The sequence below is a fragment of the Schistocerca americana genome, chromosome 8, assembly GCF_021461395.2.
Source record: "Schistocerca americana isolate TAMUIC-IGC-003095 chromosome 8, iqSchAmer2.1, whole genome shotgun sequence".
Classification (NCBI taxonomy): domain Eukaryota; kingdom Metazoa; phylum Arthropoda; class Insecta; order Orthoptera; family Acrididae; genus Schistocerca; species Schistocerca americana.
In genome coordinates this window covers 345222148-345510505 of record NC_060126.1, presented here as the reverse complement: position 1 = coordinate 345510505, position 288358 = coordinate 345222148, and positions in this window count along the sequence as shown.

Sequence of the window (288358 nt, the reverse complement as noted above, 5' to 3'; positions counted from 1 at the left end):
GGTGAGGTGAGGCGTAGATAACTGAGTTCAAGAAAGAAGTATCGTATATAATGGAACTGGTCCGGAACATCCGAGATCATCACTGGGGCTGACAGTGAGACCGGCGTATATGCCGACAGGAGGAGACCAATGAGGCTCGTTGGGCAACGTGTCCATACCGTCACCTGGGAGCTGACAAATAGGGCGCGAGCTCTATCCGGCACGTGAAACAATCCCACCTCGTTCAGGGGGAAGAGTAAGGGTTGCATAGTTGACTTTGAACAACAGCTCAGAGCTGACGAAAGATGCCATCGCTGCCAACATGCGACGTGCCACAGTAAGCGGGAAAGGTAGAACTTGTGCTACATGGGGAACTCAGGATGCGATATATATATTGACATATCGAGATGGTTGGCGAATATCTAGGGATCGAAGGCGATGGTCCATAAGACCTGCTCTGATCCTTAAAAGGAGGCGTCGGCAGTTGACGGTGGCTAAACGCCGGAGATCAGATGAAAATTCTATTCCCAAACTACGAATGATATCAACGGTGGTGAGAGGTGTAACGCACTCCACGGGAAGTCCCGTGTCAATGAACATAACTTGTGACTTACGTACGTTTAAAGAGCTACCCGACGCCTCACCATAAGTCGCTACCCACGTCAAAACAGCTCGAACATTGTCGGCATTACGTAAATAGATTACTACATCATCAGCATAGGCCGTGCAACAGAATCGGTAGCGATCTATGGACAACCTTACCAGACGTTGTCTTAGTCCACATAGCAAGGATTCTAAGGAAAAGGCGTACAAAATCGCTGATAGAGGGCAACCTCGGTGTACGGATCGACCTATTGTTATCGGAGGAGTGAGTCTGCCATTGTACATAATCCTGGATGAGGCACCCCGCAGAAGGCGCATCACTACCGTGATAACGGCGACTGGGAAACCCATACGGTGGAGAACAGCCGAAAGGAACGAATGGTCAACCCTATCAAAAGCTTGACTAAAGTCCAAAGACGCAAGTGCCCCAGAGAGGCGTTGTGCCTGGGTAACGGCGATCATATCTCTGTAGCGGCATAAAGCCGTGCGGATATTATTATCCCGTTACTAGTCCGATGTGTTAAACACTGCGCCATTAAGACACCGTGTTTATCGCAAAGGCACAGACAATCTCAGCGCGCCCTTCGGACGACCCACAATCCCACCTGGAGCCACTTATTCGCAGTCACCGTCCATGTGAAACACTTGTTTTAAACTTCTACACACTCACATTCCATGAAGATTATTGTAGGAACATTCTACAAAATTTGGCTTGTTTGGGGCCACATTGAACGAACATCTGCGAATAGAAGGATGGAGGTATCATACATACTACGTCCATTCCGACACAATACATAATGTGGGTTGAGGAGTAAATATGCAACAAAAAATGGTTCAAATGTCTCTGAGCACTATGGGACTTAAGATATGAGGTCATCAGTCCCCTAGAAGTTAGAAGTACTTAAACCTAACTAACCTAAGGACATCACACACATCCATGCCCGAGGCAGGATTCGAACCTGCGACCGTAGCGGTAGCGCGGTTTCAGACTGAAGCGCCTAGAACCGCTCGACCACACCGGCCGCCAAATATGCAACAATTCATATGGAAAGGTAAGTTGGACGCTTCTCGGAAGAGTTTCTACATTAGACACATTTGTTCCCGGCCTTGAATATTTCCGCTGTAAACTGAGTGAACATTTTTCGCTGAAGCTGTTAAGATGATTGCAAAATCTGTCACCTGTAGAGCAGCTCTTCTCTTATTGGATTTTAAGTACAGTGGCTCCTTTCACCGATCATCAAATGCGAGCCTAAACTTACGTAGGTATTGTCATCTTTGCCCGCTGTGCAACTGTGTTGTCATTTTGTTATATACATTTATGTTTGGGTCATTGTTCCATGTGTCTTTGAACACGGTGATGTGTTTAAAGGCCAATGTAGCAACGCCACGAGAGAGAGAGAGAGAGAGAGAGAGAGAGAGAGAGAGAGAGAGAGCGGGCGGCCTCTATGACCGAGCCTGTTCTAGGCGTTTCAGTATGGAACCGCGCGACAGCTACGGTCGCATGTTCGAACCCTGCCTCGGGCATGGATGTGTGTGATGTCCTTAGGTCAGTTAGGTTTAAGTAATTCTAAGTTCTCGGGAACTGATGACCTCAGATATTAAGTCGCATAGTGCTAAGAGCCATTTGAACCATCTGAGAGTGAGAACTTCAGAGACGATAGTAAGAAAGAAGGAAATTGAGAGGTTAACGTCTGTCGAAGGTAAGATTATCAGAGCACAGTTCTGCAAGGAACTGCTAGGAGAATCCCAGCATTAGCCTGAGGTGATTTGGCGCACGTGTTGTAAAAGTTACTCAGTATGGCCGGGTGGCGACTTGAATAGCACTCTTGTCGATTTAATCACTGAACCTAACCAGTACGCCACCTCAGTCCGTGAAAATGAAAGACAGAGCTCCCAGCAATACCGTTCAACCATCCTCTATCCAGAGAAGCTGCGGCGTACGTTTCAGGTTGAACCAATCTATGTATCAACTCAAGAGTTTAGTAAAGTGTTCGGATACTGATCTAAATACGTTGCGCAGTTATACGAATGCAGGACCCGCTTCTATTTCTTGTGTTTAAAGGTCAATGTAGCAACGTCACGAGAGAGAGAGAGAGAGAGAGAGAGAGAGAGAGCGCGGCCGGCCTCTATGACCGAGCCTGCGCAGTTATACGAATGCAGGACCCGCTTCTATTTCTTGTGAATGATGTATTCTCCGTGGGTTGACTCGATAATTGTGGATCCATCTGTAGATGCATTAGTGTTCTTGCACTACCTTGTCAGCAAAAAACACTCTCCCCGTTCTGCCAACTTAGTTTAGGAACTCAGTGTAGTACACGAGCTTAAAGTCTAAATACTATAAATCGTTTAGGCTGGAAATTTGTGCTTCCTGATATAAATGGATTGACTTTTATCTCCTCCCACTCTTTCCATATCCATTATTTAGTTCTATATCAAGCGCGCGCGCACACACACACACACACACACACACACACACACACACACACACACACACACACACCTGATAACCAGCCAGTGATGTGTGCACCCTCAGCTCCTGTCACGACGTATAGGGTGTGGGAGGCCTCTCGTACAATTTACGGCACAGCTTATCGGTCACAGGGGAAGGGGTGGTTTCCGGTGTGGGGGCGTGTATATATATATATATATATATACATTTTTTGGGGGGCTTAGCTAGGCTTCAGCGAAAAAAAAGTTGTACTGCACAGTCTGGGGAATCTGCAGTTAGAACATACAGTCCGCAGTTTCCGGGACATACATCACGTATTATCAAGGTTGTGCGCTATCGTCTGCGATAACTCTCTTCGCTTTTATTCGTGTCGGAAACGTGTTCTGTCTTCTGTTAGTGTGTGCTAATACCTGAACGATGATAAATATTTTCCACAGTAGTCGATCTGTGATCGGTGTACCGGGGAAATGTTCCAGTGGCGAAAACGGAGGTTAGACTACACAACACAAATTTCTAAAAATATAAATCAGAGCAAGAAGTTTTGAAACTGGCACAAAGCAAAAGAAAGGGAAGAAGCCGTCAGAACATTGACAAAACACACACACACACACACACACACACACACACACACACACACACACACAAACACACACACACACACATACTCGTTTGACAGGTGATATTCGATGAGCGTTTTAGCACGCTGTTGTTCCTTGAAATGGAAATGGTGCGACCCATCACGAAGTGCAAACTGCAGGTGCAAAACGTTTTATAACATTTCAGTAGTGACTCTTTTAATGTTTGTGGCTGATGAGTGGCAACTTGTAACACTGTCAGCGATCTCTCGACCGCGAACGGTAGAGGTAATAAAAAAATAAAAGTTTAACAAGAAAACATGAGAAGTTAACTTTCCGACTCAGACACACTGTTAAGTTCAGATCGAAAATTCTTATTTACGTAGTTCATCAAACGCAGTGGAGTCTATTCTTACTCTTCTGTTTATTTACGTTGCCATCCAAGTAGTAAATATGAGAGCTGTCTCATAACAGGTATTCCTCTTCTCAGTTTAGCGATCTGAGCTGCAAGATCGCCGAGAATAATTATGGTGATGTTGGCTCTCCTGCTTCACAGAAGTCACTTAAGCCAGACAGGTAAGGGAGAACATAATTCTAAGGTCAAACAAGGAACTTTAGAATAGGACGAGGAGACTAGAGTCAAGAGCTATAGGGGCAGTCAAATGAAAACCCAACACTCACCGCAGCGGAATCATGGGATGATTCCATTCAAAACTAATTAACACGTACGTTAAGACATTTAACCCACTGGGAGAGGAGACGATCAATTCCTATTCCGTAGATCCCGGTTGGCCGCTGACGGATCCACAACTGCACCCACTGTTACACTTCCTCTTCCGACTGAAATCGATGTCCCCACCGAATCGCAGATGCATAACGTCGGTCCTGTTGGCATTGTCGGGGCGGGCGTTTTCGTGCGGCAGGATGAGTCCATCCGACAGCATTCCTGGGATCTCTGATTTTCGGGCGTGTCGCAGTTAAGTGTCTTGATAACGCTGCGGAATGACTGCAGTTCAACTCTCGATGAACTCGACAAGCAGGAGGCCCTTGCAGTCGAAGGAGGAGGTCATCATGAACTCACCAGAACTTGTGCGAACAGCTTCCGATATCTTTGGTGTGGGAAATACTTCCACTGTTGGCTTTGCCGTTTGCCCTCGGGTCGTCGGAATAAATGGTTCAAATGGCTCTGAGCACTATGGGACTTAACATCTGTGGTCATCAGTCCCCTAGAACTTAGAACTACTTAAACCTAACTAACCTAAGGACCTCACACACATCCATGCCCGAGGCAGGATTCGAACCTGCGACCGTAGCAGTCGCGCGGTTCCGGACTGAGCGCCTAGAACCGCATGACCACCGCGGCCGGCGGTCGTCGGAATACTGTCGGACGAAATCATCCTGCTGAACGATAGCAGCCGCCCCCACACTGCCAGTCATACGAAGGCTACAGTACACCTATTTGGTTGGGAAACACTGCAACATCCTCCGTACAGCACAGATCTTTCACCGTGTGATTTTCCACGGCTTTGGAGACCTGAAGAAAGATATGCGGACATCGGTTTCAGTTGGACGAGGAAGTGCAGGAAAGGATATGGTTGTGGGGCCGTCAGAAGCCGACCGCGTTCTACAGAACAGGAACAGATCGTCTCATCATCCAGTGGGATAAATGTCTTAACGCATGTAGTGATTAATTTTGAACGAAACCATTCGATGTTCCGTTGTGGCGGGTGTTCAATTTTCATGTAACTGCCCCTCATACAACAGGTCTTAGTTACATTTTATCTCTGGCCTACGTATACTGGAGAACCACTTCGGTGGCTGTCAAGACGGATCGTAGCGGTGAGCTGTTCAGAGAGTAATTTTATTCCGGGATGTCCCAGCGCCCTGTACACAGGACACGGTCACAAATTCTGATTCTTTGGGCTATCAAATTTTGTACCCCTCCCTCAACATATTCTTCCGACATCATGACATTGCACATAGTTTCTTCCTATGTCCTTTGATGAAGAAACGATTGCATGACAGACATTTCCATAACGACTAGGTTACTTCCGAAGTGCAGTGTTTCCTGAGCAGGGACACGGATATTTTTGCTACCAAGGTCTCCGTCATTCATCCGTCGTTGGGCAAATATGCCACGTTTCATGGTCGCAGCGTGAGTTTTTCAAGGATATTAGGAAAATTTTAATCTTCCTAGGTGTATAATAGATGATCAAAAGTATCCGTACGCCTATTAGTGGTTATTAATGAGGGGTGCGTTCACCCTTTGCCTTTATGACCATTTGAACTCTGTTGGGGACACTTTCAATAAGGAGTTTGAACGTCTATGCAGGAATGGCAGCCCATTCTTCCTCAAAAGATGAAACCAGAGAAGGTAGTGATGTATGGTGTTGGGGTTGGAGCGAGTTCGACATACTGACTCATCCCAAAGGTGTTCCATTGGGTTCAGGCCGGAATTCTGGTCAGACCAGTGCATTTCAGGAACGTTACTGTTCACAACCCATTGCCTCACAGATGCTGCTTTGCGACATGGCGCATTGTCTTCGTAATACGAACAAAAATCGTCTCCAGTTGATCCTCTTCTGTACGAAGAACACAATGTTGTAAAATTTGTTCATAACCTACGGCATTTAGTGTTTTCTGAAGCGCAGTAAGAGGACCACATCCTAACAGCGAAAACCACCTCAATATCGTAACAGCGCATCCTCCGTTCTTCACTCCTGGCATAACACATAAAGGCAGCTAAGATTCTCCAGGCATTCGCCAAACCAAACCATTCCATCGGACAGCCGTGGGATACAGAGCGATTAATCACTGCAAATCATTCGTTTCTCGTGATTCTCTGTCCAGTGACGTTGCTATTTACAGCGCCTCAGTCGTCGTTTAGCTTCGACTGCAGACATGCGCAGCTTATGTGTAGCTACTTGACAATTGTACCCTATCCTTTTTAACTCCCTATGCAGTGGAATGCTGCTAGAGCTTTGGAATTCATGACCGATTCATTCCGCCCATTTCAAGCGGTTTTCTACAAATTTACAAATCATTAACATAGTGCAGCTGTTCAGCAACTGTGAATTATTCAGAAATTAAGAAAATCAGCCTTCAGTTGCAAGGTAAAATTTCATTAGTTTACCTAGGTTTCGATGTCAATAATGGTATCTTCTACAGAACAATAATTCAATTTTTGTTGTGAAGAAGGTACCATTATTGGCATCGAAACCTAGGTAAACTAATAAAATTTTACCTTGCAACTGAAGGCTGATTTTCTTAATTTCTGGGTTCTCTACATCCATTACAACGGTCTCTGTCTGCCAGTACATGAGATGTGCATGGTCTTGGTTGAGCTGTGGGCCGGCCGGAGTGCCCGAGCGGTTCTAGGCGCTTCAATCTGGAACCGCACGACCGCTACGGTCGCAGGTTCGAATCCTGCCTCGTGCATGGATGTGTGTGATGTTCTTAGGTTACTTAGGTGATTTAAGTAGTTCTAAGTTCTAGGGAACTGATGATCTCAGAAATTAAGTCCCATAGTGCTCAGAGCCATTTGAACCATCCTTTTTTTTTGGCTGTGGATGCTCCTTCGCGTTCCCACAATAACATAACCAGTGGTCGAGTTGGGGAGGTTTAGAAGGCTTGAAATGTCCTTGTTGGAATTGTTATCCATGTGATACAACCACACCACGTTCATGTGATACGACCACACCACGTTCGAAGCCACTGAACTCTCTTGACCAGCCCATTCTGCTGTTGTTGCTTCTCTTGAAATGAGCTCGGGACCAACCGACCGCCGTATCATCCTCAACGACAGACTTCACTGGTTGGGGATATGGAGTGGCCGTTGTCAGATTTCGTGACAGGAGCCGTAACTGCTCAGTCAAGCAGCCCCTCGGTTCGGTTGTTTGGGAGAGGAGACCAGACACCGAGGTCATCGGTCTCATCGGATTACGGAAGGTTGGGGAAGGAAGTCGGCCGTGCCCTTTCAAAGGAACCATCCAGGCATTTACCTGGAGCGATTTAGGGAAATCACGAAAAACCTAAATCAGGATGGCCAGACGCGGGATTGAACCGTCGCCCTCCCGAATGCGAGTCCAGTGTGCTCAAGCAGCCCCTCAACTGGCCTAAGGGCCGAGTGCAACACGCTTGCCAGCAGCGCTCGGCAGACCCGAACGGTCACCCAGGCCCGACAGCGTTTAACTTCGGTGATCTGAAGGCAAGCGGTGTGTGTCCACTGCGGCAAGGTCGTTGGCTGTTGCAGCTCTTACTATCAAGAAAATAATCCCCGCCTCCATTCATACTGTCGTATCCGCCTCTCGTGGCATTTAGTGCTCTACTTCGCATTACATCGGGGTGTGCGGATACTTTTGTCCTGATAGTGTCGATGTTGTTGTTGTGGTCTTCAGTCCTGAGACTGGTTTGATGCAGCTCTCCATGCTACTCTATCCTGTGCAAGCTTCTTCATCTCCCAGTACGTACTGCAGCCTACATCCTTCTGAATCTGCTTAGTGTATTCATCTCTTGGTCTCCCTCTACGATTTTTACTCTCCACGCTGCCCTCCAATACTAAATTGGTGATCCCTTGATGCCTCAGAACATGTCTTACCAACCGATCTCTTCTTCTAGTCAAGTTGTGCCACAAACTCCTGTTCTCCCCAATTCTATACACCACTTCCACATTAGTTATGTGATCTACCCACCTAATCTTCAGCATTCTTCTGTAGCACCACATTTCGAAAGCTTCTATTCTCTTCTTGTCCAAACTATTTATCTTCTATGTTTCACTACCATACATGGCTACACCCCATACAAATACTTTCAGAAACGCTTTCCTGACACTTAAATCTATACTCGATGTTAACAAATTTCTCTTCTTCAGAAACGCTTTCCTTGCCATTGCCAGTCTACGTTTTATATCCTCTCTACTTCGACCATCATCAGTTATTTTGCTCCCCAAATAGCAAAACTCCTTTATTACTTTAAGTGTCTCATTTCCTAATCTAATTCCCTCAGCATCACCCGAGTTAACTCGACTACATTCCATTACCCTCGTTTTGCTTTTGTTGATGTTCATCTTATATCCTCCTTTCAAGACACTGTCCATTCCGGTCAACTGCTGTTCCAAGTCCTTTGCTGTCTCTGACAGAAGTACAATGTCACTGGCGAGCCTTACAGTTATTATTTCTTCTCCATGGATTTTAATACCTACTCCAAATTTTTCTTTTGTTTCCTTTAGTGCTTGCTCAATATACAGATCGAATAACATCGGGGAGAGGCTAAAACCCTATCTCACTCCCTTCCCAACCACTGCTTCTCTTTCGTGTCCCTCGACTCTTATAACTGCCATCTGGTTTCTCTAGAAATTGTAAATAGCCTTTTGCTCCCTGTATTTTACCCCTGCCACCTTTAGAATTTGAAAGAGAGTATTCCAGTCAACATTGTCAAAAGCTTTCTCTAAGTCAACAAATGCTAGAAACGTAGGTTTACCTTTTCTTAGTCTAGCTCCTAAGATATAGTGTGGATATGTTACGTATTTACACGCAGTGGGCGGTTCATTTCAAATTGCTACGTCTTCCTAAGTCTCTCCATTGGAGTGGGTATTGGACTCTTCTTAAGGACTGCTCTGGGTGGTGGTGTACTGATTACGCACTTTATGAAGGCCGTATCTCGCCACTCTGAGGCGGCCGCCGTCCCGTTACAGCCGGAGCAGTTCGGGTGCCGCAGCCGGCTGGCGCACAAGGAGCCTGGAGATGGCCCGGTAATCCCGGGCGGTGCCGCCGATATGGGCCGCTGGTGGGTGGGCGGCAGAGGATTTGCCGGCTGATTTATTGCCGAGACGCCGCGTCCGTATCTAATCCGGCGCCGGGCCGACGCCCGGCCGCACAGAGAGGTCTCACTGGCCCGGCCTGGCGCAGCGCGGCGCGGCGGTATCGGCAAGTTAACGCATGCGAGCCCGGCCGGAACGATGATAAATGGCGAGGGCGCAGACGCAAAGGCCGAGAGCGCACGGTCGCTGAGGGAAGCGGCGGAAGCTGCGGGCCAGCCCCGTTTGCGTTCTGTCCGAGGGAACCGCGGGTGCGAGCCACTAACTGCTCCAGAAGTTAATCGGTGGTACGGGGCAGCTGACTACATTGTCCCTTCCAAAGCGAGGTGGCTATCAAATCTAAGGTGCTTTGCTAAATAGATTCATGCGCTAGGACCTGTGCCATGTAGTTGACATTCTGAATCATGCAGCCTGTTGTTGTGCGAAAGGGGTGATGGGGCGGGAATTGTTAGGTGGGGGGGGGGGGGGGGGGGGGGGAGGGCAGGGGGAGCGAGAGTTGGGGGATGAGAGAGGTAGGAATTACTAGTTAAGTTCTAAAGTATTCCCCCAGTTGTTATATGACCTGTCCTTACAACTTGCCACGCACGGAGATATCTGACAGCATTAAAGTGCCTGTGAAAGCAGGCCCTACAAGGTAAGGAGATCCCGGATGAAGTCAGGATTAGACATCAGAATAACAGTCGTCAGCCGGCCGCTGTGGCCGAGTGGTTCTAAGTGCTTCAGTCCGGAACCGCGCGACTGCTAGGGTCGCAGGTTCGAATCCTGCCTCGGGCATGGTGTCATTCTACAGTCACTCATCTTCGAACCTTTCCGTAAACAACAACTTCATCAACAAACAACCGTAGATCGCTGTATGATCATTTACGTACACAGCAAATAATACAGGTCGTATCTTTGTCTCCCGTCGTTAGACTTTCTCCTTTCTATTAATATACTTCATCACAAAAATATGACAAGAAGTTTTTACTGTCAGAGTTGTTCATCGACAGTTTCATTAGCATAGGATGTACCGCAGGTTTGTGGCTGTTTAGAACATGACACGAAGTGAAATGAAGTTGTATACTCGACTAATTCTTTACATGACAGGCAGACCGCAGTACGCTATTCTCAGTGGGCACACAATTTCTGTGGGTTGACCAGCTGGACAAGCAACGCGTGGGTGGGCCGAATTCCTGGGTGTGTGTGCTGCCGTCCGCAGTAAAGGCTGACGTAGTGCGGCGAACATTTGTAGGAGGCAGCCAGCCGGCCGGCCGGAGACTTCAGGCGCTCCTTTATACGGCGGCCGGATACTCTGCCGGCGGACATTTACATATCAAGGGCGAGCGCTGCAGCTGCACAGGCACAGAGCGTGGCCTTAAGTTACCGCCGAGCAAACGCCGGCCATTCACCGGCCCAGTGGGCACAGTCGCCACAACTGATTCTCACACGGCACGGCAGGCGCGCGGTAGCGAGTAAACGCCAGCGGTGGAGGCGCGAAACGAATTACGTACTGCCCTAAGACAAGAACTCCTGTGCCAAAGACGCCGTCTGAAGCCTACCGATAAACGGACGTGGAAACATAGCGGCTGTAAAATTGTAATGCACGAAATAAACTGCAACCTCTTGTTTATCTTTTTTCAAAATGGTTCAAATGGCTCTGAGCACTATTGGACTTAACTGCTGGGGTCATCAGTCCCCTAACTAAGGACATGACACACATCTATGCCCGAGGTAGGATTCGAACCTGCGACCGTTGCGGTTGCGCGGTTCCAGACTGTAGCACCTAGAACCGCACGGCCACACTGGCCGGCTATCTTTTTTCTTTGTGCAATTAACTAAGGTAGTCAGTAACGCTACGGCAGTTTAAATCTACTCCGATTCATATTCAGACGTGGCTCACAACATTAAGGTGATATTGTTCACATACTCTCCAAAGGATTTTCCTGGAATATTGCTTTTAGGACATTCATTTTATTTAACAGCGTGTGCTTGACACTCACACCCGGATTTGCAGTGACAGTAAATTTCACAGCCAACCTTTCCGTATTACTCATCTTAAGTTGGTTCTATTAGTTCCAATCACAGTAAATAGTGATCCTATGTGAGCATCATGGCCAGCCGAAGTGGCCGAGCGGTTCTAGGCGCTACAGTCCGGAACCGCGCTGCTGCTACGGTCGCAGGTTCGAATCCTGCCTCGGGCATGGATGTGTGTGATATCCTTACGTTAGTTAGGTTTAAGTAGTTCTAAGTTCTAGGGGACTGATGACCTCAGAGGTTAAGTCCCATAGTGCTCAGAGGCATTTGAACCATTTTTGAGCATCTTGAACAGGTAAATTTTTTAATGGGCGCCACCCATCGCATGCAGTTACAGGCGGGGCAGACACTTATCAAACAAAGATTCACGAGTGGCTTAGTTGGCACATTACACATTTTAAACAACGATAGGTACGTTTTCTGTTAAAAGCAACTGTGAGAGAGAAAATGCCGTGCTGAAAAATGAGTGCGGTTTCATTTTCTTTCTCGCAACGGTAGCAAGTCATTTAAACATTAGATAAATCGTTTCTCCCACATATATTCTCTCTCCTTATGTAATTCTAAACAAAAGTTGTATACACAACTGTATACTTTTCTTTTCTTCCTTCCTCGTAATCTGTTTTAACAGAAACTGGGAAGTTGTATTTACGGCTTACAGGCTTATGATAAGACTACTACAAGAGAATCTCAATCGTCCAAAACATTGTAATTCAACTAGTTTGCGGATGAAAGCTATGCGAAATAGCGTCATTTAAGCTATTATTCTCACAGATCCAGCTGCAGTATAGCTCTCTCATATCTCAGATACCATTACGTGGACTGATGAGATAAATGCGGAGGTTCTCTGCAGAATCGGCGAGATAGGAATGTGTCGAAAACAATGACGAATAGAAGGACAAGATGGTATGACGTATTAATACATCAGGTAATAATTCCCATGTTATCATAGGGAGTTGTAGACGGTAAAAACTGTAAAGGAAGACTGAGATTGGAATACATCCTACAAATAATTGAGATCGTTAGGTGTACTCTGAGATGAAGCGATTGGCGCAGGAGAGGAATTCGTGGGGGACCGCATCAAACCAGTCAGAAGACTTGGTGACAAAAAAAAAAAAAATGACAATGCCAAAACAAAAAAGCGTCGACCTGGTTAATACCGGGATAGAGCACCTTCGGGATACAATACAGCAGCGTTTCCGCGATGGTGTGGATTCGATAAGTCCCTGGGACGATTACACATAGGTCACGCAATTCTCCAAAATTATGAGCCCGTGGTTTATTTGTGCGAATCTGATTTTGCAGCCACTGCAATTCCCCTAAACGCTTTCAGTTTTGATATACAAAAAAACCGTATCGCAGATCCGGTGGATAGCATATACGCTGCAGGAATGCCCTCAAATAGAATTTTTTTTATCGCTGTTATACGTCACCGTAGTCGTCATCAGAAACAAACTACGCACTGCCGACTTGTGAATGTGGATTGTCCAATAACAAGGGCGGAGCTATCTTGCTAGTACTTACTGAACTATGTCAGCCTCGCTCCCCTGATGCGGCTGTCGTTCTCATATCAGACTCACCTGCGAACAGATAACAAGAGATCAATAAGCTTGAAAATATACGTGATAAGAATGTTGATGCAATAAATTCTTATTTTAACACAAAAACGATATTTAATAAATAAAAAACAAATTATAATGAAAGCGGACGAAATCAACAATTCCATTTTAGGCCTAACATTCTGATAAACGAACAGATCATGATATTAAAAAATGCTGATTAATTGCAGTCGATAAACTGGAGAAATCGTCAAACAGCGAATTAAAAATAGGTATATAATGCTAAGGTACATATTTTTTGTGTTAACATAATTTTTCTGTTAATTTTATAAATTCATGTACCATTATCTTAAACAGTATTTTTGTTGTTATGTATTATTATTATAAATCTCTTTACATGTTATTTGAAGGAAAACAAAGAAACTAAGGGGCAAATACGTAGCTTCACAGAAACGTGCTTGGGTGCTCAAGGCAGAACAGCGGTTCCAAAATTTAAAAAACAAATTAATACCTGTGGGTAATGGTAAAAGACTTGCGGACGCGAATAGCATATTTCTTCACCGTGCAGCTCTATCGATGAATCATTTCAGAGGCATATACGATGATACGTCAGCTCTACGCCGCTGAGATTGTGAGAAGTTGTCAACAAACGAATACGGCCGCGCGGGATTAGCCAAGCGGTCTCAGGCGCTGCAGTCATGGACTGTGCGGCTGGTCCCGACGGAGCTTCCAGTGCTCCCTCGGGCATGGGTGTGTGTGTTCGTGCTTAGGATAATTTAGGTTAAGTATTCTGTAAGCTTAGGGGCTGATGACCTTGGCAGTTAAGTCCCATAAGATTTCACAAAGATTTGATTTGAAACGAATACGATCTGCAGACACTGCGTACCGCGCTACCGATCGCCACGTCCTGCGCTGACGGGATGGGCCACGCATGATAAAGCGAATGTCTTCGCAGGCGGCGTCCTCCGCCAGCCGCGAGACGCATGTCACACGCACTGACTCACGCATCCTCGTCCCGGCCGCGGCAGAGACGGTCGCTTGTTGCCTCCGAGGTTTCCGGGAAGCGATCGATCATCGTCACAACAGGCGGCGACGGCGCTCCACTGTACGTCCGTGACGGATGGCCGGCCATTCAGCACCGCTCCGGAGGCGGAGGACCCAGCGTCCGCAAGCAGTAGCGTGGGAAGTCCGTCCCGGCGCTTCAGGCCTGTAGTACGCGGAGCGTGCAGTGTAGCGTCTACGCCGCTGAGGGCTTTCGAATACGCATTTCTATGATGTTGATCATTAAAACAAGATGAAGGTTAACAGACAGAATTTTAATCACTGTCGCTTCAGTGCAGAACCACGCTGCTGCTACGGTTGCAGGTTCGAATCCTGCCTCGGGCTTGGATGTTTGTGATGTCCTTATGTTAGTTAGGTTTAAGTAGTTCTAAGTATAGGGGACTGATGATCTCAGATGTTAAATCCCATAGTGCTTAGAGCAATCTGAACCACTTAATCACTGTGTTTATGTACAAGGGGTGTTCAATAAGTAATGCAACACTTTTTTTTTCTCGGCCAGTTTCTGTTGAATAAATGCGGAATTTGCTGTGGGAGACTGTTAAATTTCGCTGCTTCAGCCCCTACAGTTTCATGAAGTTCCGATCGGTGGGGGCGCTAAAAGGAGACTTGAAAAGGGCGTTCGTAAAGGTGCATTCCAAGCCGAGAGCAGTCACTGAGTTTACTTTGGGGGTAAACCAAACCATCGTAGATATTCATAGCCACTCAAAGAATGCTTACGGAGGCTTGGCAGTGAATACAAGTACGGTGAGTCGCTGGACGAAGGATCTGTAATCAAAGCAACTAGGTCATGCAATCCTGTTCGATTTCCAGCATGCCGGCTTGTGGCAGATAGGACTCCTGCAATGCTGTAACGTGCAGGCAGTCTCGTTCGATGTGATCGACTGGTCAAAGGTATGTGCCCGTTGGGTTCCTCGCCACCTAACAGAAGATGTAAGTAGGGGGACAAGGCCGTTTATGATGCATTTTGTTAGTGCGGGTTGTCTTACATCAGGGGCAGGTATGCACTAACAACATGCACCACAAACGGCCTTGTCTCCCTACTGAATTATCTCGAGGCTTCCGACTGCCATGTATTTGGCCCAATGTAGGATGCACTCAGCGGCAAGTAGTACATGTATGATGGAGAGGTTATTGATGCAGCAATACTTTGGCTGCATCATCATCCAGTAGAATCGTAAAAAGTGGCTGTACAGGCCTTACCAGTAAGCTGATGTAAGGCCATCGCATCGAACAGGGATCATGTTGGAAAACAGGGTTTTGTAGAATGTGGTGTAGTGGAGTCCTGAATAAAACCAACCTGCTTTCAGAGGAAAAATGTGTTGCTTTGCATACTGAAGGTCCCTCATAGTGGGAAGTGTTCACTAAATTTGTGTTATCCATAGGTATACACGGTGCGAAATTTAACAGACAGACTCACCACATCTGGCACCACAAGCAACTCTAATGAGACTAGCTGTCCAGTCGAACTGAGGTGCGTCATTCCATTCTGCTCCTACTCTATGTCAGATTTTATCACTGGTAGTGATAGGTGAGTGATGGTAAGGCAGTGTCTTAGCAACTGATGAAAAGAAACACTCTAAAAAACAAAGGGACGCACAACAAAGAAATTATCCGAATGAGACAGGAATTGGTAGATGTGATGTTCATCTACAGACAAACAATGATTGCAATTCCAGAAAAATTGGATGATTTATTCTAGAAAAAGAGCTCTTCAAACTGAGCAAGTCAATGACGCATTGGTCCACCTGTAGCCCTTATGTAAGAAGATATTCGGTTTGACGTTGATTGACAGAGCTTTCAGATGTCCTCCTGGCGGATATCGTGCCAAATTCTGTTCAATTGTCGCGTTAGATCATCAAAATGCCAACAATGCTCCGAAAGTTCGGAAGGCAGGATTTGGCTAGCACAAAGACAAGCTGTAGGAACTTTCGCCAGTGCACGTGGGCCATATCTTGCTGAAATGTAAGCCCAATGGCTTGCCATGAAGGACAACAAAATTGAGCGTAGAATATCGTAAGCATACAGCTGTGCTGTAAAATGACAACCAAAGGGGTCCTGCTATGAAAGGGCACCCCAGATCATCACTCCCGATTGTCGGGTCACAGGCAGGTGACAATCAAATTGGTATCCCACAACTGTCCGGGGCGTTTCCAGCCCCACCTCCGCCCTACAATTTCAATGACAAGAGTAGAACTGTCGACATTGATAAGTCCCATTTCGAACTGAGCCCCGACGACCAGCGAAACTGTCGAAACTGGTCATCGCGAAATAAATACGGTCTAGCGATAGTGACTTAAGGAGAAATTTCTTTCAATTAGAGTGACAAAATCGACAGATCGGCTCCTGTCACATAAAGTGTATAATCTGTATCTTAAAACTTTTCTCTTCATCTACCGATACCTTCTTATAGCTTGTGCACGTAGTTTTTATATTTAAGAAGAAGTGATTCGAATTAAATGCAAACGCAGTGACAGATCGTAACTTAGCAGCGCACTCGACCGCGTGTGAGCGGACACGGTTTCCGTCGAACCGCGTAGCTGCGACAGGGAGGCGCGACTGGAGTGGCCCCGGGCTCGTCAATTTGTCGTGCGGGCACGTATACCGTGACAGGCGCGGGCGCGCTCCTAAAAGCAGGCCCTGCCTGTCGGAAGATGGATATGCCTGCCGGCGCGTGCTGCGGAGAAAGCGAGCGGCAGATTTCCTGCCGGCAGCCGCGCTGACAGTGGCCAGCAGCTGGGGTTAAACGCCGCAGGCAGCCGTCGACGTGATACGAGCCGTCAAAAACACCTACACAATAATTCAGCTCGTACACTTCTTGTGAACAGGAAATAAACGATTACACAGGGTTTAGTGAGTGTAAGTGCAGACATGTTTATTGGTGACTCAGGACGGTTTACTGAACAACATTATATCAGTTTTTACGTAATTTACCGACGAATAATTTTAGCCATTACGAGTTGTATGTTTTCAGGTTTGTTAGTACTCCAAGAAAATTTTCAAGAGCTAGTCATTAATGCTTGTTTTTCATTGGGTAGCAAGTCTGGTAATTGAAGTGTGGACTCTTGGACGCACAGCAGTTAGTCTATACGGACAGGTGAAGTCCACTTAGTGGCGCGGCTAAGGCCGTGAAGAAAACATCAGGACGTAATATTTGTGACGTGTTTGTGGGAAGTGTTCGAGACACACAGAAAACAACCAACCCACTTGGATTCTTTCTATTGAAGCTGCAGGCCTTCGAACTAGCAGGTCTACCAACCAGGTGTCCTGCAACTGCATTATACCTAGCCAGCAAATCGATATAGTGACTTTTAACAAGAAAATATAAAGATTGAGATCTCAAAGTGGAAAAAGATATTTTAGAAGAAAATCATTTGCTCAGGCTGCCCCCTTCCACACGAAACAGATGGCTGGATTATAGGCAACACACATCGCTTACGCAAGCCACAGAGGCATGCGCTCTGCCCCCTCTCAGGGGCATAATTCATAATAAAACGACGCCTGGCATTGCCTAGAAGTGTTAACGAACATTTAGTATCTAATAAAAAGTGTCGGCCATGACATAATCTATCATTCCTAAATGTTTGATGCAAGACTGTACATATACACAATAGGTGCTAGTGCCTGTGTTACGTATTCACAAGAAAATTTTCTTTCGATGTAAATTACTATACTCAACAGGAAAGCCATGTGTACGCGGCGTAAACGTTAAATTCGAACTACCTTAGCGGCTATTTTTAATTATATTATGCTCTGCTGACAGTAGTCTTACCTGCCAAATCTACATCTACACTCTGCAAAGCACAATGAAGTGCTTGGCAGAAAGGAAGTGTCCCTAGCCACATTGCAGGGTAAATATTAAGCGAGCCTCCTCATATGTGGGTTTTAATAATTTTTGTACAGCGAAACTGGTAAAGTAAACATTATTTTGTGAGTTTTTTTACTGTAATGAGCTTCATTTTCATAATGTTGTTACGTCGCAAATATCAATTCAATAAGATTGCATGTGCTGTAGAGGAATTCTGAATGCTCTATGGGTAGATCGGATTGCGAATGAGGGGGAAATGAAAAGAACTGGGAGAAAAGAAATTTGTGGTAGAACTTGACTAAATGAAGGGATTGGTCGATCGGGCGCATCCTGAGGTATCGAGAGAAAGGGGAAAAAAGAAAACCCCACGATCAGTCACTGAAGACCACGCAATTGTCGACCGAACACCGTGTCGTCCTCAGCTATTCATCATCGGATGCAGTATGGAGAATCATGAAGTCAGCACACCGCACTCCCGGCCGTTTTCAACGTTGCGATCGTGGAGCCACTATCTCTCAATCAGATAGCTCCTCAATTAGTATCGCGAGGCGGGTTGCACCCCAGTGCAGTCCTCACACCAAGGAAAAATCCCTGGCTGTACCAGGAATCTAACCCACATCCCCTGCATGATGATCAGTCATGTTGATCGCACTGCTATGGAAACAGACCTCAGGCCTCAAGGGCTAGGTAATACGGTAATGGACAATAGGGTGGGAGGTTAAAATAGTTTAGAAAGACCAAGGCGTGACTACAGTATGTAGGTTGTAATGCATGCAGATTGCAGTTAGCCACACGGAGTGGCCGCGCAGTTGGAGGCGCCATGTCACGGAGGAACCGATGACCTCAGCAGTTTGGTCCCTTAAGAATTCGTACACATCTGAACACTTTTAGATTGCACTTGTTACGTAGAAATCAAGAGGCTTGCAGGGGACTGACCATCGTGGAAAGCTGCATCGAATCAGCTGAAGACCACAACGAACAGTACATTAAAAGTAACGATTACCAAAACTTTCTGAAACAGGGGAAACTAATAGTACAGATATATGCAGACTGAAGCGACGAATGAAAATTTGTACCAAGGCCAGGATTCGAACATGGGTCTCCTGTTCAGTAGTCAGCTCCACAAATAACTATGTCACCATGACACACTGTGTTTGCAAAATTGCACGGACTATTTCCAGTCTCAATTCCCTGTCAAGCACAGCCACTGTGGCAGGCTGGAGTAGTGGTTAGCATATCTGCCTGGTCAGTAACAGAGCCGGGTTCGAATCTTGGCATTGGTACAAATCTTCATTGGTTGTTTCAGTCTGAATATACACATCACATATGTTTCAGACTTGAAAAGATTTCTGGAACCAAATAGCTTCATGTGATAGCATGTAACGAATTTTTTTTTAGATATGCCATTTTTTCCATTTTTCCTTTCCCTGCAGTATGGGCATGACGTCCTGTTGTTGAACAGTATTCTTTTCAGCTGGGAGTGGGTCAGAGGGTTTCCCCAGTTGGGAATATTCGGGTGAGGGTTTCCAGTTACGGCATTCTTCTCGTAACTAAGGGAAATTCCAGAGAAACCGTATTCGGAACCGGATGATTGGAACTATTTTTATTTTATTTCTCGAACAAAGTTGTGTGGGTGTTTTGGGGAAGGAGATGCACTCGCCAGAAACGTAGGCCGGGGGAGGGAGTGCCGGAGAGAAAGAAATTTTAGCGTTTGCAGAGAGAGAGAGAGAGAGAGAGAGAGAGAGAGAGAGAGAGAGAGAGAGAGAGAGTCGTGGGGGTGGGGGGAGTGAGACTGTAAGAAAAGGAACTCTACATTGTCTAATAAACGAATTGACTCGCTGTTCTCGAACCCCCAACAGAGCTAAAATATCAATAATTTTTACACCACCTATAACGAAAGACGACGAGAAACACATTTTTGGTAAGGCCACGCATAGTACTTGTGTTAATGCACTATTTACACATACGTTACGGAAAACCTAGCCACAAAAAGAAGATTGGAAGTATCCGTTCTTTAAAAGAAACTTTTAAATAAGGAAGTTAACTGTGTCTAGCGGCTCCTGAAGCAGCATTTCAGCAAGAGAGCTGCAGCTAATCGCTGTAACTTTCTGGAGCGTACGGCGAGACTGGAAGCGGCGTAACAGGGCAGCAATTTGAGAGCGACGGTCCATCCACGTGGTTCCGTAGTGGACGTGGTCCCCGCCTGTGGATGACAGAGCGTCCGCTCAGGGCCATTCTCTGGCGCCGTTTTTCCCGCTGCAGGAGAGAGGAGAGGAGAGGCGAAATTTGCCGGCAGTTGGAGAGGTTGTGTCCCGGCCAGATAATGGCGCTAAATGTGTGCGGAATGAGCCGGCCATTGTCCGTCCCACCGCCACCGGGACATCCCCCTCTCCAGGACCGCCAACTTCCCCCGTCCTGACCGATGTCTTCCCCAGACGGACGGCTACACTGTGGCAAATGGAAGCCCGTTCACTTCTGCACGAAAGATAGACTTATCACGAATCCACTTTTTATACAAGTGATTCTTCCCGTCGCCTCACAATTACGTGGAAGCAGAAGCAAGGCAGCACTAAATGATCCTGCACGTTTTGCCGGTACCAGGACACATTACTAAAAATTGTCACAACGTACGTGAGAAAAAACTGAACGTAGTAGTGCGGAAAAACTTCACTCACACACACACACACACACACACACACACACACACACACACACTTACACAATTGTACTCACAAAGTTAGCAATACGAATACAATTTGCACAGGAAACAAATGAATAAAATCTGTATTGAGTACGGAGCACGTGAAATGTACACTGTCTCCTGTGAAGTTTAAAAACTGGAATGGAAACATCGCAAATGCAGCATATGAAAAAACGGGATCATAAAAATTACGAAAAATGAATGTGCAACCACGGGCTTTCTTCGATTTCAGCCTACGCAAACAACGAAGGAAAAGGCAAAGGACTTCAGAACATGCATCGAAATTCAAAAATAACCGTAAGTAAATTGTGTGCTAATTTTATAAAATAATGCTGTTTCTGATCTACAAATATCAAAATGTAGACAAGTATTACGAATTCGGTATCTTATTTCCAAAATGACCACAGAAGATGCTTTACGAATAAAAGCGAAACGCGTATGGTGAAAAATATTCTTTAACTGCAGTAAGCTTTAAAACGGAAAAACCAATTATAATTAACTGATGTTAACCGTTGCTGCTGAAGGCTGCCTTGCGAACAAACATACTACAATGATCTTTCGTCGAGAGGAACGATTCAAAACATAGGTAAAATTATACTCCGCTTCTTGTCCTCAAATAACTATTTTAAAAACGTTGCATCAAATTCATTGTTTTGAAGTGAACTGCAATTACTGTTGAAACCTCAATAAATTTAACAGTCGAGAATAGTAGAGCAGAAGAGTTTCAACTGAACTAAGTATAAACCGACACATAATAACCGGAATGAATTAACAGCTTACCCGGAGCAGCGGACACGAAGTGATAGGAAAGAAAACTGCGATATATAGCGGCACTATTCCATTCGGAAATGACGGCCTACCGCACAAGCTCGTGAAATTTATTGCAGTTGCAGCCTGGGTTCCTCTCTCCCAGGATGATATACGGCGCCACAGTCAGGAAACAGTTAATTGCCTTTCAGGAACAACTTCTGTCTGCCGCGGGGCTGCTCCAAGTTGCTGCACGGCGTAATTCGATAAGGGGGCATCGTTCTTATTTATACGCGGCTCCATCATATTATTATCAGAATCAGTTGCTTAGTGTCTCTAATGAACTCCATACCGACGGAAAGCTACAAGTTAATCACGCCCTCCCCCAAAAATCTCTTTATCTCGAATGTGTTTACCGCAGTGTGTAGGGGGGATGAGTGGCAGCTTCTTGACGCATACATGTTCCATGGCTGATTGTGTTGGCTGCTGTTGTTTTAATTGTGAATGCAAGAAAACAGGACAAAGGAGCGCAGTGCGTGTACAGCAGATAGCGACATAGGACATACTCAGGTCCACAACCTTATTCGAGGCGGCTTTCAAATTTGCAGGACGTCTTCCGGTCATAACTTTAGAAATTTTTATTCTGCTATTCAGATTTCGGCGTTAAGCCATTGTCAACCACAATAAAAACTTCTACAGCCATGAATGTGGTACGGCGTCATTTATACAGTTCATACCCACTTCGGACGCATGTTATAATAAATTAGTGGTTTTGAGACGTTATCACTTCTCTACGAGATATATTATTTTAATGAATACAGTAACCAGCCACTATTTTATGTGTTTTTCTTAAGATCAATACACGCTCCGGGATTTCTCCCGTTTGCAATTTGCGCTATGCATATTTCAGTTTTCAGTTATCGTATTTTTAAAAACGTGAACTGCAATTTGGGTGCTCGAGTTGCTCTGTGCAAAACAACATGTTTAGCTACTACCGTTATGAAAAACTAAAAACCAACGTCTTTTCGTTTATCTGGTAGTAGGAAAGTCCAAATCCCTACTTAGTGACACAGACTATAAATTTTCTGTGTTCTCACTGAATCATTTTAGGCACATCGTGGACTTACTCCTTGAAAATGGCCGTGGCCTATTTATCTTGCTTTCTCATTTAGTTGGCTATGGGCCTTGGTCCTCCCTGGAGCAGGTGCCAAATGTCCACGTTTCGATCTCAATATGCTCCGATGGTTTCTATCAATTATCGCTTTTTTCAACTCAACCAATGATTTATTAAGCTGAAAAGTTCCAAGTTGCAGCGTGGTTCGGAAGTTATATAATTGTATTTAATTCGGTGCCTTTTTCAAACTGATGTCAATTGTGACCAGTCCATCAATTCCAAATCGATTGCTTCAGATGAGAACTGCTTTTTTCGTTATAACCTAAATGCTCCGTAATAAAAGTTGATTCAACAGACACTGTCGGCCATTGTGCGTAACTGCTTGATATTTTCTGTCACTTTCATATTCATCCTTTTACATGTATATACTGTATGACGTTTCTTCATATGGTTAGTTTTCGTGTTTGGCTTCTCTTTTAGAAATCAGCCCTAGCTTTACTAACCTGTATTGGATCCGATAACCACCTCTCACTCTCGCTGATGTGATATATTCTGCGGTGAGGGGGGGGGGGGGGGGGGGGAGGGGGTTGTTTTCCATCAATTTACCGAGTAAAGCCTGATATGAGAACACAGCTTGTCTTTTTTTTACACTTTTTTTTAGGAAAGCCTTCTTTTGAGGCAACTGATGAATTTCAGTCGAAGCAGAAAGTCAAAATGCCTAGCTTCTAACGATTAGTTTCATTAAAAGACGATGTTTTGACTACAATTTACTACTTAAAACATCAACAAAGACATGTTAATAACTTTCTAAATACTTTGACTATACGAAATCCAATTACAGTTTTGTAATCTTCTGATCAAACGGAATCATTTGATGTACATCATGATAATATTGTGTTTAATTTCGGCATTTTCAAGTGATTTTTGTTTTAATATGTTTTTGGCCTTTTCCACCCCCCTCAATACTATTCAATCAACACAAAAGCACAACATACTTGCGGAAATTTGTGAGGGATGCCCAATGCCAATAGGATGCAATGAACGACCTGTATTATTAGCCATCAAGATATTCTGAATTTTGTACAACAATTAATTTGAGTCGTAATGCACGGCGTAATTCTGGCGCAGGGCTTGTCTGATGCCATGGAAATAATGTCATTAGCCACCACAGTAAAGCAGCAGCATCGGCAAAGAGGAGAATTTTTTGGCAGTGGCACTTGCGTGGGCAGTTGTGATGAGAGTCGTGGAATATGCTTTAGCGTATGACAGATGAGCGTTATGTTTACAAGATGGCGTCTAGAGTGAAGGTGGCAACACTTATTTCAAAGGGGCAGCAACATACTTCAATCGTTCAGTGCATCAACGTCACATTGTCAGCGAAGAGAACATTGATGAACCTAGAGTTCTCGAGCTATGTGTGTATCTGTTCTGGTTTACATATAAATCAGAGTGTATGTCTGCATGTCTGGGATCTCCTGCCAAACCCCTGGATGGATTTCAACTTTTTTTTCAGTCCTGGTGTATATGCTGCCCTGCAGTTGTATGGGAACAGTATCGCCCTGCTAAATCAACTTCTTTTGCAGGGGGCAAGAAACGGTTTTCTGGGCACCGACACGTAGCCTGCCCTGCGTGATGGGTGTATGTAGTATCGATCTGTTTTATTGAACTGCATTCTACAAGCTATACATGCCGGTGAGCATGGCTGGGGGCACATTGAGATGGATAGAGGTGCTGATGGACAGAGTGAGGGGAAAGAGAAAATGGACAAAGAGGAAGAACGTGAGATGAGTAAGGCAAGTGGAAGATGTAGAGGGGTGTTGGGCAGGTGGAAAAGTAAGAGTGGGAGATGGAGATGGAGATGGGAAGAGAGGGCGAGGTGGATGTGGACAGAGAGAAGGGGAGGCGGATATGGGGTGGAGAAAATGGAGAAAGAGAGGGGAGGAGAAGATGATGAGACGGAGAGAATGCAGAGGAGGAGATAGAGGAGGGAGGATGAGGTGGACAGCCAGAGAGAGGAGGGGAAGCCACAGGGAAAATGCTAGTAAATTATGAAGCTAAAAGACCACATCAAACATACATATGAAGCCAATGATTTGCAGCCTGGAAAGCAAACGAAAACAAGCTTAATACATCCACAAAATTATTAGTAGCGGCTCATGTTAATGCCAATTAAAATGAACAGAAAAGTAGACTTCACAACGTTAAACTTTGGTTCTCCCATAAGTGATTCAGAAAATCAGTTCAAGAGTTCGAAGGAAGGCTAGGGCAAGCCACCTGCAATTGGCCCGTGGCTGGAAATGCACGGCGGTGTTCAAAATGACCTTCGCGTAAATGTAGGTTTACGTTTCACCATACAATTACGCTTATTCCAGAGCGAGTATATCACTTACGACATCTGAAATACAAAACAGCGACTATCTTTACGAAACGCACGCGACAGTACTCAGGCTGAAGTGGACGAATTAGGAACTGACCAATCCAGTACCGAGAAAATTGAGCCTGGCAGGGAAAGTGGCGATAAGAATAAATGTAATAGCTCTGTATGTGTTGATGATCCGGCGAACGAGGGCGAGCCGGCTTCAATGATAGCTTCGGCTGCGGACCATTCAGTCCACGGGGTTGGCGCGCATGAGGGGACGGCACCCATTAATAACACGACGGCGTGATGGTGCGTGCCACGCAGGCCATGCTAATGTATCGGCAGCAGTAAATCAGGGCGGAGCTTTGTGGTGGAGGGGGGGAGGAGGGCCAGCGCTGACTCGGCTGTGGCCGGCTTCCTCTTCCGGCCGCCCAGAGACGGCGCACTGTGTAATTACCGGCCTCATAAAACACCCACATCTGCCCACCTCACGCCCCAGGCACGCGCCCCACGATTCGTTTCTACCTCCACACGCCAGCACCGCTCCGTCCACACTCTTTCACAGCCGAAGTCACTATGCCGAGCCACTGTGCTGCTCGCCGAGTCCCAACCAAGCGGTTCGAACCGCAGCGCAAATACTCTGACATAAGTAGGAAGCTTTGCACTGTCAATATACTCATCGAATGCAAAAATTCGTACTCCAGTGTTTCCACGTTCATCAACTCTTAAGCCGTCGGCACACGGACCGTGCATCCGAACGTTGAGCGTGCCGAGTTTCTGACGTCATAGCGTGGAATAGCACCTTCGAGAGTCTTTTCGAACGTGCAGAGCAATATCTAGCATCTCAGATATCATGAGCGTGCGTCTAAACGTTGACCAATCAGATGCCACAACGCCACCTGCGTAACATGCACGCCATCTCCCTTCAGCATTGAGCTGTGAGGCGCCATATTGGCATTCAAATGGTTCAAATGGCTCTGAGCACTATGCGATTAACTTCTGAGGTCAGCAGTCGCCTATAACTTAGAACTAATTAAACCTAACTAACCTAAGGACATCACAAACATCCATGCCCGAGGCAGGATTCGAACCTGCGACCGTAGCGGTCGCTCGGCTCCAGACTGTAGCGCCTAGAACCGCACGGCCACTCCGGCCGGCTATTGGCATTCAGTTCAAGCCTATACGTATGTACGTCGTTTCTGAGCACCAGCAAATTGAGAATCATACGAAAACCCGTTGTTAACTGCGTGATTAGTTGCAATAAAACAATGAGAGACATCGTATTCGTGGCAAAAGAATTATTGTAACTTGTGTATTATGGGAGTATGTCATTTGAAGGTAGCGGCACACTGAGGATCCACCAAAAACACATTGTTCTTGATACAATTTTACAATTTGTTATACTTAAATTTCAGTTACTAACATAGCTACGATTAAAGCAGTTAGCAAGTGGAAAAAAATGGTTCAAATGGCTCTGAGCACTATGGGACTTAACTTCTGTGGTCATCAGTCGCCTAGAACTTAGAACTACTTAAACCTAACTAACCTAAGGACATCACACACATCCATGCCCGAGGCAGGATCGAACCTGCGACCGTAGCAGTAGCGCGGTTCCGGACTGAGCGCCTTACCCGCGAGACCACCGCGGCCGGCAGCAAGTGGAAACAACTTAGAATTGGCAATAAAGGAATTGCTGTCACTTTAGCGTATTGAGTAGCGATGATGATTCATGACCATATACGTAACCTGATGATGTTTCCCGTCCCTCCAAGTCAAAAATATCTTTCCTAACATTCGTGTATATAATGGGTTTCGGAGCTTTATTATTAGTTTAATGTAAGTGTATACTATAATATTTCATGATATGTAAATATAAGTTCACATTTTTTTTTTAGGAATGAGTTTGTTCGATTGGTTTAATCTACAGACAGCTTGCGCTACTTGTATGAAGATGTTTGGTTCCTTTTTTCATTTGAATTTTGTAATTTACATGTTGCAAAGATTCTGCTATTGGGTGGGAACAGTGATCAATTAAGAGTGACCTTAGGGTTTTACTAAAATGTGGGAAGGATAAAATAGCATTTATCTTATGTGGAGAACTATTGCAAATTTGTGTCGCACTGTTTGTAATGGAACTTTTATAAGTCTGTATCCTTATTGATTGGTCACGGTACTTTCAAAAATGTTCAAATGTGTGAAATCTTATGGGACTTAACTGCTAAGGTCATCAGTCCCTAAGCTTACACACTACTTAACCTAAATTATCCTAAGGACAAACACACACACCCATGCCCGAGGGAGAACTCGAACCTCCGCCGGGACCAGCCGCACAGTCCATGAGTGCAGCGCCATAGACCGCCCGGCGAATCCCGCGCGGCCATGGTACTTTACTTTTTGTCTTAAAATATGTACATCGATATTGAAGTTTTTATTTGTGTATATTACATATGGAACAACGTGACTAGGATATGAACAGTGGAAGAAATGTGCGTTTTAATAGAGCTAACGTGGGAATTTTACGCGCGCCTGTTGAGTAAACGGTGTGATTTACGAACTGGAAACATCCCACAACTGCCGCTGGAGTGCGTTGCGATCGCGTACACCACGTTGGGACTCACGTACGTATGCACAAGTCGCATCGTTCCTGAGCGTTCAGCAGCACGTTGAGCTTGACACGCTCAATGTTAACGTTCTAAAACACGGTCCGTGTGCCAACGGCCTTACGGTACTTGTCTTGTACGTAGGTGCTATTATATGGGGAATGGCTAAAACATTTGGTATATATAGTCGGACTTTCAAAAACTTTTTGTGTTTATTAGACTGTCTGCTATAAATATTCGTATTTTGGAGTAACTACTATTAACTCAAAGTCCACAGATGGAACTTCAATTTAATACTAATCAACAGAAAAAATTAGAAAGGAGTTCTGGTATTCAAATACATACCCCAGCATATCTTTCAGTTTATATTTCTTACACAGCCCATTTAAATCTGAAGAAACGCACATAACAATAGAAAAAACAACATTTAGCGCTCGTAGTGGAGCACAATGTGACACAAATTGAAACCTACACACTCCAACTTTGCATTCACTGAAATCATATCCTCGGATTGATTTCCTGATTGATCTGCAGGAAAATCCTTCGTAACAACACAATCTGCGAAAATAATATGATATACATGTGATCTGAATCGCCATCAAATATTTCGTTCTGATCAGCTGCTGACTCGTCAAAAACTTTGTGAATCGTTTGGGAACCGCGCGACTGCTACGATCGCGGGTTCGAACCCTGCTTCGGGCATGGATGTGTGTGATGTCCTTAGGTTAGTTAGGTTTAAGTTGTTCTAAGTTCTAGGCGACTGATGACCTCAGATGTTAAGTCCGATGGTGCTCAGAGCCATTTGAACCATTTTTTAAATAGGTTGTTCAAGCCGTCACTACTGTTCAGTGGACATTCTGAACACAAAATCAACACAGAAGCACACAAAACGTGGGGAACAGAGACAACGTGAACGTCATGTAACACCTACGAAACAAGAGGCGATAACATAGGTTTCAAAAACGACGGATTTTTCCAGTGATACCGCTACTACCCTCTAGCAGAAACTACGAAACTACTATCTAGCAAAACTACAAAACCTACAGACCTGATAGACGTTTGCGGGGGCCGTGAATATACGTTTGACACCGCGGAAAATCGTCATAGCTTGCGTGACGTAATATTACGTCTGTCGCCCATTTCTATTACTCGCAAGCGCCGTAATAATATTACGATAGCCACACGCTGAGTGTTAAAATTTCATCCTCACGCCAATTTTTATTCGAGACAGAAGAAAAGCATACTTCCACAACAAAATGGTTCCAGCAGAAGACGGGTTAACAAAAAGGTGAAGTAATGAAAAGCAGCAGAGAAAATAAAAGTGATTAAGGAGATAAGGTGTAAGGGACAAATTAAGAAGCGGATGCTTTCAAATGTCTAGGAAGTAAGCTAACCCGAAAGTCAACATCAAGGGATAGATTTGTCAGAGGATACAAAATTGTTCAGAATTTTATTATTGTGTGTATGATGCAAAATTATGAATTGAAAAATGCATGCTAAGATCATGATATACAGTTCATATTAGCTACCAATTTTTAGCTATTGATGAAAATGACCCACATGGACAACGAAAGGTCTGAGTAGAATAGGGGTGACTGTTATACATAGAGAATACTGTAGCTTGGTTGGTACTTGAGTCTAGTGACTGATGTTACAATCACATGAAGAAATGCGCGCTAACGACCGCCTTAGCAGGTTTCGCCATTTCCTGAAGTTTTTGTTGTTCTTAGACGTGAGTTTGTGCTTTGAGCAGCATTTGTAAATATTTCGAGCTCTACACATTTAAAGTGCTGTATCACATACCTTGAAGCTATTTGGAATGTACTGATAAGTCACCAGTTACGGATTTTCATGGCAAGTAAAATGCTACATATTTTCTAAAACTAGTTACATAACGTGTGGGTAGTTAAGTCGGTCGTGCACAATCTTGGACCTTGAAACGGAAGAAGGCTTCTACCATGGGACGCTTGAGACTTCCAAATGAAAGTTTCTTTAATGTTTTAATTATTTTCTATGTCTTGAAAATTGAATTTTTTTTAGTAGCCAATGTTTGTAACCTGTAACTGGTCTTTGATATTTCTTTTCTTAATTTGATTTCTCTTGATAATTACTGAAATGTAGCAGAGTACTAACGTAAAACGAATGACTATTATATACAATACTGACTTCTCGAATGCTTCGCTTTTACATGTGATTATTGAATCTGTCCCTGGGTACTTCACCGTTTTATACCTTGGAAGAGTTTTTCACATTTGAAAAAACCTGATTTTTCCGGGACGATTTTTGTAATTTCAGGAAAAGACTGCTGCACACAAAGGGAACGCTCCACTTTCAGAATGGAAAAAGAAAATATATTAAACTTCTATTACAGGACAGTTTGAAAACTCTTGTAGGGTGCAACACTCTCACCCACAAGCGACAGAGATGCTCTTTCTACCAAAGATCGTAGGTAAAACAAGTGGGACAAGGTAAGAAATGAAACGATACGAAACACGCTTCAGATCAGTCCGCTAAAAGGAACTCGGAGAGAATTATGCTGAAATTGTTTGGCCACGTGAGAAGTATGCGATAAGAGATCTGGAATGGACAGAATATGGAAGAAGATCAACTGCAAGTCCACGAACAAGCGGCAGAAAAGGATGAGGTGAATTGGACTACAGTGGGATTAACTGTTGAACGATACGCTACGAAAGAATGAAACTGGCTTTGTTGACGCCTTGCATAAGGAAAACCGCTTCAAGAAGAGGACATGATGGCCACTGGGTACGTTCAAAATTACTGGAACATTTTTTCAAAAAATGATCAACTGTATGTGAAATCTTATGGGACTTACCTGCTAAGACCATCAGCCCCTAAGCTTACACACTACTTAGCCTAAATTACCCTAAGGACAAACACACACACCCATGCCCGAAGGAGGACTCGAACCTCCACCGGGACCAGCCGCACAGTCCATGACTGCTGCGCCTGAGACCGCTCGGTTAATCCCGCGCAGCCGAACATTTTTTTAAATTTAATTTTATTCCGTTTTAGGCAGAACCCATTTCACAAAAACAATTCACATAATTGTACGAACAAGTGAGTGGTCTGACTTCATTACAGAAAGTAAAACATAATTCAATGAAATAAGTAGTGGTCAAGTTACATTAGTATAAGGCAACGGACTAAGTGCAGCGTGGCGGGGAGCGGGCACAACGCTCGATGACGTCATAAGGTGAGCCGACGCTGTAGTGTCCTGAGTAGCATTTCTTTGTTCAGCGGTGTGTAGAAGCGTTCAGCAGTGATTACGCAAACAATAGAATTAGACGCATGGCTATCCGTTTTGGTACTGGAAGGAAATACTCTTCTGAAAGTCAGTTTATTCAGTATAAACAAAGGTGCAAGTATTCTAGGGAAACAGAAGGAATTGTTTGGAAAGTTTAATACGGTGAATGAGAGTTTAAGATCAGACCTTGACAAATTCCATGAATGTACGAGAATGTCTGTGTCTACACTTGATTATGGTTTCGCCGGCCGCAGTGACCGAGCGGTTCTAGGCGCTTCAGTCCGAAACCGCGCTGCTGCTACGGTCGCCGGATCGAATCCTGCCTCGGGAATAGATGTGTTTGATGTCCTTAGGTTAGTTAGGTTTAAGTAGCTTCTAGGGGACTGATGACCTCAGATGTTAAGTTCCATAGTGCTTGGAGCCATTTTTGATTACGTTTTGAAAAAGGTCGTGTACTCTCGACAGTATCCTGCAGCAACTTCCATTCAACTGTGTCGCTAGACGTAAAATTGATAGTTACTCGACACAAGTGAGAGTGAATTCAGAATTTTATTTTAAACGAAAACAGCACTACACAATGTAAACAATTGCATCTAACGTCACTAGTGCAAAGAACTGGGAGAAACATGATTGTAAATTACTTTCTTCGGAACAGAAAGGCATAATAAATATTTACTTACCGTGAACACTAATCTTCATTGCCGATTTCACTCCGGGCCATCTGTCCAATCGACCTACTCGCATTTTCATACTTAGAATGACTGCGTTGTCAAATTTCTGTGATAATCTCTTCGAAGGAAAAGGTTTGCCGCCTACTGCGCGCTAGAGAAACATAAACTGCTTTTCGATGCTTGCGCACGCCATGTTGGGGGCTGTTACCGCCAACTTGACGCGTCTCTGGAAGGCTTGCCGCCAGGACACTTTCGTATCATAAGGTACGTTTGTGTTTTGTGTTGCAGTCTCGGGGGAAACAGTGTTCAAGGTTGCGCGCCCCACTCGCGCCATGGCCTAGCTGCACCATTACCATAAAAGCAACGAAATTTTAACATAAAATCCAGATATACACACGGCAGTCACAGACAGCTGGAAGAACTTGTAAGTATGTTGCAGGGCAGGGCGTGCTGAGAAGTATTTTGCAGGAAAAAATTTGATACAATGATTCGTTCAGTTAGGCCGTTGCGCGCACCGCCAGATGTTCTTATAGCGTAGATGATAGAGCACGAGACTGCTCAGCCTTTGGCTCGGGTTCGATCCTTACTATCGTCCCGTGTCCAATTTCAGTATCGGTCTCTCGTTCGGCATTAGGTATCCAAATGGCGATACCGCTGTGGCGGGCTGCTTGAAATTGTGGGTGCAATGGGCTGACTGGCTAATTTCAAACGAACAGTGGTGGGTTACCAATCTGACCGTCGCCCGAGTCACGGTCCGACAACCAGAAGTGAAGGTCTGGCGTGCCATTTGTTCTCGTAGCTGGATACCTTTGGTTACCAATCGCGCCATCCTTACAGCACAGCAGTACGTCGACGATATCCCACGCCCCGTTTTGCTGCGCTTCAGGGCAAGCCATCCTGGGTTTACATTTCAGCAAGATAAAGACAGCCTGCACACGGAGAGTATTTCTACTGTTTGTCTTTAAGTTTGTAAAACCCTACCTTGCCCAGCAAGGTCTCCGGAGCTCTCCTCAGTTGAGAATGTTTGGAGCAACGTATCGAACTTCTTTCTTAACTATTGTTTCTCACCACAACAACCTACCTTACGACACCATTACAAAGTTCTTGGACTGTTTCTGATCGCCATAGATATACATAACGAAATATAGAACAGATCGTCAAATTCTAAAGTTCCCTTTTACAAAGACGGATGAAATTGGATATATGAGGTTCATTGAAATGAAACCTGGTTAGGGTGACCAGACTTCCGGATTAATCCGGACATGTCCTCCTTTTTAGCTCTTTGTCCAGAGTCCGGGTGGATTTTTACCGTGTCCGCCTTTTCCGCAAAGTTGAGCGTAATACACTTAAATTTACTATTCGCCCCGTTCTATTGCTGTTTTCTTAAATACTTTAACTATTGGCACGGCCTTCGTGACAAACACGCTCGAAGGCGGTGTAAGTAGGTGGCACCAGGATCGTCGACGTTATCGTTGATCTACCTATAAGCGAATGCAAATATCGAGTATTTAAAATTTTCGTTTTGAAGCGGAATGTAAGATATGTGGAGCTGGATGGTACGTCTCAGCAGCCAATAAAGGTAACAAATAACTCGACAGATTAACTGTCATCGTTTTATTTCATTGTTTCATAGTCATTCAATTTATTTGTATTCGGAAGGTTAAAGTGCAGTTTACATGTCGTCAGCTGCTGCTTGAATTGTAGATGTTGGTAGCGGTGCGTCGAATGAAGGGAGGTGAATGGTCTTCCGATTTTCGCTTTGTGCCCACATCTCGTGGTCGTGCGGTAGCGTTCTCGCTTCCCACGCCCGGGTTCCCGGGTTCGATTCCCGGCGGGGTCAGGGATTTTCTGTGCCTCGTGATGGCTGGGTGTTGTGTGCTGTCCTTAGGTTAGTTAGGTTTAAGTAGTTCTAAGTTCTAGGGGACTTATGACCACAACAGTTGAGTCCCATAGTGCTCAGAGCCATTTGAACCATTTTTTTTCGCTTTGTAAACAATTCCGTGTTGTTGACTTAACAAAACAAATGACGCCACACTGTCACCACAATCAATGTTTTTAAATTTTTTTATAGTGCTCAGTTAACCACCACCTGACAATCAGCAACAATTAACTACCAGTTTTACCGGTAATTCCCGGCAGTCACGTGACTTGTCCAAAGCTGACGGGTGGTGTCCTCATCTGCAGTTGACCCGTTTGTTGTGTCCTCTTCCTTTGTCCTCGTTTTTTATGCTGTTTGTCCTTCTTTTTAAACAATTGCATCTGGTCACCCTAAACCTGGTCAGTGTGTCTACGTTTGCCTTATAAGTAAGGTGGCACCACGTAACTCCGGGTATCATGGTTTGATCTAGTGGTAGAGAGACTGACGCATGCGCACCGTTTGATGTTGCATAGACGCACTGTGATTTCACGCCGAAGAGAAAGTGATCACACAAGTTATCGTCCACTTCCGAACGCACAGGCGAATGAGCAAGAACAACGAGGAGTGATTTCGATTTTTCGCGGCGGAGGGAGCTGGAGGCCGTCAGATGTATCGACGGATGAAGGCTGTGTGCGGTGAGTATAGTCTGGTCGTTCAAGTGTTGTGGAATGGCGCAAACAACTCCCTGAGGGGCGCGAGTCACTGGAAGACGATAGTCGTCCTGGACAGGCTCATCGCGCAGCAGTTTCGGTGGGAACGCTGGAACATCCACCGTACAGTCCCGATCTGTCACCGTGTGGCTTTGATGTGTTTGGACCTCCAAAACAAGCTATTTGCAGACATCGATGCGCATCGAACGACGAAGTATGTGACTGGGTCCAGGCCTGGATCCGACAGCAGCCTACTAGCTTCTTCAAGGATGCAATCGACCGATTAGTGCCGCAATGGGATAAATGTGCCAACAGTTTTGGCGACTTTTTTTTTTTTAGTATGTGTACTGCGTATAACTACATTTTTGAATTAATAAAATCGTTGCCGTTACTTTACACTAGTGACCGGGTTTCATTTGAATGCCCCTTATACAGGGCGTTTCAAAAAGAAAGAGCAGATTTCAAACATTTATTTCTCAAAAACTACAAATGATAGAAACACAATTCCAACGGTCCTTCACTCAATATGAGTACCAAATGTTACACAACAAATATCAAAACTGTACCTCAATATGAGCACCATTTGTTACACGACAAATATCAAACCGGTATCTCATTTCTTGCCACACACGACGCAACTGGTCTTTAGTTACCGAATTCACGGCCGCAACAATTCGATGTCGTACCTCTTGAAGAGTAGCGGGCATAGGTGGGACATAAACACAGTCCTTTATGTACCCCCACAAATAAAAATCGCAGGGAGTAAGGTCTGGTGACCTGGGAGGCCACAGACGATGACATTGATCTTTTGCTCCTGCTCTTCCAATCCACCGTCCTGGAATGGTGTTATTTAGGTACCGTCGTACAGGTTCAGAGAAGTGTGGTGGGGCGCCATCTTGCATGAAGATGAAGTGATTTGAATCTTCCTGAAGTTGAGGAAATAGCCAGTTTTCTAACATGTCCAGGTAAATGGTTCCTGTGATAGTTTTCTCCATGAAAAAGAAAGGTCCATAAACTTTGTTTACCGAAATTGCACAAAAGACGTTAACCTTTGGTGAGTCTCTTTCATGTTGAATAACGTCCCTCGGAGTTTCACTCGCCCAAATTCGTACGTTATGCCGATTAACTTTACCAGAAATGTGAAACGTTGATTCATCTGAAAAAATTAATCGTTCGGCAAAATTGTCCTCTTCCATGTCCTGTAGAATTGCAGTTGAAAATTCGAACCTTTTGTTGTGGTCGTCAGGACGCAATGCTTGCAATAACTGCAGTTTGTACGGCTTCATGTGCAGACGCTTACTCAGAACGCGCCATACCGTTGTTTTAGACATGTTTAGTTCGTGACTTGCCCGTGTCGTGGATTTTCTAGGGCTCCTTTCGTAAGCTGCACGGACACGCTCGACATTTTCATCCGATGTGCGTGGACGACCCGTGCTTTTTCGCTTGCAGATGCAACCATCTTCTACGAATCTGTGATGCCACTCATAAATTTGCTTATGACGAGGCGGCTGTTTGTTGAATTGACGGCGGAATGCACGTTGCACACCAACAATGGACTCTAACTTTGCAAATTGCAGCACACAAAATGATCGTTCCTGTGGTGTCGTCGCCATTTTCCTACAAACAAACGCCAGCGCCACTGCGGATTTGCATGGAACTTCTGCGCGGACCATTGAAAAACTTTGAACCTTTCTCTGACAAGAAACGTTTGAATTGTGTTTCTATCATTTGTAGTTTTTGAGAAATAAATGTTTGAAATCTGCTCTTTCTTTTTGAAACGCCCTGTACATCTGGCAACTATGAGCGACTATAAGAGGAAAATAATCTTTAAGCGGATGACTATACACTTTAAGACAAAAAGGAAAAAAAAGAAAAAAAACGCAACACGAAGGTATTATCAGAATGGTACACGTACTAACAAACAAATGATTACAATTCTAGAAAACTCGACGATTTGTTCAGGAGAAAGGGCACAAACTGAGCAAGTCAATAAAGGGTTGGTCCACCTCTGGCCATTAAGCAAGCAGTTATTTGGCTTGTGATTGATAGATACATTTGTTAGATGACCTCCTGAGCGATATCGTGACAAATGCTGTCCAATTAGCACATTAGATTGTCAAAACCCCGAGCTTATTAGAGAGCTCTGGCCATATTGCTTCAAATATTGTCAACTGATGAGACATCTGTGGACCTTGCTGGACAAGGTAGGGTTTTACGAACATGAAGACAAACTGTAGAACCTCTAGCCGTGTTTAGGCTGGCTTTATCTTGTTGAAACGTAAGCCCAGGACGGCTTCTCATGAGCGGCAATAAGACGGAGCGTGGAATTTCGTCGACGTGCTACCGTGCTGTAAGGGTGGCGCGGATGACAACTGAAGGGATCCTGCTACGAAAAGAAATGGCACGCCAAACCGTCACTCCTGATTGTCAGGCTGTGTGGCGGGTGACAGTTAGGTTGGTAAACCACCAGAAACATCTTCCCTGGTCATCAGGGCTCTGTTCGGAGTGGGACTCATCAATGAAGACTGTTACACTCCAATCAATGAGATTCCAGGCCGAAGGTATGTCCAGAGGTGCCCCGGAGATCAGTGAGATAACAACCTGACTGCCACCCGCCATAAAGCGCGACAAACAGGAGTGATGGTCGAGGGTGCTACTTTTTTTCGTAGCGGGACGCCTTTGTGGCACTCTTACAGCATAGCAGTGCGTCGACGGTTTCTACACTCCATTTTGTTGCCCTTGTTGGCAAGCCATCCTAGGCTTATATTTCAGCAAGATAACGAACGCTCACACACGGCTTTAGTTTTTATTGTTCGTGCTTTCCGAGCTCTACCTTGGCCAGCAACGATCTCTCCCGAATTGAGAGCATTTGGAGCACCATGGGGAGGGCCCTCCAATAAGCTCGGGATTTTGACGATCTAACGCGCCAATTGGACAGAATTCAGCACGACGTCGCTTAGGAGGACAGCCAACAAATCTATCAATCAATGCCAAACCGAATAACTGCTTGCATAAGGGCCAGAGGTGGACCACCGCCTTATTGACTTGTCAATTTGTGAATGTCCACTGAAGACGCCTGTAACATATAAAAGGTCAATAGTTTATTGCAGAAAGCCAGACTGTGTCCGCACCTCGTGAAACATAGGTGCCAACCCCTATTTCTCACCATCTACTTTGCTGGCTGATATGTCACCTATGCCAGGCGCTTCCTCAAAACTGTGGCCAGGAGCCGTGTTGCTCGTGAAGTGCGGTAGTTTTGAGGGAACAGACTGTGCGGTGTGGAACGCTGCGCTACACCTATACCTGCGTGCTTCCCGTGTATTCCCCTGGGCCCCCAGGCCCGCGCACACGATTGCATCTGCGCGCCGCGGGGGAAGCAGGCTGCCCGCTGACGTCACTTCCGCGCCGTTGCATGACCGCCGGTCACGTGACCGCGCCGCCCTCCGGCCGCAGCCCCGTCCTGGCTGGCTGGCTGGCTAGCTGCGGTATTACACCACTCCAAGTAAACACTTACCGGCAAATTCTGTGTCTCTGGTCTACAACGTGTTACCACGAGCTAGCGCCCATTCCGAAGTATCTGGGAATATTCAGTCATGTCTAGTGTTTCGCTATCTCACTGACAGCTGCATTTCGCATCGTCTGACTATATGAGAAGTCTGCCAAATTACACAAACAAATAAAATAGTCATGGTCTGATTTTGAAGCTCTAATGGCAGCCATCATTGCAAACTAAATTGTCGGGCTTCAGGCTGTAAGGTTCTTCTTATTTCGAACACTATTTATTTTGCTTTTTTTAAAGTTTTATTGGAACGCCGCCATTAATAAGAATAACTCGCTCTCTGAAGCGTTTGTACAGATCGCTACCGTGGCACGTAGAACAGAAGTTCCACGATCTGAACCTAGGCAGAGAGGCAGACACCGCTATAAGGCGCTCAAACAACGCTAGTGGGTTAGGAGATATGGTTAAACCGTGAGAGTAGATTCAACTCGGCGATCTTAAAACGCGGGGTTCCACAAACATTTAGGCATGAAACTAATAACTTTTTTATGTCAAATATTGATTATTAAAGGCAACTTTAGGCATATTAAATGCTAGGGAGAGCCTGAGTGTCGTTAAGGCTTTGTTACCATAATTCTGCTATCATCAAACTACGAGGGCAGTTCAATAAGTAATGCAACACATTTTTTTTCTCGGCCAATTTTGGTTGAGAAAACCGGAAATTTCTTGTGGAATATTTTCAAACATTCCCGCTTCGTCTCGTATAGTTTAATTGACTTCCGACAGGTGGCAGCGCTGTACGGAGCTGTTAAAATGGCGTCTGTAACGGATGTGCGTTGCAAACAACGGGCAGTGATCGAGTTTCTTTTGGCGGAAAACCAGGGCATCTCAGATATTCATAGGCGCTTGCGGAATGTCTATGGTGATCTGGCAGTGGACAAAAGCACGGTGAGTCGTTGGGCAAAGCGTGTGTCATCATCGCCGCAAGGTCAAGCAAGACTGTCTGATCTCCCGCGTGCGGGCCGGCCGTGCACAGCTGTGACTCCTGCAATGGCGGAGCGTGCGAACACACTCGTTCGAGATGATCGACGGATCACCATCAAACAACTCAGTGCTCAACTTGACGTCTCTGTTGGTAGTGCTGTCACAATTGTTCACCAGTTGGGATATTCAAAGGTTTGTTCCCGCTGGGTCCCTCGTTGTCCAACCAAACACCATAAAGAGCAAAGGAGAACCATCTGTGCGGAATTGCTTGCTCGTCATGTGGCTGAGGGTGACAATTTCTTGTCAAAGATTGTTACAGGCGATGAAACATGGGTTCATCACTTCGAACCTGAAACAAAACGGCAATCAATGGAGTGGCGCCACACCCACTCCTCTACCAAGAAAAAGTTTAAAGCCATACCCTCAGCCGGTAAAGTCATGGTTACAGTCTTCTGGGACGCTGAAGGGGTTATTCTGTTCGATGTTCTTCCCCATGGTCAAACGATCAACTCAGAAGTGTATTGTGCTACTCTTCAGAAATTGAAGAAACGACTTCAGCGTGTTCGTAGGCACAAAAATCTGAACGAACTTCTCCTTCTTCATGACAACGCAAGACCTCACACAAGTCTTCGCACCCGAGAGGAGCTCACAAAACTTCAGTGGACTGTTATTCCTCAGGCACCCTACAGCCTGATCTCGCACCGTCGGATTTCCATACGTTTGGCCCAATGAAGGACGCAATCCGTGGGAGGCACTACGCGGATGATGAAGGAGTTATTGATGCAGTACGACGTTGGCTCCGACATCGACCAGTGGAATGGTGCCGTGCAGGCATACAGGCCCTCATTTCAAGGTGGCGTAAGGCCGTAGCATTGAATGGAGATTACGTTGAAAAATAGTATTGTGTAGCTAAAAGATTGGGGAATAACCTGGTGTATTTCAATGCTGAATAAAACAACCCCTGTTTCAGAAAAAAAAGTGTTGCATTACTTATTGAACTGCCCTCGTATTTATTTTAAGAAATAAATGCTAGTTAATATTCTGTCGAGAATGTTCAAATCATTACGAAGTTATACGAAGTGTACAAGAGATCTCTGTTACGTGCCAAGACTCCAGTCAGATTTTAGGATATTACAAATCTGATTCCTAAGCAAACCACGCTCTCAGTTTTCAGTAACTTTTGATACAAACTGTATCAAACTATTTAACAGTGGTTGTTAATAAAGTACTCATAACGGCACACCAGAATTTATTTAAAATGTATTGGCTACACGCACTTCCACTCACAGCGACACAGATAGATTGTTTGCATCTCCGAACGAATCCAGTTCGCTACAATAATTGCTTCAAAGGACTGCATTAGCGAGAAAACTACACAGAACAGGTAGAAGGACGTCCTACACGCCGATTCACTAAGTTGATCTACGAAAGGGTTAACTTAACTTTTGCAGTCTCGCGTGAGAAAATGATCAGTTGCACGGTACGTCGCCTGAATCACTTTCTACGGATTCTTGGCTAATAGACATAAATATTTATAGACGTTTAGTACTACGGGGGGATCCTGCAAGGTCCGTCTATTACGCAAACAACTGTTCTTTGCTAATGCCCAAAAGTGTTTCAGGACCTTTGTGACACCATTGACAGGTATCTTTGCATCCTAAAGAATGGAATGAGTTAGTTTTAAATAATAATTATTCGATTACAAAATAAGGCTAAAATATTTTGTTTGTTGTGATAATCAGAATTAAGTACTGTAGAGACCTCTTTATTTGTGCTCTTCGTTCGAGCGATAGTTTTATCACGTAGGACTGATAGAACAAAGAAAAGCAACGCGTTTTGTCACAGGTTCGCTTCATAAGTGAGAAACCGTCTCAGAGAGGCTCGCCATATTCGTCTAACACCACTGGCAGACGCTACAAGAGAGGCGTTGTGCATAGCGTTGCGGTTTTCTGCTGAATTTCCGAGAGCACTGTAGTAGTGGCAGCAGAAGAAGATCTCTGACAGATGGCAGCGCTGCTGCCAGCTTCCATAAAATTTTCAAAATGTTCGCACTTTAACAACATTTGACAGCTGGTGAAAAGCCGAGCTACCGTCGTTAAGCATTACAAGAAGTGGGCCCGACAGTTATAGCTTTTCTCATCTGTAGTTGAAAGTAAGAATTTATTTTGACAACTGAACGACTTGTTGTAGTAGTATAAAACGTGTAGTAGTACAGATAACCTTATTTGCCGGTCGCTGTGGCCGAGCAGTTCTAGGCACATCAGTCTGGAACCGCACGACCGCTACGGTCGCAGGTTCGAATCCTGCCTCTGGCATGGATGTGTGTGATGTCCTTGGGTTAGTTAGGTTTCAGTAGTTCTAAGTTCTAGGGGACTAATGACCTCAGATGTTAAGTCCCATAGTGCTCGGAGCCATAACCTTATTTCTTCGAAATCCCTAATATTAATGCGACGCCTTTAGTTTTTACATTTGGTCAGGCGAATTTTAAGAAAAATTAGGATACATGTATTGATAGCTCTTTCTTTTCATAAACGACAGAATTACGGTTCTCCAGTGAACTCCTGTTTGTGCTGCACTATGAGTAATTTAGTTCACCCCATCCACGAGAGTGGAAGACGAAATATCGGTTTGGAAGAACACATTTAGTTTTCTGACGATTCCTCAAAAGTACTTCTCAAACGTTTTATTATGCTTGTACAAGAAATGACATCCATTTCTGTAGATGATGTCCAATTTTCACTCACAATAAGCGCTTGCGTTTTGTGATTTTTACTTAATCTAGTACAGATATCGAAACAGTAACAAGATAAAAGGATAATTTACTAGGGAACTTTGGTTATTGGGAAAACTCGTGTAGTGGGTTGGATATTAACATTCTGGCATCTAAAAATCTTCGTCAATCATAGAGTAGACATGAGGAGCAGCATACATCCTAACTTTCAACTTACGGAAGTATCAAAATGGTTCAAATGGCTCTGAGCACTATGGGACTTAACTGCTGAGGTCATCAGTCCCCTAGAACTTAGAACTACTTAAACCTAACTAACCTAAGGACTTCACACACATCCATGCCCGAGGTAGGATTCGAACCTGCGACCGTAGCGGTCACGCGGTTCCAGACTGAAGCGCCTAGAAACGCTCGGCCACAACGGCTGAAATATGTTTGCTGCATAGCTCTGTATAGTAGTTTGGCTTAAAATTCTCCCTTTTCAAAATAAGCGGCCAAAAATTAATTCTTGCTTCATCAGTGGGAAATTATGAACAGTTCTGAGACTGTGTAAAAACGAATTATGAAGCTGAACAGAAGACAGAGAGAAAGAAAGAACGACCTTGCCACTAACATTTGATGAATTTTCGCACGGATTCCTATGAGACAGGTTTCAAATGCCCTTTATCACTCAAATCGTAATAATTAGACACAAATAATTATTCTCGAACAAAGGCCATTCGCATCCGCTTTGCAACGAGATCTTTCGCCTGTAAATTCACTAACCTGATTTCCAGAATAGGTTCGCACTTCATTTTTTTAAACTAACTTCGCCTATGGGACAGAATATTATATCCTTTCATATACACTTACACCAAAAAAAGTTTTGCATCACCTCGGTTCCGAGAGTTCAGCACCTGTACAGAAAATTGAAATAGAGGGCAACATAAACATCATTTCCGCCCTTTTTATTGCTCATGAAAACCACACATTGCATGTTGTACCACTATACAACGAGACCTTCAGAGGTGGTGGTCCAGATTGCTGTACCGCCGGTATCTCTAATACCTATTATCACGTCCTCTTGCACTGATGCATGCGTCTATTCGTCGTCGCATACTACCCATAAGTTCATCAAGGGACTGTTGGTCCACACTGCCCCACTCATAAACGGGCATTCGGCGTAGATCCCTCAGAGTGGTTGGTGGGTCACGTCGTCCATAAACAGCCCTTTCGAATCCATCCCAGGCATGTTCGAAAGGCTTCATGTCTGGAGAACATGCTGGCCACTCTAGTCGAGCGATGTTGCTATCCTGAAGGAATTCATTCCCAAGTTGTGCACGATGGGGGTGCGAATTGTCGTCCATGAAGATGATTGCCTCGCCAATATGCTGTCGATATGGCTGCACTATCGATCGGAGGATGGCATTCACGTGTCATACAGCCATTATGGCACCTTTCATGACCACCAGCGGCGTACGACGGTCCCCGCATAATGCCACCCCAAAACAGCAGGTAACCTCCACCTTTCAGCACTAGCTGGACATTGTTTCTAGGCGTTCAGCCTCACCGGGTTGCCTCCAAACACAACGATTGTCTGATTGAAGGCATATGCGACATTCACCGGTGAAGAGAACGTGATGCCAATCCTGAGCGGTCCTTTCAGCATGTTGTTGGGCCCTTCTGTACCGCGCTGCATGGTGTCGTGGTTGCAAAGATGGACCTCGCCATGGACGTTGAGAGTGAAGCTGCGTATCATAGAGCCTATTGCGCACAGTTTGAGTCGTAGCACGACGTCCTGTGGCTACACGAAAAGCATTATTCAACATGTTGGCGTTGCTGTCAGGGTTCCTCCGAGCCATAATCTGTAGGTAGGGGTCACCACTGCAGTAGTAGCATTTTTGCGGCCTGGGCGAGGCTTGTCATGGAGAGTTCTTGTCTCTCTGTATCTTCTCCATGTTCGAACAACATCGCTTTGGTTCACTCCGAGACGCCTAGGCACTTCCCCTGTTGAGGGGCTTCCAGGCAAACAGTAACAACGAGGATGCGATCGGACCGTGGTATTGACCGTCTAGCGATGGTTGAACTACAGACAACACGAGCCGTGCACCCCCTGACTGGAACTGATCGGCTGTCGGATCCCCTTCTGTCTAACAGGAGCTGCTCATGCATGGTTGTTTACATCTTTGGGCGGTTTTAGTGACATCTCTGAACAGTCAAAGAGACTGTGTCTGTGATAAAATATCTACAGTCCACGTCTATCTTCAGGAGTTCTGAGAACCGGTGTGGTGCAAAACTTTGTTTGATGTGTGTATTTCAGAGCAACCAAACGCTGCACAAGATTAAACAACTGATATAAAGAAACCTTTACTGAAACTAGTAAAATTAACATACACCGAATATTGCTTCAGCGGCTGACTGCAAATGAATGCTGTCATCAACCAAGTGAACAAGATGTTGATATCAATATAATGACGTCAAGACGCACTCATGGTCGAAGTTGCGAAGTATAACTGCAAAAATGGTTCAAATGGCTCTGAGCACTATGGGACTTAACTTCGGAGGTTGTCAGTCCCCTAGAACTTAGAACTACTTAAACCTAACTAACCTAAGGACATCACACACATCCGTGCCCGAGGCAGGATTCGAACCTGCGACCGTAGCAGCAGCGCGGTTCCAGATTGAAGCGCCTAGAACCGCACGGCCATACCAGCCGGCGAACGTAACGTTGTTGAAATTACAGTTGTATATGCACTTTTAACTGTTGAGGGTACATTACTATAAACACAGCACTGTTGCACAAGGAGTCATCGCAGTAATGCATTTCATCGTAAGATCGAAAGAAGGAAATATCATGTCCAAAGAACACAATGCAAATAAAATTCAGTGGAGCGTCGTGTTCGCCAATAAACTCAGTGATGAGTCCGTGACTGGTTTTGGCGGTATTGCAGCCACTCTGCTGTTCCGAACAGTGACCACAGATACGAAAGTTTTTCAAAGTTTTGCTCACTTGCTAAGCAGTTTCCGCGTAATGTCTAAACGGACGCGATTACACGGCCGAGATGCGTCTAGCGTCAGACACGTCCGTCACCGACGCGGAAAACGGAACACCGTCGTAAATATGTGCGACAAACGTTTCATTATTTTTAATGTAGCGGAAAATTAAACGGCTGCACCTCCCAGCACTTAGGCATAATTTCGACTCTCAGCAAGTCGTTATTTACACCTTGGACGATCGGCCCGGGCGGATATTACGCGCGCATTGTTCTAGCCGAGAACAGAGTCTCGTGACACCGTCATTACGAGGCGCTGCTATCTGCCCTCCGGCTGCGGGCCTGCAGGGTAGCGGATATGATCGGCTAGTTGCTTGGTTTCCGGTTCACGTGACGGCACACACGTGTCCTTGTGGCCAGCAAACTGTGAAGGGGCGTGGCACGCAGCTGTTTGGGGGGCGCGCGCCGTGGCTATACTTTAATACCGTTTGTTAATAGGATAAAGGCAATTTGGACGAACATCGATCCATCATTTACTGTATATCCGGCTACAGGGGGTCCAGTTCGTTAGGGGAGATTCAGGTGGAAGAGCAGTATTGTTGGAGGAGGGGTGGGAGGAGAGGTGAAGGCTGGATAACGGTGTGGAGGTGGAGGCTGGTAGGAAAGGGCGGGGAAGGGGGTGAACGGCGGTTGGGAGGAGTTTCAGGCTGTAATAGGACAGTGTGGGGGAGGCTTTCGTGTGAAAGGGGTTGAAATATTCCTCACAAATGATTCGTAATGCGGGAGGAATATGTTACACCGCCGAAAATAGTTTACGAGCACTTTCTTTATTATGGTCATTTCAGTATTATTAAATAACGAATGCACTGCACTTATCATAGCCGGCCGAAGTGGCCAAGCGGTTCTAGGCGCTACAATCTGGAACCGCGCGACCGCTACGGTCTTAGGTTCGAATCCTGCCTTGGGCATGGATGTTTGTGATGTCCTTAGGTTAGTTAGGTTTAAGTAGTTCTAAGTTCTAGGGGATTGATGACCAAAGAAGTTAATTCCCATAGTGCTAAGAGCCATTTGAACCGTTTTTTGCACTTATCATAACTCTGAACACGGTTTACGTAATCACACTAAAATGTTTACGGTGTACTGTATCCGTGGATAATAACAGAGGAAGGTGTGCTAATTTCTTTACTGCATTCTGTAAGTCACTCGTAATTGCAAAGTGCTTGCAGTATAAAAGACGTTTAATGAAGATGAAGAAGTGCTCTTAGCTCGTAAGACATCCACCTTAGAGCCCATGTTTACTGGACATTTTTTCTTGTTTTAGCCTCAAAATAATTATAGGGACAAAGTTGAAGGGATTGTAAAAGGTGTCTTAGAGAACAAAATAAGGATACGAGCCCGTGTCCAGAAACGTCACACAACGATGCTACAGAGCGTCGAAGTTACAGGCGCAGCCTCCTTACATGTACATATATGTGGAGTGTTCCATGATAAAGTTACAAACTTTCAGGGATGACGGGTAAGGATAAGTGTATTAATTAAAGTTAATGGAACGTGGTCCGGAAACGAACGAGTTGAAAATCCTTCAGATACCTCTGACACCGGAATACATGTACCGGTACTGTTGTTGCTAAGATTGTAGGGCAGGCAGCTTTCAGAGGTGGTAGTATGGATCAACACAAGGAAAAAAAATGGTTCAAATGGCTCTGAGCACTATGGGACCTAACATGTGAGGTCATCAGTCCCCTAGAACTTAGAACTAATTAAACCTAACCAACCTAAGGACATCACACATATCCATGCCCGAGGCAGGATTCGAACCTGCGACCGTAGCGTCGCGCGGTTCCACACTGAAGCGCCTAGAAACGCTCGGCCACCCCGGCCGGCTAACACAAGAAAAAATGTCCGGTAAGCATGGGCGCTAAAATGCTGCTGTGAAACACATCCCACCTACTGAGCACTTGCTCATAGCTCTTAACATATAAATTTTAGTGTCTAGGTCTCACTGACATTTCTCTTTTTTGTTTTGGTCCGTACTGACACCTCTGAAAATTGTCTATCATAGCCTACAATCTTAGCAACAACTGTACAATACATCTATTCCACAGTCAGAGTTATCAAAACGATTGTCGTTTATAACTTTCGACTGGTTTGTTTCCGGACCACGCTCCCTTAACTCAAATTGATACATTTGTCCATTTGTATCATTGTCTTGGAATCACCCTGTACTACATACATTTACATGCACCGGAGCCCATAACTTCGACGCTGTGTAGAGTCGTTGGATAACGTTTCCGGACACGGGTTCTTACCCTCATTTTGTTCCTGAAGACACCTTCTACACCCCTTCGAAATTTGTCGGTATAATTCTGAAACACCCTTTATTGCTAGAAACCGATAATTTGTGAAGAGAGATGTTTGCTGACCAATAAATGGTAGTTTCTTTCCAGATCACGCACACTAGCTCCCCTAGCTCCAACCCAGTATAGATCTAAGAAATGTAAAAATGTTGCGTTTTATCGCCAAGGTAAAACAGTGATGTAGTTTTACAGTTGTATGTAAAAGCCACTGCCAAATATGTTTTTTTTTTAATTGTAATACATCAGGCCATCTTCAGACGTGAAATAGGGAAAAGATGGTAACTTCTTTTTACGATGCGCTCCAGCTGATGCCGGTGGTACCTGCCATGCACTCCGCATTTGAAGTATGAAGATGGCCTCATTGCGTCGAAGACGATCATTAAAATACAAAAAAGCACTTGTTCTAGTCTGCACCTTGTTCGTAAATTATAATATTTGTGAAGGCCACAGTTAGCGATATTCTTTGAAACCAAGTTGATTTAGACGACTGCCTGACTGTTGACAATAAACAAAAAGGAAAATATCTCCAGCTGATGTCGCTTGTCTACACTATAATGGCTCGTGAACGAAAGATTAGATCAACACATCATCACACAATTAGGAGAGCGTTAGAGGATTCAAACAGATATTAATCTCAAGATGAGGAGCGCAGTGCGCATTGCTAGAATCCTGGGTCAGTGCTCTTTCGTTAGGAGTGACTTAGTAAGAGATAATACTTTGGCAGTTTCCAGCATATCATAATTCCTGCACCAGTCCTTTTGACTCTTGTTAACTTCCGTACTAATGAAGTCACGTGACTAATGGATTACGATAGTAGTATTTGGGCGATGTTGTTGTTGTGGCCTTCAGTCCTGAGACTGGTTTGATGCAGCTCTCCATGCTACTCTATCCTGTGCAAGCTTCTTCATCTCCCAGTACTTACTGTAACCTACATGCTTCCGAATCTGTTTAGTGTATTCATCTCTTGGTCTCCCTCTACGATTTTTACCCTCCATGCTGCCCTCCAATGCTAAATTTGTGATCCCTTGATGCCTCAGAACATGTCCTACCAACCGATCCCTTCTTCTTGTCAAGTTGTGCCACAAACTCCTCTTCTCCCCTATTCTATTCAATACCTCCTCATTAGTTATGTGATCGACTCATCTAATCTTCAGCATTTGGCCGATAGCGGTTCGAATCTCTCACTGTCCTCCTCTTAAAGATTTAGGTTTTTCCATTGGTTCGGCTAAATCATTGATTGTGTATATTATACAATTCTGTAAATAGCGCTTCTCATGTATTTTCTCCACTCTTTCTCAACTGAGGAGGTGTTGCGTCTCTAATGAGCAGAAGTCTAACCTTCATTCCGTATTTAAAAAAAGGAAGAGGTTTGGACTTCGGAAGCTCGATTACTTCGAAGGACACATTTAGAATTACACAAAATCCCGGGACCAGACCTGTATTTGTGGTCAGAGGCCAAACAGTACATATATACACCGTTTGCTAAAACGTTCCGAGACTGGGTTTATTCCTGCCGGATAAGCGACGTCAGCAGACTAACTACGGTGGCAGCTCTAAATACCAGATGCGCGTTCGACCCGTCAGTTGTGAGCAGGCAGTGTTAGGCATTGGACGCGCTGCCATAGTGTCAACGTTGCTGTGGAAAAAAAAAAAGAAGAGGTGCACAGTTTGGCCCAAACACTTTGACTCCTGGTGAAAACAACGACGCGTTGATGCCTGCTGCGACTTGACTGAAATGAAATGCAAAATGCGGACAGTTGTTTTCTGGCAAAAAATCGTCACTGTCGACGAGACTTGGTGTTCTCAATACGAATCTGCTACAAAAACCACACAGTGCAGAGCTTCACATGAAGGGCTAATGCTCTGTCGACATAACCGAGATTCAACCCAGTATGAAGCGCGAGTTGAACAACATCCCAAAGAAAGACTTTTTTCACAGTTTCTCATGGTTGTACAACGTTCTGTGTGTTGTAATCTGGTAGGGGATACTATGTAGAACATCTGAAGCATTAAACCCACCATCGTAACTATTCACTGTTTTTTATTAATCCAATCTCGAAACTTCTGTGAGTAGCATACAATTTCTTTCGTTTCGGTCACGCTTTATCATTTTTGATTTTCATACGTCTTCCAGCTAACTGCCATCATCGCATATGTCACGAGACAAAAAAGTGTAAAAAAGGGGTATACAATTATTTGCACGTATTACAAAACATTTTTTATTAGGAAACAATATAACCACTAGGTGTGTCATATCGTTCAGCGGTCACGGAGTCACACCAAAGTCGACAACACATATCGATACCACAAACGTCAGCGAGGTCTCGCTGCAACCCGTAACAACTAACGGGAGAGGCTGAGGAAGCACAGCAGCGCTCTCACACAGAGGTCAATACAGAGCCCAGCATGGAAGTCCTCAGCCGCAGTTCGTGACCTCAGATGAAGCAGTCAACATCATTGTGTCAGACCACAGACTCATTCAAGTCTCGTAACGAAATGGACTTTTGTAAATGTTGAACACTGTGCGCTGACGTGAAAAAATAGTGGAATACCTCCTAATACCGTACTGTTAGGAAAGGCACTCGCGTCGTGCAGCCGTATCACGTCGGAAACCTTTTCATATGAATCACTGTAGTAAAAATTACAGTTCCGCCAATGCACTGTGCTTTTACACCTTGCGTACGCGATTCTACTGCCATCTTTATATATGCATATCCCTATCTCATGACTGTTGACACCTCACTGTACTTCAAGAGAGGCGTTTGTGACTATATGCATCATGAGATGCTTTAATAGGCAATCGCAGTTGTAAATATTCAAGTACTCTTGTGCCAAAGGATTTTATAAAGCTAAGGCGACCTTTTTATTCATTCATGTAATAAAGTAACTAAACCACTAAGTGATCAAATGTGTCCAGACACTTGGCTGAAAATGGGTTCGTGACGCCCTCCATCGGTAATATTATTATTCAACACGGTGCTGGTCCACCCTTAGCCTTGATGACAGCTTCCTCTCTCGCTGGAAGGTTTCTAGGGGAATGGGAGCCCATTCTTCACGAAGTGCTGCACTGAGGAGAGGTACCGATGTCGGTCGGTGAGGCCTGCCACGAAGTCGGCCTATCGTCAAAAATAGGACGAATCCGTGGCAACCACAGAGTGAAGGTGATTTCCCGCTCTCCACCAAAGACAGCAGCACTCCCGGGTTCCGTTAAAGATGACTTGATGCATCGGAAGCCTGGGGTTTACAAAATCCTCTGTGAGTTTGGCCTTCATACATCCGACAGACGATACGTCCTGTGCGTGAGCGATGCACAGAGCACCGTAGGTATGCCCGATTGTTACAGCCTATCAAATCGACGGTGGTAGAGCATTGTATTGACAGTGGGCACTATCGTATACGATAACGTCGAAATTTTAGCCTCAACTTCATATTTCTGGGAAAGAAGCGATTGAAATTAGGTTGGCGACGAATTTAATTAATACAGATAGTGGATTCAGTTTGGGCAAACCATGTAATCTGGCACTTTCTGTAATAAACTCACTAAGACGTCGCGACGGTATAGCTCTCAGTGAGACATCGATATAACCTTGCGGATCGACAGCGTAGCCATAGACCTAATTTCATGCAAAACTGATACCTCTTTGCCGCCGATCAACGTCTCTGGCTCCTTGTGTACCTGTGGCCGCATGCGAAGAGGCGCGGTCCGCGGGCTTAAGAGGTCGGAGCAAGTGCTGGAGCGTCAGTCAACACGGCTCACTCTGGATATGGCAGAGTGGTATACCGGCGAAATATTAGAAGAAGTGAAATTTATGCGGCTGCACACCCGAAATTTTATGGAAAAATCATTGCACCACGAAATTATGAAGAAGCACTTTAAAATATGTGACATAAATGGCCTTATCTTTTGATTTAATTGAATTAGAAGGTTAAAGCTTTTACACCGGCAAGGAACCATAGATCTTGGTATGTGAAATAAATTTGAACTTGGTGCGTCTATTCGTTCCTGAGAAAAAGGGTTGTAAACAGTCAGACAGTCAGCCAGAGAGACAACAAAGCAATCATTTATGGGTTCCGTTTCTACAGAGTGAGACACGGAACCGTAATAAAAAATATATAAAATAAATCTGGACCACTGTGGGTAGTTTCCGTGAGTCTAGACCCAGCAGCTTATTTCACTGGCTAACTGTTAACTGAAAGTGTTCGCTGCAGGTACTGGGATGAGGCGGCGAGGCGCGGTACTTGATTTGGAGACTCGCCGTGCTGCGCTTTATGACCTCTTAGGAGCGCGGCGGATCTCCAAAGCGGCGGCACCTGCCGGGGCGCGGGGGCGGGACGCGGGGGCGGCTGGCACTGCCGCCGGCCTGCCCGTCATCTATATGCTAAGCAGGCGGGGTAAGCGATCGAGTTAAGGGCTGCACAAGTGGCTGGCTGCTCCAGCCTCCAGCGCTCCACACCCTTTACTGGTTCCAGCCTGTCGGCGAACACCGCCGCTCCGGCTAAATTCCCTCCAGCTGCGACTGCGGAGACTTAAGCCACTGTTGCCGCCCTCGGGAAGGATTCACTGCATTTAGGAAGGCTCCTTCAGGACACACACTTCCCGCACTGTTTCAGTTTTTGACTCAGGATATGCCATAGAATCGTTGAGACCAATCCTGTGTTAACCTGCGTAGAATGTGCGATAAGATTCCGAATTACTTCCGAGAAAACAGTCTTCAAGAGCTGCGACCTGGTAACATTTATACACTCGGTGATCACGGTGATATAGGAGTTTACTGTGTAGCTTCAAATCTATGATCACGAAATACTGTCCTAAAACTATCGATTTAATTCAGCAGTACCATCCTCAGACAAATGTTTAAATGAAAACTAGATAATACGATTTATAGCGGTAATCAGAGGACAATATTTTGTGATAATTAACTGGAAATAAAGAAAGGAATTCCAATTTAATTTATTTAAATATTTATGGTGCCCTAAAATGTGTCCACCAAACTTCGCAATGTTCCTGCAATGCGATTTTCACGAAAGTACGGGGACAAATTCTATACTCATTTAATCACGTCAGTTGTGCTTTGGAGGTAACGAGTTTTGTATATATGACGGTAATGGTTCTACATCTAGCCAAGCTTTACAGAAAACAGCTCCCAAAACTACTATTTAGACTAACTAACTGTTTGTGATGGAGAACAGACTTTATAACAGAGTTATTTGTCATTTTCCTGTTCCACTCGCAGTTGGTAGGCTGGAAGAAGATATGAAAATACCGCCCTGGTCAAGTCCCCAATGCAATAATACGATACATATTTTCATAATCAGTCTTATAGTTTGGGTGCTTGGAGTTTCAAATGCGATACTCAAAGGCTTCCTTGTCTTTGCGATTGATGCCAGAGTAAATTAGTATGTGCAATGTAGATGTATTACCGATTAGCAATATCGTTGGCGCTTGTACCTGGTGTCCATGTTTTAAGCAAACCATCATCATAGAGGATGAGCTCTAGTGCTTACTAGCTCTACTTAAGGGGGTGAGGTATCTATCACACTGTTTAACTGCAACACATTTCATCGGTTCTGTGGCACCAGTGCTTCCAAAGAATCTGTAGAAGGTCTGTTCTCACAGTTCACAGTTGCTTTTACAATCGTTGCATAAAGAGTACGTCGCCAAATGAGGAGCTATTTTGTTTGTTTTCTGTTTTCATTTAGCAAAGATCTTCGATGCACTTTGTGTTTAGGTTTACTCTCATAAATGTAAGACCGAACGAGGTGACGCAGTGGTTAGCACACTGGGCTCGCATTCGAGAGGACGACTGTTCAAACCCGTCCGGCCATCCTGATTTACGTTTCAGGCAAATGCCGGGATGGTTCCTTTGAAAGGGCACGGCCGACGGACTTCCCCATTCTTCCCTAATCCGATGGGACCGATCACCTCGCTGTTTGGTCCCCTCCCCCGAAATCAACTATCCAACCATAAATATAAAATCTGTCCAGTTAATGGAATGAAGAATTAGTATGTAACGTTGCACCAAAAGTCTGACAGACTAATTTAGTAGACTACGACTGCTTAACTATTCTCGCAATTGGGAGTGTCAATACAGAGAGAATTGGTAAAAAGTCATGATAACGTTAAAACGACCTGAAAAAGCTCCCGATAAAATCTAGCCGCTTAAATTCAAACATACTATGATATAATCAGAGACAGCTGTGAACATAAAGTTTCATGTATACTTTAGGAAACTGGTGTTCACTTAATAGCTCAGATAAAATTTAAAAGCGGAGAATTGTTTTCATGTAACGCTCACAAACGGATAGCAGGGAATCGTAGCAGTTCTCTGAATTCTGATGGTTCGACGCTGTCTACATATCATTTCAACTTCCGTGATTGTGTTCATACGTGCATATCTATTAGCTCCAAAGTCACCAATAGTGTGGGTCAGAGAGATCAGTATTCCACATACATATTTTCTGTCTCTGTAAATCTCTTATATATGAAGGTTTATAGTTTTACGAGAGAGTCGAAGTGCAGTCTCCCTACATATGTCAATACTCTCTACATATGCACCTACCCAGCGTTTCGTCTTAGAGTTATGGTGTGTTATATAGCCCCATCTTGTACTTCATCTGTCCCTTTAACTGAAGCACCTTTCTGTAGCATTATTTTCCAAACACTTCCAATTACCTTTCCTTCCTGCAGTTGTTACTGTCAGCGATGTTTTATTGCAATTCCAGACCAGGATGTAGCACTATTTCTGCTGTGCGGTTTATTTTACCTAGAAACTAAACCTGCCAGAGCCACAGTGATTGGAAAATTTCTTTGGAAATTTGTGGTAAGGTCTTATGGGACCAAACTGCTGAGGTCATCGGTCGCTAAGCCTACACACTACTTAAACTAACTTACACTAAGGACAACACACACACCCATGCCCGAGGGAGGATTCGGACCTCCGACGGGAAGAGCCGTACGGACCGTGACAAGGCGCCTGGACCGCGTGGCACAGTGATTCGACTGTGAACAACTAATTACCAATTATTCGTTTTAAGTTTGGGTTCGCTTAAGGCAGATGATTTTTTGATTTGCACGTGATTCTTGATTTTTACTTATTATGAGGATGTGTTTACACTCATATGTTCGCTTGACAATGATATACGAACGAAACCGGTCACTAGCGACGAATTAAGTATTTATTTAAACCGAACAAAGTGTGTTGACAAGTTACTTCATTGAATTTACAAAACTAATATTATTAACGTCGCGTGATAATTCTGCATCCAGTAGACAATCACTAAGGCTTTTATAACAGCGTGATGAGAACGCTGAGTAACAAAGAATTAGCCGAGTTGCAACAGGAAGACAAGCTAGGAGCTCTTGCTAATGGAAAGGAGTGCGTCCATGGCAACGTGCGAGTGTTGTGTTCTAAATCTATGTTGTCTCTCTATGACTGTGATGAGTACATGCACAGTACAGCGATTTGCATTATTGATTAGTGCGAGACAGAAAGCATGAACTCAGGTGCCGCTACATTGGCTATTTCTGTTAAATAGAAAAGAGGGGCACCGAGCTTGGCTATACTCCTAAGGGACACTTTACGGGAACTCACTAGAGCAGACACTTCAGTATTAGCGAACAGTCTGCTGATCAAGATCTGTTCAAAGTCTCCATTCCTTTTACCACCGTCCGCAGCTCGTGGTCGTGCGGTAGCGTTCTCGCTTCCCACGTCCGGGTTCCCGGGTTCGATTCCCGGCGGGGTCAGGGATTTTCTCTGCCTCGTGATGACTGTGTGTCGTGTGATGTCCTTAGGTTAGTTAGGTTTAAGTACTTCTAAGTTCTAGGGGACTGATGACCATAGATGTTAAGTCTCATAGTGCTCAGAACCATTTGAGCCTTTTACCACCCAAATTTGGGTGACAAACATGAGGTTGGAATACGCTGCTTCCACTCACTGGCCGACACACTAGATAGCGTTAAAGATTTCGCGTACGGCACAGAGATTTAACTCCCACGCACTGATGCATCAGGCGACAGCTAAGAATTTCGGTAATACAATTTGTTTCTTCTAGGTATTCCAAATGGTTTACTTTGGGGCCTGGCAAAATTGCGTCATATTGCTGTAGCAGTCTGGTTTTGGATGCTGATTGCTTATATCAACTAAAAAAAAATGTACGTTATTTTCATCACATTTAGAAGAATATTCGCAGCTTTTTTTGTTTTGAATCCACAATCATCAGATGCTAAATAAAGTTATATACCACTTGTGAGTAAGCCAGATACCAATAAGATACTACCTTAGTTACTGCGCAAACACATAAAGCTTACTTGTTTTATATTACACGAACAGTATACTTGAGAACACAACTGCTTTCCTTAACGTAATTGCTAAAAATGCAGACACACACACACACACACACACACACACACACACACACGCACACTCGCACAAAGAGAGAGAGAGAGAGAGAGAGAGAGAGAGAGAGAGAGAGAGAGACCCGTGTGGACAGGTACGCATTTCGTCGTTTTGCCACCTTTCTGGGTAAACACGGAACCGGCACTGAGGTTTGGGTCGTCGGCCGACGCGCCTTTGTTTGCGGCTTGAAGGCGGCGGGCTGGCTTATCTCCGAAATGGCTATTCAGGTACAAATGCACGCTTTTGTCATGGGTCCCATTGAGCCGGTAATGGGATGTCGTACGCTAAGCGCGTACCTCCACGTGCCTTTGAGCTTCCCCACGAGACCGAGCAAAACATGTTCGCTTCCGCAGAACTTGATACGGACTCCACGTGTCTGTACGCGACAGTTTTTTTTACACATCGCGCATGTACTAGCAAGAAACTAAATGGGTCTTCTCCAAAACCTACTAGCTATCACTGTCACTTGTTACTGTAAACAAACCAGTTTGCTCTTTCGAGGGGGTCCCTTCTCCCACATGAAAGACTATTTTCTCTATTTTTGTAGAGCAGGGAGGTTCTGGGTGTTGTACTGTGCAGTTATTATCCTCTGGAAAGTTCTAGGAGTATATAAGTCATCAGTAAAGGAAACACGTGCAGGAGCCCTTCTTGAGTACAGCTAGGCAGGCCGCTGTGGCCGAGCGGTTCCAGGCGCTTAAATCCGTAACCGCGTGCCTCCTATGGTCGCAGCTTCGAATCCTGCCTCGGGCATGGATGTGTGTGATATCCTTAGGTAAAGCGCTGTAAGGGGACCAAACCATGTACCATAGCACCATCTTTGCCGCACTTCACTGTTAACACTGTACATCTGCTGTACTCGAGCGTTTCTAGGCTCTTCAGTCCGGAACCATGCGGCTGCTACGGTCACGGATGTGTGTGATATCCTTAGGTTAGTTAGGTTTAAGTAGTTCTAAGTCTAGGGGACTGATGACATCAGATGTTAAGTCCCTTAGTGCTTAGAGCCATTTGAATTTGGGAGAATCTGGGATCCCCACCAGGACAGATTAAAGGAAGACATCGAAGCAATTCAGAGGTGTGATGCTGGATTTGTCACCAGTAGGATCGAACACCACGCGAGTGTTACGGCAATGCTCCCTGGAGGGAAGAAGACGTTCTTTTCGTTAAACACTATTGAGAAAGTTTAGAGAGGTGGCGTTTGCGACAGAGTGTAAGACGGCCCTACACCCGTCACACATTACGTGCAATGACTGCGAAGACAAGATAACAGAAATACGGGCTCGTTTCTCTCTCGCCCCATTTGCGAATGGGCATGAAACGTATGATGGTGTGCGGAATACTTACGTATATGTAAATGTGCGTTGTGTTAATCTTAAATTTTTATTGCATTTTATACATTTCGTCCTTCATGCACTACGTTGCGGGGTCTGACAGTTGATCTAACTGAAAAATAAAAAAAAAATGTATTTCCTCGTTAGTCACAAAGTTTTTATTTCATCCATTATGTGTTTCAACGGATAAGCCAACACTGTGAAATAGAAGGTATCTTTTACATAGGTGTTTTTAGTGATATACGTAAGTCATTTCTTGCAGCAGCACCTCACATGCTGTAAACTGTGTGAAATAAAACTATTATGTTGTGAAGGGTACAAATGCATTCAAACAGTCTTACGCACCAAGGTAATAGACTTAATAAATGTAATAAAAGTAATTTCAAAATTGTCACTGTCGTAATGGCGATTTCGTGTTTCACTACCTGCAACAGTTCTACTATCATTCCAGTGCCACTTTCACCATATACATGAAATCATTTCAATCACTGTTATTATTATTATTATTATTATTATTATTATTATTATTATTATTATAACTGGTATCTTTAAACAGCATGTAAAACCATTAGTTAGTTTTACTATTCCTGTTCTTATTATCTTTCCAAAACTTCTTCAGCCCGTCTCTGTTGGTCTGTTGTCTTTCTGGTGTCCATGATTTCTGGAGTTTCTGTCTTCCTTTTGTTAGATGTTTGGACATGAGCTTGTGAGAGATGGTCTCTTGTGAGTCAACAGAGTCAACAGAAAATTCTTTGAGACTCTTCTGCAATTTGGCTAGCCATCGAACTGTCAGTTTTCTTGGTTAACTGAGAGGTGTCAGTTCGAGTTATACGGGGGTTGTCCAGAAAGTAAGTTCCGATCGGTCGCGAAATGGAAACCACTGGGAAAATCCAGTAAAGCTGTGCACAGATGTGTTGGGCAGTGTGTCTAGTATGTCCGTCGATCGTGTCGCTCTTTTCAGTTTTGAGTGAACAGTGAGCACGTAAAGATGCGTAGGGAATAGCGTCTCCCGCCAAGTATGAGGGCCTGGTTAGAGATTTCGCCTGTGTCATGCAGCCCGCATAACACGACTGTCGAGCAGTTCCTTATTCATGCCAATTCTCGGCCGCACATTGCAGGGGCAATGAAGACGCTCTTGCAGCGTTTCCGATGAGTAGTGTTTGATCACCCACAGTACAGCCCGTAATTGGCTCCCCCTGAGTCTCATCTCTGCTCACAAGATCCGCTGGTTATGAAGAAAAATTTTTCCACAGACTACAAGCTGCAGACCAGTGCAGATAACTGGCCGAAAGCGCAGGCGGCTGCTTTCTATGACAAGGATATTGGGAAGTTGATACAACACTACGACAAATCTCGACGTTGGAGCGGCGACTATGTAGAGAAGTTGGTGGAAGGTGTACCTAACTGTTGCAAATAAATCGTTTCTGGTTTTCACTGTGGTTGTCATTTCGCGACCGATCGGAACTTACTTTCTGGACAATCCTCGTATATGCGTAAAATTTCAGGCGTCTTTTCCGCCAATGGAACTCAGTCATACAGTCAGGCAACATAGTTCATCTCAAGTTCGGTGCTTCCATTTATCATCTTGTGCACCAATACTTTCTGCAATATTTGTCTAGCCATTTACGATGACATCGAAGTTGATAAAAATGTCGTCTCAGACGCATACAGTGCCTACGGAAGAGCAAGTGTTTGGTGTAGTGACAAAGTTCGGCCTTGTGTAGAAAGCGATTCTTCTTCTGTCTTTTTTTTTCCAAAACAATCTCAGCGTTCTCCAAAACAGGAGCTTGTACCGGGCTTTAACATGTATCGACACGTTTGTGATCTTCAGTGGACCTCTCTTTATCTATTTTCTCTGTTCGGTGAATACGTATTTTTGTAAACTTCTACCAAAAGTAATAAAATGGATGATCATATTAATGTTTTCCGTCGTATTGTACATCCTTCATGTGGGATACAGTGTATGTAATTACAGCCGAGGCCGCGCGAGGTAGCCGAGCGGTCTGACTAAGGCGTCTTGACACGGTCCACGCGGCTTCTCCCGCTGCAGGTTTGAGTCCTCTCTCGGGCATGTGTGTGTGTGTGTGTGTGTGTGTGTGTGTGTGTGTGTGTGTGTGTGTGTGTGTGTGTCGTCCTTAGCGTAAGTTGCTTTAAGTTAGATGTAGTAGTGTGTAAGCTTAGGGACCGATGACCTCAGCAGTTTGCTCCCATAAGACCTTACCACAAATTTCCAATGACAGCCTACAAAGAAACACATTACCTTCACCTCATGCTTAGCTTATATCGCAAGTTTCCACACACAAAATTAAATTTCGGAAAACTTGTGCCGCCACACTCATCGAGATGATACTGTCGCTGATGACTTGTTGATCGTGTAACTTTAGTCCAGTGACGTAAATTTTGAATGTTTGGTAAGACTGTGTATGTTGCAGGGACAGAGGGAGTTGGAGCAATATGTTTTCTTCAAGGAAGTGTCTTTGTATATTTCATTAAGTGTGGGAAGTAGTTTTTGTTGCATAATGTTATGTGGTCGATCAAAAATTAACTTCTTTATAATATTGCACTTTGTATGTTGAAGTTATCCTCTATTGTGAATTTTTGGGTGAGTGTATTGCTTTCTCTGAGACTCTTCAGATTACTTGCAATATTATTTGCATGGCGGTGTTGTTCTACGAGATGTACAACAAGACGCAAACGTAAGAACAGAACACCCACTACCGCTACTCTGGGCGAAACAATACAAAACCCACTACTCTTTCTATAATTAAACAAGGTTTTGCCAGCTGCTTTGCAGATGACTTGCTGTCATGCCATAAAACACGTATAAGAAAGCCTATATGTACAATTACGTCTTTAAAATCAGTGGAGTTTCAGTACATAACAAAACAAAAATGTTATAGTTTTTACATCTAAAGTGGAGTGTCACCAAAAGTTTATGTAATATTTTACACATATAAAACGAAGCCCACTGAAGACGACACAGACATAGAAAAACGTTGTGTTTTGCAGAAAGTGATATCTCAAAACAAAACTTAACTCTCAAATAAGGAAAAACGGCAACGGGAGTTTCCATCCTCAGCAAGATAGACTGTTTGCTTTAATTATTTCTGATTTAAGGTACAGGGAACAGGCAAAATTGGGGATATCAACGGACCGACGCCATTTTTGTTTGGTACTATTCGGTACAGTCTCAGTTCAGCACCTTGCGCTTCATTTTACTGATAAATCGCTCAAATTTGGAACACTGCTGTTGCAGCACAATACTTTTGATTCGAGAGCAATCTCTAGTTTCGATTTTTTTGACATACGTAAACACAGTATTTCTACGCTCAAGTCCGTCATCCAATTTCGTCACTTTTTGAATAAAATGAACGACAACAGGAACAAATAGGTCGCAACTGTGCTAATTACCTTTGGATTTCGTTTTATACTAAGACATACTTCATATCCTTCATTAATTTCGTGTGTGTAAAACGAGGTTTGCGACACCCAGTGTGCGAGTAAGTATCTTCGTGTTACATACCTGCAAGGAAGAAACATTTTGGACGCGACAACAATGTCGTCAGCAGACACTCGAGTGTATTCGTGGAACGTGACGGCCGCTGTGTGCATTCCGCGGAGTGCGGGGTGGCAGCGGGCAGCAGATTCAGCATCGTGCGGGGGTGGTGGCGGGGATGGAGGCAGCGAAGCGCGGGGAGGCCGTGCCCCCGGGGTTAATTGCCGGGGGTGGCCCCCTAATGGCCGACCCGCCACCCGCGGCCGCCATCCATCAATTAATTACAAACAGACGCCGCAGACATTACTTGCATGACCGGTGGGTGGGGGGCGACGGTCCGCGACGGCGCCAATCCGCCGTGTAATAGATCTGTTGTAATAGCCCCGGGCCACCCCCGTCTAATACCGAGGTATTGCCTGCCCGCCGACGTGTGCGGACTCACCTCGCGCCTCCATCACTGGAGGTTCTGTACGACACACACACTGAGGTGACAAAAGTCATGTGATAATGAGTGATATGCACATATACAGATGGTGATGGTATCACGTACACAAAGTATAAAACGGCAGCGTATTGGCGGAGCTGTCATTTGTATTCAGTTGATTCACGTCAAAAGGTTTCCGAAGTGACCATAGCAGCACGCCGAGAATTAACAGGCTTTGAACGCAGAATGGTAGCTGGGACTAGACTCGCGGGACATTTCATTTCGGCAATGGTTAGCGAATATTCGGAGATCCACAGTGTCACGTGGGTGCTGAGCTTACCAAATTAGCACGGAACACGCAGTGGCCGAAGACCTTCACTTAACGAGCGAGAGAAGAGGCGTTTGCGTAGAGTTGTCAGTGGTAAGAGACAAGCAACACTGTGTGAAATAAATTTAGAAATCAGTGTCGATCGTACGGCGAAAGTATCCATTAAGACAGTGCGGCGAAATTTAGCGTTGATGAGCTATGGCAGCAGACGACCGACACGAGTGCCTTCGATAACAGCACGAGTGCCTTCGATAACAGCACGACGTCGCCTGCAGCGCCTCTCCTGGGCTCGTGACCATGTCGCTTGGACCCTAGACGACTGCAAAACCGTGGCCTCGTCAGACGAGTCCCGAATCAGTTGGTAAGAGCTGATTGTAGGCTTCGAGTGTGGGGCACACCCTACGAAGCTAAGGACCCAAGTTGTCAACAAGGCACTGAGCCAGCTGGTGGTGGCTCCGTAATCTTGTGGGCTGTGTTTACGTGGAATGGATTCAAAACTCTCGTCCAAATGAACAGATCATCGTCTGGAAATGGTTATGTCGGCATCCTTGGGGATCATTTGCAGCCAAACAACGATGGAATTTCTATGGATGACAGTGCGCCGTTTCACCAGGCATCAATTAAATGCGATTAGTTTGAAGAGTATTTTGTACAGTTCCAGCGAATGATTTGGTAATCCAGATAGCCCGCCCGCCCCCCCCCCCCCCCCACATGAGACATAATCGACAGGTCAGTTCGTGCCCAAATTCCTGCACCGGCAACACTTTCGCAATTATGGACAGCTTCAGAGGCAGCATGACTCAGTATTTCCGCAGGGGACTTCCAACAACTTGTTGAGTTCATGCCACAACAAGCTGCTCCTTTACGCCGGATAAAAGGAGGCCCGAGACGATACCGAAAGGTATCCCATGGCTTTTGCCACCACACTGTACAGGTGTTGGAATGCAGAGTCGCCATTAACTATTCCGCTTTGTCCTTTCTATCCACAAAGATATCCGCACAAGTGTTGTTCTTCTTTGCTTCTCTCTATATTTACATTTACATCCAGACTGTCTGATCGAACTTATCCGGACACCTACTGGCACACTTTAATATGGGGTGTGTCCACACTTGTCCTTTATGGCTGCTCGAACGCTGATGGGCACACGTTTAGTGTCGTTTCTGAACGTCTGTAGATGAATGGCTGCCCATTCTTCCTCAAGAGCTGCCAGAGAAGGCAGTGATGTTGGACGCTCGGTTCTGGAGCGAAGTCGACGTCCTAGCTCACCCGAAAGCAGCTCTGTTGGGTTCAGCGTCGGCACTCTGGGTATGCCAATTGGTATCAGAAACGTTATTATCCATAAACCATTGCCTCTCAGATGCTGATTTAGGACAGGGTGCATTGTCATGCTGACACAATCATCGTCTCCAAATTGTTCCTTTGTTGCATGCAGTACACGATGTTAAAAATGGGTGCCGCGCGGGGTAGCCGTGCGGGCTAGGGCGCATTGCCACGGTTCGCGCGGCTGCCCCCATCGGAGGTTCGAGTCCTCCCTTGTGTGTGTGTGTGTGTGTGTGTGTGTGTGTGTGTGTGTGTGTGTTGTCGTTAGAATGTGTGTGTGTGTGTTGTCATTAGAATAAGTTAGTTTAAGTTAAATTAAGTAGTGTGTAAGCCTAGAGACTGCTGATGAACTCAACTGTTTGATCCCATAGAACTTACCACAAATTGCCATTTTTTTAAAAAATATGTTCGTATCCTTCCACGCTTAGCATTCTGTAAAGCGCTGTAAGGGGACCAAACCCTGCACCATACCACCATCTATCTTTGCCGCACTTCACTGTTAACACTGTACGTCCGATGTGGTCGAGCGGTTCTAGGCTCTTCAGTCCGGAACCACGCGGCTGCTATGGTCGCAGGTTCCAATCCTGCTTCGGGCATGGATGTGTGTGATGTTCTTAGGTTAGGTTTAAGTTGTTCTAAGTCTAGGGGACTGATGACCTCAGATGTTAAGTCCCATAGTGGTTAGAGCCATTTGAACCATTTGAACCACTGTACATGAAGGCAGATAACGTTCTCAAGGTATTCGCGAATGCAAAACCTATGCATCAGACTGCCACAGGGTACTGTGTGATTCACCACTTCAAATTACTTGTTTTCAGCTGGAGTGCTTGTAGCACTTTGGGAACTCTGGACTGATTCCTTCCGCTGATCTACAGATTCTTTATAAGAACTCTCTTCAATGCTCGAGCTCAGCACATGAGGTGTGAGTGGTCTCGGTTTAGGTGTGGTTGTTTCTTCGTGTTTCTGCTTCACAACTTCGTCACTGACAAACCTCTTTGGCAGCTTTAGAACTGTTGAAATGTCACTCAAGTGACACCCAATGTTCGAAATCAATGAGCTCTCGTGACTGATCCATTCTGCTGTTACTGTTTTCTTTATTGTCAACACAATACCCCCCTCCTCCTTTTATTCAGGCCGGCTCGCCTCTTGTGACATCTAATGTTAAGTTCAGCCTTACTTTTAGGTGTCCGGAAACTTTTTACCAAATAGTGTACACTCCGCGAGCCACCTTGTAGGCCTCTAAATAGTGGCGGGTTCTTCGTGTACCACTGTCAATACAGCCCCCCCCCCCCCCACACACACACACACACCCCTGGTTCTTCTGTTCCAGTCGCGAATGCGCTGGTAGGACCATTACAGTAAGTGCCCCTGACACCTTGAGTATCTCTGACCTTGCCTTCACAGCATGTTCGCCGAATATACATTGCAGGAAGTCACAGGTATTGCCTACTGGTTGAGCCTCCTAAGATAGAAGACTATCGGAGTTGCAACATTAAAGAACATTAAGAAGCGCGATACCTCTCTTGTAACATCTGCCGTTCAAGCTGGGTGCGCATCTCCGTGAAGCATTCGCTCTCAATAAACATAAGGTGAGTGTTGGGCGACAACTGTCGGTGACCAGCCATATCATACAGATCCCCTCCTCTCTATAGCACACAGCGAAGCCGTACATATTCCATTACGGATGTCACTGACGCTCGAAGTTTGAGAGAGTCGCCTTCACTGATGGGTCGCGCTAAACGTGGGTACATGCATACAGCAGGGTACGTCCAGACACCAATTCGCAAAAAGGCAACGTTCAACCGATGGTGGAGGATATTTATATGGGATGAAATACGGTCTTGGTACGTCTGACAACGTCTCACAGTCACAGGAACTTACAGCCTGTCTCTGGTGCGTCTTTTCATTGGCGACCTGTACCTTCATCAATGCGATGCACCGTCCATAGGTCCCGAATTGGATCCAGATGGGTTCAGGGACACGGCACAGATGGTCCTCCAGGTAACAAAAGAGACAACATCGAGCGTAATAAATGCTCTGTGATCCAACTTCAAAGAATGTTCAGAGATTGTGTACTGTCTCCGCAAGCACGCCAAGTGATTAACATTAGTACGGAAAGGAGTCAGGAGTACACATGTACTCAGCAACCTACCAGAGCACATTAAATGTCATGAAGGTAATTTGGTGGAGTTTAAGAATGAATTACAGAACTTCCTGTTTGGCAATTCTGTCTACTCCAATGAAGACCATCTTCACAGAAACTCTTAAATTTAATTTGTTTAGCAATTACAATTGCATTGTAATACAATAATGTACCATAATTTTACTGTATTGCCGTTAAGTGTACATCTGTGACTCTTTTTCCACATTCCAGAAACCAATGTTCGTGGGCTCCACGGAACACAACTAATGTTTTTTAATGTAAAGAATCGTAAAGTAAAGATTAATGACTTTTTGATGTCGCGCAGATATGGAAAATTACTAGTGTGCGATTCGGGAAAGAGCACGAAAAATTAGCACTACTGCTGCGATATATAGCGTGATATATTCTGCACTTTATTAGACCTGCAGAGGATGACTCTGAATGTAGTGCCTGGAAGTTTTGGTCGTTGGGTACAACTAACTTTATTTCATATCTGGCTTTTATTTAGCGATTAACAGGCATTCCAAATCAAAGCAACCTTTCAAGTGTACCTGAATGTGTTTTGCAGAGACGATGATTCCTGTTAAATGTACCTTCATCTGACTCCATTACTGCTTTAGTCACGAAGCTGTGTGCGCTAATGCTACCTTCAAACATGAATTGCTGTTTTATGATTCATCTCGCACTGGTCCTTCAGTAAACATCTGCACATTACGAATATCAGACATGAGGACCAATATAGACGTACATAAACTTATATTGTAGTCCGTGAGGATGAAGGCATCGCAACGACTGTAACAGGAGGGAGAGCGTTCTTATAAACTACTGTGACGCCGACAAAGGCAAAAAAAAATTTGTTAACGTTTATTATCTTATGTAGTGAGCTTTTAACCATGAGGTATGATTCCGAGTATAGTTCAATAATTGCTGTTTGGACTGGCGAAGCATAAAGCACTCCACTCATTAGACGCTATAACTCTGCTTGATGAAAACGGCTGTGCACTGGAATTTATGGAAGCTTGTGGACTCTTAAGGGGTAACGAGCGACTCGGCGCAGCGTGTAAAGGGAGACCCGGATGGATGTATACGCGCACTCTGTCTGGAAGAAGGCCAAATTAGTGGCAAGTTCGTCTTTTTGTCATTCCCCTGAATACCGGTCTTGTCATCGCATGCATTATGAGGCCCTCTAATGTCGGGAGTCTCGGAACGTTGCTCTATTAATATGCACCGACTGGCTACAAAACACCTCCGGCTTCGAACATTCACCTCTGTCGTGTTGCTAAGGGCGGTTGACTTGTGTGATATTTCAGACCTCCAAAATGACACTGGAGGATTTATTTCAGAAGTAGATAGCATTAAATTGGTGATATAATTCGTAAGCTGCCACGGTGCGGAATAATCTAAACCTCAGAGAAAAAAAGGAAACATTATTCTGCTCTAGGTCCCCACATAAGAAGGTTTCTGTGTATGAAAAAAAGTTTCATTCTCTACCTCTAATGGTAGAGATTCGGCCCATTATAGAGCTCGAGTTTTTTTTTCAGTGAGCTTGGAGTGAGACACAAGGGAGACCAAGGAAGACCACACGAAAACCTTGGCCGGAATCGGGAAGTTACCGCTAATTTTATTATTTTTTAATCAATTATTGTCCTTATCAATCTTCATTCCCTACCCATGAGAGCAGAGGGGGCTATCGTAGAACTTTGCTATTTTGAGATATATTCCACTAGGCTGGGAACGTGACACACAGATTTATAAAGACGAAGCCAAATTTGCAGCATTGTCCAGTACTGGAGGACCATTCGCAGTGCAAGATATTCTCGTTAAATATGAGCTACGAAACGGGGTAATTTAATATGAATTCGTCCAGAGCCCGGCTCCTAGTTGAGTTTGAGTAGATAAAGCTGTTTTTATTTCAATTTCTCTATTCAAATATCATGTGCATGCATGTGACTTATTACTAGAATGTTACGCGGATTACATTCCCGACCACTCATCCAGGTGTGGAACGTGTCAAAACTCCCATTCTTCCTGTGAAAGCATTCCCTTTTAATTTTAATCTACAACAGAATTTCATAAATTCAACCAGACCACTGCCTGGAAATTACACTACCATAACTGACTCAAGCCTCGCTCTGCCTGCGCGAAAAATGATCAACTTTTCTTAATGTTCGCCATGTGGAGCTCCCACTTTGCCACTTTCACTTCTGGCCAAGCCTTGCATATTCCATAAATCTGGACAAAATCGGCAGGCACCGTCCACTTGTCAAAGAGAGAGAGAGAGAGAGAAGGGGGGGGGAGAGAGAGAGATAGAGCAAGAAAGCAAGAAAGAGAGAGAGAGAGAGAGAGAGAGAGAGAGAGAGAGAGACGCTGATAGCAGCCGCGAGCACGTGAATGTTGCTCGGAGCTCCAGTGCTAACAGAATGAAGGTGGTAGGTATTTCTGAATGGAGGTGGCTTATGGTGGGTAGCCATATATAAAGTCGTCGGTACCTTCATGGTACTTCTATTGCTAGTGTCCGCAGCACTTGGTCTACTGGCTAGCGTTGCTGCCTCTCGAGCACGGGGTCCCGGCTTCGATTCCCGGCCGAGTTGGGGATTTTCTCTGCCCGGGGACTGGGTGTTTGTGTTGTCCTCATCGTTTCATCACCATCAACATCATCATGACAGTGGCTAGATTGAACTGTGTCAAAATTGGGATTTTGTACAGGTGCTGATGCTCGCGCAGTTGAGCGCCCCACAAACCAAACATCATCATCATTCATTTCGGGATTTGAGCATTCCCTCGCGGAATATCGACACGACAGTGTTTCACTGAGGTGGGCCTGCTGCGGGAACGTTGTGGCGATTATTATCATCATAAACGGAAGTTAATAGTTAATTTGGTATATTACTTAGTTGGCCCAAGGCGAGTTGGCCTAGTGGTGGTGAGTACCAATCTTGATAGTACTCGCGAGAACACGACTGTCCTATCAATTACGTGCGCTTTTATTTTAAATCCAAAGGGAGTGCACCAGTAGCTTATGAGTTTTGATGATTTAAATTTATCTATAACTATCGCACTGCCTAGGCAGCATCTTGCCCTAAACCGCTTTTTTGTTAAGGTGCCTGAACTGACAACTGACATGTCTGCTTCTCGACAAATGGGCTGTAGTGACAACTCTGTACAGCAATACTGATTTTGGGAAATATATATATATATATGTTGTCAAAGTGTCGCAGACGGACAAAACTGACACCTTCCATTAAATTTTATGTAATTGTTTTTAGATATTATAGTATTGTGGTAACATTGTTTTTTCTGTTTTACAGCTCTAAAACTTGACCGTCCTTTTGTGCCTTTAAATATGCTGGGATGGCCTGTTGGAGTTTGCGCCCTATGTAAATATTATCATACCAGATTTTGAATTAAGTTTTCTGTATAAGGCCTTGATTACCGTCGTTGGTTTCTGGTCGTCCACTTTGGTATAAATGAAGAGTTGTAATTCGACCAGTTTTACTACAATTCTGTCTGTATTCACTGTTTATTCCTGAAATTGCACCTGTACACTATTTTGTTAGTTGCGACTTCTGATCCAGTTACTGGCACATTTAAATATTTTTGATGTTAAGTTGTGGCTTTAATCATTGGGATATTAAGTAAATTTTGATGTTAAAAGGTGATACTTTAATTAGTGACTCTTTTAAATATTTGTTTGTGTGTTACACTTGTCAGATCCTTTTATTGACGCCTTTTTCATATGAACAGTATTTGATGTATTGCACGCAGTTTAATAATAATTTACAAGTGCTTAACTGAATAATTGAACGTACTCAAGTTACCAGTGTGTGCCTTATGTAAATTTGTGTGTTTAATAAAGTTGTGAATTTTTTTCTCCTGACCACTAAAGGGTTCCCACAACCTTAAACCATTTCGTATTTATACAGATATCGAATGTTCCAGAATGCTGATACTTACAGAAATACAGAATACTGCAGAACATAAAAAAAATTACAAACATAAAATATTTCATGAGCCTTCCAAAACTGATTACTAAATAACAAATAATTGCTGATGGTCGGGTTTGAACTCACGACTCGCAATAGGCAAAACAATGATCCTAAGCCCTATGCCACGCTGCATGCCACAAAGCTTTCTCCTGGAAAAACAACGAGCCGCTGTTTCAGAAGTTCTCATTGGAGTTGACTACAGCACCCTGGATATAAACTTTATCAACGGACCTCCGTATTTCGGCGCTGGAGGGCACTCGTGTTCTGGTTGTCTATTACATCTTCTTCATTATGAGAAGCATCGAAGGTAGCCCCTCTCGTCAAAGTTTCGCTATCGTCAAGTAGATCCTCAGTTTCCATGAAACTCCTGTCATCGATCTGCACCTCATAATTGCAGTAAAGCTTCATACAGAGGGCATGGGCGACGTCTCTACCCTTTTGTCTTCTTCATGAACTGTCATAATCCTCGGCTTCATATGTCACATCTGACATGCGGCGAAGAATACGATACTTCCAAAGTAGTGCTTTAGCAATTTTTTTCACATAGTCCTCGGTCGCGGCAATGGTTCTGGATGGTATTATAATTTTCAAACAGTGCCTGATTTTGCAGATCTAACTTCTCAAAAGTGTAAGTGAACTGTGAGACTATTGTTGTTATACCTAATTTTTGCCTACATAAAGTTTGCTTGTGGACACCAGATGGTAACCTTACACCACGTTTCTATCTGTGGAACTGCTCCAGAAAATTAATCCATTTCAATCAAAGGAAGGTAGCCTACTATGCAAAGTAAGACAATATCCCTGCACCTTCATTACCAAGATAAACAATTATAGAGCAAAAGTTGCTGAACTCAAGCATTTTTGAGGATTTATAATAATTTAGAACTGATAATATTTTACAATTGAAGATCTGATCGAGATGCAATGACTGTGTTAAAATCCCTTTCACGTTACACCGTGACCAGAATCAAGATAACCCTCCCCTCTCGGTCCCTCCCCCAACGTTACTTGTCTGTTCTCAGGACAAAGTATGGGATGTTCAGGTTCGTAAAGATAGAGAGGAAATTTGAGTCTCCTTAGCAGGCATCCGAGAGCAGGTCGTGGACCCCAAGAACACAGCTAGTGTGCTGATAAGCTCTTTTGTACAGAGACAACGCTCGCTCCCCGCCCTCTGCCCGTTGAGCAGACCTCTGTGAAACGCGCGGTACGGAGGAAGAAAGCAGTCGGAGGGTACCTTTAAAAACCTTTACACTCCTCCACAATTTACGACGCCCATCCAGCCTTTGATGACGCTTCCCCTGGCTGGAGCTGCACTTCCTCCCAATCTCATTTTCGGCGCGAAGCCCCGACTCCCGCGAGATATCGACTACCTCGGCAGCACCTCTGCAGAGGGATGGTCACCCCCTCTCTCACCCTCCACCCCCTTTTCGTCGGTGGACGGTGACTCGTAAAACTCAAGTACCCTGTGGGGTACAGCGTCCCTACCCGCTGCTATCAGCACACGGAGCCTGCCACGGTAATTGCGTGGGTGCGTGCACCCTGCGCCGATGAGTTGCGTTTCCTGCGTAGGAGGAAGGGAGACGCGATTTCAGTGCCACTTCCGCCTTGTACGTGGACCCGTCCTCGGCGCTTTTGTTACGCGGCAGACAGAAAATATTCACAGTCCTTCTGACGGTAATTCTTTGGTTATGTGAGTACGAAAGAAATCTGGCCACTTTACTTCCTTCTTGAGTGTGTGATTTGTATCGAGTGGGCAACTTCGGTCCAAAGATGAAGCATACATGCAAGAATTTGCAGTTCCCTAGAAAGGAATTAAAATTAGGATTCATCAGCCCCACCCTCCCCCGCCAATCTTCCCTCCATTTCGAAACCGACGATTTCTTCATGCATCAGTATATAACAGGTGTAGAAGTATGAAACTGGAATTTCTCTGTAGATGGTGACATCCGTCAGTGTAGGGCCCGTGAAACAGCGTCTGTAGCGCCATCTGCTGCCTGTAACTGCTAACGACGAATGACAACACACAGTGACCCAAGATCCATCCACTGGTATTTGTTTCAAACCCGTAAACATGTCGAGTTTTGTGCCTACGAACTACGATTTGCGAACAGCATTGACTTTCTGTTATCATTTGAAGAAAACTGCTGCAGAATTGCATCGAATGCTTGTCGAAGTTTTCGGCGAACGCGCTCTACTACTACTACTACTACTAATAATAATAATAATAATAAGCGTATGGCATTGGTGTCCGGGAGACCCCTCGCGGGGCGGTTCGGCCGCCGCTCCGCAAGTTCTTTAACGCCACTACGGCGACTTGCGAGTGAATGAGGATGAAATGATGATGAAAGACACACAACACCCAGTCATCTCGAGGCAGAGAAAATCCCTGACCCCGCCGGGAATCGAACCCGTGCGCGGGAAGCGAGAACGCTACCGCAAGACCACGAGCCGCGGACCGCGCTCTAGTAAAAACACAGCATTTCTAGTGGTTCAAAAAATTCAAAAGTGGTGATTTTGACGTGAGAAACGACGAGAGCGGGAAACCACCGAAAAAGTTCGAAGACAACGAATTGCAGGCCTCGTTGGATGAAGATGATACTCAGACTCAACAGTAAATCGCGGAACAATTGAATGTGACACAGAAAGCTGTTCTCTTCGGTTGAAAGTTATGGGAAAGGGGTAGAAAGTGGTAAAACGGGTTCCGCATCAACTGAATGAAAGACAGCAAGCAAATCGAAAGACCACTCGTGAAATGGTGCTCGCAGGATAGAAAAGAAAGTCGTTTCTCCATCAAATAGTGGCAGGTCATGACAAATGGATATCCTAAGCGTCGTAATTCGCCGATGCATCCAAGCAAACCATCGACATCCATTGTAAGACCAAATCGATTTGGAAAGCAGATAGTGCTCAAATATGTTCAAATGTGTCTGAATTCCTAAGGGACCAAACTCCTTATGCCATCGGTCCCTATACTTACACACTACTTAAACTAACTTATGCTAAGAACAACACACACACCCATGCCCGGGGGAGGACTCTAACCTCCGAACCTCCGGCGGGAGTGGCCGCGCAGTCCGTGACATGACGCCCCAAACCGCGCGGTCACTCCGCGCGACTGATAATGCTCTGTGTTTGGTGGGATCAGAAGAGTGTCATCTATTATTAGCTGCTAAAACCAGATGAAGCCGTTCACAATGCTACCAACAGCAAATGATCGATTTAAATCGAATATTACGTGACAACAACCGGAATGTGGAAAAAGGCAACAGGAAGTCATGTTGCTCCATGATAACGTCTCGTCACACACAGCAAAACGGGTCAGGGAAACTATCGAGGCGTTCGGTTGGGAAATATTATGGCATGCGGCTTATTCTCTAGAATTGGCTCCGTCCGATTATCATCTGTTCTTATCACTGGAACACGCTCTCGCTGAACAATGGTTCAATTCGCATTAAAATGTACGAAAATGGCTCGCTGACTGGTTCGCTTTAAAAGAAAACCTTTTTTCACCACGGAATTCAATGCCTGTCGGCGAGATGGGAGAATGGTATAAATTTCAATGGAGCTTATTTTGAACACAGTATTGTTTGTCAGTTTCAAAAAACAGACGTGTAATTATTGCAGCCAGATTCCGGTTTCATACTTCTATATGTGCTATATCAACCGATCTCTTCTTTTAGTCAAGTTCTGCCATAAATTTCCTTTTTTCCCCTGTTCGATTACCTACCGCCTCATTAATTATTCGATCTAATTTTCAGTAACTTTCCGTAGTACCGTATTTCAAAAGATTCTTTTGTTTTCGTCTTCTTGTCTGAGCTGCTTATCGTTCATGTCCTTTAAATCCTTGCGACTATAGCCACCGTCAGTTATTTCGGTGCCCAAATACACTATGTGGTCGAAAGTATCCAGACACCTGGCTGAAAATGACTTACAAGTTCGTGGCGCCCTCCATCGGTAATGCTGGAATTCAATACGGTGTTGGTCCACCCTTAGCCTTGATGACAGCTTAAACTCTCGCAGGTATATGTTCGATCAGGTGCTGCAAGGTTCTTGGGGAATGGCAGCTCATTCTTCACGGAGTGTTGCACTGAGGAGAAGTATCGATGTCGGTCGGTGAGGCCTGGCACCAAGTCGGCGTTCCAAAACACCCCAACGGTGTTCTATAGGATTCTGGTCAGGAGTCTGTGCAGTCCAGTCCATTACAGGGAGGTTATTGTCGTGTAATCACTCCGCCACAGGCCGTGCATTATGAACAGGTGCTCGATGGTGTTGAAAGATGCAATCGCCAAACCCGAATTGCTCTTCAACAGTTGGAAGCAAGAAGGTGCTTAAAACATCAGTATCGGCCTGTGCTGTGATAGTGCCACGCAAAACAACAAGGGGTGCAAGCCCCCTCACTGAAAAGCACGACCACACCATAACTCCACCGCCTCTGAATTTTACTGCTGCCACTACACACGCTGATAGATGAAGTTCACCGGGCATTCGCCATACTCACACCCTGCCATCGGATGGCCACATTGTGTGCCGTGGTTCGTCACTCCACACAACGTTTCTCCACTGTTCAATCGTCCAATGTTTACGCTCCTTACACCAAACGAGGCGTCGTTTTGCATTTACCTGCGTGATATGTGGCTTATGAGCAGCCGCTCGACCATGAAATCCAAGTTTTCTCATCTCCCGTCTAACTGTCATAGTACTTGCAGTGGATCCTGCTGCAATTAGAATTCCTGTGTGATGGTCTGGATAAATGTCTGCCTATTACACATTACGACCCTCTTCAACTGTCGGCAGTCTCTGCAGTCAACGGACGAGGTCGGCCTGTACGCTTTTGTGCTGCACGTGACCCTTCACGTTTCCACTTCACTATCACATCGGAAACAGAGGACCTAGGGATGCTTAGGAGAGTGGAAATCCCGCGTAGAGACGTAAGACACAAGTGACACCCAGTCACCGGACCACGTTCGTAGTCGGTGAGTTCCACAGAGCGCCGCATTTTGCTCTCTCACGACGTCTAATTACTACTGACGTCTTTGGTATGGAGTACCTGGCAGTAGGTGGCAGAACAATGCACCTAACTGGAAAAACGTCTGTTTTTGGGGGTGTCCGGATATTTTTGATCACATAGTGTAGCAACAGTTTTCGACTGCTTTTGAAGTCTCGTTTCCTAATGTTGTGCAGATCCGCTGTCTATCAGCGAAGATTGCGTCCGCGTTTGGGTCAGTGCTACCTGGGCGCCTCACTAGGAGCCGCGACAGTATTGATAAAGGTAGCCCGTGGCTGAGCTCAGGGGGGAGTTTACGCAGTGTTCTTGTCGGCGAGTGCCCTGTGGACGAGTGGTTAAACCAAGAGCGCGTACTCTGGGGTAGTAAAAGCTTGTTGCCGACGTCAGGCGGAACGGCTAGTGTTAGGCTCTGCGACTCGGTTGTGTTTTAACGGACTGGCAGTTGCCGTTTGTGATCGACGGTGCATCTTAGAAAGAACCGGTCTGAGCTGTGGCCGGCTCGCGTTGACGCCTTGTTCTTTGGCATTTGTCACAATCGAGTGGTGTCTTATTTCCCCCTGAGTTACTGCCATAAGGAGTTGCTGACATGCCTCCGTCAGTGGCAGCAGCAGCGCTTATCGATACTAGTACTTCTGTACCGTCTTTGGTGTGACCGCTATATTTTCGTATGTGGTGTGTGTGGTCGTCGGTCGGTTGGGACAGAGCAGCGAGGAAGGGGCCGCTGGCGACGTGCACGCGCGGTCGGATTTGTGAGGCGCTAGCTCCGAGTGCTACAAAGTTTGTCGCCCACCGAACCTGGACACTGAAGTTGAGTGATCAGTTAACCTTTCAAGAAACCTCAACCGCTGTGACATCACGTCGTTCATTCCCGGTTGTTGCTTTCTGGACCGTTCCCGTAAGCAGCAACTTATGGTGTGTTGGAGTCGTCGAAATTTTGCAGCCGTCTTCCGGTATGGTGTTTAACTATTGAAATGGTTGATACTTATTAGTGAAGTGCACCATCGTTATCTTCTGCCTTGTGTTGATTCTGTCCGGCATGGCGTCTAGTTCGACAGCCTTTGGTGGTTCAAATGGCTCTGAGCACTATGGGACTTAACATCTATGGTCATCAGTCCCCTAGAACTTAGAACTACTTAAACCTAACTAACCTAAGGACAGCACACAACACCCAGCCATCACGAGGCAGAGAAAATCCCTGACCCCGCCGGGAATCGAACCCGGGAACCCGGGCGTGGGAAGCGAGAACGCTACCGCACGACCACGAGATGCGGGCTCCTTTGGTGGTGCTCATATTTTTGAGTGGTTATTGTGTCTTGACTGTATTTAGACGCCAGTTTTCAAGACGTAGTGCTGTTGCTACCTTCGTCCACGCAAATTTTTTTGTTATCATGCTGTTTGTCGGGCGGAAGGGAACTGATTAGGATGTTGGTCGGTCCTTCAGTCGTCCCTGGGTCGGGTTACCATCCGATTATTTGGTATTACGTTTGGCTGCCTGTCTCACATAAACTTGTGCTAGAATAAGTTACCTCCTCAGGCCGATCCTTGGAGCACTTCTGAGCACCACTGTTCTGTTGTTTTAGATTGTGATTTTCTTTTACTCTCAAGTACTGTGCGAGGCCTTCAGCCGTCTATTAATTTAGTTTGTTTTAACGTTAAGATATGGCCTCCATCCGTCTTAAATTAATAAATCCTTTTATAATTTTCTTCTCTATATGAAATTATTGTTATCCAGGCCTTACGCCCTCAGTTCTTCTATCTCCCGTGTGTGGCCTTCAGCCGAATTTTTATGTAAAATTTTGTAACTAAGGCCTTCAGCCGTGTATATTACTTAATGCAATTTTAATAACTTGTGTTCGGGCCTTCAGCCATATTGTTTTTGAATGCTTTTAAGGGCATGTGTGATTAAGTGTTTTAGCAGAATGAAGTTTGTATGTTTTGTGCAACTGACAGTAACTGATTTTGGCCCCTTTCCACAACAATAACCTGATCCACTCTATTCCTACTATATGTTAATGACCTTCCACTTAACATTCAACAAGCAAAATTGGTACTTTTTGCAGTCGATACTAGTGTTATGATAAATTACATTAGAGAGAAAGCAAGAGAAGAGTTGGTAAGTGATATTTTCAAAAGAATGATTTAGTGGTGCTCTCAAAATGGTCGCTCCCTAAATTTTAAAGAAACATACTACGTTCTGCACAACAAATAGTGTAATACGAAGAACTGATGTAGCACATGAGCAGGCTTCAGTAAGTAGGGCGCAACGCTCCAAATTTTTGGGTGTACATACTGATGATATTAAGGAGCTTCTCAAACAGTTTAGTTCAGCTACTTACGCTCTTCGTATAATTGCGAACCTTGAAAGCAAACGTATTAACCTCCTGACATATTTTGCGTATTACCATTAGATAATGTGTTAAGGAATAATTTTCTGGGGTAACTCATCACTTAGAAAGTATTGACTGTACAAAAACGAGCAGTGAGAAGAATATGTGGTGTTCATCCATGGACGTCATGCAGGTACCTCTTCAAGCAGCTGGGCATTTTAACTGCGCCGACACAACACGTGTATTCGCCAATGAAATTCGTCATAAATAATGCCTTACGATTTGAAAAGAACAGCGATGACCACACCTATAACACTTTAATACTAAATCATTGTTAATGCTGTCAGTAGCTCAGAGAGGAGTTCAGTATGCAGCAACAAAATTTTTTGATCATTTGCCCAATAACATTAAATGTCTGACAGGTAGTGAAGCAAGTTTCATATCTAATTTAAAATTGTTTTTCCTGGAAAACCCTTTATATTCCACTGGCGAATTTCTTCTTAAAAACTGACAGTCAGTAAGAAACAGGCTAGTGTAGTTGCATGAGTGGGACTAAAAAAATGTGTTTATTGATGTTAACACTAATCTGCAAAATGACTCGTTCCACATCATCTCGATAAAAGAATCGTTCAGATGATGTATGGAACGTGAAAGCAATTAACTAACTTATCAGAATCCAGGCGGCTTGTTGAATTTTACCGCATCTACATATCGGAGCAAGCCGCTTTCATGCTAGACGCCTGGGGTGAGAGCACTGTTAACAGGTAATGGGCCATAATTACAATGCCATCGGCAAACCGCAAAGTTTTTGTTTCTTCTCTCTCAATTTTAATTACATTTCCAAATTTCTCCTTGGTCTCCTTCGTGGCTTGCTCAATGTTAAGATAGTGTAACATCTGGGTTAGGCTACAGCCCTGTCCGACTTCATTCTCCACTACTGCTATGGACACGTATGGGGAAGGAAATCGCGAAACGACCACACTGGCAGTTGTCGTAAGTGATCTGTAAAATCTGCCGAAAACTACGTCTGTATTGTTACGTGGGCTTCCACGAGACATGAGAAGTGTAAATTCCCCCAAAAGAAATTTATTTATCTCTTCCGGAATCATGTAATATACATTCATCGGTTTCCACTCTGCAATCCTTTACCAGCAAGTCTACGAAAACAATGCAAACGTAACCTCATTCAAGGCATGTCAATGCGGGCGTCTTTCTACGGTTGTATTGGACACGCTAATACATGATTGCAGAATGGCCGATACATGTTATTTTTTATCTCGAGTTTCCAGAAAAACCGAATATATATATTTTGAGGAAGTTGATTGAAACATACGTCTGAAGCAGGTGTCTACAAACGGAGTTGTGTGACTCCGAAAACAACACCACTATGAAACGAACAGATCAATAAATAATTAAGAAAAATTTGGAAGAATTTTTTGTGCATCATTACAGACTAACACTGTACATGCACTCACTTCGAAAAACTGACAGTAGATGTTCATGGATTTTAATCGCTGGCATTCGGTGGCATTGGAATTTGGATCTCCTAAGAATAGTCAGTCTGAGGCCTGGCAGTCACTGATAACGTTTTTACTCCTGAAAAATACAATGACAATTGTGTTTGCACCCACAGGATTATTATACTCCGTGAATTGCTTGTGGTAAAAGTTCACAGTCCATTCTGACGACATATTAATGTGATTTATTGCCAGAATTATTATTTTCTTATACGTATACTGAAGACCTGAAAGTACTTCAGTTCTCTGTTGTGTCCGTGTTGCTTTATGCCACAAATGTTAAATTGTCAGAGAGACTTCATTTCTGAAGCGTTTTCCTGTATGAGTGCTCAGCTGTTGCCGCCACAGATACTTATTTACCTCTTCATAACACAGATTTACGCCTCTGTGCTAATTAAGTCAGCCATTTGGGATAAATAGTTTCTTCTGAAAAAATGGCTCTGAGCACTATGGGACTTAACATCTGTGGTCATCAGTCCCCTAGAACTCAGAACTACTTAAACCTAACTAACCTAAGGACATCACACATATCCATGCCCGAGGCAGAATTCGAACCTGCGACCGCAATAGCCGCGCGGTTCCGGACTGCGCGCCTAGAACCGCTAGACCACCGCGGCCGGCAGTTTCTTCTGATACGTGACGTATTTTCAACTGAAACGAGAGCACTATGTTTAGAACAGCTACCGTCTAAGGATAATTTACAATTTTCCTCTGCTGGTTGGTTGGTTTGTGGGGTTGAATGGATCAGACTACAAAGGTCATCGGTCCCAATATTTTCCTCTGTAATTTCCATCTTTTTAATTTGAAGACTACAACTTTCTGAAATCGCACACATGGAAAAAAATTTTTCCTTCGTTATCCTACGGTTATATGTTTATTATTTGGTACACGTAATTTCGAAGGATCAAATTGAGGAGCAAATCTCTGTGGTCACGGAACGAGTCAGTATATGAAATTAACATCAAAAACTAAATAATAAATGAAATAAAATTTACACGAATCTATTGCAGACGACAAGTTATTACGTACAGCTGATTAGCATAATCAACAACATAACGCAGGAATTTGTTTCACTGCTTTTGGAGAACTCATCGACATAATACCTGTCAGCCATGAGCAAATTCTTCAGTTTGGATTTCAAAGTGCGATGATTACCGTTAATGATTTTAATTATTGTGAAAGCTTACCGAAAAAGGATGTAGCAGAATACTGTACGCCTTTCTGCGCAACGGTCAGGGAAAACTGGATTTGTGCCAAGTATTAAGTGGGAATAAGCTCATATTGTTAATAACCAGACATCAAAGAAAATATACAGGGTGTTACAAAAAGGTACAGCCAAACATTCCTCACACACAAATAAAGATAGTATGTTATGTGGACATGTGTCCGGAAACGCTTAATTTCCATGTTAGAGCTCATTTTAGTTTCGTCAGTATGTACTGTACTTCCTCGATTCAGCGCCAGTTGGCCCAATTGAAGGAAGGTAATGTTGACTTCGGTGCTTGTGTTGACATGCGACTCATTGCTCTACAGTACTAGCATCAAGCACATCAGTACGTAGCATCAACAGGTTAGTGTTCATCACGAACGTGGTTTTGCAGTCAGTGCAATGTTTACAAATGCGGAGTTGGCAGATGCCCATTTGATGTATGGATTAGCACGGGGCAATAGCCGTGGCGCGGTACGATTGTATCGAGACAGATTTCCTGAACGAAGGTGTCCCGACAGGAAGACGTTCGAAGCAATTGATCGGCGTCTTAGGGAGCACGGAACATTCCAGCCTATGACCCGCGGCTGGGGAAGACCTAGAACGACGAGGACACCTGCAATGGACGAGGCAATTCTTCGTGCAGTTGACGATAACCCTAATGTCAGCGTCAGAGAAGTTGCTGCTGTACAAGGTAACGTTGACCACGTCACTGTATGGAGAGTGCTACGGGAGAACCAGTTGTTTCCGTACCATGTACAGCGTGTACAGGCACTATCAGCAACTGATTGGCCTCCACGGGTACACTTCTGCGAATGGTTCATCCAACAATGTGTCAATCCTCATTTCAGTGCAAATGTTGTCTTTACGGTGAGGCTTCGTTCCAACGCGATCAAATTGTAAATTTTCACAATCAACATGTGTGGGCTGACGAGAATCCGCACGCAATTGTGCAATCACGTCATCAACACAGATTTTCTGTGAACGTTTGGGCAGGCATTGTTGGTGATGTCTTGACTGGGCCCCATGTTCTGCCACTTACGCTCAATGGAGCACGCTATCATGATTTCATACGGGATACTCTACCTGTGCTACTAGAACATGTGCCTTTACAAGTACGACACAACATGTGGTTCATGCACGATGGAGCTCCTGCACATTTCAGTCGAAGTGTTCGTACGCTTCTCAACAACAGATTCGGTGACTGATTGATTGGTAGAGACGGACCAATTCCATGGCCTCCACGATCTCCTCACCTCAATCCTCTTGACTTTCATTTATGGGGGCATTTGAAAGCTCTTGTCTACGCAACCCCGGTACCAAATGTAGAGACTCTTCGTGCTCGTATTGTGGACGGCCGTGATACAATACGTCATTCTCCACGGCTGCATCAACGCATCAGGGATTCCATGCGGCGGAGGGTGGATGCATGCATCCTCGCTAACGGAGGACATTTTGAACATTTCTTGTAACAAAGTGTTTGAAGTCACGCTGGTACGTTCTGTTGCTGTGTGTTTCCATTCCATGATTAATGTTATTTGAAGAGAAGTAATAAAATGAGCTCTAACATGGAAAGTAAGCGTTTCCGGACACGTGTCCACATAACATATTTTCTTTCTTTGTGAGTGAGGAATGTTTCCTGAAAGTTTGGCCGTACCTTTTTGTAACACCCTGTATTTTGAGATGTGATGCGGTCTATGCAGTAAATTCTGGACTAGTGGTGACCGACAAGTAGTTTTAGGACGTGGATGGGTGACCCAGCTTCGTGAGAGGAATGGAGGGTGCAGTAATGAGTGGCGTGTGGTGAAAGTAATTTGGAGAAAGAGTTAAGAAACGAAATCGTTGTCCACATTTTGTCTGTGTGTAACTGTCACACAGCTTTATCCAGTGTTTTGGAAAAGCGAGTCACTAATGACCGTTCCCGGCTAGTAAATCACGCAGTGATTAACTTTGTAGAGACCGGACATTTATATTCTATGACTGCTTTTCTTGCGGGTATTTTATTATCAGTTTATGACGTCGTAAAGTTGTGACCATTATCTTCGAGTGCTTGGACGAACAGCGCCGTAGGGAGCTAAAGCCTGATCTTCGGCAGAGACGGGCAATTAAATTTAATCACTCTGGACTCCCGGATCGGGGGGAGGCGCTTCCATAAATAACAAGCATGCCTTTAGCATTGCAATTCGAACATGTACGGATCTTCGTCCAGGCAAACGGCGTCTATAATTTTATTAGTAGCGGTCTCTCCGTATCTCCGAATATCGAGCAGCAACCGACAAACAAAGATTCTAAAGATGATCAGCCGCTATTTACTTCAACCCGCTTCTTTGCATGTGAACAGTACGATGATATACACGCCGTACGAGATTTACAGGTAGACTACTGGCCATTAGAACTGCTACACCACGAAGATGACATGCTACAGACGCGAAATTTAACCGACGGGAAGAAGATGCTATGATATGCAAATGATTAGCTTTTCAGAGCATTCACATAAGGTTGGCGCCGGTGGCGACAGCTAGAACGTGCTGACATGAGGAAAGTTTCCAACCGATTTCTCATGCACAAACAGCAGTTGACCTGTGTTGCCTGGTGAAACGTTGTTGTGATGCCTTGTGTAAGGAGGAGAAATGCGTACAATCACATTTCCGACTTCGATAAAGGTCGGATTGTAGCCTATCGCGATTGCGGTTTATCGTATCGCGACATTGCTGCTCGCGTTGGTCGTGATCCAATGACTGTCAATAGAATATAGAATCGGTGGGTTCAGGAGGGTAATACGCAACGCCGTGCTGGATCCCAACGGCCTCGTATCACTAGCAGTCGAGATGGCAGGCATCTTATCCGCATGGCTGTAACGGATCGTGCAGCCACGTCTCGACCCGTGAGTCAACAGTTGGGGACGTTTTCAAGACAATAACCATCTGCACGAACAGTTCGACGACGTTTGCAACAGCATGGACTATCAGCTCGGAGACCATGGCTGCGGTTACCCTTGACGCGGCATCACAGACAGGAGCGGCCGGCCGGAGTGGCCGAGCGGTTCTAGGCGCTACAGTCTGGAACAGCGCGACCGCTACGGTCGCAGGTTCGAATCCTGCCTCGGGCATGCATGTCATGGATGTGTGTGATGTCCGTAGGTTAGTTAGGTTTAAGTAGTTCTAAGTTGTAGGGGACTGATGACCTAAGATGTTAAGTCCCATAGTGCTCAGAGCCATTTGAACCATTTTTTTACTACACGCGGAACAAATACCAAATTAAATTATACGACAGTAAACACTCTACTATCAGGAACATAAGTTTATGTATGGACCCTTCGTGCGTCAGTGTAAGTATATTTGTTAGCAGATATTAAAAGTTTTGATTACATGAGAAATCAACAACCTCCGGTAAAGTCGGGAATTAGTTAAGACTGTATACGAATAGTGGTGTCTGCGCTTTCGTACACGTTCTAAAGAACATACACGACCCGGAATCTGCAGCTGTGATACATTATTTGTAAATAGAAGGTGGGGGGGGGGGGGGGGAAGTAAAGGAGAGGTATTACTGATGGCATCTGCATCGGAACATTACATAGAATCAACGGCGGCGAGTGAAAATATGTACTGGACCGGGATTCGTAATCGGGATCTCCTGTTCACAAGCCACGTGCCTTAACCATGTGCGCCGTCTGGGGCATAAAGTTATCGCAACTGCTCGGACTGTCTTGGCACGGCTCACGACCGCTCACTCGCACCGAGCGCCACCTATCAGCACTCCCCTATCCATTTCCTCCATGCTCGCTACTCTGAGATTTCCGCACTGAAGAAGGTGTCTGTTCTTTCGGACGGACCACGCATTAATACAGGGTGTATCCAAATGGATGGCGCAAACTTACACGGCTGAAAGTACATGATAATAGAAGTACTAATGTCAAGTGAAGATGGGTTCTAAAACGCATACCTCAAGAGCTATGGGACATTATAGAGCACTTGTTTACTGGACATTTTTTTCTTGTTTTGGTCCATACCACTTCACAAAATATGGAAAGCAAAGAGCTTGCATTAAAGGAGATTTGTTTCACAATATTGAAAATCAAGAAATAGCTCTTAAGGTATGCGTTTTAGAACCCATGTTTACTTCACATTTGTGCTTGTATTATCATGTACTTTCAGCCGTGTAAGTTTGTGCCATCCTTTTTGATACACCCTGTATAACTGATTCGCCTAGATGGGCAATGGATCCACCTGCTTCAGTGTGGATGCACAAGTACGTCAGACCGCCTGCGGGATTCTCAGAGCAACGAGCATGGAGGAAATGGAGAGAGACTGGGGATATGTGGTGCTCGATGGGAGTGTGGGTCGGCCGTGACGCATGCCCAGGAACTCTGAGCAGGTGCGATAACACTGTGTACCGGATGGCGCGGTCATTAGTGCACCTGCCCAGTAAGCAGGAAATCCTGGGTCCGAATCCCGGTGCAACACACATTTTTACTCCTCGCCTCTGTTTCCATGTAATGTCCCGACGCAGCTGGCATCAGTATTCCCTTTCCCTTCCTTTCTCCGCACCCTCAACCCTCCACCTTCAATTTACCTATCATTTAAGACATATTCATGATTATCATAAACTGCGCCTATGACTCCACCTAAACATATCTGCTAAGTATATAAATTTGTAGAATCACTGCCGGCCGCGGTGACCGAGCGGGTCTAGACGCTTCAGTCCGGAGCTGCGCGACTGCTACGGTCGCAGGTTCGAATCCTGCCTCGGGCATGGACGTGTGTGATGTCCTTAGGTTAGTTAGGTTTAAGTAGTTCTAAGTTCTAGGGGACTGATGACCTCCTATGTTAAGTCCCATAGTGCTCAGAGCCATTTGAGCCATTTTTGTAGAATCACTGCCATTTCTCTTTTTTTTGTGAAAAACATTTTTTTTTTTTTTTTTTTTGTGAAAAAAAAATGCCGGCCGCGGTGGCCGAGCGGGTCTAGACGCTTCAGTCCGGAGCTGCGCGACTGCTACGGTCGCAGGTTCGAATCCTGCCTCGGGCATGGACGTGTGTGATGTCCTTAGGTTAATTAGGTTTAAGTAGTTCTAAGTTCTAGGGGACTGACGTCCTCCTATGTTAAGTCCCATAGTGCTCAGAGCCATTTGAGCCATTTTTGTAGAATCACTGCCATTTCTCTTCCGTCATATTTATTGTTTTATTACATACTTCGTACACGATTTCGATAGATCACAATAATAGTAAAAGACCTAAGAACATTCGTGTAGTAATAGAACACTGCAAATAATTTTTGATAATTCCAGTAGTTCCCTGTATTTTATGTCAAAGTAATCTTCCTCGAGACTTGTGTTACACGTTCGTTTTTATGTGTTTACAAGGCGATGATTACTCTAATGTCTTTTACCATCCTATTGAAATATTCGCATCATCTCAGGCCACAGTAACACACGCGAACTTGAGGCTTGACTTTCTTTACTTGGCCTGATATTATAAACTGAAGTGCCAAAGAAAATAGTATAAACATGCGTATTCAAAGAAAGAGACATGCAAACAGGTAGAATACGACGCTGCGGTCGGCAGCGACTACATAAGACAACAAGTGTCTGGCGCAGTTGTTAGAACCGTTACTGCTGCTACAATGGCAGGTTATCAAGATTTAAGTGTGTTTGAACGTGGTGTTATAGTAGGTGCACGAGCGATGGGACACAGCATCTCCTAGGTAGCGATGATGTGGGGCGTGTCCCGTATCATCATTTCAACAGTGTACCGCGGATATCAGGAACATCAGCAACATCAAATCTCTGATATCACATTGGAAGGAAAAAGATCCTGCAAGAACGGGACCAACGACGACTGAGACTGAAGAGAATCGTCCACTGTGACAGATGTGCAACACTTCCGCAAATTTCTGCAGATTTCAATGCTGAGCCATCAACAAGTGCCAGTGTGCGAACCATTGAAAGAAACATCATCGATATGAGCTTTCGGAGCCGAAGGCCCACTCTTGTACCCTAGATGATTGCGCGCACAAAGCTTTACACCTCGCCTGGGCCAGTCAACACAAACATTGGACTGTTGATGAAACATGTTGCCTGGTCGAACGAGTCTCGTTTCAAGTTGTATCGAGCGGATGGACGTGTAGGGTATGCAGATAACCTCATGAATACATGGACCCTGCATGTCAGCAGGGAGCTGTTCAAGCTGGTGCAGGCTCTGTAAAGGTGTGAAGCATGAGCAGCTGGAGTGATACGGGACCTCTGATACGTCTAGATACTACTCTGATAGGTGACACGTGCCTAAGCATCCTGCCCGATCACCTGCATTCATTCATGTACTTTGTTCATTCCGACGGATGTAGGCAATTCCAGCAGGACAATGCGACACCCCACATGTCCATAATTGCTACAAAGTGGCTCCGGGAACACTCTTCTGAGTTTAAACACTTCCGCTGGTCAGCTGGTCACCAAACTCCCCAGACACGAACATTAGCGAGCACATCTTCGGAGCGCTGCAATGTGCTATTCAGAAGACATCTCCACCCCCTTGTACTCTTACGGATTTATGGACAGTCCTGCAGGATTCATGGCGTCAGTTCCCTCCAGCACTACTTCAGATATTACTCGAGTCTATGCCACGTCGGGTCGTCCGCAGCCCGTAGTCGTGCGGTAGCGTTCTCGCTTCCCGCACTCGGGTTCCCGGGTTCGATTCCCGGCGGGGTCAGGGATTTTCTCTGCCTCGTGATGACTGGGTGTTGTGTGCTGTCGTTAGGTTTAAGTAGTTCTAAGTTCTAGGGGACTGATGACCATAGATGTTAAGTCCCATGGTGCTCGGAGGCATTTGAACCACGTCGGGTCGCGGCACTTCTGCGTGCTCGCTGGCGCCCTACACGATATTAGGCAGTTGTACCAGTTTTTATGGCTCTTAGTGTAGTATGTTATTTAACTCACTAAAACCTTTCACCTTGACAATACCTGACTCCTTTGAAGGCTTTTTTCTACCAGGACGTAATACACTTGAAAATCTGTTGCTAGCTAATCAGAACTACTAATTATCATATGTGTGAAACTGGTATCTTCTGTTTACACAGATAATTTCTCAATTTCTATTGCTTATTTTGTAGTATTTAGTAAGTATTATCTGCTACTGCGTTGTAGTTCACGTGATAAACGAAATGAAAGGAACTTCCACGATATAACTGTTAGTATTTTCATCACAGTCTTTGACGTACTGTTGCAAGTAATTGTCCAGGTAATTGTACTGATCATGTTGTCTGTTTCTTTACTAAGCATATGTGAAGGGGGAAAGGGGAGAGCTGATGAGGTACGTACAAATGTAACCCATTGAATTTTCGACATAAGAAAGCTATACATCTACAAAAAGGCACCTGTGTAGAATGGAGTGTCAATGTCATAAGATGATCAGTAACTTTAAACTGAAATAAACTTCTATTGATTCCAGACTGTATTGCACAAGGCTAAGTGCCGCTGTGAAAGGCATGTAAATTTTATACAGGTGTGACTATTTCCTAAGATCAACAGTAACTGCGTATACAATCCGTAGTCTTTCAGAAGAAGATAGTACACCTCACATATGGTACTGACGTAAACGATTGACCACAACACGGAAACGATTTTTCATTAATAATTCAAAAAACAATGAAATAATGAAGTTCCGAAACTTGAAATTATTGGGACGCTTTTAGTTTCATTTAATATAACAAGGTTTGCATAAATTATGATAAACTAATGCATAAATACGTTTGGAAGTGACTTTATCCAAAAGAGGATGTTAATCAGGCGATGAAGATGATGAATGTTATGAGAAGATCGTGATTAAACATAATCCGTATACAGATTCAGTCAGAACAACGCATCGCTGTAATTGAACTTATCAGACTGGCACTTCAGAGCAGTTTGCAAAATCTGCATGTTCGCCATTCTGACCGCTTGATACCACAATTCTTACATCTAGTGCGCGTCATGAAAAGCCTGCACTGCAGCTGTAAGCAGATTGTGGCGTGGGGCAATGATCAGTGACGCATGAAAAACAAATCCACTTACCGTACCCTGGTTTATAAAAATTGTGCAAACTTCATTTACTTTCCAGATTAAATCTTGCCTATGTTTATTTCCTGTATTCAAATACCCGCTAAACCAGAAACAATAACGTTAATTTAAAGAAATTAGCAAGGAACGGTAGCGCGCCTCTACGATACCTACTGCGAACATGTTTGATTTCCTTTGCTTCGGCGTCAGGTCCAATAACGTACTAGATTAGGATGTAACCTGCATTCAACAGAATATTTGCTGGCGTTTTCATAAAACTGTCGGAATCCACAGACAGACTTAAAGATTGTGCATCGAATGTGTAAAAAATATTTCAAAAGCCTAAAGAAAACAGCTAAGTTGACTTTTGTTTATGATTTCAGCCAAAAGAGTGGAAGATATAAAAACCTTTCGATGGGCACGGGAAAAGTAAGGACAGAGGCAGTAGCTGTAAAACAACTCAAAGACAGCCGGCAGACTAGCCTGACCCACTTCCGACGACCACTCAAACCAACATTGTTTCTTTAGAAAGGACATCCATTAACTACAGACTGCAGGTATTTGTGGCGACACGAGATTATTAAAAATTAAATGTTGCCTCTCTCGATCGACCACGAGAATACCTCTCAAATCGATCCACTAACCGACGACGCCATTCGTAGTATGAATGATTTAATGATTACTGCCAGAAATAACTGGCGCGATCGATCCTTATTTGAAAGCCATTACGATATTCCATGTTCCCCACAGAAGCGAGAACTCGCTTGTACATTACCAACTCCAAGTTACATAGATCCCATCGTTAAATTCATCCAAGAAGATCATCATCATTCACTACGTTTGTCCGGATTATGCTTTCTGAAGCGTACGTGGTCACTACTCAGACAATGTACTGCGAGATCATCAGAATCGGTTTCGGCCGTTAGAAGTCTTCATCTCGTCTCAATTCTTCGTCTGTATTGTCACACGTCATATCCGTCAATGCGAATTTCTACGTGCACATTAAAATATTAATTTTAACTTTCCGTTTGGTAAATGTTCCGTTACTGACTGTTGCAGTTCCAAGTTACTCTTGTTATTTGTGTTTTTAATTGTCCCTATAGCTTTTAGCTTCTCTGAAAACGTTGAGCAAGTGTAAATTTTACGGCAACCATTTTTTTTTTTTTTTTTTTTTTTTTACAATTTTAACATTATAAATGGTGACACGTGTTCTAGAGGACTGAAATTTCTTTTATCGGTGGATATCAGATTAGTTCCTTTGTATGTCCTACAGTATTGGAGCTTCTGTGGAAGAGTTACGTGGAATTAGTTTTCTGTAGCTCACACTATTCGGTAGAAATGAAAAGTGTCACTGGATCAGATTTTCATTGCGTGAAAACAGGACCTGGCTTAAGCTCTGATGCATATAATACTTCTGTACTGGCAATTGTTCCATATTATTTTGGCCTTCGCACAACCTCTGACACAAAAAGATCACAAGAATGTAAAACAGAGATTAATTTCTAATGTTAGGCCCACTTCAGCTGCCCCAAATTATGCTTTTAATTTGAAATCTAGTTTTTCTAATGATTTTAAAAGTATATCACTATTTGCCCAATAGCTAAAAAACTGAATGTATGTTTGTATATCACCACAGAGAAACAATAATAATGATAATTTTTTTCAGTTTCAGCATTTCGTTGACAGAGAACCAGCATCTTTATTAAATTTCTTAAAGTGCTTATTAACGATTCTGTCGACAGTTGCAGTACTTATATTAGACGATCAGTTTCAAACCTTACATATTCATTTTTAGGCCTGGCCTACTGAAGCTGCACTGACAGTGCCTGATCTTAGTAATGAACATCAAAGTGGCTGCACATGATTTATAAAATGTTTGCAGAATGACTGACACAATCCACACATGCGTCTTAGAAAGTCAAAATCAATTTTGATTTCACGATTCGTTATTGTTATAATGCACACGTTACATGATATGTCGCAGTGAAGTCATACTGAGCTGTATCTGCTTTGAGTAATGTACACTGTGTTTGCAATACAACCATCTCCGTAGCCGAGGTGTCCTTCCAACGCCGGTTGTGTTGGGGCGCCAAATCTTGGAGGCATTAGGACATTTCGTGAGTACAGGGCTTCTTTTTGAAGTCGGATATGAAACCCTTACCCTCCCTAGTAGTCGTAGAGGCCTTGGGGTAGTCCACGTTCACGACAGAGCAGTGGCGATTTATGTAACCACGATGATCAAGATGTGGACACGACAATGGACAAGTCTGACGGGCACCTTGATAGAAGAACTGGTGTAATCTTCTCGTCTGGCAGCGGTAGCGGTGGCTCACAGCTCATCATCGCTTGACCGCATACGAATCTTTTTTGCGGAACACAGTTAAGTAAATAAGGAAACACCGACTACCAGGACGGGAACTGCACGTGGTATATATCGCACGTTGATTCGAGGACGGCCGATTAATGCCGTAGAGAGGCAACAACCAACAGTACACCTTGATATGGGGACGCGCGCACTATGGTATCAGGTTGTAAATGGGAAATGTGTGACACGTTCCAGGTTGCATACAATTCCAATGACGGATACAAATGGTACAAATGGCTCTGAGCACTATGGGACTCAACTGCTGAGGTCATTAGTCCCCTAGAACTTAGAACTAGTTAAACCTAACTAACCTAAGGACATCACACACATCCATGCCCGAGGCAGGATTCGAACCTGCGACCGTAGCGGTCTCGCGGTTCCAGACTGCAGCGCCAGAACCGCGCGGCCACTTCGGCCGGCAATGACGGATACAACTTCTACCGCATATGACATTTTTCCCCGAACAAAGACCAACTCAGTGACTTGGATTCGGGGTCTGAAAAAATTTGTAAATTTGTGGTAAGATCTTACGAGACCAAACTGCTTAGGTCATCGGTCTCTAAGCTCACACACTACTTAAACTAACTTACGCTATGGACAACTCACACGCCGATGCCGCCAACCGCGTGGCCGAGCGGTTCTAGGCGCTCAAGTCTGGAACCGCGCGACCGCTACGGCCGCAAGTTCGAATCCTGCCTCGGGCAGGATGTGTGTGATGTCCTTAGGTTACTTCATACAATGTAAGCTTTCACGGCTGGTATAGTCTTCACTTAAAACTTCCGGGCTGATAGGCCGTGGTCGAAGTATAAAACTGTCCCCTCACGTTTCGTCTCCGACTGCAGGAGACATCCTCGGAGGTACAGCGGCGAAGGTTTAGGTTAGTTAGGTTTAAGTAGTTCTAAGTTCTAGGGGACTGATGATCTCAGATGTTAAGTCCCATAGTGCTCAGAGCCATTTGAGCCATTAGATCACTGATGCCCGAGGGAGGACTCGAACCTCCGACGGGGGGAGCGATTCGGGGTTTGATTGTGCTTTACCTTTTCCGAGAGGACTCCAAGAATGCGCTAGACTTTTGGGCCTTCGCTACAAGAACGCCACTCATTCAGTATATAAAATCCTAAATATGGAACATACTAGGCCAATTTTTTAGGGAGTGCCTTGCTTGATACCCCACCCAGCTCGGGTGTAATGTGAACGGGAACGAAATTAGTGTATTAGGGCAAGTTTTTATAAAACTAATCTGATGATGGACTGAAACCGGTAGTCTGATGACAAAACATTTGTGACCATAGAAGTGAAGTTAAGAGAATTTATTCAATGTTTCGGTCACTGTTTTATCCGCGACCATATGTGAAGACCTACCCGGCACCAGAACGAGGTACAATGGGATCGGCGAGGGACGCGCCTACTAGGAGGCAGGGACGTGGTACGTTATTGTTTTGTACTGAAAGAAGCAGTTTATGTTTATTATTTGATACAACATTTATGTAAAAAAATTGGTGCCGAAAAAGTAACTTATTTATGTTTGCTAGATATATTTTATTTTATTAAGAACATTGTCAGATTTTCAAACAACAGAATTTTTTTATTTGCTTTGTCATTAAAAAAGACAATAATTAGAAAAAAAGATGGAGCACTAAAAAAGTTGATAGGGCACTTGCCCGGAAAGAGAAGGTCGCTAATGCACGCCTGTTAGGTGGCGCTTCACACGGAGGTAACCGTTTCTGATCCTGATGGTGGAAAACTTTCTTTGGCAGTATTTGGCCGGTGAGGGTAGGAGAGATGATGCCTTAAAGCGTTTGATCACCTGCCTTTTCGCCAATGTCCGGATTAAACTCCTGACCTCTCCGCAGTGTCTGACGGCGTGAGGACATGTGGCACTACTGATGTGGATCCGTCCTTCTGATGGGGTCCGCGGCACAGGAGTTCATCCTCACCCTCCCCTTCATCAACAACACAAACCCAACACTGAACTGTGTAAGCACTCACGATACTCAACCACACGATACGGACACGTGCTCGTCACTTCATGAAAGGTCGAAGAAAGTGAACGACGCCGGCTGAAGAGGCCGAGCGGTTCTAGGCCCTTCAGTCTGGAACCGCGCGACAGCTATGGTCGCAGGTTCGAATCCTGCCTCGGGCATGGATGTGTGTGATGTCCTTACGTTAGTTAGGTTTAAGTAGTTTTAAGTTCTAGGGGACTGATGACCTCAGATGTTAAGTCCCATAGTGCTCAGAGCCATTTGAACCAAGTCAACGACAAACCATTTCCACTAGGAACTTGCCCAGAACAGCGATGATTCCTGCATCCTCATCCCCTGAGTATGAGTCTACTTTTGGTGATATACGCATTTCAATGTTCTAAAAATAAAATATTCTTCGCGATTCCTTATTGCACATCGATAATATCTCGCCACGAATGTATCAGAATTACTATAGTAATAATAATGTTGTTTCTATCCAAAAGAACAAGATAGATTGTAGAGATACAAGTATTTGATGGGTGATTAAGGGAGCGAGGAGGGAGAAAAGATTCTAAACAGCACGGCCAGGCTTCCAGTCTTCCGCTTTAGCCAGCTCTTCAATTACCGCTGTTCGATGGTTTGTGCTCTCGATCGGTGTTCAACAAGGTCGTGAAACTTAGAACTTGAAAACGCTTGCGGAAGAGTCGTCCTAGAGCAACGTATGTTACACGTATGAATGTACTACAACAGTGCGAAATATGAGGTAAACCGAAGACCCGTTGGGCGTGTGCTTGCCTTCAGAGGAAGATTATCAGAAACGCGTCCTCAGGTTGCAGAGCTCTCGTCCACAAGGGACGGGGCGCCTGGCCGGACCACTGCAGACGAGGCAAGGCAGAGCTAGCTCTGCAGTCGGGTCGCGTGCCCACTGGCGAATTTAACGGTGCGTTTCCGGGCCAGCTCGCCGCCGGGGCTCATTCCTCCTCGGCCGGTCACGCAACCGACACGTCGGCCGCGTAAAAAGCGGGAGGAAAGAAGCCGGCGCCAGCTGTGCAAAGAGAGAAAGAAAACTGCGCGACTCGTTCGCCGGCGGAGCGGACCTCTTCATTTCCTGCGGGATAGCGGAGAAGCTTCCGGCGAGGAAGGCGAGAAGGCCGGGGGCCGGCCGACCTATTGATTCATTCAGGGATCGCCGCCGCCCGGCTCTGGCCCGATATTCGCGGAGCGCCGCCGCCCCGCGCAAAGTGCGGCCGCCTGGCTGCCAATAAAGATTCGGGAGAGGGGGGCCGGGAGACAGGAGTGGGAGGGGGAGAGCGAGGGAGGGGGGAGGGGGACGCGAAGCGACGACGTCCCCCCTGCTAATAGAGAGGTGGCCGATACCCGTCCTCTACAGCTGGCGCTATGGTAATGGAAATACCGGGAACGTAGGCCGGCGACGTGCGAACGCAGCGGGAAAGCGCTTCTGGGTATCACCTAGTGGCGCCCCTTCAATTTTTTTCTTTTAGTATGGCTGTTGGCAGTCTTCGATAACATGTGATGCTACTAATAATGTAGTCACTGGTGGCAAATTAAACTTATTCAGTGGTAACTGTTGTATTCTCCAAATGCACATGTCGTTCAATACAAATGTATCAGGAGAGAATCCCCTACCACTGCAAGTACACTACTGCCCATTAAACGTGCTACACCACGAAGAAGACGTGTTACAGAAGCGGAATTTAATCGACAAGAAGAAGATGCTGCGATATGCAAATGATTAGCTTTTCAGATCATTCATACAAGGTTGGCGCCGGTGGCGACACCTACAACTTGAGGAAAGTTTCCACCCGATTTCTCATACACAGACAGCAGTTGACCGGCGTTGCCTGGTGAAACGTTGTTGTGATGCCTCGTGTAAGGAGGAGAAATGCGTACCAACACGTTTCCGACTTTGATAAAGGTCGGATTGTAGACTATCACGATTGCGGTTTATCGTATCGCGACATTGCTGCACGCGTTCGTCGAGATCCAATGACTGTTAGCAGAATATGGAATAAGTGGGTTCAGGGGGGTAATACGGAACGCCGTGCTGGATCGCAACGGCCTCGTATCACTCGCAATCGACATGACAGGTATCTTATCCGCATGGCTGTAACGGATCGTGCAGCCACGTATCGATCCCTAAGTCAATACATGGGGACGTTTGCAAGACAACCATATGCACGAACAGTTCGACGACGTTTGCAGCAGCATGGACTATCAGCTCTGACACCATGGTTGCGGTTACCCTTGACGCTGCATCACAAACAGGAGCGCCTGCGATGGTGTACTCAACGACGAACCTGGGTGCACGAATGACAGAACGTCATTTTTTCGGAGGAATCCATGTTCTGTTTACAGCATCATGATGGTCGCATCCGTCTTCGGCGACATCGCGATGAACGCACATTGCAAGCGTGTATTCGTCATCGCCATACTGGCGTATCACCCAGAGTGATGGTATGGGGTGCCGGCCGCGGTGGTCTAGCGGTTCTAGGCGCTCAGTCCGGAATCGCGCGACTGCTACGGTCGCAGGTTCGAATCCTGCCTCGGGCATGGATGTGTGTGATGTCCTTAGGTTAGTTAGGTTTATGTAGTTCTAAGTTCTAGGGGACTGATGACCACAGATGTTAAGTCATTTGATTTTTTTGATGGTATGGGGTGCCACTGGTTACACGTCTCGGTCACCTCTTGTTCGCATTGACGGCGCTTTGAACAGAGGACGCTGCATTTCACATATGTTACGACCCGTGGCTCTACCCTTCATTCGAACCCTGTGAAACCCTACATTTCAGCAGGATAATGCAAGACCACATGTTGCTGGTCCTGTACAGGCCTTTATGGATACAGAAAATGTTCGACTGCTGCCCTGGCCAGCACATTCTCCAGATCTCTCACCAATTGAAAACGTTTGGTCAATGGTGGCCGAGCAACTGGCTCGTCACAATACGCCAGTCACTGCTCTTAATGAACTGTGGTATCGTGTTGAAGTGCATGGGCAGCTGTACCTGTACACGCCATCCAAGCTCTGTTTGACTCAATGCCCAGGCGTATCAAGGCCGTTATTTCGGCCAGAGGTGGTTGTTCTGGGTACTGATTTCTCAGGATCTATGCACCCAAATTGCGTGAAAATGTAATCACATGTCAGTTCTTGTATATTTGTCCAATGAATAGCCGTTTATCATCTGCATTTCCTTTTGGTGTAGCAATTTTAATGGCCAGTACTGTAATTGCTGTTACTGATATATCTTGCTTGAACGCAGCAACTACGAAATGCGGCAAGGAATTTCGGATGTCTTCTCCATTCAGTTCGATGTTGATTCGGTAATCAGAGGGAGATAACGGTGCTGATTCCTTCTTTAAAGTATATCGTATCACAATAAGATGACATACTGCACTCTTTATATGTTCATAGCCTTTCAGTTAACATGGTGCTGGAACCGCTTGCTCTGAATGATTTTTTTAATTCTTCTTTTAACTTTTTATTTCTTGTGGGAAAGCACAGTGCTTTGCATTTGATGCAGCTTGGGCAGAGAATGCAACGAAAGAAAGGTTATTTGCCGTCAGCGCAGCCTCAGGTGTCTTGTCTTCGCGGAAGTCGGGACGCCCGGGGGCTAGCTATTGCGTATTTACAGCGTGGGCCCTGCCCAGCGGCCAGGACACCACGTTAGCAACAGGAGAGCGCTGCTCCCTCGTGTTTTACGGAGAGCTTTTTGTAGATAATCATCACTCGCTTTCTGAAAGAAACATGGCTCGCAGAAAGTAATGACCTAGCCTCGTGAGCTGCTTTCCAGATTCAGAGGACGTCCGATGCGAGGCTAGTGTTGTGCGCAGAAACGCGCCATTGGTTAATCAGTGAGTGACGTCACGGAGACGGGACTGCGGCGGGCGTTTTGTAGAAGTGGGAAGGCGTTTCATCGTGTGATCGGCATGGTACTGCGACATACTATCTTGGTGGGATTTTCTGTGCGGCAAGGATCCACACTATTGGGCCTTTGTATACATTTTTCGCTATTGGCGGGCATGCGGAGTTTGGCGTGAAATGACTGGAACCAGTGAAAATTAGTGGAGTCGGTGGTTACGCTTACAGGAGAGCAGATCAGAAGAGATACGGAAATGTGCACTTCTTGTCCATAGCAGACACATACGTAGGAGATTGAGATAATGCACATACTAGGAGACGAACAGAGCCTCGAGTTACGGCAGCTGCAACGCACCCTAAGCTGCTCTGCCGCAGAACCATTCGCCGGTCGATAGCGGCCACCATGGCTGTTCGTGAACAATTACGGTGAGCATACTTAGTAGAGTCAGCGTAATAGGGCGTTCCTTGGTCTGCACTTGCAGACATCTATACGATCGCCTGTTTCAATTCTACACCACTGATGTATTGAATGTTTGAGCATCTTGATGAATCAGCAGGTTTACGGTGACTGTCTTTGTTCGGGAGTTAACATATTTTGCAATTCATGTTCAGATCGAAACGTCCATTAGAATGGCACACATTTATCATTCAGGCAAGTGACTCTGAGAGCCGATCGAAATCCGCTAATTAGAATTTATATGCACAAAGTTTGTAAACCATTCCACATATGTAAAAATTAAGGCCCCTGTAATCAAGGGCTTGTAACATCAGTAAAAACAATCAGTTAGAATAACAAACCATGTTAGGAGCTACATGCCGACTGACAAGCTTGTAGCGACTAACATTGTCTGTTATTCTAAGCGATTGCTTATTACATATTGTATTAGTCGACCACATTATTATTACTCATGGGAGTGAGGGGGGGCTTCAGTCGGATTATCGTGAATTTTTATCGTCTTATTTTACGAGGACACGCTGAACCACTTGATAGTATATGCATAGTTGTCTTGAAATCATTCACAGTTCGATGCGTCTTGGTTGGTTGGTTGGTTGGTTGATTCGGGGGAGGGGGACCAAACAGCGCAGTCAGCGGTCCCATCGGGTTAGGGAAGCATGGGAAAGGAAGTCGGCCGTGCCCTTTCAAAGCAACCATCCCGGCATTTGCCTGAAGCGATTTAGAGAATTTAAGGAAAACCTAAATCAGGATGGCCGGACGTGGGTTTGAATCGTAGTCCTCCCGAATGCGAGTCCAGTTTTTTAACCACTGGCGATGTGTTGTTCTTGTTTACTGTAATGTCTCCACGTGTTTCCGGTAAGGGCTGTAGTAGGCGAAGTGCAATAATATCGTGGTCGGGAAAAACATCCGGTAGCACGGAAGCTACGATTCTCCTAGGCACAAATTATTCTACAAAATTCATTAGCTGTGCACCTAATTTCTGTAGACATGATAGATGAGCTGTGGTTTAATATGGAGGCGCTCACCACAGCTTTATGTATTAGCAGGTTTTGGAAGAAACGAAGCTATCGCACGCACACAGAACTGCTGTACGGTGTTGAAACACTTATTTACACCAGAAAAGCCATTTGGAGGTAGCATGTGGCTTATGGTTCTAAAACTGAAAAAATCGACTGTACTCCGCTTGTCACAGAAGGAAATGGAAAGGTGTGAAGGGAGTGGAGGCCGTGAAATATGTTGGCACAGAGTTACAGAATGCCCGGAGAAGTTCTACCACGGAGCTATGTTTGATAGAAGGAACCGCAGTGATTTTCCGAGAAGAAAAGAAGGTGTATATAAAAGAATACGTCTCGGCGGCAAAATTAATGAAACATTGTTTCTTTAAAGTACGCTATTTGTTAGCAGGAGTTTACGGACACGGTGGGAAGAAAGAAAGGAAGAAAAGAAAGACGAAGCGGAGAGCAAGCGTTCAAAGCTCCTTCCAGAAACAAACTGCTGCCCCGCTATTGTGATTCAAAGGGAACACAGCAGAAGGTGTATATATCCAGGAACGTCTCAATGGGACGGCAGCACAATGAACTTGTCCCTGCGCACACGTAATTACCGGTGCTTCATCATAGAGAGAGACAGTGGGGGGGGGGGGGGCCTATCTTTGGTGTGTGGACATAAATCCATGTAATATGCCAAAAAACAAGAAAAAATTGCTTATTATCTCTCTCTCGTTCAATGAATGGAAGTAAAATACGTACTGGGCCTAATATTCTCGAAGAAATAAAGCAATGCCGTCGTAGGTTAGCAAGAAAATGTTTTTCTGGATTTTTATTACTATAAGAATACAATGTGCGAATGCATAGATTGCTCGATTGGTAAAGAATACTGACAGAGGAAGGATGCAGATGGAAGGCACAAAGTTTTAGTCCGTCAGAATGTTTCATGTTCTGCACATATTGTCCGTCTCATCAACGATGAAGTTGAACGAGTGTCATGGGAGGTCCGCCCCGAGCAAATGCAACAAACAAAATAAGGTAAAAAAAAAAAAAAAAAAGAAAAAGGGTGTAGCGCCTTCGATTAGTAACCTAAACGTCGTCGGGTCCGGGTTCGAAGCCCGGCACCTCTTAAATTTTGAATAAAAATCATCAGCCACGGCGGCCGAAAACTTCCGGTATAAGAATTCACTGTCATTCTGCCAACGGCCTAGACAAGAAGGGCGGATGATGGGGCAGACATTCAGGGCATTCTCTTGCCTTTAGGATAGGAAACTACCCCTAAAGGCGGAAGAACCAGCAATGATCAACGGCATGAGAATGCAGAAGGCAATGGAAATAATTGCAAAAAATGGTTCAAACGGCTCTGAGCACTATGCGACTTAACTTCTGAGGTCATCAGTCGCCTAGAACTTAGAACTAATTAAACCTAACTAACCTAAGGACATCACACACGTCCATGCCCGAGGCAGGATTCGAACCAGCGACCGGAGCGGTCGCTCGGCTCCAGACTAGCGCCTAGAACCGCACGGCCACTCCGGCCGGCGAAATCGTTGCATTTAAGGTACATAATGTGTATCCACAGGCCATGTGTGGTCTGTAATTGCAAAAGTATCATGATGATCTCTCCATTGTCAAACGATTCCGGAGTAGTTCCCCATTCGGATCTCCGCGAGGGGACTGCCGAAGGAGAGTTGAGCACGACAAAAAGATTGAATAACCAAGGAAAGGAAAAAGAAATACGAGTTGGAGCGTGGAATGTCAGAAGTTTGAACGTGGTAGGGAAGCTAGAAAACCTTAAAAGAGGAACGCTAAGTCTCAATCCAGATGTAATGGGGCTCAGTGACGTGAAGTGAAAAGACGACAAAGATTTCTGGTGGGATGAGTACAGGGTGATATTAACAGCAGAAAATGGTATAGCGGGAGTAGAATTCATTATGAATAGGAAGATAGAGCAGAGAGTGAGTTACTGTCAACGATTCAGTGATACGGCTTCCCTCATAAGAATCGACAACAAACCACCAGCCATAATGTTAATTCAGGTATACCTGCCGACGTCGCAAGCTGAAAATGAAGAGATAGAGGAAGAATATGAGCATATCGACCGGGTAATTCAGTACGTAAAGCGAGATGAAAATCTAATAATCATGGTAGACTGGAATGTAGCTGTAGGAGAAGGAGTAGAAGAAAGGATTAAGGGACAACATGGGCTTGGTAGCAGAAATGAGAGAGGAGAAAGACTATTTGAGTTCTGCAATAAGTTTCAGTTACTAACAGCGAATATTTTGTTCAGGAACCACAAGAGGTGGAGGTATACTTGCAAAAGACCGGGAGATACGGGAAGATTCCAGTTGGATTACATCATGGTCAGAGATTCCGAAATTAGATACTGGATTGTAAGGCGTACTCAGGAGCAGATATAGACTAAGAACACAATATAGTAATTATGAAGAGTAAACTGAAGTTAAAGAAACTAATCAGGAAGAATCAATACGCAAAGAAGTGGGTACGGAAGTACTAAGGAACGAAGAGATACGTTTGAAGTTCCGTAAGGCTATAAATACTGCGATAAGGAAACGCACGATAGGTATTTCAGTTGAAAAGGAATGAACAACTCTAAAAAGAACAACCACAGAAGTTGGTTGGAAAAACATAGGTACAAAGAAGATAACAGCGAAGAAACCATGGATTACAGAGGAAATGCTTCAGCTGATCGACAAAAGAATAAGTAAAAAAATGTTCATAGACGTTCAGGAATAAAGAAACACAAGTCACTTAGGGATGAAATAAACAGAAGATGCAGGGGAGCTAAAACGAAATGGCCGCACGAAAAATGTGAGAGACGGGCAGTATACAACACGCACAAGAGCCAAGGGAATAACAAGAGTGGAAGACCAAGAAGGAGGAGCACGAATTAAAAAATGTGTACCACAGGGATGTAGTCTTCACCCTTACTGTTCAATCTGTACATCGAAGAAGCAATGATGGAAATAAGAGAAAGGTTCAAGAGCGGAATTAAAGTTCAGGCTGAAAGAATATAAATGATAAGATTCGCTGGTGATATTGCTATCCTCAGGAACGTGAAAAAGAATTATAAGATCTGTTGAATGGAATAAACAGTGTAATGAGTGTAGAAAATGGATTGATAGTAAGTCGAAGAAAAACTAAAGTAATGAGAAGTAGCAGAATTGAGAACAGTGAGAAACTTAGGATCAGGACTGATGATGACAAAGTAAATGAAGTTAAGGAATTCTGTCACCTAGGCAGCAAATAACCCATGACGGACGGAGCAGGTGGGACAATCAAAGCAGAGTAGCACTGGCAAAAAGGGCGTTCCTGGCCAAGAAAATTTTACCAGTATCAAACATAGGCCTGAATTAGAGGAAGGAATTTCTGAGAATGTACGTTTGGAACACAGCATTGTATGGAAGTGAAACACGGACTGTGGGAAAACTGGAAAAGAAGAGAATCGAAGCCTTTGAGAAGTGATGCTAAATAAGAATGTCGAAAATTAGGTGGACTGATAAGGTAAGGAATGGGAAAGTTATGGCCAGAATCGGAGAGGAAAGAAACATCTGGAAAACACTAACAAGAAGAAGGGACATGTTGATAGGAGATCTGTTAAGACACCAGGGAGTAAAACGAGGGAGGTGGCGCACTGGTTAGACACTGGACTCGCATTCGGGAGGACGACGGTTCCGTGATTTCCCTCAATCACTCCAGGCAAATGCCGGGATGGTTCCTCTGAAAGGGCACGGCCGACTTCCTTCCCCATCCTTCCCTAATCCGATGAGACCGATGACCTCGCTGTCTGGTCTCCTTCCCCAAACAACCCAACCCAACCCCAACCAGGGAGTAACTTCGATGGTATTAGAGGGAGCTGTAGAGGGCAAAAACTATAGAGGAAGACAAAGATTGTAGTACATCAAACAAATAATTGAAGATGTAAGTTTCAAGTTCTATTCTGAGTTTATGAGGTTGGGAGCAGGAGAGAAATTCATGGCAGGCTGCAACAAAACAGTCACAAAACAGACACGTTCAACGGATGTTAAAGTTAGAATAGCCCAGGAGGAGGAGTATTGTGAACTACCTATTTATCCAGTTCACTACTCTGATACAGGAATAACGCAGGGAAGATGATAGAGAGGAAGATGAAATTAAAGCTGGCAGAAGACACGTGAGTACAGAGACACCAGCATCAGTAATGAAAGTAGTGTAACCAACCTCTCGGGTTGAGGAGAAAAAAAAGATAATAATAAGGAAGAGTCTGCCACTGATCAGACATCGCTCATCAGTGGTACGTAAATTATTTTATTTTTATATGGCGGCAGGGTCATCTCCCAGCTGTACCTATCATCGTTGTGCGCGAAAAACCCTTTAGCAGCTGAAATTAAATTTCGAGACCACTGGCCACGCTAACGCGCACTTCACTAACAGTCAGCCAAATCCAGTTTCACATTTGGAACGAGACTGTGTGGTGAGTCCGGCGGGTACATATCCTCCTCGAAATTTCGTTCCACTGTGTCGGCAGACCACGTATTTGCCACCGCGAGGCAGACGGAGTGTAATTAAGGACATATCTGATTTGGGCGGCGGCAACGGCGACAGCACGCTATGCTTTTCCGCCCGGGGCATCTTCCTCCGCATCCGACAGACACGCGCGCTCCCACTAAATTACATTTGCAATGAATTTGCCTTACGGCTCGCGTGCCGAAATTGCGTTGCCGCGGCCAGCCGACTAGGCAGTAGTTATCCCTCCTTCCCTCCCTCCAAAGGCCTCTGAGCACCGGCGCTGGATGAGGCGGGCTAGTTAATTTTCGAGCGCAGGCGCAGAGCATCTCTTCCCCGCCCCCCTCCCAACCCCATAACCCCCTTGCCACTCTCGCACCTGCCTTCCGTGTCTCATTGTTCGGAGTCAGACCACGCACTTGCCGTCTGCAGGTAAACAGACAATTTGCATTTTAGTGCGGTTTCCCCGGTGAGTAACCGCCCACGCCCACCCCCCTTTTACCGCCACCCCCAGGCATGTTCCTCCGCCCTCTGGCGCCATCCTGCGGGATTTACATAGCGCCGAGCAGCCAGAAGAGTACAGAGCCAGTACTGCCAACGTGCCAGCACTCTGAAGGTCGCTTCATCAGGTGAAACGAGCGGCGTGGAAAATGGCTGCAATTAGGGAGCAAAGGTTGATTAAAGCGGACGACAGGTCGCCCAGAGGAGGAGGGCACTTTTACCTGAATTAGGGACGGAAATAGCTCCATTAGTGCCACACATAATTCGCAGGCCCCTCACTCGTCGCTATGTGGCTACACGACACTACTTTCCAATAGGTTGCAAGAGGGTTGCAACGACATCTTTGTACAGAGCTGCAGCCGGAAACGACACTATTTATTTCTCCCATTTTTCAAAAAAAAAAAAGCGTTAGTAAAAATGTGCTCTATCCTCTTAGAAACAACAGTTCTCGCATTACTGTACTACTAGAACATGTAGTGGGGGAGTGTGGGGGAGGGATTGGGGGGGGGCGGCCAGAGTGGCCGAGCGGTTCTAGCGGCTACAGTCTGGAACCGCTCGGCCACAGCAGCCAGCCTTTGTGATGTAATCAACCCTAATGATTATTGGGAACCCTTCGATACCGATGGGTTGTCGCGGGATCCGACGTTGAAAGATGAAAGCCCCATTAAGTTCACGTTGTAGCTAGGAGATGTCTTAGGAAGACAGCGGATGCATTTCCATAATCGTTCACTCAAATCGCGTCAGCCCGGGCTACAGACTACACACGCATGAGGGAGCAGCGTCCGATGAGCGCGTGACTCCGGTCCCGTAATGATCCAAGTGATAGCAGAAGATGCGCCTCGTGATCTGCCACAAAAATGGTAAGGTTCACGCAAGTGACCCCTACGTACGGCAGAAGGCAACTTTTAGAACGTGTTAAGAGAGGACCCGCCCCGAGAAAAGAATTCGGTAGTCGTCTGAGGCGCAATCCCTGCCTCGGTCGTCGCCAGGTTGCGGACTTGTGATAGTGGGAGAACGTCGGGAGGGCATCATTACTATGAAGATAGACTCGGGTTCACGAGATCGAAGGCTATTGACTACTAGTGCTGTCTACGCCAAAGGCAGTGACTATGTTCATCGAGTTAAGAGAACTCCATTCAGCAGTGCCAAGAGTATAGTTCCATTGAAACTAAGTTATTCTGAGTTTAATTGTACCTGAGCTTCCCTGAGCATTACTATGAGTTCTGTGCTTCTGAACACTTTAGTAGCTTTTTGGTGCTTTGCGGACAGCTTCCTATGTGCTGCCCACGCAACAGCCCCACATCGATTTCATCGATCGAGGTGAACCCTAGCCGATTCTTATGTGTCCTCCCTTCTGCCTCTCGGGACACGACAGGGCATCGATCACTTCATTTATAAAAAATAAGGCTGAGTAAATCGACTTCCAAGCAGGCGACGTACTTTCTGAACTACCGCTTTCATCTGATACGAATTGAACAATTTTGTAGTCAATTAACAAAACACATAAATATGCTAATTTCATAAAGCTTTCGCTAAATTTTGTTATATTTACCTGAAAATTTGTGTAAAATAAATTTAAATACTTTCGCCATCAGATATGTAGATGTTTTGGGTCTTTGTTTTTAATTATAGTACCTTCGTTCTTGTACCTCGCTCTTGGCGGGAAGGTGGGACGTGTTACGGGACTCAAACAAAGTCGGTTGTAATAGACATGTTTGGGCTGTTATATGAAGCAGGTGTCTTTATGCACTCGTAGTGAGTTGTATTTATGTGAAAGTTTGTTTATCACTGTGAAACAGTTTGTTTGTTTACTATGAAAAATACAGAAGACAAAAATTTAACGGGGACTCCTATTGTTTAAGAGCAGAAACTACCGTGTAAAGTTTTCCGCCCGCGGTAGCTGAGTGATAGCCGACACGGTGGCTCAGCGTGTTCGGTCAGAGAGTTAGCTGCCCTCTGTAATAAAAAACTGAGTAAATGGATGAACGATGAACTTCAAGGGGTGCCCTGGGACATGCACCCCAAACAAACACAACGAACAATTCTAAACACAATAAGATTAAAAACAGAAGTGGTTAGCGCTACAGAATGTCAATCCTAAGGACCCGGGTTCGATTCCCGGCTGGGTCGGAGATTTACTCCATTCAGGGACTGGGTGTTGTGTTGTCCTAATCATCATCATTTCATCCCCACGCCCAAGTCGCCGAAATGGCGTCCGGTCTACCCGACTGGAAGCCCTAGTCACACGACATTTACATTTTTATTTTTTACCGTGTGAAGTTGATATGTCACTGGAAATATAATCTATATTGAAAGAGCGTGTCAATGGTTATAGTTCCACCACGCAGTTATGATATACTTTTAGTTCCAGAAACAGAAGGCATGTATAATTTCCGAAATGTTCCCTCTAATTTAGAACCGATAGTCGAAGTAATTTTTTAGCGTCCACGCACACGGAATGTACTAACAAGGGCAGGCCACGACGTTTGGAACGCGGATTTACTGCAAACTTCGTACACTCGTAGTACTTCATGAGGACAACAAAATGTGTAAGCAGTAGCGCGCACTTCTCAAGCGTTATTGAGAAAATCGCAAGATAATTTCGGTCGTCAAATGTATACATGCGTGTGGCCATTTTTACCATGAAGCTGCAGCAGTCGAGTGGTTAGCATTCAATCACGGTAATCGCTGTATTGCTGGATCGAGTCTCGATCGTCAGTTTTTTTTTATTTTAAACACAGTCATTTTCTTTACAATTGATATAATGGGAAAACTATGTGTAATCGGATGAACTTTTATTAAAATTACAATGTTAGTTGGCAGTTTACAAAGTTTTATTATCACAAATAATATAATATTAATAACTTTATGTTTTCCATGTTTTGACGAAAAATACCACCCTGCAACTTGTAATGTCTAAAGCGACGATTAATTGTACATCTTTCGAAAGCCTTGTGTGCCGGTCAAAACTTGCAGGTAACAAGTAGTTTCGGGCTCCTTCTAGGTATAAGGGATTTCTCAAATCACGGACAAGCATACATTTTCAGTATCACTTTATGCGTTTGGTCGTTTACTAGTGGCACAGTTATGAATATTATATTATTTGTGATAGTAAAGACAGGTTTCAGCTAGATTATATAATGGTAAGACATAGATTTAGGAACCAGGTTTTAAATTGTAAGACATTTCCAGGGGCAGATGTGGACTCTGACCACAATCTATTGGTTATGAACTGTAGATTAAAACTGAAGAAACTACAAAAAGGTGGGATTTTAAGGAGGTGGGACCTGGATAAACTGAAAGAACCAGAGGTTGCACAGAGTTTCAGGGAGAGCATAAGGGAACAATTGTCACAAATGGGGGAAAGAAATACAGTAGAAGAAGAATGGGTAGCTTTGAGGGATGAAGGAGTGAAGGCAGCAGAGGATCAAGTAGGTAAAAAGTCAAGGGCTAGTAGAAATCCTTGGGTAACAGAAGAAATACTGAATGTAATTGATGAAAGGAGGAAATATAAAAATGCAGTAAATGAAGCAGACAAAAAGGAATACAAACGTCTCAAAAATGAGTGACAGGAAGTGCAAAATGGCTAAGCAGGGATGGCTAGAGGACACATGTAAAGATGTAGAGGCTTATCTCACTAGGGGTAAGATAGATACTGCCTACAGGAAAATTAGAGAGACCTTTGGAGAAAAGGGAACCACTTGTATGAATATCAAAAGCTCAGATGGAAACCCTGTTCTAAGCAAAGAAAGGAAATCAGAAAGGTGGAAGGAGTATATAGAGGGTCTATACAAGTGCGATGTACTTGAGGACAATATTATGGAAATGGAAGAGGATGTAGATGAAGATGAAATGGGAGATATGATACTGCGTGAAGAGTTTGACAGAGCACTGAAAGATCTGAGTCGAAACAAGGCTCCAGGAGTAGACAACATTCCATTAGAACTACTGACGGCCTTGGGGGAGCCAGTCCTGACGAAACTCTACCATCTGGTGAGCAAGATGTATGAGACAAGCGAAATACCTTCAGACTTCAAGAAGAATATAATAATTCCAATCCCAAAGAAAGCAGGTGTTGACAGATGTGAAAATTACCGAACAATCAGTTTAATAAGCCACAGCTGCAAAATACTAACGCGAATTCTTTACAGACGAATGGAAAAACTAGTAGAAGCCGACCTCGGGGAAGATCAGTTTGGATTCCGTAGAAATATTGGAACACGTGAGGCAATACTGACCCTACGACTTATCTTAGAAGCTGGATTAAGGAAAGGCAAACCTGCGTTTCTAGCATTTGTAGACTTAGAGAAAGCGTTTGACAATGTTGACTGGAATACTCTCTTTCAAATTCTGAAGGTGGCAGGGGTAAAATACAGGGAGCGAAAGGCTATTTACAATTTGTACAGAAACCAGATGGCAGTTACAAGAGTCGAGGGGCGTGAAAGGGAAGCAGCGGTTGGGAAGGGAGTGAGACAGGGTTGTAGCCTATCCCCAATGTTATTTAATCTTTATATTGAGCAAGCAGTGAAAGAAACTAAAGAAAAATTCGGTGTAGGTATTAAAATCCATGGAGAAGTAATAAAAACTTTGAGGTTTGCCGATGACATTGTAATTCTGTCAGAGACAGCAAAGGACTTCGAAGAGAAGTTGAACGGAATGGATAGCGTCTTGAAAGGAGGATATAAGATGAACATCAACAGAAGCAAAACGAGAATAATGGAATGTAGTCGAATTAAGTCGGGTGATGCAGAGGGAATTAGATAAGGAAATGAGACACTTAAAGTAGTAAAGGAGTTTTGCTATTTGGGGAGCAAAATAACTGACAATGGTCGAAGTAGAGAGGATATAAAATGTAGACTGGCAATGGGAGGGAAAGCGTTTCTGAAGAAGAGAAATTTGTTAACATCGAATATAGATTTAAGTGTCAGAAGTCCTTTCTGAAAGTATTTGAATGGAGTGTAGCCATGTATGGAAGTGAAACATGGACGATAACTAGTTTGAACAAGAAGAGAATAGAAGCTTTCGAAATGTGGTGCTACAGAAGAATGCTGAAGATTAGATGGGTAGATCACATAACTAATGAGGAGGTATTGAATAGGATTGGGGAGAAGAGAAGTTTGTGGCACAACTTGACTAGAAGAAGGGATCGGTTGATAGGACATGTCCTGAGGCATCAAAGGATCACCAAATTAGTATTGGAGGGCAGCGTGGAGGGTAAAAATCGTAGAGGGAGACCAAGAGATGAATACACTAATTAGATTCAAAAGGATGTAGGTTGCAGTAGGTACTGGGAGATGAAGAAGCTTGCACAGGACAGAGTAGCATGGAGAGCTGCGTCAAACCAGTCTCAGGACTGACGACCACAACAACAACACAGTAAAAATTTGTAGACTGCCAAATAATATTGTAAATTTAATAAAAGTTCATCCGATTACACATTGTAGCTAGAATATTTTTCCTATTATATCAATTGTAATATGAATAGTAAAGAAAATGACTGTGTTGAAAATAAAAAAAGAAACTGACGAACGGGACTCGATCCATCGATTACGGGGCTTGAACGCTCCCCACTTTCTTTAAATTTTTATTTTATTTTATTTTTTATCGTTGTTTTTGGTCGTTGCGGACGTCACATGACATCCGTTCAAGTTCGTTTGTTGATCCTTCCACTCATTTTTTTTTATTACAGAGGCCAACCAGCTCTCTGACCGAGCACGCTGAGGTACCGTGCCGGCAACCACACGGCTGCCGCCGCTTCATGGTAAAAATGGCCACGCGCAGGTATACATTTGACGACCGAAATTATCTTGCGATTTTCTCAATAAAACTTGAGAAGGACGCGCTACTGCTTACACATTTTGTTGTCCTCATGGAGTACTATGAGTGTACGAAGCCTGCACTAAATCTGCGTTCCAAACGTCGTGGCCTCCCCTTGTAAGATAACTTCTGCAAACGCTACCCGCTTGTAATAGGTGGAGCTTAGGCAACCTGCTGGGCGCCACGGCTCTGGCTGGCGGTCAACGTTGGCAGCCCTGCGCGGGTGGCGGGCGTCGCGTGCCGAGCACGCATCCATAAAACCCCGGCGCTCGCAGCCGCAGCCACGGTCGGGGCCAGCCCGGCGCTTGTCGCCCCCGCTTAGCTGGTGGGCCCTGTTACGGCGGATGAGCTATGGCCCAGCTTCCTACCCACCGCCTGTAATGTCCAGCACTTCCGCTTTCAAAAGCAAACGGCTGCACAAAAAAAAAAAGACTGAAAGATCAGACCAGTTTTTGGCGGACAACCTGTTCCACAGCGTTAGAACCTGATAGAAACATATTTCTTCATCGATGGTGGTCGCTCGTTCTTGTAGTGTAATTGTGATGTCTGAGTCTAAGACTACCAGAAGTGAAAATCCACAGTGATCTCAGGTCACCTCACGCCGTGCCACTCAGCTGACTATGGCGTTAAGAGTGTGCTAGTATAGAAGGGAGAACTGTTAACACACAGCCATATACGAACTTCTTGTACTCACAAAGATGAGCGAACACCTATTTAATGCAGCTCCTTTGTTTTAAAATGGTTCAAATGGCTCTGAGCACTATGGGACTTAACATCGGAGGTCATCAGTCCCCTAGACTTAGAACTACTTAAACCTAACTAACCTAAGGACATCACACACATCCATGCCCGAGGCAGGATTCGAACCTGCGACCGTAGCAGTCACGCGGTTCCAGACTGAAGTGCCTAGAACCGCTCGGTCGCACGGCCGGCTCCTTTGTTTTCTGATGATAGAAAATGCTCCCAATTTCAGTCTTTTTACCAAGTAAAATATCCTTGGCAGCTGCAGTAATCGAACTTAGGTCCTCGACATAGCCGCTAAGCTCGTGGGCCACTCAATTACAGCGAGAGACGAAAGAGGTTTTCAAGAGAAAATCTAATTTTAGCGTTGTCAGATGGCATGATTTGACAGTAGTATCATAGATCGACACCATTCTCACCGGCGTCTCACAGTTGGAAACACACGGTTCCGACAGACGTCGATAGCACTCGTGTGGGGGATATGGCGGATCCAATGATGCGCTCCCGCAGAGCCACACCTTCAGCTGGTCTGAGTACGAGCGGCCTTTGCCGCAACGATATAGGACGGCCGACGGCAACTACACAGCTCAGTCTCGCTCGCAGTTTCCAGTCTTTGTCAGCCTTCGGCAGTTCACTCGTACTACAGTAGCGGGAGCCTCACACTGTATGAAGCTCTTGTAATAGCTGGATTTTATTGCTGTTTGTTCTTTCCTAAACTTTCGTCGCAATGCTAGAAGCAAACTATAAGCTAAATAAAACTTCTGTTTACAGTATTTATGTGCTCGCTAATCATACAGCTTCTGTTCAGCTTCCCTATGTCGACTGTTGTACTACTACGTAGCCCATCATGTCTACGAAGTAGTACATAACACAAATGACCACCTTCTTCCTGGCCTCTAAATTTCGTAGGACCCTTTCGACTTTTCTACCCCACAGACAACAAAGTTTGTAACGGTGACATAGTCTCTGTGGTTACAAAGTTTTTGTCTCTACTTGTCCAGCTGCACGACATCTCCCTAGGTCTGACTCGAACAGCTGCTTGAAATTGTGACGTCACTGGGATGTCGCAAGCGCATTATTGTTAATAACGTAAAAAGCCACTGTGTCCTGATCCCATAGCATTTTTATTGACATAGGACGTAGAAGTAAATAACTGGCTACCAACAGCACGTCAGCGTGAACTGCAGTAACATAAGTAGCAGGTTCGAATGCTCAGTGACAACTAGTTCCACACCATTACAGCTTGACCCACTCATTCTTGCCGTATTGCCCTGATCTTATTGGAGGAGAATTTTAAGCAATAAAAGGTTAAATGTGGAGCGTATTAGATGCTCCACAATTTAAAGGGCCACGGACATTCACTCAGATAACAGGTGATATGTTACTGTTGAGTTCTTCCATACATTTTTAACACGCCTAGTAGCAATGCTACATCTCGCGAATGGAGAGGTCAAACTATCCATCGTAATATGCTCGTAAATGTACTGGATGCGACTATCTGTAGCATGCCTTCCATTGTTAAGGGCTCTAGATAACTTGAAGACTGGAGTCGCTACGGCGACCGGAGGCGTCACAGCTACGCAAGTCCTGCAATGAGAGGCACGCAAGTACATTGTCATTTGATATAATAAATTTTGTTTATATATCAAGTATCTTGTAGGTTATTATTACAATTTGTATGTGAAACATGACATTTTTCACTCAGGTACTGAAGATTATATTACGCGTAAGCGTAATTTGGGATTGGGACTTTTCCGAGCTTATTTTTCTCTCTTTCCCCCCCCCCCCCCCCCCCCCCCCCCCCGCCGTCCATGTTCAAATTAACTTTTCACATGTTCCATACCCTTCACTTGTGTTCACTCAAGCACCACGATCTTCAAAAGCACTACTTTCATTTTAATTTAAAGTTGCGAGGCAATAACTTGACTTGAGCGGACATTATACTTTTTTCAGAGTTTTCGGCTATACGGGTAAGTTTACGATGCTGTTGAACTTCGAGACACGAGCCAGCGAAGGTGGCGAGCCGCGCGGGATTAGCCGAGCGGTCTTAGGCGCTTCAGTCATGGACTGTGCAGCTGGTACTGGCGGAGGTTCGAGTCCTCCCTTGGGCATGGGTGTGTGTGTTTGACCTTAGGATAATTTACGTTAAGTAGTGTGTAAGCTTAGGGACTGATGACCTTAGCAGTTAAGTCCCATAAAATTTCACACACGTTTGAACATTTTTGAAGGTGGCGACATGGAGGTGATTCCTGCTACCACACTGTTACAGGGATTTTCAGATTATTAGGTGTTGTAAGACACATAGAGCGGAAACATTTCCATAGCAAGAACTTGCACATGGAAGATTTAAATTTACACAGGTACAGTTACTCGCTGCGCGGAATCTCTTGTAAGGATTATAGTTTAAGGATTATAGTTTCAGTTTTGTTTTGGTTATCTCTTGTCAAATCCCCTTCTATTACCCCTTTACCCATTGAGAATATTCTTGCCACAACGAGACTTAAAATTAGTCACATTGCATTTATTCACATATGGATATACGGTGGTCAGAAACTGAAAAAAAAAAAAAATATCGATACGTTGCGCTGTTTCCGATTTCATTAGAATTTAGGTTGCGAGTGAAGTTCCTGCATCCCGCCAGAGACGGCGTTGTCAAACGAGTTCTTCGTTTGGTTTCTTCAAACCGAATAAGAGAGCGATACAGAAATCAAACATTGGACGGTAGCAAGGATGAAATCGCTAGCGTCCAATGGTTTTCCGTTCTTTTTTCCCCTTTGGGTGTGAGGAAACCAAACGAAGATACATTTGGTAACATCACCACTGTCAGGCTGCTTGCATTTGCGCGCGCAACGGCTTGATTGTCTAACTTCAGTGCTAATGAAATAGGAAACAGGGCAACGTATCGAATTTTTTTCTGAAGAATTATTTCTCAGCGCAAGCTAACCTGCAACACTCATATAAGCTTTTCATACTTTTCTGACCATACTGAAAGGGTCAACGTTTTAGCACATAAAAACAGGGTGATAGTCTCTTATGGTAGACTTTGAACGTTATGAGATTCAAGTGTCAAGACTGGCGGACGTAACCCTTGGAATTAATATAATACCAAAAAGTGTTTCGAAGCACTTTGTGTTTTTTTCCTCTTTTAAGAATAAGTTTAATTACACTGCAATAAATTGTTTACTTTTGAACACGCCATACCGGATATCCTGTTACGGCTTTTATCGCGAAGACAGCGTCTACTGTTTCCGTGCGGGAAGCCGTTCCGGTAAGACCCTGACGACGTTCAGTGTGATTAGTGGCTTTCTGCAGAGTGCGTGTTCGGGCTCCACGGCCGCCGTTTCCGCCGGATTTGTCAGCGTCCATAACCGCGGAATGGCCAGAGCGGAGAGAGAGGAAGAGGAAACGGGGCTTGGAATTCGCACAATTTGAGAGCCGGAACCTGCCGTGAGAGCGAGCAGTTTACCAGCGCGGTCCTGGCGGGGTCTTGAAGGAATTCGGCCAGTAAGCCCCACTGACAGGTTTTGAACAGTCGACTGGAATGCAAGCAAACTACTACATGCTTAAATCTGTTACGAAAAAAGAGTAGGAAAACAATGTGTTCATTACAAGCACTCAAGCATGAGAAGACCCAAAACAATAGCTTTTCTTAATTAAAGAGGCACATTTTTTAGCAACTTTTCGTATTTAATAAGAATTTAGTTGCCGACACGGATGCATGTCAGTTAAAAGATAACCTGTTACGCATTCTATAACCATCTTTAGATTCTTAATCAAACTCTATGATAACTACACATACCAACACGGTCCCATAGGCTGACCTCGATGGTAAATATCCAAATACCTATTGGATACGCAGTGAGTCAGGACAATGGTTGATCTGTTAGGAAACTTCGTTCACAAAACAAATTTTTGTTCGTGAAAAGCAATTGTCTTTGGGATGTAGCCCTGTCACCCAAAATATAGACTGAGATCATTGGTGTGTCATATAGATCATCGCTAGCAGAAATACCTTATTTAACTTGCACATCTGTGAGTAAAAAAACTAACACAGAAACTCAACAATTTACAGTATAGCTTATTCAACAGGTTGTGTGTGGTTTTTAGACGATATTCCTCAGTCTTTTAGGTGGTGCCAGGATCATTTATAATTCTTATTACAGATTTTTAAGGAACAAGAAGGAAGAATAAAGTTCACAGACAGGCTGCGTCCTCCCTAAATTTGCTCGGAGGATCTTTGAATAGCATGAAGAGCATTCGGCTACAGGACCAAGAAATAGCTTTAACGTCTCGTCAATGACAAAAGGACTAAAAACATGTTAAGTACGAAAAAGACGGGAGGAGGAAGTTATCGTATCCTTTTCACAGGGACCAACAAGAAATTCACCTTAGTCGTTCAAGGGAAACTCTGGAAACATAATTATTTGGGACTGACGGGGCTTAAACCTTCTTCTTCCCGATTTAAAGACGAGTACCTTAGTCACTGGAACAGATTCTTTGCTAGGGAAGTCCGCCTTAGTAGCGTAGCGGTAGCGTTTCCGCCATCACGCAGGGGGCCCGGGTTCGATTCCCGGCAGGGGACTGGGTGTTTTGTGTCCTTCATCATCACTGATCGGTAAGTCGTCGAAGTGTCGTCAGCTAAAAACAATGCCATACGCTCATTTCATTCTTGCTAGGAACAAATACTAAAGCGACAATGTATGGATATCGTTACATAGCAGGCACCTCCTTCACATAACACAAAGGTTGACGAGAAGGAATGAAAGAGGGACAGTAGTCAATAGTAAGGAATCAGCATCAAAATTTTAAGTTCAGTTCTCAATTTTATGATATTTGAGGATACAGCATCACTGCTAGGATGTGAGAGATCTTAACGAAAGTAAGTAAAAATAAAAGACATCTGCACTTAACCCACGGGTTAAACTAGGATGCAAAACCTATTTGAAGGAGAGCCCGCATCTCGTAGTCGTGCGGTAGCGTTCTCGCTTCCCATGCCCGGGTTCCCGGGTTCGATTCCCGGCGGGGTCAGGGATTTTCTCTGCCTCGTGATGGCTGGGTGTTGTGTGCTGTCCTTAGGTTAGTGAGGTTTAAGTAGTTCTAAGTTCTAGGGGACTGATGACCATAGAAGTTAAGTCCCATAGTGCTCAGAGCCATTTGAACCATTTTTTTGAAGGAGAGATACGTACCCCCATATCATAGGAGCGGGAGTGGGTAAAGTCACACAGAGTGGGATTTATGTAGAAAAGGCGAGTTCCAGTAAATCATAGGGCCAAAGTTAGTCCGCGTTTTACGACGATACATGCTACTTGTCTTCAGCACATTAGGAAAAATCAAGAAAAAGAGGCAGGAGATACATTACTTCCTTTCTGGGACAAGAAAATTTATTTCTTCCTACAAACATTTCGAAAGCCTGATAAAAGAAAAGGGGGGGGGGGGGGGGAGGGGAATGATTCACAAAGTTGCTGTCCCATATTACCGGGTTTAGTTACATTTGACTTCAGAACCGTAAAATTTATTTTTTGAAACGTAGTCCCAGAAGTCTAATCATTCCATTTGGAGCGTTAAGGTTCTTTGCTCGAAGCTATTTTACGTGATTTACATTCAATAATCCTCAGAAATATATGGTTCCAATATTTTCCATTAGCTGCTCGTCAGTCTTCCTGGGGCGGGAGATTCGCATCGTAAATCGCCTTTAACAGCTAAACCATCCCCGACAGATACACGAGCCCCACATCTGCTGGTTATTGCTTTTCCTCTCCCTCACTTCCTCCTCCGCCGGCCTACCTACGGCCGTTCCGCGACCGCCCCTGCCGCTCACAGTTGAACAAAAGACGTCGCAAGAAGAACATACGAAGAAAAGAGCCTCCCCTCCCATCCCCTCCTCTTTCCGCTACCCGTTCCCTGGCAAATGCCTAAATCTCCGGAGAAAGTTCGGCGGGAGGGCGGTGCAGGAAGTTGCCCTCGAAAAGACGAACGCTGAAAGAAAATCTGAGGATATTCCGACGTGATTAAAAATAGCTTTAGCTCTGCGTGGGGCCGGCAGAGGGCGAGGCCTCGACAAAAGAGCATTTTCCAGCTATTAAGGGAGAGGCGGCGCACGCAATCTCGCGGACAACGGCGGTGTCTGGGACGGGGCGTGCTTAGCGGAATGGCGGGGGAAGGAGCGCAGGGAGATGGGACCGGGATCCAGACGATGAAGCCATCTTGGTCTGCATCGATTCTCGTTCATTCTCAGCGAGTCCTCAGAAAAAAAAAACAACCTACATCTTTATATACGGAGCGATTACGTTATGAGAACAACTGCGAAACCAGTGGAGCTCCAGAGGATGGAGCATTGTGCTTCTCGGATTTTGGCAAGATCAATGTCCAGTTTTATTTATCTAAATACAATGTATATAACATCACACACACTACACCGATTTGCAAAACTTACGGCCGAAAGTAAATTTTAAATGATGTCTCAGCGTCAAGTAACATACTCGTAGCTCGGTGAAACTTGAACCACACATAGAAGGAACTCCTATAATATACACTGAAGCGCCAAGGAATCTGGTATAGGCATGCGTATTCAAATACAGAGATAATAAAGCAGAATACGACGCTGCGGTCGGCAAAGCATATATAGGACAACTAGTTTCTGCCGCAGTTATTAGATCTGTTACTGCTGCTACAATGGCGGGTTATGAAGATTGAAGTGATTCTGAATGTGGTGTTATAGTCGGCGCACGAGCGATGGGACACAGCGCCTCCGAGGTAGTGATGAAGTGGGGATTTTTCCTTACGACCATTTCGCGAGTGTAACGTGAATATCAGGAATCCGCTAAAACATCAAATCTCCAACATCGCTGCGGCCGCACGAACGGGACCGACAACGACTGAAGAGAATCGTTCAACGTGACAGAAGAGCACCACTGCCGCAAATTGCTGCCGTTTTCAATGCTGGGACATAAAGAAGTGTCAGCGTGCGAACCATTCAACAAAACATCATCGATACGGGCTTTCGGAACCGAAGGCCCATTCTTATACCCTTGATGACTGCACGATACAAAGCTTTACGCGTCGCTTGGGCCCGTCATCGCCGACATTGGACTGTTGATGACGAAACGTGTTGCCTAATGGGACGAGTCTTGCTTCAAATTGTATCGAGCGGATGGTCGTGTACGGGTATGGAGACCACATCATGAATCCATGGAACCCTGCATGTCAGCATGGGACTGTTCAAGCTGGTGAAGGCCCTATAATGGTGTGGAGCGTGTGCAGTTGGAGTGATATGAGACCCCAGATATATCTAGATACGACTCTGTCGCGTGACACGTACGTAAGCATCCTGCCTGATCACCTACATCCATTCATGTCTATTGTGCATTCCGACGGACCTGTGCAGTTCCAGCAGTACAATGTGACACCCTACACGTCCTGATTGGCAAACAGAGTGGCTCCAGGAATAGTCTTCTGAGTTTAGACACTTTCGCTGCCCACCAAACTCCCCAGACATGAACATCATTGAGTGTATCTGGGATGCCTTGCAACATGATGGTTAGGACAGAGCTCCACTTCCTGGTACTCTTAATGATTTATGGACAGTCCTGCAAGACTCATGGCGTGAATTCCCTCCAGCACTGCTTCAGACATTAGTCGAGTCCACGCCACGTCGGGCTGCGGCACTTCTGCGTGCTCGCGGGGGCCCTACACGATATTAGGCAGGTGTACTAGTTTCTTTGGCTCTTCAGTGTACTACAGAAGGTAACTGAAAGAAAAACGAGACTAACAGAAATGACATTTCTATACAAATGCAATAATTACACTAAAGTCACCGCGAGTTTTGATGGTCCCCGTGGAACATAATCACCACGGACGACAATGCATGCGCTGCAACATGGTCCCATGCTAGCTACAGGATTGGTAAAGAGTTCGTGTGGTAACGCGTTCACGTCGCGATGTATCATGACGTCTGTGCATTATCGATACCTCCTTATACAGCATGTGACTCCCGCTTTGGCCGGCCGGAGTGGGCGTGCGGTTCTAGCCGCTACAGTCTGGAGCCGAGCGACCGCTACGGTCGCAGGTTCGAATCCTGCCTCGGGCATGGATGTGTGTAATGTCCTTAGGCTAGTTATGTTTAAGTAGTTCTAAGTTCTAGGGGACTGATGACCTCAGAAGTTAAGTCCCATAGTGCTCAGAGCAATTTGAACCATTTGACTCCCGCATTGGAAGAGCACAATGGTACAGAAACCACTGTTTTCATGTAAGATGGGGGCAACAGCCCATGTCGCTCGCCCACTGAAAAATTTATTTAACGTCGCTTCCACGAAGGTGTTTCTCCAGATGCATGGCCTGCACGACTACCTGATCTGAATCCATGTGATTTTTAGCTCTGGAGATACCTAAAAAAACGCATTTACCAGGGACACGTTGTCTCTATCTGATCTGAAGGTCAATATACAGGGGCACGTTGCTTAGATTCTACCGGGATTGCTGCGAGCAACTTTGATCACGTCGTTTTACTGATGCAGCACCTTGCCGACCCCTGCGGTGCTAATATTGAGGAAATCGTGTAAGCGGCAGCTTATAATAAAATCAACATCATGACTTTCTCAGTTTACCTTTTCTGCCGACATCCGGTTCCTTAATCCATTACATTTGGAAACATTTCTGCACGTCTTTCTTGCACTCACAGCGCCTGATTTGCGCCTGGTAGCCAACATTAGAACTAATTTTTTTCAGCGTAAATCGGTTCCGCATTAACGCATTAGCAAATCTACCAAGTTTCGCCGCCATGCGATAATTACAGCCCACTCTGGACCTCTGTGAATAGCTGCACTTTAATTGTAATACCCGATACTCAGACGATTGAAGCTGCTTTATACATAGGAGTCCGATTCTTTGAATAGCCGGGTGTTTGCTGGTGTGATTATAAGCCAGCAGCGTGCTCCCGCCGCTGGGTCCGGCTGCCGAAGACAGCAGGTGAGCGGCAGGTGCGTGCAGTGTTTGTATCTGTATTTGCAGCTTTACTGTATTCCGGCAGCGCCACGCGTGGGCGGCGGCCGCGCGGGAGAAAAGAAAGGAAAGGAGCCGCTGGCGGCATGTGGCGGCAGGCAGCACACGTGGGACCGGGTTCGGCGAACCTTGCGACACACGTGACGACACGCAGGGCTCCGTCGCTGCACCTGCCAACCGCTCACTCGAGCAGCTGACGTCTCTCTCGACCGAGGTTTAATCCTCAGTGTGACTTTACCTGTAACTTTTGCTTCTTCAACCCCTGGCGGTGATTTCGCACTATGACGCCATGTCCATAAAGCTGCAGGTCCACCTGTAAGGGGCCGAGCGAGGTGGCGCAGTGGTTAGGATACTGGACTCGCATTCGGAAGGACGACGGTGAAAACCCGCGACCGGTCATCCTGATTCAGATTTTCCGTGATTTCCCTAAATCGTTTTAGACAAATGTCGAGATTGTTCCTTTGAAAGAGCACCGCCGATTTCCTTCCCCATCCTTCCCTAACCCGAGATTGTGCTCTGTCTCTAATGACTTCATTGTTGTCGACGGGACGTTAAACACTCATCTTCTCCTCCCACTCCCGTTATATAGAAATTTGGCTAAAAAAAAAAATGGCTCTGAGCACTATGGGACTTAACTGCTGAGGTCATCAGTCCCCTATAACTTAGAACTACTTAAACCTAACTAACCTAAGGACATCACAAACACCCATGCCCGAGGCAGGATTCGAACCTGCGACCCTATCGGTCGCGCGGTTCCAGACTGAAGCGCCTAGAACCGCTCGGTCACCCCGGCCGGCTAGACATTTGGGAAAGGTAGTTCAAAGAAAGATCATTATCAACTTCCACAGGCATGTCTGCGAAAGAACTGTAATGTTCAATCCACAATCAGTTTAACTACTACTTCCAGTATCCTCTATTATCAGTTTTGCATATTCTAGTTTCTGTCTGCCTTACTATTCTGCTCCTTTACTGTTACTTCTAACGCCAAATGGAACAAGCTTGGATGGCACAGTAGATGCCTCACTAACCAGTTCCTTCCTTACTTATTCTGTTTCGCCGCGCGGGATTAGCCGAGCGGTCTAAGGCGCTGCAGTTATGGACTGTGCGGCTCGTCCCGGCGGAGATTCGAGTCCACCCTCGGGAATGGGTTCAAAAATGGTTCAAATGGCTCTGAGCACTATGTGATTTAACTTCTGAGGTCATCAGTCGCCTAGAACTTAGAACTAATTAAACCTAACCAACCTAAGGACATCACACACATCCATGCCCGAGGCAGGATTCGAACCAGCGACCGTAGCGGTCGCTCGGCTCCAGACTGTAGCGACTAGAACCGCACGGCCACTCTGGCCGGCTCGGGCATGGGTGTGTGTGTTTGTCCTTAAGATAATTTAGGTTAAGTAGTGTGTAAGCTTAGGGACTGATGACCTTAGCAGTTAAGTCCCATAATATTTCACACACATTTGAACATTTTTTAAATTTTGTTTCGTACTTCTCCACTTCGTACTTTGTCAGCCCACTTATGTAGTAACCTTTTTCGCCATTTAGAATCCTTCCAGTTCCTTCTCCTACGGATTTTAGGGTGAAACTGATCTTGGATATCCTGGACACAAGCATGGCAAGGCGGTGACGTCCGAGCTGGTACCACACAAGTTCTATTGGGGGTAGCGCAACGGAATTGCTGGCCACGGGATTACCTCATCAGCCAGACAGTTCATAGACATACCATGTGTAGATGGCATCGTTCTGTTGAAAAATAATAGCACAGTGCTGTCTCATGAGAGAGAACACTGAGGATCCAGGATGTCCGTGACGTACCGTTCTGCCGTCAGAGTTTCCTCAGTAACTACCAACTGTGCCCTGAGGACATATTCGACGACTGCCCACATCATGACAGCACTGTCTCTCCAAATCAAAGGAAGAATGGCACCACACTCGTCGATTATGGTCATCCTGGGTAACGCAGAACTGCGATACTGCGCTGAAGACAATTCGACACCATTCGTGAGCATTCCATGCTTGCTAGTTATAGCATTACTCCAAACGCAGTAGTTGTCTTTGTGGTATTAATGGTAGTCTACACACGGGACGGTAAGCAGTGGTGGATGATACAGAATGTTGCAAGGAGTCCATTATTTGTTCTCAGGATGGCAGGCGAGGATATGAATGGGTTACAATTTTCTTGGTACATATACAAAATGACGATTCTCCTTTGTGGTCGTCAGATGTGTTTGACCAGAACCGTTATGGCGTGTAAGCCTGCTTTCACGTTCCCAAGCAGCCCGACCTCAGGCCACTGTCACATCCGAATGCCCTAATTTCTGGATATTGCATGATTCGACCACATGGCCCAACCAAGACCAATAACGAGGCCCCTTTTTAATTTCTGTCTGGTGCTGATAACGCTATCTCACATCAGTATGTAGCATTTCCGTGTCCTTCACAGTGATCACTCAATATCTGACGCTGCTCACGCTCCTTATATTCCCTACAAGGCTAGTAACAGCATTAAACATCAACAACATTAATGCATCCTGGTGGCTGTTCTACCTGTCACAGAGCATTTCAACCCTAATCATTTACACAACCGCCGCTTGTGTGTACGTCTATGAAGTGACGACCCTTGTGTTCTGGGTGCTTTACTTTTATCGTCAGGCAATGTAAAAGAAAGCTTACATCCCCTGCGCTCATTTACTTTCTGGTCTTGGCATGATTTGCTATCTGTGACCCGGTCTGCTACCGATATCTGGAGATAGTGAACAGCCTCTCTAGGCAACGCTCACGTCGGCGTCTCGCTAGACAGCAGCGATCTATGAGCCTATAAAATGCCCCACGCGGACCGGCTCCTGGTTTTGTCACCTCCAGGGAATGAAAGTGTTGGCGAGTTGTGTGAGTCAGCGGGGGAGTTGTGCGTATGTGGAGACGATGCTGCGTGGTCGGCACAGTATCCCTAGAACGGAAGCTCGATATAAGTTCGCAGTGTCACCTTAAAGTAAAGTGGAGTTCCAAGTTCTGTCTTGAGTCGAACCGAGAATTGGTGTACAAGTGTTGTGCTTGATGGACCAGCTAGTTTTACGTCGAGACTGCGAGTTTTTTCTCCGTTGTCGAGTGTGTTGTCTGTACTATCTTAAGGTCAACAGGCGCAACACAGCATGTGCTATTTGATAATTTTGCTGGATTGCACCCTATTTCTTCTGGATATGAAAAGAAGTAAGAACGCGAACCAATAACGTTGAGATTTACAGTTTAGTACTCAAACACTTGTCAGCTTCTGCTATTAATGTACGCCACTGATTAACCTTGGCCGGCCGAAGTGGCCGAGCGGTTCTAGGCGCTACAGTCTTTTTAAAATTACATACGATCAGGCACTTTCAATCTTGCTAAATGTTTTGAATATCTTAAATTGTTTAAAAAAAGTTATAGCTTTGCGCTTGCTTTCTAGCTTGGTATGTAATAGGGTATTCATGTTGTGGGGGGTGGGGGGGGGGGGAAGGGGGGTGGTGGTTACATCGGATCGACTGATGATATTTGACGTGTATACTTATCTCTCTGACCTGATTCGAGTCTCATTCATGTGTCTGTGAGTGTTAGAGCAACGTGATTGAGTATACGTCTGCAGAACACACCGGCATGATAATTCTGAGTGGCGAAGCTCATGGTAATGGAAGAGAGATTTGGGCTAGCCAGTGATCCATTTCACTCTAGGTGCTTTTGAAATCATACATTGAGAAAGCGTTTACATTTTTTTATCCCTAGTATTTTGACCAAGCATTGGTAAAACCTGGATTATTCAAGCCATAGTCAAGGGTTTAATTTCCATCTAAAGGCGGCTCTCTGATTTAGGATCTGTCCTAGCACCGTTAGTTGGTTTACAATTTACGTTACCCAAAATGTTTCACTGTCTTTTACAAAGGGGCTTTCTTTGTAAATTGTTCTTTTACTTTAGAGCGTTAAATGTTTTAAGTGCTTATTCTATTTTAAGACATTTATTATAATTGCCTTTTATGTGTGTTTTAGATCAATGAAGAGTATGAGCCTCCCATGTATAATAACCGAGATCAGTTTGAGAAGGGAACATGTTTGGAACGCCAGATACAGCTATTACTCTGTAAAATCTATTGGAAAATGTTGCACCCACTAAGGTATTGTTGCCTTACTTTAATCCGTACGTGTCTGTAAGGAAATGCTGTTGCTCATCTTTGCTGGTTTTTATTGTTCTTACTCAAATTTCTAAGCTGGCCGTTTCTCTTGGAGTTACTTGGTATATAAATTATGAAAGATATGTTTATTTCTGAGTAAGTGCGTTTGGTATCTTCCACTACCGAAATGAGTGTACTGTCTTGAGGTAATTTAAGGATAGCTCAACCTATCAGGAGGATTCTGTCACTAGGTGGCGTTGTTATTTTGAAGTTATATAACTCTTCGTCACTTTCGTCTTTGGTTTGTCTTTAAGCCGGCCGGAAGGGCCATAATTAGGAGCAAAATCAGCTTCTCCTTTTTATCCATATTAGGCCCGGCGACTTGACTCCAACCACATCCTTTCTTACACCTCTTCTACCTCTAGGGTAGTATTACAGGTTTTTTTTCTTTTTTAGGAAATCTGGCCAGTCTTCATCAGCAGTAAATTGTCTTTCTAAGATGATCTGTTGCTCTGTACCATGCTGAAAATTGGTTTTACTTTGCGATCCTTAAAGATGTCACCAGATATTTTCCCGTCCCCCAGAGTGTAGCCAGCCGTTCTTCTCCAGAATCTCATCTCAGCAATCCCTAGTCTCCGTTCGTCATTTTTACGGAGCGTCTTAGTTGTTATGCAAGATGGGAGGTTTGGTCAAGATGTTGTGTAGATTGAAACTGGTGTAACGTTAACAAGAGGTAGCCTGAAGATGTTATTTATTAGTACTGTGTCATTTGCAAAGTTTGTCATTTTGTTTTGCTTTTCGTTTTCTTGAATGTAAGTGTGGTTCGAATGTAGATATCTGAATGCAGATGTTGTCTAACTGAGCTTTTGGTTCAAATGGCTCTGAGCACTATGGGGCTTAACATCTGTGGTCATCAGTCCCCTAGAACTTAGAACTATTTAAACCTAACCAACCTAAGGACATCACAGACATCATAGACATCCATGCCCGAGGCAGGATTCGAACCTGCGACCGCAGCGGTCACGCGGTTCCAGACTGAAGCGCCTAGAACCGCACGGCCACATCGGCCGGCCAACTGAGCTTTTATTTGTGGTCTTGCTCTACTGTCTTTGGTTTTATTGAGGGAGATCTCTACGATATATATTTTTGCTGTTGTGTATAGGCTCTACGCTGATCTCTGTAGATCATTCTGCGGAAAGTTCCTGGTCATCTGCAAACAGTAGTGTGTCTACATCAACTTGTCTGTATATCTTGATTCTGCAGCGGGGATTTCGTTTCTATTCACTAGTGTTTGTGGATAGAAACAGTGAGATGTAACATCCTTGACTTACTCCTTGCTCAATGAGAAAACTGAGAGTTGAGTCTGATCCCAATGACTGATCGCCGACGTTCTAGTCCAACGGTACGGTATCTTTTCGGTAACGTACGCACAAATGTGTCATTATAAGTGACTGAAAATGACTGAACCGCATTCCTCTTGAAGTTGGATGGCTAATAATATGAAAGGGCTTTCAATGTGCATACGTTACTGCATACAACACATTATCACTGTTAAACGATTCGAGGACAAATAGTGGTGCAGTACTACCGTGACAACACGCAACCAATCACATGGTGATATCGTGCATCGCGTGCGGAATGAGGGAGTGGCTCACATAGGCGGAAAAAAAGCAGACACACATGGAAGGAAACTAAAACACGAGTTAATGGCGAGCGCTCGTGCGAAGTTGTAAGCGAGAATGCTTGGTGGGGTTTGAGTAAGTAAATATAGTATCACACCGTTTAAAATCATTTATGAAAATAGAGTCTGTATTAGTAGTTTGTTGCTGAAATCAACGTTGAAAGCTCCGGTTTTATTCTGCGTTAAATGCAGTAGGGTTTTGTGTGTTTACCTCTACCCAAGCAAATATTCAGTGTGTCTGCAGGCGCCAAGAGCGAGGAGAGCGCTTTCGTAATTCCCTTTTGGCAATTCTAAGGAATTCTGGATGTTCTTGCCTGTGCATCTTTAATGGTTAGTTTACCGGCTGGCCGGTCTAAAGTCGCTATTTGGAAGAAAATTTTGAATACTTTATATCTCCAGACATGGCACTGGGGTAGGGAAAATGTATATCCTCATATGTCTTTCGGTACGGGTAGCGCAGCTACGATAGAATGTTACCGCTAGACCATGAAGGTTAAAAAATGGTTCAAATGGCTCTGAGCACTATGGGACTTAACATCTATGGTCATCAGTCCCCTAGAACTTAGAACTACTTAAACCTAACTAACCTAAGGACATCACACAACACCCAGTCATCACGAGGCAGAGAAAATCCCTGACCCCGCCGGGAATCGAACCCGGGACCCGGGGCGCGGGAAGCGCGAACGCTACCGCACGACCACGAGCTGCGGACAGACCATGAAGGAAAGCTTTATAAATTTCAAGAAATTGGGATGTGTAATGTAGAAAGCAATTGCATCTGCTTAGCTTAGAAGCTAATAAGGTAAACCGCCGGACGTGTGGTCTTCCTCTCTTCTGTGATTTCCCTAAATCGCTCCAGGCAAATGCCGGGATGGTTCCTTTCAAAGGGCACAGCCGACTTCCTTCCCCGTCCTTCCCTAATCCGATGAGACCGATGACCTCGCTGTCTGGTCACCTTCCCCAAAACAACCAACCAACCAACCTTCCTCTCTTCTCGCACAACAAAACTGTTATCACCCCGAAAGAGGGGCTCAAGTACTGCTGTAGGCTTGATCATCTTACTTAAATAGCTCTGAGCACTATGCGACTTAACTTCTGAGGTCATTAGTCGCCTAGAACTAATTAAACCTAACTAACCTAAGGACATCACACACATCCATACCCGAGGCAGGATTCGAACCTGCGACGTAGCGGTCGCTCGGCTCCAGACTGCAACGCCTAGAACCGCACGGTCAGTCCGGCCGGCGATCATCTCACTCTCACAAGGGATGATCACCAGCCTAGCGTCATATCTTAAGGAAAAAGAAGCGCAATTACAGGATGTCAGCCCCAGCAATCGATGTCACGTGAAAATTTCGGCTATAATTTTGAAAGTATGCAGCTATGACCTTCTAAAAGTACAGCTTTCAAACTTCGGCGCGCACAGGTTGTTTGTCACTTGTCCCGCCACACTATATCCAACTATTTTACGAAGCCACCTAGTATTGTACACTAGAGTAAGACGTTTGTGAAATACTGTTTTGACTCTGGTAACGTGCTTTGTTCACTGTGTCAGCGTGCGCGGGTTCTAACATGAGCTGATGTCAAAGATGTCTTTGCTTTCAACATGTTTATGTTGCGATTTACAAAAGCACTGTAAATGAATGAAACGTATGAGAGTGTCATTTAACAAGGAGCGTAGCACTAGTTAATTATTATCATCACATTTGTGCGTTACTTTATTTGGATTTTCAGGTTGCCATTGTTAACATGAATTACTTTTACACAGGATGTGCTATTCTTCATTGGGAATTGCATGATTAAATTGCAATTCGAAAATAATTAAATTTATTTCATATTAATTCTTCTGTTTCTCAGGTTTAATCTTTTTTCATTTTGAGCGTATACTGGGTGATCGGTAATTCCCGTTACAAACTTCTAGCACTTGCAGAGGGGATTGAGCAGACGGCATTTTGAATTGGAACCCATGTTCGGAAACGGAGTTCCCGTGCTACAGCCATTTGAAAACGTCTCAGTAACGCGACCTCTTTTACAAGTAATTGGCCTAGTATATTACTTGTTTTACAGTTACACTCATTATTAGCCATAGAAATTGCTCGTGTACTCGTTGACGGGTTCTCTTCACCATGAAGCAGTAAGGCCTACTCGAATTCCTGTGTGCGCCGTCTCGTTGGAGCGCCACTGTCACGCCTGCTGACGGTGAAGGTACCCTTTCTAGAAGCCGATGCGTAATTGTAGCGATGGAGTCGGACTTTGTTGAGAACGATCTTGATAAAGGCGACGAGCAGCTCTTCTATTACCGTGAGCTTCGCCACTCAGAAGGATCATGCCGGTGTAATCTGCAGTCGTGTACTCAATCACGTTGCTCTAACACTCACAGACACATGAATGAGACTCGAATCAGGTCAGCGAGGCAAGTATAGACGTCAAATGACATCAGCCGATACGACGTAACCACCCCCTCCCCCCACCCCCACAACACGAATACCCTGTTACATACCTACATAGCAAATAAGTTTTCAAACGTCTGTAGCACAGTATCAGTACGTTTCCGGACACGGAATACTATTCAACACATTCTGCACTCACTCTCTCTACGAGTACTGGAAATTTGTAACCAGATTTACCGCAGCAGCAGAGTATCTATACGATAATATTGCAAAGGAACGTATATTGTGCGTGAGTTTTACACATTACGGATTCATATTACTGATTACTTTTCAGGTAAGATAGCAGGTGTTCTCTAACAAGATTTCAAAACATGTTGGACACATGTGTCCACCTCCCCCCTCCTCTTTCCTCGCTTTCAATATCTGCAATAGGAGGACTGTGGTTGCCACTCCGCTGCACAGCATTTCTCGCACGGGCTTTAAGTGTTTGTAGTGGGAGAGAGAGAGAGAGAGTGACAAACAGCCGGAACGAGCGAAAATTTAAGAGCTACGCATTCTGCAGGTCATAACTGCGCACTATTTGAATTATGCGCAAAAAAACTGCTCGCAAGTTCAATTGCTGGGGCTGAAATCTCCCAAGTGTGCTTTGATGCTCTTAAAATAAGAGGTGATGTTTCCTTGTCAGTACGCACGTCGTCCATCTGTCACACATTCATCTTTCAACTACAATGACATGACGAAAGTCCTAAGATACCACCTAATATCACGTCGAACCTCGTTTTGCCCGGCATAGTGCAGCAACTCGAGGTCCTTTCCTTGGATTTTTACCGAAATGAGTTATTGCACAATTTGTTGTGGACTGGCAAGACAGCCAATCCACAGTGACGGGTAGCCGAAAGGCACGCGTTTAAGCTCACGCAGGCTGGCGTGAGGTCTGGAACAGTTAAAGGAGTTACACTAGCAAGAAAAGTACGTAGCTGCTGGAATACTTAACTCTAATCCACAATTGGTGAACATCGGTCTGACGGTACATGCATCACAAGATAAATAGCAATTGATAATGGCGCCTTGCTAGGTCGTAGCAAATGACGTAGCTGAAGGCTATGCTAACTATCGTCTCGGCAAATGAGAGCGTAATTTGTCAGTGAACCATCGCTAGCAAAGTCGGCTGTACAACTCGGGCGAGTGCTAGGAAGTCTCTCTAGACCTGCCGTGTGGCGGCGCTCGGTCTGCAATCACTGATAGTGGCGACACGCGGGTCCGACGTATACTAACGGACCGCGCCCGATTTAAAAGCTAGCACCTAGCAAGTGTGGTGTCTGGCGGTGACACCACACAATTACTTATGGTAGAAAACAACACGTGGCATGGACTCAACAAGTCCCCTGCAGACAGACTGACCCATGCTGCCTCTATAGCCGTCCACAATTGCTAAATTGTTGCCGGTGTAGGACTTTGTGCACGAACTGACCTCTCGATTAAGTCTCATAAATTTCCTATGGGACTCATGTCGGGCTATCTGGCTGCCCAGGTCATTCGCTCGAACTGTCCAGAATGTTTTTCAAACCAGTGACAGAGCGAACTGTCAACCATAAAAATTCCATCGTTGTTTTGAAACAAAGTCCATGAACAAGTAAACACAGCCCACACCATTATGGAGCCAACAACAGCTTGCACAGTGCCTTGTTGACAACCTGGGTTCAGGGCTTCGAGGGGTCTACGCCATACTCGAACTCTACCATCAGCTCTTGCCAGCTGGAATCGGGACTGATCTGACCAGACGACGGTTTTCCAGTCGTCAAGGGTGCAACGGACATGGAGAGTGGCTGCAGGCGATGTCGTGCTATTAGCAAAAGCACTCGTGTCTGTTGTCTGCTACTACAGCCCATTAACGCCAAATTTCGCCGTACTGTTCTAACGGATATGTTCTTTGTATGTTGCACTTTGATTACTGCGATTATTTCATGTAGTGTTGTTTGTCTATTAGCAATGACAACTCTATGGAAACGTCGATGGTCTGGGTCGTTAAGCGAAAGCCGTCGGCCATTGCCGTCCATAGTGAGATTTAATGACGGAAATTTGTTATTCTCGGCACTGTGGATTTCCGAATAATGAATATCCTAATGATATCTGAAATGGAATATTCCATGTGTCTACCTCCGACTACTATTCGATTCAATTCCCGTCGTGCACCCATAATCACGTCAGAAACGTTTTTCTTGTGAATCACCCAGGTACAAATGATTGCTCTACTATTTTATACACTGAAGAACCAAAGAAACTGGGTATACTTGCCGAATGTCGTGTAGGACCCCCGCGAGCACGCAGAAGTGCAGCAATCCGACATCGCATGGACTCGACTAACGTCTGAAATAGTGCTGGAGGGAACTGACACCACGAATCCTCCAAGGCTGTCCATAAATCCGTAAGAGTAAGAAGGGGTGGGGATCTCGTCTGAACAGCACGCTGAGAGGCATCCCAGATATGCTCAATAATGTTCATGTCTGGGGAGTTCGGTGGCCAACGGAAGTACCTAAACACAGAAGAGTTTTCCTGGAGCCACTCTGTAGCAATTCTGAACATGTGGGGTGTCGCATTGTCCTCCTGGAATCGCCCAAGTCCGACGGAATGCACAATGGACACGAATGGATGCAGGTGATCAGGCAGGATGGTTAAGTACGTGTCACGCGTCAGAGTCGTATCTAGACGTATCAGGGGCCCATATCACTCCAACTGAACACACCCCACACAATTACAGATCTTTAGCAGCTTCTACAGTCCCGCGATGACATGTTGGGACCATGGGCTCATGAGGCTGCCTCCATACCCGTACATGTCTATTCGCTCGAGACAATCTGAAACGAGACCGTCGTCAACAGTCCAGTGCCGGTGTTGATCGGTCCAAGCGAGGCGTAAAGCTTTGTGTCGTGCAGCCATCAAGGCTCCACTAGTGGGCCTTCGGTTCCGAAAGCCCATATCGATGACGTTTGGGTGAATGGTTCGCACGCTACATTTGTTGATGATCCAGCATTGAAATCTGCAGCAATTTCTGTCAGGTTGAACGATTCTCTTCAGTCGTCGTAGCCGGCCGGTGTGACCGTGCGGTTCTAGGCGCTTCAGTCTGGAACCGCGTGACCGCTATGGTCGCAAGTTCGAATCCTGCCTCGGGCATGGATGTGTGTGATGTCCTTAGGTTAGTTAGGTTTAAGTAGTTCTAGGGGACTGATGACCACAGAAGTGAAGTCCCATAGTGCTCAGAGCCATTTTTCAGTCGTAGGTCCTGTTCTTGCAGGATCTTTTTCCGGCCGCAGCGATGTCGGCGATTTGTTGGTTCAAATGGTTCTGAGGACTATGGGACTTAACATCTGAGGTCATCAGTCCCCTAGACTTACAACTACTTAAAACTAACTAACCTAAGGACCGCACACACATCCATGCCCGAGGCAGGACTCGAACTTGCGACTGTAGCAGCACCGCTGTTCCGGACTGAAGCGCCTAGAACTGCTCGGTCACAGCGTAGATTTGTTGTTTTACCGCATTCCTGATATTCAAGGTACACTCGTGAAATGGTCGTATGGGAAAATCCCCACTTCGTTGCTGTGTCCCATCGCTCGTGAGCCGACTACAACACCACTTTCAGACTCATGTAAATCTAGATAACGTGGCATTGTAGCAGTAGTAACCGATCTAACAACTACGCCAGGCACTTGTTGTCTTATATATGCGTTACCGGCCGTAGCGCCGTATTCTTCCTGTTTACACATCTCTGTATTTGAATACGCATGCCTATACCAGTTTCTTTGGCGCTTCACTGTATATTGTCTACGCGATATCATCGCCATCTATATCTGTGCATATCGCTACCCGATGGCTTTTGTCACCTCAGTGCACATCTGTGCCCAATAGTGATCACGTCGCCTCGAACGCGCGCCACGTGTCTGCAAAACTACGGTCACCGGCAGATAGCTGCAAAAATACATGTAGAGAGCGTAGCTTTTTCTGTTTTATTTTACCCTCCGACCATTTGAATAGGCAGAAGAGTGCGCGGAGCCACGTACGTCACTTGGAAATCGCTGGAGTGGCTGTCGGCTCTGCAGGCAGACTTCGTTAGCGGCGCACGGTTGACCAGTAGACCTCAGGTGGCTGTTTCCGCTCTCCACAGCCAGCGGCTGCCCTGCCGTCGGTCTAATTGCGGCGTCGTAAAGCCCTCGCTACCTCTCGAAGGCGGCCGGCCGAGCCCGCGATAAACTTGTCACGGCGTGAAACCGCTCTCACCTTTACGGCCTGCTGCGTCACTGTGCAGAGGAGGTGTCGCGCCGGCGCTGCTCGAGGCGTGAATTTAGTGGCCGGTCGCCGGTGCTTGGCAGCCTCTTCTGCAGTCCGCGAGGAGATGGGATGGGATGACCGGCGGATTTCGTCCTCGAGGGCCACTCACAGAATCGGAACTAACGAGAGTGTGGCTCCTGTAACATCTGTAAGAGACTCAACAAGCGCAGGATTCAAATTATGTGTGTCGCACTTCAGCAATCTTGGCAGTCATCGGCGCATTGTAAAACCCGCTCGCCATTTAGAACGGTGTTATTAGAAGTTGCAGAAGCGTAAAACTAAGCGTCTGTACTTCTCGTAGCGAAAGAACCCTTGTGACACCCGACAGCACTGCTGCCGCTACCTTTCAACATCGAAGCGCTAAAGGCCGCTGGTTGTGTGACGAAAGAATTGCCTACAGTTGAGGCATTGCCACACGCACGTATGACGAAGAGTGTATGCGACTGGTTGCGGTAAATGCCCGAAGCAGCTGCGTCAGATTCACTTTAACAGTGAAGTATATACTTTCTCCGTACGGACTAACTCAGGTTTGACAGAGACTGTAGTAGTCGAGCTTCTAGGCGCTTCAGTTTGGAACCGCGCGACCGCTACACTCGCAGGTTCGAATCCTGCCTCGGGCATGGATGTGTGTGATGTCCTTAGGTTAGTTAGGTTTAAGTAGTTCTAAGTTCTAGGGGACTGATGACCTCAGAAGTTAAGTCTCATAGTGCTCAGAGCCATCTGAACCTTTTTTTTCTTTTTTTTTTTTTTACTGTTTTCAGCAATTTTTGATCGATAGTGATGTTGTACAGTAGTAGATTTCTTCTAGCATGCAAGCGCAGTAGTCACATTTATTTACTTTCAGGGTTAAATGTCTCCCCTGCGCCATTCATCAATGCTCCTCAGGTCCTTCTGAAATCGTTATTGTCTTCTGGCGTTGCTACCTTCTTATAGATAACCGCTTCATCTTCGGTAAACAGGAGAAAAATAAACTGCGTATGAAGACCTAGGTCCAAAACTGTCATCCACCAAACAACAGTGAGGCAGTGGGACAGCCTGTATACACTGCAAACAGCAATGGTCCTTTTACACTTCCTTGCGGTACTCCCGAAATTAACTTTACATCTGTCGATTTTGTTCTGTTAAGAGCGCCTTGTTGAGATCTATCTGCAAGGAAGTCTTGAACACAGTCGCAAATCTAGTCCCATTAACGGTAAGCTAATATATTTTTCACTAAACGGCAGTGCGATTGTGTCACATGCCTTACTGAAGGTATCAAACACGGCACCAATCTGAGTGCCGATGCCTGCAGCGCTGTGGCGCTAATAGAGGAACAGAGCGAGATAACTTTCGTAAGATCTCTGCATAATCTTTGTTGATTTCTGTAGAGGTGACTTTCGTTCTCCAAAAACGTCGTAATACATGACCAGAAGACATGTTCCATAATAAAATATATATTTGACCATCTTCTTCTGTGCGGATGCACAAACAGTGCCCGAACTCTTACGTGAATCGGCAACAAGCCGCTAGTAATGAGTATAATGGGCAGCGGCATTATGAATATAGTGCGGGACAATAAGTTGAGAATGTGGGTCTCACGGGAGGCGTGCCAGAGATAAGTCGTCGCAGTCGCACTATCCCCTGTGTCCTCGGTGGCTCAGATGGATAGAGCGTCTGCCATGTAAACAGGAGATCCCGGGCTCGAGGCCCAGTCGGGGCACACATTTTCAACTGTCCCCGTTGACTTATATCAACGCCTGTATGCAGCTAGAAGTATTCATTTCATAGTAATTCCACAAAAAAATACCAAAAAATTAATAAATGTGAGGGTGTGGCCGGTGTAGGGTAGGAACAAGAATCTATTAACAATATCTACATCTACATCCACATCCAACTCCGCAAGCCACCTGACGGTGTGTGGCGGAGGGTACCTTGAGTACCTCTATCGGTTCTCCCTTCTATTCCAGTCTCGTATTGTTCGTGGAAAGAAGGATTGTCGGTATGTCTCTGTGAGGGCTCTAATCTCTCTTATTTATCCTCATGGTCTATTCGCGAGATATACGTAGGAGGAAGCAATATACTGCTTGACTTCTCGGTGAAGGTATGTTCTCGAAACTTCATCAAAAGCCCGTACCGAGCTACTGAGCGTCTCTCCTGCAGAGTCTTCCACTGGAGTTTATCTATCATCTCCGCAACGCTTTCGCGATTACTAAATGATCCTGTAACGAAGCGCGCTGCTCTCCGTTGGATCTTCTCTATCTCTTCTATCAACCCTATCTGGTACGGATCCCACACTGCTGAGCAGTATTCAAGCAGTGGGCGAACAAGCGTACTGTAACCTACTTCGTTTGTTTTCGGATTGTATTTCCTTAGGATTCTTCCAATGAATCTCAGTCTGGCATCTGCTTTACCAACGATCAACTTTATATGATCATTCCATTTTAAATCACTCCTAATGCCTACTCCCAGATAATTTATGGAGTTAACTGCTTCCAGTTGCTGACCTGCTATATTGTAGCTAAATGATAAGGGATCTATCTTTCTATGTATTCGCAGCACATTACACTTGTCTACATTGAGATTCAATTGCCATTCCCTGCACCATGTGTCGATTCGCTGCAGATCCTCAGCCGGCCGAAATGGCCGTGCGGTTAAAGGCGCTGCAGTCTGGAACCGCAAGACCGCTACGGTCGCAGGTTCGAATCCTGCCTCGGGCATGGATGTTTGTGATGTCCTTAGGTTAGTTAGGTTTAACTAGTTCTAAGTTCTAGGGGACTAATGACCTCAGCAGTTGAGTCCCATAGTGCTCAGAGCCATTTGAATCATTTGCAGATCCTCCTGCATTTCAGTACAATTTTCCATTCTTACAACCTCTCCATATGCCACAGCATCATCCGCAAAAAGCCTCAGTGAACTTCCGATGTCATCCAGAAGGTCATTTATGTATATTCTGAATAGCAACGGTCCTGCGTCACTCCCCTGCGGCACACCTGAAATCACTCTTACTTCGGAAGACTTCTCTCCATTGAGAATGACATGCTGCGTTCTATTATCTAGGAACTCTTCAATCCAATCAGACAATTGGTCTGATAGTCCATATGCTCTTACTTTGTTCATTAAACGACTGTGGGGAACTGTATCGAACGCCTTGGAAGGGCGGGAGAAGAACGTCATTCGGTAAGGAACAAAAGCAGGAGTTTTAAGATGCAGGGCAGAGGCTTCAACAGAGGGCAGATGCCCGCATCTGAGCAGCTCGGTATCTGGCGACCGCGCCAGGACGGGTGCCCGCATCGCCACGGCGAAATGCACGGCGTTGCAGCAGTACGATCTCTGAAGGAGGGCCAGGTGGCGAGTGGGCAGTGACACAGCAGCCGCCCAGTAGCGGCCGACGAGAGTTCTTTGGCTGGGCGCCCCGCCCCGGAGGTCCGCGGGCCGGGCCGGCGGCTACCGGGCCTTCGTGACGGGCGCCTCCCACGCCGGCTCGTGACTTACCGCGGCTATCGGCCGTTCCCGCTACCTGTCCGCGGAGGCAGAAGCGCACACCCAGCCATTAGCTCCCCACTCAACGAGGTCCGCTCTTTGTGCAGCCGTCTACTGCCACTCACAGCGGCCTCTGCTTTCGCGGAAGCTGGGCGCCTCCCAGTGACGCTGCGCCTTCTGGGACGAGCCTGTAGCTGGCCCCTGACAGGTCCCCTGAGTCAATGCGCTACCTGCGAGAAACACGAAAGCCTTCTGTCGTCGAGGAATGTTTGTCTGGCAGATGTGTCCATCAGGACATAATTACGACTAGCGTCCCGCCGCGACTTCGCGCGGGTAACAATATCTGCGGACGGACGACTTGTCTCGAGTAGCGGTAATAAATTACGTACACAAACCTTACCCGTGAATCAGTCTGTTAGTAAAACAACGTTTCAAAACCCCTACAGTATTTCCTGGGATTAACCTTCACGTACAGACAGAAGAACGCCCCGGGGACTTTAATTCATCGCAGGTCACCCAACTTGCACGATACATTTATAAATGAAGTAAACAAACCTTCCTCACGATCCAGCTCATGACCCAGTGTAGCTATTAGTGACAACTGTATCAAAAACCCCGAGGCAGTCTGTGGGATTAGCCATCACAGTCATAAATAGAAACACGGCGGCGACTTCAGTGTATACTGTGTACACATATGTGCATACTTGTTTTGTAAATAAAACTGCCCTTTCCTACTGCTAGTTACTTTATTTATCCCATACGGGTTTCGCCTTCTCCTGTTCTAAGGCATCATCAGTGGGATCTATAATGATACAGTTTTGTTAGTTATTAGATTATCAAACAGCTCATTTCGCGATTTTTTGTAAAGAAAGTAATTACTTTTTTTACAAAAAATTGTGAAGTGAACTGTTTGATAATGTAATAACTAACAAAACTATATCGTTATAGATCCCACTGATGATGCCTCACAACAGGAGAAGGCGAAACCCGTATGGGATAAATAAATAACTAGCAGTAGGAAAGGGCAGTTTTATTTACAAAATAAGTATTTTATGCTTGCTGCGTAGGATGACCACGCAAACAAACTTGACATAAATGCATATTTATACAGGACGTCCCAGGTAGTATGGTCAATATTCAGTATAAGACAGTAACGATTATTGAGACCAAAAATTTCTTGTAAACATGGGCCGTAAAATGCTTACCTTAAGAGCTGTGTGCACTATTGCATCAACGATGCTGTGAAACAAATCTCTTCTACCGTAAGCTCTTTGCTTTCTGTATTTTGGGAAGAGAGAGTATGGACCAAAGTAAGAGAAAGTTATCTAGTAGGCATGGGCTCTAAAATGCATACCTTAAAAGCTTCCAGAACCTCGTTCAATAGAAGAGATGTGGTCCAAATCAAAGTATGCACTTTAGAGCCCATTTTTACTGGACAGTTTTTCTTCGTATGGTCATTACTACCACCTCTCAAAATACGGAAAGCAGAGAGTTTACAGTAGAAGAGATTTATTTTCTCAGTATCAAAGATGAAACAGTGCTCATAGCTCTTAAGGTGCGCATTTTAGAATCCATCTTTGCTTGACTATTTTGCTTCGAATGATCATTCTTGTTATATCGCTGAATATTGAGCACTCCTCCTGATACTCGAGTCCGAGTTTTCATTTTTTTTCCTGTGTTTCCATTGTTGCATCGCAGTTCAGCCATGGTGATGCCTATGATGGCTTAGCAGACCAATCCTCGCATTGGACATGCTGGCACATACATTACACATACTAGAAGGTGGAGGGAGTGGCTGGGCCTGGCGAAGTTAGCATGTCTTAGGTTTTTCACTTTCCTGCCTCCGATATTCCTCCACAAAGTAGTTGGGCGCCAATGTTTACAGTTTTGTGCTGCGGCACACCAATTACTTGGGTCAATGTTCAGACTTTACGTTCCTCTTGAATTGTTCGTTATAGCGCTTCAGAGGAGCACCACCGGGTCTTCTACCTGTGCTCACTTCGCTAAGTAAAATTTGTTGAGGAAGTTGCTGTTTTTCATCCACTGGACATGCCCAAACGAAACCCTGTATATGTACTGATTCTGGTCGAGCTTCACTGCTTTGTAGAGCTGTGGCAGCTGTTTACTGCTTTTCCCGTCAGATACCGCCTCCTCTGTAGGTGACCATCACGAAGCTCCCATCATTGCCACGAGATGTCACTCCAAATGCCAATTAAATATGACATAATTTATATTAAACACTCATCATTACTTATACACCATATAAAAAACCTTTCTCGTGAATCTGTCTATTACTCAAAACCGTTTCAAAATCCCTACACTAGTTCCCGAGATCGATCTTTACGTACAAACAGAAAATCACAGCAGTAGACTTCAAGCTATGACATGAGTAGACGTGTGGCAGATGGAATGCATAGGAGAGATTAAGTTCATGACCCTGACCACAGCATGTGTACTTTCATTGCAAATCGCTACACTGTGGTATTTGGATATGTATTACGATGTCATAGTGACAAGAGCCACATAAGGGTAGCATTTTTTCTTTTTTAAATATGGATTTCTCGTGTCTGAGATAAAATCTTGCCCAACTGCGCGAAATTAGCTAATCGCTAAATATGAAGTAAAGACATTATTTCAAAAGATAACAGCCTACGCATGAAAAGATTTCGCTCAAGAAGTTCACTGCGGCTGTGGACCCACTCATATAAAATTCTGTTGTAACATGCAAGAGATGTGGGCCCTAGAGCAATCTCAAAATTTCCAGCTATGCCACGCTTTTCGATTATGTAACCTAATGTGTCGTCAGCAGTCTTCTTCCGGTCCTTACGCGAGAAGGATGTTACTGGCAGTGGAACTGTTTTGCCGTCTATCACAAATGCTGGTTCTCCAAACTTTCTCAATAGTGTTTCGCGGAATGAACTTCTTCCTTCCAACCCTTAATATTGAGTTTGCCGACGTGTCGACTGAATCTACCGGTAACAAATTTAGCAGCACCACTCTGAATTTCTACAAAATATTCCTTTAATCCAGTCTGGTGCGGATCTCAAACACTCGAGCAGTACTGAAGACTGCGCAGCACTAGTGTTCTAGAAGTGATCACTTTTGTAGAAGAGCCACACTTTCCTAAAACTCTCCTCATATACTGAAGTCGACCGTTCCCCTTCCCTACTTAACCTTAATAGCTCGTTCCATATCATATCGCTTTGCATCGTTACGTCTAGATATTTAATCGAAGCGACTGTGTCAAGCCTGTATTCGATCATTACGTGATTGTTTTTCCTACTCATCTGCATTAACTTTCATTTTTCTACATTTAGAACGAACTGCCACTCATCATACCAACCATAAATTCTGGCTGAGTCATCTTGTAGACTCCTACAGTCGCTCAACGATGATACCTTTCTGTACACCACAACATCGTCAACAAACAGAAGCAGATTGCTGCTTATCCTGTCCGTCTGATCGTTTACGTAAACAGAAAACAAGAACGGTCATGTCAAATTTCCCTGGGGCATCCCTGACTATACTTTTTTCTGAAAAACACTCGCCGTCCAGGACAGCGTATTGGGTTTTTCTGATTAAAAAGTTTTCGAGACACTCACATGCCTGAGAATCTATTCCGTATGCTCGGACATTTTTTACGATCTGTTATGTGGCTCTGTGTGAAATGGTTTCCGGAAATTTAGGAATATGCAGTGTCACCCTTCATCCATGGTTGGCAGATACCGTGCGAGAAAAAGGTAAGCTGAGTTTCGCACGAGCTACTGTGCCAGACGAAAAGGAGCGCCAATTCAGATGGAACAAGAATAGCAATGGAAAGAGGCCTTGTCCTTTTCAGTGCATAATTGCGAAACCTAGAGGGTAGGCGTTAAGTGATACAAATAGGACTGAAAGAAGCAGAGATAAAACAAAACAATAAGGAAGTAAGATGAAATAGGAGTGTCCTATGAGCAGGAAAGACGGCCGAAGTACAGCGTATAGTCAGTACATAATCGTGGAAAGAAAAGGTTGGAGAAACCCTTATTTGTAGTGCAACGGCGAGTAACGCAGCTGCTGTCACTACTCCCAGCTCCAGTGACGCACACACTGTACGACCAGACTTCCTATCTATTTCAATGACTTTGTGGCTTCTTCTTTTAACATGCTCTCCCTGGATGACAAGTAAATTTCGTGGAGGAGAGGGACTGCGCACAACGAATGGCACCGCCTTTCCGCCCGACTATTCAACGTACCAACTAACGTCACTCACAGGAACTGGTTATTATCAAACAGAGGGATTCTAAGAAATAATTTTGTATTAAGAAAATAAAAAGTCTAATACTGGTCCTCCCTTGAAAAATACTATGAACATGTGTTACAAAGTAAACATGGAGACAGAAACACATTGCTGACACAAAATTTGAGTCGGCTGGCATAAAAGTAATATTATTTGTTTACCTCGTTATACGTTGCGTCTGAAAATGATATGTGCTTCAAAATAGATATGTCACCTCATTAAGCCTTCCGGACATCATTATTTCTTTCTCATCGAACGAGGTGGCGCACTGATAGGGCACTGGACTCGCATCTCTGAGGACGCTGGTTCAGTTACGCGTCGGCTGTCTAGATTATGGTAGTGTGTGTTTTCCACAAAAAAAAAGAAAAAACCGGTTCAAATGGCTCTGGGCACTATGGGACTTAACTTCTTAGGTCATCAGTCCCCTAGATCTTAGACCTACTAGAGCCTAACTAACCTAAGTACAGTACACACATACATGCCCGAGGCAGGATTCGAACCTGCGGCCGTAGCGGTCGCACGGTTCCAGACTGTAGTGTTTTCCACAGATCACAAAAAAATGCTGGGAATAATTCCTTTAAGAAAGATACGGCCGATTTCCATCTGTAATCACCTCAATCAACTCTTGTGCTCCATAAAAAATTATAGTGTGCCAAACCTGCCACTTAATATGGGTTCTTAGGAAAAGCGAAATTCCTCGGTGTGGAGGGACTACTGAACTTTTGTCCAGGAAACTGTAGCTCCATGCGCTCATATGTGGTAAAAGAAATAGCATTTCGATACCAGAAACCCTAGTCATGGTTACAACTGTTTCTTCTCGAAAGCGACATACATGATTCCGAATTCACTTTATTTGGTTCTATAGAGACGATTCGTACAACGGCACATGAAAGTGTAATTTAGGTACCTGCAAGTACTTCTCAGCAGTGCGTATATTTTAAGTAGCTGATTATCCAGCATTGTCTGGTTACTTATTTATATTGATCAGTTAGATAATAAAAGGAATGAAACCCATCTACCGGGTAAAATCAGAGAGAAATCATTCCCATGTTATTAAATCTACACTTATAGTTAATATATTACAAAGCAACATAGATTATAATATCACTGTCAATTTAATTTAAAAGAGAAGTTTATTACAAATAACATCTAAGTATCCCTTCAAGGAAGAACAGTACACAACTGCTTAGAAGACGATTATTCTCGAGTGGTATCCGAATTTAGGCCTCTTCGTTCTTTTCGATTTGTGCTTAATGTATCTTATCGAACTTTCATCCTGGTGGCTGCGTTGAAATTCCGTGACGTTTCGATGAGTGATACCCTCATCATTTTTGCCAGAAGATGACGAGAGTGACAATCATCGAAACGTCGCGGAATTTCAACGCAGCCACCCGGATGAAAGCCCGGAAATATTTCATTGACCCAAAACTACGGACAAGACTGTACTACCAGTCGTCTTCTATTACTTTTCCGCATACACTTCCAGCTGCCGTACCTACCTATGAGGTTGCTGGGCTATCTTGGACCCACAGTATTTTTTATGCAGCGTGTCCCAGAAATGTTGCCGGCCGGGGTGGCCGAGCGGTTCTAGGAGCTCAGTCCGGAACCGGGGGACTGCTACGGTCGCAGGTTCGAATCCTGCCTGGGGCATGGATGTGTGTGATGTCCTTAGGTTGGTTAGGTTTAAGTAGTTCTAAGTTCTAGGGGACTGATGACCACAGATGTTAAGTCCCATAGTGCTCAGAGCCATTTTTTGAACCAGAAATGTTGTGACAGACTTCGACGGGTTGTAGAGTGTCTCTTGATGAACAGATCGAGGATAAGAATCCACGTTGGGAAATGTTATCCAACGATGCAAAGGATGCAAAGGAGTTACAGCTACAAGCGCCTCCCAGTAAGCTTTGTTAGCTGAAGGACCGTAGGCGAAACTTCTCGCATTGTTGTTGTTTAGGATCGTGACTGATTGCCACGATCGCCAATGGAGATAATGCAGCTAGCTGCTGCGTAGTAATGCTTTATCTCCTATGAATGTGATGCTCTGGTGCCTCGAAGGATGACACTTTCGGACACGGGTTTCCATCTGCGGTTTATTTTTCTGTTTGTCTAAAAGCTCTAATTTTTTTTGGTACACAGGGGAAAATTACACTCCAGATGGAAACCTGTGTTCGAAACTGTCATCTGCCAAAGCAACAGAGCATCGCATTCATAGGAGACAAGGCATTGCTACACCACAGGCGATCGTGACAGTCAGTCTCAATCCTGAATAACAAACAACACTGCTAGACATTCCGCCTAGGGTTCGTCAGCAAAGTCACGTTTGCTATGGAAGGGGTGGCCAATTGCCAGCCACGAGCGCCTGTAACCGTCTCTCCGTAGCGTCGTTGGATGACGTTTCAGGACGCTGTTTCCTTTCGGTCCCTCAAGACACCCTCTATAACGCCTCGAAGTTTGTCGCAACATTTCTGGGACACCTTGTATACACACCAAGTAAAAAGTGCACGTATTTCTTCAAGCTTTCCAGAGTTATGATGAAAGCATGTAAGTCCTTTCATTTTTAAATCTGCGGATATAAAAATTCACTGCTACTAGCTATGTTACGAAAAAGGAATTTTGGTGACAGGACAGAATACCTCTAAATGTAAAAGAGCGATGAACAGCCTCGTACTTTCATTTGTCGCTGAAAGCCTTGAAGGTTTTACAGGGAGAAAGAAAGAGTGGGTGTGTGTGTGTGTGAGAGAGAGAGAGAGAGAGAGAGAGAGAGAGACAGAGAGAGAGAGAGAGAGAGAGAGAGAGAGAGAGGAATGTACTGTACAAGCCACGGCTGTGTCGCGTCTAACAGGACAGTTAGTCTGATGTGAAATGACATCCTTTCACATTTCTAACGTCTGAATATTATTAACCTCGTTCGGAAGTGAACCGGATTCCACAGAGGACAGCCGCTCCAAGTAATTATTCACTGGCAGTCGTTACACAGCTCCATGACGGAAGTCGCCTCCTGTCTTGTGTTACGGCTCCGGAGGAGCATACGGTACATGTTTTCTCTAATTAACAAATGTGACCGATGTAGAACGTTTCACTCGAGATAGCTTAAGCCAAAAATGTGCTTCGTACTCCTCTCGCGCACTGTTTCGTAGCATTTGTTCGTAGTTCGAACAAATAGTCCCATGACAATAAACGGCATCTCGTAGTATTTCAGCTTATTGTAGCACATGAGGAAGGACCGTGTGTGCTAGTGAAACAGCGTAGAAATGAATATTTTCGGGTATCATACCTGCGCAGAAGATGATGGAGACGCATTCCATCGAAACGTTGCTACGAGACGACGATGCTACTCGGCTGACAACCCGTGAAGACTTCATATATGAAATTCGCCGAGAAAGCCTGCACTCGCATATATTTTATAATTATGTAAATTAAATAAAATTACGTGATATGTTTCATCTTTTCAGGTAACAAAACGGCGTATCAGCTTATTTCTCTATTTCGATAAACAGCAGAAGAAATACTTGTAAAAAGGAAAGATTTTTTGTTATCACACATACAAAGGACATCGGCACAGCACACACGAGTGGCCATTTTCCATCTGTTTTTGATCCAAGGTAAAAGAGCATGTTCATTGTCATGGAAGGCAGACCGACTTAAAACCGAATGAAGCCCGCGCTTCGTAATTGAGTATATGGTGTCACATTTTGTAAAGAGAATATGACAACTCCTGCAATATTATTTCAGTGGTACAGGGTGGCGCATGAAAAATCGGCCTCGAGTACTAGACTGCTCATTGTCGCTTACCAATCGTCATCTGTTATTTTGCAGTTGTTTGCATTAGCTTATTTGTTATTTCTTCACTGCCTAATTATTCCATGTTTACCTGTTCTGCTCGTAGCGGTCAACAAATCGTGCGTAAATGGCGAGCAGTCTGTACTCGGGGCCGGTTTTTCTTGCCCCGCCTTTCACTGCGATCAGCCACATAACGCTACAGTTGGTTAAACGAGATGTTTTGCAGAATCAAGAAAATGACAAGTGTGTGAGAATTCTGTTACGAATATAAACTCTGTACTCCAGGGGGGAGGCAAGTGCCTCTTCTTGACGCATTCCATCTTCAGCAGTCAACTACGCTATTAATTTTCAATTTTTCATAAGAACCATATACCAAGCACAATGAACGGTGAACGAGTAAAAATGAACGGTTCCCAAAAAAAGAATGATCATCAGTGAACTATTTCTAATAATTTCCGGGTATGCAGCCGGATCCCGTCGACATTCTGCCACGATATTTCGGCCCAGAGACGTCCGGCCATCATCAGGTGAGTACACACCTACTGAAGAGCCCAGGTGCAGTCGCGGTATTTATGCCGAATCTCGCGCATTCGAAATGTGCTGCCATCCTACAGCGCATGCGTCAGGTGTTAACATGCACGGCATAGCCGAGTTGTACGTGCTGCCCTCAGTCGTGAAAATAAAGGTTCATCTAGTCATTGAGTATCGAATGACACTGTCGATTCCACTGTGATTGTATAATTTTAATAACAGGATTCCAATTATACAATCACAGCGGAATCGACAGTGTCATTCGATACTCAATGACTAGATGAACCTTTATTTTCACCACCGAGGGCAGCACGTACAACTCGGCTATGCCGCGCATGTCAACACCTGACGCATGCGCTGTAGGATGGCAGCACATTTCGCATGCGCGAGATTCGGCATAAATACCGCGACTGCACCTGGGCTCTTCAGTAGGTGTGTACTCACCTGATGATGGCCGGACATCTCTGGGCCGAAATATCGTGGCAGAATGTCGACGGGATCCGGCTGCATACCCGGAAATTATTAGAAGAAGAAATACGCCGGGAAAATTTCAGAAGTCACATCAGTGAACTAGTTCCCAAGAATGAACGACTTTGCCCATCTCAAGTACAGAGCATGTAAAAGATATTGGGTTGGTGCATAAGTTTTTCTCTGCCTCGTGATGACTGGGTGTTGTGTGTTGTCCTTAGGTTAGTTAGGTTTAAGGAGTTCTAAGTTCTAGGGGACTGATGACCATAGATGTGTCAAGGAGAAAATCTAAGAATTTGAAACGAAAGACTGAAAACACCCAAAATATCGCCGCTCGTGCTAGATAGAAAGAAAATAGGTGTTATAACAAACTGCTTAGCATTTGTGGATGATTTTGTCATTATCTCTGACAGAAGCAGCAGTGCAAGTCAGTATTTTGGAAAAGACTTCCAGCGTCTCGGTAGGGAAAACGAAATGTATGACAAATGCAAGAAATGATGAAATATATTTAATAGGAGGTATTGGCAGATAGATAAGGTAAAAATTCAAGCACTTGGGGGAGACTCGTCAAGAAAATGGTTCCGAAAAATCTGCTTTAGAGAAAAGGATAATCAAGATGGAAAAATCGTTCGGCTTAGCTCAGAATAATTGGGACAAATAGTACTTAAAGATTAGGTAAACAAAGGATGGACAGTATGGAGAGAAGAAGGGAGTAGATGGAAGGTAAAGTCGACATAGAGGACAGGAAAATTAATGTTGGGGTACCCTACCAATTACAAGGAGTTGTAATGCAGTAATAGATGTCTAGCTAGCAGAAACGCGCTGTGCTCTATACAATTTGTGGTGTCTGATATCTCTGTTATAGAATCACAGTCATGCAGCAAGAGATAAAAGGAGCAGGATTCGAACCTGCGACCGTAGCAGTCGCGCGGCTCCGGACTGAGCGCCTAGAACCGCTAGACCACCGCGGCCGGCGTATTCAAACGATTTCTATATTTTATTGTTATCATTGTTGAAATTCCAGGCTTTTTACGCTGCTAGCAACGGTGGTAGCAAATTAAATTAGGAGGGGGGTGGGGATGGGATCGGTGGGAGGGAGAGAACGAAGTAAGAAACTATAACCTGCCCACCCCCAGAACCCAACCCTCGATATGCTGTCCTCTTTCCGCTCCTTCTGTCCTATATTCCTCTTTCTGTTCCAAAAATTTCTCCTTCTTCTTGTCACACTCCTACTATTCATCTATGGCTTCCCCTCCATGGCCAGTTTCCTCATCCCCCTCCTCCTTTTCCTGGTATTATACCTTTATTTTTTCATCAATTCAGTCCGACCCGCCTATCCTACGCCATTTCCTCAAACTGTGCAGCTTCGACTTTCACTTCATTCTGCTGCTAGTCAAAACTTTCTATCCGGCATCTTCCCTTCTTCGCCTCATCTTCCTACCTCTCTCTCTTCTCCTCCCGTTCATCTCTTCTGCTTTTCTTCCTGTTTCACACGTCAGCTCTTGCCGTCTCCATGGCTACCATTCTGTCTTCCAAACCCTTTTCTTTCCCCTCATTCCTATTGCTCTACTGTTCCTTCACTCCCACCGTCGTCAGCCTCGTCAACCATCTTCCTTCAGAAAATTACGTATACGTTCCCCTCTGCGAATGGCGCTGCTGAAAACGGAATCTCAAGCTCCGCTTGTGCAAATACGGCGGTTGGCGGAGCCGGTGGCTGGCGTGTCTCGCCACTGATCTAGTTACACTGCGGGCTCCCTGCCCGGGCGTCGCGGAGACGACCGCTAAATCGGCCGCGGTATCTCGCCTAAACGCCCGCCGTTGCTCACCGCTTAATTGCTCGATTGTTCCTGCGCCGGCAGCAGTTTGCCGAGTTCATTTGCGCAGCTAACTGCCGCATTGCGTGCGGGGCAGCCTTCTGCCACTGTTATTTTCATTCGTAATAACGCCGCCGCTCTCTACAACTCGGTTAGTCCACGAGAATGCCGCTTAATGACACTTGTTGTTCGCCTTGGAGATTAAATGCTAGTTGTCCTCGTTGTGGGCGGACCATTATAAATTTCGAGCCAGTTGTTTCAGCCGTCCACACGAGACAGTCTTCGCTCCCAGAACGCGTGCGCTGTCTACGATTTCATTTATGCAGCTAGATTTCACACAGAAAATATTCTCCCCTGTTATAGTACAGCCTTGTTTCAGAAATTTCAAAGTTAGTTGCGACACTAAAGTTAATCAAGAAAATGTACAACAGTGCAGAGGAAGTCATACTGAAAATGTGAGCCGACTTTATTTATTAAAACATGTTCTAAATGTGATTTGTTTAGGTCTATCTGTCGTGGTTCAAATGGTTCTGAGCACTATGGGACTTAACATCTTAGGTCATCAGTCCCCTAGAACTTAGAACTACTTAAACCTAACTAACCTAAAGACATCACACACATCCATGCCCGAGGCAGGATTCGAACCTGCGACCGTAGCAGTCGCACGGTATCTGTCGTGCTCCTGAAATTTAATGTGTACTCTGACGTGACAAAAATCATGGGATACCGATATGCATGTACAAAGATGGCGGTACTAGCGCGTACACACGCCGGCCGCGGTGGCCGAGCGGTTCTAGGGCCTTCAGTCCGGAACCACGTGGCTGCTACGGTCGCAGGTTCGAATCCTGCCTCGGGCATGGATGTGTGTGGTGATGTCCTTAGGTTAGTTAGGTTTAAGTACTTCTAATTTTAGGGGCTGATGACCTCAGATGTAAGTCCCATAGTACTTAGAGCCATTTGAACCATTTTATCGCGTACACAAGGTATAAAACGGCAGTGCATTGACGGAGCTGTCATTTGTACTCAGGTAATTCACGAGGAAAAGGTTTTCTAAGTGGTTATGTTAGCACGACGGGAACTACTAGACTTTACGCGGAATGGTAGTTGTAATTAGACGTGTGGGACATTCCATTTCGTAAATCGTCAGGTAATTCAATATTCTGAGAAAATAAGATTTCAAGCATTACCTCTCACCACGGACTACGCAGCGGCCGACAGTCTTTACATAACGACCGAGAATAGCGGCGTCTGCGTATAGATGTCAGTGCTAACAGACAAGCAACACTGCGTAAAGTAACCGCAGAAATCAATGTGGGACGTACGACGAACATATGCGTTTCGACAGTGCGGAGAAACTTGGCGTTAATGGGCTACGGCAGCAGACGACCGCCTCAAGGGCCTTTGCTGACAGCACGAGATAGCCTGCAGCATGTTTCTTGGGCTCGTCGCCATATCGGTAGGACGCTAGACAACTGGAAAACTGTGGCGTGGTCTTAATGAGTCTAGATATCAGTTGGTAAGAGCTGATGGTAAAATACGAGCGTGGCGCAACTCCACGAAGTCATGGACTCAGGTTATCAACAAGTCACTGTGCAAAATTGTGGTGGCTCTATAACGGTGTGGGCTGTGTTGACGTCGAATGGACTGGATCCTCTTGTCCAACTGAAGCCATCATCGACTGGAAACGCTTGTGTTCTTCTACTTGGACACCATTTGCAGCCATTCATGGACTTCATGTTCGCAAACAACGAAGGATTTTTTATGGACGACAATGCGCGATGTCACCAGGCCGAAATTATTAGCAATTGGTTTGAAGAACATTCTGGACAATTCGAGCGAATGATTTGGCCACCCATCGACCATTTATGGGAGATAATGGAGAGGTTAGTTCGTGTACAAAATCTTGCGCCAGCAACACTTCCATAATTATGGAGGGCTATAGAGGTAGCGTGGTTCAATAGTTCTACATGGGACTTTCTACGACTTGAGCCCGCGCTGGGTCACGTTGCTGCACTACGCAGGACAAAAGGAGGTTCGTGATGATATCAGGAGGTGTCCCATTAGTTGAGTCACCTGAGTGTATATTTACGCCAATGACACATTCCTCTCAGATTGTGCAGCTGTCACCTTGACTACTAATCAAATAATGTGGCAGCAAACTATGGTTTGGAAATATGGGTAAGTTTCTCGGTATCATAAGTGAACTGTACCACGGATGAGCCAGAACTTCGCGTCCGATGGACTGCACCGATTCATGTCCACCAAAACCTTTTTGGTATCAGGAAATTTCGTGCAGATAAGAAATCCCGGACTAAATTATCGAAGGCTTTTTTTTGAGTAGCCTGTAAACTTAAGAAGAATAGCGGCATTTCTCTCTCTCAAAAAGGACTGACTACATTCTCCGGTTTTAGTTCAATTTCGTGTTTTCACGCGTCGAAGTACATACAATTTTTTTGGTATCGCGTTATCGCCTGTGTGTCTTCCTGGAACTGCACATTTTTGTCCTGGGTGTCTGTCTATGGAAGCGTATTTCACTAAACATCTCATTTTCCGAGTGTGATTTTTTTTAAAAAAAGTGATTTTCTGCAGAAAACTTTTCTGTTGTAAATTATACCTGCTTTAAAAGTCTTATAAATAAACAGCACAACTATCTACAAATAGGGCCACCTTCGTAGCTGAGAGATCATTGCAACTGCCTGCCTTGCAGAGGTTCGATTTCCGGTACTGTGAGGGATTTGTCCTTCGTGGGGGGCCGGCGAGCCGGCCCGGGTGGCCGAGCGGTTCTAGGCGCTTCAGTCTGGAACCACGCGACCGCTACGGTCGCAGGTTCGAATCCTGCCTCGGACATGGATGTGTGTGATGTCCTTAGGTTAGTTAGGTTTAAGTAGTTCTAAGTTCTAGGTGACTGATGATCTCAGATTTTAAGTCCCATAGTGCTCAGAGCCATTTGAACCATTTTTTTTGTGGCCGGCGACGGGGTGCACTCGGCCTCGTCATCGCAGCTGAGGAGCTACTTGTCCGAGTAATAACAGATTGCCGTCTGCTGATTCGACAATGCTTGGGAGAGCGGTCTGCTAGTCGCAAAGCCATCCTTACCTCATCCCAGTGACGTCTTTGGCTGACGGGTGACACGACCTATTGGCCCGCCTGTGGCCGAATGGAAGGGCAAATGTACCTACAAATACATGATCCTTGCTTTCATTTCGCGCACTGTATTTCTTGTGTCCTTCTCTTAGGCTGTGCGAGGGGGTTTGTAAGTGGCCAACTTTTGCGATATTTCACAGTACTGTTACACGTAACAATTAGACGAACTAAGACTCAAATAATCATCACCACTACCTTCTGCGTGTGGGAACGAAGTTTTTCGCGACGGCACTTATATGTAAAACGTTCTCGGTAATCTTGACGCGCCAGTTCTGGATAAAATCTCGAGGTTTCGACGATTACCTCCATAGTCATCGTCAGCAGCAACTGACTGTCTTTACTGCTGCTGTGGTAGCCTTTTTATAGCCCGTGGAGGCTTCTGATTGGTTGGCGATTACGTATTGCTCTCGCAGGCGGTGTCACTGTGGTGGGCCGGTGTCGCCACCTCTTCCGTTGGAACGTAAACCTTGGAAGAAACGTCTCTGCTGCTTCCCTGCATCAAGCGCTCGTTTCCATGCACACCTCAGATGGTATCCGCTATCGCGGTTAAAGTTCTTTTGGCTCATTCTTATTTCAACAGCCTCCTTAATAACAGAATCCCAGTATGTGGAGGCATGGGACAGAATTTTTGTTTCATCGAACAATATTTTATGTTTGTTCGTGAGGCTGTGCTCTGCAATTGCCGATTTCTCCAGTTCTCTATTTTTGAAATGGCGTTGGTATTCTGCACAGCGGCCGGAAACGGTACGAATCGTCTGACCTCTATAATTGCTTCCACACTCACAGGGAATATTATAAACTCCAGGGATCCAGCGGCCGAGATTGTCGTTAACAGGGCGCATCATCTCCTTAATTTTCTTAGGAGGACGAAAAATCGGCCTTATACCTCGTCTACGCAGGACTCTTCCTACTTTGCTGGAAATCGCGCCACAAAAAGGAAGAACCGCAATCGGCAAAATAGAGAACTGCAGAAATCGGCAATTGCGGAGCACAGCCTCACGAACAAACATAAAATACTGTTAGATAAAACCAAAATTCTGTCCCATGCCTCCACGTACTGGGATTCTGTTATTAAGGAGGCTGTTGAAATAAGAATTAACCAAAAGAACTTTAACCGCAGTAGCGGATACCATCTGAGCTTTGCATGGAAACGAGCGCTTGATGCAGAGAAGCAGCAGAGACGTTCCTTTCAAGGTTTCGTTCCAAAGGAAGTGGTGGCGCCATCAGCGCACACAGTGACACCGTCTGCGACAGCAGTACGTAATCGCCGACCAATCGTAAGCCGACCATCAGAAGCCGTCCACCGGCTATAAAAAGGCTACCACAGCAGCAGTAAAGACAGATCCTTGAGCGTCATGCACTCCGCCTCGTCTTTCGTATACGACTCCCGTCCCCCACGCGGATCTTCTATGACCTCATTCCTTTCCCCCCATCTGCTCCTTTTCCTCGAACATATCCGCATACTCTACATGTCCCACCGCCTTGATCCCCCTCACCCCCTGGTTGCTTCTCTGCCACTTCTTCACTGTTGTGTCTCCCCTACCCTCCATCTCTACACCCTTCATCTCCTTTCCCAAGGTGGCTTCCATCAACTCCCCCTTCCAGACGATGCCCTCTCTCCCTCCATTTATCCTTCCTATCAACTCTGATCCTCACCCCCTCCCCTCCTTACCTCCGTCCTTTTCCTGGGCTCCCTCTCCCCTCCCCCTTCCATCCTCTTTTTTTCCCCACCTACCCTCTCTCTGCCCCCATTCTCTCCCCCGAGTCCTTTTGCATTTCCCTCCTCTGCCTTTTCCCATTCCCTCTCGTGTCTGCCCTGCCCCTCCTCCCCCCTTATGAGTCCTCTACCTCCTTCGGTCCCCCCCTTTTGTTTTTCCTCTCTTCCCTCCTTGTTTTCCCCCTCATCTGTCCAGGTCGTCCCCCCCCCCCCCCCCCATCTGCCCTTGGCTATGGTGTGGCATCTTTGTGCCGACATTTTAGTGCAGTGTTTACAGTGAGTCTTCAGTGTTGTGTGTCTTTTCCGAAGTGTTGCGAACGGTAATCATACTGTCGCTCGGTGTGATTTTTATATCTCTTGCGAACAGAAACCAGACTGTCGCCATGTTTTTTTTTTTAATTGTCTGTCTACTGTTTTACCTGTCTGCTTCCTGTGTATTTTATTAGCATTGCCAACCCTTTGTTTTATGTTTTAACTTTCCACAATTTTCCGCTGTTTTACAATTTAAGTCACCGTTTTATCGCCTGCTTTTATTGTTTCTGATGTTCTTCTTACGTTTTAAAAAGTCTGTATGTTGCAGAGTAGCGTACTAAGCTGCTGCCAGCACGCCCCCTTAGCGGGGAATCGAAATTCAATAAAGGAAATGACGATGGAGGTAATCGTCGAAGGTTCGAGATCTTATCCAAAACTGACGCGGCAAGAATACCGAGAATGTTTTACATACCTTCTGCGTGTATTAGGCTTTGACTGTTACGCCTACATGGAGAGATTAATCCAAGTCTCCCATCTGGTTTAGGTCTCCTTGTTGATTTTTATTTGTATAGTAGCTTTGGTAGACTGTCATCTTCGATCCTGCTAACGTGCTCTTCCCTTCTGCTTATGTGTTCTTTTTTTTTTTTTTACCTTCATTATACGGGCAGCTCTATCAAGTTACTCGCTGTGAGGCTCTAAATGGAGGCGCTTACTTTCACGACGTAACTAGCGCCCGCCGTGTCATAAGACAAGAAGAGCAGGACAATGCCGCTTTTGTGTTCGACGTTATGCTACCATTAGTCTCGGCGGGGGGACCCCACACGGAGCGGAGAGTAAACCGTCGCTGGCTGGAGAGCGGTCGGCGGCCGTGGACGGTGCGGGGAGCGGGTGTTTCTCCGAACGGTTGCGGCGTCCGCCCACATCGGGCTGTGTTCGCTGGCCGCTGTCCCAGATAGCGTCTGGAGGCTGGCCGGTTCATTGCCATGCCGGCGGCCGGCGCGGCCGAGGCGCGGCTCATACGCAATGAGCTCGCTCACGCCGGAGGTGCGAACGCCGGGCGGCGCGTGTCCGCACGTCGCGCGGCTTTCCGTGAACCGGACAGGCAGCCGTGTTCTGTCAGCCGCGAACACGCGCGATCTCATCGTAGCCCTCACTCCGAACGTCCTGCGCCGCTCACTGCGTTCCCTTGCAAACTTAACTTAAAAGCTGCCAGATCAAAACTTCCGATACCGCTTCGACAACCCACCGACAAACCGCCACTTTTCATCTTAGCCCTAGGACGCCCAAGCCTTTTTTTCTAACTTGGATGCCTAAAGGGGGGGGGGGGGGGTGTTCCGCGAACCCACAGGTATTAAATAAGTTTACTGACGAAAAATTACAACTTTCCAAATGGTTTATGTATTTTAACTAAGGCATCGGTTTATAAATGTTGTTAATTGTTATAAACATTGGATTGAGTGAATAAAAAATTGACATATTACAATATAAAATACAGATGTGTTCCTATACAATAGACTACTCTGAGGCCTCAACTTCCAGGCAAGAGACACACTTCACAATTTTTTCCGTATGTGTGTTACACACATGTTTATGACCCTGTCCACAATACTGTTTTGAGTTTCGCCCGGCGTATTTGATAATTAAAATATCCACGGATGTACTGCCGGTCTACAGTGTCCAACGGGGACAATATTTCGGCGATCAAGTATGTCGCCATCGTCAGGTGAACTGACGGACTGAGCTCCTGTGAACGTTCCGGCACGGAGATCCGTACGCTATGGCTGACCAGGGGGAGCTGGATTCGGTCGCGGCGGCGGCCGATTTAAATACCCTCCGCCCGCGGCCCTCTCCCCCGCCGTCCGCGCCCCACGCCACGGTCACGCGGTGGAACAGATTGCGACGGCGTCTGAGATGACGTCGGTGTGATGGCTCTGTCCGCCGTGGTCGCCACAACTATACGTTTGCTCGATTTACTCTTGATTAACCCAATCGCTGGTTCCCAAGCCTTGCTAAGATTATAGCCAAAGTCACGGTTTATGAGGTCGTCATTGGTGCGAATTTGGATGGCCTCTCTTAACAACGCTGTCCCAGTATCTCGACGTCTGTTTGTCGGAAAATCACTCTTTGGAGTATGAACGCACGAGGTTCTGGTACAGCGAGAAACGCAAACAGCCAAACTGTTTCAGTGATATTAAAATGTATACATATATGTGTAATCTTAGATTTTCCTGGCGAAACAATTGTTTGTATTGCTTTCAAGTGCTCAGCTGGGTACAGTAGTTTTCGAAACATGATATTTCGACTGCGTAAATTGCTGTCATCCTCAGGTAACACCTGTAGAAGGAGGGTCTTTCCTATATCACCTGTCCTTCCCCCGCTGTACGGCCGCACGCCGCATCGAGAGGAATGATTTGGGGGGGAGGGGCAGGGGGGGGGGGTGGCAGGGGCGACGCGATCACCAAATGCTAGGCGCGAACTTCGGTGCCTCAGTGCTTCTGCCGCCTTCGCCGGACGCGGAATTCGTCGTGGGCCGATGTTAGGCCCTAGGTCAAACGCTTTACTGAACTGTAACCACTCCCTCTACTATCACTCTTAACATCCTCCCTTAATCTAGGGTTTTGGAACACTGAATAGGACTCAATGTAAAATGAACAGATGGAGGTGGCAATACACACCTCGTCGTTTTGGGACTGTTTTTTAACGGAGGCTACTGCGATAGAAATGGGCGATGGCCCGATCAATCTAGACAGTGGCTTTATTGTCACTACATATAAATCTTGGTAAATATATACTCTTTTCTAGCGTATATTCCGTCTAGCGGGGACCACTGTTTTTATGATTTGACAAATTTGTTGCATTTGATCTTTGAGTTACACACCTCGGTCGTAAGTAAATCTAAGAGATGAAGTCGTGATTTCCAACTGTCTGTGAATAGGCTAAACTTTATTTTCTGCGTTATTGTATTTTAACTATTTGTTGACGCATTTTCTGAGGCAGAGTTTATGGACTTTTGCCTAAAAGTGATTGGAAAACCACACTCAGGGTGGCCAGTGGTCCCGACTTAGTATCGATAATTCACCGTGAGGATTCGATCCGAATCTGGCTTACCTCTGTCTCTTGAAAACTGCAGCAACGGTTCTTGGGAGTGGGTCTTCGTGAATTATCAATGCGTAAATTAAAATCATTATTAGGGAAAATGGCAACAAAACGACTGTTCGTGTTGCTGTGTAGAATGTATGAGTCTAGCAATACACCGTCTGAAAAATATCAACCAGACATTTCTGAAGACTGCAAGAGCTGACATGTGCGAGAATTGTCACACAATCAGCTTAACAGCTCATGCGTCCAAGTTTCTGACTAGGATAATATACAGAAGAATGAAAAAGAAAATTAAGGATGCGTTAGATGACTATCAGTTTGGCTTTAGGAAAGATAAATGTACCAGAGAGGCAATTCTGGCGTTGCAGTTGATACTGGAAGCAAGACTAAAGAAAATTCAAGACACATTCATAGGATTTGTCGACACATCTATTCGAAGATGTAAAATGGTGCAAGATATTCGAAATTCTAAGAAAAATGGGGGAAAGCTATATAGGGAGAGACGGGTGATATACAATATGTACAACAACCAAGCGGGAATAGTAATAGTGGACGACCAAGAACGAAATGCTCGGATTAAAAAGGATGTAAGACAGAGCTGCAGTCTTCCGCCCCTACTGTTCAATCTGCACATCGAAAAAGCAATGATGGAAATAAAAGAAAGGTTCTGGAGTGGAATTAAAATTAAAGATGAAAGGGTATCAATGATACGATTCACTGATGACATTGCTATCCTGAGTGAAAGTGAAGAAGAATTATATGATTTGCTGAATGCAATGGACAAAAATGGCTCTGAGCACTATGGGACTCAACTGCTGAGGTCATTAGTCCCCTAGAACTTAGAACTAGTTAAACCTAACTAACCTAAGGACATCAAAACATCCATGCCCGAGACAGGATTCGAACCTGCGACCGTAGCGGTCTTGCGGTTCCAGACTGCAGCGCCTTTAACCGCACGGCCACTTCGGCCGGCTGAATGCAATGGACAGTCTAGTGAGCAAAGAATATGAAATGAGAGTAAATCGATGAAAGACGAACGTAATGAGATGTAGCAGAAATGAGGCGAGAAACGTAACATCAGGATTGATGATCACGGAGTAGATGAAGTTAAGGAATTCTGCTATCTAGGCAGCAAAGTAACCAATGACAGATGGAGCGAGAAGCACATCAAAAGCACACTGGCCAAGAGAAGGTTGCTGGTGTCAAACATAGGCCTTAATTTGAGGAAAAAAGTGTTGCGAATCGTTTGGAGCACAGCATTGTATGGTCGTGAAAAATGGACTGTGTGAAAACAGTAACAGAGAAGAGAATCGAAGCATTGAAATGTGGTGCTACAGACGAATGTTGAAAATTCGGTGGACTGATAAGGTAAATAATGAGGAGGTTCTGCGCAGAATCGGAGAGAAAAGGAATATGTGGGAAACACTGACAAGGAGAAGGGACAGAATGATAGCGCACTTGTTAAGACGTCAGGGACTGACTTTCATGGCACTAGAAGGAGCTGCAGGGGGCAAAAACTGTAGAGAAAGACAGAGATTGGAATACATCCAGCAGATAACTGAGGACGTAGGTTGCAAGTGCTACTCTGAGATTGACACAGGAGAGAAATTCGTTGCGGGCTGCATCGAATCATACAGAAGACAGATGACACTTGCAGACCAAATCTCTATTCCAACTCATACAAAACTTTCTTCAAATCCTTTAAGAAATTTAGGTACTATATTTCAGAATTTGTGAAGCGCTAAAATATATTTCTTAGAGAAATTATTTCTTTCGTAGTGCTTGTCTTTACTATCGGTCTTCTCATTTGGTTTGATGCAGCCTGGCCTGTCATGAATTATTCCCCTGTGCCAGCCTCTTTATCTGAGAGTAACACTTGCATCCCAACTTCCTCAATTATGTGTTGGAAATTTTCCTGGGTATGTCCCAGTGTTTGTCTTCCCGTGCAATTTTTACCCTCTGTTGTTCCTCCCAGTATCAAGAATGGTATTCCTTGCCGCCTTATCATACGTCAAACCATACACGCCCTTCTTTTTGCCAGTGTATTCCTTACGTTGAATAGAATTTGACATAAATGACAATTTGGAGAGCAATCATATGATGAACATAATTCTAAATCTACATCTACATTTATACTCCGCAAGCCACCCAACGGTGTGTGGTGGAGGGCACTTTACGTGCCACTGTCATTACCTACCTTTTCTGTTCCAGTCGCGTATGGTTCGCGGGAAGAACGACTGTCTGCAAGCCTCCGTGCGCGCTCGAATCTTTCTAATTTTACATTCGTGATCTCCTCGGGAGGTATAAGTAGGGGGAAGCAATATATTCGATACCTCATCCAGAAACGCACCCTCTCGAAACCTGGCGAGCAAGCTACACCGCGATGCAGAGCGCCTCTCTTGCAGAGTCTGCCACTTGAGTTTGCTAAACATCTCCGTAACGCTATCACGGTTACCAAATAACTCTGTGACGAAACGCGCCGCTCTTCTTTGGATCTTCTCTATATCCTCCGTCAACCCGATCTGGTACGGATCCCACACTGATGAGCAATAGTCAAGTATAGGTCGAACGAGTGTTTTGTAAGCCACCTCCTTTGTTGATGGACTACATTTTCTAAGGACTCTCCCAATGAATCTCAACCTGACACCCGCCTTACCAACAATTAATTTTATATGATCATTCCACTTCAAATCGTTCCGCACGCATACTCCAAGATGTTTTACAGAAGTAACTGCTACCAGTGTTTGTTCCACTATCATATAATCATACAATAAAGGATCCTTCTTTCTATGTATTCGCAATTCATTACATTTGTCTATGTTAAGGGTCAGTTGCAACTCCCTGCACCAAGTGCCTATCCGCTGCAGATCTTCCTGCATTTCGCTACAATTTTCTAATGCTGCAACTTCTCTGTATACTACAGCATCATCCGCGAAAAGCCGCATGGAACTTCCGACACTATCTACTAGGTGATTTATATATATTGTGAAAAGCAATGGTCCCATAACACTCCCCTGTGGCACGCCAGAGGTTACCTTAACGTCTGTAGACGTCTCTCCATTCATAACAACATGCTGTGTTCTGTTTGCTAAAAACTCTTCAATCTAGCCACACAGCTGGTCTGATATTCCGTAGGCTCTTACTTTGTTTATCAGGCGACAGTGAGGAACTGTATGTAACGCCTTCCGGAAGTCAAGGAAAATAGCATCTACCTGGGAGCCTGTATCTAATATTTTCTGGGTCTCATGAACAAATAAAGTGTGTTGGGTCTCATACGATCGCTGTTTCCAGAATCCATGTTGATTCCTACAGAGTAGATTCTGGGTTTCCAGAAATGACATGATACGCGAGCAAAAAACATGTTCTAATATTCTACAACAGATCGACGTCAGAGATATAGGTCTATAGTTTTGCTCATCTGCTCGACGACCCTTCTTGAAGACTGGGACTACCTGTGCTCTTTTCCAATCATTTGGAACCTTACGTTCCTCTAGAGATTTGAGGTACACGGCTGTTAGAAGGGGGGCAAGTTCTTTCGCGTACTCTGTGTAGAATCGAATTGGTATCCCGTCAGGTCCAGTGGACTTTCCTCTGTTGAGTGATTTCAGTTGTTTTCTATTCCTTGGACACTTATTTCGGTGTCAGCCATTTTTTCGTTTGTGCGAGGATTTAAAGAAGGAACTGCAGTGCGGTCTTCCTCTGTGAAACAGCTTTGGAAAAAGGTGTTTAGTATTTCAGCTTTACGCGTGTCACGTTGATTGCAAAGTTTTTTGGGCAGAATTATCGGCTCCGGCTATATAATCGCCATCCTCAGAGTCTCTCACTTTGCTGCAGCAAGTCATAGTCATGTTTTGACTTTGATTATTGTTACATGGTTACGGCTTATTGCAATGCAGTAACATGAGGTCTTCTCAAGACAATAAAAATTATTTCCATGTATTCCTCTCGTCACCAACTCTGTATGGAAACCGCTTATTTATCAATTAATGTCCACCTAACTTCCAGCATCCTTCCATTCCCCTCCCCCTCCCTCCAAAACTCAAACGATTCTCTTAGTTCCCGGTTTTCCCACAGCCCACTACTCACACCAGTACAGTGCATTCCTCCGAACGCACATTCTGAAAGATTTCTTCCTCCAATTCTGGACTTCTTTAGGCCAGAAATACGCTCCTTGCCTGTGGTAGTCTGCTTTTCATTTCCTCCTCTTTTCTTCCGTCACGTGATTTTTGCTTCCAAGGCATCAGAATTCCTTCACTAAGTCCACTCGGCGTGAAGTTTATCGCTCTTCTCATTTCTGCTACTCCTCATTACTTTTCTGTTTCTTTCATTTATTATCAACGCACAATGTGTGCTCGTTCGACCATTCATTCAATTTAACAAGATCTGTTCAAAAAATTTTCAAATGTGTGTGAAATCTTATGGGACTTAACTGCTAAGGTCATCAGTCCCTAAGCTTACACACTACTTAACACACACACCCATGCCCAAGGGAGGACTCGAACCTCCGCCGGGGCCAGCCGCACAGTCCATATGACTGCAGCGCCTAAGACCGCTCGGCTAATCCCGCGCGGCTAACATCTTCAGTCGTGAATGTCTTCCTTAATTTCACAATATGATCAGGTAATCTTATCACTGATATCCTCTCACCGTAAATTTTGATCCCAATCCTGAAACTTGCCTTTACTTCGGTCGTTGCTTCTTCGATGAACAGCCGGGGTACCCGACCTACGGCCCAAAGCAAGTATCAGTACGGCCGAAGGCGTGAGCATCGATCACACGATCGGAAGAAAAATCTATAAAACTCTGTTTGTGTGAAGTTATGATGAACTGAATATTTTCAATGTGAAACTCCCGTGACACGATGTTACTCTCTGACTGGTCCATCCCTTTCTCAACACTGCCGCCTGTAGTATACCTGAATCCCCAGAGTCTCGTTCTTCTACCCGGCCAATCCGTCAGATGGGCTGGTCTGTAATCTTACAGCTATTTCAGCTCAAACTGCGAAACTACATAATCCTAAAGACTGTAGGAAATACCAGCAATACTTCTCGATTTGATAAGAATTTGGAAGTCGATTTGAGGATTTTCGAAAAAACAATCAAAATTACGTGGCACCTTGCACGAACGATATATATACGTTGGCAGAAGATTTTCAGATGGCATGCATGGAGTTCTAGTCTGATTTTCAGCTAAAAGAAAGATCTGATCATGTATCATTATTAGACGTTTACAAATCGTACCTGCCCAGAGACAAATATCCCTTCTTTGCTTGGAAACACGTATTTTCAAGAGTAAAGCACAGAAAGAGAATAAACAGATCCAAAATCTCAAATGAAGACCTTGAGAATTGCAATCACTTCGGTCCAACGTGATACTGTTATATTTGTTTCCCGAATTCAAAGTGGTCTCTTAATTATTTATGTATAAAATTATTAATGAAATCAGGCTTATAAAACTTCAGATTAATTCTATTTTGCTTTTGTTTGAGTAAAGAATCATAAATTAAAAATTCTAAATTACTCAAAAGTGTTAAATATTTACATCCGACCATCGCTAGGTAAAAGGGTGGACACATCTGATACACAGATTGAAATGTAGGGGCGAAAGACTTCATTGCTGTCTTACACCTTTCTCGATCTGGGTACTTTGTTCTTCGTCTTCGTTTTCTTACTTTTCCCTAACAAATGTCTAGAGTTTCAGTACAAGTCATATAATTGAATTTCAGATAATTCTAAGGTAGTCACTATAGCAGCAGTAAAACAACGCGCGCCGGCTGGTGCGGCGAGCGGTTCTAGGCGCTTCAGTCTGGAACCGCGCTACCGCTACGGTCGCAGGTTCGAATCCTGTCTCGGGAATGGATATTTGTGATGTACTTAGGTTAGTTAGATTTAAGTAGTTCTAAGTTCTAGGGGTCTGGAACCGAGAGACACTACGGTCGCAGGTTCGAATCCTGCCTCGGGCATGGATGTGTGTGATGTCCTTAGGTTAGTTAGGTTTAATTAGTTCTAGGCGACTAATGACCTCAGAAGTTAAGTCGATAGTGCTCAGAGCCATTTAAGTTCTAGGGTACTGATGACCTCAGATGCTAAGTCCCATAGTGCTCAGAGCTAATTTGAACCAAAACAACGCGACTTCTGACTACATCTTACTTGTTTTCATTTAGTGTTACGTACGTATTCTGTCTTTAACGCTCGAAATTTGTATGAAATTTGGAACATAACAGAAATTTATATGAAATTTGCATCATAATAGTCGTGCGTTCTAAAACTTCATTAAAAGGGTTGTCTCGTATATTTCAGTGTTTCCATTCCAGTGTTTACGAAAACAAACGGGCAAAGCAGCGGTTCGCGAATTTCAGCGAATAACGAACAGCTCCTCGCTTTACTGGGATGACTGTCAGGAGCTGAAACACTCATGAATTTTGCGTAGTTTGTATTCGGGCGGCGCGGCGCTCTTGCCGGTACGGTTTGCGAGCCCCACATCTGGGCCAGTGACTGTTGGCGAGCCAATTAACGGCTGTTTACACGTCAAACAGGCGGGCGCTCATCTTTATGGAATGTTTGGCTTTGGTTCAGCGCGCAGCGGCAGTTAGCGTTAGGCCAAATGTCCCGAGTCCCGCGTCACGTCCGCCGCCGTTCCGTGCGATCTGTTTGCAATGAATCCCGAATCGTACTATAATATTGCTAAACGTCACACTGCTGTAATAAACAGAGCCAACAAAGTAGCTATTAATTTTCGCGAAAATATACTTTGCGCATTACGCTGTCGGGCGTTGGTTTGAATGATTTGTAAACCACTCGGCTGATATTTGCTACAAAATTTGAGAGCCCGACAGAATGTTTGAAAATTTGAATTACGTATGCAATTATCTCTTCGTGGAGAACAACTATAGAGAGAAGAAATGATACTAAAGTAGTGCCATATTCGTAATAAGGGTATCATTGTTGTTTCATTGATCTATTATCACAATGAGTGACCATTTTATTGGCTTTTGTTATAAATTTGAGGCCGGTCGGAGTGCCCGAGCGGTTCTAGGCCCTTCAGTCTGGAACCGAGCGACCGCTACGGTCGCAGGTTCGAATCCTGCCTCGGGCATGGATGTGTGTGATGTCCTTAGGTTGGTTAGGTTTAAGTAGTTCTAAGTTCTAGGGGACTGATGACCTCAGAAGTTAAGTCCCATAGTGCTCAGAGCCATTTTTTTGTTACTGTCAGAATTATATCAACGACTGTGGTTTATAAGTACGAGTAAGACTCAAGCGCCGATGGTTACGTGCAAACTCAATCATGAATTACATATTAGTATTTTTAATTATCTTGTGCACCCAGACGGGTTTCACCTAGGCATTCGGTGGAGATGCTTGTAACTATGGCGAAACGCGTCTGGGTGCTCAAGATGATTAAAAAAGTATGCGGCGTGGAAAAGAGGTTTTCTTTTGAAGTATTGTAAATTCTATACAGCTGCTGCAAAAATGGCCAGCACAAGGAAATTCTTAAAATTAATTATGTACGTAGATAGTTCATGTATCCCGGGAATCAAGAATTTCGACTATTTTCCACTTTAAAAACATCGATACCGGCAAGATATCAAAATATGTGACTGCAATGACATAGAAGCTTGAATTTCTTCCACGCCCAAGCGACCGTAGTCTTTTGTTCAAAAATGGTTCAAATGGCTCTGAGCACTATGGGACTTAACATCTGAGGTCATCAGTCCCCTGTAACTTAGAACTACTTAAACCTAACTAACCTAAGGACATCACACACATCCATGCCCGAGGCAGGATTCGAACCTGCGACCGTAGCGGTCTAGACTTTTGTGTGTGACATTAAATGCAATATGATGTCCAACCGTTCCTGATAACCAGAGGTGTTAACAGACGGATCTACAGACAGATGGATAACAAATCACACAAAATCTTTTTTTTTTTTCGTGAAATACACACATCAAAATAAGTTTTGCATCACTCCACTTCTCAGAAGTCCTGAAGATAGACGTTGACTGTGGATATTGTATCACAGACGCAGTCTCTTTGACTGTTCAGAGATGTCACTAAACTCGCCCAAAGATGTAAACAACCATGCATGAGCTGCGCGTATTAGACGGAGGGGGTCCGACAGCCGATCAGCTCCAGTCATTCCATCTGGAAGGAGGTACATGGCTCGTGTTGTTTGTACTTCAATCATGCCTAGATGTTCAATACCGCGGTTCTATGTCGTCCGCATAGTTACTTTGTGCCAGGGAGAGCTCTCAACAAGGGAAGTGTCCAGACGTCTCGGAGTGAACAAAAGCGATGTTGTTCGGACATGGAGGAGATACAGAGACAGGAACTGTCGATGACATGTCTCGCTCACGCCGCCCAAGGGCTACTACTGCAGTGGATCACCACTACCTATGGATTATGGCTCAGAGGAACCCTGACAGCAACGCCACCATACTGAATAATGCGTTTCTTGCAGCCACAGGACGTCGTGTTACGACTCAAACTGTGCGCAATAGGCTGCATGATGCGCAGCTTCACTCCCGACGTCCATGGCGAGGTCCATTTTTGCAACCACGACTCCATGCAGCGCGGTGCATATGTGCCCAATAGCATGCCGAATGGACCGCTCAGGATTGGTGTCACGTTCTCTTCACTGATGAGTGTCGCATATGCCTTCAACCAGACAAGCGTCGGAGACGTGTTTGGAGGCAACCCGGTCGGGCTGAACGCCTTAGACGCACTGTCCAGCGAGTGCAGCATGGTGGAGGTTCCCTTCTGTTTTATGGTTACGTTATGTGGGGCCGACGTATGCCGCTGGTGGTCATGGAAGGCGCCGTAACGGCTGTACAATAGGTGAATGCGATACTCTGACCGATAGTGCAACCATATCGGCAGCATACAGGCAAGACATTAATCTTTATGGACGACAATTCGCACCCCCATCGTGCACATCTTGTGAATGAATTCTTTCAGTGTAACGACATCGCTCGACCACAGTGGCTTGCATGTTCTCCAGACATGAACCATATCGAAAATGCCTGGGATATATTGAAAAGGGCTGCTCTTGGACGACGTGACCCACCAACCACTCTGAGGGATCTACACCGAATCGCCGTCGAAGAGTAGGACAATGTGGACCAACAGTGCCTTGCTGAAGTTGTGGATTGTATTGCACCACGAATACAGCCATGCATCAATGCAAGAGGACGAACTACTGGGTACTAGAGGTACCGGTGTGTACAGCAATCTGGACCACCATCTGTGACGGTCTCACAGTATGGCGGTACAACATGTGTAGTTTTCATGAGGAATAAAAAGGGCGGAAATGATGTTTATGTTGATCTCTGTTCCAATTTTCTGTACAGGTCCCGGAACTTTCGGAACCGAGGTGATGCAAAACCTTTTTTGATGTGTGTGTAGTTACGCAATTCTCGTATTTTTTTCCTTCACTTTAGTGTGGGACCTTGCTTCCTGCCAAATTTCATGATTATAAGTCAACGGGAAGTATCCTATAGGTTTTAATGTGTAAGATTGCAGTACCCAAATACGTGACATAAATGGTCGTTTCTTTCGAACACACTGACGCAGATGCTTTTTTTTTTTTTTTTTTTGCATCGCCAAGAGACCATATATTTTAGTGTGTGACATAAATTTCAAACTGCTACGTGTAATCTTTCGTGAGAAAAACGATTCCTAACAGTCAGACACACAGACGGACGATCAAGTGATCATATAAGGATTTCGTTTTTACTGACTGACATGGAACCCCAAAATTGAAGGAAGATTAGGGTTTGACATTCCGTCAACTACCAGGTCATTAAACACAGGGAAGAAGTTCTAACTCTCTTACGGGTAAGGAGGGAAATCGGCCGTGCCCCTTCCATGGAACCAACTTGGTTAGCCAACCATATACATCTTCCATAACCTTTTAATGACTTTGTTATTGAATCAGAATTTTCAGCTAACCTTTTAAGAAACTGACACAGAAAGTGTGTGAGTGGCAAGTGGGTGTCTGTGGAGGGGGAGGGGGGGGGGCGGAGGGGTTAAATCTGCCAAAAGGATGGTAGAGAAACCATTTTATTGTTTATTTCAGTATAGTTTTTTAACTTCAACCCATTTTAGACTAATCACTCTTGTTTCATCGCACTTTATTACCGTTTATACAGACCTCGACATCGTGCTCCCAACAATACTATTATCATCGCCATCATCTTCACCAACAGCATCATCATGTTTTTGCTGATACATATTGAAACCATCTTCATGCATTTTGGACATTCTAAACCGTATACATCATCATGTATGTCGTGAGAATGTTTGACCACTACGGAAAATATAAACCGTAACATAGTCATTTTTCTTCACGACTGCCTGACGTTACAATATTTGAGGTAATTCGTCGTTAAGCGAAAATGGTACTTATTACACAGAAGTTTTTGATGTGGAGAGGATTGAGACCATAGATTCCACACTACATCTTACAGAGTTGCAGACAGTTAGGTAGATTAACACAATCCTCTACTAAGAAGCAAGTATAGTGAACAGTTATAAACTGTATTTCATAAACTGTTCCTCAATGGCCTGCGGTAAGCGCAATTCAAGTTTCTATTCATCATATATCGGTTTGCATATACGACGTATTCTAGAAACGAGCGGCCCATTGCTTCCAAACTTTACTACGTAATTAACTGCACAAGAGATGGCCAAAATTTTACATTTGCGGAAGCTCTGTAAACAGACATAAATTTCCAGAAATGAAGATACTTCGGCCGGCATATTCGGCCAGTCAGAAAAAATGCTCTGACTCAATGCAGACAATGACAGATAATGTTTTGAGCAATTTTGCGGTAGTCCGTTGTGAATCGATATGCGCGTAGCTTCAGTCAGAGATAATTTGTGAGTAGGCTGACAACGCGAAGAGGACAAAATTGAAACCACTGTAACCTTTCACGGTTTTGAAAGTAACTTCACTTGAAGTTTAGTGCAAAAGTATCTGAAAAAAGTAGACACACATGCAGTAACTGGTTTAAGAAGATTTCAACATATTTCGTCGATTGTCTAGAAAGTCAACATCTTTCGTTGATTGTCTAGGAATTCTTGTATAAGTACGTCGATATCTCCAAAATATAAAAAGTAAAACGTAATATTACAAATACAACATTAAGCATTCTCAAAGTCCTCAGAAAACCACTGCCCACTGTCGTTTGAGATTTTAAGTGAAGTACAAAGTACATGATGATAGTAAAAACTCTGCTGCTCAAAGACGGTTTACGACAACACAGCTTCGCATAAGCTGTTCTTACACTGAAACTGAAATTGAGAGGAAAAGCAATAACTTCCGATGACCAGGGAAAAACTACGTTTTAAATAATGCATCTGCGGATTAAAGGTTACTTAAATCCAGTTACCACAAATTTGCGTTAAGCACGAATGTGACATTCGAAATTAAATCTTCTGAATGATCGGAAAGGAAAAGGTGTTTCGTTCCAGTCACGCCGCGGCGAAACAGAGATTGTACTACGAAAGATAGTGTACTATACTTCATGTGGAAAATAAACATAAGTATTTCCGAACACTGTCTAATACATTCTGAACTAGTGTCAACGCAACATATATTTGAAAACAGTTTATTGTTACTTTTATTTTTTAAAAAAAACTGGCTTTCGGGAAGCGCCTATGCAGCCATCTCAGCCGTGGCAAGACGATACGACAGAGTTCTGCGACAATTCAGAATATTCATTAGGGTCAAGCCCTTCACGGGTACAGTGGTACATGGGCTTAGACGTGTCCTGTGGCGCCATGCAGGCATTTTTGATCAGTTACGACGATATAAAGATATGGACAACCCAATGCCCAGTCCCAGTCCCCGAGCCTCTTCAGTTAAAAATTTGCGGCGTTGACCTTGCTCCCACCGAGACGGACTGCGAAAGCAGTTCATTAAAAGATATATATCAGACAAATTGTTCAGGGAGATTGAAAAGGGCACGACTCCCAACGAATGGTCCCAACAGAGATGAAATTTTTAAGCATAGTCTAGAAATCAGCTACTGGATATCTTTGAACTGGAAACACAAAATAGTGAATGAAAAGAGGTGATGATAAGGACACTCTAGAACTACAAGGAATGCCTTTTAAATGTGGAAATCGTATGATCTATAATTTGAGATTTTCGACAGAAAATTCAATGTTAGTAGACTTAATGATGAGTTCAGAGTATTTCCAGTATTTTCATGTCCACTAAAAGAGTCCAAAGAAAAAGCACTAATATGCCAAGGCAGGAACAAAGTAGGTTCTTAAAATTCTTGAAGCTTGATATTATTCCCGTCTGAAATCATGTCAGGGAAATATTATCATACTTACGAAAAAAAGAGGAAATAACATTTTTATACGTGACAATAAAAAATAAACAAGGCTGATGTTCAATTTGTAATATGCAGTAAATTCGTACATGCATTTTTTACTTTTGATAGCAGTAGGTAAGAAAGTTACAAAAAAGAACTATTCATCTCAAAAGTACTGAAGGAAGCTGGATACCGGATGTCGTTTTTCAAAAAGTTGTTCTATCGCCAAACGAAAAAAAGGGAGAACAACTCACTGTTCTTCCTGCCGAGAGCGTTTCGTCACGGGCAACAGACACTAGTCCCGGATCTTGAAAAAAATAAAATCTCAGCAAATTATTTTGGGTATTAACTGTTATTTCCATACACTAAAATGTCCCGGACCAGTAAACCTACAGAGGGAACGCAGCTGCTCCTAGCCAGTTGTTTCTGACACGCAGTTTCCTGCGGCAGCGATGCTTCGTGTTACAAGCCAGATTACGGTTAATATGAATTATTCATGAGTTTCGAGCAACAAAGAAAGTAATTTTCGAGGCACATTTGTGCCTATTATCTTATAGCGGAGCCGCATGCCAATCAAAACGGCTGGAACTTTGGGCAGAGAGAGGCCCGCAAACAACTCGGCAAGGCTGTGCGTTTCGCCGCGAGCAGACTGTCTGTGACCGTGGCGCTCGTTCCGCCGGCGGATCTCGCAGTCTCCGGCACGCACTAAATAAGGAATCTGGAAGCACTTTATTTAGAAATGTTGCAGGGGCGACGACTCGATATCGGAGCAGCTCTTCACGGTTTCGGCAGTTCGTACTCGTTTGGAAATTTAGCCCGTGGACACTCATAATAATACCTTCTCTCGTTTTCTTTTTTAAAGCTATTTTTAAGCTCTCTCTCTCTCTCTCCCCCTACAGCTATCTCGCCTTGGCTTCCCTTATATTGCTATATATTTGTATTTTCCTAAACATTTTTGTACTTTCTTCTTTCATCGAGCAATTGCCATATTTCTTCTGTTTCTCAAGATTCCTTCACAATTAGCTTCCTTGCACTGCTCAAATTCTATGGTTGCCCCATTTAGGGAGATTCATTCCTTGTTTGTTGTTGTGGTCTTCAGTCCAGAGACTGGTTTGATGCAGCTCTCCATGCTACTCTATCCTGTACAAGCTTCTTCATCTCCCAGTACCTACTGCAACATACATCCTTCTGAATCTGTTTAGTGTATTCATCTTTTGGTCTCCCTCTACGATTTTTACCCTCCACGCTGCCCTCCAATACTAAATTGATGATCCCTTGATGTCTCAGAATATGCCCTACAAACCGATCCCTTCCTCTAGTCAGGTTGTGCCACAAATTTCTCTTTTCCCCAATACTCTGAGCACTATGGGACTTAACTTCTGTGGTCATCAGTCCCCTAGAACTTAGAACTACTTAAACCTAACTAACCTAAGGACATCACACACATTCATGCCCGAGGCAGGATTCGAACCTGTGACTGTAACAGTCCCGCGGTTCCCGACTGCGCGCCTAGAACCACTAGACCAACGCGGCCGGCTCCCCAATACTATTCAGTACCTTCTCATTAGTTATGTGATCTACCCATCTAATCTTCAGCATTCTTCTGTAGCACCACATTTCGAAAGCTTCTATTCTCTTCTTGTCCAAACTATTTATCTTCTATCCTTCACTACCATACATGGCTACACTCCATACAAATACTTTCAGAAACGTTTTCCTAACACTTAAATCGATACTCGATGTTAACAAATTTCTCTTCTTCAGAAACGCTTTCCTTGCCATTGCCAGTCTAAGTTTTATATCCTCTCTACTTCGACCATCATCAGTTATTTTGCTCCCCAAATAGCAAAACTGCTTTATTACTTTAAGAGTCTCATTTCCTAATCTAATTCCCTCAGCATCACTCGAGTTAACTCGACTACATTCCATTACCCTCGTTTTGCTTTTGTTGATGTTCATCTTATATCCTCGTTTCAAGACAATGTCCATTCCGTTCAGCTGCTCTTCCAAGTCCTTTGCTGTCTGACAGAATTACAATGTCATCGGCGAACCTCACAGTTTTTATTTCTTTTCCATGGATTTTAATTCCTACACCGAATTTTTCTTTTGTTTCCTTTACTGCTTGCTCAATATACAGATTGAATAACATCGGGGAGAGGCTACAACCCTGTTTCACTCCCTTCCCAACCACTGCTTCCCTTTCATGCCCCTCGACTCATAACTGCCATCTGGTTTCTGTACAAATTGTAAATAGCCTTTCGCTCCCTGTATTTTACCCCTGCCACCTTCAGAATTTGAAAGAGAGTATTCAAGTCAACATTGTCAAAAGCTTTCTTTAAGTCTACAAATGCTAGAAACGTAGGTTTGCCTTTCCTTAATCTACTTTCTAAGCTAAGTAGTAGGTCAGTATTGCTTCACGTGTTCCAACATTTCTACGGAATACAAACTGATCTTCCCCGAGGTCAGCTTCCACTAGTTTTCCCATTCGTCTGTAAAGAATTCGTGTTAGCATTTTGCAGCCGTGGCTTATTAAACAGATAGTTCAGTAATTTTCACATCTGTTAACACCTGCTTTCTTTGGGATTGGAATTATTACATTCTTCTTGAAGTCTGAGGGTATTTCGCCTGTCATTCCTTATCACTTGAAATTGCTGCCATACTATAAATTATCGCAGCAGCTACGGACTTACATAACTTAAAACTCATCCCATCATTCATCTGCGCTTTTGCATATCTTTTCTTTCCTTACTGACTCTACCGAACGGTTTTCTTAAACTTCTGTCTGTTCTTCATCGATACTAAATTGCCGTCTGAGTTTATACCTAATCGTGCGCACGACTGACAATTCCATGCCTGATTTTGGAATGTCTGAGCATGATGTAATCTTCCCATGTCTCTTTTTCAAGTATACCTCCTCCTGTTGTGATTTTTGAACAGTATATTTACTATTAACCGCTGAAATTTATTGCACAAAACTAGTCTTTCTCGTTTCACATTACTACTAACAGTCCCACATTCTCCCGTAACTCTGTCTTCTAAGCATTCCCGAATTACCGCTTACCAGCACCCCATCATTAATACATCACCATCTACCTTTACATACTGAATTAACTGTCGAAGCATATTTGAACTGTTGTTGTTGACGTCTGCATGCTGTCGATTCTGACGAGGACAAACACATGACTGAAATGTTCGCACTATCCCACACACTGCCATATTTTCCTGCTTATAGCAAATCCTAATCCCATTATTCTATTTTCTGCTGCTGTTGGTATTGTCCCATATTCGTCTGATAAGGAATTCTTCTCTCCATTTCACTTCGCTAATCCCTGCCACATCAATACTGAGCCTTTGCATTTCCATTTTGTGATTTGCTAGCGCCCCTACCACTTTCAGACTTCCAATATCCCATGCTCCGACTCATACAATGGACCTTTTCTGATTACTCATTCTTTTTCTAATGGTCACATTGGCAGTCCCTTCGCGCGTATTCAGATGGTTGACTAATCCGCAATTTTTTGTCAATTGAGAGATCACCATGACACTTTTTCAGCAACAGCCCACGTATCTTTTGGGATGTACTTCATGTACGTTTAATGCAGTTCCGCCTTTTAGGCACAGTTTCCCACCTCAAGGAGCAGAGTCTGCCCCGAACCTCTGCCCGATATTCCGCCCTCTTAGACGAAACCGTTGGAAGAGCGAGAGTGACTCCTTATACCGGAACTCTTCCGCTGCCATTGCTAATAATTTATACTAAAAGTTCAAAGTAGTGGCTATGTTGTGGGATCAAGGCTGTTTTAATTAGACGCTACCTGGCGACCATGGTGCCCTCTGTTACATAGTTAACAGTCTCTTAATATTCGCCCATTTATGTTCTGGAGCTCAAATTGCTGCCTTCCTTGTGTGATACAGTTAACATTTTAACCCAGTTTGTCGTCTACAACTCCGCTGCAGAGTGAAAATCTCCTTTCTTCCAGGAGTGCTAGTTCTGCAAGGCTCGCAGAAGAGCTTCTGTGAAGTTTGGAAGGTAGGAGACGAGGTACTGGCAGAATTGAAGCTGTGAGGACGGGTCGTGAGTCGTGCTCAGATGGTAGAGCACTTGCTCGCGAATGGCAAAGGTCCCGAGTTTGAAACTCGGTCCGGCACACAGTTTTAATCTGCCAGGAAGTTAAAACTTTGCAGTTGGTGACAGTCGAAAGGACGTTAACACAGCTCTGTCAGCTGTTTCCAAAATATGGACTGTTTCAATGTTTACGATATGCTCATCTATTCTGACATCTTGGAACCATTGTTCTGATATTTGTGACAGCGCGTCTTGTCTTTCAGCATGCTTCAGAAAATGTGTGTTCGTTAAGCGGTGAGGCTAAGAAGAATATTCACGAAAACTGTTATGAAACGGTGCAACTACCTAACAACGCCTTCCCCTTCAGCTGTCATAACACAGCATCATACAAAATCAATTAAAACAGGCAGTAACGCCTCGAGAAAACTGGTTTCTTATAAGCAGTCTTCCTCGACGCATCCTCAGTATGCTCCGTACACGCTGGGCCGGCCTAAACGTAAGACAGAGTGTCGCGGCGTCAACTGGATTACATCGTCCACCTGAAGGTGAGGCTCCCGAGGATTATCAGCCAGTAACATAAAAAAAGCACTGTTTTTAAGTACGTCTTTATCCTTAACATGACATGTACGTTACACGAAAGAAAAAGAAATTTTTTTCGACCGACACTGTTTCTTAAGAGAAGCACTTACTTTCTGACGTAGTCCCATTGCGCGAGAAGTAAACACAACGTTGAACTTCCACTTTGGAAAGCGGGCAGAATACGCTTATAGCGCTGTAACAATCTCATTGTTGAGCTTAAGGCGATTTCTCTAGATGAGGGAGTAATTAGAAGTACCATGGTACCAACTTTCGAACTCACCAATTCAACTATTGCCAAGTGATTAACACTCTTCGTGTAGTTGTCACCTAACATTTACAAAAGTTTCGATTCCCTGCATTAGCTGTTATCTTCACTGCCTATGTTACTGTGTTTAATTGTTGAATGATATTCCTACTATAGTTATGATTTACGTTCTTGCCCGGTTTAAAAGGGTAGGGAGGTACAGGAAACACAAAATGTAATCTAAGCTAGGGTCAATAGGCGAGAGAATGACATAAAATCAGAGATAAATTTGTTGCCTACAGACTCAGACTCACATCATCTACTATTATACTACAAAATTCAAGATCAAGTCCAAGAAGCAACGAAACCGAAAAAGCCGAATCACCTTTTCCGATTTATTTTATAATTCTGCCAGATAATCCTTTCAAATGGCGGTAGACTAGCCTTCCACGATCACTTAGTGTAGTGTCCTCTGCAAATATATGAAAAATAAATATCGCACTTCCAGCTTTTAGCCAACTGGTGGACTCGCACGTATTCGCAGATTCAAACGAAAGTAATGATAAGACCGAGCTGTGTAGAGTAAATCAGTTCGGACTAGTCGACGAACTTACTCTGTTTCCCTTCACACATGCAAAAGGGGATCTTGATGTTTCTCATATATTTATTCGCCGGAAAGAACTGCGATAGCTGACATTTCGGCCAAAACCCCTGCTGCTCGAATCCATGAACGCTGTTGACATCTCTCTCTCTCTCTCTCTCTCTCTCTCTCTCTCTCTCTCTCTCTCTCTCTCTCTCTCTTCGCGCGCTCAGGAAGAATTGCGTCAGGACAAATGTACGTTTGCGGCTATAATCCATTCAGCGCGGTCTCCTCTCGTGCGCAGACGAGGGGAACAACTTGATGTTTTAATCCTGCTTGTTAGCGAACGTCCGTATATCTGACAGCGTCCACAGAGAGGTTTTAGGATGCAGAGCTTCTATTACGGACTCTGGAAATGAAAAGTTGGCTGGGTGGATCTTGTCGCGCAGGATTACGGACACACACGACGAGAGAGAATTTTTTCACTCTTTTCTCCCGCATGCGTCAGTGCTTAACGCCTTAATGAAAGCGAACAGCGGACATGTTGCCAAAATACAAAGGTGGGAGATTTCGCCTTTTTCACCTAATATCTAAAACAGGTATTACTTTATAGTACTCCGTTACTAATTGAATGTACGTTTCTCAATATTTTTACCAATCATTAGAATTTCTACATAACATTTTACAGTATTTATACATTAATTTTTAGTTCAATAACATCTTTCGTTAGCTCACTAACTTCTGCATCAAGTGATACAAAAGTTGTGGACCGGGCAAGGTGGCGCAATAGTTAGCACGCTGAACCCAATTTCGGGAGGACGACGGTTCAAATCTGCGTCCGGTCATCCTAATTTAGCTTTTCCGTGATCTCCGTAAATCGACTGAAGCAAATGCCCGGATGATTCCTCTGAAAGTGTACGACCGAATTCCTTCTGCACTCTTTCCTTCTCCGAGCTTGAGCTCCGACCGTAATGACCAAATTGTCGACGGGACGCTAGATCACAATTTTTCCTTCTTTCAAAATTTGTAAAATCAATTAGAGTGTTTGCTATTAGCTTGAAATACGGAGAATTAAAATTGTCACTGCGCTAAATTAGACTGTCGCATAGGAGCGTTTTGTCTGTGATGTTTTTCAATAGCTAATGTGCAGTTACTAAGTGGATTTCATTTGTAGTCTCAATATGTGATAAGCTGATTGTAGTGGTTGTCAGGGTTCGGCGAAATCAGGCTACTGCCACAGATAGCAAAATACTGAAGACGTAACTGCTTAGTATTCAAATTGTACGTAGATGTCTATTGCAGGTCTTTCAAAATGGCTCTGAGCACTATGCGACTTAACTTCTGAGGTCATCAGTCGCCTAGAACTTAGAACTAACCTTAGAACGAACCTAAGGACATCACACACATCCATTCCCGAGGCAGGATTCGAACCTGCGACCGTAGGGGCAGGTCTTTCGTAGCCTCTGCACCCATTTTTAAGAACACAACTATCAAAAGTATATGGAACTGTGAAAATATCGACTTTTGAAGTAGGAAAGAAGAAAAGAAAGAAAGAGATGAAATAAAGTTTGCGTTTGGCTGGAAATCGCCGTCAAACACCAAAGCCCCAACCCGCCCGCCAAACATCGAAGTCGGATCCCCGCCTTACCCTGCCCGCCCCCTACGGCCACGCTCCGTGGACCACTCAACAACCTCATAAGCTGAGACATCCATTCTTCCTAGCTCCTGCTCTGAACGAACCAGATAGCAGTTGAAGAGCTTTGATTGATCAGTTATTTTGCGCGACCGCTGCGGTCGCAGGTTCGAATCGTGCCTCGGGTATGGATGTGTGTGATGTCTTTAGGTTAGTTAGGTTTAAGTAGTTCTAGGGGACTGATGACTCAGATGTTAAGTCCCATAGTGCTCAGAGCCATTTGAACCATTTGATCAGTTATTTACTACCTAACGTATATTACTGTGTAGCATCTGCACCTTCTATAGTGTCAGAGCCAATGACAGCTACTGGCTCATCGACGTATAATAAAAAAGGCAAAGAGAATCCTTACACAATAAATCTCTCGCAGCCGAATAGCAACATCCCCCACTGCACACAAACTTCAGACACACAAAACTCATGCACTTGGCTTGTATACAATAAAACCAGTACCAATTCCACCAGTCCGAGAATATGGCTCATTGAAATCCAACTCTTAAAAAACTGTTGTTGGACTTCATGGCTAGCCGGCCGCTGTGGCCGAGCGGCTCTAGGTGCTTCAGTCCGGAACCGCGCTGCTGCTACGGTCGCAGGTTCGAATCCCGCCTCGGGCATGGATGTGTGTGATGTCCATAGGTTAGTTAGGTTTAAGTAGTTCTAAGTTCTTGGGGACTGACGGTCTCAGATGTTAAGTCCCATAGTGCTCAGAGTCATTTGAATCTTAATGGCTACAACAATTCTGCATAAAACTGTCACCATACTCTCGATATTGGTCTGTAGCTTACCCACTGAATAATTTAATTTGTAAACTAAAGTTTTGTATAAGTATGTACAGTCTTTTTTTCGGTATTATACTTCACACTTCCACTGATCCAAATGTTTGTTTCTATTTGAGCTCGCAGTTCAAGATAACACACAGATTTTCTGCTTCGTAAATTAAATACAATACTCTTGGCTGTTCTGCAACTGTCAATTTTAGTTTCCAATGTTCAAAAGCATATTATTTGTCTCTGCTCTGTCACGTACTTCGTACTATACGCAACTCTTTAACTACTCGCAACATTTGTGAATTTTATTTTCGAATACAAAAAAGAATAAAAATGAGTAACTCCACAGTGCAATCACCGTTGCCACAATTTTGGAAAAGCTGACCCTTATGGTCACACGTCAGGCCATTTTACCACACTTTCCTATGAAAGGGTACTTCGAAAAGTAAGTTGGACTTCCGAAAGTAAGCACATGTCGTCCCTCGCTAAGGCCACTGCGGAACGAAGGAGCATTACAATGTGCGAGTGAAATGGCGCAGGAACTAGAAATGCACCCCAAAGTTAAGGCACACGGGGCAGTACGACTCTCGTGGACAAAACGTCTAGATTGCACAGAGATTCCCCTTCAAACTCTGGGTCGAATGTAATGTTGCGTCCAGTCGTAGTGAGAATCGGCCAAAAATTTTGAGCAACGTCGCACACATGTGCGTAATTATGATCAGGAAAAAAGGCCCCACACACTGACTACAGACTACAATGGTCAGCATTCGAGGAACTGACTCGAAGCGGACGCAGATTTTCCAGCACTGGGGACTTTCACACAGCCGTTCTCAAAAGGATCCATGACCAGGGAGTGGATTGCTGCCGTCGAGGAACCGAACGATTGGTCACTATGTGGAAAAGTAGTGTCATGTATCTGGATCACTATGATATGTAATGGACGGTTCAATAAAAGTTACTTTTGGTGTCATAGTAATGTGACTTACTTTAGAAGCCCCCAAGTATACTGGGTTCAATGCGCCGTGTCTTGATGAGTATAGATGTTTTGCTGACATGTAAAACCCAAGTGAGAAGCTCTTCTTCCTGCTTTTCTGCACAATTACACGCACATCCTGTTTGTGTCTTACCAGCGGCTGCCTTACTGCTGGTCACTGCTGTTCATTTGCCTAACAGTGTCACTCAAGTAGGCTGTTCCAGGCTGCTGCAACCATTACGATCTTTGCCTCAAGGTATGACTCCTGTTCGTGTATCATGTACGCCACAATTGATGTTTCGTATAAAATCATTTAACGTATCAATACACGTCTTAAATATAGTGTACACAATACAACGCTTATTACAATGAGAAGCCGGTCGGGATGGCCGAGCGGTTTTAGGCGCTACAGTCTGGAACCGCGAGACCGCTACGGTCGCAGGTTCGAATCCTGCCTCGGGCATGGAAGTGTGTGATGACCTTAGGTTAGTTAGGTTTAAGTAGTTCTAAATTCTAGGGGACTGATGACCTCCGATGTTAAGTCCCATAGTACTGAGAGCAAAATAGCATGATTTGACGTTACTTTGGATTAACATACAGTTGACAAATTATCTTTATAGCTCACTTCAAACAGTATGCGTTACGTGATAACTTCTAAAACGACATGACTGAACTTGTTAGTGATGCCGGAATTGTATCATTGAAAATTCAAAAATAATTCAATTCATTAAGCATAACAGGAAGTTGTAACTTACGGAACATACCAGTAATGTGGCAGACTGTGTTGTGTTAAAATGTGGCCATGATCTATCTCTACCTTACAAGTCAATGGATTGTGAATGAGGTCCTGCAACAGCAGACGAAAATTTAGACCACAGGCAACTTTACCGTCAGAGCTGTGGTGTTTTGAACGGCTTACAATGGTTTACAACATTTTAATATCTGCGGATTCGGATAGAAGTAAGATGATGGCAGATACAGATCTTACTTCCCCTATTAGCTCACACCTCTGACAACAGTTCTACTCATCCTCCATATAACAGACAGCTGGGAACAGTGAAATATGGCCATCATCACGCAGCTGCTCTTCAAAAATGGTTCAAATGGCTCTAAGTACTATGGGACTTAACATCTGACGTCATCAGTCTCCTAGACTCAGAACTACTTAAACCTAACCAACCTAAGGACATCACACACACATCCCTGCTCGAGGCAGGATTCAAACCTGTGACTGTAGCAGCAGCGTGGTGCCGCTGCCCTCCTCAGCCCCTAAAATCCTGATGTGAGAACTGCCTTCTCACTGTATCTCTCAGCCTCTGTGAACTCTGGCAATCTGTGAAGCAAACGAGACTGGAGGGTAAAGACTTCTGCCCATAATCAGATAATGAGATGCAACACTTATTCTCGCCTCGGCGTTAAACTCCAGCTTCTCACTCGCTTCTCATTTTCGCCTCTCACCCACAGCAGTTCTCTTTGTTCTTCGCTGGAGACTATTTCAATGAACTCATCGGCCAAGGACGTCCTGAATGACTCCGAACTTGGAGAACACTTGCAGTACACAAACGCTTCCTGCCAAATGAGCCGTCTAAAAGGAACAACGTTTCGATAACTATCACTTTCATCATTTTTTGGCCAGAATTTTGAAACTTTGGGCCTTTTCGATAAGTTCTGCTGACCGGAAATCAGGGGTCTTCGTGTTAGATCGACTGTGTTTTTTCTGCTCCGCCGTGAAGGATTCTCTGTACAACAGTCGTGTTGTGGTGCAGTAGATTTGGCCTCCCTTATCGACTTACTTCGTAGAGCTACTTACTTGTCAGGAAAAAAGGAAAAAAAGCGGTTTTCAAACCCCTGACAAATAGGCTGCCCTGTTACATGACCTGTTTTGCAGGGGCTACAGGTGCAGAAGGGCACATCTGAGAGAAGATTGTGATGGGCAGAGAGAGGGGACAGGAAAGGGTGAATAGAGGGTGGAGGGGATGGGCAGAAAATCAGAGGAAGGATGAGGTGGACAGAGCAGTGAGGAAGAGATGGGCGGAGAGAGAGGTGACAGTTCTGTTCTGGGGGTAGTATAAGCATGCTATACAGCGGGTACATATGTGGATCAGGATGGACTGTGATAGAAGTGGGAGAATGAGGAGGGCTGATAAAGGGGGGAGGAGTAGATGGACACAGAAGGGGGAAGCAGTGATGGACAGAGAGGAGAGGGGGGAGGGGATGGATGAGAAGTGTGGAGACGGATGAGATGGACAGGGAGAGAGAGGCAGAGGAGATGGACAGAGAGTGTGCAATATATGTGTCGAACACATATGCAGATGAAGCCTTGAGGAAAAGGCTAGTTTCAATATAAAAATAGCATATGCAGGAAAATGCCTTCTCTCAAGAAATTCACAGTGGCTGTGAACCCAGGTATCCAAAGGATTTTAATTGTTAATTTTGGAGTGGTGGCAAGTTTAATGCTGTATCGCTAGTCAATGCAAGGCTACCAACCCTTAATTACACTGATGTGACGTGCATAGCCGTGCAGAGAATTGATCCGTAGTTTCTCTCATGCTCTGTACATCCCCGAGTGCTTGAATTCTGTACGTGGCTGAAAACGTGATTTCACGCAGCGCCACGAAAGATCCGACGGACCGACGAGTGGAATGTTTCAGGCTGTCATTCGACTTGGCTAGGTTGAGTTACAGACACTGCTTCCTCATTGACCAGCATCCACGCTATTGTGGATCAGAACAGACGAGCTATTAGGAAGTGGACCTAATTTGAGTGACCGTGGTGACAGGTACGCATCAGGATGATATCCAACACGGCGCTCTTGCGTGACGGGTTGGGGATTACGGCTGTACCACTACGTCCAGCCTCCAGAGTGGCCGCCTGAGTGCGCTGGCTGCGCCGCGTTTGTGGGCGGGCGGTCCAGATAAGCTGCGCACACAGGCCGCTGAATGAGGCCGCTCCAGCAGCGGAACTCCGCGCCCGCTGCGGCCGCCGCCGCTGCCGCCGTCGGCTTTTTAATCTGCTTAGCTAAACGCCGGCGGATTTGCGGGCGCCGCGCTGGCCTCGGCTGTCGGCGGGGCCAGGCTCAGCGTCGATTTTCGGCCCTGAGCCGCCCGCACTGGCAAACAGCCGCTGTTCCCAGCATGTCAACACTGGCCAGGAAGCTGATTTACCGCCGTTTCCACACACAGATTGAGGCCGTACGCCGCTTTCAGAGAGCACAGCAGCGGGGAATTTCAGCGCGCTGTCGAGTAATGACTCAACTAGGGCTGTGATGCGCTCCAAAGGCGTTCAGCTCCAAAGTGTTTTCCCAGAACTGCCAGCTGCATCCGCAAAACCAAATACTGCGTGTTTTATGGCGCTATAAATCCACTATTTCTAGATCATTTACAGTCCGATTACATCTAGTTGGTATTTGAATAAAATTTTCACGGGCTTTCAGCAGCGTTTAGTGGTTAAAATTCCACGAGCTTTCGACGAAGCACTTCGTAGCCAGGGGAAATGGCTGCCGATGGGCTTATGGTACGTCTTTATATGCTCGAACTGTTAGCTGTGACATCACTGGTGCTCATGGCATCGCCATATACGGGCATACATTGACTCCGCATTCAGTAAGGCTGCTTCAAATTCGAAATTGCAGCGCTGAGCTGCACGTCGCCGTCTCTATTCAGGATGTCATCGACGATTTTTATAACAGGCAGCCAAATGAAAACGAGACAGATAGAAAAAATGTATGTGAACCGGCTATTATATCCAAATAGCCACAGCTTTTAGAACATTTACCTACTGTAAGACAAGACCTTCATGGGAGAATGTTTGCGGTTGCATACGAAACCACGATTGTACCCAGGCGTAAGCCTCTTCGTAATTAGCAAATCGATGATGACGAACGTCTTTCTTCAGGGCTCCACAAATATGATTATCACGAGGGGGAGACCGGGAATGTATGGAGGATGTGAAAGGGCTCTCCAGCGAAACTGGTACTGCATAGCCGAAACAACCTGCCAACAAATTGCCCGTCCATATGGTACCAAGCTTATCGAGCACGCTGCAAAACTTCTGCCAGAAACCCCTTCGACATCTTCCACACAAACGCGATCTCTCCCCGTGTGATATCCATATTTTTGGAGCCCTGAGCAAAGATATTTGTCGCCGTCTGTTTGCTTCGGACGAAGATATGCACACCTGGGTACAATCGTGGTTCCGTACGCAACCGCAAACTTTTTCCCATGAAGGCACTGGCCAAGAGCCTCACAGTGGGCTAAATGTATTTACTGCTGTTACTCTTGAAACAATGAACAGTTTACTTGCTTTTTCCATCTGTCCGTCATTATTTGACTCCCATTTATATTTCGATGGCTTCATTAACTTCACAGTCACAGAGAACAAGTGGGCCACGACAGAGGTTTCGTCAAATTTGATCCGTTGCCAGTTTCCTAGAGCAGGCTTACCTGCAGCGGATTTTTCGGTATAGCGAACGTGGAGTCAGCGCACGTCCATATAAGGCAATGCCGTGAGCACTAGCGACGACATAGCTAGTAGCTAAAGCACTCATGCACAGAGGCAAACAAACACCCTGACAGTAGTGGTTCCACTTGACAATGGCCGACGCGTGCTTGGTCGAAAGCTCGTTGCATTTTAAGCACTTGAAGTGGCTTCAAGCCCGAACGCACCCTATTCAACGTTAACGCCGTGAGACCCTGCTTTCTTACATTAGTTGGCATTTGGTAGCTAGCGGGCCGGATGGCTCTATTCAGCAGTACGCTAGTGAGATTCTGGCACTGTCGGCTCCCACTACGTTGCCACTTCCGCCTCGCAAGGCGTTGTATCTGTCAGTTCTCAGTGAGCCGTGCAAGTAGAAGATGCAACGTTCACGTTGTGTCAATGGAACTACCCGAAAAGGGGAAGGGTGGAGACTCTATAGAGGCTGACGGTGTAGAGCTCTGATTTTGCAAGCGTAAAACACTTGTATGAAGATGGTTCAGTGGTTGCCAGCCGAAATGACGTAGCAGCGAGGCCTACGAGAAAGATAGGCCGCGGGGCGTACGTCTCTAAAGTAGGCGAGCTCGCACGGTCAAAGCAGCAGACTACTGCGTTTCTACCTTTTAACTCGTAACTGCCTGCGTATGCACAAAGTAGAATTTCATCTTCTGCTGAAATCCCCTATTATGGAGGCTTACTGTTATTGATCCTACAATGATAGGAAGTCTATAGGCCTACTAATAATGTTTTACGGCTGTACTGCGGCACGATAAAATTAAAATCATGCCAAAATGATTATCATTTGCATGAGGCACCACATCACGTATGAAATGAGGACTCCTAAGCAAAAGAAACTAAATGCTATAAATAAACCGTTATACCATTTACGTCAAAAATTGACGTTAAATTTTGTTGTATGACTAGTAATCAGTAAGACTTCATATATGCTTAGAAGGAGTAAATCATACTTTATGTTTTAGGTTCTACAGTCTTTAGTCGTAGTTTAATATAAGTCTACCGAGTAGAAGTCTGTGACTTGGGAAGTATAATCTTCTTCGTCCTTCGGATCTCGAAATATTACTTTAACTGATCTACAAATGTTCTTGCCGAAAGCCAACGACTTTCACATTCACGTTAATAGCATCCTGCCATTTACGTTAAGGTGAACCATGTGGTCGCCTGTAATTAGTTTCCAGTTGGTACACAATGAATTATATGGGGATTTGCCGTAGTGGATACCAAAAATATATGTACTTTGACGATGATATCCTTACTGAAGGTCATTTAATGTCAACGGAGAGGACCGACAAGTCCAGAAACCAAAGCAAACAAAAAAATCGCCACTTGGCGACAGTTAAACACCTGGTATGGCGTGATAGTGGTAGCCAAACACATACATTGACTTACGACGTATCTGACAGAATGAGAGTGAATTGTGTATTACCATCCACGAAAATCTCAACTGAAAATTCATTGGCAGAAGGGTGCGAAAAACTCATTCTTACTTGGGCAGCCACACTTTGAAATTTAAATTTTCCTAATTTTTTAAAGTAAGAATCTAAAAAAAAAAATCTGTTGAAATGAAGGAAAAATTAGCGTTTAACTTCCCTTCCACATTGATTACATAAATTCCTTAATTAATTTTGAGGTTTAATCACAAAATGGTTCAAATGGCTCTAAGCACCTTGGGACTTAACATCTTAGGTCATCAGTCCCCTAGACTTAGAACTACTCAAACCTAACTAACCTAAGGACATCATACACATCCATGCCCGAGGCAGGATTCGAACCTGCGACCGTAGTGGTCACTCGGTTCCAGACTGTAGCGCCTAGAACCGCTCGGCCACCCCGGCTGGTGTTTAATGACATTTACTATGTAATTGTAAGTATCTCCTGATTACACACCCAGTATCACTACTACTTGACTAAGTGGCATCTCCATCTGTCTCGTCACGGCCACAAAGGAGAACAGAAATTGCGCTCTCCATTGTGTACAGATGTTCACTTACGACAATCCCACTCATGGCAAGGTCTGCATCGCATCGCGTTATTCCAAGCACGCGTATGTTGCATCCCTGTTGGTACATAAATTGATATGATTTATTTGATCCGTTTTCCTGTAGCTACAGTAATACCCGTATTGATTTGAAACCGTCTGATATCGTAGAATAGGAGAGTCTACAGCACGTTCAGCGTCTGGCACAACACGCCCCCCAGATATCCATCCGCGTTCGCAGCTGCACCGCAGAACACAGTCGACTCGCGTTCCCCTTTTGGCGTGGGCGGTGGCTTTGCTGGTTTAGTAATCGGTCGCTTAATTAGCAACAGATTATGTGCGGCTGACGTGTATTAATTATTCAGAGCCAGCGCGGGCAGAACGCTCGTTCGCTCGCACGCACGCATGCGATGCACGCAGACCGCGTAGTTCTGCGCTGCGCCGCCGGCTGCCTATCTGCGGGCGGCTGTTGCGTGCGATAGCCCGGCGCCTTTACTCCTGTAAGCTGATAATGCCCGCCACATAAAACATTTTTCAACTGACTGCTTCCCTTTTTTTCTCTCTCTCTCTCTCCCCCTCTCCCAGCACTGTTACTTATCCTCTATCTATACTGCCTTAACGATATTTGTTGTCAAGCGTTTAGGAATAATGGCGAAGTTTATTATGTTTCAAAGTAGAAAAGGTCGCGAGAACAGCAATCGGCTTAACTTGAGTCCATTAACGCGTGTCGGCTCCGCTACTTTATCTCACTTTCCGCCCTCTGACATTATTGCTCCAATCACTTTTGCGCGGAAGAGCAAACCGAAGTAACGTCGCTTTAAGGGAAATATACGGAACACAATACACTTACCCATAGAAAACTGGTAAGGTGAAAACGAGGAGGCCGATAAAACCGGCGCCTAATTCCACTTTCCGTAACATTATACAGGGTGAAAAGTATTTAAACCGACAAGCTCTGGGAGGTTGTAGGGAATATCAAAACAAATATTTTTCCCTAATGTCATTTTTTCCTACGAGGATTACTTAAACCGTTGGAGGCCGTATTACGCTCTTGAGTTGATAGGGGCCGTATTACGATCTTCAGTAGTTAGAGGAGGTATTACGCTCTTCAGTTGTAGGCAACTGCTGTCACCAGTGTAGTAGTGCATTGTCTCTGTTAACTAATGGAGCGATACACCTGGAGTGAGTACGCTGACATGCTTGCTGCGTACTACGTAGAGCACCACAACGGACGAGCTGCACAGCGGGTTTATCAACAACAATAACCTAATCGCCGTATCCCGCATCATACGACCTTTGATGCTGTGTACCAACGTCTGCGTGAGACTAGATCATTTAGCAGATTACCTGGACAGGGATGGCGTCGCACGGTAAGAACGCTGCAATTTGAAGAAGCTGTCTTGTAGCGTGTGGAGCGGGATTCTTCAATCAGCACTCGTGCAATTGCACGTCACATGGGGACCAATCAGACGAATGTAAGAACAGTCCTTCGAGAGCAATTGTTACGTCCATTTCACTTACAGCGTGTCCACAACCTGGAACCAGTTGATTATCCACCCAGAGCACAGTTTTCGCAGTGGTACCTGGAACAATGTGAAAGGCATCTTACATTTCCATCCTCTGTGTTGCTTACCGATGAAGCAACTTTCGGGCGTGATGGAGTCTTCAACATGCACAATTCGCATGTTTGGAGTGAGGATAACCCACATGCCACAGTTACTAGCGCTCACCAAGTGCGGTTCTTCGTTAACGTGTGGGTCGGTGTTGTTGGAGGCTGTTTAATTGGACCGTATCTGCTACCTAGTTGTTGTCTGTTGGTCATAAAAAAATGGAAAAGTGTTTGTTGGTTTAATTAATTTGCCGCCAGAGACATCTTCCTCTCATCATCATCATCAGTTATCTGCTATATTAGCAGGTCCTTTGCCTCTCCATTTTCTGCGATCCATTGCTTCCTTCTTAAGGCTGCTGTATGTTGTACCGTCCATCATGTCATCCAGTATCTGGAATCTCTTCCTTCCTCGCTTCCTTTTCCCTTCTACATAACCTTCTGAAACTGTTTTTATCAGTCCGTGATTCTTTCTTAATATATGCCCAATCCAATTTCTTTTTCTTCTCTTTATTACATCTAGTAACTGCCTTTTCTCTCCCATTCGTCTCAGTACCTCTTCATTTTTTACTCTGTCCATCCAACTTATTCTTTCCATCTTCCGCCATGTCCAGATCTCAAAAGCCTCCAGCCTTTCTCTGTCTTTTTTCCTCATAGTCCATGTTTCAGCGCCATATAGAAGAACACTCCATACAAGACATTTTATGAGTCTCTTTCTGAGTTCTCTGTCCATACCGCTGCAGAAGATTCTCCTTTTCTTATAAAATGCCTCTATTGCCATTGCTATCCTTGTTTTAATTTCTGTGGTGCACTTAATTTCTGTGGTGCACTTCCAGTCGGTGTCTATCCTGCTTCCAAGACACTTAAAATTTTGCACCTGTTCTAGTGTTTCTCCATTCAGCACAATTTCTATTTCCTTATTTCCTCCTATTGCCAATACTTTTGTTTTATTTGTGTTAATTTTCATTCCATATTTTTTTCCGTTAGTTGCAATGGTGTCCACCAAATCCTGTAATTCTTTTTCCCCCGTGGCTAGAAGGACCATGTCATCAGCAAATCTCAAGCACCCTACTCTTCTTCCTCCAATTTCTACTCCTTTGTCATCTAATGAGCATTGGTCAATCATGTTTTCCAAGTACAGGTTGAAAAGAGTAGTTGATAAACAGCATCCTTGTCTTACTCCTTTCCCTAGTCTGATCCAGTTTGTACTTTCTCCTCTCACTTTAACTGAAACTTTTCGATTAAGGTACAATGAGTTTATAAGTCTTCCTCTACCGTTTAAATAATCCTCATAGGAAAAAATGACATTAGGGAAAAATATTTGTTTTGATGTCCCCTACAACCTCCCAGAGTTTGTCGGTTTAAGTACTTTTCACCCTGTAGTACGAAGGACGGTCAATAGGTACTACAACGTTTTTTTTCTTTTTTTTTCAGCCAATTTCGCCGCGCGGAGTGGCCGCGTGGTTTGAGGCGCCGTGTCACGGTTTGCGCGGAGTCTCCCGCCGGAGGTCGAGTCCTCTCTCGGGCATGGGTGCGTTTGTTGTTCTTGTCATAAGTTAGTTTAAATAGTGTGTAAGTCTAGGGACCGATGACCTCAGCAGTTTGGTCCCTTAGGAATTCACACACATTTGAACATTTGATTCAGCCAATTTCTGTTGAAAAAAATGCGGATTTCGTCGTGGAACATCGTGCAATATTGCCGCTGTAGTTTGTGCGCATTCCGATAGGTGGCTGCGCTATACGTAACCTACAAAATGCTGGTTGTAACGAGGTGTGTTCCAAGCAGAGAAATCTCATCGAGTTTCTTTTGTCGGATAACCTAAGCAGCGCAGATATTCATAGGCGCTCGCAGTATGTCTCCGAATACTTGAGAGTGAACAAAAGAACGGTTAGTCGTTGGGCGAAGCGTCTGTCACCATCGCAACAAGGTCGCGCAAACCTGTCCTGTAGCAAGTGTCGATACGTAGTGGAGTGGTACAGGAGAAGCATGGATTGTAACAAGTGTGAAACCCTCAATGTGGATAGTTAGCTTTCTCTTCTGAGAAGGAGCTCCAGGTTGCACTCGTGACACACTAAAAATGGCTTCAATCGTTTTAGGAAAGAAAAAAAACGTCATTAGAAATGAACAGTACCAAATGTCTCGTTAGCTTATTAGTTCGTGCCTTAACAAAACCTCAACAAAACCTAAATATCATTTATCTTTCGTCATTTTAGGAATAAAACAATTCAAATAAAATGCCTTTTCATCCTGAAGTTTAGTTTGGTGCTAACGTTGATGATAGTTGGGGAAGGGCTGTGGGTACTAGCTAGACTCTGACTACACTACGAGGTAATTGTCTCAGAAAGGTCGGGAACTATAGTGCTAGAACATGTAACTGAGAAATTAATTTACTCGAGAGAAAAAAAATGTGGTTCATTTTGTAGCGAGAACTTTTAGAGCTGACGAATGGCAGAAGTATCATCTCGAAAAAAATGTATAATAATGGTGCAAGAATTCACCGATAAATCAGTATGAACTGAAACTGAGTCATATCGCGTAAAGAATCGATAACATTAGTGCCTTAAGCACCAGACCATAAGATTACTGTTAGACGTCCGAGACACAAGGACCCAAACTGGAAATCACGAAGTGTGCATTTAAATTTGCAGCTGTTTAAACTATTCTTATTTGGATTCTGAACTGGCTATTTCAGAGTCTAGTTCGACCGTGTCATTGTGATACATAGACCACATTCACGGAAGCGAGAAATCCCAGATAAGGTAGGCGCAATTTTCGCAGTTATCTTCCTGAACACATTCTGGATACTACATGCACTGTGCTACTGTGTTAAACTGTTCAAAACGCTCTCATTGGCTAGTGAAACCACGGATGCGATTATGGAGCAGGCCTGTGTCCGCAAAACGTGGCCGGTGGAAGTAGTAGCTAGGCTTAGGGGGGGGGGGGGGGGGGGAGGGGGAGGGGAAGTGTAACAGGAGGAAGGTCCAATGACTGCCAGCCCCAACACGCATTCCACAAGCCTCGCGTACCTGCCCCCGGCGTCTGTCAGTTAATCTTCTGGAACAGGCGGGGGCTGAAATATCCGCGTAATCTCTCGTAATGGAGCACATCGTTAGTTCAGGTAATCCTGCATCTGCGATTACCCCTCAAATATAAATTTATTACCGAGAGCTTTAGTTTTGCTCGTACACGAGCTCTCTCTTTTACGTTGGATGTTAGGGAGCTGAGAACGTGGGTTGTAAATGGCAATAACACTCCACCGTCGTTACGCAAGAAAGAACAGCTAATTAGATTGATTAATCATCAAAGTAACAGCTTACTCTGGAAATTATCTTTTTACGCGCACCTCTTTTATCCATTTGGCGGAAATGATGATAACCACTTACCGCATTCAGCACTAATGCAAAAAATTACCTTCATGTGTCCTCCTTCGTTCTCATCTTTTTCCAATTGTTCGAGGTTGGCTTTCCTAACCATGCGGATTTTGGTACGCGTCATACTCATCCCCTATTTTCTCTCTTAATGGTTTAATTTCCAAAAATGCTGAAACACGTATTTATTTCTCGAGAAATCAAATACCAATTTTCGTACGTATATCTTCAAAATTACCTTAATAGCGACGTTTTTCAGAAATCTTTCAGCCACTAATTTACATCTTTAGGAGAGGAATTACGAAAAACAACGCCTACAGTATAAGATCAACACCGTCTGCAAGTTTCTAGTTTCTACACTTACTGGTTTGAGCTGGGCGGTGATCAGTGAGCCAGTCAGTTGGAACACTGCTATATACAGGGTGTACATAAAGTTCAGGGACACTTTCTTGCACAAGAACTAAACATTGTACAGATGACATAATATTGCATTTTGAAGAGAAACTCTGAAAGTCTTTTTTTTACGAACTTTCGATATGCGAACCATGAGTGACCCGGCAGACGTCAATACGGTAATCGAATTCTTGCCGCCCCCTGTCCCAGCATGGCATCTTCGACTCTGGCAGTCGCTTTCCACATTCTCTCCCGTAGCCCTCCCATGGTCTAGGGGTAGCGTCTTTGATACATAATCAAAACGCTTTCTGTCCCGGGTTCGATCCCCGCCACGGCCTAAATTTTGATAAATAATCAGCATTGGCGGCCGAAGACTTCCGGCATACGAAGTCAGCCTCATTCTGCCAACGGCCTTGCCAAAGAGGGCGGAGGAGCGGATAGAGGTTCAGGGCACTCTCTTGTCCTAGGGGTGGGAAATTGCCCCTAAAGGCGGAAGAATCAGCAATGATCAACGACATGAGGATGCAGAAGCCAATGGAAACCACTGCATTAAAGACGTGTAACGTGTATCCACAGGACATGTGGCCTGTATTTGAAGAAGTGTCATGATGATCTCTCCATTGGCAAAAGATTCCGGAATAGTCCCCCATTCGGATCTCCGGGAGGGGACTGCCAAGGGGGAGGTTACCATGAGATAAAGATTGAATAATCAACGAAAGGATAACGTTCTACGAGTCGGGTCGTGGAATGTCAGAAGCTTGAACGTGGTAGGGAAACTAGAAAATCTGAAAAGGGAAATGCAAAGGCTCAATCTAGATATTGTAGGGGTCAGTGAAGTGAAGTGGAAGGAAGACAAGGATTTCTGGTCAGATGAGTATCGGGTAATATCAACAGCAGCAGAAAATGGTATAAGAGGTGTAGGATTCGTTATGAATAGGAAGGTAGGGCAGAGGGTGTGTTACTGTGAACAGTTCAGTGACCGGGTTGTTCTAATCAGAATCGACAGCAGACCAACACCGACAACGATAGTTCAGGTATACATGCCGAGGTCGCAAGCTGACGATGAACAGATAGAGAAAGTGTATGAGGATATTGAAAGGGTAATGCAGTATGTAAAGGGGGACGAAAATCTAATAGTCATGGGCGACTGGAATGCGGTTGTAGGGGAAGGAGTAGAAGAAAAGGTTACAGGAGAATATGGGCTTGGGACAAAGAAAGAAAGAGGAGAAAGACTAATTGAGTTCTATAATAAGTTTCAGCTAGTAATAGCGAATACCCTGTTCAAGAATCACAAGAGGAGGAGGTATACTTGGAAAAGGCCGGGAGATACGGGAAGATTTCAATTAGATTACATCATGGTCAGACAGAGATTCCGAAATCAGATACTGGATTGTAAGGCGTACCCAGGAGCAGATATAGACTCAGACCACAATATAGTAGTGATGAAGAGTAGGCTGAAGTTCAAGACATTAGTCAGGAAGAATCAATACGCAAAGAAGTGGGATACGTTTGAAGTTCTCTAACGCTAATAAGGAATAGCGCAATAGGCAGTACAGTTGAAGAGGAATGGACATCTCTAAAAAGGACCATCACAGAAATTGGGAAGGAAAACATAGGTACAAAGAAGGTAGCTGCGAAGAAACCATGGGTAACAGAAGAAATACTTCAGTTGATTGATGAAAGAAGGAAGTACAAACATGTTCCGGGAAAATCAGGAATACAGAAATACAAGTCGCTGAGGAATGAAATAAATAGAAAGTGCAGGGAAGCTAAGACGAAATGGCTGCAGGAAAAATGTGAAGACATCGAAAAAGATATGATTGTCGGAAGGACAGACTCAGCATACAGGAAAGTCAAAACAACCTTTGGTGACATTAAAAGCAACGGTGGTAACATTAAGAGTGCAATGGGAATTCCACTGTTAAATGCAGAGGAGAGAGCAGATAGGTGGAAAGAACACATTGAAAGCCTGTATGAGGGTGAAGATTTGTCTGATGTGATAGAAGAAGAAACAGGAGTCGATTTAGAAGAGATAGGGGATCCAGTATTAGAATCGGAATTTGAAAGAGCTTTGGAGGACTTACGGTCAAATAAGGCAGAAGGGATAGACAACAATCCATCAGCATTTCTAAAATCATTGGGGGAAGTGGCAACAAAACGACTATTCACCTTGGTGTGTAGAATATATGAGTCTGGCGATATACCATCTGACTTTCGGAAAAGCATCATCCACACAATTCCGAAGACGGCAAGAGCTGACAAGTGCGAGAATTATCGCACAATCAGCTTAACAGCTCATGCATCGAAGCTGCTTACAAGAATAATATACAGAAGAATGGAAAAGAAAATTGAGAATGCGCTAGGACGATCAGTTTGGCTTTAGGAAAAGTAAAGGGACGAGAGAGCCAATTCTGACGTTACGGCTAATAATGGAAGCAAGGCTAAAGAAAAATCAAGACACTTTCATAGGATTTGTCGACCTGGAAAAAGCGTTCGACAATATAAAATGGTGCAAGCTGTTCGAGATTCTGAAAAAAGTAGGGGTAAGCTATAGGGAGAGACGGGTCATATACAATATGTACAACAACCAAGAGGGAATAATAAGAGTGGACGATCAAGAACGAAGTGCTCGTATTAAGAAGGGTGTAAGACAAGGCTGTAGCCTTTCGCCCCTACTCTTCAATCTGTACATCGAGGAAGCAATGATGGAAATAAAAGAAAGGTTCAGGAGTGGAATTAAAATACAAGGTGAAAGGATATCAATGATACGATTCGCTGATGACATTGCTATCCTGAGTGAAAGTGATAGAGAATTAAATGATCTGCTGAACGGAATGAACAGTCTAATGAGTACACAGTATGGTTTGAGAGTAAATCGGAGAAAGACGAAGGTAATGATAAGTAGTAGAAATGAGAACAGCGAGAAACTTAACATCAGGATTGATGGTCACGAAGTCAATGAAGTTAAGGAATTCTGCTACCTAGGCAGTAAAATAACCAGTGACGAACGGAGCAAGAAGGACATCAAAAGCAGACTCGCTATGGCAAAAAAGGCATTTCTGGCCAAGAGAAGTCTACGAATATCAAATACCGGCTTTAATTTGAGGAAGAAATTTCTGAGGATGTACGTCTGGAGTACAGCATTGTATGGTAGTGAAACATGGACTGTGGGAAAACCGGAACAGAAGAGAATCGAAGCATTTGAGACGTGGTGCTATAGGCGAATGTTGAAAATTAGGTGGACTGATAAGGTAAGGAATGAGGAGGTTCTACGCAGAATCGGAGAGGAAAGGAATATGTGGAAAACACTGATAAGGAGAAGGCACAGGATGATAGGACATCTGCTAAGACATGAGGGAATGACTTCCATGGTACTAGAGGGAGCTGTCGAGGGCCGGCCGCGGTGGTCTCGCGGTTCTAGGCGCAGGCTCGAATCCTGCCTCGGGCATGGATGTGTGTGATGTCCTTAGGTTAGTTAGGTTTAAGTAGTTCTAAGTTCTAGGGGACTGATGACCACAGCAGTTGAGTCCCATAGTGCTCAGAGCCATTTGAACCATTTTTTTTTGAGCTGTTGAGGGCAAAAACTGTAGAGGAAGACAGAGGTTGGAATACGTCAAGCAAATAATTGAGGACGTAGGTTGCAAGTGCTACTCTGAGATGAAGAGGTTAGCACGGGAAAGGAATTCGTGGCGGGCCGCATCAAACCAGTCAGTAGACTGATGACCAAAAAAAAAAAAAATAAATAAAAAAAAAGCCCTGCTATATCACGTGCTAGAGGCAGTACATACACCAGATGTTTAATGTGTCCCCACAGAAAAGAGTCATACGGCGTGAGATCTGGAGATCGCGGAGGCCATTTCATAAAAAAGTTGTCCCCTTCTGTAGCACGGCCGATCCATCGATGCGGCAGCTTCGTGTTCAGGTACCCACGAACTTCACTATGAAAATGGGATGGAGCCCCATCCTGCTGAAAGATGGACGGAGAGTCCAATTGCATTTGAGGAATCAGCCATTGCTGCAACATATCCAAGTAGGAATATCCAGTGACAGTGCTCTCGTCGAAGGAGAATGGCCCGTACAGTTTTCGACGTGACAAGGCACAAAAAACATTTACCTTTGGAGAATAACGCTCAAATTCAATGCATTCGTGTGGATACTTTGTACCCCAGATTCCCATTAGTGTGAAAAGTGGCATCGTCGATAAAAATTAGGCGATCAACGACGCCATCCCTATCCTAATTCAATTGTTGCAACTGTGAACAAAACCCAAAACGCTGATCTTTGTCGTCGTCACTGACTTTCTGCACTAGCTCTAGTTTGAATGGTTTCATTGACTGTTTCTGTCGCAGGACTTTCCACACTGTCATTGGAGCCATTTCGAGTTCGTGGGATGCACGACGCTTCGATTTCTTTGGACTCCTTATTAATGTCTTGTTTTTGTCGAACTCCAACACACAGAAAGTTCGCTCCGCACCTGATTCCAAATGTTTGTGACTAGCGTTGACTATCGGCAAATTACCAAACTACGCTGTGGCGGTATACAAGAAAAAAAACTTTCAGGGTTTCTCTTCAAAATGACCTATCTGTACAATGTTTGGTTCTTGTGTAATAAATAATTGAAAGCGTTCTCGGACTTTATATACACTCTGTATATACAAAGATTTCTAGTTGTGTGAGGTTAAATAGAGTATGTGTTCACCTCTGAATAAAAACTAGGCGAATATGAAGGGTATTGTACTGTATTGTATGGTAACCGGGGACCTAGAAACGACGGAGTGGCTCCGTCCCCGCCGCAGCCGCAGTGGTCCACAACCCCACGACGACTACCGCAGGCCACTTCACCCCTCCGCCGCCCAACATCGAACCCAGGGTTATTGTGCGGTTCGGCCCCCGGTGGACCCCCCCCCCCCTTCCCGGGAATGTCACACACCAGACAAGTGTAACCCCTATGTTTGTGTGGTAGAGTAATGGTGGTGTACAAATACGTGGAGAACTTTTTTGCGCAGCAATCGCCGACATAGTGTAAGGAGGCGGAATAGGGGGAACCAGCACGCATTCGCCGAGGCAGATGGAAAACCGCCTAAAAACCATCCACAGACTGGCCGGTTCACCGGACCTCGACACAAATCCGCCGGGCGGATTCGTGCCAGGGACCAGGCGCTCCTTCCCGCCCGGAAAGCCGTGCGTTAGACCGCACGGCCAACCGGGCGGGCTAATATGAAGGGTAGATGAAATTTTCTGACGACCCACCAGGGTATCCGAGAGCGCTGCATCCTGGACTCGGATAGGCGGGCCGGCCCCGCATCGAATCTGCCCGGCGGATTGACAACGAAGGCCGGTATGCTGGCCAGGATGGATGTGGTTTTTATGCGGTTTTCCACATCCCGGTAGGTGAATACGCGGCTGGTCTCCACGTTCCGACTCAGTTACACGACTCGCAGACATTTGAAAACGTTCGCACTATTTCATGGCTTACACTAGACACAGACAGCTGGGGTAAACTGATTCCGTCCCGGAGGGTTCGGGGTGGTGACCTCCTGACATTATCATCGCCAAATCCATAGTAACAAGGCCGACCCCGCGTTGTAGCGGGAGAAAGGCCCAAAGAAAATGGTGAGGTGAAATTTTCCGACGGTAGTTTAAGAAGTATCCGCTGTAATCATCTGTGAGAGCGCTTTTCCATGGTTCTGCAGCGTAGCGGAGAGGGCTCTAGGGTGGCTGCGGCAGAAATGCACGCCTGGAGGCAGACGGCAGCCCACCGCCTGTGGCACGCGATCCTACAGGGCCAGCCGGCCAGCACCTGCAAATTAGCCAGCGTGGCGCGTGCTGGCAGGGTCTGGGTCGCGGCCCCAACCTGATCCCTACACACCGGGGGCCGCGCCCGCCCGCTGATCAAGCGCGACTCGACTAGCTAGCAGCAGGCTACGTAGCGCAGCCACTGTGCCTGCTACTCGTCTACAGGATGATGGATTGACCGGCTCCCACCAGCGCTCTATTACCACTGCTTTCATCGTGAGAACTTTTTACAACGGATTTGATTCAAAGCGCACACCACACAGATACACACACATAACCGCACAGTGATCCTCCAAATCTCGATGGAAAGTGGCTTCCTTAGTCCCTAATTATCCAATCCATATTACCATTTTACGAGGGTGAGTCAAATGAAAACCTTAAATATTTTTTTAAATATTTTTTTGTTGTGCAGAAGTGGTACAAAGCTCTATCGCTTTTCAGCATAATCCCCCCCCCCCCCCCCCACACACACACACACACCCACACACTCAATGCAAGTGCTCCAGCGCTTACGAATTGCATAAATTCCTTTAGAAAAAAATTCTTTTGGTAGTCCGCGCAACCACTCATGCATTCCGTCTTTGAGTGGTCCAAACATATGGAAATCACTTGGGGCAAGGTCTGGTGAGTATGGTGGATGAGTAACACACTCAAAATGCAGGTCTGTGATTATTGCAACTGTTGTACGGGCAGCGTGTGGCCTTGCATTGTCATGTTGCAAAAGGACACCTGCTGACAACAATCCATGTCGCTTTGATATGATTGCAGGCCGCAGATGATTTTTTTAGATCTGTGTATGATGCACTGGTGACAGTGGTCCCTCTAGGCATGTAATGCTTCAAACGACGCCTTTTTCGTCCCAAAAGAGAGTCCGCATAACCTTCCCTGCCGATGGTTCTGTTCAAAACATCTTTGGTTATGGTGATGAGGAATGGCGCCATTTCTTGCTGGCTCTCTTCGTTTCCGGTTGGTGGAAGTGAAACCAGGTTTCGTTCCCAGTAACGGTTCTTGCAAGGAAGCCATCAACTTCTCGTTCAAAGCGGCGAAGAAGTTCTTCACAAGCATCAACACGTCGTTCTCTCATTTCAGGAGTCAGTTGCAGTCGCACCCATCTTGCAGACACTTTGCGAAACTGGAGCACATCATGCACAATGTGGTGTGCTGACCCATGACTAATCTGTAAACATGCTGCCATGTCATTTAGTGTCGCTCGGTGGTTTTCCTTCACTATGGCTTCAACTGCTGCACTGTTCTGTGGAGTCACAACTCGTTGTGCCTGACTGGACGAGGAGCATCTTCCACTGAAGTCACACCATTTGCGAACTTCCTACTCCATTCGTAGACTTGCTACTGTGACAAACATGCATCACCGTACTGCAACTTCATTCGTCGATGAATTTCAATAGGTTTTACACCTTCACTACGCAAAAACCGAATAACAGAACGCTGTTCTTCCCTGGTGCAAGTCGCAAGTGGGGCGGCCATCTTTATACTGATACTGCGACGTTATGTGTACATCTGCACTGTGCTGCCACCTACAGTTCATTCTGCACGCTGTTTGTAGCACGCTTACCAACTTACAGGATAACGGTGCGAATTCGATTTGTTATTACAAATTTAAGGTTTTCATTTGTCCCACCCTCGTACGAGGGGCTATAATCACATTAGGCGTGACACACAACCGCAATTAGGAGCTAACTGGATTCTTTGGACTACTGTACTAGACGTAGTGGTCTTTCCACTTTCAAACCCTTCCAGTTATGACCACATTTTCTCAGACTCCATTGGTTGATGATAGATTTCCCAGTTTCGAGCACAACTACCTTCCAGGGTGATTTCAGACCCTCTACGACGTGTTTTACTTCATGCTACGCATCTATTAGTTTTCTGTGACATGTATGGAAAATGTTCAAAATTTTACAGCTCAAATAATAGTAACGAAACTATGTGCCCGGAGGGTGCACTTACCAGCGTAGAATATAAAGTAGCACCATTCATAACGTTTATCACTAAGGCAAAGTCACTCATCCTGCAACTGCAATGGTGGTTAGCTGAAAGAGTCAATGTTAAAACAGAATTTGGATTGTCGTCGGGACTCGGGAAACTGAGGAGCTTGATATGATGAAGTGGGCAGGATTTATAATCCTGCGAGGTGAGTTCCCATTTCGAAGATCCAAGCGGACATGCTAATGTCGACTCAAATTAACCAACAAGGCTCGTTTTCGCTTGCTCTGACGGGGAAAAAGGTCAGCTCTTTTAATATACGCTGAGATTTAAGTAATGGCCCATTCGCCGAACTACTTAGACGTACACATGACAGAAATTCCTGAGACGTAAGTAAAGTAGGTGAAGTGTTATGGATAAGCTACTTATATGAGCTTGACTGCAGTAGAGAATAATATTATTTTCTATGTACAATGGAGATAAACATCTAAATGATATACAACATAAATGCAGATTGGAACGGAAACTCCGTACCGAACTGTTTATGTTCTTCATGGTTTTTTCGGACATTATTAACAATGGAAATTCTTCGAAGATTCAGTTGCACTGCAGTACTTACCACTGCTTTAGCCGCTCTACAAGAGAAGTTTCAGTGAAGCGTGGATCAGAACAGCACGACTTACCTGGAAAAGAGAGCAAAGTTTCAGTTCTGTCACTTTCTTTTGTACAACATATAGCAGATAACAAAACTATGCCTCTGAGGAAGACGCTTAGTAGTGACCAGCAAAATCCAATTCTTTGAATAATTGAACTTCCGTGTATAAAAAAGCTTCAAGTTTGTGATTACTTTACAGATAACTTTATTTCCGTTCACCTGACAAAGCATGTCTATGTGTTTTTGAGTGTTTAGTGATCAAACGTCAAAATAACATTTCAAGCTAAACTGAAAACCACAACAGACGTACGTTGGCTACGCTACAAACACAAAACAGGCAGACACACGTTTTGCCAAGTGAACAGAAATAATCACTAGTAATTCGATATTTCGCTGCATTACACATCAAACATGTGTTGTGCTATAAAATATCGTGAACTTAGGCCAAAAACATCGGTGCCCAACGTAGGAATACGTGGCAAATATGCAAGCAGGCGACACTTTGAGATGTAAGCGAAAAATAGGAAAATATGACGTAAGTGAAAATAAAATGTCTATATCTTTCATAGCGAACTATTTCAGATCTAGAGGGGTAACAAAAATTGTAAATACGTTTCATTCCAGGTCATGGACATCAATGAAACGAAACGAAATGGCTGTCCAGTGACATTAATATGAACACCTGTCGAAAGGCTGAGTAACTTCCTTTCTCAGCGCCGACCGCTGCGAGACGTGCAGGAGAAGAGTCAATGAGGCTCTCGAAGGTACCGACAGTGATGTGGAGCCACGACGAACCCAGGCCAGCTGCAATGGGTTCCGCGGCTAAGGATCCACGTCACGAGCACCCGATCGTGATGGTCCCGCCATACTCACTTGGGTTTAAATTCGTGGAGTTTGGTGGCCAGAGGAGTACGGTAAACTCATCCTGTTCAAATGGTTCAAATGACCCTGAGCACTATGGGACTTAACATCTGAGTCCCATAGACTTAGAACTACTTAAATCTAACTAACGTAGGGACACCACACACATCCATGCCCGAGGCACGACTCGAACCTGCGACCGTAGCAGTAGCGCGATTCCGGACTGAAGCGCCTATAACCTCTCGGTCACAGCGGCCGGCCATCTTCAACTTCGGCAAAACTCAATTAACGTCCTTCTCTCTCATTCCTACCGTCCACCCATGTTCTTACGCTGCCTTTAACTGATGATTTTGTGTGCAATTGGTTATTTATTGCTGTTGGTCTCCTATCCAATATTGTTTGGTGCAATCGTTGCAGAGGTGTTGGGTGAAGCAAATTTATGTATTTGATTTAACGACGCATTTGGATCTGGAAGATAAAACTTTTTGGGGTGATTAATCTAATAATGACGGTGATTTTATTCTCATTTTAATTTCATTGTTTCCCTTTGTGGCGTTTGTGATTACGACAAAGTAGAGCTCAGTTATTCTGTCCATTTTGTGGCTAAGGTCTAGTGTAAATAACTTTGCCGTTCAGTTACGATTAGCATGGATCGTTTACTATAAAATTTCGTGTATTCGTTGTGAATTTTAGTTCTTTGGCCTGACCTAGTGTAAATTGTCTCTGGTACCGTCCTTTAATTCTTCAGATCTCGTTCATTATTTTGGATTCTAATTACTGAAGGAGTGGTTCTTTTTATTCCATCTTTATTTGGCAGGCCTTTAATACTCTCCCGAATAACTGACCTGAAGTTTGCTATCCTTACTGGTTCCTTAAACATTTCGATTAAGATCATATACATTTATAGTGAACTGTAGCACCTGTCAATTCTTGTTATTTTTTGTGAATAAACTATGTATTTTGGTAGAGAGGTACAGGACCCCACAACACCCATTCACTTTCGTTTCCCAGTCTATGCTGTTGTGAATCCTACCGTACCAGCTGCAAAGACGTTAATACAAAAACAATATTTTTATTATTAGATAGGAGAACATATCAGGAGGTTAACAGCCAATTCTTCCAGTGTATTATAGCCATTCGAACGAAAATGCTTCGTAATCTAGCGAGGAGGCCCGCAAGACGTTAGAATTATCGCGTTCCATACAGCAGCTTACTTACACTGACAGGTAAATGAGGAGAGTTATGTAATAACTCTGTACAAGGAGCGTGCGCGACTTGCAGGAGAGGCATCGCGAGCCGTCTACCGGAGCACGGACGAGGTAAATGGGCCGTAATTACCGCAATCGAATTCCCGACGGAATGCAGGAAATCCGTACGAGACGATGAAAAAGAGCATGGCACGCCTTCCGTGAACCACGAAGGATTGCGTGCACGGCCTATCGGGGCTGTTTCCTCCCGTGATGGATGGCAGCGGAATCACTTGTCGCCGGAGGTTGCTCGCCCGGAATAGCTCGGACACGACCCGTCTACCGCCCTGTCACTGTCACGTCACTCAGCCACACATACACTCACGCACACGGCACTTACACTAGCATCACATTTTATTAGGGGGAAACCATGTTGTGTGATATCTGAGGGTTTCATAAAGTGACGTGACACATCATATCGTTCTAAACAAGGAGAGATCTCAGACATAGAAAGAAATTCGGGTGTACTCCAAGGGACTTGTTATAGAACCTCTTGGAAAATGGAAATTTGTGATAAGGTCTTACGGGACCAAGCTGCTAAGGTTATCGGTCCCTAAGCTGACACACTTCTTAATCTAACTTACGATAACTTACGCTAAATTAGAATTATATTAATACCTTCAGCTGCTAACAGGCGTTGATATATATCAACGGGGACGGGTGAAAATGCTTATCCCGGACACAAAAATGAAATATTGATACATTATTAACCGTTTTCGGATGACGCTGGATTTGTCGTTCGACGAGTCCCACATGTACTCGACTGGAGGCAGATCTGGTGATTGTGCAGGCCATGGCAACATCTCAACACTCTGTAGAGCGTGTTGAATTACAACAGCGGTATGTGGGCGAGCGTTATCTTGTTGGAAAACACCTTCTGGAGTGCTGTTGACGAATGGTACAACAGCAGGTCGATTCAACAGACTGACGTACAGATTTGTAATCAACGTTCGTGGGATAACCACGAGAGTGCTACTGCCACCATACGAAACCGCAGTCCAGACCATAACTCTAGATGTAGGGCCAGTGTCTCTAGCAGGCAGACACGTTGGTTGCAGGCACTCAACTGGCCCCCTCCTAACCGACACACGGCCATCGCTGGCACCGGGGCAGAACCAGATTTCATTAGACACGCAACAGACCTCCACTTTCGCTTGACACTACTGAAGTACCAAATGGTGGTGGTTTTGGGTCAGGGGAATGCAGGCTACGGTGTGGCCCAGTGGTTCTAGGCGCTTCAGTCCGGAACCGCGCGACTGCTACGGTCGCAGGTTCGAATCCTGCCTCGGGCATGGATGTGTGTGATGTCCTTAGGTTAGTTAGGTTTAAGTAGTTCTAAGTTCTAGGGGATTGATGACCTCAGATGTTAAGTCACATAGTGCTCAGAGCCATTTGAACCAATGCAGGCTACAGGACGCCTGGCTCGGAGTTGTCCTTGAAGTAACCGATTTGTAACAGCCTGTTGTGTCACTGTGGTGCAAATTGCTGCTGAAATTCCTGCTGCAGATGCCGAATGATGCGCCAGCCAAACGTCGATCACGACGGTCTTGGCTCTCGGTAAAGTCACGTGGCCGTCTACAGCCTTGTCTTCATGCGACCGTACATTCATATGAGCGTCGCTACCAGCTATCATGTGCAGTGGATATATGCCTGCCAAGTCTTTCTGCAATAACGCAGAGGAACATCCAGCTTCTCTAGCCCTATTATATGAGCTCGTTCGAACTCACTGAGTTGCTAATAATAGTGCCTTTGTCATCTGACTGGTGTTCTTGACTAACATCAGCTCATCACGTCCGGTCTCGAACTAACGCCCACGACCGTTACGGTGTGTACTTAATGGAAACCTGATTTGCGTCCTCATAGTGGGGCTGCTAACTCCACTCTTACGCCACTGACGCGAAATTTGAACAGATGTAGAAACACGCCCAGAATTTTATGTCGCACAACTCCTTCTCGGTTCAAATGGGTCTGAGCACTATGGGACTTAACTTCTGAGGTCATCAGTCCCCTAGAACTTAAAACTACTGAAACTTAACTAACCTAAGGACATCACACACATCCATGCCCGAGGCAGGACTCGAACCTGCGAGCGTAGCGGTCGCGCGGTTCCAGACTGTAGCGCCTAGAACCGCTCGGGCACCCCAGCCGGCTCCTCCTCGGTGTTGCGACTTTTCTCCGTCAGTGTATTTCATCTTTATCTCTAACGAATTTCACCACGCAGTTTCATTTTCACATAGCTCACTGTTCATGACGTATCTCCTGAAATATGTGCTTACCTGGCTGGTCCTAAACGCTAACTACAGCCCAGGAATGCGTCCCAGCACTACTGGCATCCTTCTCAAAACGAAGGACTTTATCTAAAGGGCAGTTTCATCTTGGTGACCACCAATAACCACAGTTTGAAAGGCGCTGATTTAAATTAAGCTTGTGTCGAAATTACTCCTGTACAGCGAGAATGGTGGTCAGTAATTTCCGTTTCACTTTCGTCTCACGGACAAACAGAAAAACGAAAGGCAAGTGTATTTTAATTTATTGCGTGACTCCTTAATAAAGTCTGGGCGGCTATTCCAAACCGATTCCTTGTGAATGCGAGTCTCGGGTCCCGTTCGGTCAGAAGATTCGAGGGAGAGAAGGATTCCGTTAGTTTCTCGGTTAGGACTACTGGTTTAGAACAGTTAAATGCTAACTTCGCGAGTGGACGCTGAACTTAAATTAGATCTGACGAATCGTCGAAGTGGGCGGTGGCGCAGCTTGGAGGCCTGCGGAACACCGAGCAACCACAGAAGAGCGGGCGGCGGGTGTACAGTGACAAAGGAGCGGCACAGGCGAGGCACTTAGTGCCGACCAATAAAACGACGCCGCGGAAAGCAAACATTTCTCGGAGTGCGGTGCGGCTGGGGCGCGGGCTGTTTGAGGCGAGAGAGAGCAGACGGGGTGCACCCGCAGTGGCCCGACTACAGGTCGGCAAGCCGCCAGCTGCTCGGCACCGCGCGGCAATTTGGGTGTCGTCGCATCGTGTCGTCGCTGAGGCATGGGGTGGGAACGAGGAAGACACGCTGAATATAGCAGAGCGGCGCTTCGGGATTCGTAGTTGATGAAACGAGGTGTATCGCCAAACGTCTGGATGTTCTGGAGCACCGACAAACGTACGCTGTTCGATACAGTGGTAAGAAAACATGTCAGTTATGAGAAATATTGGAGTCTGGAGCTTAACGTCTTAGTGCTGCAGAAGAGGGTGGATGAACTAGTGTGCGACGTAAAACATGGAATAAATCGGCTTCTCACGTTTGTCATGCCAATAAGCATTTCCTTAGCTCGCACAGATCTCCACTGTAAACGGTCATTTCCCGAGGTACAGACGGTCGCTTCATGTGAAAACAGAACAAATTTTAGGTACGCCAGGCGTTACCTTCTGTATTACATCATTTTCTCTCTTTGAAACAGCTTACTGCCAATCTAATTCAGAACTGTAATCTAGAAATGACGTTATTTCCTTTTAATCTAGCCCTCTTATACCTCTGGATGAAGGCAGTACAAATTCCCTCCCGGCCATTCAATTTTATTCTCTCTTTGGTTACCGTGGTGTCGTGCGCTACAGCTAATACGCCAGGCAGTCGACGTCGCAAAGCTGGCAGTAACTCACGTGACTGCCCAGACAGTCCGTTGCCGGCTCTGAGAAATACTCTGCAGCACACGCGACTCGCACCACCACTTAAGAGGACGCCAAATCGACGCCAACCCAGTCTGTTCGTAGCGTTCTATTGGTGCATTTTAATCCTTAATAGTTACCCCTCTATTGATACTGTAGACGACAAGCCCGCCTGTCTCACGGAACCGTTGGACTTCCTGAATCTCAAGGCAACTGAAACAGAGCTGCCGGCCGAAGTGGCCGTGCGGTTAAAGGCGCTGCAGTCTGGAACCGCAAGACCGCTACGGTCGCAGGTTCGAATCCTGCCTCGGGCATGGATGTTTGTGATGTCCTTAGGTTGGTTAGGGTTAACTAGTTCTAAGTTCTAGGGGACTAATGACCTCAGCAGTTGAGTCCCATAGTGCTCAGATCCATTTGAATCATTTTGAACCATTTTGAACCAGAGCTACCAATTTACTACACGTGCTTCTCATCATTTTTGCTCTCTGACTCAGCACCCATCTATTCCTTAGCTTCCAACCCTGGGCCAACCCAACAGTTTTGCAAAATAGTTGAAGACAAAAGTAGGGATAATTTCTTTGAAAAAAAAAACGGACGATTTTCTCTTCTATTCTTTACCAATTAAAGGTTGTGCTCCAAGTCTAATAACGTCGTTGTCGACGGGACGTCAATTCCTAATCTTCCTTTCACAGTTTTAAGGATAGCCGGGAAAAATACGGCTCAGCCTCAACAGAACAGCACATTCGTCGCTTTGGAATGGTGTAAGTGGAGGTGAATGTATTACGTGGTCATGTGATTCCCCCCCCTCGCCGCCCCCCCTCCCCCCACCACCATTACGTATGTCATGGCAGTGAAGTGGTTTTTCTGACACTTGTAAGGAATCAAAGCAGTAAGATCGATCTACTTGCGGATGTCACGGAACAGCTGAATGGAGCTATTGTGTTTGGGCGTGCCCATGACCACAGAATGAATGAAGGTGCCTCATTTGTTACCATATCAACGTGGACTCTCCAACGTGTCTACATGGAGTGGTGCAACGCTCACACCCATGTAAACTAGGCTCAGATCGAAAGGGAGAGAAGGAAGTGCGAACCGCTCATATATCTTACTGAAAACTTTTACATTTTTACATATATCACTTTCCAAACAGCAAGGCATTCTACAAAATACAGACAAGGACTTCGGTCTTACGGGGCAAGAGACCATTATAGTCAGGAAAAGACTCCCATTCATAGCTGACAGAGTTAGCTGCCAACGAAAAACTAGAACGGAATTGGAGTTTGTTCAAATGGCTGTGAGCACTATGGGATTTAACTGCTGTGGTCATCAGTCCCCTAGAACTTAGAACTACATAAACCTAACTAACCTAGGGACATCACACACATCCATGCCCGAGGCAGGATTCTAACCTGCGACCGAAGCGCTCGCACGGTTCCAGACTGTAGCGCCTAGAACCGCACGGCAACTCCGGCCGGCTGGTATTGCAGTCCACAGGCAGAGCAGGCAACTCACAGAGGTAGGCAAGACGGAGAGGTCACCCACAGGAACTGCTGCTTTCATTCTTTGCGGGTCATTGCAACCAGGGTCCGAACGGACAATGTTAAGTGAACTGTATGCAGTGGACATTTTGAGTCGGATGGCTTGCAATAGGTCACTGGTCAGTGAAGCGCATATGGCTGCACATCTTCAATGGGCCAAACAACCCAGACAGTGGACAGTACAAGCGTGAAGTGTGGTCCAACGTGTATTTTTTCAGACAAAGCATGTATCAACTGCCCAACAAGATTCCGCGTGAAGGGTACAGTTAGGGCCAGATGGGCTTGTGACGTTTACCTGGACCCACTCAATCATTTTGCTTTGACCTTGATATTGAATATCTATTTCTTGTACGTGTTCATGATGATTATACAGTGGACACTCGCATCTTCCAATATTACGACAGGCTTGTCCATCGAGCTGCTCGCACGTGTTCCTGATTTGGTACCTCATTGCACCTCACTCGATGTTAATTCCGTGGAAAACATCTGGAGTTATTGACAGCAGGTAACGTAGAAATCAGCCCCACAATTTAGTAGCTCTATGAGACTTAATTACCTATGAGTTGCTCCAGATGAATATATCTGTAGCGGCGCTAGTAAAGACAAATGTCCAGTGCCATAATCATATAGCTGTCGTAACCTACTGATGCAGCATTTCGCGACACTGCCGACCTAGGTGGTACAGCACGATTGTCTGGTAAATGACGAGCAATGTTACTGTAACCTGGGACGCTTCGACGTTGTTGAACCAAGTGGTGCCCGCCCATCCAGGTATCACAAGACGACTGTCAATGACCAATGAAGTTATCATAAACGGAGTAGCTTAGACTGTTGGGTCACAGCCACCAAGCCACTGGGTGTTCTCTAGTGCCATGCACTGCCAACAGGTCCAAGGTTTGTAACCGGATTCCTCCGTCGCACGCCAGTGCCACCTGCTGGCCAGCCTCGTACAGCCTATCTTGACCGAGCCACTTTGCCCACAGCTGGGCCAGCTTAGCGGCCACCGGGGACGTCTTGTCCCAGCATCGTATACAGTGACCTGTGGGTTTCACGCCGACTATTCAATGCGACCCGACGGCACGAGTCTTCCGCAATAAGCTATACAGGGATAAATAAACATCTCAACAATCTCCAAGCTGCCTTTGGCTTATCCCGCCCACCTTACCTCCTCTAGAGAAACTGGTGGCCCTATGTATCTAGCATAAATTAAGAAATTTGTGAAACTCTTCCTCCACGCTATCGGAAGCGTCGTTAGTATTTGCCTGATTACGTCACCTGAAGTAACGAAATACGCTCCTGGAAATTGAAATAAGAACACCGTGAATTCATTGTCCCAGGAAGGGGAAACTTTATTGACACATTCCTGGGGTCAGATACATCACATGATCACACTGACAGAACCACAGGCACATAGACACAGGCAACAGAGCATGCACAATGTCGGCACTAGTACAGTGTATATCCACCTTTCGCAGCAATGCAGGCTGCTATTCTCCCATGGAGACGATCGTAGAGATGCTGGATGTAGTCCTGTGGAACGGCTTGCCATGCCATTTCCACCTGGCGCCTCAGTTGGACCAGCGTTCGTGCTGGACGTGCAGACCGCGTGAGACGACGCTTCATCCAGTCCCAAACATGCTCAATGGGGGACAGATCCGGAGATCTTGCTGGCCAGGGCAGTTGACTTACACCTTCTAGAGCACGTTGGGTGGCACGGGATACATGCAGACGTGCATTGTCCTGTTGGAACAGCAAGTTCCCTTGCCGGTCTAGGAATGGTAGAACGATGGGTTCGATGACGGTTTGGATGTACCGTGCACTATTCAGTGTCCCCTCGACGATCACCAGTGGTGTACGGCCAGTGTAGGAGATCGCTCCCCACACCATGATGCCGGGTGTTGGCCCTGTGTGCCTCGGTCGTATGCAGTCCTGATTGTGGCGCTCACCTGCACGGCGCCAAACACGCATACGACCATCATTGGCACCAAGGCAGAAGCGACTCTCATCGCTGAAGACGACACGTCTCCATTCGTCCCTCCATTCACGCCTGTCGCGACACCACTGGAGGCGGGCTGCACGATGTTGGGGCGTGAGCGGAAGACGGCCTAACGGTGTGCGGGACCGTAGCCCAGCTTCATGGAGACGGTTGCGAATGGTCCTCGCCGATACCCCAGGAGCAACAGTGTCCCTAATTTGCTGGGAAGTGGCGGTGCGGTCCCCTACGGCACTGCGTAGGATCCTACGGTCTTGGCGTGCATCCGTGCGTCGCTGCAGTCCGGTCCCAGGTCGACGGGCACGTGCACCTTCCGCCGACCACTGGCGACAACATCGATGTACTGTGGAGACCTCACGCCCCACTTGTTGAGCAATTCGGCGGTACGTCCACCCGGCCTCCCGCATGCCCACTATACGCCCTCGCTCAAAGTCCGTCAACTGCACATACGGTTCACGTCCACGCTGTCGCGGCACGCTACCAGTGTTAAAGACTGCGATGGAGCTCCGTATGCCACGGCAAACTGGCTGACACTGACGGCGGCGGTGCACAAATGCTGCGCAGCTAGCGCCATTCGACGGCCAACACCGCGGTTCCTGGTGTGTCCGCTGTGCCGTGCGTGTGATCATTGGTTGTACAGCCCTCTCGCAGTGTCCGGAGCAAGTATGGTGGGTCTGACACACCGGTGTCAATGTGTTCTTTTTTCCATTTCCAGGAGTGTATTTTCCCAGTATGCTTAACAGTAATTCCTTTCCCCTAGCTTTCCATTTCCGTTTGATAATTTTTTTCCGACGATATGATGTGCGCGCCGTTGGGGAACGTAGCAGTGAAGCGCAGCGGCAGGCTGCAGCCTGTGGCGCCGACGCCGACGCCGGCGTCGCGACGCGGCCTGGCGAGTGCCCAGCTGGCGCGCCGCCCGTCAGCCGCACCGCATTCCCTGCCAGCATCCATCAGCGCCGACGAGCGCCGGCCCCGCGCTTTGTGGCTGGGCTGCTGGTGTGTTCGTGTGTGAGCGCGTGTGTGCGTGCCACGCCCCGGGCCACCCTTTGTTGCCGCGGCCGCGCCGACATTCCGCGACGCGTCGCCCGAGTGTGTATTTCTGGGAAGGGGCTGTGTTTCTCACGCTGCTTACACGCGTCCCGACGCTCTGGAGCTCAGCCGCGACGCTTCTGTGGAGACACGGCGTACGACGGTAGAGAGGGGCGAAATGCGTTGGTGACTGCTCTTCTGTACCAGTTTTACCAGGAAGACTACCGCAAACCAGTATTCGAGGTCAGCACAGTGTTATCAGTGAACAGTTGATTTATGATGTAACATCCAAATCTACAGGGTGACAACTATTGAACTTCAAATATGAAAAAAAAAATCGTCGTAACTTCTCAACGGCTTGCGTTAGGACGTTCAAACTGCACGGTTTGCCGCGGGGCATGATGGGAATTAGTATGAGCATGCGCACGCGCCTTATTGTTGTCGGCCATTTGCACGTGAAAATCCCACGGTACAGCGTGCCAGAGCGTACGTTTGTGAAGGCATACTATGCGAGCAATCAGCCCAACTGCGACTCGAAGGAAGTTTCCCACCGAGTTCAAGCTGAAGACAACCAGTCCAAATCTGCTAACAATCAAGAACTTGGTGGGCTCTAAGCACTATGGGACTTAACATCTGAGGTCATCAGTCCCGTAGAACTTAGAACTACTTAAACCTAACTAACCTAAGGACTTCACACACATCCATGCCAGAGGCAGGATTCGAATCTGCGACCGTAGCAGTCGCGCAGTTCCAGACTGTAGCACCTGGAACCGCTCGGCCATACCGGCCGACAATCAAGAAGCTGATTCGCAAGTTTAAGAGAAAGGGTAGTGTTCGTGGTGACAGTGTTGGCAATGTCGATCGTGCAAAAAAAGGGTGAAAACCTGAAAAGGTCGAGAAGACACGTCCTGTGTTTCAAACCAGCCCCTGAAAATCGATCAGACGAGCTGCACAGCAGGTGGAAATGAACTGGGAGACACTGCCACAGCCGGCTGGTGTGGTCGAGCGGTTCTAGGCGCTGCAGTCTGGAACCGCGCTATCACTACGGTCGTGAATATGGTTTGGTTTAGCGACGAAGCCCACTTTTATTTAATGGCTTCATCCGTGAGAAAAAATGGCGCATCTGGGGGCCTGAGAATCCGCATTTCACGATCGAGAAGTCTCTTCATGCTCAATGGGTGTCTGTGTGGTGTGCAATATCCAATCACGGAGTAATCGGTGCAATATTCCTTGATGGCACAGTGAGTACCGAACAGAACGTGGATGTTTTGGAAGATGATTTCATACCCATTATCCAAAGTGACCCTGGTTTCGACAAGATGAAGTTCATACAAGACGGAGGAGCTCGACCCAATCGAAGCAGGAGAGCGTTTGGTGTCCTGGAGGACATATTTTCTGGATCTGAGCACATGCGACTTCTTTTTTGGGGGCTATATTAAAGACAAGGTGTACAGCAATAACCCCAAAACCACTGCTGAGCTGAAAACAGCCCTTCAGGATTAACGATTTTTATGATTCAATTGGCTGATTAACTATGAACCAGTGGAAATGAAGTAATGTCATTAACATTACACTGACGTTCAAATTGGCTGCATGTTATTGAACGATTAAATATTTTACTATTTTCGAATGTTCCCATTTCAAAATACTTTAGAGTTAGAGAGACCAGGTGGCACATTAAAAGGTAATAATTTCCATGTTACATATGTTCACCAGTGTGAGTGACGTTCCAAACGGTTGTAAATATCCAGTTACTTTACGACGGTCGTTGTCTTTCACCGCTCAACTTCCACTGTTTCCTATCTGTCCGTTCTTCTTCCCTAAGGTCTCTTGAACTAATAGTATGTTTACCATTTTGCTTCGATCATCAAGGTGGTCTTCCGCGTTTTCTTCGCTCAGCTGGTGTCCAGCCGCAGACTTCTTTTTGGCCACCGGTTATCATCCAGTCGTTGGAGATGGACATACCAAGTTAATATTTTGCTGCCTATGATGACAAGAGTAATGTCTTTTTCTCCTCTACTTTCTCGTATGCTGTCGGCTTTGATGTGTTCTAGTCTCGATATCTACGTTTAAATTTAAAAAAAAAATTAAAAAAAAGTGTGTTAATGAAAATGTGACACCTGAAGTTGTCGGAGATATTGTGACCACACGACGTACCTGGGTGTTTTGGAATTTCTTATGGGACCAAACTGCTGAGGTCATCGGTCTCTACGCATACACACTACTTAATCTTACACTAAGGACAAAACACACACACACACACACACACACACACACACACACACACACACACCCTTGCCCACACTAAGGACAACACACACACACACACACACACACACACACACACACACACACACACACACCCTTGTCCGAGGAGGACTGCCGGCCGAAGTGGCCGCGCGGTTCTGGCGCTGCAGTCTGGAACCGCGAGACCTCTACGGTCGCGGGTTCGAATCCTGCCTCGGGCATGGATGTTTGTGATGTCCTTAGGTTAGTTAGGTTTAACTAGTTCTAAGTTCTGGGGGACTAATGACCTCAGCAGTTGAGTCCCATAGTGCTCAGAGCCATTTGAACCATTTTTGAGGAGGACTCGAACCTCAGATGGGAGAAGCCGCGCGAACCGTGACGAGACGCTCCAGACCGCGCGTTTACCCCGCACGATGGTGTTTTGGAAGTCTTGAGTTTTTCCACAGGTGCGTGAACATGGTGATATGGCGATATTTTTATTTTTCAACGGGACAGAACACCACCGCAGTGGGAATTGCATGTAACGGCATTTCTGTATCTGTTCCGTATGAAAGAACGAAGAAGAATTCGCAGCCAGATGAACTGACTCCTGCGACACTAGAATTTTTACTGCCTCCCGGTCGCCGAAGCCTCCAACCTAACGACGGGGCCTGCGAAACGTGTCGCAGTCCACAACCCACGCTGGTGCCCGCAGGCGAGAGGTGGACCCTCCCAGCGGATTATTCTGTTTGTCGAAGTCTTCCTTTATGAGTCATAACCGTAGCCGGCAGTGATACCGGGGGTCCCGAGCCGCGGTAGTAAACCGGGCGTGGGGTCGAGGAGGCGGTCGGTCAAGTTAGTGTCCGGTGCTCCCCTGGGAGGGCAGTAAAACGGACCGTCGGCCGCGTCGGCCGGGTCGCCATTAAGCAGGGCCTCTGGGCGTGGCGCTCGGGACGGTTCCGGGCATCACGTAGCATGAAAAACGCGGTAATTACAACGGACAAGCGTAGCAGAGGACCAAACTGCTTTCAAATGATCGGTTCACTGTGAGCGCAGGATACGCATCACGGTGCGGTACACCAGTGAGAGTGACGTTCCAAATAGCCGTAATTGCAGAAAAGACGACCATGATGCGGGAATTTTGGGTACAGCGGAGTCAAATAACATAAGGGATAATACACCGAGGAGTCAAAGAAACTAGTACCCATGCTTCATATCGTGCAGGGGCCCCGCTAGCATGGAGAAGTGCCGCAACACGACGTAGCGTGGACTCGTCTAATGTCTGAAGTAGTGCTGGAGGAACTGACACCATGTATCATGAAGGGCTATCCATAAATTCTTGAGAGTACGAGGGGTGGATATCTCTTGTGAACAGCACGTTGCAAGGCATCCCAGATTATAATGTTCATGTCTGGGGAGTTTGGTGGCCAGCGGAAGTGTTTAAACTCAGAGGAGAGTTCCTGGAGCCACTTTATAGTAGTTCTGTCGCATTGTCCTGCTGGAATTGCCCAAGTCCGTCGGAATGTATAGTGGACCTGAACGGATGCAGGTGATCAGAAATGATGCTTACGTACGTGTCACCCATCAGAGTCGTATGTAGACGTATCAGGGGACCCATATCACTCGAACCGCTCACGTCTCACACTATTACGGAGCCTCCATCAGCTTGAACATTCCCCTGCTGACATGTAGGATCCATGGATTCATGAGGTTGTCTCCATACCCGTATACGTCCATACAATTTGAAAAAAAAACTCGTTCGACCAGGCAACATGTTTCCAGTCATCAACAGTCCACTGCCGGTGTTGACGGTCCCAGGCGAGGTGTAAAGCTTCGTGTCATGTAGTCATCGAAGGTACACAAGTGAGCCTTCGGCTCCGAAAGCCCATACCGATGATATTTCGTTGAATGGTTCGCACGCTGACACTTGCTGGTGGCCCAGCATTGAAATCGGCAGCAATTGGCGGAAGGGTTGCTCTCCTGTCACGTTGAACGACTCTCTTCACTCGTTACTCTCATTCTTGCAGGATCTTTTTTCCGGCCGCAGCGATGTCGGATATTTGATGTTTTACCGGATTCCTGACATTCACGGTAGTCTCGTGAAATGGTCGTACAGGAAAATTCCCACTTCATCGCTACCTTGGAGATGCTGTATCCTATCGCTCGAGCGCCAACAATAACATCACGTTCAGACTCATTTAAATTTTGATAACCTGCCATTATAGCAGCAGTTATCGATATAACAACTGCGCCGGACACTTGTCTTTTATAGATGTTGCCGACCGCAGCGCCGTATTCTGCCCGTTTACATATCTCTGTATTTGAATACGCACGCCTTTACCAGTTTCTTAGGCGCTTCAGGGTGTAACGCTACATGCTGGCTGGTGGGCGTTCATGGATGGTATCGTCTAGAGTCTACTCCACTGATAAATTTCAGCTGGCGGCCGAACAAGTGCCTTTAATCCCAACGGCGGATTGCTTACGACCAAACCTGCTGATATTATCGTACAGGGTACGCCAGATTCACAGCGAAAGGTTATGTGGGAAGGCGGATGGAAGATGGTTGGTACAATACGTACAAAAATAATTTGGTCCGTACCTGTGCAGACACTGCAGTAGGGGTGGGGACAAGGGCAATGGTGGACGCTCCGTTGTGAACGGGCACTGTATTTTGGGAAGGTGAATTTCATAGCTGAAGCCTCTCCACAAACACGTGCCCCGTGTCACTTGTAAGCTATAGCTACTGAGTGTGTAACAGTAATGTCACGATGAGCAATAATTTGACAAAATTAAACATTTAAACTTGAAGAGTGGCAGTCAAACGAATAATAATTTCTTGTTTTGATTCTTATTCGATTGTCAGTACATAACATATTTGCCTTTGCTTTCGTTTTAGTGTCAATTTTACAGATTTTGTGCTGAAGATTTAAAATAATAATGTTATGGACGATACACTAGTATCTTACACTGCTAGTCGGATTGATAATACTACTCCCTGCAATTTTTTAAAAAGTAAACAAATAGCGATGTCACATAACTTGTTACTTCAGGCAATTTTTCTTTTGGTTTGTCTGTTTTCAGATCTGAAGATGGTAGTTAAGCAACCAAAACTGGTCATCATTTCGTAAAAAATTTTTAATGTAAAATATGATTTAGACAATATACATAAAATTTTTGAAATTTAAAAAAAGTTTTATACGAAGTTTTTGTAATTTTGTATTTGATCCATTTAAATTAATCTCCATTGTGACTAATCGTGGTTAATGTTATTTGATTTCAGTTAACTATAGTGCAGCGAGATAAGCTGAAATGACCGCTACCTAGAGCGCAGAGCTTAAGACACGACCACAGTTGTACTCGATGCGGGTACAAAGTTAGCAGTCACGTTGCGATATCTGTACGCGGTAATCTTTGTCATATGTCGTCCCGATTTATAAGGTTCGCTATCAGATTTCACCGCTTACGACAATTTATTCGTTCCCAATTAAGTCGACTGTTAACGCAAGCTTTAATCTCGCTTCTGCGCAGGCACGAGCACGAAAAACGAAGGTCGGGACTCCCGTACCGCGGCTGCGTATCGATATGGTCGGCAGCTTCTCCGCACAGCTGCCGCTGGATAAACGTGCCAGACTTATCGCTTAGGCTGGCCTACAAGCGGATGCTACGCGATACAAGAGTCCATTCCGCTTGTTATGGGGGCACCTGTTGCTGGTACTTACTTATCTACAGGCACATTAAACGAATTGCAAGTGCGTTCTGTGACTGGAGATCTTCCAGTAGCATCTACCGGCGACCTCATTTGTTACTGTTGCTCATGTAACCCCACCTACAGCGCTGTTAAGCTATACTGTCTTATGAATGAGAATAGTCAGAGGTCACCATTCAAACAGTAATTTGGGACTTTTCCTTTCTCGTTTAGCTTACGTTAGTGTGTTATGACCAAGTCCATGGTCATTTGTTAGCGTCTCTAGTTGTTGTTGTTGTGGTCTTCCGTCCTAAGACTGGTTTGATGCAGCTCTCCATGCTACTCTATCCTGTGCAAGCTTCTTCATCTCCCAGTACCTACCGCAACCTACATCCTTCTGAATCTGCTTGGTGTATTGATCTCTTGGTCTCCCTCTACTATTTTTACCCTCCACGCTGATCCCTTGATGCCTCAGAACGTGTCCTACCAATCGATCCCTTCTTCTAGTCAAGTTGTGCCACAAACTCCTCTTCTCCTCAATCCTATTCAATACCTCCTCATTAGTTATGTGATCTACCCATCTAACCTTCAGCATTCTTCTGTAGCACCACATTTCAAAAGGTTCTATTCTCTTCTTACCTAAACTATTTATCGTCCATGTTTCACTTCCATACATGGCTACACTCCATTGGCTCAGGTTGACGTAGCTAACCTGTAATAAAGTGGAGGTTGAAGTTCCGGATCGTGTGTGTGTGTGTGTGTGTGTGTGTGTGTGTGTGTGTGTGTGTGTGTGTGTGTGTGTGTGTGTGAGAGAGAGAGAGAGAGAGAGAGAGAGAGAGAGAGAGAGAGAGAGAGAGAGAGAGAGAGAGGGAGAGAGAGAGATAGAGAGAGAGATATATATATATATATAGAGAGAGAGAGAGAGAGAGAGAGGGTCAAACAAAAAATGGTAAAAATGACCCAATGTACATGTGTGCAAATGTAATATTTAATGCGTATCGAGCTTATTCAAACAGGCTGAATCTGTTATATAGGTGAAGTAACAAGTAAATACAAAGCTAGAGGAGTATATGCGATGATGTGCTGGCTGAATAACAAGAAGTAAGTAAATAAATTAAAAAAGAAAACGAAAACAAAAATATTCTCTCTGATGCCAACAAATTAGCAAAACCTGACTTCCTTAGACAACTGCGGGTAGTTCTTTACCCATATTATTTTCTTTGCACTGTTCACATTGGCAGTAGCGGAGCTACTTAACTCACGCTTGTGCAGCAGCGCTTTACTTCGAGAAAACTAGTTCAAATCTTGATGGTGAATAAATCTGTAGCGTCATTATTTGGCCAGCTATGAGAGGACAGATAGTGGTGTATATTTCGAAGTTATCAATACGAATACATTTGTCCTGCATAAAGTTCCAATTTTCTCTGCAGTGTATCATGGATAGCAGGCATGTGACACCGGGTATTGAAATGCAGTTTTTAAAAATAATGTTTCCATCGTAAGTTTGTATTCTGCGGTTGTATCGACACTTTACGATGAAAATATATGATCAAGGTCCAATCTGACTCACTGATTTAGAAACATTTGAGCATATTTTTGTGAAAATGAAGATGACATTGGGCATATGTACGTAATTTACGTTTGGCGGGCAGATAAAAGTGAACTGCAAACAAAACAATCTTATTACTGCCATCTTGTCGATTACCATGTAGTGATCTTCCATGTCAGAGGTTCCAGTCCTCCCTCGGACATGGGTGTGTGTCTTGTCCTTAGCGTAAGTTAGTTTAAGCTAGATTTAGTTGTGTGAATTCCGGGCGGGAAGGAGCGCCTGGTCCCCGGCACGAATCAGCCCGTCTGATTTGTGTCGAGGTCCGGTGAGCCGGCCAGTGTGTGGATGGTTTTTAGGTAGTTTTCCATCTGCCACTGCGAATACAGGCTGGTTTCCCTTATTCCGCCTCAGTTACACCATGTCGGCGATTGCTGCGCAAACAAGTTCTCCACTACGCGTACACCATCATAACTCTAACACGCAAACATAGGGTTACACTCGTCTGGTGTGAGACGTTCCCTGGGGGGTCCACTGGGGGCCGAACCGCATAATAACCCTGGGCTCGCTGTGTGGCGGCGGAGGGGTGAAGTGGACTGCGGTAGTCATCGTGGGGTTGTGAACCACTGGGGCTGCGGCGTATGTTCTGTGTGACAGCGTTCAAGGTGGACGGGCAAAGGTCGTTTGTGAAGACAAAAATAGAGGAAGTCGAACTTTATTGACTTTGTTCCTGTAATGGGAGTTGTTAGATATGTGCACAATGTCGCCTTCCACACGACTAGTAGGTGCTGAAAGAAGATGGCCGGCTATTAAGGTACCTACTTCGCTTACCTCGTAGAATGGCAATCACTTATTTACCGGGCTGTAAATTTAAGTAGCTGGTTACAGATTCTACGTTTGGCCGTCTCCAGAAGTTATTCTCCGTACGTGTACACTAGATGTGCTCGCATGGAATACTTAATTAACACTCCGCACGGAATAGAAACGAGTTGCGGAAGGAGGGGACTGTAAAACGAAATCTGATACCAGAAGGAGTCAGAATCAGATGAAGTAACCCATACTCAGAAACAGGTACCGCTTCTAAGGGTTGCCGACCGCACTAAAACCGCAATCGTTAGGTGTTGCGTCGGCGGCTGTTTAATTTGCGTTGACAACGTGGCGCTTCTGGTAATAAAAATACGAGTATCGAGCAGGTATACGAACCACGGGTTATTAGTTCGTGTACTGTGAAGTGGGGCGCTTGAAAAATAAACTTTGGCGATTTACTGCGAAACTCTCTCGCTATGAAGGCGGCGGCGGTCAGCGAGTGTTCTTTTAAGGCTGCTATCCTTTCGGCCTGATGCGGCGGAGCGCTTTATAACCGGCAGGTTTTTTTCTCCGGTGTCGGAAGCGAGCGAGTGTGGCGTAGGTCGTAAGTCAGGCGGGGTCCGACACACGAAAGCCGGGCGTAGCTACAGATGTCACCGCACGCTGCCTCGGCCCTGCATAAAACGCTATCGATTCCAAAAGATGCGTCCGAAACGCATGTCGGATAAAATGAGAAACATGGCACCTCGGTCCTGGAGGGTGTCGTCAGTGAAATTTACGGTCCATATTTTACAGAGGAACCTTTTGTAATGGTTTGTTATTCATCGGCTAACACTGTCGTCTTTCCTTTTTCCTCTCCATGGCGTCAAGTTGTACACATATCATCAAAACTCTGAAACGCTGCCTTTACTTCGTGTAATATACAATCAATAGGATGCAAAGGCCACTTTTTATTTGTGAATTTTCGTAGTATTCAGTACTAGTTCGTGTTAAACCATAAAAGCATCTTTTCAGACGTATACGGTATTTGTTGTTTCGCTGTGTTCTCCACTCCTACTACATCTACTACTAATACTACTACTATTATAGTCCTTAAAACATGATTGGCTCCGCAAATGAGAAGAGGGAGCATGACAGCTTCCGTCTCATCATATCGAACGTGTTTCTTTTTTCCTACGAAGATTACTTTCGGAATATGATTCATTTTTAGTACGAAGAAACTTATCACAGAGCTAAATTTTAACGACTATAGTAGTGCTTTGAAACAAGTACAACAGAGGAAGTGGATGTTTTACAGCAGTAGTTGTGTGGCAGAAGTGGAGGATGTAAGACAGAAACGAAAATAAAATCTCTGTTAAAGGGGCAACTAGGTATTGGCACAACATAGTAGTAGATGACCTATAAGGAGACAGTAATAAAGAAGGGAAACTGCTACTTAAAAAGCTTCCGATATTCTCCACTGTGGGAACAGCACTGGTAAATACCACAGTTGGAAAAAAGAGTTGACATACACTTCAGTACAGCGCATTACACAAAACAAATCGTGATATAGCTAGAAGAATGTTCCGAGGAGACACCTGAGTTCAATTACCAGAGGGAAGTAGGAGCACGCTTGAAGGATTCGAGCGAAGGACTCTCCGAAATGCAGTCGACGTTCAAAAGATGATGGAGATCTGAACTATGTTATATTCGGATGCTGAAAATTCTCTACAGCGAAATAATAAAAGTGACCAAAAGAATTCAAAAGAATAAAACAGTACATTTCTTAAAAAAATAAAAATAAAAATAAATACATAAATAAAAAATCAATGAAATGAAAACCCTAGTAACTCGAAACAGTATCGAAATTAATGAAGTAATAAAACTTTCCCTGCAAGAAGCCGGCGTAGATCAGTAACGCATGAATAGTTGTGCGAAAATGTGTAGTTTAGATTTAACTGTTGTATCTAGTACCTTAAAAAGCTATGTTGACGATCACTGGTGACTGTGTTGAAATTTAATATCTATGCGATTATCATTACAACTTGCACTTTAATGATTTAGCATCTCTCTCTTTCTCCCTATTTTTAAGCATGTTCCTTTAACATTCTTATTCATAAAAGAGTATTAGTTACAAAAAGTGGCCAATTTTTAATTGCGAATGTCTCTTTAAGGAAACTTGTGTGTTGAAATGGGTACAGTTTTCCACCAAAACCAATATCGAAGTTGATCATTCTGATTCTCGTTGCATCACTACTGAGGACTTACTGCTTAGAAGAGTGAAGTTGCTATTATCATCTACACGCAAATAATTTACAATGATGTGGTCATAGCTAAAAGCTTCCACCAAATAAATAATAAAATAAGGAGCAGCACTGACTAATACTTACAGTAACAAAGTTTGCACAGTATTGCACCATGTAGCGAATACTACGTCACGTCGTTTTGGTTCTCATTACAAACAAGATGTTATCCAAATTACATTTATTTGTACTCAGTCCAATCAACAGATCAAACTAATGGTGTGCAAACTTCAGTTTTCATTTCTACACACTGTTTGGTAGCAACATTTATATGCACGTCTTGCAGACACCGTCATCCTACATCTTTAATATAAATATTCTATTACACCATTTTGAGGTTGCTCTGTCAACTGGAACCATAAAAATTTTAGTTTACTGTGGGCGCCAAAATTCCACGTTTCGTCGACAGTTGACGATTTGTGGGATACTTCTCCGTCATGTGTCACAAAAAGAAAACTTAAAACTTGGAGATACAGGGTGACAATTATTAAACTATATGCAAAAAAACGTAAATTGGTTACAAACTACGGTGTGCACACACTTCATTCAACATGTAAACGTCATTACAGATATTCTGATTTCGGTTATGACATGTTCAACATACCTGCCATCATTCGGGATGATGCACCCGAATAGCGAAATTCTGCGTGATCCGCTGGAGTGTCGGAATATCGATACTGTCAATGACCTCCTAAACGCCTGTTTTCAGCACAGAAATGGTTTTGGGGTTACTACTATACACCTTGATTTTAATATAGCCCCACAAAAAAGAGTCGCATGTGTTCAGATCCGGAGAATATAGTGGCCAATCGAGACCCATGCCAGTGGCCTCTGGGCACCCCAGAGTCAGAATGCGGTCCCGAAACTGCTCCTCCAGGACATCAGTTATGCTTCGATGGGGTCGAGCTCCGTCTTGCATGAACCACATCTTGTCGAAATCAGGGCCACTTTGGATAATGGGGATGAAATGATCTTCCATAACTTTCACGTATCGTTCAGTACTCACCCTGTTATCAAGGTATATCGCATGGATTGTTCCGTGACTGGACATTGCACACCACGCAGTCATACGTTGAGGGTGAAGAGACTTCTCGATCGTGAAATACAAATTCTCAGACCCCAAATGCGCCAATTTTGCTTATTGACGAACCCATCCAAGTGAAAGTGGGCTTCGTCGCTAAACCAAACCAAGCATGAGCATATTAATTCCCATCATGGCTCTCGGCCAACTGTACAGTTTGAAAGCCCTTACGCAAAGAAGTTATGAAGCTTTTATTTCATATAGTTCAATAATTATCGCCCTGTATGTGGCAGCTGAAGGACTCTTAAGGTTACACCCGCTACACGTACATCTTGTTCCCCAGAAAATTTTCGCCAAAGGGAATAGTAATACTCTTGTATTCTTACCTACTAATACCTATCAATACCGAATACCGCTCGGAGAATAACTTTTAATAAATAGGGGCTTCACATTATTTAGTAATCACTATAAAACTATAATGAAAGTCACTTAACGCATATTTGTTATGTATCAGTTGAGGTCTTTCACGTATTTGAGACAGCGCTTCATATGTCACAGGCGTTTTGTGTTCTTATCTACTTCCCCAAGAATTCGAATGTTCTGCTGCAGAAATCACGACACATATTGCTAAATAAACTGTAACAGTGATTTTTTTTTTTTTTTTTTTGTGAGACATACAATAAGTAACATGAAGACTGGCCTTCAAAATATAGTCGTTATAGTGCTCAGTTGTCTGGTTAATGTGTTACGATTAAGATTCATTGTGGATATGCAGACGACTTAACAAGGTGTGATTAACACAGAGGGAACTGACCAGCTCTTCTGGCACTATTAGGAGTTAATATGATAACGTACCTCGCAGCAGACGTAGTAAGGGGGTTTTATGACATGAACTCAGCTACAAATCTACCAATTTATGACATTCCATTAAAAAAATTCATAACATTGTTACGGAACTCGATATAAATTTAAACTACGGTCTGGATACCATGAGCTTACTAATTTAAACCCACGAAGAGACATCAAACACCCGGTGTAAGCACTAGGTGGCTGTCCAATAGAAGAAAGTGCACTAACTGTCTGTATTTTCGCTCCCATAAAACAAACCCTATGTCGGAATTTTTATTGTGTTAGGCGGAGCAACAGACGAAAACAAAGTGCCGCGGAACGCTGAGAATCCCTTGTCAGAGCTGTGTGTATGTTGTTCCGGGGTGTATTTTTGTTGAGACAGTATCCATTATTCACAAAGTGAACTTTATGGCGGTTATAAGGGCGCCATAAAACCGCCAAAGCGGATGTCAGACAAGTCTACGAGGATATCGCGGTTACGAAATAGCCTAGGCGAGCTCCGCCAACCACAGACATTCTGTATGTATCACATCACAGCTAGATGACTGCGACCAGTCTGTCGTTACGGTGACTCTAAACCTAAATGGCTAATTCTTAAAAGTTACTTAATCAATTCGAATGGGCTATCCATTAAAGCAAACGCAGAAAGCTGAGGATATGAGAAGCTCTAAACCGTGTTCTCTCCCATGTGACAGAGATAGTTTTGATAACAAGAACAGTATCTAAAGTGATGTTCTTCAAGTTACCATTTCAAATGCTTCCCGAGTCTCCAAGTCGTTCACAACTTGAAAATTCATGGTGGACTGCACCATATAACTCGCAGCATCTTACGGAAAGGACAAGAAAATAAAATCTTCGAAATACTGGGAGTAAAATTGAGACATTCGGTCAGAATAATGGGTTCTATGCACAATATCAACTTCAACAATTCTTTTTATTCAACTGTTTTGTAAATATGTGTTAGGTTTTTTTAGTTTGGTGGTAGGTTCTACTGATACACTTTAAAGACACAACGGAAGATAAGTCAGCAATAACTTTTATGTATTGTTTATGACCGTTTACTAGCTGGAGGTATAAAATTTGAAGTCTCAGTCTGAAGACAGGTAGTTGAACTGAAAAGTGAAAATAGAAAAGGCTAAGTTCCGAATCTTAGGTTTGTCAGGAGAATGAAAAAACATTTATTTTTTGTGCATAATTTATTTGTATCCAAAAAGTTCAGAAGGTATTCTGATACCACAGAATTAGGCTGTCCACTTCCTTACAGCAAAAGAATAATGAGACAAATGAGAACATTAATAATTTATTAAGAACGTTCTAAGTGTCATACCATGAAACTGTCTAGTTTGAAAGAGCTAATAAAAACGTTTGTGATTTAAGTGCCATTAACAAAGAAGTACTTCGTTGTGATAAAACAAGTACAGAATTACGACAGTAATATTGCAACTAGTAGAACTGTAGTCAACAAAATCTATTTCACATTTTTTAAACTTTTTACTAGAGAACTGATTTACTAGAGAACTGATTTCTGTTGCTTACACAATGTAGTGTCCCTTTTGCGATGTTTAAGAATAATGCGTATGAAGCGTATATAAAAATACTGAATAAGACCAAACAGACCAAACTGAAAGTCAATTGTGAAAAAAATATAAAATTATTTCCAAAAATGTAACGTCGACACTACGGTAGGGAAAGACGATAACGATGATAAACAATATCGCAGTAAAGAATAGGGTGAAGTAACACATTTATATCTTTGTACGACTATAGAAGATGGAAAAGATGTTATTACTCGCTCTTCTGCTGTTTCTGATTCTCATGTTACTGTTGTTTGTTAGATAGTGTGTGTAGCGTTGAACGCTAGCAGATGTTCTTTTTGTTCTTTCGACTAGACGATAAAAAAGGTATATATCAGGTTATTGATGGAAATATATGTGTAAAAGTGAGTCCATTGTATTATTTCAAGAACATGCCAGGCGCTAATGGCAATGTTTTAATTGAAAAGAGAGAATAATTAGTATTTTTCAGCTATCAAGAAGACGAAAGCAGTGAGCGCTGACCGGCAACAATTGGCTGACATTACGCGGCGGACTTAATATTAACTTTTCTTACAGCTTTTCACGAGAGCAGAAGTGAAAAAATCATTTAAAAACATTATTTAATTTAAATCTGAATAGTTCCATGAGTTAATTTTGCGACAGTTCAAATACTTTCAGAGATTCCATTTGTCATATATCTGTGAACTTTGACCTTGAAGGTATTTAGATGAAAACTAGTTATGATAATCTTTAGGGAACTTAGCGCTCATTTAAATTAAAAACAAGCATTTATTTTGGCCTCTTGTAAGATACTCTGCTTCTAACGGTCTCACCTACTTAAAGAAAATAATTAATGCTAAGCTCGTATCTTACGTAATATCAAAAAGCATAAAACCAGTATAGAATATTAAAAGAGAACCGTTAGAACAACTCCATTCTTAGGATCAGATGTCCACGGTGTTCTTGAAACAATAAACAAAGAGGAACGAAAGAAGCTTTAAGTAAGACCTACGATCACATTTTCCATATGCGAACAATTCCGAAGGAAGGCAAGTGATGTACTATAGTTGGTTGTAGCGTTTCACTTGGATCGCAGCCATCTGTCTGGATCATCTAAGTATTATTACTCTTTCTGATTATGGACAACTACGTAGAACCAAATGTAGCTGTTTAAAATCAAATGGTGCGCTCTGAGCGCTATGGTACTTAACTGCTGAGGTCATCAGTCCCCTAGACCTTAGAACTACTTAAACCTAACTAACCTAAGGACATCACGCACATCCATGACCAAGGCAGGATTTGAACCTGCGACCGCAGCGGTCGCGCCGTTCCAGACTGTAGCGCCTAGAACCGCTAGGCCACTCCGGCTGGCTGTTTAAATTCAATTAAGCCTTTTATTAGAGCCAATGTGTCAAATAATATCTCCTTCGAACGTTCCTTCACCTGCACTGTGCAGTTACATTAATGTGACAGCCTGTTAAGCCTGAATAACCACCTCTTGCAGCACAAGCCACTGCGAGACATGTAGGAAGAGAGGCAGTGAGTTTCTGGAAGGTAGCGAGAGGGATTTGGAACCATAACTATTCCAGAGCCACTGCACTATGTTTCCCGGATGAGGTTCCATGTCGCCAACACCCCGAGCGAGGTGGTCCCACAGATTCTCGATTGGATTTAAATCCGGGGAGCTGGGAGACCAGGAGGAGTACAGCAAACCGACCTTGTTCCTCTTCGAACCATGCCCGTACACTGCGAGCTTTGTGACGCATTGAATGTCCTGCTGGTTGATGTCGAGGTGCCGATCAAAGACAAACTGCATGTAGGGGTGGATATGGTACCCAAAGGTAGATGCATACTTGTGTTAATCCATTGTGCCTTCCAGAATGATGATATCACTCAGAGAAGTCCGAAAAATCTTCATGTCCCATGAAGTCTTCAGTTTATGAAACCTACGACAACGTACTATCTCTTCAGCGTCATACATAAAAGGTTATGACAGCACGCCTCCAAAATTCGGTAAGGATACACTTATTCCCTGACCTCCCAGAATACTTCATGTTACCCTTTTCGACTTTTTTCTGTGGCTACGTGAAGGATATTGTATGTGTAGAAAAAAATACGAGATTTGGGGCCTCTACAGAAGCAAATTTCGACAGTCATCACGACTGTAACACCAGAGGTGCTACAAAACACACAGTGTGAAATATAGTATGGTTTTAATGTCTGCAATATTATGGAAATGGAAGAGGATGTAGTTGAAGATGAAATGAGAGATACGATACTGCGTAAAGAGTTTGACAGAGCACTGAAAGACCTGAGCCGAAACAAGGCCCCCGGAGTAGACAACATTCCATTAGAACTACTGACACCCTTGGGAGAGCCAGTCCTGACAAAACTCTACCATTTGGTGAGCAAGATGTATGAGACAGGCGAAAAACCCTCAGACTTCAAGAAGAATATAATAATTCCAATCCCAAAGAAAGCAGGTGTTGACAGATGTGAAAATTACCGAACAATCAGTTTAATAAGCCACTGCTGCAAAATACTAACGCGAATTCTTTACAGACAAATGGAAAAACTGGTAGTAGCCGACCTCGGCGATAATCAGTTTGGATTCCGCAGAAATATTGGAACACGTGAGGCAATACTGACCCTACCACTTATCTTAGATGCCCGAATCTCGTGGTCGTGCGGTAGCGTTCTCGCTTCCCACGCCCGGGTTCCCGCGTTCGATTCCCGGCGGGGTCAGGGATTTTCTCTACCTCGTGATGGCTGGGTGTTGTGTGCTGTCCTTAGGTTAGTTAGGTTTACGTAGTTCTAAGTTCTAGGGGACTGATGACCATAGATGTTAAGTCCCATGGTGCTCAGAGCCATTTTTTTGAACTTATCTTAGAAAATAGATTAAGGAAAGGCAAACCTACATTTCTAGCATTTGTAGACTTAGAGAAAGCTTTTGAAAATGTTGACTGGAATACTCTCTTTCAAATTCTAAAGGTGGCAGGTGTAAAATACAGGGAGCGAAAGGCTATTAACAATTTGTAATGAAACCAGATGGCAGTTATAGGAGTCGAGGGGCATGAAAGGGAAGCAGTGGTTGGGAAGGGAGTGAGACAGGGTTGTAGCCTCTCCCCGATGTTATTCAATCTGTATATTGAGCAAGCAGTAAAGGAAACAAAAGAAAAATTCGGAGTAGGTATTAAAGTCCATGGAGAAGAAATAAAAACGTTCAGGTTCGCCGATGACATTGTAATTCTGTCAGAGACAGCAAAGGATTTGGAAGAGCAGTTGAACGGAACGGACAGTGTCTTGAAAGGAGGATATAAGATGAACATCAACAAAAGCAAAATGAGGATAATGGAATGTAGTCGAATTAAGTCGGGTGATGCTGAGGAAATTAGATTAGGAATTGAGACACTTAAAGTAGTAAAGGAGTTTTGCTATTTGGGGAGTAAAATAACTGATGATTGTCGAAGTAGAGAAGATATAAAATGTAGACTGGCAATGGCAAAGAAAGCGCTTCTGAAGAAGAGAAATTTGTTAATATCGAGTATAGATTTAAGTGTCAGGAAGTCGTTTCTGAAAGTATTAGTATGGAGTGTAGCCATGTATGGAAGTGAAACATGGACGATAAATAGTTTGGACAAGAAGAGAATAGAAGCTCTCGAAATGTGGTGCTACAGAAGAATGCTGAAGATTCGATGTTGTAGATTACATAACTAATGAGGGGGTATTGAATAGAATTGGGTAGAAGAGGAGTTTGTGGCACAACTTGACAAGAAGAAAGGGACCGGTTGGTACGACATGTTCTGAGGCATCAAAGGATCACAAATTTAGCATTGGAGGGCAGCGTGGAGGGTAAAAATCGTAGAGAAGCAGATTCAGAAGGATGTAGAATGCAGTAAGTACTGGGAGATGAAGAGGCTCGCACAGGATAGAGTAGCATGGAGAGCTGCATCAAACCAGTCTCAGGACTGAAGACAACAACAACAACAGGAACAACAACCACCCTTTTCGACTTTTATCCTGGGGCTACGTGAAGAAGATTGTACATGTAGAAAATATAAAAAATTTGGGGCATCTGCAGAAGCTAACTTCGACAGTCATCACGACTGTAACACACAGTGTTTTAATGTCTACAGAGCAACAAGGGGGGCTCATATCGAAACTTATTAACATAAAAAAAGTTTTTTTTTCCTCTTCAACTTGACATTTCAATTGTTTCATCGTCTTGAAAAGTCTTTGTGTAGCGCTTGCGCAAAATACCGGCATTCTTTTTTATGTTTCGGTTTGTGAGGGAATGGTGAGTATCTTTGTTTATGGCACGCTTCTCCAAGTAATGTCTAGAAACTCCAACGACACAACGTGACAAGTAGACACTTACGGACTCCCTTTACTTCGCTCATTTCACAGCGAGAGTGCAGGTAGATACGCAGTACACTCGGTTAACGACCTCCACCAGTTCACGGTGCTGCTGCGGCCTCCTTCCGTTGGCTGTGTAGCCATCAGCGCGGACCCTTTGAGTGCCGGGAGCGAGGCGTGCCCCGGCGGACGTAGCGACGATTACGGCGGACCAAAAACTGGACCGTGGAGGTCAACGTGGAGCAACCGTGGGGGGAGCGAGAGGGAGGAGGCGAGAAAGGGTGGCCAGCTGCGTCGTTTCGTAACACGTACCATTTTAATCTTTCCATTTCCCCACTGAAACACAAGGGTACGGTGAAAAGCCGTGGCACGGGATCACAAATGGCGTTAGTCTCCCTTTGGGTTATCAGTGTTCTGACTGCTTTGAAGCGTCCCGCCACTAATTCCTCTCCTGCGTCGATATATTCACCTCAGAGTAGCTCCTGCTCCAAATGTCCTCAGTTATTTGATGGATGCATACCAGTCACTGTCTTCCCAGTTTTTACCCTTTACAGCTCACTCAAGTACCACAGAAGTTATTTCTTGAGGTCTTAACACACGTCATATCATTCTGTCCCTCCTTCCTATAGATGTTTTCGACATGTTCCTTTCATCGCCCATTCTGCGAAGAATAGTCTCATTCCTTATATAATCAATCCACCCAATTTTCAACATCTTTTTGTAGAAACACATCCCAAATCCTTCGATTCTCTTCTTTTCGGCTTTCTCACAGTTCATGATTCAATTCGATACAATGTTCTGGTCCAGCTGTACACTGTCAGAAGTTTCTTCGTAAATGAAGGTCGATGTTTGATACCAACAGATGTCTGTTGACTAGCAATGCTCCCCTTCTTGTGTTAGTCGGCTTTTTATGTCCTACTTGCTTCGGTAGGCATGCGTCATTCGTTTCCAGTTCAGCGGAAGTCCTACTATTCGTCTAGTACGTCGTTTCCATTCTTGATGTAAGACTATCACTAACCTCAATTCTGCTACTCCTCATTACTTTCGTCTTTTCTCAGTTTCCTTTCAGTCAATAGCGTGCACTCACTACACTGTTCATTCTAAAAAAATAAAAATATGGCATTTCAGTCTTTGATCTCTATTTTTTATTTTCAATGACCGGTTTCAGGCAAGCTGCCCATCTTCAGATCATATATTGCAGTTAGAGTAACTTGTCAGTACAGGACCATCGGTTCGCTGTCATAACTTCAAAATGGTTCAAATGGCTCTGAGCACTATGGGACTTAACGTCTGTGGTCATCAGTCCCCTAGAACTTAGAACTACTTAAACCTAACTAACCTAAGGACATCACACACATCCATGCCCGAGGCAGGATTCGAACCTACGACCGTAGCAGTCGCGCGGTTTCGGACTGAGCGCCTAGAACCGCTAAACCACCGCGTCCGGCGCTGTCATAACTCATGTTATGACAGCGAACCGATAGCTCTGTACTGACAAGTTACTTTGTAACTGCGATATATGATCTGAAGATGGGCAGCTAGCCTGAAACCGGTCATTGAAAATAAAAAAGAGAGATCAAAGACTGAAATGACATATTTTTATTTAATGAACGATCACGGAAATCCCATTAAGACAATCATGTCTAGTTTTGATAAAATGTTCATTCTGTTCAAAAGGTCTTTCAATTTTTCCTCACATTCGCTGAGAATGATAGTGTCATCAGCGAATTATCGTCATCATCTGCAACACTGCAATTGGAGTCGTGATAACAAGCGGTTCTATATCAATGCTAGTGTCAAATAAATAAAATAAAGATGTTAGCGAGACAATCGATGAATCCGGATACCGTGAAAACCAAGTTCCCTTTATTTATGATAAAGATTAAATCTATAACTCATCAGTTTGTTGAAAAAATGGAGTCCTTAGCAATGAAACAATCGAAATACGACTCTCTCATGTTTCCGTTTCATTGTGAAAACGTCGAGTTCTTTTCTGATCGAGTGTGCTCTGAAAAAGCATTTTTTACAGTAAGTTCTTATCAAGTATATTGAACAGTTGCGCAAAGGAATTACAATTATCGTACTTCGAAAGTTTTGGAACATTATCGGCTCTATCAATTACAGATGAACTTACATGGAAAAGAATGTTTTATAACGTTGTCCAAATTTACCAGCTGTTCCAAAGGAAGCTGTATATTTTCGTCCTGAAAATCATGCTGCTTATTCAGTCAGCAACATTTTGGAGATGACATTAAGCTATTTTTGCAAATCATGTCTAAGGCACAGGCTTCTTCATTCTGGTCGTAGTGTTTGTAATTATACATATCACTGCGGGGGAAATGTATGCTGGTGAATTGATAGGGAGTGGATGTCCCTTCCGTGAAGAGCCAAGGAGGCAAATTGTTTAGTATTCCACACCGTGGACCAACAGAAGAATGGAAAAACTGGTAGAAACCGACCCCGGCGAAGGTTAGTTTAGGTTCCGGAGAAAGGTAGGAACACATGAGGCAATACTGATCCTACGACTTATCTTACAGTTCTGAAGGTAGCTGGGATAACACACAGGTCACGAAATGCTATTTACAGCAGCTCGGAAAAAAAACAAAAAAAAAAAAAAAAGAACTACTGTTGTATCGATGGCCAAGAAAGGGAAGCGGTGTTTGAGAAGGGAGCGAGACAGGTCTGTAGCCTGATGTTACTCAGTCTGAGCGTTGATAGAGTAGTAAAGGAACCCAAGGATAAATTGGGAAGCGATTAAGTTCAGAGGGAAGGTTTACCAGTGTCATTTTAATTCTGTCGGGGACCGCAAAGGACTTGGAAGAACAACTGAACAGGATATAAGATGAGTATAAGCTACAGAAAAACAAGGATATAAGTATGTAGTCCAATAAAGTGATGACAAGGAAATTAGATTTGGAAATGAAACACTAAAATACTACATGCTTTTTTGCTATTTTGGCAGGAAAATGATTGGTTGGTTGGTTGTTTGGGGGAGGAGACCAAACAGCGAGGTCATCGGTCTCATCGGATTAGGAAAGGACGGGGAAGGATGTCGGCCGTGCCCTTTCAAAGGATCCATCCTGGCATTTGCCTGGAGCGATTTAGGGAAATCACGGAAAAAAGGATGGGCGGACGCGGGGCTGAACCGTCGACCTCCCGAATACGAGTCCAGGAAAATGACTTACGATAACTGAAGTAGAGCGGTGTAAAATGTAAACTGGCTAGGACAAGAAAATAGTTTCTGATGAAAAGAAATTTGTTAACATCAAATATAGATTTAAGTATATATGTAGACTGAGAGATGAATGAAAATTTGTACCAAGGTCGGGACTCAAACCCTGTCACCAGTGGCTTTTCACAACTGCACGGACTGTTGTCGCATGCCTCGGTCCTCAGAAATTCCATTCACGCCTCATCCCACTTTTTAATTTCCCCCTTCCGCCCCCCCCCCCCTGCACCTCCCAAACTTGTACGGCATTGCAGAGGCTCTCCAACTGTACTGGAATAGCACATCAGCATCGGACGAAACAAGGGAACCTGCCTGAAACCCAGGCACAGGTCCTTTAATCAAATGTAACTATATGACCGTAGATACCTATCAGATCTCAAACATAGGGAACGTGAACGGTAAGCAGTTCAGAAAAACACAGACTCTAAGCTTTTGAAATGTGGTGCTGCACAAGAATGCTGAAAATTAGATGGGTTGAGCGCTCGAAAAGTGAGAAAGCACTGAACAGTATTGGAGAAAAAAGAAATTTGTGGCACAACCTCACTAAAAAAATTATAATAAGAAAAAGATCCGTTGATGGAACACATTGTGAGACGTGAACGAATCACCAGGTTAGTATTGGAGGGTATTATGGTGGAGGGAGTTGTTGGACTAGTGTTAAAAAGTATAGAGAGGAACCAAGGCTTTAACACATTAAACAAATTCAAACGAATATAGGTTACAGTAATTATTCGGAGATGAAGAGGCTTGTACAGGATAGAGTAGCATGGAGAGCTGCATCAAACCAATCTTCATACCGACAAGCACTGAATCAACAGAACAGCAATGTGGTGGTTCGATCTTCTGTAGACATTCCAGATGTTGTAGCAGTCCGTCATGTAACTAACGTAGCAGGCACGTATCTAGGAGCGAGGTCTAAATCGCGTTAAGCAAGCGTCCGCCAGCCCTGCGTAGTCCAGGTTGACGACCACAGGGGACGCCCTACGGCCACGCGCCCGGTAGAACCGCCGGCCAGTGTTGGACGCTGTCCAGTTGGCGGCTGTCCCCGGCTCGGTGCAGTTCGCCGCCCCCATCCAGATAGCACCAACAGCTGCTGTGCCATGGCCCATCATGCGGTCTTCCCCCTCACTGTGTTCTAGCGACCTACAACCACCTCAACATGGAAACAGCTCAATTTATGTGATGTTTCCTTAATATTAGTCTGGTGCACACGTTCGTAGAGTTCTTGTTTACCATGTTGGTAGTTTGGTTACTATGGATTTATTTATCGATTGTAATCTTTTATTTGCAGTTCACTGTTGCTGTTTAAGTTTATATGTCGTCACTTTGTCGTTTAGAGAGAATAGGTGGAGCTGTGGGCGGTAGAAAGTGGAATGACAATTGGAGAAATCGGAACATTTCCGACATATTCTTCTGTTTAAGTTCAATAGAGGGGTGACAGAAGTGGAAGCAACCAGAAACATTTGCGCCGTTTGTTGGAATAATGACGCTGAACAGAGCACAGCAAGAAAATAGTTTTCTCATTTTAAGGAGGATCACTTTGACGTCAGTAACTCTCAACGTTCAAGAAGCACAGCAGGGTTTGATGAAGATCGTTTAAAAGCATTAATCCACAATGATCCACGTCAGTGTACTCGAGAACTGGCAAATGTGGTCATTCCACGCTATGGGGAAGGTTCAAACATCTGGTATATAAGTACCGTATGCTATAAGCCAAAATTACAATCATCAGCGGGTGGACATACGTGCTCGACCGTCATCAATTGGCTCGTGGACGACATCGACCATTCCTATCTTGTATCGCTACTGGGGACGAGAAATTGCGTCCTTACGTTAACGCAAGCAAAGGAAAGTAATGGCTGAGCCCAAACAAAGCAGCAGCTCCCAGTACAGAGACCTCCGCGCTTCCATATTATGCCTCTGGTGGAATAGAGACGGTGCGGTGAACTACGAACTACATCCCTGAGGTGTAATCATCACTGTTGACATTTATTGTCAACAACTGAGACGCAATCTAAGAACAGTGACCAGCAAGACTGCGTGAAATCGTGTTACTCCACGATATAGCCCGCCCGCATTCTGCTACACTGACAAAAAGCACTGTACACGAGTTGGGTTGGGCAGCCACTCGCCTGACCCTGCGCCCTCAGATTTTCACTTTTTTCCTCTCTCTATCAAGCAGCCTTCAAGGAACTTCCTTTCCGGATGAAAATTCGCTCCGAACATGGCTCCACGAGTTCTACAACCGCGGAATCGAAAATTTACCCCAGCGTTGGCAGACTGTTGTAAATAGTGAACGAGACTATATTATTGATGTCTCTTTTTATGTACGTCTGTTGTGTTTATTGAACTTGTGCAAATACGCTACGAACTTATGCACCAGCCCAACAGTAATAAGAACTTTTAAGGGTGTCAAATGCAGCAATTAATTGAAGTTGCTGTTTGGTATCGAGGGATAAATGCGATATTGCAGTGACTGTGTCGTTAAGAAGAACAATACAGTGTTCTTTCGCACAGGCATGCATGCATGTCCGCAGGATCACATCATCGATCTTCTTAACAACACAGGCACTTCAACATCGTAATTACACTCCATTTACACAGACAGCAGCAGCTGCTCATGAAATTTTTTAATCTCGCTGATTACTTTCAAGTGATTAATTTTTTTACCAAAACTAGGCCTGCGCTGTTCAATTTGCTACCCAATTTGTGCATTTCCGCACTTTGTTTGGCTATGAAATTTCGGACAAAATCTATTGGGTAATTTATAAAGAGCTCTGTTTTCGCTCCGCTCACACATTTGACCAAAAGAAATCGTTGACCGGAGACGATTACGTCGAAAGCTATCAGCGGAAATAAAAAACTTCAAAATTTCCAATCCGGTTTTTAATGATAGTAATTTTTTGTTGACTTTATATACCACGTGACTTGCAATAGGTGTCCATACACAATTGTTAATCGAAGGAATCTACTCCAGCTTCTGATCAGGCATGTTATAGCTGCACGAAGTTCTGTTGTATTCGTTTGAAGAATATCTCAGGCAGCGAAAATTCTTGGCAGCTGCTATTTTTCACACGACCCCACATGAAAGAATCGAGTTCAAACAGGTCAGATAAAAGAAATGTCCACGGCCTCTTGCAATCTGTCTATCAGGGAAAGACTGATGCAACTCTCGCGAGAAGCTATGCAAAGTGTGGTGTGGCTCGGTCATGATTGTCACCACGTGCACGTGAGGCGAGTGTGTTTCTCACTAACAATATACTGTGGTGCATTCAGAAAGCAAATACTGGCACAGTCAATCAAATTCCTCTGGGTATGTCGCCGCATTGTCAATGAGTAAAAGACGCGAGGGTTCGGCAACTGTTGCAAACGGTATTCATCGAGGGTTTTTCTCCCTTTTCTCTTTTTTCTTTTTTTTTAGCAAAACCCCCCTAAGGAAGACTTTTGCAACAGTGGTCGAAGCGTCGGAGCATTTTACCCACTGAAAATGTGATCACACTACCAGAAGTACTTTAATTGACTGTGACAACAGCTCCGGAAGCCAACACTTACAGATACTGGGGTGTTAACCAGTCATTTACCCTGGCCGCCCACAATACTCCGTATATGACTATATCGGCTACTGAGCAGTCAGTCTCCGGTGAAGCAGACAGACTGAGGATGACCATTCAGCGCTGCAACACATCGATGCTCAACATACTCGTAAACGAGGAGTGAAGCCAGCAGGAGATACACCTTGCACCAAATGTAAATGGTAGAACCTTAGCCGCTGTTATCATATTACTTTCTAAGCAGTGCAACCGTTTCACGAGTAGACGATGCTAATTGAAGGCTCCTAATCCGTCCGATTAACTACAACTACTTCCAAGACTGGCGTCTGTACAGTTCGTTTTTCTCTTCTATCACTCGCATTCGGGAGGACGACGGTTCAATCCCGCGTCTGGCCATCCTGATTTAGGTTTTCCGTGATTTCCCTAAATCGCTCCAGGAAAATGCTGGGATGGTTCCTTTGAAAGGGCACGGCCGACTTCCTTCCCCGTCCTTCCCTAAACCGATGAGACCGATGACCCAGCAGTTTGGTCTCTTCCCTCAAAACAGCCCAGCCAGTCTCTTCTATCACTCTCTTTGCCTTAACCTTTGGTACAGTCTTGAAACCATGGTGGGGAGTCTGGTGGCTTCTAGATACCTACTGGGTCCCACACAGTACACACCTTCCACTTTCCATTTGCTTGGCCGTACGTGAAAATTATGACTACTAATTCCGTTACTAAGTGCACTACCATTTCGCAGTGGTTGTAGCTTGTAAATAAATAAATAAATTGCAGTTTTACAGATCTTTACATCAGGACGAACGATGTGGGCTTATACAGGACGAGTTTGTTAAAGAGTGGTAGTTTGTGTTTTCTTTCTGCATAAGCAATGTTTGGTTTCCTGGTTGGCCTAGCCCCGACCACCGAGGTTTAACTTGCCGTGCTCAGCAAGCTCTCATTTCATTTGTGTCTTAAAAATAACTGGATGTTCACCGGTCGAAATATTGGCCGTTGTCGAGCACGTTACACCTTTCAAACCAATACGTTATCTGAATATTCCATACACCGGGAGACGCTCAAGTTTTACCTATATTGTATACTTTCATCAACTTCGACTTTCCTTGTTACAAAAATTATCATTATACTCACTGATTCATTGAAACGTTGTACACTGTCGGATCAAAAGTATCCGGAAATCCCTATGAATTGTGGAATCGACCGCCGGATATCACGAGAGACAAATTCACCAATGTAAAGGGAGGCGGGGATTATCGTGGTGTCAGTAGAAGGGCAGTAATGGCAGAACTGGTCGGTCACGAGAGTTCACTGACTTATAGCGTGGAAAGGGTCACAGGGTGTTCCCTGAATATCAAATCCTTCAGCGACTTCTAAAGCTGCCTTCGTCCAATGTTAGCGAGGTGATTACGAAGAGGAAACGCGAGGTACAACCTCAGATAAACTAAGACCAGCAGACGTTATTTGCTGCAGGCCACGGACATTTGAGCACTGCAGACGATGGATGTTTGTAAAAAATTGCTTGGAATCAGTGGAAGACATCACTCGAGAGTTTATAGTGCGATCAGCAGTCCACCTAGCACAATTACTGTGCGCAGAGAGTTAAAAATAATGGCGTACGATGGTCGAAGAGCTTCTCATAAGCCACACGTATCTGAAGTCAATGCTAAGCGACGCTTCAGCTGGCGTGAAGGGCGGCGCCATTGGATAGTGGAAACGAGTGATTGGAGTGATGAATCAAGCTATTATAATCTATGGCAATACGATGGACGGCTTTGGGTTTGACGACTGGCTGGAGAGCGTTATCTGCCATCATGTGTAATGCCAACAGTGAATTACACCCGTGGTGGTGTTACGGTATGGAGGCGATCCTCGTGTCTAGAGTGAGCGACTAGGAAAATCCTAAATGCTGAAGGATATGGGCACATTTTACAGAACTATGCGCTGCGCGCAGTAGATCAGTTCGGAGACGGTGACTGCTTGTACCAGCACGACAATGCACCCGGTCATAAAGCAGCGCCAGCGAGGCAAAGGTTTTTAGACAATGACATCCCTGGACTGGCCTACCCAGAGTCCCGACATGAAACCAGTGAAACTCCTTTGGGCTGAGTTAGAACGTCGGCTTTGCTCCAGACCACAGCGTTCAACATCACTGCCTTGTCCAGTTTAAGATCTTGAGGAAGTGTGGGGTGGCATTCCTTCACAGACATTGAGACCCTTCATTAAAAGTGTCCCCAGAAGAATTTAAACCGTCATATTGGTGAATGAACACCCCGAGTCAGATTCAGAATTTTGTTCTGGGGAGGAGGGTGGGGCTGAACTCCTAGACACTGCATCGTCGTGCCCTCTCCTCCAGAGTAAACGAAGGTGTTTTGTTAATCTATTATAATCCGGATACAATACCGAGAAAATTTTCAGAACACTTATGTCTGAAAGCTGTGTTGCAAAGTAGTTGTTGGCGGGGAGCGGGGAGGGGCACCTCCATAGCCTCCACGCCAGATTCGCCTCTGTGGACACCCACTAGTAATATCTACCGGCAGGTGGCCAGATACTTTCCATCAGGTAGTACACGTTCTGAGCATCAGAAAGGGCACTCTTGACGTTATGTCATAAAAATCTGATTTCACTAACAAATCTGGCAGTTGAGAAGGCAGCTAGCTAGAGAACCTCATCTCGAGTGTAGTAGGCGCACTGTAAAAGGAAAGAAGATGAGAGTGACACGAAAGCAATTCACGTGAGGCCTGCGCGCAACAACGGCAGTGTCATTCCAGAGCGGCGGCGAGCGCAGTAACCTCCGGGCAACACTCGGCCGCCGGAGCTCTTTGTTCAGAAGCGCCGCCAGCGGTTCATTCCTCGCGTCTCTGGCCCGCATTCGTCGCGCCGCTTACAGCGCGCAGGCGCTCGCGGCTGCCACGGTCCCGGTATGGCTAGCCGAGACTGCCGCCGTTACGACCGCCGTCCCGCGAACCCTAGAGCCCTCCGGGCCCCGGTTAAGTGCGTAATTAAGGTCCGACAACGAGTTAAATTAAGAGCAGCAACTGCTTGTCAGTCTCGGACGCTGCGGCGCCGTTCATATTCTCTGTCGGGCAGCGAGAGAGAGAGAGGAGGAGAAAGGTAGAAATAGAAAGAGAGAGGAAGGACAGACATGACAAGAGCGACTGGGAATGTGCTGACACAGAGGTGATGTACTACAACAGCTGTAAAGCTATCTACAAACTCGGCAAGTGTCCCAGTTTAATGGTACTGAAGTTTATGAACTTCTACTCTGCTACTAACATAAGCATCCCCCCTCCCCCCCCCCCCCCCCCCCCGTCCACCGCCCAACCTGCTTGCACATAGGCAGAAGCAGAGAGAGGCAGAGAGAGACGCAGAGAGAGAGAGAGAGAGAGAGAGAGAGAGAGAGAGAGAGAGAGAGAGGGTGGAACCAATACAGGAGTGCGGAGGAGGAGGAGGTGGGGAACGGAGGGCAGCAGCCATACTCACATATTCACTGCTTTCGGAGCACATTAACCCTTTCAAAACATACAACTTCATTCCTAACATTATCAAACCATCCATTATTTCTTTTGCCAACAATCTTTCGATCTCCTCGGATACCACCTCTTTCTTTTTGTCTCGTGACGTCTGCCAGTCTCAGCGAAAACGTGTAGCCAAAGCATACTGTCATCTGCAACGTACGGTTTTTTTTTTTTTTCAAGTAATACAATGAGGTGACAAGAGTCATGAGACAGCATTGGCGGAGCCGTCATAAGTACTCAGGTGATTCAGGTGATTAGGGTTTCGAAGTGATTGTGGTCGGACGATGGGAATTAAGAGGATCTGTATGTAGAATGTTAGCTGGAGATAGACGCATGAGACATTTCATTTCGAAAACCTTTAGGGAATTCTATATTCTGAGACCCACATAGTTAAGAGCGTGCCGATAATACCAAATTTTAGGCATCACCTCTCATCATGGACTACACAGTGGCCGACGGCCTTCATTTAACGACCGAGAGCAGCGGCGATTGCGTAGAGATGTCAGTGCTACCAGAGAAGCAACACAGTGTGTAATAACCGCTGAAATCAATGCGGGACGTACTACGAACGTATCCGTCAGGACACTGGCGCAAAACATGACGTTAATGGGCTACGGTAGCAGACGACCGACGCGAGTGCCTTTGCTAACAGCACGACGTCGCCTGCAGTGTCTGTCCTGCGCTCGGACCATACAGACACACCAAAAAAAGTTTAGAATCACCTCGGTTCTGAGAGCTCCGGAACCTGTACTGAAAACTGAAATAGAGATCAACAAAAAACATCATTTCCGCCCTTTTTATTGCTCATGAAAACCACACACTGCATGTTATACCACCATACAGCGAGACCTTCAGATGCTGTGATCCAGATTACTGTACACTTCGTTACCTCTAATACCCAGTAGCACGTCCTCTTGCATTGATGCATGCCTGTATTCGTCATGGCATACTATCCACAACTTCAGCACAGCACTGTTAGTCCAGACTGTCCCACTCCTCAACGGCGATTTGGCGCAGATCCCTCAGACTAGTTGGTGGGTCACGTCGTCCATGAACAGCCCTTTTCAATCAATTCAGGCGCGGAGAACATGCTGGCCATTCTAGTCGAGCGATGTCGTTATCCTGAAGGAACTCATTCACAAGATGTGCACGAAGGGGGGCGCGAACTGTCGTCCATTGAAGACGATTGCCTCGCCAATACGCTGGCGATATGGTTGCACTATTGGTCGGAGGATGGCATTCACGTATAGTACAGCCATTACGGCGCCTTCCATGACCACTACCGGCGTACGTCGGCCCCGCATAATGCCACCTCAAAACATCAGGGAACCTCCACCGTGCTGCACTCGCTGGACAGTGTCTAAGGCGTTCAGCCTGTCCGGGTTGCCTCCAAACACGTCTCCGACCACTGTCTGGTTGAAGGCATATGCGACACTCATCGGTGAAGAGAACGTGATGCCAATCCTCAGTGGTCCATTCGGCATGTTGTTGGACCCATCTGTACCGCGCTTCGTGGTGTCGTGGTTTGCAAAGATGGACCTCGCCATGCACGTCGGGAGTGAAGTTGCGCATCATGCAGCCTATTGCTCACAGTTTGGGTCGTAACAAACGTCCTGTGGCTGCACGAAAAGCATTATTCAACATTGTAGAGTTGCTGTCGGGGTTCCTGCGAGCCATAATCCGTAGGTAGCGGTCATCCACTGCGGTAGTAGCCCTTGGGCGGCCTGAGCGAGGCATGTAATCGACAGTTCCTGTCTCTCTGTATTTCCTCTATGTCCGAACAACATCACTTTGGTTCACTCCGAGACGCCTAGACTCTTCCCTTGTTGGCCGGCCGGGGTGAACGAGCGGTTCTAGGTGCTACAGTGTGGAGCCGCGCGACCGCTACGGTCGCAGGTTCGAATCCTGCCTAGGGCATGGATGTGTGTGATGTCCTTAGGTTAGTTAGGTTTAAGTGGTTCTAAGTTCTAGGGGACTGATGACCTCAGAAGTCAAGTCCCATAGCGCTCAGAGCCATTTGAACCATTTTTCTTCCCTCGTTGAGAGCCCTTCCTGGCACAAAGCAACAATGCGGATGCGATCGAACCGCGGTATTGACAGTCTAGGCATAGTTGAACTACAGACAACACGAGTCGTGTACCTCCTTCCTGATGGAATGACTGGAACTGATGGGCCATCGGACCCCCTCCGTCTAATAGGTGCTGCTCATGCGTGGTTGTTTACATCTTTGGGCGGTTTTAGTGACATCTCTGAACTGTCGAAGGGACTGTGTCTGTGATACAGTATCCGCAGTCAACGTCTGTCTTCAGGAGTTCTGGCAAGTGGGGTGATGCAAAACGTTTTTTGATGTGTGTCGATTGGACCCTAGCCAACTGAGAAACGGTGGCCTGGTCAGCTATCGAGTGTGGCGCAGACCCCACAAAGCCAAGGTCCCACTTGTCAACAAGGCAACGTGCAAGCTCGTGGTGGCTCCATAATGGTGTGAGCAGTCTTTATATGGAGTGGGTCCTCTGGTCTAACTGAAGCGATCATTGACTGGAAATGGTTATATTCGGCTACTGGGAGACCATTTGCAGCCACTCATGGACTTCGTTTTTACTGACGACAGTGCACCATGTACCCAGGCACGATTGTTCGCAGTTGGTTTGAAGAACATTCTGGGCAGTTCGAGCCAACGATTTGGCAACCCAGATCCCCCGACATGAATCCCATCGAACATTAATGGGAGATAATCGAGAGGTCAGTTCGTACACCGGCAACCTTTCGCAATTATGGACAGCTATAGCGGCAGCATGACTCAATATTTATGCAGAGGAATTCCAGCGACTTGCTGAATCCATGCCGCGTCGAGCTGCTGCGCTACGCCGACCAAAGGGAGGTCCGACACGATACTATGTCACTTAAGTCTGTGTCTTAAAAAAATTATCTACAGTATTCCCTTCACAACAGTATTAATAAGCCCACGGCATGTTGCCACTAATAGTACCTTTCTTTCCTCCCACCATTTTGTCTGAGGATTATTGGAGTACATTGCTTAATACTTGTACAATTCGTGACTCTAAATACACTCATGTTAAGAGCTGAAATGGCAAGTCAGTGCTAAGAATATAACGGAAAGCTGACACTTGGAACAGAAGCTGAAAGGCTCTGTACAACGGAAACGAAGTTGAGGACAGTGCTGTAGAAAGAGAAGAGGAATTAGGTGACGATGAGATGGGTGATACGATACTGCGAGGAGAATTTGACTGAACATTTAAAGACAGAAGCGGAAACAATGCTCCAGGAGTAGACGATATTCCACCAGAATTATTGAGATTCTTGGGACTGCCAGCCATGGCAAAACTATTCTACCTGGTGTGCAGGATCTATGAGACAGGAGAAATACCCTCAGACTGCAAGAACACAATACGACCCATGCCACAGAAGGGCGGTGCTTAAAAATGAATGGTTGCAAAATACTGACAGAAATCATTTACAGAAGGCGCCTACCACAGGGGAGACCAGTTTGGATTCCGGACAAATGTAGGAACATGCGGTGCAATACTTACCCAAAGACGTACCTTAGAGGATGAAAATAGGCAAACCTACGTTTATAGTATTTGTAGAAAGCTTTTGACAATTTTGACTAGACAACACTGATTGATATTTGAAAACAGCAGATACAAAACCCAGATAGCTTAAGGTTTACTACACAGTGTACTATTGAAGATAATATGCAGTTGGTTTCCTGCTACCTTGAAACTGACTTATCCAGCCAGGTAGACGGGACCAACAGTCGTGCCTGGAGGCGGAGTCAATAAAGAGCGGGCCTGGAAACCGATAAGTCGTACGATCGAATCCAGGTTGTACCACTGGAGTTCTTCAGTCTGCCTTTGAGCTAGACTTCACCTCTTAACGATGTGAATATTCACCGAGAACGACATATGGACCGAATTCCACGATTAACTGTAGGTACCCATTCCCCGGGACAATTACTGTAATAGGTTAGGGTCACGCAAGTCGCCGAAGTGGCGTCCAATTAAAAGCCTCTCACCGTGCAACATGAAATTATTATTATTATTATTATTATTATTATTGTCATTATTATAATGGGCTCACCGATTAAAGTGGACTCGCAAACTCGTGATTCTCGATGTTTTTCGCATTAACAAAGATTGACGTGGGTGAAAGAAGTATTAAGTGACAGATAAAAATAACCCTTGACCTTGGGATACGTAGTACAGGACTTTAGTACTCAGCCTCCGAGATAAGAGAAGTGGATTTTTAAATAGTGGCAATTATTTATTTACGACTTACAAGAAAAACCTAAGTGTTTCAAATTTTTACTGCCCTTCAATCACCAACATTGTGTATAACTCGTTACCAATCATGTGGAAGTCGCATTGAAGACACAAGGGCTTGGGTCTGGGGAGTGTGGTGGGTAGTACAGCACTTCCCAGCCCCACGGATCGAACAAATCAGTCACAAAATGAACAGCTTACAGAAAGAGCTGGCGACACTTTCTGCAGGAACCGCCCATCACTTTGGAGGACAACACTCGGGCGCATATGCCGAAAGCTGTGACTGATTTTTTTCGATCGATGAAGCTGGCAAATGCTGCACCATCCATTCACCCCTCCAACTTAAACCCTCTCTGACTTCAGCCTGATTCCTAAGATTAAGGTTGCACATCATGGTATTGGCTTCAGAACTGTTACAGGCATTCTTAGAGCAACAGACACTCCACTCGAACTATCAACACAACTGGTGCTGCTGGGGGCGTTCTACGGCTTCCACGGTCTATACACAATGCTGCTGACTACTCTGAAGGACAAAAAAATTTCAAATATGTATCTCTAGCATGTAAATAAATTGTTGCCATTATTAAAGTTCCAACATTCATGTGATGAAACAAATCAACAGAGAGGGGGGGGGGGGGGGGGAGTGACTGCAGAGTGAAAATCTCATTCTGGGAATATCCTCCAGGTTGTGGCTAAGCCATGTCTCCGCAATATCCTTTCTTCCAGGAGTGCTAGTTCTGCAAGGTTCGCAGGAGAGCTTCTGTGAAGTTTGGAGGGTAGGAGACGAAGCAGTGGCGTAACTGAAGTTGTGAAGTCGGGCCGTGAGTCGTGCTTGGGTAGCTCAGATGGTAGAGCACTCGCCCGCGAAAGGCAAAGGTCCCGACTTCTAGTCTCGGTCCGGCACACAGTTTTAATCTGCCAAGGAGTTTCATACCAGAGCACACTCTGCTGCAGAGTGAAAATCTCATTCTGAGAACTGAGAAATAATTTACAAATTTTCTACAGTAATTTCGATAATGTGATTTTTTCAGGTGATTTATTAATAGCTCAGCCTGATTCACGAACAGAGATCCCGAAATCCAATTTGAGTTACAATCGTGACCTACACCACGGAGCTCCAGTTTCGGTCAGCAAGTCGCAGCGATGCGACAGAAGGAGAGGATGGTGCAGCTGGCGCCAGATACGGAACCACCTGCGCTGGGAGTAGGACTGCCAACAGCTTCCTAAACGGCGGCGCAAGTGCTGGCACGTCGTAACGCCCTTCCGGTCGTTCAACGCGCTGGCGCCAGACACTGCGGCGAGGGGTGGGAACAGCGGAAGGAGTTCCGGCGTCTGTGGCTGCCGAATGTCCGGGGCGCTGACAGCCGGAGAGCGCAGGAGGGCTCGCGGGCTGATAGTGGTGCGTCTGGGGGAGGTGGAAGAACATCGGCTGCCGAGCACAAACAGCGCGAGGCTGAGAGCACGTCAGCAGACTGCGCCTCGGGTTCCTAAATCCGTACAGGGGGACCACTTAAAGAGCGTCTGCTTTCACCCTTCGCACAGCCAAGGGAAGAGCAAAAAGGAAGCATGGCTAATTACAAGTTTGAAAGATGCAAGAGTATGTGGGTAAACGTATTATCTCTCTCGTAGCTTGGACACTACACGAATTTAGCGAAGGCCAAAACGAACGAAAAGTGTGAGGTGATCCACATGAGTTCCAAAAGAAATCCGTTGGAATTCGGTTACTCGATATATAGTACAATACTCAAGGCTGTCAATTCAACTAAGTACCTGGGTGTTAAAATTACGAACAACTTCAGTTGGAAAGACCACATAGATAATATTGTGGGGAAGGCGAGCCAAAGGCTGCGTTTCATTGGCAGGACACTTAGAAGATGCAACAAGTCCACTAAAGAGACAGCTTACACTACACTCGTTCGTCCTCTGCGCGGTGTGGGATCCTTACCAGGTGGGATTGACGGAGGACATAGAAAGGGTGCAAAAAAGGGCAGCTCGTTTTGTATTATCACGTAATAGGGGAGAGAGTGTGGCAGATATGATACGCGAGTTGGGATGGAAGTCATTAAAGCAAAGACGTTTTTCGTCGCGGCGAGATCTATTTACGAAATTTCAGTCACCAACTTTCTCTTCCGAATGCGAAAATATTTTGTTGAGCCCAACCTACATAGGTAGGAATGATCATCAAAACAATATAAGACAAATCAGAGCTCGAACAGAAAGGTTTAGGTGTTCATTTTTCCCGCGCGCATTTCGGGAGTGGAATGGTAGAGAAATAGTATGATTGTGGTTCGATGAACCCTCTGCCAAGCACTTCAATGTGAATTGCAGAGTAATCATGTAGATGTAGATGTAGAATCATTTAGGGTAACCTGTAAGGAAAACCTCCAGGACCTCTTTTACACACAAGGGAAGGGGTTATAACTAACTATGTTTATAGCGATTTACTTTATATTATGGACCATATACAAAAATGCTGCTCTGTAAGGTAGTTGTAATCCTTAATGACATTCAAAGCTATTCATTTTTATAAGGACCATATATCAAATATTTAACGGTCACATAAGGCTGAACTGTTACAACTCTTAAATTACAATGGTGTACGTCGAGCTCTTTAGATGCACACTGTGTAGATGTTTCTCCGTACCGCACTGTCGCCTGATAAAGTAAGAGCTTACGGAATATCAGACCAGCTGTGTAGCTGGATTGAAGAGTTTTTAGCAAACAGAACACAGCATGTTGTTCTCAATGGAGAGACGTCTACAGACGTTAAAGTAACCTTTGGCGCGCCACAGGGGAGTGTTATGGGAGCATTGCTTTTCACAATATATATAATTGACCTAGTAGATAGTGTCGGAAGTTCCATGCGGCTTTTCGCGGATGATGCTGTAGTATACAGAGAAGTTGCTGCATTAGAAAATTGCAGCGAAATGCAGGAAGATCAGCAGCGGATAGGCACTTGGTGCAGGGAGTGGCAACTGACCCTTAACACAGAAAAATGTAATGTATTGCGAATACATAGAAAGAAGGATCCTTTATTGTATCATTATATGATAGCGGAAGAAACACTGGTAACAGTTACTTCTGTAAAATATCTGGGAGTATGCGAGCGGAACGATTTGAAATGAAATGACCATATAAAATTAATTTTTGGTAAGGCGGGTGCCAGTGGAGATTCATTGGGAGAGTCATTAGAAAATGTAGTCCATCAACAAAGGAGGTGGCTTACAAAACACTCGTTCGACCTATACTTGAGTATTGCTCATCAGTACCAGATCGGGTTGACAGAGGAGGTAGAGAAGATCCAAAGAAGAGCGGCGCGTTTCGTCACAGGGCTATTTTGTAAGCGTGATAGCGTTATGGAAATGTTTAGCAAACTCAAGTGGCAGACTCTGCAAGGGACGCGCTCCGCATCGCGGTGTAGCTTGCTGTCCAGGTTTCGAGAGGGTGCGTTTCTGGATGAGGTATCGAATATACTGCTTCCCCCTACTTATACCTCCCGAGGAGATCACGAATGTAAAATTAGAGAGATTCGAGCGCGCAGGGAGGCTTTCTTGCAGTCTTTCTTCCAGCGAACTATACGCGACTGGAACAGGAAAGGGAGGTAATGACAGTGGCACTTAAAGTGCCCTCCGCCACACACCGTTGGGTGGCTTGCGGACTATAAATGTAGATGTGATGTAAACACTAACATCTTGTACTTATTGCAAAGATAATGAACCAGCATGTTAAATAAATAGTTCCACTACCTGGTTACCTGACGTATCATATATTAACTGGTGTCAACTGTGATGTCTGTTGACTATCTTTGATGGTCGTTTCACGTATGTTTATGTTGGCTGCTGCTTAGACACAGTGAAACGAAGTGTAAACCTGGGAACAGGCCATCCGTTTTATTTGATAGCCTTATCTTGTTAATAATTTATCCAAGTCGTCAGCCAATATATACGTTGCAAAAATATTCTCACTTTTACTTACGAAACATAGAGCTTATACAACTGAAAACTCATATTTTAATGATGGAAGTTACAGCTTTTCGTAAATATAAGAAGGCCTTCGACATTAAAGATTTCTGAGCATCGTACCGCCTTATAAGGCAATAAATAAATAAATAAATAAATAAATAAAACGGTTACACTGGCCAGTCGCCTTCTTCTGGGTCTACTGATGACCTGAAGAAGGCCATTACAGCCGTGGCCGAAACGTTGGTTTCTCCGTTAATTTTTTTTTTTTTTTTTTTTGCGCCTTATGATACTCAGAAAATTTACGTTAAGTGATTCTGGCCGCGGAAACGTATGCAATTATAGAAGAAGGAAATTATAAAAAGATTATGTTTTCAGTGCTATTACAACGTGCACAGTAAACAAGTTACAATTAAAAAAAATAATGATAGGTCCAGCACTTGTAGAAAATCTAACAACAGTAGCTAACTGGTCTCCGTTCAAATATTAAAGTTAAAATTCATGGCAAACGTAAAAATCAGTACAAGATAAACAGACCAAATATTTTGAAAAAACCACGCAGAAGAATGGAGTAGAAAAATTTTCAATAGATGCAGCAATTTGTGAAATGGTAAGCGCATATGGTTTGACTAAAAAAACAGCAACAAGAAATGCATCTTTATAAATACAAAACTAAAACACTATATCACAGTCGTAGGAGCAGAATGTTTATGCGCATTTGAAAGCTTAGCAATGAACTGTAAGGTGAACAGAATAGAAATACTAGAAAGATAGATTAAAATAGTAGTAATGAATACAATACGAACAACAGATGGCTAACAAATGTGAAGTAATAGACGAGCTACCACACTATACATAAAATAACAGAAGTAATGGCAAAGCAAAAGATGATCATCTTCGGGCAACTCTACCGAAATAATGAGACCAGGATAAAAATTATTGCCGTACTCATCGAAAAGTGGGTAAAAATAGCATGTTGCAGAAATTAAGGCATACAAGGAAAGAGCACCCGAGAACCGAAAATAACGGAAACCTTTTGAAAAATAAACTACTGAATTTAAAAGACCCTCAAGACAGAAGAACTAGGGAGCCATTAACAACACGGGCAGAAGAAATGAAAAAGGTATGGGGAGGAAACCAAGGAGTAATGGACAAATAGGAAACAACTAAAAATGTAGATAAACTGTACTTGTTATGTGTGTCGATATCTTTGGACCAAAACATCGGAAAAGGGAAGACACGCAGAAAAAAGAAGTGTTTACTAAATGTGTGCTGTACTCTCTTAAATTACGGGAACACAGAACGTTATACAAAAGAATAATTCTGTGCAGTCCTATGATATCACGCCCCAAGATGTGACCCTGGTCGCCAATACAACGCCAGGCGCTGCTACATAATGACTTGTGTCATCAGTTGCATTTACCCAGCTATTGCTAAACAATAAGAGACATCAGCAGCAAACAGACTGCTACAATACGTGTTTTATTTTATTTTAAAGCACACAAATATGTGTTTTGTGTTACATTTAAGCAAATGACGCACCAGATGAGTTTTTTCCCCTTCATCAGACTTCTGATTGGTTTGATGTGGCTCCGCGCGAGTTGTTCTGCTGAGCTAACCTCTTCATCTCAGAGTACCAGTAGCACTCTAAGTCCTCAGTTATTTGTTGATTATATTACAATCGCTGTCCCCCCCTACAGTTTTGACCCTTCGATTCTCCTCTTTACCGGTTTTCACTTCCATGCTTCCTAAAATCAAGGCCAGTGTTTGATAGAAATAGACTACGTTTGGTCAGGAACGACTTTTCACCTGTGCTATTCTGACTTTTACGTCCTTACTTCATCTATCATACGCTATTTTTCTTCCAAGGTAGCAAAATTCCTTAAGTTCGTCTACTTTGTGGTCTCCAATTTCGGTATTAAGTGTAGCGCTAACCTCGTCTCTGTTAGTCCTCATTGCTATCGTCTTTCCTCTGTTCAACCTCAATCCATATTCTGTACTCAACAGGTTCTATTTATTATCTTCTTCACTTTGACTGAGGAGAGCAATGTCTTCGGCAAATCTAATCACTAACATCCTTTCATTCTGAATTTTAATCCCACATCTGAACCTTTCTTTCATTTCCACCATTGCTTTTTCGATGTAAAGATTAAATATTGGGGTCAGAAGACTTTTAAGCCAACATGGGAAACGACAAGTTTCAGTTAGCGATGACGTGTGACTGATTTGCGCACAAAGGAAAGTCAATGTGTTTCAAAATTTTATTAATTGAAAGAAGTTTCACACATTCGGTCAACAGCCGATTCCAAAGTAAAGGAAATTATATTACGAGACAGAATATTAATAGCTTTTTGTTTTTGTTCATGTACATAAACCAGTCATCTGTGTTTTGTGTACTAACTTCACCTCACTGCCTGAATACCCCTCGGATGGCAGTTTACTTACGTAGTTTTTTCGCCATCCACAAAAAGAGTAGCGTACTCAAGCTTAGCAGACCTTTGCATGCAAGAAATTAAAAATTCTTTGACACTAACTTACAATTTCTTTGAGACACACGTTACATGTTTAAGGATTGCTCTGTGATGATCTAATAAACGTTCGCGAAATCTGTAAGCTGATGAATTTCAATAATAATGGAAGCCGAAGAAATAAATTAAAACTTGTGCCTCGGCCGGGACTCGAACCCGGGTCTTCTTGTGTAAAGGTTTTTAACTACCACTCCCAGTCACAAAATTTGTTAACTAATGTGTTATTTATTTATAGCGTGACGTGTTTCGAGGGAATACCTCATCATCGGGCTATATGGCTTTACAAAAAGAATTTCAAAAGAAGATCATACAAATGTTAAACATTCTTTTCATAAATTCTGTGATTATCCTGTGGAAGAAGAGAAAACCTGGTAAGAGGCGATGTCACTTTGTAAGCTGGACTGATGTTTGCATGAAAATGTTTTGTAACAGTCACTCACTTTGTTCTTATGCTGTGGCAGTCTCGTTGTGATGAGCTGAGGTGTTTCCATTTCTGTGGCTCTCTTGGCTTTCTTGATAACTGTTCACAAATTTTCACTGACGTAACAGTAACTTGGAAACACAATCATAAAAACAAATCTGTTGTGCAGTGGACAAGATGGCGGTCAAAATGCAGCTGGTTTTGATTTGACTATCGATCTGTCGATCTATGTCTTGTCAGATGTTCACACGTCTTATTATCGTACTACAGATGTAGGTTGACAAAATACATTACAAACTGAGCACCACTTACAATATTATTGTACAAATGATGTTATAAGAACTATTTATTTCACGTATTTCTAAGCTATTGCTGAGGCTAGAGTTAAAAAGACTGTGATGTTATGCATCTTTTATTCTGAGAGTACTGTAGTGAAATTGGAAAAGAAATGTGAATTTTTTAAATCTGGAATTTCATTCACGATCTCGTTATTTCCCATGTGGCCATGGATGAATATTTCCATTCCTTTCAAGATGACCATTTCCAGCTCTTTTCTAAATTATGTCGTACTTTGAGATCGGTGTCTATTGCAACACTGTCTCCTGTTTCATTTATACGTTTCGCTATAGCTGATTTATTCGGTTTACTAAGTCTAAAACAGTCAATGTGGTTTTTAAAGCGGATTTTAAAATTTCTCCCCGTTTGGCCAATGTAATATTTATTCCAATGATTGCATGTAATTTTATAAATTCCTGATTTGTTCAGTTTCTCTGTAGGATGTGAGATGACATATACTATAGTGAACTGGATGTTGTTGTGGAAATTATTGAACCTGTTTGATAGAGTTTCTATTTCTTCATCAGCTCCATTGTATACAATGAATGTGTCATCGACGTATCTACAGTAGTGTACAATTTTCTGAGTTATTATTTCTTTGTAGTTGAGAAGTTTATTTTCAAGGTGGTTAACGAAAATTTCTGCAATGATTCCACTTAGAGGACTTCCAATTGCTAGGCCTACGTCTTGTTTGTACATTTTACCATTACATGTGAAATAATTGTGTGAAAGGACAAGCGCTAGCAATTCTATTAATTCAACTACTTCAGCTGTGAACATAGTCTGACATTTTAATAGATTGTATGTGATTACATCTATTTATTTTTTGATGGGTATGCTGCTATGTAAGTTTACTGTGTCAAGGGAGATGAGCTTTGCATTGGATGAGACATGAATATTTTTAATATTTTGAACTACTTGGTAGCTATTTTTCACTGAAAAAGAGGCTTTACATTTATAAATTTTTGTAAAATTGTATGCAGCTTATTCATAACTTTGTAGCCTGAATGATTTATAGTATTAACAACTGCTCTGATAGGAATATTAGGTTTATGGATCTTTGGCTGGGGTCTTAAGTATGGGGCTGTTGTGCTCATAACTATTAATCTCTGTGTTTCTTCCCTTGTTAATAAGAATCATGTTTTATTCAACTGTTTCTTTAGTTTACTGTTGAATTTCTGTTTGAGGTCATCAGAGATATATAATATATGAATATTCTGAACGAACTGAAGAGTTTTATTTATATATTCATGTTTGTACATGATAACTACTGTATTGCCTTTGTCGGATTTCACTGCTAGTGAACTGCTCTCAATAAGCTTCTTGTTCTTCTTGTTGATATTTTTAAGTAACTGATTCTCTTCTTTAGCTTCTTTTAATGGATTATTTTTAAGGTTGATCCCTATTAATTCGTTAGTTTTATGTCCTATTACTGTTTGTTCATTTGTGTTTGGTTTGGCTTTATCTGCTGCCGTTTTGACTGAGCAAGTGATGTCTTTAATGTTCTACTGTTTGAATTCTGGTTTTAGGTTATTTTTAAGGCCTTTGTTTAGTAGAGAAAGCTCATTTTTGTTAAAACGAATGTTTGTGGAATTGAATACTCTTGGGAAAAATTTGTGAGATGTCTGACTTTTGGTGCTGTACTTGAAGTAAGTGTTTCATTGTCTGAGTTGATCTAGTTGTTTCATATGTCTTGCTATAATTCTGTTGTAGTTTTCATTTAGAGCTTCATTTATGAAATCTTGGAAGAAAGGTACTCGAGATGGATGGGTGAGTAGTAGTAATTCTAAGTGTAAATTATATGCTAACACAATTAAATGATTTTTCCATTTGTACTGTTGTGTCACCTCAGTTTTCAACCAGATTTTTCACCTTTCTTCTGTGGCCACTTGGCTTCAAATTCCGGGTCTTCTTGCTTGGGCAGAAATTCTGACCATTAAACCACCACAATACCATGGTCAACACTGCAGCAATATTAACCATAGTGCTGCGGTAGTGTAGTGTTCAGCATTTCTGCCTAGTGAGCCAGAAGACCCAGATTCGAGTCCCAGCTGTGACACAAACCTTAATTCATTTCTTCAGCTTTCATCATTATTGTAGATAAAGATGAGACTTAAATGTCTGTGAAAAAATTTAATCATAAGATCTTGTAATATCATTTGCGGTACAGGACTTCCCCATTACGTCCAACGCAGGGGTGCTATTCCAGTGCCGGAGACACCTGGCAATAGTGACAATGTACGGGGAAAATAAGCTGTAGATACGAATTTTGTGTTGGGGAGGGCATTCGAATTAAGTAGTTCGTGCAGCAATATTGACCATTGTGATGGGTGGTGTAATGGTCAGCATTTCTGCCTAGTAAGCAAAAAGACCCGGGTCTGAGTGCTGGCCGTGTCAAAAATTTTAATTCATTTCTTCAGTTTCCGTCATTATGGCCTTAGTGAGGGGGTGATGTAATGGTCAGCATTTCTGCCTAGTAAGCAAAAAGATCCGGGTCTGAGTGCCGGCCGTCTCACAAATTTTAATTCATTTCCTCAGTTTCCATCATTATCGTGCATAAAGATGAGACTAAATGTCTCTGGTAAAATTTATTTATAAGATGATAAATCTCTATTGGTATGTAAAAGGAAGGCCATTTCCGTAGTAAGAGGTTGATTTCTTGATGTGTCATTGCTTCCCAAGTCTCTACTGTAGAGTAACGAATGTTCATAATGTAAGAAGAGTATTCTGAACGTTGATTGTCTTGTATACATTCGATAAACAACAACACACCGCCGGCAGCGGTGGCCAAGCGGTTCTAGGCGTTCCCGGCGCGGTAGCTCAGCGTGTTTGGTCAGAGAGCCGGTTGGCCTCTGTAATAAAAAACTGAGTGGAAGGATCAACCACCGAACTTGAACAGGATGTCTTGCGACGTCCGCAACGACCAAACACAACGATCAATAACGAACAAAATGCAAACGTTCGCAGGTTCGAATCCTGCCTCGATCATGGCTGTGTGTATTGTCCTTAGGTTAGTTAGGCTTAAGTAGTTCTAAGTCCTAGGTCCCATAGTGCTCAGAGCCATTTGAACCATTTTTGAACAACACACCATACCGTGGAATAGAAGTAATTTCAATGAATGACCTGAAACAAATTTTCCCCGAAGTGGAGGCATTTCGTTTCTTGCCTGAACTCTGAAGATGCTAAAAGAAATACCGATGGCACAAGTCGCGGTGGATTACGACAATCGGAGCTGGAAAAGGAATGAGTATTAGACAAATCAGCTAACGGTTTGTTTTCCGCAGCCTCTTACCCTCATCATTTAACGACCTTCGTTGCTTCTTATAACTGCAGCGCTAGTGATTAGTTACCACATAAACACCCCGTGTCATTAGCGGAGTGCTTAAAGACAGGCTCAGAAGTGAAATAAACATCTCAGCACCGCCCGATAGACGTAAATAGGAGATGGTATGAGCCAGACGCGAAAATGATGTGTGTTAGGTTTCACAGTGGGAGTGCTAACATAAAAATTAATGCCCATATGTTTCAGCGCCGGCAGGGGGGGGGCGGGGGGAGGGGGGGGGTGAGGACGGCAGGAAACCGTCCAGATAAGGCAGACCGTTTTATCCATCACCCTCGTTATCTGCCCCCGGCACGGAGCCACAGAGCAGCCTCTATCCTGGTCACACGTATCACCAACACTTTAAGTGGCCCCGGGATTCAAGGCGTACAGCGAAGTTAAAAGAATGTCTGCACGACTTTGGTATCGCTGTCGCCGTTCAGTGGCTGCCACGCTCGTAACAACCGATCTGGAATGTCGCATCGAGAAAGTAACCGTGATTCTCGTTTCTGAAACGTTTTCCTTGACTCAAACACGTTCTTCTAATTGTCGTGGTTTGCCTTGGTTTTTTTTTCTTCATTTTCCTCTCTTTGAAGCTGAACAGGCACGAAGTTGACATCATCAAATGTCTAGTCACCATTTCACTCTAGCAGCAACGACCATCATGACAGTTTGATATGTTGTTTCCTAACATTTACAAGGGGTGTTCAGTAACTAATGTTGTTCTCATTGGAGAGACGTCTACAGACGTTAAAGTAACCTCTGGCGTGCCACAGGGGAGTGTTACGGGACATTGCTTCTCACAATATATATAAATGAACTAATAGATAGTGTCGGAAGATCCATGCGGCTTTTCGCGGATGATGCTGTAGTATACAGAGAAGTTGCGGCATTAGAAAATTTCAATTAAATGCAGGAAGATCTGCACTTGGTGCAGGGAGTTCCAACTGACCCTCAACATAGACAAATGTAATGTATTTCTAATACATAAAAGAAGGATCCTTTATACTATGATCATATGACAGCTGAAGAAACACTGGTAGCAGTTACTTCTGTAAAATATCTGGGAGTATGCGAGCGGAACGATTTGAAACGAAATGACCATATAAAATTAATTGTTGCTAAGGCGGGTGCCAGATTGAGATTCATTGGGAGTGTCATTAGAAAATGTAGTCCATCAACAAAGGAGGTGGCTTACAAAACACTCGTTCGACCTATACTTGATTATTGCTCACCAGTGTGGGATCCGTACCAGATCGGGTTGACGGAGGATATAGAGAAGATCCAAAGAAGAGCGGCGCGTTTCGTCACAGAGTTATTTGGTAACCGTGATAGCGTTACGGAGATGTTTAGCAGGCTCGAGTGGCAGACTCTGCAAGAGACGCGCTCCGCATTGCGGTGTAGCTTGCTGTCCAGGTTTCGAGAGGGTGCGTTTCTGGATGAGGTATCGAATATACTGCTTCCCCCTACTTATACCTTCCGAGGAGCTCACGAATGTAAAATTAGAGAGATTCAAGTGCGCACGGAGGCTTTCCGGCAGTCGTTCTTTCCGCGAACCATACGCGACTGGAACAGAAAAGGGAGGCAATGACAGTGGCATGTAAAATGCCCTCCGCCACACACCGTTGGGTGGCTTGCGGAGTATAAACGTAGATGTAGATGTAAAATGCAACACTTTTTTCCGATAGCAAGTTGGTTTTGTTCAGTATACCAGTAAATCATATACATCACAATTTTCTCCACTCTTTTAGCTACGAAACCCTATTAACATAATCTCCTTTCAATGCGACGGCCTTATGCCACCTTTCTGGGAGGACCTTTACGCCCGCACGGTGCCTCACTGCTGGTCCATATCGGAGCCCACGTCTTGCTGCGTCAATAACCTCCCCACCATCCATGTACTGCTTCCCGCAGAGTGCATCCTCCATTGGGTCAAACAGATGAATGCCAGAGGGTGCGAGATCCGGTCTGTAAGGCGGGTGAGGAAGAACAGTCCGTTGGAAGATTTGTGAGCTTCTCTCGGGTGCGTAGACTTGTCTGAGGCCTTGCGTTGTCACGGAAAAGGAGAGCTCGTTTACATTTTTGTGGCGACGAAAACGCGTGAGGTCGTTATCTCCTGAGTGTAGCACTATCCATTTCAGAGTTGATTGTGGCACCACGAGGGAGGACGTCAAAAGAATAACCCCTCCAGAGTTCTACACTATTGGCCATTAAAATTGCTACACCAATAAGAAATGCACATCATAAACGGGTATTCATTGGACAAATACATTATACTAGAACTGACGTGATTACATTTTCACGCAATTTCGATGCATAGATCCTGAGAAATCAGTACCCAGAACAACCACCTCTGGCCGTAATAACGGCCTTGATACTCCTGGGCATTGAGTCAAACAGAGCTTGGATGGCGTGTACAGGTACAGCTGTCCATGCAGCTTCGACACGATGCCACAGTTCATCAAGAGTAGTGACTGCCGTATTACGACGAGGCAGTTGCTCGGCTACCATTGACCAGACGTTTTCAGTTGGAGAGAGATCTGGATAATGTGCTGGCCAGGGCAGCAGTCGAACATTTTCTGTGTCCAGAAAGGCCCGTACAGGACTTGCAACATGCTGTTGTGCATTATCCTGCTGAAATGTAGGGTTTCGCAAGGATCGAATGAAGAGTAGAGCCACGGGTCGTAGCACAGCTGAAATGTAACGTTCACTGTTCAAAGTGCCGTCAATGTGTACAAGAGGTGAGCGAGGCGTGTAACCAATGACACCCCATACCATCACTCAGGGTGTTACGCCAGTATGGCGATGACGAATACACGCTTCAATGTGCGTTCACCGCGATGTCGCCAAACACGGATGCGACCATCATGATGCTATAAACAGAAACTGGATTCTTCCGAAAAAATTACGTTTTGCCATTCGTGCACCGAGGTTCGTCGTTGAGTACGCCATCGCAGGTGCTCCTGTCTGTGATGCAGCGTCAAGGGTAACCGCAGCCATAGTCTCAGAGCTGATAGTCCATGCTGCTGCAAACGTCTTCGAACTGTTCGTGCAGATGGTTGTTGTCTTACAAATGTCCCCATCTCTTGACTCAGGGATCGAGACGTGGCTGCACGATCCGTTACAGCCATGCGGATAAGATGCCTGCTATCTGGACTGCTAGTTTTACGAGCCCGTTGGGATCCAGCAAGGCGTTCCGTATTACTCTCCTGAACCCACCGATTCCATATTCTGCTAACAGTCATTGGATCTCGACGAACGCGAGCAGCAATGTCGCGATACGATTAACCGCAATCGCGATAGGCTACAATCCGACCTTTATCAAAGTCGGAAACGTGATGGTACGCATTTCTCCTCCTTGCACGAGGCATCACAACAACGTTTCACCACGCTACGCCGGTCAACAGCTGTTTTTGTATGAGAAATCGGCTGGAAACTTTCCTCATGTCAGCACGTTGTAGGTGTCGCCACCGGCGCCAACGTTGTGTGAATGCTCTGAAAAGCTAATCATTTGCATATCACAGTATCTTCTTCCTGTCGGTTAAATTTCGCGTCTATAACACGTCATCTTTGTGGTGTAGCAATTTTAATGGCCAGTAGTATAGAAGACCGTTGCCAGACTTTACCGGCTGAGTGTGCAACTCTGATGTTTTTCTGCGGAGGAGAGGTGCGGTGAGTCGCCACTCCATGGATTCCCATTTTGTTTCCGGTTCGGAGTAATGTACCCATATTTCATCGCATGGGACGATGTTCGACAAAAAATTGTCATGATCAGCATCGTAACGCGCAAGCAACTCCCCACAGATGGTCCTTCGATGCTCTTCATTGTCTTCTGTTAGGCGGAGAGGAACCCGGCGTGCACACACCTTCGAGTACATCAGTTGGTGTCAGCATTACCAACAGAAGAGTCTAGTTAAACAGAGAGTTGTGTGATCGTGACCCGTCGATCTCCTACAATGAGAGTGTCCGCACGTTCCAGGAGTCATAGCTGTGCGCGGCCGGCCGGTAGGCGGAAGACCGGACAGCATTGCGCGACCTTGTGCGATGATGAATGACGCCCCTTCCCACGACTCACCGTGCTTTTGTTCACTACCAGTCTCCGGAGGCAATCTGCAAGCGTCCAAGAGTATTTACGATGGCCGGCCGCTGTGGACGAGTGGTTGTAGGCACTTCAGTCTGGAACCGCGCTGCTGCCACGGTCGCAGGTTCGAATCCTGCCTCGGGGATGGCTGTGTGTGATGTCCTTAGGTTAGTTAGGTTTAACTAGTTCTAAATCTAGGGGACTGATGACCTCAGATGTTAAGTCCCATAGTGCTTGGAGCCATTTGAATATTTACGACGCTCTGGTTTTCCGCCAAAGGAAACTCAGCTCTCTGCTTGGAACGCTTCGTTATAGACGCCATTTTTAAGGCTCTGGAGCCTGAATATTTCGTAACTTCTGTGGAACGTTTTTTAAACACTGCAATCTCCCACAAAATTTCCAGTGTGGCTATCTGATAGACTCGGATGAAGCGGATTGCAGTGGTACTGGCAGATCCTCACGACTTTTAACCCTAGCAATACACTCATAGTAATATCAACGCACTTCCAATAACATGGAATACTTGGTGACAAATTAAGAAATGGAAATTTAGTTTGTTGTCGTTGACTTTTAGACTCAACACACTTTTTAAACAGATAATGATGTGTAAGCAAGGACCTGAACCTGGAAAATTTCTAGATGTTTAGTACTAAATACGACGTTCATTGGGGAAGGTGACATCCACTACGGTGACTTAAATTTATGGATTAAGTTTAAATGAAAAATTTAAAACATATATGGAATCTTGTAAAAGAATTCATTAAAAAGAATGAATTTTTTTAAATTTTAAAATATACAGTAAGTGATAGATTATGATGAATTAGAATATTTTGAGGAGGTGGGAACAATGTACCTCCCTCCCCCCCCCCCCCCCTCGCTCCACCGGTTTTACGAGGTTTAATGTTTAACAGTACACGAAGAGAACACTATAAACATGACAATGCTTGTCGAATCTACAACCTTAGACGTTTTCAATGAGAGAACATCAAAATTACGGCTGCATACACACAAAAACGAAAACAAAAGCAAACACAAACACACACTCACAGATAAAGGGTGGAGAGGGTAGGGAGGAAAGTTGAAGGGGGGTGGGGGGAGGAGAGGATGAGGGATGGACGGACGAAGAGGTGAGGGAGTGACTGTGTGTGTGTGTGTGTGTGTGTGTGTGTGTGTGTGTGTGTGTGTGTGTAGATTGAGATACAGCTGCTCCTTGGCAGATGTACGTGTATGTAAACTGGTAACCACACATATTCTGCTCTAATTCAGTCACGACTCAATTAGTTTCTTTTCCATACGTTCAACACAATTTTTGATCGTAGCGAGAAATGAAGTGGATTCAAATTCCTGTGCGAGGGGTCTGATGCGTAGTGACGAGAATATTATTTTCAACTCTCCTGCTTAGCTGCATGTTCAGCAGGATTGAGAACGCGAATCGTGTAAGAGATTCTACCACTGTTTCGCCTAGTCCTAGCAGAGCAGATCCTGCGAAGCTGAGTGCAGAGAAGCTTAGAGATATCGCACTAACGGGAAAAAGCTTTTTCCCCTCCAGGGCGACGTTCCGTTTCACTAGGGGTGTATAGAGAGGAGATGCGCGCCGTGAGAGCGTTGCGCCGCGCTTACGTTGTGAGGCGAAGGGGCGTGAGATAGCCGCGACCTCAAGTGCGAGATAGGATACCTCCTGCTCGGGCGCTGAAGGACGGAACAGGGGGCAGATAAATGGAGGCGGAAAATAGAACGCTCAGGGGAAGGGCAAAAAAGAAAGCGGTGTCCGCGCGGTGTTGAGGGTACAGCGGCAGCGGCAGCGGCTGCGAGTGTAAACAGCGGTGCAGCGCCCGGGCGACGGCGGCCCGGCGGGTCTCCGTGGCGGCTATAGCGCCGGCCCGCTCTTCACGGCGGTCCTCAAAGGATCTCTTGAGGCGGCCTCCTCTCCCGGGGTAAACTGGCAGCGGCAACGCGCCCCGGCTCTGGACCCGGCGAGGGCCACTCGGGGCCGCCGGCCGCCAGCCGCGCCGCGATCAATATTAAGCGGCCGCGCCACGCCACTTGGAGCGCAGGAGCCCCGCCACGCTCGGCTGCGTCGGCTGACCGATGGGACACCTCAAACCACCAACTTCATTGTCGCCAGCTCGCGAATCACTCGTACGGCTCTCACTGAAGTAGCATTAACAGACTTTCTTAGTGGTAATCCGCTTGTTGTGTCTACAACTACAAATGGCTACCTCATTAAAAGTGTCCTGACACCTCTACGTAATGCAGATGGATCTCTGACTCAAAGAAGTTCTGTAAGTCCCTCCAGATCCTGGAACATCATGCACTCTGCCTCGCTTGCCGTATCCGTTTTCCTTCCCCCACCAACTCATCCAATTCCCGCCTCTCCTCACTCACACCGTCCGCAAACTCGACACCAATAATCCTACAATTTCCCCTCTAGTTTCAAATCCTCGTATGCTGTCTCGCTTTTACCGGCTTATCCGACCAAACCTACACCTACACACCCTCCACACTCTCCCTAAGGAACTTGAACGATCTCCCCCTCCCAGATCATGAACTCTGCCCCGTCGTTTACCCATCCCACCAGATCTAAATCCATCCCACCCATATCACCTCATCAGGGCTCCCTCTCCCTCACCTCGCTTTATTTAAAAAAAAAAAAGTTTCAAATGGCTCTGAGCACTATGGGACTTAACTTCTGAGGTCATCAGTCCCCTAGAACTTAGAACTACTTAAACCTAACTAACATAAGGACGTCACACACACCCTTTCCCGAGGCAGGATTCAAACCTGCGACCGTAGCGGTCGCGCGGTTCCAGACTGTAGCGCCTAGAACCGCTCGTCCACCCCGGCCGGCCCCTTTATCTACTTACCTCCTTTTCTCCTTCTGCACCTTTCTTTTCCTACTACCATTTCATTATCAAATTTTAGCCTCACCATTACAGCCACCTTTATCTTTGTTAGGTTCCCTTCGTTCTGTTGCTCAAACAATTTCTTATGAAGTTAGATTGGTTTTTATTTTGTCTCTTTTGTCCCAGTAGTCATTAATACCGTATCACAAACTCCTCTTCTCCCCAACTCTATTCAATACCTCCTCATTAGTTACGTGATCTACCCATCTAATCTTCAGCATTCTTCTGTAGCACCACGTTTCGAAAGCTTCTATTCTCTTCTTGTCTAAACTATTTATCGTCCATGTTTCACTTCCATACATGGCTACACTCCATACAAATACTTTCAGAAAGGACTTCCTTACTCTTAAATCTATACTCGATGTTAATAAATTTCCCTTCTTCAGAAACGCTTTCCTGGTTGCACATAACCACTTCAAAAACGTTCGCACTCGTTCACATATAGAAACTACGCACAGACAGATGGAGTACAAATATTCGAGAGAGCCACAGGAAGGATATCCAACCACCTCTTACGTCAACGATGCCAAATCCATTAGCAAAAATGCCGATCCCGCGTATATCGGGGACACAAGTACAAGAAAAAGAAGAAGAAGAGGAGGAGGAGGAGAGAAGCGGTCACAGCAGAATGGATCGGTCAGGAGACTTCGAACTGGGAGTAGTAACTGACTGTCAACTAACAAGTCCGTTAGGGTCATTTCAGCCCTAACAATGCTCCTCAAGTCGATTGTTGGTAAGGAGACTGTGAAGTGGAACCGTGAAGCAACAACCACCACTAAATCGATACCAGGCAGACCTCATGTACCGACAGACTGATACCGTCGAGAAAGGTGAAGGTAAAATTTCCTACTTTGTGGTAAGATCTTATGGAACCAAACTGCTTAGGTCATCGGTTCCTAAGCTTACACACTACTTAAGCTAACTTAAACTAACTTACGCTACGAACAACACACACACCCATGCCTGAGGGAGGACTCGAACCTCCGAAGGGGGGCAGCTGCACGGGCCGTGACAAGACGCCCTACAGCGCGGCTACCTCTCGCGGTAGTGGCGAAGGACGGGTGTAAAAAATAGCACGAAATCAGCAGAAGGAATCGATGGTGAGCTTCAAAGTGCTACCAGCAGTCCACCTAGCACAATGACTGTACGAACAGAGGACAATTAGGTGCAGCGGTCAAGCAGCTCCTTTTTAGGCCACGCATTTCTGCAGTCAGTGCTAAGCGACGCCACTGGCAGTCGGTGACTGGAAACTAGCGATTTGGAGTGATGAATCACGCTGTCCTCTGTAGCAATCTCATGCGAAGGATTGGCTTTGAGGAATGCCTGGAGAACGTTACCTGCCACCAAGTGTAGTTCCAACACTCAACCATGGAGGAGGTCTTTTTATCCATGTTTAGGATGTGGTCCGCTTACTGCACTTAAGTAAATGCTAAATGTGGAATGGTATGAACACATTTTACAGCTTTGTGCGCGGTAGAGGAAGAGTTCTTCTTCCTGACGGGTAAATTTCGCGTCTGTAGCACGTCAATTTTAATGGCCAGTAGTGTAGCAAATCAGGGACAACTAAATTTATGAAAGTTAGTTGCTTACTTCATGCCCTGGAAATAATTCATACGACATCAGAAACTTTCAACATAGAACCTGATCCAATCGCCAGCACCAATTCTAATTTTACTCCGGTATGAGGTTCTGGTCAGCCATTAATCTGTTATATAGACAAAAATGTAAATGTTAGTTTGTTCAAAATCTTAAATCTCCGAGAGTTCTTCATCGATTGTCTTGAAATTTAGGCACAACGATGCATTCGAATACCCGCGTCTTATAAAATTTCTGCTGGAGCGGACTGATATAGATATATGTAAAGAGAAAATGTTGTTGCCCAAAAACTCGTAAGTTTTTGACATGCTTACTTCAAATTTTTACACGATACTGTAACATACATTCGGATGCAAACAGAATACTTATTTTTACAAGATATAAATACAAAATGTAGTAACGAAATGATGTTAGCAAAAATATAGAAAATTTCTTAATCGATTTACTTCGCATTTTTACACGACAATCTAATAAACACTCAAACGGACATAGGCTGTATATTATTTTAAGCAACATACTACAGGTTTTCTTTTAAAAAAGAATACGAGAAAGAAAAATGCTGGAAAAATGTGAAGTTTTGTTTTGTTTCTCTCAGCAAGTTTTAACTAAATAGCAGGACATTTAAACCATTAGACAGTGGTTATAATTCAACTTCTCCTATTTAACACGTTATATGGAAACTAATTACCGTACTAGTACAAAACTTGGTATCATTCATCTCTAAGAGTATGGGGTGCATGATTTACATGCGTCACAGTGCCACCGACCAGCTCCAACTGTGGCCAGCAGGTGGCGTTATCAGTCATTGTGATTCATAGTCTCACACACCTGTCCAGTCCCAGTGCACTTGTTGTGTTAACAAGAGGTTGGACAAAAGGAGCAGGGCATTATTGGTGAAGCTCTATTATCAAAACAACAGTAATGCTGCAGCTGCAGTTCGAGAATATGGCCGGCTGAATGGTTTACTGAAGGTTCCTCTTTCTCCACCTGCTGTCTGGAAGTTCGAATCAATTGGAGAACTGGGCGTCGGTCTGGGAAGAGGCCGACAGCCGGTTGCAACAGTGGTGGTTGATGAAATCGCTATTACTATGGCAGAGAAAGCTGCACGCAATTCCCGATCGTCAGGCAGTGCTCGTGCTGTGTCACGACAGTTCAACATCCAGTGATTCATTGTACGGAAGGTGCTTTCAACTATTCTCAAATGGTATCCGTACAAGATCCGTATCGTACAGCAGCTTGCGCCAAAGTACTCACAACAGCGCGTTGACTTCGCTCTCCATTTTCTCGCAAGGATTGAAGCTGACGACGGCTGGCCCTAGACCATGCTATGGACGCGCGAAGCTAATTTTTCTCTGACGAGTGAAGTGAACACACAGAATTGCCGAGTGTGGGGATCTTCACCTCCGGTCACTGTGCATGAAACCCCAACCCAACGGTTTTCATGCAGGATGAGGCCGCGCTGCACATCGCTCGTGAAGTCCACCTGCTTCTCCGAAACACATCTGGAACTGATCGATGTACTAGCAGATTGTTTCCAAATGCTTGGTTGGCATGATTACCTGCCCTCTCTCTATGTGATTTCTGGTTGTGGGGTACGTGAGGAATAGGGTCTACCAGTGAAAGTTCATGCATGTGCTGATCTGATGTGCAGCATATCAAGAGAGATTGCAGTCATACCTATGGACATGCTTCGATCTGTTGTGCAGGCTGCAATCCAGAGCTTTCAGAGTCTTTATGTACACTGATGGGCGCCATATTGAACACCGTTTGTAGCAGTAATGGTACCGGTATGTAATGGGATGATTACCGTAGGAGCATAGTAAAAGTATTTCAATTGAACCAGTTCTGCGTTAGTTCTCTTCCCCATGTCCTTAACATTAATGCTACCAAGTTTGGTACGCGTCGGTAATTAGTTTTCGTGTTATAACGTGTTAAATAGGGAAAGTTTAGTTATAACCACGTGGTATATTCCTTGTCATTATATCATTATATATATAACTTCACACAAAAATTGTATGTACAGCAGTGTGATGTTTTGTTTTCTTCCTCGCGGTCGGGATTCACAGAAAACAAGAACGTTGTATTTACAGCTTAACAGCTTGTGATTAGAATACTACTAAGGAATCTGAATTTTCAATAAGAATAAACAAGACTCTTGGTCAGAGGGAGGGAGCAAGAGGAAATGGACAAGGATTGGCTGGGAGGGGGGGGGGGGGGTAATTGGAGAGGCGGAAGGACAGAGAGAACGGGAGTTGGTGATAGCGACGGAGGGGGAGGGGGGGATGGGGGATGGTCTGAGAGAGGGGGGGATGTGATGGACAGAGGGGGTAGGACAAAGAGGGGGAAAGGAGGAGGTGGACAGAAAGAGGGGTAGGAGGAGGTAAGGACGTATATCCAATTTAGCAACTGTGAAGCATTGTCTGGCTCGCTAGTACATGAATAAATTAAATGCTTTAAGTGAGGGCAGAACAGTAGTAAGAAGATAAACAACAAGGAATTTGATCGCCCATACCGCTCACCTTAAAGGCAATGACGGTATGTTTAAAGAGGTACATAATGGAGGCCGAGGGGACTCGTGCTGTTATCGAGCACTCCTCCCTTTCCACTCGCTGGAAACTGCAGTCATCAACGAACGTGAATTTTTAATGCAATAACCATCTGCGTCCACAATGTCGAAGTGCTCTTACCTGCCAGAATTTAGAGCTACCGAAACCAAGCTGCTTCCCCAGATTAATCTATGCACTCTGTCTGCTAGTGGAGCACGCGCGTGGAAACAAATAGTTTCCACTAGGCACAAACAACAATAAAAACCGACAAATGAAAGCAGTAAAAAAAGTAGTTACTTTCTTCCAGTTACTTGCCTTTTTACCTGGATGAACCTGTTGCCCACTGTCATTACAGTGGAACAATTTGCGTTTTACAGTATGACATTATATATTTATTCATATGTTACGGATATCACTGAAAGTGAACTACCAGAGCACAGCAATGAATGAAACCAAAAAACTCTACACATACCAAAGATCACTATCGTGACGCTGAGTCGAACGTATTACCACTTAACCTGTCAACTTTTTTTCTTTTTTTTTTTAAGGCTGTTTTGAAACTGTCGTGAAACGCAAAAGACTGCACTATTATCTTTCTTACAACCGAGCGAAACGGAAAATTGTCACTAACGTACGTAAATACGTATGCATCGTATGATTTGCTTATCCTGCTCACATTTCCATAAGCTAAGAAAAGAATTTGCTAAATTAATGAATTAAAATATTATGAAGATTACATAATTCTTCCTGGAAAATTCAGTGAGAAACCTTAGTTCTAGTCATCAACAAGTCACGGCTAAATTCGCATTCTAGTACAGGTTGAAAATGTGTATTTTCTTTTGGTGCGGAACTTTAACAGTCACAATGAAAAACTGTACTGTTTCAACGAAAGTTAACGAAATAATTCAAAGTAAATAAAACTAAAATAAAATCTGCAAACTAAAAGTAGCATTTGCTTAAATAATGCTATCGTAGCTTAAATTAAGAATTTGAGATGATATATGTGCACTTGTCTTAGAATTAAACACAGTTATAAAATCGTTTGTTTACCTAAGGAACTAGCTTCAAATACAAAATAACGGTCTCTTACTGGGAGGTGCGTGCAGTAGGTCAAATTATTTTTTTAGATATTCCAAGCAAATTTTACTTACGAAATTTCAGTGTACACCAGATTCGTTTGCTGTTAGTTGTGTAAGTCTTCAACTGAATCGAATTACTATACTAAAAATTATTCGTGATCGCATTGGTACTTAATAACGATTTCTGTCACTGTATGTTGAATTTTTTCCAACATTGTGCGCGAAACGGAAGATTTTTTTTCGATTTGAGGTTTGATGTATTAACTATTTCGGTGTATCTTCTAAAAATGAATTGTGAGCATAAATACTGAACTTTTCGTATTACACTGTGTTTAGAGAGGGGTCTTAAAAATTAAAGAAGAATTTAAAGGGAAATGTAGCACCATATAACTTACAAAATAGGTTATCAAGTCAGCACATGCTCGATATGTATAGTGTGATGGGCAGTATCAATGAGTCACAAGCCTTTTCGGTTTCGTCAAGTTCCGATCCTTCACATACTGCATGTAAGTACAAAAGAAGTGGCAGTGAGGGCAGAACAGTAGCTGAAATTTCTCAGCAAAAAATGTTTGAGGGAATTGAAAATGCGGTAAAAACAAGAACTGCAATTGGGAAGACTGTTATAAAGAGAAGCGACGATAGTCACTAGTAGTCGCTGGTAAACAAAAAGCTGAACAGCAGCTTTTGTATTGTTCAGGTATGCTGCGGTTAGTAATTTAACTACCCACATTTCTTCTTTTAACGCGAAGAGCGACTTTTTAACACCGTTTTTAGACCAGAAATGACCTGCCTCGGTTATTGTTATAACAAAGCCCGAAGGATCTTTCTCCGGCGCGGAGTACCACTTTATTTCGAGCGTGGATATTTACGTTTTATCTCGGGCGATGGCTTCCTAAAAAGCATTGAAATTCCGAGGCAATAAGCTTATCAAAACACTAACTCGGAAGAGAGTGTTAAGGCATTCAAAATAACTGGCCGACATAAAGGGGAGGATTAAAGATAAGCCGACCGTAAAGGGGATCATAACGTATCCCTATAACAATTGCCATATTCCTATTCCCTGAGTTATATCCCCACCCCCGTACGGTCTAGTAAATCCGTATTTTTTTTTCTTTTTCCTTTTTTTTAATCCAACTTGTCCCTGCATATTAAGTCGCAGCGCAGGCGGATATTCGGGTGACCCTCCCCGCAGAGCAGCGACGCTATATTGCGCCCCACAATAACCGGTTAATGGCCACCAGTTTTGTTTTGGAGGCAGACGTAACGTCCAGCAGTCCGGCCGTCCGGCCGCTCGAGGGGTGGCGTCGGTTGCTAGGCAACGGCAGGGGTAGGCTGCCCCTTCCGGCCGCCGTCGCCATGGAACGTCCACCGCTGTTTAACGAGGGAAAAGGTGGCCGGTGAGGGATCGTAATAAAGGAAGCCAGCCAGGAAGGGACGCCTGGCGCCGGTCAGCATTGCCAGAACAACAGAGAAGTGCGCTTCTGTAGCAGGTGTCGCTACACTGTATGGCAGCATAGCAGAATATCGTAGCGTCTCAACGACATCGCAGTGCATTGTCACCGCCTTATAATAGATCGTATATTTTGTTGGCTATCTGAAATTCCACATCATTTATACACACACATCAGTGTAGGTTTTGATCAACCCTTTATTTCGAAAGTCACGGCATAGAAAACAAACACTGACTCTAAGGCACGCGTATATATTCATTTGCAGTGTGTCCAGATCGTAGAAAAGAAAACGAAATCATCTGTTGCCCAGCGGATTTTTTTCGACGTCAATACGTGTTGGAAAGTCCCTTTGCTCGGATGCAGGCTTGAATGCGTCGTGGCATACCATCGATGAGGTATGCTCTGATCCAAGTTGTCAGACTTTAATGGGGATTCTGCCTTGGTCCTGCTGAGCACGTGGTCGTTGTCGACATCTGAAACCAAGTCGTTTCAAGAAATCCTACACATGTTCGACTGCGTTCATGATGGTAGGCTACTCTTTTCCGGTGATCCTAGCATGCTGAAGGGACGTGTTCAAGAGAAAAACACGATGAGCATCATCTGCCAAAATGAAATTTTCACCAAAATGTTGGTGGTACAGTCCCACTGTCGGTTGTAGAATTTTGTTACTCCACCGTAGAGCAGTGAGAAAGCCCACAATAGCCACGGGAGCTGTACGGTGGCCCCATGTAATGCCCCTCCTGAACATCATTCATCCACCACCTTGTTGCAGATGTGAGACACAGTGATGAAGACGTTCTATTTTACCAGTTGGCTCCAAACCCGTTGACTGCGATTTTCAGTATACAAACGACCCGAGCCGGCCTGTGTGGCCAAGCGGTTCTAGGCGCTTCAATCTGGAACCGCGCGACCGCTACGGTCGCAGGTTCGAATCCTGCCTCAGGCATGGATGTGTGTGATGTCCTTAGGTTGGTTACGTTTAAGTAGTTCTAAGTTCTAGGGGACTGATGACCTCAGATGTTAAGTACCATAGTGCTCAGAGCCATTTGAACCAGCCAAACAGACCAGAGCTTCGGCCGCAAACAACACCCGACATCAGTGTCATGAGTCCATAACAGTCTGCACCCTTACCACAATGTAGCACCCTCTCGACACTTTTTTCGTAATATTAGGTAGTTAAATACGACCAAAGAGAAATACTGCGTGAACTTATTCCACTCTACAATCTCGTTAAATCTTGGGTAGAATACGGCGCGATGGCCGAACTAGTCTCTGCGAGACAGTAGTGCCTTACTAAGTGCAATAAGCGCAGTTTAATGCGTGGGGACGAACTCTCGTAAATGGGAAGGAAGGTATCCCTTCGGAGAAATGCTCCTATTGGCCACGCGTGAGGGCAAGAAAATCATTGAGGGATTTTCGAAATACCTTCCCAGCGTTCACGTCAAGTAATACGAGGAGCCACAGAAAACCTAAATGAAAATGGCCAGACGAGAATTTAAACAGTGACTGTTCTCAGTAATAATCCAGAAATTAACCACTGAGAACCTCACTCGATGTGTACAAATGCGTCTCACTACTTGTGATGTTATCGTTGCGATGCAGCTGACCGAAAGACCAGACACCACCATATTCATATAAAAATATGGCCTATAATTTCTTCAAGCATTATATTGTTTTCAAACTAACATTTTATTCTTGCGCCCATCTATAACTAGTCGGAAGTCACCAAAACTTGGCAGGTCGCGGTTAGATATCCCAAGGGTAAGATTTGTGTGGAGGGTTGGCTAACGCCACAATAATGCACGTTTTGTGCTCGAAAATTCACGCTCCGGCAACCGCAGAACTCATTAATATTGACGTTTAAAGACTTTCGAGTGATTACAGTAACTGAAATTAAGGAACTTTTTAAATTAACTAACAAGTGACGTATGTGATTCTTAGACACAGTGAAGCTCATTATGGACTAGATTTATTGTACTACCGAAGTGTCATCCTTTTTAATAAATTACTACAAGATAGTTCTAAGTACAAACTGTGATTTTGTGCGTTCGCCACAGTAACTGTAGGCGCTGTCCTCTTTCAGTCCACTAAAAAAATTTAGTAGTTGACAACCTTGTCACTACCCTGTCCAGTCGCATTAATGTGACTACACAGTTCACCTGCAGGTCTCTGGTCCTGCGTTAGTACATTTAAGTTTTTATGCGAGAGGACTCACTGCCCTCCACTTGTTTCCACTCACAATGATTAGACCGAAGAGAACCTTGTTGATAATGAACACTTTATTCCGTAATGGTTTACAGGTGCTATCCAGCAATATGTGACGAGTGCACAAGGTGGCCGCGAGCTGCGACCCATCGCTGGACGAGACATACGTCTGCTCGCTGCAGAGTCTTCGGGCTACCAACTGGCCGCTTACAACAGCCGACCAGCTTACATGCGTGCAGAAAGGACCTCGGAAGTTCACTTCCTCGCACAGTTAGAATGTTTCGCGAAAGAGAGCAGATTATGCCGGACACTCTAGACTGCCCAGTTTTCAAACTGCCGCTAGATGGCTCTTACAGTGGCAAGTGATTTACGGAACCCAACAAGGAACCAAGGACCACCGCCTATGTTCGATGTCAACATACAATAACGCCCACAGACGACAGGCAGAAGCACTATCAGTGAAGGATAAAGTGTGGGCTGATGTACAAAACAGTGCAATCGTTGTCATAATGTCGAAACGGAGCGATTTATCCGACGTCCAAAATGGCATGATGATTGGCTTTCTGGGCAAGGGTGGGAGCTTCCCCGGAAAGGCTAGGTTTATAAACCGCTCCCATGCCACCGTGGTTAAATTAGACCATCGCTGGCAAAATGGACGGTACATGCAGTCTGCTTTTACATCTGTCCGATGGTATCCATCACCAGGACAATGCAGCGTTTCACACAGCTTCCAGCAAATGTACGTAATTCAAAGAGCAACAAGATGATTCTATCTTGTATGTTAACCGGGGACCTAGAAACGACGGAGAGGCACCGTCCCTGCCGCAACCGCAGTGGTCCACAACCCACGACGACTACCGCAGTCCACTTCACCACTGCGCCGCCCCACACCAAACCCAGGGTTATTGTGAGATTCGGCCCCTAGTGGACCCTCCCAGTGAACGTCTCCCACCAGACGAGTGTAACCGCCAAGTTTTCCAGCAGCTGTGGCCGAGCGGTTCTAGGCGCTTCAGTCCAGAACCGCGCTGCTGCTACGGTCGCAGGTTCGAATCCTGCCTCGGGCATTGATGTGTATGTGATGTCCTTAGGTTAGTTAGGTTTAAGTAGCTCTAAGTTCTAGGGGACTGATGACCTTAGAAGTTAAGTCCCACAGTGCTTAGCGCCATTTGAACCATTTTTTAACCCCTATGTTTGCATGGTACAGTGATGGTGGTGTACTCGTACGTGGAGAACTTTTTGCGCAGCAATCGCCGACACAGTGTAGCTGAGGCGGAATAAGGGGAACCAACCCGCATTCACCGAGGCAGATGGAAAGCCACCTAAAAACCATCCCCAGACTGGCTGGCTCACCAGACCTCGACACAAGTCCGCCGGGCGGATTCGTGCCGCGGAGCAGGCGCTCCTTCCCGCTCGGGAAAGCCGTGCGTTAGACCGATCGGCTAACCGAGCGGGATTGATTCTACCTTACTTCCCATGCCACCAGATTCCCCGAATATAAACTCAATCGAGAATCCGTGAAACCACCTTGATCGGGCTCTTTGCGCCATACGGTCTCAACTGAGAGCAGCTGTGCAAGGCACCGGAGTCGGTTTGGCTCCGCATCCCTGTCGGTACCATCCAGAATCGTGTTGACTCTCATCCTGCACGCCTCCTAGCGATCCGCACTTCAAAAGTTGGTCACCCACGCCTTTTACAGCTGGTCATCTTAATGTGACTGGACAAGGCAATAACGAAGAATAAATGTGAGTGTGTTAGCGCAAACTAAATTGAGGGTTGAGGGTTCGCGTACATCTCTGAGAAAACACTATCACACACATATACATTTAGTCCCCCACTCGTGAAATATTTCTGTAGTGTTCCTACTGTAAGACCTTCGGTACACACACCATCAGATTATTTGACTTGTCGCTCTAACGAAGTAGGCGAGTGTCAGCAATATGTCTCGTGGTCTTATCGTGGCTTGTTTATCTTCTCCCGTTAGGTCAGACGATAGAAATGCCACTTGCACACTTAGAGTAGCAAATTGACGGTGATCAACTTTAAACAGAACTTGATTAATTTTCACACACATTTATTAAAATAGTAACAAGCATAAACCTTACGTAACTTGATTCTGGATCCTATTTACAATTGACAATCTGAAGTCTCTTTGGTCTTGGTACGTTAATCTTATTCTCACATATCTCTGATACTTGACAAAAGTGTCTATACATTTATCTTCATGGCTATGTACAGGAATATGGTAATCTTCTTAGGTGCAGACTGAAACTTGACTGTAGACTGGTACACACTGGTGCAGACAAATGAAGACTGACTAATCGGAGGTCTGTACACTCGTTATAAAACCTCGCGCGTTCAGGTATCACTGCGCGAGTGTGATCCGCGAGGAGAAAAGGTTCTACGTTAGCAGCAATCTCATTGGCTGCGTTACATATTAATACGCGGATCGGCGGAAGCAGAATTTGGTCCGTCTCTAAGACAGCGCCATCTCGTAGTGCGGAGACGGACGAGCGCTGCGCCTGCGCTGTTGTGCTTAGCAGGGAGCGCTCTAGGGGGAAAGTTGTGTACGCGCTGACTACGCGGAACTATGTACACAACAATTTCGTTACCAGTTAAGGCCAAGCAATGGAGATCGTCTAGCAGCATGTATATTTGTGTTGGGGCTTACGGGCGCTTAACGTCGAGGTCATCAGCGCCCTCTAGCAGCATGTAAGACGGTAGGCAGTAACCATCTGCGTGTTAGGCGAGAGACAGAGGTTAGGCGCGGTGCCGGACAGGAAGCCGCCAGCTACCGAGGCGCGGAGGCTGCGTCGCCGAGGGGCGCCGCTATCTCAGGAGACATCTCGAGGTGGGGTGCCGTGGACATCAGCAGCTACGACACGGAGCCGGGCAAGACAATCAAGAAGCTGCCGGGGGTGGGACGTGCGGTGAGGGACGCCGCGGGAATCGGGGGAGGACACGTGAACGTAATGAAAGTGGGAGGCAGCGAAATAAAAAGAGGCGGTGCGTGGGCGGCAGGCGGCGCCGGGTCTTCCGAGGGCGGCGGACGGGCGGGACCCGGCCCAGCGTCGCCCCACCGGCAAAGCCGCGCTGAGCATAGCTTGTGAGGGCGACAGGTGCAGTTCCGGGATTTACTGCAATCGCCTGCGGAAGCGGAAAGGGGCGGCGCTGAGACAAAGCTGGGAGCTGCGATACCTCCTCCTCCTCCTCCTCTCCCACTGCGATAGACAGCCGTGCGGGACAAGAGAGGCAACGAGCGATGATCCGCTGGCTGAAATGATGCTCCCCACCCACATCTCCCGTCGAAGATGTTATAGGAGGCTCTGGAAATACGTAATCCTACCCCATCTCCCACAAAAATTCCATCCAGTACAACTGAATTCTGGTGTGCGCCGAGGTTACTGCAGTGGCGCCCGAAGAACTTGTTTTCACTCTGAATCACGATACGATGAGTGTCAGCAAAGTACTGAGACTGATTTCGTACCTGCCAAAGTTTTTATTTATTTTTTTCAAACAACAATATTTCCCCCTTCATAGTAGTTCCCTTTCGCAGCTAATCACCGGCGGAGTCGTTCTCAGTCTTCGTAGCAGCGCTGAAAGGCTTTCGCTGGTAGGACCTCAAACATGTCGGCCACATTCTTTTGAATTTCCCCCACATTCCCAAAATGACGACCTTTTAAGGCATTTTTTCCGCTTGTCATCTTCGGTCAAAATTTGATGCACGATGAAAGTTTTCAAGTTTAACAGGTCACGCATCATCCCTACGGTTATACTTAGGTATGATCTCACAAGTGGATGCACACGTTCGATGTTTTCGTCGGTTTTTGAAATTGAAGGTCTCTCTCAGTAAGGTCCACTTCCAACGTGTTCTCGGCCTTCCAAAAATGATTTGTGCCGAAAAAAAGTGCTCTTAATAAGGAATGTTCCCCATGTGCCTGTTTCATCTTTTCAAAGTTGATGGCATAACGTTGCTCTAAATTCCTGTGCTCCATTTTCGTAACACACAACAAATACACAACTTCACTGATGGTGCTCTCAAAAATCAGGTAATGGGTGTACAGAGCTGAAATTCGGAACGCGCATGTGGAAGGGATGAACAACCCAGTGTACACAAGTAGAACAACACAGTATTCCCATATTGCTCGCAGTGTTGTCTGTCTCATTACATTACTGACACAGCTGGTATGTAGAGAAAATTCCGATGCGTGTACTTGCTAAGAACCGGTATTGTATTTTCGCAGATACCCAGATGGTGCACATGTGTCTAGGTATAAACTTGCTACAGATAACCATGTGCGGATCAGTGAAAAATCGAGGAGGGGGTTGTTTTGTGGGTCGCGACGCCGTCCCCCATCCCCTAGGAAGAAACGAACATTTGATTATGAGCGTATGTATTTTTGATCCGGTAAACTATGCATAGAGGCGGGGAAAATTTAAAATGCGAACTGTTCTTGCTACCTGGGGCCCATTTTGAGAAAAGAGATAAATTCTAATTTAGAAATCAATAAACGAATTAGTTCTGAAAGGAAGGTCATTGGGATGTTGAATTCAATATCACGGAACACGAATGTGATGAACACAACAAAAAGACTCGTATTCAAAGACAAATTAGATAGTACAATCTTGTATGGAGTAGAGACATGGACAACTAATCAGAACCGAAAGTATTAGAGATGGATTTCTGGAAAAGATCACGTGAGGAACAGCGAACTGGTAAAGATAATGGCCGCGCGGGATTAGCCGAGCGGTCTATGGCGCTGCAGTCGTGGACTGTGCGGCTGGTCCCGGCGGAGGTTCGAGTCCTCCCTCGTGCATGGGTGTGTGTGTTTGTCCTTAGGATAATTTAGGTTAAGTAGTGTGTAAGCTTAGGGACTGATGACCTTAGCAGTTAAGTCCCATAAGATTTCACACACATTACATTAAAGATAACGGAAGAGGGAGGAGGAATATGTTGTGTGGACGAAAATTACAGTGGTGCATAGGCTCTAATGTTACTCCAACTGCACTTCTGGAATTTAATACAGAACATCGGTGCAAAGTCTGGTGATCAGGGATTCTGCGCCACCACCTCTCTCCTCTGTTGTAGGTAAGGCAAAGAGAATGTTGCCAACAGCGCTTGGCGTAACCAAGAGGTTAACTGTCCATTTACCGGCCGGACCACATGTTGCTTAGTTTCGCTGATTTGACGGGCACCTGTATATTCAACTAGGCCGTTGCCTACTGATAATTACATCGTGACGACATAGGTGACTGGCGGAGGGTTTGGGAGGGGATACCTTGCTTCGAAGTTCCATCACAGAAGATCGTACTAGATGCACGCATGGAAAGCTACCTTGGGCTTGGAGGTTTCTGTGGGTGGCAGGGAAAAAAATAAAAAGTAAGTCCATCCCGCTTTCTGAAAGTGCAACATATCTTTCCGGTGGACTGTGCGGGAATACGTCGGGTCCCGGCCCCGCGAATGAGATTGCGGTGGAGCGGAATTGTCCGGAGTCTTTGTCACGGCTGATCCGGGCGAGAAGAGAGATGGCAGTGCGGGGAAGTGGAGGCGTGCCGCCGCCCGCCGGCCGCGCACTCGATAGCCCTGGGGACCGCCGGCTGCGGGGGCGGACGTGAAATATTCAGCCGCCCCCGGAATGCGGGCGCCGCCCTCGGGGGACGGCGGCCGGCGGGCGTGTCCGGCACAACAAACGCCGCATCGCCCGCGGACCCTCATAGGCCGGCCGTGCGTGGCGCAGCAATATCCAGCAGGTGCGGCGTCTCGGCTGAAATGCGCTGTGCGGCAGAAATTCTCTGGACTCCGATTGTTGTTCGTTCCAAAGAAAGCATCCATCTAACTTTCAACGGTGTTAGCGGTGTGTTCGGAATGTCTATGTCTCCACGCCCGGTATGATCGAAGGGGATGCACCAAATCTTTCCGAATAACAAACATAAGAATTAAATATGAGAATTACTATAACAATTGATAAAAGAATATGAGAATTGTTTAAAAAAAGAGTGTACTCTGAAAATATGATACATGCATGTACGTTATGAGATGCAGCCGGCCGCGGTGGCCGAGCGGTTCTAGGTGCTTCAGACCGGAACCGCGCTTCTGCTACGGTCGCAGATTCGAATCCTGCCTCGGGCATGGATGTGTGTGATGTCCTTAGGTTAGTTAAGTTTAAGTAGTTCTAAGCTCTAGGGGACTGATGACCTCAGATGTTAAGTCCCATAGTGCTCAGAGCCATTTGAACCATTTTTATGAAATCCGGTTGTAATCTCACTATTAATATAACACCTTGTATCACCTAACTTGATAAGAGATATTCGTGCAGTAATCTTCTACGGACATAGGTAAATAAATGAAAAAAAATGAAAACAATAATCGAGTTTGGAACACAGGGCGCAAAAGTCAGCGGCCATGAAGCTAGCCAATGTGCCACCATTTCGGCTCATAGTATCGCGAGTTAAAGAGTATCTAAATTACGTTGAAAACTTTGACAGTTGTGTTCTCAGAAACAGTAGAGTATGTACGGACAAACCGCGGGAAGTGTTCGTTTATTTTGACTTCTTTTCCACTCAGTGAGTTTTCTGAGAAATCGAATTATGGCACTTGCCGTGTTCTCCTCGTAAGCGGCGTAACGCACTGGAACTGGTGATCAGTGGCCTAGATGCAGCGTGTGGGCAATGAGAAACGAAAGCTGTCGACAATCGTCGGACGGTCTATCACTGCCCTAGACATCTGAGCTACCGTGACATGTCACTAGAATGAACACGATTGTCGATGTACTGCGCTTCCTATCGAGAGGTGTCTGACTCTCGAAATAAAATCAAACGAAATATTTGTCACGAACGCTGGTTTCAACCATCTCTCCATCAAAAGAAAGATTTTGATAGAACCACCATCAAACAGACATATGAGGATGAAACAACAGTTCTGTGTGACGGTGGTGATGCTAATAGTAGACTAATAAGAGTAGCAGAAAGGCCTGAAAGTTGCACCGTGAGCTAATAAATGAGAATTCAAAAGAATAAGATTGAAAATATCTATTTTAGATCAATTAAGGCGATACAGATTTGAAGATAAAATAAGATCTTACTGCTTGTAACAGAAATATATTTGTGTGTCTTTACCTAAAAAAAAACCAAGAGTCTATATCCCGTAACGAAAGCAGATTTATGTCTCTAGAAAACGTCTCCTTGACGACGAACACAATTAAAGTGTAATGAACACAGAAATATCTGTCTGCAAAAGTAAGTAAGTAAGTCATTGTTATACTGAACATATTGGTAAGACCCCAAGTATCAGGTCAAATCCTTAAATTGTCCTAGATTCCCACTGTGTTGTGGAAAGGCGAGTACAATGACAACTCTGTGTTTGCGATGTAAAGTTTCGCAAAAGGACAACAATATGAAAGTGTCAGGTGGTCGCGAGCTGCACACAACATTTTTGCCCCTAATACATGATATTTACCACAGTATTTTTGCCGCTAATACATGTTGTTTATTTACCACAGTATTTTTGCCGCTAATACAAGTTGTTTACGTGGAAACAAGAGGGGTAACTGGACTAAAAAGGAAGCGTTGCTCTTAATTTTTAGCAAAGCGTGGGACTATTGTCGCGAAGCACTTCACTTTAAAAGTTTACTAAGTTTATTTAATAGTCTTCTTCCTTGCAAGAGCTGCCGAAGCCGTTATTTTATTAAACATAGTTGCTCTCCGTTGTGTCGATTGGTAAAGAAACAGAATTTGCATACAGTAGCCATACCTTGTATACCCGCCAGGGTAGCCGAGCGTGTTAACGCGCTGCTTCCTGAACTCGGGTAGGCGCGCCGGCCCCGGATAGAATCCGCCCGGCGGATTAACGACGAGGCCCGGTGTGCCGGCCAGCCCTGATGTGGTTTTTAGGCGGTTTTCCACATCCCGCTAGGTGAATACCGGGCTGGTCCCCACGCTACGCCTCAGTTACACGCGTCGCAGACATTTGAACCACGTCCGCACTATTTCACGATTTATACTAGACGCAGACAGTTGGGGTACACTGATTCCGTCCTGGGGGGGTACGGGGTGGCGGCAAGAAGGGCATCTGGCGATCCCTAACACTAGCATTGCCGAATTCGTTGTAACCACGCCGACCCTGCGATCGATGCGGGACTATGGCGTAAGCGAAAGAAAGAAAGAAAGAAAACCATACCTTGTATATGGCATATCTACATACTTTCTTCGGCAGACAACGGCCAGCAAAATGTCACTATCACGCAATCACCCTGTATATTTCCTGGAATCAACGACAGTTGTCAAGCAGGCCAGTACGGCAGTGTTTACATTATTCGAATTAAGGTTTAGGAAAAGGGACAGAACACTATGCACGACGATCTGCGACAAGACTGCTCATTCTTTAGAGCGTAGTGTAAAGAAAGCATCTGGGCAGTGGCAGAGAATCGCCGCAGATGGGTGGCCGATCCGGCGTCCACAAAGCGGGCCGCAGTCGCCGTCACAATCTGCTAGAGTGGCCTCCGCACGCCGCGCTCTTTTCATCAGGTTAACAGCGACTTGGCCCCGCCGCCCGCCGCTTGATCAATAAGTAACTAACGCCGGCCAGCGGCGGCCGGCCACCTGCGCTGATGACAACATTCCTGGCGCAAACTCCCGCAGACTGAAGGGCGCAGTTCCGGAATGTACACAGTTTTATTCGGAGTCTGAAAAAAATTAAGGCAGCCTTGGTATTGCTTGGAATTGCACGTGACATGATGATAATAATTACCAACACAACATAAAAGTAACAGATCCCATTGAAGTGTTTTAGAGTTCTGTTCTGGATTGCGTAACAGAAGCTATGAACAGAGTGAGTTTGGTGGAAGTTCAGGGTGACGCTGACTATGGTACGGCCGAGAATATGAAGAGCGGTGCACTCAAGTCCCAATTCGACTTCGACCGCATCAAGCCCGCTAGTTAGAAGTGTTGGCGAAGACCAACCGCATTTCTGTTGCTGCTGCTGCTGGCTTGAAAGAAAACGTGTACGGTGCTCATGCCATTTTGATATTTGTGAGTTACTGATGTGCACTGTTAAACACTCTTTGGTCTTCTTGTGGCAAAGTCTTTGCCTCTGCGCAGTCGGATACATTTCTCGTTGTAGTGTGGTTGGTGAAATGTTCAAATGTGTGTGAAATCTTACGGGACTTAACTGCTAAGGTCATCAGTCCCTAAGCTTACACACTACTTAACCTAAATTATCCTAAGGACAAACACACACACCCTTGCCCGAGGGAGGACTCGAACCGCCGCTGGGACCGGCCGTGTGGATAGATGGTGACGTACGTGTTCAGTAGTGCTGTGTTGTGACTGTATTTCTTAGACGAAGAAACATTTATTACAAAAGACAGCAAGGATGAATACGATGTTTATACTGAAAGGCGAAAAGAATATAAATTTTGAATAATTTATATGCTCAGAGCTGAGAGAAAGACCATCACACTTTCCTGAGTCATGCATTAACATATCAACCGATTAAGATGTTTGGTTTTCATGTTCTCTGTTAGCATTGTACCTTTCTTAAATGACTGCTCACTTCGTTACTCATGGTATTGTTCAGACCAATCTTAGGTGTGAAGATCACACGAAGCTTTACTCTGTCTTTTCGAATACTTGCTTCATTCTAAAATCGTTGTCTTGGACTATTGTTCCATAGGAATAGTTACTCTCCCCATCCTACTGTTTAAAGAAGGTTTATCAAGTGGTTCAAATGGTTCTAAGCACTATGGGACTTAACATGTGAGGTCATCAGTCCCCTAGAACTTAGAACTACTTAAACCTAACTAACCTAAGGACATCACACACACCCATGCCCGAGACAGGATTCGAACCTGCGACCGTAGCAGCAGCGCGGTTCTGGACTGAAATGCCTAGAACCGCTCGGCCACAGCGGCCGGCTAAGGTTTATCAAAAATGGTTCAAATGGCTCTGAGCACTATGGGACTTCACCTCTGAGGTCATCAGTCCCGTAGAACTTAGAACTACTTAAACCTAACTAACCTAAGGATATCACACACATCCATGCCCGAGGCAGGATTCGAACCTGCGACCGTAGCGGCCGCGCAGCTCCAAACTGTAGCGCCTAGAACTGCTCGGCCAATCCGGCCGGCTAAGGTTTATCGTTACGCATTACCGCATTGCACCAAATGGTACGGAGCAGTTTGAATATTTTTTGGAAATTTTATTTAAAAACAGAAATATAGTTTAGCCGCTACCTGCTTGCTGTCTGCTGTTGTGCTTTAGAGAAAGCTGCAACTATGTTGTTAAGACGGGTGGTAAGTGGAAATTTTCAGTAGTGTCATAACACTGTTTAACTTCAGTCGTGCATTTAAGACAATGACAAGTTGTATTCAGACCAGTTACAGTTCAATACAAAATAGATTATCTGTAGTCACAGTTTAGCGTACAAGTTTAAGTTGAATAAAAGTGTGTGGGTACATAGTTTTGGTAATACGTAGAAGTTTCATACAGTGGCAGGTAAATTTTGACAAAATTTCATACCAAAACACACAGCTGGGAACTTGGAACCTCTCTGCCTATAAGGTGGGGACTGACAAAAGCGACCCATACACAGCTAGAGGACAACATACTGCTAGAACGGGAGGGCATGCCATGTTGCTGACGTCTCCCTTATGAAGTTCCACGTTCCATTGAGGGTAATACTAGACTTTATATGCAAGGTGCCTACCTGTTGGGACTGGTCGACGAAAATTACACCGTTCAGTCACATTAATGCGACCAACTGTCAAAAGCCTGAATAACTATATTTTGGAGCTCGGACCCCTGATAGACGAGCAAGGAGTCAGCGAGGTTCTAGAAGACACCGACAGTGATGTGGAGCCACGCTAACCCCAACGCCCTGCTCAGCTGCGCTAGGTTCCTGGGCTGAGGATCCGAGTTGGTCCCATAGATTCTCGATGTGGTTTAAATCCAAAAAGTTTGGTGGCCAGGGGAGTATGGTAAACCATCCCTGGTGCTCTTCGAACCAAGCACGTACGGTGCGAGCTGTTTGACACGTTGCATTGTCTGGTGGTAGATACGCTCACGCGCCTGCATACCCACCACTGCTAGTGATGCCACCTGCCGACTGTGAGTGATTATTGCACGTTGATGTCAAACATAAGCCGTGGCCACATAATGTGTCTGCACCACGTATTTCATACTGAAATGGTCAATGACAACGTCGTCATCCCCTTCACTAAAATAATGTCACAAAAAATCATCGATGGACAAGAGCTTTATTAGTAACTTATTTGCTGACTCTCACTCACACTCCTCACAGGTACAGAAATGGCAGAAGGGTAGCTGCCAACGAAAAACTAGAACGGAATTGGAGTTGGTTCAAATGGCTGTGAGCACTATGGGATTTAACTGCTGAGGTCATCAGTTCCCTACAACTTAGAACTACTTAAATCTAACTAACCTAAAGACATCACACACATCCATGCCCGAGGCAGGATTCGAACCTGCGACCGTAGCGGTCGCGCGGCTCCAGACTGTAGCGCCTAGAACCGCTCGGCCACTTCGGCCGGCGGTTTTTATGGGTGCTGTGTCAACATCCAAACACATTTCCAACTGTAACCAGCTAATGAGGGCGCCGCTTCGTGAGTAGTGCTAAGCCTTCCTATTTGACAGTACGACATTTTATTTCCATATCTCCTACAACGTACATACCACTAGTCAATCTGATGTATATACAGGGTATTTCAAACTCTTTGCGTCGAACATCTATGTGTGACAGATCACGTCATGGGAAACAACTTTATTGGAGACAAACTGTTCGCCGGCCGAAGTGGCTGAACTGTTACGTCTCTTAAATTACGATGCTGTACGTCGAGCTCTTTAGATGCACACTGAAGATGGCTTTACGTATCATATAATGTAAACACTAGCATCTTGTACTTATTGCGAAAGTAATGAACCAGTACGTTAAATAAATATGGCCGAGCGGTTCTAGGCGCTACAGTCTGGAACCGCACGACCGCTACGTCGCAGGTTCGAATCCTGCCTCCCGCATGGGTGTGTGTGATGTCCTTAGGATAGTTAGGTATAAGTAGTTCTAAGTTCTAGGGGACTGATGACCTAAGATGTTAAGTCCCATAGTGCTCAGAGCCATTTGAACCATTTCAACAAACTGTTCGCTGACGCTTCCCGGGGACGCTAGAAATCATTCAGTAATCACCGGCCCTGGGACGACGAGATTCCAGTGGACTAGCAAGATATAATAATCAAGTGGGCTCCGTCCTCCATAATACAGTAAATTCATATAGTGACTTCCCATAAAAATCCTTCAGAATGAGTGCCTCTAACCGTAGGAAGGTATTTCAGAAGTCAATCAATAACTTTAGTGAGTGTGTCTGGAACTTAAGAGCGTTCAACGGAGAGGTTATCAGTGCCCTTACACTCATTAAAACAAACGAATGTTGATAAATTCTCTAAAATTATTGCACAGTCATGCAATCGAATTGACCACAAAATCAGTCTATCTCACATGTGGTAGAACAACGGAAAAAGAGTAAAAGTAGATATAAATAAAATTAAAACGCGAGTAAAACGACAAAGGAGTTAAAAGAAAGTCAGAGGCAAATGTCACGGGCTGACCACCGACAAAAAACGTGGATGAGCCTGTCACTGTTAACACATTAAAACCATCTTCCTAAAACCTTGGGAAAAATGTTGGACAGAAACTTTAAAACTTGTACCTCATTACTTATGTTACTCAGAATAGAGGGCAGATCAGTCAGCAATTCCACCGCGACCCGCTGCTCGGAAAATAAGACACAGTCCAATAAAATGTGGCCTGTACGCCACATTGGACGGTCCTCTCACCGGAGCAAGAAGCCATGCGTCATAGGGCTGTGAGAAGACGAGTAAAGAGGACCTCGTCCCATCGACGTGGCTGGAACGAGGTACACCATGTCCGCGCTGTGGGGTTTACTAGACGGAACTTATTGTCTCCCACTTCCAGCCACTCATCCTTCCACCGACGCAAGTCTCTGGAATTGAACAGCGAGGAGATAACATGCAAGGAAATGGCACACTAAAATAAGTGAGGGTCACGACTCGCCTCTTTGGCTGCCAGATCCGCCCTTTCGTTCCCCGCAGTACCCACGTGCCCGTGTACCCAACACAAAGACACCTCCTTTTCTAGTCTCAGGACCTTTAACTTTCCTAGGCCTACCACTTTTCATATGGAACAAATGACTGGACCACAGGCATCACACACGACATAGGCACGTGGCACATTACCTACGCCCTGCCATTTTTCAGGAGCATAACCAATACAAAAGGACGCCTAGGTCGCCGAAAAGTATTTGCGAGCATTTTGTCTCTAAGAAACGTGGTTACCCATGACGTGCTTCTTCACTTCTAGACCTGATGCAAAAACTTTGAAACGCTCTTTATGTCAGAAGAGTGGAAACCTCGTGATCAGTTTTAATCTGCCAGGAAGTTTCATATCAGCGCACACTCCGCTGCAGAGCGAAAATCTCATTCTGAAAGCATTCGGGAGGACGACGGTTCAATCCCGCGTCCGGCCATCCTGATTTAGGTTTTCCGTGATTTCCCTAAATCGCTCCATGCAAATGCCGGGATGGTTCCTTTGAAAGGGCACGGCCGACTTCCTTCCCCGTCCTTCCCTAATCCGATGAGACCGATGACCTCGCTGTTTGGTTTCTTCCCCCAAACAACCCAACCCCCTCATTCAGAAAATGAATACCACTTACCTGCACTTGGAGGCAAATTAACTAACCCCTAATTAACTTTCCATCGGTTATCTTCCGTATACGCACACCGTCAGATCCACAGGTAACGCAATGCCGTAACTTTCCCGCTTCCAGCCCCTATTCGCTAATATTTATTTCACACACACAGACATACACATACATACAGACATAATCACACACTTTTTGTTTACAGCTACATGTTCATACATATTCCGCAAGCCTTATATATAAGGCTTGCGGACTATGAAGATGCAGGGCGGCCGGTGTGGCCGAGCGGTTCTGAGTGCTTCAGTCTGGAACCGCGCGACCGCTACAGTCGTAGGTTCGAATCCAGCCTCGGGCATGGATGTATGTGATGTCCTTAGGTTAGTTAAGTTTAAGTAGTTCTAAGTTCTAGGGGACTGATGACCTCAGATGTTAAGTCTCACAGTGCTCAGAGCCATTTGAACCATTTGATTTGAATATGAACATATAGCTGTAAACAAAAGGTTTCGAAAGAATTTGTATATTTTCGAAATAACTAAGCTATGTTGTTTTAGTCTAACGAATGAAATAAGCTTAAAGCAAGTTAGAACCAAGATGGGATTCCACAGATTTTCTAGGCGTGGTTAACTGATGGAGTACTTTCGGATGCTCGGCTGAATTGTTTTTTTCAGTTTCATGCGCACTATTTCGATGGCCGTCTTATTCAGGTGTTGTAGGAGCTCAGGCAGTGATTACACACAACAGCACGTGAAGAAGATGACTGCGTCGGTCATCGAAATATTGTGCACAAAATGAAAAAAAAGAAAGAAATGGCTGAACACCCGGAAGTACACCATCAATCGAGCAGCAAGTTAATAGCAAGATGTAGCAATCTCAAATATTACGGTAGTGCTTGACTGAAAACAATATGATACAAGGTACAGAGGACGTGATATCGCTTAGGAGGAGTAGAACGTCAACGATTCTCTCAGGAGGCGTTGCCCGTTATGGGAGCCGCTTTGATGCTCGGATTACCACCTTAATTGAAACAAACAAGGTGTTAGTCGTTGGAAAATAATGAAAGTAACACGCTATAATAAAGATCTCGATCTCGATGTGCCTCGGCTTACAGCTTTCCATTTTGATCGTTGTATCAGCCGGTGCTCGCAGAGCCCCGCCTAGAGCCCGTGGCATCCCGTCGCGAGCGTTCTGGGAATTCCGAGGCGGCGCTTCATTAATACGTCACCTGCGGTTCATATTACGCGCCTGCTACACGTCTGGAGGCTAACGCCCCTGGCTACAAACGGCCGTTTGTCGTAACGAGCGGCCCGTCGGCGCGCCGCGTCTGAAATATGTCGCCGTAAAGCGCGGCGAGGTGAGGCGGAGCGCTCCGGCGCCGGGGCTCCCGAATTTACAGGCGGGCATTAACACAACTCATAGCGGCGGCCGACTCAGATGTTATTCCGGGAGGCGGCGAGTGACAGCCGCCGAGTCCTGGCGGGGTCGCCAGTGCGGAGAAAACGGCCGAGAAGTGCCTGCGCGCGTGAGGGGCAGCCGGCCCGGAAACGGTAGTCCTTCGGCGGGCGGAACTCGTACGAGTAGCATCTTGCAAGTGGAGGAGGTCTGCTCTACCGCAAAATAATCATGAACTGACTTTATATTGCTATAACAACTAACTTCGTGCACAGTCACCAGGATACAATCTGAGGTTGCCCTCCTACAGGCTTGCAGGGGGAAAAAAAGAAAAAAAAATTATCTTCACTATATTAGATAATTATTGATAGAACTAAAAATTTAAAATTCTGTCACAATTACTCATTACAGATGCAATGTTATGTCAATGGTTTAACGCGGTAAGACAAGTTAGAAACCGTGAATGTGTCTTGAGGCAGTGTTATTCACTGCGAGCTAATTGCCAGGGTACATTCTAAGGTGGAAGAAAAGATACACCACGACAGAATTATCCGAATGGGACGTAAATCGGTAGGTATGATGTATATGTACAGACAAAAAATGATCATAATTTCAGAAAAACTGAATGATTTACTCAAGCTGAAGATTATTTTAATAAACATGATTGTTGTTGTTTATTAAAAGTTTTGCTTGCTACCTTACAGACAAAAAATGATTACAGTTTCAGAAAAATTGGATCATTTGTTCAAGAGAACGAGCTAAAAGTTATCTTAATAAGAGCGCTATGGTTGTTGCTGAGTCGAAAGACTTATTCAGAAGTGCGAGATGAAAGTTATCTTAATTAAAATAATATAAGCAGTGCTGTCGCTTAATGGTTTAGCTTGCTGACATTGTAAGCCATGTGACAGCTTACACAAACTTCCAACGTTGGAAGTCGTAAATGTTGAATATAAGAATTCGACTGCGAGAATGTGATGCAGAATCTGACTGCGCGAAAGTAACATGAAACTGCCTATTCGGTTCCCTGTCCGTTCAAACGTTTGTAACGGCAAGAATACTGTGTGAATTCAACACTGTGAATCATTAAACTTTTAAACTGATAAATTGGCTCTGGAAAAACTCAATGTCCCCTTTTTTATTATTTAATTCTGGCTGACCTGCTGCACAGTGGAAACACCGTGACACTACTCTCGTCTTGAAAGCGCATCGCATTTGTTGAGCTACAACTAACTAATGTAATGCGCCTAGTGCAAGGCACTCCCTTAAAAAAAAATGCGAATCATACTTGGTTCATAACAAATCTGAATAACTAAAAATGACAACTCATATTTTTCTCTTTCGATGCGGACGATGACTTGGAAGAAATTACAACATGAAATATAATTAGTTTTCTGATTAGAAAAGTTCTACAAACTCTCTCTTTATTTGCTTTACAAATACTAACACACAAAAAACTACAGTTCTTGATTAGACAGACGTAAGTAGTCTTCACAATCAAATGACATCTTTACAAAAATGAAACTCGAAAAAAGGGCATTAAATATTCAACAGTTACTCCTACCCCAAAATTCAATTATGCATGGCTGTTTATCTCTACCTATACTCAAGTCTCTGGATGTCTAAACCAAGAACGCGCAATAAAGTACAAAATCTAAACTTAATTACCTTAAATACCATTCTGTCACTCATCACAACAATCATAATAAAATATTCTTCTCAAAATGCTTCAGTCTCTTTTCTCATCTCAAATAATTAATCAGTAAGTCAAGGTATTCCAATTCCTCAGACTATAACTGCAGCCGTATAAGTCGGCCTATGCCGTACTACCACTCGTGAGACATCACTGCCGACTACTGTCTCTCCTCGTCTCACGATCAACAGTGCGCATCCTCTCCCGCGCACCTTTCAAAACAGGAATGGTCCAAACAAGCCTCCAGGCGACACAGCATCTCTAAAGACACTGCGCGCCTATAATTTCAAACAGTACAAAGGCGCTCACACGTTCACGACATCCAAATACTAGACAGATGCCCAGGAAATTATCTACAGCTCGCTATCAGAGCTACACAAATTGAGCAAGTCAATCACGCGTTGATCCACCTCTGGCCCTTATGGAAGCAGTTATTCGGTTTCTCATTGAGTGACAGAGTTGTTGGATCTCTTCCTGAGGGATATCGACACATATTTTGTCCAACTAAGGCGTTATATCACCAAAATCCAGAGATGGTTCGAGTGACCTGCCCATAAAGCTCCGAACATTCTCAATTGGGCAGGCATCCGGCGAACTTGGTGGCCAACATAGGGTTTGGCAAGCACGAAGCAAGCAGTAGGAACTATTGCCGTGTGCGGGCGGGCATTATCTTGCTGAAAAGTAAGCCAACGATGGATTACCATATAGGGTAACAAAACGAAGAGTAGAATATCGTCAGCGTAGCGCCTTTGGTTGTCATCCGCGACATCCTTACAGCATCGTGGTACGTCGATGGTATTTTGCGACCCGTTTTATTGCGCTTAATGTCAGGCCATCCCGGACTTAAATTTCTGCAAGGTGCATGCCGGTACATAGTGAAAGTTTGTACTGCTTGTCTCCGTGTTTGCCAAATCCTATACCGGGTCTCTCCCCAATTGAACATGTGTAGTAGTGTTGCCAGGTCCCTTCAACTAGCTCGCGAATTTGACGACCTAACGTGCCAACTGAACAGAATTTTGCACGATATCACTCAGGGGAGCATACAACAATTGTATCAATCAATTCCAAGCCGAGTTACTGCTTGCGTAAACGGCAGAGGTAGACCAACGCGGTATTGATTTGCTCAATTTGTGAAGCACTTTCTCTTGAATAAAATGCCCATTCTCTCTGAAATCGCAATCATTTGTTTGTCTGTAGCATCTGGGTAATTACTTTTTGGTGTGTCTTTTTTGTCTTAGTTGTACACTTATCTTTACTTCTTTACTTTTAACTCCACTTGTCACGATTCTGCAAACAATATTCACCTGAATGCACCTGCAAAATGAAATCATTCTACAAAACACTCATTCGACCAATGCTTGAATGTTGCTTGTAAGTTTGGGAACCGTATCAGATGGGATTGATAGATCCAAAGAAGAGGTGCACGTTTAGTTACAGGTTCATTTAGTATGTACGAAGACTCCACAGAGCTGCTCAGCCATCTATAGCGGGAGACGCTGCAAGAGTGGTGTTCTGCATTCCGGTGTGGTTTACTGTTAAAAGTTCCGAGAGCCTAAGTTGCTGAAAGAGTCAGTGTGTATATATTGCTTCCCCGTACGTATATTTTACGACAAGTCCATGAAGACAGGATGAGAGAAATTCCTGACGCTGGCTTACCAGCGATCGTTCTTTCCGTGAAACATTCGCGACTGCAACAGGAAAAGGGAAAATGTCACTAGTATGCAAAGCACCCTCCTTCACATACCGTGAATTGTCTTACGGATTATAGATGTACATGCTTATTCTACGAGCCGTAGTTCAGGAGCTATGACGTCATAAATATTGAGTGTCGTAAAAAATTAATTGATGCTTAAAACAGCGCAAATTACCCAGACTATACTCATCCAGTGTTTGATAATGGGAGCACTTAGGAACTTCCTTATCATTTTCGCTAATGTGAAACACATCTCTTGTACTGAACAAGTTCTGGTAGCTCTTAAGGTATGCAGCTTATAGCACATGTTTGCAACATAATTTTTTCTTGTTTTTGCCGGTACTGTCTCCTTCCAAGATAAGGAAAACAAAGAGCTTGCAGCATTAGCGATATGGTAGGCAGTTCATCATTACCGAATAGTTTCTTTAAAAACGTTTTTCAGGAAGATCGCAGATCGTCCGTAAGTTAAGGATTTCTGCCGCCTAGACAGCAAAATAACCCATGACGGACGGAGCAAGGACGACATAAAAAGCAGAGTAGCACTGGAAAAAGGTCATTCCTGGCCAAGAGAAATCTACTAGTATCGAACAGTGGCTTGAGAAAAAATTTCTGAGAATGTACGTTTGGAGCTCAGCGTTGTATGGTAGTGAATCATGGGCTGTGGAAAAAACGGAAAAGAACAAAATCGAGGCGTGTGAGATGTGGTGCTACAGAAGAACTTTGAAAATTATGTGGACTGACGAGGTAAGGAATGAGAAGGGTCTCTGGAAAATCGGTGAGGAAAGGAATGTATGGAAAACACTGACAAGAAGGGATAGGATGGTGGGAGATCTGTTAAGACATAACGGAATAACTCCCATGGTACCGGAGGGAGTTGCACAGAGTAAAAACTGCAGAAGAAAACAGAATGGAATATATGCAGCAAAGAATTAAGTACGCAGGTTGCTGCTCTCTGAGATGAAGAGGTTGGAATAAGAGAGGAATTTGTGCGGGCTACAACAAACCAGTCAGAAGACGATGCCAAAACAAAACAAAAAAAAAAAAAAAAAATAAATAAATAAATTATCATTGCTCCTGGCCAAACTGTCCCTATATCGTGTTAGGGAGATTCAATACATTTTCTCGAAAACGGAGCAGGCAGCAGCGCATTCTATTTCCGCCATCGTCCGAGTTTGTTACAAATGTGAACCGGCAGCTGGTGACAGCACCTTCAGCAGGGCGACGTCAGCGCCGCGGCTGTTGGCTGAAACTGCCACACTAATTATTCCCGGTCGGCTCACGACCCTCATCCGGATGGCTAGCGGGCTGTGAGCGGTGACGGGAATCGGCCTAAGTGCCCCGGCCGGCGGACAGTTTTATGTGAAGGCGTTGTCGCGCCCAAGTGATTACCGGGGCGCGGAGCCGCGAAAGCGTTGCTAATTAAGCCCTCTCCGCCACTAACTTGTCAGGGTGCGCTGCGTGGTGCGGCACAGAAAAATCAAAACCACTAAGAAATACGACTCAGTGGCACTGTCTCCACCTGTGTAACAGGGCACTACGTAGCAAGTGCCACGCAGTGTTTTTATCAACTTTCGTGGTACCTCTAGTCGTTTGTAGTCCGCTTGCTTTCTTTCCGTTCTAGCTGCATCTCTCACTGATGTCCGATTCTAGAAATGTATATCTAGCGGGACTCAAATACGCATATCACAACAGTCTCTCCGATACCTGTTACGTATTTAAAGATTTTTTTTTTAACAAGGATCATTAAAATCAAGTCCTCGGAATTTTCGTACGTTGCTACCAGTAAGTTTACCATACAAGAAAGCAATCTGTGTGAAGCCAATCAATTATTCTTATTGAGGACAGTACCATCAGTACTAACGCTGGATTAAAAACGCAGGCCGGAGTGGCCGAGCGGTTCTAGGTGCTTCAGTCTGGAACTGCGCGACCGCTACAGTCACAGGTTCGAATCCTGCCTCGTGCATGGATGTGTGTGATGTCTTTAGGTTAGTTAGGTTTAAGTAGTTCTAAGTTCTAGAGGACTGATGACCTCAGAAGTTAAGTCCCATAGTGCTCAGAGCCATTTTTTTTCTTTGGACAAAAAAATTACTGGCACCGTAACTATCATTTTGAAAAAGCAGTACTTTTGTTTTCAGCACAATATTATGAATGTGTATCTCAACTAATTTCACCAGAAACATTACATAAAGTGATCAGAAATAGTCTGAAAATCTTGTAAGGATCTTGCAGGAAAATGGTTCAAATGGCTCGGAGCACTACGGGTTCAAAATGGCTCTGAGCACTATGGGACCTAACATCTATGGTCATCAGTCCCCTAGAACTTAAAACTACTTAAACCTAACCAACCTAAGGACATCACACACATCCATGCCCGAGGCAGGATTCGAACCTGCGACCGTAGCGGTCGTACGGTTCCAGACTGTAGCGCCTAGAACCGCTCGGCCACTCTGGCCGGCTTTCGCAGGAAAGGTGTGCAGGGAGGTTGTGCTGAGAAATAACTGTTAAAAAAGTCGATGCGTTGTACCACTTCCGTGTTATTTAGCACTGAAGTTAGCCAATCACATAATCGAGCCCGCAAAATTTAAACAGCCTGCCAGAGATAGTGTCGCCAAACGTGTGACGCAACAGATGTAGCTTTTGCACACCTAGCTTAAATTTATCACTTCGGAAAACGGCTCATTTTAACTGCTAATAGGCAGATCAACAAACAGGAACTCACAGACCCACAGATGTGAGTACATTACCGCATTTTAGCGTGTGTAAGTCCTTGAATTTGCGCGGCCAGTGACCTGATCACTGACTTCAACGCTAAGTAGCCTGGGAATGGCGCAATGTATCGAATTGTTTCGTAACAATTATTTGTCGGCTCAGCCTCCTCTGCAACACCCTTAGAAGCTTCTGAGGCTCAGAAACATACTGATTTTTATTGTATTCAGATTTATGCAGTGAAATTATCTGTGCGCTCACACACATGTGGCGGCTTACAAGAATGGCATGTTCTTAGATGCGACAAATTTTGAGTGTGTCCTCCAATTTTGAGGGGTGATCAATTATAAAGTTATTAGTCTCGTACATCCAGACACTCTGTTTCACTGTCATGAGCATTCAGACACGTATCCTGAACTATACTGCCTGCTAATGTTTCATAAAAATGAGGAAAGATGCAGGGAAGAAAAATTAAAAAAGCCGTTCAAATGTGTGTGAAATCTTATGGGACTTAGCTGCTAAGGTCATCAGTCCCTAAGCTTACACAATACTTAACTTCAATTATCCTAAGGACAAACACACACATCCATGCCCGAGGGAGGACTCGAACCTCCGCCGGGACCAGCCGCACAGTCCATGACTGCATCGCCTCAGACCACTCGGCTAATCCCGCGCGGCAAGAAAAATTAGGGTATAATGTTTTGTCATCATCTTGGTCATTAGAGCAATACATCTGGGCCGGAAGTGACATCTTATTGTTTACAGGATAGGGGTCACAGCAATAGTCAGGCAGAGAATGCACTTTCTTATGCCTCCTGTTCTTTTCACTTTCGTAATGTCGCTCACCTACCTTATGTGGAGGTTACCACTGCCAGCTCCGAATAATCAATACTGGTCCTAAAGGAAATGTGCCAATTCGTTTTCATTGTGCACTTTGTTTCTGTGTGCCTATTGTTAATTTTACGCAACGGAAAAATTGGAACTAGAACTGAAAGTGCTGCAAAGATGATAACACTGCACGTTCACGGACTTGGTGTGAACGTATTCAGTACGGAATCGCATAGCTGTTGCTAACCTCGTCAAACTGTGCGGAAAGGGTCGGTAATCAAAAATACGATCTGTGTTCGACAGCCAGTTATTTGTTGTTTTGATGCAAGTATAGATCAGCACAAAATAAGAAGTTGATGACTAAATTCTGGAATAATACTGGCATTTGATGGAATGTCTCTTGACCACATTAATAACGACTGTGCAACAAGTCTTGAACCCCACAGCCGTTATTAATGTGGTCAAGAGACATTCCATCAAATGCCAGTATTATTCCAGAAATTAGTCATCAACTTAGTATTCTGTTCTGATCTATACTTGGATCAAAATAACAATTAACTCATTGTCGAACACAGATTGTATTTTTGACACTAAAGGTCAGACAACATTCTATCCAAGGGACAGAAAACGTCCTATCCAAGGGACAGAAAACATTATATCCAAGGGACAGAAAATTGTTTATCCAAGATTCAGAAAACATTGAATCCAAGGGACAGAAAGTGTATTTTGGAAGAGACAGAAAACGTTCTATCACATCGACAGAAAACATTATCTTCAATGGACGTAAAATGTTCTACACAAGGCTCTCGGACTGACCGTCTTGTGTGTGCCTTCGTCATTGGTACCCATGTTTTTCGGTATCGCCTTCCGGAACACAGCTCTGTATTTACAGCAGAGCACTTCGTCCTGTATCATGCCACGCAGTACAGCCGGCGACAGGTTTTTCAATTGCGTCATCTGCTCAGACTCTCTAAGTGCCCATACAAAGCCCCTGCATGCCGTCCATCCCTTATTGCAACAGGTCCAGCGAAGCTGTCGTTTGCTCACTCTTGATGGAGCCACTGTGTTTATTTGGGTTGCTGGGATCGTCGGTCTGACAGGAAACGAGGCAGCTGACACTGCTGCCAAGGCTGCAGCCTTCGTACCTCAGCCCGCTGGTTCTTACATTCCCTCCAATGATCTGTGTGTTGCCGTCTGCCAGCAGGTGGTGTCACTTTGGCATCATTGGTCCTCCCTTCATGGGAACAAGCTCCGGGTTATTAAGCCTCTCCCAGCAGCTTGGACGACCTCCTCTCGCCCCTCTCGCCGTGAGATCATTTTAGCTAGGTTGCATATCGGGCACTGTCCATCTAGGCATTGCCATTTGTTAAGGCGCTCCCCCACCGCTTTGGCTCATTGCTCTCAACCTTTGATGCTCCGCCACTTCCTTACGGGATGCCCTTTTTTAAACACTTACGTTCTCGTTTGTGTTTGCCCTCAGCGTTATCGCCCATTTTAGCGAACGAAGAGCGGGCTGTTGACTGCGTTTTACTTTTTATCCGTTGTAGCAATGTGGCGAAGGACATTTAATTTTTAGTTTAGTACCTCTATTTCTCTATGGTGTATTTTATAGACATGTCTCCACGTCCCTGGTTTTATACGTCTTCTCTCCCGTCGATTGGGATTAACGTGTAGTCGTTTGACCCTAGTTGTTTTTGCGTCCTAAAACAAAACAAAACAAAACAAGGAGTAGAAAAGGGTCTAACAAAGCGACAGAGTTGTGCTACAGTTCACATTCAACAGAATAGGGATGGAAGCGCAGTATTCACCGACCTTAACAGTTATCTTCCCCGTTATTTCTCCTTCAAAGAGGAACTATCGTAATTTCATTTCCCATCAACGAGTTTCAAAAACTGTCGCCGCGCCACTGCTGCTGGCTGTAGAAAGGTAAGGTATCTCTTGCAGGCCATTCATCGTTTGTATCGAATTTCTGTAATATTTTTAGGGTGGACTGAAGCGTGTTTTACACAAGCAGTTCTCGTCCTCAGGTTATTAAGATCGAAGACTACAAACCGAACTCATTACGCGGACGGTATACAAGCCTGTTTACTGCGCCACAACTGAAGCTCCTCGACCCCAAGTGGGTCGTGTCTCGCATTACGTCGAACGCTCAGTTCAGACCTGGCGTCCAGTCTGTCGCTGCAATCTGCAGGGTGGTCTGAGCGAAATTTTAATATCGCAAGAGGCCGTCTTCGTCATCAGCGCGCAAATAATGGCGGCCGGCTGGCGTGAGGGAGCCGGGCCTGTAATTATTTAATCGTTATACGGGTCGCTAATGCGAGGCCATCTAGGCGCGCGGGTGTTTAATGTTCCCACGTTGCGGCCCGGACGGCGTGTAATTAATTGTCAATCTGCACGGCCTGCTGGCCGACCGAGCGCTGGCGAGGAAGGATGGCACTCCCAAGAGGGCACGCCATTTTCACTCGAAAAGTGGCAACAAAAGGTCCTGCGGGTCGTGTCCTTTGTAGATGAGACGGTATGTCCTACACTGATAGTCTCAATTTCTCGATAGTAAACTTCGTTAATCTCGTATTCCTATACACAGTAGCGAAAACAATTATTTTGACACACACATTTTCGTAATAAAAACAAATTATTCAAAGGGAAGTCATTACAACTGTTATGTCACTTGATTAACAGCGCTAATACCACAAAACATGGAATATTGTGTTTCGTAACTGGCAATATCACAGACAGTTTTACAAAAATACTCTAGTTTAACAGAAGTCATGTTACAGCTTAAAGGCTTGTGGAATTCGAATCAGTATACATAGCCATTAGTTCTTGACTGCGCAAACATTCGCCGTAACTAAAGCCGTACAGCGTGATGGCCATGTAGTCAACGTGGCAGCCAGACGATGCAGGGAGATTTTATGCCATTCTTTAACCAAAGATTGCAATAAATGGTCGCGACTGGAGAATTTCGTCGCCTTAGCCTTCGATCGAGTTCCCCCTACAGATGTTCAATCGAGTTGAGATATGGGCTGTCGCTAGGCCATTTAAGCATCTTTACTCACATCCTTCTCAAAAAGACTGTGAATGAGCGGAGGTGTGCTTAGAATCATTGTCGTGCTGAAATTCCCAGCTGCGACCCATTTTATCTTTCAAGATTTCACAATATTTGAAACGATCCGTAATGCCTTCAATAGGCACCAGAGGGCCGACATCTGAGCGGAAGAAGCAATCCCACACTATGAATATGCTCAACAGTGAGTACTTGGTATCGGACAACGTTTCTTGCATCGACTCGTCTTCAAACATATAGACTCCCATCGCAAGAAAACAAACTTACTTTCATCCCTCCAGAGCATACGGGACCACTGTTGAGGTGTCTAATACTTATGCCCTCTGGCAGACTCAAGCCGGGCTTTCCTACTCTCTGTCGATATTAATGACTTTTCTCTTGGGCACCGGCCAAGAAGATTAGACTCTCCGAGTATCTGTTTCAGTAGTTCCACATTCTGGAATCCACGCAGTTCTATGTTAATGTCAACGGCAATCGTCTTTGGCCCACCCTTTGACATCCTCCTTGTGAGATTCTTCGTTCGCAGGGTGCCTTTGATGGCACAGTTTGTCTGAACAAACCAAAATCCCGAGCAACATCTGCCTGTGACTTGCTTCGCAGTACGGCACCGATTACCGCATCTTTGAGGTCCGCTGAATACCGTTGGCCTTCGGCATGTAGCGAATTCCGTAAAAACACAACAAGAGTTGTTGTAAACCAAAGGTATTCGACGTAATACTGACCTAGGTATTTGTTTTCTGGCGGTAAATCACAGTGTCAAAATACTTTTGGGTAGACCACACCAGCACTGTGTTGTACTTACCAAATGGTTCAAATGGCTCTGAGCACTATGGGACTTAACTCCTGAGGTCATCAGTTCCCTAGAACTTAGAACTACTTAAACCTAACTAACCTAATGACATCACACACATCCATGCCCGAGGCAGGATTGGAACCTGCGACCGTCGCGGTCGCGCGGTTCCAGATGTGGCGCCTAGAACCGCT